The 288,358-nt window shown below is 44.3% G+C and overlaps 2 protein-coding genes and 1 long non-coding RNA gene across 7 annotated transcripts in view; 2 read left to right on the top strand and 1 right to left on the bottom strand.

The window, feature by feature from the left end:
- LOC119701306 overlaps nucleotides 1-3,001 on the top strand; it is an 8,357-nt gene extending 5,356 nt beyond the window's left edge. The window contains exon 3 of the long non-coding RNA XR_005257059.1: nucleotides 1,224-3,001. This is a non-coding gene — a long non-coding RNA (uncharacterized LOC119701306). The remainder of the gene's footprint in view (nucleotides 1-1,223) is intronic.
- Nucleotides 3,002-36,213: 33,212 nt separating this feature from the next.
- TSPAN18 (tetraspanin 18) lies at nucleotides 36,214-167,657 on the top strand. 5 transcript variants are annotated; one of them, XM_038139606.1, is made up of 10 exons: nucleotides 36,214-36,233; nucleotides 107,859-107,989; nucleotides 140,910-140,999; nucleotides 146,304-146,395; nucleotides 147,147-147,341; nucleotides 152,991-153,065; nucleotides 158,757-158,855; nucleotides 160,079-160,258; nucleotides 163,047-163,130; nucleotides 164,084-167,657. In XM_038139606.1, exons 4-10 carry the CDS (start codon nucleotides 146,333-146,335, stop codon nucleotides 164,129-164,131), a joined length of 744 nt encoding a protein of 247 aa, XP_037995534.1. In that variant the 5' UTR covers nucleotides 36,214-36,233; nucleotides 107,859-107,989; nucleotides 140,910-140,999; nucleotides 146,304-146,332; the 3' UTR covers nucleotides 164,132-167,657. The 5 variants fall into 5 exon arrangements, with proteins under 5 accessions (XP_037995534.1, XP_037995530.1, XP_037995535.1 ...); XM_038139602.1 differs by lacking the exon at nucleotides 36,214-36,233 and adding an exon at nucleotides 45,783-45,961; XM_038139603.1 differs by lacking the exon at nucleotides 36,214-36,233 and adding an exon at nucleotides 45,968-46,509.
- Nucleotides 167,653-191,539, bottom strand: TP53I11 (tumor protein p53 inducible protein 11). The gene is made up of 7 exons (XM_038139608.1): nucleotides 191,394-191,539; nucleotides 174,687-175,056; nucleotides 174,082-174,140; nucleotides 173,466-173,514; nucleotides 172,938-173,034; nucleotides 172,292-172,393; nucleotides 167,653-171,365 (listed from the first exon to the last, which is right to left on the bottom strand). Exons 2-7 carry the CDS (start codon nucleotides 174,813-174,815, stop codon nucleotides 171,232-171,234), a joined length of 570 nt encoding a protein of 189 aa, XP_037995536.1. The 5' UTR covers nucleotides 174,816-175,056; nucleotides 191,394-191,539; the 3' UTR covers nucleotides 167,653-171,231.
- Between the last annotated feature and the right edge of the window lie 96,819 nt (nucleotides 191,540-288,358).

The following is a 288,358-nucleotide window of genomic DNA, read 5'->3' on the forward strand; positions in this document are numbered from 1 at the left end:
CTCTCCTTTTAGAGGGTCACCTTAGAAGACCAAGTAAGTCAAGCAGGACCTGCTTTAGAGCAGCAGATACAGAAAGGGAAAAGCAATAGAAAAAATACTTGAATGATGATTAGGTCAACACCCTGGGCTTTTAGCTGCCATTTAAATTTAAGTATGCACTGCAATGAAGTAAATAGGCCAAATGAGTCTACAGAGTGCTTCGGTGATGTGCAGCCTGAGACTTTCATAGCAACAGGTCTTTGCAAGTGACTGTGGTCTGGCTTCCTGTGGCCAGCTACTGGGAGTGAGTAGCCTCCACACACACTCCTCTATAATGCATTGTGTGGAACAAAATACAACTGTAAACTGTAAACAATGCCTTGAGCTGGGTTGTCCAGGCAACACCAAGGGGGCTCATACCTAGTGCACTGATCTCCCTCAGCCCTCTGACTCACATAATGTCTATATTTAGTATTGACAATGTCTTTTCAGAAGATATATTATATTACAGAATCTGACAACTGCAGACTTCCAAGTCTGACCATCTTGTGAGTTAATAATGGACTTTTTTTCTCAAAGTAACAGGAAGGGAGGCATAGACAATAACTTATCTACTTAATTGAAATCTGAGGAGTTCTGGTTTTATTTCTGTCAGCACAATTCCAGGGAAGTCAATCATATGGAACCAAGTGTGCAATTTAATTCTAAAGTGTTTGTTATATTCAGGACGCCTGTGTCCACATGGGGTGGGATCCTGCAATTCAAACTGAAATATAATTTCTTTCTCAGCTGAACTTTTACTGATAAAAAAACCACATATTTTTCCAGACAACTGGTGCAAGACAGGTGAGGTAGCAATTGTGTGGGAAACAGGGGCGGGATACAAACACTCTCTCACAACCTCCTTGAGAAGTGGGAGAGAAGGAGAAAAGGCTTGTGATAAGACATGAAACTCATTTTGATTCATCTGCTATCAAAACAGTAATGTGATTCTGTTAATTTAGATAAATATCTAAGGGCCTGGTTCTACTCTGGCTTACATCAACTGTTTATTATACTAATGTGTAATATATGCACGTGGCCAATTCTGAGATAACAGCTGCAGTTTAGTGTCCATTCTGGCTGAATTATTGTTTAGAGAAACATGCTATTTTCTCAGAAATATTACTGAAAGAAAGAAATCCACAGGCCAAGAAAAATGGGATTTTTTTCTCATATGTTTCAAATGTTTCTCATATCTCCAGCTAGGCCCATGCTGACTGAATTCAAATGGACTGATGGGATCCTGACTGCTGTTCCACATATTCAAAACAAAAAGACAAATTCAGCAGTCATTTGATGGCAGGAATGAGTCCAGCTCCTTCCATACTCCCTCTGAGACGGCTGGTCCACTGTCAAGAAATGCCTGACTGGGTTAAACAATTCCCTGGCTGTGGTCAGGACAGAGATCATTGACTGAAATATAGATACCTAAACTGCTGTTTTTGCAGGGGATTATCTTGTATCAGCTGAAGCTCTTTGAATTTGTTTCTCTTGAAACTCCAATAAATTGCTCTCGATTCATTTTTCTGGCTTGCCAATGTGCCTTTGAATAACAATCCTGTCCTGTAACACTGAAATTTGGCACCATCAACAAACTCGTTGAGGTGCACTCTGTCCCAAAGTCCATTTTATTAGCACAGACAACACCTGACATCAAAAAACATTGTCCCCCATATTGATCCCTAGGGACAACCAGTCGCTAGGCTGGTTGTCCAGACATTCCTTCTGGTTTTCTCTTCATTGTCTACCTCGTCAAACAAAATGTCATCAGTTTGACTATGAGGATACCATGGAGACCATGTCAAAGATATTTCTGTACTTAAACTAAAACAATATTCACCACTGTCCTCTCATCCATAAGTAAAGCATACAATTTGCAAAAATAATCGTCCATTCATGACAAAATCCAGTCCTTGGGGAGAAGCAGGGCTGAGCATGTTCCCAGTGTTCCCTGGCTTCTGCCTTCCCTCCAGAGGTCTCCCATGTATGAGATCAGTTCCAGCACATAACTTCCAGTGCCCAAAGCAATACATGAGTTTCCCATGCAGAACTCAGCTTCCACATGCTTTCCTTCTCTTATTAGCAGAGAACATGGGAACATGTGTCCCAGACCAGTCACACAAAGGAAGTTTGCTTTTGGCCTCACTTGATAGCATTTTGTTTCTGTCAAGTCTCTGTTCATAAAGTGAAGATAATGATGTTTCAGTGAGCAAAGCATAAATGCTCTGAGTCAACCTGATAATCCCATTTTATTTTGCACACTCAGCTAGGGATGTTTCTCTCCCTCCCTCCCTTGTCTCCTAGCATCCTGCTAAGTGTCTCTCCCATTTTTCTCTAATGTACTAATCAGTGTGGTCTTTACAGAACACATTCAATTATCATTATTGCTAAGGTGTCTGGATGTGCTGCTGATGAAGTTCATGATGCTGCTATAGCAGGTTGTATCCAGGCATGCTTTACCCAAAGGTTTTTAAGTATGTAAAGCAAAGGCAAGACAGAGCAGTGAAGCAATTTGCACAATATTGTTTAAATCAGGAGCAGAACCAGGATCCACAGATTTAAAATCTGTTTGATCACCTGCTAGATCACAGTTTCTGTAAATCCATGTGATGGTTGTCCACATACCTGAGTTGCTTGTCCAGGTGACAGAATGTTTTTTATATTCCTTTAATCCTATATCCATGCCCCAAAGATATTCAGCTCTTCCCAACATCTTCCAAACATAAGGTCATATGATTCATCTCAGAAGAGCACAGAACTTGTGTAAATAAACCTTAATCCCTGTTCTTCCAGCAATTTCTAGAACCCAGGTCCTATGCATACCAAGTTTTACCTCCGAGTCCTTTTGTTTGCCTCCTCAGTCTTTTGTGCTGTGATTCAATGCCATGAATCTCCATGCTATAAATACCATATTCATCCTCTGGTCTCAGGAAAAGCTGATGCTAAAAATGTATGGAACCTCTGGTGTTTGGCAGACTAATTCCTCCCCTACCTGCAGAAGAATGACTTCTCTTATTGGTCTTGCCAGTACATTTTTCTTCCCTTCCAAAATTTAAATTACTATATTCTGCCAAAATTTCCTTCAAGGAAAATCCAAAATATTCGTGGTACAGTGTGATGAATCGCCGGAGCTTTTTGCTAAGGTGTGCCCTCTGGATATCTTTCTATAATCCCTACAAAATCATCCTGGATGTGGCGATAAATGCTGCCTGCATTCAGCCACTGAATTAGTGTCCATGGAACCCTAAGGGGAGCTGGAGTGCTGCTGCTGTGTGTTTACCCTGAGTTGTGGGTTTGGCTTCTGTAAGACCTGGAGGTGGATCCTGGCTGAAGAAAAAAAGACCCAAGAACATGTCTCTGCTGCTACCACAACCATAATGGGCAGGAAAGCAAAAGCGAGCAGGAGACCAGGCTGGCCTTGAAATGCTGAGCGGGGCTTTTGGAAAGAAAGGAGAGGATAAGGTGCTTGGACTGTTTAAACAGCTGCAATGAATCAGCAGCTCTCTTTCCCCAGTCCTCCCCTTGCTGCACAGCAGCTTCTGCTATGCCAAGGAAAACAAAGCAATCCCAAAAAGTGCAATCTACCGCAGCAGGAATCACACTGCAGGACAGAACCAGCCCTTAAACTAGAGAGTAAGAAAAGAGAAATTTTCAGATGAGGCCTAACAAGAACTGCAAAGACTTGTTGCAGGAGCAAAGGAGAGCAGGAGGAAGAATGGAGAGGAAAACACTGAAAAGGAAAGGGCCAAACTTGGCTTTGCTGTAAGCAGAGCCAGCTGGGCTAATCACAATGAGAGTTCCTTCCAGCTGTGGCAGGATGAGATGTGCTGCTGCTGCCACCTGTAACTTGTGGTTCCTGTCATAACACCACCAGCTGACAAAGCCGCTGCCAACCAACGGGGCAGCTTCTTTGTCCCAAGTCTGTACAGCTCTCTGGGAACTTAGAGCCTATGCAACCATACCCAGGCCACAGCCAGAAAGTTTGAGACCTTGTAAGAACCACATTTGTTATGGAGAGAGCTCGGGGGCTGCTGTCACACGTGGATCAAAGCAGTGTTTTGCGGACAACCCCAGATATAAGGGTCCATAGGAAATCTGCACCAGAAGCAGGTGAGTGAAAATTGCTACCACTCAACACGCAGCAGCACTCGGGTTATTGCTCCAAGGCATCCAATCCTCAGGCTGCCCCCTGCAGCCGCTGGGCTCAGCTCTTTGCCTGGCTGCCGCTGGAGCCGTTCGGCCAGTGCCCATTTAAGGATAGTTACTGCGGGGAGCGCAGTTACAGACTTTGTAATTGCTCAGCTGATGGTGTAATGTCTCTCTGAGGATTCAGCCCAGCCACGGTAATGATACAGCTGGCCTGTCTTGCCTGATGGGATCATTTCCACTTTATTATAACTGTGATTTTCAGCTCAATAATTCCAGAGTATTTTTAGACGCTTTGAGATGAAAAAAAAAATGTGCTGATTTTACAATGTTGGCTTTTTTTGTTTGTTTTTATTTTGCTTTGTGTTTTGTTTCCTCTTAACTAGTGACCAGAAGAAAAATAATTTTCCAAGAAAAGTCAGGCAGGGGTTGCTCACTTGAGCTTGCTTCCTGCTCCCTTTCCCCAAAAGAAGGGAGCTCTTAGTAAGCTGTGGAAAGAGGTCAGTGGAAGGTGTCAGTATATTTTTTGGGATGAACTGCCGGCCAAGGCATAAAATGAAGAGGATTTTCAGCCAAGAAAGTCCTTCCTTCCATTCTGTCATCTTATGGAAAAAAATCTTCCCAGAGAAGTGAGGTGAACTTCACTTGTCCATTTAAAATTAGACCATAATAATCTCTGACCAGAAAACCTGAGCAGACAACAGAGTCCTAATTATCAGCACCAGCACCCATCCTTGTCAGCCTCCAGTTGCTAGAGTCACAACAGCTGTGTTCTTCCTCCGGGCCATTTGTGTCCCATGAGCCCCCAAAAGAAAAAGTGAACTGTTTGTCCTTTGGCAGCTCCTGGCACACATCAGCACACCACAGCTCTGAATTGTTTTTCTTGCACCTGCTTGATGTGGGATAAAGCCATGCCCTGTTACATCTCGGGGAGGGGATACAACTGTGAAAGCTGCTTCTCCTTTGTTATGTATAGATCGGCGAGGGATATCCTGTCAATTGTCATTTCTGTGTACGTCTGCTTCATGTTCTGGTATTAAAGCCCAGAGCCTCAGGCATTTATTGGATTTTGTTTAAATGCTTTATTGGATTTTATGAACCTCAGATACACCAGACAGACCATAGGAGACATGTCGTGGTGATATCCACAATAACCAATTAAAATCCCAGCCATGTTTTAACTCCATTTTCAGTAAACTATGGAGACACAACCCTCTTCTCTATAGGGTGAACAGAGATCTCATTAACTACATTTAATTGAGAGTGGCAGCTAGTGGATTTTATACATTAGGGAGCACTTCTGTAGACATTGCATCTTTCAAATGCATACACTGAAAAATTATAATGAATCCCATGATCGATAAAGAATCATCTTTCTTGTTTCCAGTGTGGTTTCAGTTCCAAGGTTACTCGAATAGATGAGTTTCAGTTAATAAAATTCACATTTTCTTCACCTTACAATATTTTTTATGAACTGACTCCAATTCCTTTCTTTTGGCGTCATCTTTTATCAGCTGAGCCTTCAAAATAACTGAAAAAATTCCTCTTTCTCATCTGCTTCATTTTGAGGATTTCAAAGCTCTCAGGATGTGCAGACAAGATTCTTTTTAAGTGTCTGATATGTATGATATTGTGTCTATGTTAAAGAAAGATTAAGGGAAAGTGAGGTTAGGTGTTTCAAGGGCAGTGGTTAAGCTGTAAACTGAGCTGTGAAGCCCCAGGACTTGAGAACAGCACTAATAACAACACATCTTTTCTAGATAATTCATTAGAGATTCCAGAGAAGGTGTGTGAGCTTCTTCACATTTTTGAGTGAGAGAACACAGCCAGAATGTCACTTGAGGTCAATGATCCACCGAATGCAATGAAAAAGTCGCAGGAAGAGCAGCCATGTGGTGGGTGTGCTCATATGCAGACATATACACACACCCCATACACCTACTGACGTGCCTTCCCCTACCTTACTGTGACTCGGTCACAGTAATTCCTTGTATCACCTTCCCTTGAGAACTGTATGAGTGGGAAATGATGTAAGAAGTGTGTTAGAGGCTGTTTGAGATGGTGGCAGCCTTTCCTCGATGGACTGTGCTAACCCACTTAATTCTGCGAGAGGCAATCAGTGCTTCGGTCATTTCGTACATTGTCTTTAGAGAATCATTCATCAGTGTAGGTCAGCTTCACCCTGTGGATTATCTCTTCTTATGGATGTTAATTCCCTTTTGAGTGCGATAGCTTTGTAAAAGCAGTTACACACTTCCTTCAGGACTTTCTAAGCCCCATTTTTGGCGTATGTGCAGAGCCTTTTAAACATCTGCTTTTTGACTGAAATGCTTCGGGCTTGGTGTCTGTTTGAAGCTTAATTGTTTTGGAAAGTTTGAAGAAATTCTTTTATTCTGGTCTTTTTTGTTGTTGTTTTTGGTTTTGGGTTTTTTTAGGTCATGAGAAAATGAATGTCTGCTTGAGAGTCTAGTAATAGCAATAACAGTATTCCACTGGGGGCGTGCAGGTAGCAGATTCCCTCCAGCAGGGGAAGGATTGAAAGCAGGAGAGCCAAGTTGCCCCTTCCGCCTCTCTTCCTGGTCTTCTGTATCCTCACTGACTTCCCACCTCAGAGCAGTGACAGAAGGTGATTTTGTGCTTAGGAAAGCTGGGGCCAGAGGGGCTCCCTGGCAGGAGAGAGGTGTGAAGTAGCTGCCAGGCTCTCATGCCATCAGCTCAGTGCCTAATCGTTTGCCTAGCTTTGCCTTTCCCAGAGATCTTCCCCGTGTCCTGTGTTCCTCATGTGGTTTCCATTAAGGTCAGGGTGTGGGGGAAGGGAAGCATGTGAATTACTGCAGTATTTACTCTCACTCATCATTCCAAAGCTCGGAGTGCTCTGAGCTACAGAGGATGCTCTGGCGATGCACAGAGACAGCGTTTGGGTGTTAACTGCACCGACTGAAAGGCAGGAATCTGCCTCTTCCATCCCTGCAAAAGGCCCTGGCCATCTCCTTTTCTTACTGCAAGCTGCACAGCAATGACTTTAAGGTGCTTGAGGACTAGATCCTCCATCCACCTGAAAAGAACATGACAGTCTGAACAAATAATAAGTAAGGCTACAATTTCCAGGTGGGAGGAATCGAGACTGCCAGCAGAACTGGCATGAGCTCATCCAAAACAGCTCTCATCTCCCTGTCTCCCCTCTGTCTGTGCTCTGGGGCTGGCCTAAGGACCAAACTGTTCAGTGGATTTATTCCTGAGAGATGAATTTTCTGGTAATCATGGAATCTCTCAGAGTATCTCAGTTGTCACTCAGCCCCATCTTTTGCATAATAATAACAAGGTCTTTCAAGCCTTTACTTCATACAACACTCACTTAAAATTACTTTCAGGCAGCTCAAGTAGGTTTTCTTTCCCTTCCTTTTCCCTTTCTCCTTTCCATGGGTGAGTATTCCTTGCCTGTAATGCCAGTGGTGTGGGTCACTGGCAGAGCAAATTGACAGCCGGCTCTGTGGGCCTGCCGATGGGTCACTGCCTTTTCCTGGAGCTGCTGTAATTGCTGGAGGTGGGAGGACAGTCCTCTCTTGGGATGGGGTCTGATGATCCTCTTCTTAGATGTGGTTTCTGACTGTGTGCCTCTCCAGGTATTTTGAATACTCTTTTGCTAAGCAGAGTTCAGATTGGAAAGGGTACTGGATATAGGTCAGGGACACAGAGCAGCTTGATACTGACAGATGTTAAGAACACAAAAGCTTGAAAGGGAGATGGCTACAGCCGGGCAGATCCTGGTTGGGATTGCCTAGACAAACTCCCCATCATTCTCATGTTTAGTTTTTACTTTGATGGAAGAAAGGGCAGCATTATATGTATGAAGTCATTTTCTTTCCTTTACCTGGATAAGTTTCTTTTTTTTTTTTTTGGGGGGGGGCGGAGTATACAACAGTTTGCAGGAAAGAAAAAACTGCCCAATGTAAAGATGGCAACAAGGAGGGGAAAGTAGATAGAGTGGGAGCTATTCCCTTTGCCAGAGATACCTGAAGAAGTGGTCCAGTCTCTTTGTATGTTACAAGCCTCTGTAACACAGAGGGGTTGTTCCTGAAGAGTGAATTGCGTCTCCCTCCAGCCTTCTTGGGCAATGGTTACAATGAAGCAATTTATAAACTGGACTATCTCTGCCCAGGCCAGGAAGAGGGAACAAAAATCCAAGAGTGAAAGGCAGAAAAGTTCAATTTCTAGTATCTGTACAGACTAGAAATGAATCATGAGGCAGACACAGCTCCAGCAGTAACCTGTGTACTGACTGCTTTATATCATGAACTTCACCTTGTAGTGGCAGGAATATCCTGACATGTCCTTTGGAACAGTTATGGAAGTCTTCACACTCTAGGGCTAGAGTGGTGCAGTGTTCTTTGTACAAAGATTAACACAGAAGCTACTCACAAAAATGGCAGCAAGCCCAGAGCAAATGGTGCTCTGGGTCTGGAGTATATCTGGGACTTGGCCCATCAGTGCTTGTATCCGTGAAGTGCTTGTGTGCCAGCTGGGGTCACGAGTGGGTGCATCACTGGGACTAGGCTGTACCTGTAGGTGGCAAAGCCACCTGCAAGCTGAAATGAACTGTCAGTGTTTTCAGCCTATTCATGGTGTTGGTTTCCAACTGGACTGATTTAGTGTTCTTAACATTTTCTGCAGAACTATGATCCTCAGTGCAATAGCACCCACGTGTCCTTCTATGTTCTGTGAAAATGACTGTAGGTGTAAAAAACAATCAGCTGTAAATAACTTTAGCTGTGTAGGAATGCAGATGGGTCTCCAACGGGCAGAAAGGACAGTACAAGGTACTGGAGGGATAGAAGCCAGGATGCCTAGGTCCCAGTTTCAGATCTCATTGTGCTATTTCTCTGTTTTTTCAAATAAAGATGCCTACATGCTTCTCTAATAGTCTAAGAACATCAGTCATACAAAAAATATTGCTAAAAATACATTGTTCAGTGAAATCCTGGTTTTAGTTAACATTACAGCTCTGCAAAACAATCCAATCAAAAAAACTAATAGTCACATTGGGCTAGTGATGCCTGGCTTTCTGCAATTCTCTCAAAATTGACAAGGTTCTCTGATGTGTGATAACAGGTAAGTAGCTTTCAAAGATGTTCTCATGGTAAGAGCATTTATAACAGTGTTCTCTCCCACAGAGTCTCTGGTATCTCCTTAGTCCCAAGCTCACGCTGCAATTTTATTCAGCACAGGATAGATGCACTTGGCAGAGTTTCTCTCCTATACCCAGCCACTGATTTTCTTTTCTGAACTTCCATAAGCTGCATAGTATGGGGACAAAACCCCCTCTTCAATTTGGCTTAAACTAGCCAGCAGAATCAAAGTTTTGCTGGGATGGTAAATGGACAAAAGGATAACGGTGTTTCTTAATCCTTGTTTCCTTAGTAAACCAGGCTAAAAACAACTTTGAATGAAAAATTCCAACCAGCTCCAGTCACTACTTGGCATATCATCAAAAGCTACTCTGCTGCAGAGAAACAGGACTTCATGGCTTCATGAAGCTTTAAGAATACACTGAAGCCATTACTGTTGCATAGACTATATTGTCTCAGATTCATCTTTTTCAGGGTCATCAACAGTAGAATAAAAAGACAATACCTGATAACAGTTTTTTTTCTGGGAATATTTCTGAGTCTTTATTAATGTGCTGGGATGAAGGTGGGAAGGGATGAAGGGTGCAATTTTATGGTTTTTAATATTCCTGGATACATAGAAAGACACGTGCAATTTGTTAACAAGTCAGTAAAGGTAGACTAGAAGTTGTGACCTTTTCAGTAATGTTAGGAATGAAACCCATAACTAACCACAGCTTATGGGGAGGATGTGGTGATGGTTTGTCATGGACTGGGCCCATGCCTTTCAGTGTGAGATTCTGCAGCAACCCCAAATTCCACACAAGGCAGCAAAGCCTTGTGTGTGTCTCACACATGAGGCGTTTTCCTCTCGCATCTCCTGATGAAGATTTGCTCAGTAAAGGAGAATCTCAGGGATGAGACATTTGCTTGCAGGCCCAAGCTTTTGTAGGAAAGAGCTGCTTGCACATCATTAGTTTGCGGTGAGCTGAGTGAGCTAAGCCTCAAGGTATCCCAATCCTTGTCCAGGAACCACTTGATACAAAAATGGGATTATTTTGCTATTTACCAAAGTTTTTTGTATGTCTTCTTGCAAGTGAAGGCAGATTCAGTGCCCTTTAAGGGACAGTCTGGCACTACCCCAAGCCTAGGCACCCTGACTAAATACTGATTTGGCCAGGAGGGTCTGAGGTGGCTGTTTCAGAGAGTGTGTTGCAGGCTCTTCCCAGCACCTCTGAGCAGCACCAGACAGGCAGACTGAAGCAAACAGGGGCTCTGAAGGGGATGGAAGATTAGTGGCTTGTAGAGAATCAATTACATGCACTCAGAGTTACTGGTTGCAGGGGGTAGGCACGCTTGGAAAGATCCTACAACATATTCCTATTTAAGAAGAATAGAAAGGCTTTATACTTAGGTGATTCTGTGGCAGACCTTTGATTTCTGATGCAAACACTTCACTAGGTCTTTTGTCTGTTGTGGGTGCTGGAATTTTCAAGGATAGTGAACTTTTCAGTGAATTTAGAGATCATCATTATAACTACATACTTTGCTATAAAAATATATATATACAATGTACAAGCAGATGCAAGGCACGTTTCTCACAAGCTGACCTTCACCACCACATGCTGCATGGGATTTTGTGTGACCCTTGTCGGGTGTTGAAAGTTGAATCAACTGTTCTAGGGCACTCAGAATTTGTGAGATTATTCAGCATGTTTTAGTGGTATTTTTTTAAGCTTTTAAGTTTTTAAAGCTTTTTATAAATTGGGAAATCTATCTACATTTTTTGTTTAAGGGACTCCTACCTGCCTATTTCATCCAGGAGGACTAAGACTTCAATTATCCTGGGAGGAAATGCTAACTATTTTATTTATTCCTTTTTTGGAAGAAATGCACTCTCACTGGAATTCAGTCTATATGCAATTTCTCTGAATCACGATTTGGGAATTTTCTTGTGTGAGGTTCCTGTATTATAAGTTTGCTTCAAAAAGAAATGAGGATTAAATATAGCCAGGGAGAATTAAAGACTTTGGACAGAGTTAAATATCCTGTTTCTCTGAATTTCCAAAGCACTCCTGAAAGCATTTCAAGCCTTTCAAATGCAACTTTAATATGTCAGTCCAGGAGAAATACAATAGTTTGGTCATGAGCTGCCTTATACATGGTTCAAAGCAAAGGAAAGGTGTCTTTCTCTGTGTTTTAGAGACACTGCATATGGGCTGAAGCAGAGTCTGAATTCACCAGCCATCAGCAACTGAAGTTTTAAGCCTCTTGTTTCCAAACCTAAGATGTCATGAAAATTCAGCACACAGGGAGGTAGTGGAAGTGTGAAATAGCATTTCACCTCTGCAGCTTTGGGATTAGGCTTTGACAAGTTCATGGCAGGGGAGTTTGTTTATCTGATCCTCTCAAAGTGTCTTGCTGGTGCAGACTCCCCCACAGACTTATTCACACTGTTTTGCTAGAGTCAGTAACTTTTAGTCCACTGAGACTTTGGACTGGAACAGAAACAAAAGAGCTCAGGGCTGAATCTGAAACAAGACAAGACAGGTCTGGGGTCGCAGCAAATCCAGTCCAAGGACAGGGTCAGTCTGTGTGCACTGGCTGAGCTGAGGCACAGGGTCCTGTGGGCTCTGAACTAGAGCAGTGAAAGTTGTAAGGACCTAAGCTGAGCTGCAGAACAGAACCAATCTCTGTTTCAGCTGCACACCACACTGAAACCACCCTTTCATTCATTTGCAAGGCTGCAGGGTTTTAAATGCGAGTGCAATGTGCCCCAGCTCCTGGATAGACTTAACAGCAGACAGTGGCTCAACCTCTGCATGTGATTTATGGTATTCTGAGCCAAGAAACACAGCTGGTTTGCTGTTTGGATGTTAATTTGATGTCTTGGTCATCTGAGGGTTTCATGTGTGGTTGTCTGCAAAGCTCACAGTCTTTAAACTATGGCCACAACCTGTGCAGCCACTGCCATCTTTCCTTGGTTCAGTTCTCTGTTGCTTCCTCCAAGCCTTCCTCAGCAATCCTGTGATGGATACCACAGGCAATCTCATTGCTCTCAACCTTTTTTGCTCCATTAGAATAAATATTCCTCTAAAGGCACTTCCTTCAGAGGAGCTTTCTCTGCTGTTGCCCTCAGCGCTTGCAAAGTCTTCCCTCCTCACACAGGACTTCCTTTTCTATAATTTCCTTTATTTGGGGGAACAGCTGGACAACTCCAGCTGTTTCCCTCCATGAGCACTTTGGGAAATGAGGTGATAACCTCAGCCCTTCTTGAGCCTTGATGTTAGCTGGGGGAGGGTTGCAGGTTAAATTAAGAGTCTGCAAAATATTTGAGGTTAAGGGCAGAGAGGCTGAGAACCAGTGGAATTTTCCATCTCACCTGGGCTGTGTCCCTTTCCCCCTGTGCTGCTTGTCAAGCTTCAAGAGAGCACAGCTTGCCTACTTTTTTCCAATTATTTTAATCCTTTGGTAGTGTTAGAAAGGGAAGTTTCTAATTAAAAGGGGGCTTTGCACCTGAATTATCCTTTAAGGGCCAGCAGGACTCACTGTCAGAGGGGCAGCACATTCTGAGGGAAGGCAATACTGAGAGATGGACTTACTCAGGTGCAAGGCCTCTGGATTTCTCTCAGAGCCCCTGTACTAAGGGAAGGGTCTGCAGGGGTACTTGCTGGATAGGAAATGCAAGTTAAAAGAAGTTTCTTTCCCTGTGTACTCCAAAGTGGAAATAATGTGCATCTGATCCACACTTAAAAAAAACAAAGAACAGTCAACAGGCCATATTAGGGCATTGGCCCTTCTGCTTAGACTCTTCTTTTGTATGCTAAGAGGTAGTGATTAGCACAATTCACAGACAATCATGATGAGGGTGAGATAAGTAGTTTTGGAAGACACCTTTTATATATCTAAGATGTCACCAAAAGTAGAGGATGAAGGTGACTTATTGTGTCTTTTGTAGTTTCTGACAGCTGTCAGAAATGTATTTCATCTTCTGGAAGTGTAAGGGATAGCATCATCTGTCAGGTGATACCCTGCAGCTCTTCTATATGCAATGTCATTTCTGGAGTGGTGTGAGGTCTGGAAGGAGTCTGGTATGACCTGACCTCATACTCTGCCCCCTTTTAAGGTCATGACCACTGTGCCACTGCTCTCAGGGGGCAGATACTGTGGCAGCATTTTATGATCCTTGATGCCCTGAGCAGGAGCCACCCCATCTGTCCAGGCTGTTCTTCTTTTGGGAGGCACATGACTAGTGCTGTCAAGAATCTGCCTGGAGCAACATCAGACAAGCTGGAAGTGGCCTGCTTTCTCCATGACTAAGGGTAACTGTGAGGGGAGACTACTCTGGTTACTTACTTGTCAAAAAAAGGCTTAACAGGTGGCAGTATCCAAATGTCCTTTATGAGCACAGTGAATGACATGACAGTGGTTTTCTTGTGGCCTGTCTGTCAATGGATTGTTACTTTTAAATGGTCAGTGAAAGGTAACTGAGAAAACAAACTACCTGACTGGCACTTCCTATGTAGGGAAATTAGATAGCAGGCTGCAAATTAAAAATTCCTTTTCTTTGGCTTTCTTGATTGTTACTCAATAAAAAATAAGGGGAGAACAGGTCTGTCTGCCATGCCATCCCTCTTACTCCATTTTTTGAGAAACTGGGGTAAGTATTTGTGTTCATAAAACAGAAGAATGAGGGTTTAGGAGGGGTGCCAGCCATGATCATGTGGAACTGCAACACACTACTGCTGAATGCCCCCCACAAGAATCTGAAACTGTTTATGAGCATATGAGTTGTTAATGGCCCTATGATTAGGAGCCTGCCTTTGAGTTCAAGCACCACTTGTTTATTTGCAACTGGAAGTTCCCAAGGTGTTGGTTGCTACAGACATGAGAGAAGAAAGACACAGGTTGGTGAATCCAGCCCCACAAAAAATGGGAGCAGAGAGGGTATTACTGAATCATTGAGAAAGATCTTGCCTTAGTTGATGACTCTGCTTCATTCAGGCCAGTGTTATTATTATGTGAATGCAGTCTAGTTCATTTTTTTGCCATTAAGATAAGAATTTTTAATGAGAGTGATCAGCAGGAGGCAGGACAGCAGAGGAGATTGGAAGTTTTTATCTGTAACTTGCCATTTCAAATCCAGTTCAGCTCAGCAGTGACTGGTGGTTATTAGTGTCTTATATTTCTTGGTAAGCCCTGTGTGAAATAAATTAGCAAATCCTTCATTCAGTTGCCCCTCAGAAAAACATGATCCATAAGTGACACTAATTAGATGCCTTATGGTAGTCTTGCAGGGAGAGCAAAAACTGATAGAGACCGTGCTCTCATTTTCCCTCAAGTTATCAACACCTTCAGGCATAGGGTCCTTGCAGGTCAGGTTGGGTGTAGAATTGTGACCTGAGCAGTAGCCTGGAAGAGCTTGTCCTGATGTAGAGCTAAATGAGATATAGATTTCCCATGCTGCAGTGAGACTGGCACTGCTTGTAATACACCAAAGGTTTTGTTTGGCTAGAGAGCTGGCAAGAGGTGCAGCCACCTGCTGCTGGTGCCAGCTCTATGGGAGTCTGTGAATCCAAGAGTAAGTATGTAGATAGTGAGCATCTCTTTCTTCTCCAGGAACCCAGCTGGCTCAAAGTCTCAGCCAGACCAAAGGACCACTAAATATTTGTTCCATGGATGAGAGTTACACGATTTCCAAAGGAGATGAGGATTTCCTATCAGGGCATATAAGTGCAGACTCAGAGGCTGATAAGAATGTTGCCAGGTTCTGGTTCTTGGAGATTACTCAATGAAGCATGGGAGAGCCCTTCACCTTATAACTAAAAAGGTGGAAGTTTGGAATTAGCTACCAGCAAGTGAAGACCATCCTTTTTTTCTTACAGACACATTTCTCCTCCCACCTTAGCTTGGTGGCTTGCTTATTTCTTTAGTGCCTTTACAGTGCAACTGTAGGATCCCTTGGAAAGTGTCCCACTTACACACCTTTTCCCTGGGACATGAGTCCCTGGGGGAGGCTTCCTGTAGACTGTTTGCTTAGGCACCTGTGTGCTATAATGTATGTCTAATTGAAATTGCATTAATGGTATGATTCCATTACAGCTGAGCAAGATGCTTGCTGCAAGAACACTCCCAGTGGGCCTTGAATCAGCTGCAGTAGATAATTTATAAAGTGCTGTGGATCCGCTCAAAGCTCCAGTGTTAAGTACAGGAGACACAGGGCTATTCATTATTAACACGGCATTATGCTTTTTGCTCAGCAAAAAGTCTGGGTCTGGGTTGAGCTAGGCTTTGTCAAAGGTGAGGTTTGGGACTGTCAGTTTGACCAAGCTATTCCTCAGACACTGCCTCTAAGTCTGTGACAGCTTTTGAATTCTGAAAGGTAACACATCTCTGTTCTGCCATGGTATTCTAAGAATTTTGTAGGTGCTCTTTGGATTTTCTTGCTTCTCATTGTAATTTTTCTGAAAAGAGCCAACACCTGCTTTGAGGTTGGCCTGATGCGCAGCAGCATGTCAGGCTGCTCTGAACACAGCCTCCAGGTACTGCACACCTGAGTTTCTCTCCTCACTTCCACATTCCTGCATGTATTTCCTAGTCTGCATCCTCCAGAAGCTTTTGCTATTACAAACATAGACTACCACTGTTCTTATAGCAAGAAAAGGGTGAAGAGAGGAATGTTTGTTTTGCTAAGACAGTAGGGTAGTGAAAGGGTGTTTACCTTAGCAGTGACTATCCAGATTAAACTACGGTCCTACACTATTAAAGTGTCCAAGTGGAGGAGGGGAAAAAGGAGAAGTGAAAGGAAGAGGATGCTGTCTGCTTCTGAACCTTCAGCTTCCTGTTCCTCTCGCTGTCATTCTTTCTCCCCAGAGCCTGATGTCATCCATGCCTGGCCAACACTGCTCTCTTTGGCAGCTCCCCTCTCTGAAGCAGAGCCCCAGCTTCCCTTTGTGGGAAGTTAAAAAACACAGACACAGGCAGCACTTGCTAAAGAGTCAGAGAGTGTGAAAGGAAGAGAGATGAAAAAAAAAAGCACTAGATGCAAATTTGCCCTCACTGTGTCCTGTTCTCTCCAGAACTCTGTAAGTGTGCCCGTTCCCCTGCAGTTTCTATTATTCATTCTAGTGTCCTGTTCTTCAAGACAGCACTGGCAGGAGCTCTTCATATGGGTGTACTTTATTTAAGTGTATAAAGGTATATCAGCAACAAGAGCTGCTTCAATTTGGAAATTAAAGCAAAATTCAGTGAAAAAATGACTTTCCAAAAAAGCTTTGCATGCCTTTGTGAGGATGTTCTGGGTTATTAACCCTCTTCTCAATAGACTGTAGAAAACAGGTTTTAATCTTCTAAAGACAAGAATATTCTTTGAAAAATTCTCACCCTCTTGACCTCTTTGTAATTAGCTGTACTAGCAAGTCATTAGCAATTATTTTTACAACAAAACTTGAAGTCAGAAGTGGAGAATCAACATGACCTTCTGATTCTCCATTCATCTCTGTCCATTCCACTCCACTCTACACGTGTAGTCAGAGCTACCACCAATGTTTTTAGTAATATTTGAATTTTAACTGTGCATTTGTGAGGAGAAGAAGGGAGGTTCTTTTGGCACTGAATCTTCCAAGTCTACGCAGAGCTTTGGGTATCTTGGCAGGAAGATGTGCATTTTTAAGGGGTCACAGATTGAAGTTGTCAGCAGACAATTTGCCCTCTAAAAGAAGAAACTTAGAAAAAAAGTTTTGAGGCTTTTAAAATGACTTTTTCTTTATAAATAGAATGAAAGTATAAGCTTCAGAGCTTGAGAACTGAGATCAGACACACACCAGGAAGCATGGCCTTTTCAGTTATTTATTGAGTTGCATTTTTCATTTGTAGCGCTTGATAGTTGCTCTTTATGAACTTCTTTCTCTCCTCTTCATCTGCCCTTTACACAGCTTGAATACTTGTGGGATCAGCTGGATTAACAGCTCCAGAAACTTGTAGAGAGAAGGGAATGTGTGCATTTGATGGCTCCAGCAGCTGAGAGTCTGATGCAAACTCCACTAGAAGTCATGGAAAAGAGAAAAGAATTGAAGTAGGGGCAGAGGAACACAGTGCATACCAGGTCTATCAAGACATAAACCTGCATCTGCAGAACCCTCTCTGCTGGCCTCCTGACTCCCTCAGGAGATCACTGGGGAGCATGGCTCTATCTTATTATATTGGCTGTCTGATGTTGTCTGCTGCTTAGCTGGCCAGTTGGTTGCTTATCACTTTGGATTTTTTTAAGGTAATTGGTGGCTTTTGGCTTTCTGCTTCAGTTCTTCACATAATCTATCAACACCAGTGGACTGAGCAGTGAAAAATCTCTAAGAAAATCAATGTGGCCTTCCCTTACCACCTGCCCTTGAAAGAAGCCCAGATAGGCTGCTATGAGCACAAAAAGGTTCAGAGGCATTTTTACTCCTCCTGCTGCTGAATTGGGCTTGTTTCCTCTCTCCCATTAAGGTGTGAACCAACAGGGAAAGAAAGACAGAGGCTTGACTGTGGGTCTTCCTGCAGCTCAGGATACCACCCTGGGAAAATGTCAAACAGCAAAACTGTTTGTCTTCCATTAGATCAAAAGCTGTAACTTCCAGTGGCTCAACTTGAAAAATGCCATCCAAATGCCTTTCTTTGAGTTGTTTGTTTGTTTGTTTGTTTGTTTTGTTTATGAAGCAGACTTGTCCAAGAGGCTCAAAGTTGCCATGAGTTTCCTGTCCAGCCTGCTGCTACACAGCTGGGATCCTAGCAGTTCTGGTTGCTCTAGCTCAGTCAGTGCTCCTTGGCTTCCAGGCTCCCTGCCAGGAAAATCTTTAATATCCCAGCTGGAGCTAGGTTTGCCAGGCTTTCAGTTCTGCCCACTGATCAGGTAGACAGGAGAACCTGTGAGGAAACAGGCAGATCTCTGCCAGAAAATTCAATTAAGCAAGTACATTCCCATGAAATAGTTTGATTCTGTTAAACTGGCATTTTTCAAATGGAAAACTGTTCTATCTGAAAGCTTATGTCCAGCTTTGCTCATTAGTGCATCCATCCATGAACAAAAGGTAGGTTGTGCTGGAGACCAATAATTGAAATGCTTAAATCCCTTCCATCAAGAGCAGAACAGAGTAACACTTCAGTGTCTGGCTCCATTTTACCAGTTTAATTTTTCTGCAGATATTAAATCTTACAAGACCCCTGTTAGACAGGAATTAGTGTTCCCATTAGCAGACAGAGACAGGACTGAGATAGGGCGCAGCATAACTTGGTCTTTATAGAGAGCCAGTAGAAATTCTGCAGAAGCATCCAGTCCTGACTGAGTGTTTTTAGAAAGAGTCCCTTTCCTTTAAAGGCTCTTCAGGAAGACTTCTCAGGGCACTAAGATTTTGTTGTGGTTTTTTTGTTTTGTTTTGTTTTGGTTTGGTTTTTTGTTTTTGTTTTTTTTTTTTTGTTTTTGTTTTTTTTTGTTTTTGTTTTTTTTTGTTTTTTTTTTTTTGTTGGTTTTTGTTTTTTTTTTTTTTTACGTGGAATTCAGAAAGAGTCTTGCCTGATCCCCTTTACTCAGGACTGAAATTGTTTGTCACACACTTTCCATGTGAATCACATTTCCATCGTGACTCTCTTGTCTGATTCTCTCAGCTGCCTCTATCATTGTTTGCTGTTTTTACTCTCTCCAGTGGAACTGGATCACACACATTTTTGTGATAGGCCCAGGGCAAGAATTTGAATAGGAAACAGGAAAGATTGAGCACGTAGCTCCTGTTGACATCCCACTCAGCACTTCTATCACTGGCCGATTTAAGTGCTTCTTGCTGGTAACTACTGCTTTACACATTTCAACTTCGAGAGATTTCTTAATCCATTTCGTCCTGATTGATGGAACATTACATATGAAGTGGATGCAAGACATGGGAGGAAGGGCATATAAGAAGGGCCTCAAACTAAATTGCATGTGTGTAATGAACCTGGCTTTATTCTACTACTCAGATTTTGTGCTGCACCAGTTAACAGTGACATATTGATTCCTCACTGGTGCAGAGAACTGAGAGACTTTAGTGTTGAAAGCATCAAGACCCAGCAACGTTGAAGATATAATTTAAAAGGCTGAAAGGTAAAAGGCAAACTCTTCCCTGGGACTGCAAGCAGAGATGAAGAGTGGGACAGCTTCATGATTTAACACCTTGTGATTTTTACATCGATGCAAGCTGCTACCATTCTTACTTAGTATCATCTTACAGTCACTTTGCACCTGATGTAAATGACTTCTGACAACTGATAGTCACACCAGCCATCCGATTATGAAGTTAGTAAGAGTGTGTAGGCAAGTAACAAAAGATTGCCTTTGTTTTCTCCTGTCTGGAGGAGAGTAGAAGATGGACAGAGACACTTGATCTGCAAATAAAATCAGCCTCACTGAACATTTGCTATTGCTCCTTGAGGACAAAAATCAAAATGGGTTCTGGTGAGAATGATGATGATTATTTCTAATTAAGATTTATTGGCTAGTTACAAACACACTACTAGAAATCAAGGCATTTCGTTTGATACAATTGCAGTTTAATTTTGCCTTGCTGCATTTTAAGTGCTCTTTAAGTGGTGTCTACGTTCTGAGTAAGGTTGAATATCCTAAATAGGATGTATCAGCTCAATGCTTTTTAGCAACAAAGCAAAGTTCCTGTTTAGGGAACAGGACTCAGCAACATGTTCATAAAGCTTTATTATTCCTTCTAGAGAGAAGGGATAACCTTCCTTCCCACTTGCTGCTGTTCTTGTACCAAAAGCTGAACAGAAATGTTTTGCCACATTTTTTTTTTTTTTGCTTTTCCCTTTTCCTGCTTACCTTCTAGGGGACTTGCTTTATAAACAACAATATAATAGGGCTGTGAGGCCTTATACACACAGAGATTGGTCCCAGTGAAGACTATCTCCTCCATATGGCAGCATATGTTTCTGTGCATTTCCTGATAGAGCAGCCTTTTCCCTGTGGCATTTAAGCATGGTATAATTAGCTGTGTACAGAAGCAGAGTGTTGATAACGTTTTGCTGGAAGAGTGCCATCAGCGTGACTGTTCTCGCTAGCGGTTGCCGTCAGTAACGCTGTCTGCAGAGAACAGTCACTGCAGATCTGTGGGCTGCTCCTGCACACCCTGAGCTCTTCCATGATTTTATCATTAGTGGTGCCTAGAGAGCAGTCCTTAGAGTTTGAATGTTTAACAGGAGAGAGGTTCTGGCCTGTTTGTTTAGCTATGTATCTTCTTGATTGCAGTTTGACAGGATTAAGCCCAACTGCAGATTGGCATCACAACTGGCCTACTCCCCGTTCCAGCATACTTGCTCCCTGTTCTCTCCCAGCTTCTCTTGGCAGTACAAGAGTTGGAAAAAAAAGGAAAAGTGAAAAAAATCCAGGAATATTTCTCCTTAAAAATTTTAGTCCCTTGAAGCTCCCTGCTTTCCCTATAATCAAATTTTCCTGTCTTTTTGCCATTCCATGAAGACAGAAACCAGGGATTACAGAGGACTGTGCAATAACTATCCAGAGTGAGATATGAAAATAAGATATAAATATAAATATAAATATATATATATATATATATATGTGTGTGTGTGTGTGTGTGTGTGTGTGTGAAAATAAGCCCGTCTCAGAGAGTATCCAAAAGCAGAGATTCAAAGAAGAATGCAGAAAATGTAAGGTCACCAATCATGTCTAGGGCAGGGCAATTTCCATTTTCCTGTAAGCATATATAGGTTGGTTTATAGGATTATAACATCTTTATCCGTTTTATGCTGCTTACAATAACCTTGCATGTCCCATTATCCATGCAAGCATGCTGTTCTGAGTACTTTCAATCTGTTGACTTCTGTGATAATTGTAGAAGTCAATCCCAACAGCTAATAATATGATGGTCAAAATATTTTCTGATCATAAATGTTCTGCTTTTGGCTTCCTATTTCTCAATCTGTAAAATTTCCTTCTGTGCTTACACATTGCTCAGCTTTCAGCAAAGCTGCTGAGGCATGTCTGTAGCATCTGTGGGGAAGAGTCAGTCCTGAGTTCTGAACCCACAGGTCTCTGCAATAGAGCACTGTGATGGTTTCCCTGTTAATTCACTTACCAGTAGCCCTGAGTGCTGCGGCTGTGCTCCTCCTGAACCCAAGCTAATTCACAGCTTTGATGCCTCAGCGTGCTGTGCTCTCATTTTTTCAGCTCCAAGGACATCATGCAGGGTGCGGGCTGGGTGTCCCCATGCCCATGGGGCATTGATATCCTGCTGGTGGTCAGGACAGACAGCCAAACAGCACCAGCTCCTCCAGCTGAATGTTCTTTAGCAACAGAAGTAATGCCAGTTCTTCCATTCTGCAGACAGTAGGGCTATATTATTTCACACACAGCCACAGCGGGCACCCTGCTCAACAGACATTCTTGAGCACTATGTTGTCATCGAATAATGCAGATGGATTTTCAAAAGTAACAAAGAAGCCAGAACTTTGGACTGGGAAAGGAGTTCTCTCTATTCCCCTGCCTTCACTTGAAATATGTCAGGGCCTCCAAAAGAAAGCTAAAGACCCACACTGGTGGTTTCAACTCAGAAGGGCTTATTGAGGCTGAAGAAAGGAATATTGAGTCCTTGAGCACCATGTAAAATGTGTTTCATTATGCAAAGTGATACAGATTTTAGAACAGAGTCCTTAAATTTATTTTGCTGAGGTACTAGTGACAAAGACAACTCTTGTGGCAGCTCTTGTGTCTGTATGTGTACTGGAAAGGCTTTTTTTGTGCAATGAGTTTTCTTGTGAGTTTAAAACAACCTGTGCATCACACCAGAGCTGGAGACCCCAAATAGTCTAGATAGTGTATGGAAAGAGAGTGGCAGGGAGCATATGCTTACTTCTCTGTGTTTTATGTGATGTCTGATCCTGGGGGAAGCATTTATTTTGACACCTTGCTTGGCTTGAATTTGGAGAAGCTATCAGGTCAAATGGGTGCAGTATTTCAGTTTGTTAACATCTGAATAAATCAGCACCCAGGAAGAGCAAGTTTTATAGAATATTTTGTCTGTAGATGTAGATAAATTTGGACTGATCTTTTGTGGTTTTAAAGTATTAATTATGATTTCTTCTTTGCTGTGTGTGTAAATGTGAGTCTGACTGCCTCTGTGTTCTCTGTGGTAGGTACATTTGCTGGTGTTGTGTGTTAATCCTAGAGTTTCTGCAATTTTTTTTCACTTTATTCCCCAACCCTTTTGTAACTCTAGAAGCTGAGAAAATTAACTTTTAGAAAAAGTATGGCTGCAACCTCTATAACAACAGAACAGAAAGAATGGTTGAAAAGTATAAAATACTTCATTTTCTCAGAGGTTGTCAGTTCCTCAGAAAACCCCAAGGGTGCATAAAATTCTGCCTTTTGCTAACAAAATCACTAAAGAGATGCCTGGAATTTCTGAAGCCAGAATAAAAAAACAGTGTTTTGGGATTTCTGCTGTGACATTGGCTGGAAAGCTCAGGAAAGGCAAGGTCAAGTCCACCATGTGTCCTGTTGCTGTGAGGCAGGAATGCTGGCATTTCTGAAGCAACTGGAAAAGCAGACTGTGCCCCAGCTCCCACCCTCACTTGTTAGTCTGGGCTGCTGGTGTTGAATAGCCAGGAGTGCCCAGCCACACTTCTCTTCACTCTCCACTTCACTTCTCCAGCGCTCTCTTCCCCACACAGCCTTGCCCCAGAGTGCAGGGGCAGTTGGGTTCCATCTGAGGCACGTCCCTTGGTCACACCATGGCAGTCACAGAGGTACAAAGAGATTTCCGGCCTTTCTGACCTGCAGTCTTGACAGGAAATACAGTGGAGGGAAAGATAAAAACAGCAAGAGAGCAAGTGAGGTTTTCTCAAGCCGGGGTTTCTCTGCCTTGAATTGGTGCAGATAGAAGAATGGGAGGAAGCAGCCTTTGAGGGCTGCTGGAGAGGCAGGCTTCTATTAATAACCTTGTTTATGTGATCCCAAGGCATTGTTAGAGGAATTTCTGTAGGCTGCAAGTTTCTTCTCTTGTTGCTTAGGATTTACCCACCTCAATTTTTGACTTTACTCCAAGCAGAGAAATTTTAGAGAGCACTTCTTTGGAAGAGACTGCCTTTATCCCCCCCTTTCCCCAACAACCTTTGGCGTCCTCTAAATAGGCATGAAAATCCTCACATTGCCTCATACTTAAACCTAAAAGAGCTTCCCTTTTTAGCCACAGTCCCAGCTGAGAAGATTCCCTCCTTTCCGCTGCACAGCAGAAATGTTGGCATGTAATTGCACAAGCCTTTCCGTGCCAGCCCTTCCCTCACCTGTGCTATTTGCAAGCAGGGCTTCCTTTAAGCCCTCCCGATTTGTTCCCACCATAGCAAGAATTCAGAAAGGAATTGTGGTTGTTTGTTCCACATCCTTGTGAACTGCCATTGTTTGAAGCAGCCTTTGGACAAAGGCTTGGAGAATTAAAAAAGAACATTCTGCCAAGTAATTTTTGGCAGTGCAGTAGAGCTGGAAAGGGCTGCTTTTAGGTAGTGATACATACTGTTTAGTGGATATATTCTAAAGTAATGAGTTTGGGCCCTCTTTAGCCCTCTCAAAACAAGGCATCTGTGATAAACTACCCGGCTATCACTTTATTTCCCTTTTTCTGCTCTTTCCCCTTCTCAGAACAGTGATATATTCTGCTATTCTGTTATACTCCACTGATGATTACTCTATATGCAAAAAAAAAATACAGTGATACACCACAGGGATGTTCTAAGCAAGTAACAGGGTGTCTCCAAATCCCAGCTCCTGAGGAGTCTGTGACTACCCCTTATATCTGCTGCTATCAGAACAATCCTTTCACACCAGAGCAAGAGGGGTTTTAACCCTTCCCAGCAAGTGACTGAAGGGATGCAGAGGTGCACAGCTGTATTTGAAATGAACATTTGAATTTGGTAAGAAGTCTCTAATCTTGAAGTTGCTGCTGAAGAACTTTGAACACAGTTGAATGAGTTGGAAAAGACATTTACTTTGGTGCTGCTAGGCTGGGAGAGCTCTTCTGCAGGGCTTGGATTTATTTTTGTTTTTAATCTTCGCTTTATATTTTATTGAGATACTTTCTGTATTAAATTAAATGGGCAGCTGCATTTATTCAGACACGCAGCTTCCAGGAGAGGTCCTGCAGTCACAGGACTTTCTCTCTGCATTAAGATATCTATGTTTAAAGCTAGGCCATCTCAGCAACTTTTAGAGAAATATACTGTATAATTTAACAGAGAACAGAAATGTCACAAAACAAAGAACTATGGTATGAGAAAGGAAGGAGACAATATTAAGAAAATCCTTTAAAATAGTACATTTTCCCCAGAGTGAATTTCCCAGAGGAAAAACCCTACAGTATGCTCATAGCCCCAGCAACTATGTAAATTTGTGCCACTTTGAGATCTGCTGGCAGCAGCTTCTCTTCAGTTTTGAAAAACTCAGAGATCCAAAGGCTGACCCAGCTGTTTGAGAATGGAGGCAGGAGCATGTTTATAGGACAAACATGCTATATTAAGTGCATCTGTTGTCTGGTGACCAAGTTGTACCTGTGGTTTGGTGTAGTATAAAAGGTGAAGTCCGTGCAATGTGGACTGGAGTCAGACCTACAAAGTTAGAATCATCTGCTGCAACAATTTTTTAATTTTTTTTTTGCCATGTGTCTTCAGCAGCAGCCAATGTGAAAGATTTTCAAAGGAAGACAGACATGTCTGAGTGCTGCCCTTGACCCAGTGTAGTGAGTGGGGGGCAGATATCTCAGGAATTCCTCCATGATGACGCTTAAGATTATTTTAGAGCGCACCTGTAAAGATCTGGGATATCAGAAGTCTCATGTGTGTCCTCTCATGTGCCTCCTAGGAATCCCCCACATCCTAAAGGAATTGCCTGTCTGAAAGGTTTACAAAAGAGCCCTTCCCCTACAGCCTCTGCAGACCTCAGCCAGAGCAAGTGCTCTGCTGGGGGGTGTGCTCTGGGCCTGGGCCCGCAGGGAACCTCTAGGAAAATCCTGCCTTCCCCTGCTAGTAATGAGTAAGTGCTGGAGGCACTTTCCTGTATGTATTGATGCCATGTCCTTTGAAGCTGCAGTTCCCACAGTGTATAAAGGCTGTATCCCTCCCTTTGATGCCAAATGAAGGCTAGGGTCACTGTATTTGACCTCAGTAACTCAAGGTTTGAAATGGAACAAAAAAGAGTCAGTAACCACTCGAAGTAGCCCATGAGGTTTGATCTTGTGTAATGTAATACTCCATGACAAGAGCTCTGACTGTTGCCAGAGGAAAGAGTGTGACATACAACATGGGCAATCTCAGTTCTTCACAACAGAGAACTGGGGCAAGCATAACTAGAGAGACTCAGTGATAAACATCTCCTCTTATCGCATCTGTAAATCCCTTCAATGTGATGAAATTGCCACTACAGGTCCAGTAGCAAAGCCATCTGGCAAAATTCAAATGAGTGGGATTTTCTCCTTTGTGCAAAGAAAATGCCCGTGCACCAAACTCCACGGTGTTTCCAAACTGTTTTACATGGGAGAGGGCTGTAAAGGGCTCCTTCTCCAACTGCTGGTCTACTAACTAGCAGTGCTGACTTTCATTTCTTGAATAAATCATTCTCATCTGGGTGATGCGTGATGATGCTTCCCTGGACTGTGGCATTATGCCATCTCATTTTCCATAAGCCAGCCTGCAAACACAAAGGCTCTGGATTGCTGGCCAAGTGTTGAACAAGGAGAAAATCAGCAGTCTAATGTTGAAATTATTGATATGATTTTAAAGCAGTCTTGTAAATACAGTGGAATTAGTCCTGTCATCTCAGTCAGAGCAATCAAAAGAGTCATTAAAGTTTAATAAATTTGAGTGATTCATCTTCTGCTGTAATATTTTCAAATAATTATCCTACTTAAGGTTTAAGCTCCTTGATAGTGTAGAATCTGGGCAAATGTGAGAAGGGCTGAGAAACTCTGAATGCACTGTTACCTCCTGCTACCTACTCTCTTGTAAACTTTGTACCTTTTATTCCTATTAAAACTGTTTTGCTGTACTGAAAGTTACAAGCTTGTTCTTGGTGAACATGTTCAAGAAGCTGCAAAACCCGGATGAGTGCTTGGCCAAAATAGTCTAGGAGCTCATCTCTGACAGCCCCCCATCACACCATGCCTCCTTGTACCCTTCTGGTGGCAAACATCCAATAGCCGGGATTCCTGGGGAGGACAGCAGCCTGGTCACATGCACAGTGGTGCAAGGCACGGTGCTGCCCAGAGCCCTGCAGGTGTGGAAGCCAGCCCAGGGACACCTACAGCCTGGCAGAGGATATAGCTGCACACCTCATCTCTCTGGTGCAGCAGATGGTAACAGCCACTGTTGTGGTATGTTCAATGGTTAGATGTTTCCAGAGCCTCAGGCTGCTGCTTTGCTTGGCTGAATTCCTCTTCGGGAATGTTTGCTTCTGAAAGAGATTTATTTAGAAGGGGGAAAATATGGCACAGATAACTGTAGTCACCAGAAGAAAGGAGTTTAAAGGCAGGTCTTATTTCCATCAACAATAAAAAGACTCAGCAGGTTAGCTATTATATCTGTGTATTAAATAAAGGCATTCTCTGTGAGCAGTGTGCACACTTACTTTAGTTCAGCTGAGAGACACTCATTAAGCTGTAGCAACTAATTTACTTACAATTGTTTCTCCAAGCCCTAAATAAGAAGCTTGCAAACTGTCCTAATGCCATACCTTCCTTTCCCTGGCCTAGAAGGAAGGGCTAAGACACCAATTTATCAGAGACAGGAAAAACAGCCTTGGCTAAAACATAAACTAAAAAGTACACCTTAGATCACAACTAGGCTTTTTATCTTTTTCTCGACCCAAACAGGAATTGAGTTCATACAAAATTTTGGTCATGTGGTCAAAATGCACTTTCCAAGTTTTTCTCTCTGTGTTATACATAATCCTTGGTGATGGATCACTGGGAAATGTCCCCATATCTATATTGTTCTAATGGAGGCTTCCTCCAGAAGGAATCCCATGTGCTTTTTTTTGTGCCCAGGCTGAAATTACATTTGTTCTAAGATGGGCTTTTTAATAGTGAAAACCTTTACTGTTTACTAAGAAATGGCACCAGGCATCTTGATAAAGACCAGACAACTTATCTTGTTCCTCAGCACCCCAAAATGAGCAAGAGACAGGCATGTGCCCAGACCCTGGAGTACAAATCAGCATTGCAGTAATGACTCCAGCTACTTGGATAATGATTGTAACACACAAGGGCTAAGAAGTGACTGAAGAGCAGGTGGAGTGGCTTGTTCAGACCCCATCTCAGCCATTCTGCTGTCTGCTGTCACTGAGGCACCAGCCTGGCTGGGTATGATTAACCACTTATAGCTCTTTCTTCGCACTGATGGGAAGTGATTCAGAGCTGCATTTCTCCCCTTTGAGTGAAGTAGAGAAAGTGTGTGGAGAAAACAGGCACCACCTTTTTTTATTTCCTGACGGCTCCACAAAAACTGGACTGCCTGTAAAAAATATTCTACCAAGAATGAGGGAGGATTTGGCTTCAAATTACCATGGTAAGGTGCTTTAAATCTCTAAACTAGATGGTCAGATATATCTGTCTTAACCATGGCAGGCAGAGACTCAAATAGGAGGTGTCTTTCTTTGAGAGCTGTGCATACACTCTGCTATTCCATGATTATCTAGAATTGTATTGGACTGATAATGCAGGAAAAACACCATTCTCTTACACAGGCCATGTGCTTGACCCTTAGCTACAGAATTTTGTTTTTCACCAGGGAGATGGCATCTTTCCAGGTAGAATGGAAAATCCCTTTCCAGGGAAAACTGGTTCCTCAAATGTCAGACCTTTGTGTTAAGACAGAACTAAGACACATCCATGCAGCTCACACAGAAATTAAGCAGCCCTGAATTGCAGTTATCTAGCTTTCCAATGGTGAATTACATTGGTTTTGGAAATCACTGCTTTCAGTGAAAATGGAAGTCTGTTAAGGCAGCCTCTGGACGCATGCATTTCTGTATTCCCAGTGCCTAAATGTTTGCCATTTCCCACATGGGGATGCTGACATGGCGTTAACTTTCTGCAAACATTCCCTGAAATGGCAGTCTGGGGACATTCAGCAAAAGGCTTAGTCTGAGTTATGGAACTGAGTGTGCTGTGCTCCACTGCTTGAATCAGCAAGAGAAAGGTTTAGGTCCATTGTCCCCACACAATTACTTATTTCACTTTGTGCAACATGTGACTTGGCAACTATATGCAGAGTAAAAGCTTTCCAGAGCAGCTTTAGGGTTTTCTCTTTATTTTCAAATGTAGAAAAAAAAACCAGCAACAAGCAGCTGAGGATGGTAGTCCAAGATTAAAACTTAGCATCGTCTTCTCAGTTGTTATTCTCTAAAGGGATTTGCTGGGTAGCTTGTACTGTTGTACCTTGATTTTCTCCTAGCAGCTCCCATAGTTCTGACTTTGATGCTGTCCCAGCATATTTTGTTTTCTCTCATCAGGAGGCAGAGCATTTTGTCAAATGGAGTTTGGTTTTTTTATCTCTATTGAAGGATGGGTAGAAAATGCAGATTTGGAAGATTCAGCAGGAACAGCAGGCACCAAGCCTTTTCCTCCCTGATAAGCACCATGAAAAGGAAGTAATCTTGACCCCGTAGAAGAATGGTTGCATCATGAAAAGTGCCTGGAAATCCATGGCCAAGCAGCAGCAGCAGCAAGGTAGCATAGAAACATTCCTGCTGTTCACTCAGAACTCCTCCCCGTGTGTTCTACTGGCTTTTGCAAAAAGCAGAGACAGCTCTGTGTGATGCTTGAGAATTTACCCATACAATTCCACAAGAACAGTGACAATTGTACTCGGAATTGCAGGCCAAATATTTATATTCCAGGAATAGATGAGAAGAGAGAGTGCTTAAGCAGTGCTCCCCATCCCTGCCTCTTCCTGTATCCTTAGCTTCTATATAGTGGTGTCTGTTTATTTGACACAATCCAGAAAATGTAAACGGTTGGTTTAAAATTAGATAGAAAACCTCTAGGGGAATGATGAAATAGAAACATCATAGATGGCTGCACTTATGATGTATGTTCACTTAGTAAAAGAGGCACAAAGATGAATGCAGTGGCTTGTTTATCACTCACTAAGTGTATGTGAAAAACTTGATGAAGTGACATGAACATGATGTGCCCCTTGCCAGCAGTCTGCAGGGACTGCACCCTGCGGTGTCTCTGCCCAATAGAATGGAGGTTGGAAGCAAGGTCCAGTCCCACCCAAATGGTCGTATGATTCTATATCTTTGGGACGTTTAAGGTCCAGTCCCACCCAAATGGTCGTATGATTCTATATCTTTGGGAAATTAATTTATTGACAATTAAAATTGAAATTTTATCATTAATTTGGGTAGGGGAAAGCAAAAAAATACCAAACATTAAAACAACATCTTAATCTGCTCTTGCTCAGGCTCAGCTTCACTCTTTCAGTGAAGAAACTGAAGAAGCTGGTCCTGGGACTGAAGTGAGGTCTTGGTCATGAGGTTTTTGTGTGGGTTATTTTCTTCCTCCACTAACCACGCCAGAGGCACCCTCACTGGTTGCTAGGTGATATTTTCATTATGTAGAGTCATCATTTTGTGTGAGAAGTGGCCTGAGCAGTGAACCTTTGAGAGAAAAAGCACAGGAAGCTGTGTGCAAGAGATGATAAATCCAGGGAAGTGAAGGTGAAGTAGGGTGGAGACAAGAGGAATATGCCAGTATCATAAAGGGAATGATGACCGGCAAACTTTTCCCAAATTGCCTATTAGCAAATGTGTAGAATGAACACAGCTGTTTGGATCTACTGAAGAAGAAGACTGAAGATTTACTGACATCTGAACCTTGGATCCCTGGTGGGTACAGTTATCTTCTTACCCTTCTTCAATACCACTTCCTTTTAGACTATTTTCAATCCATCCCTCCAAACCTATCACATCCCTGTAACCACCATGATTTCCTTGTCATGCTGTATTCTTGTCACTCTTATCTCCTGGCTGGTGCTTCAGCTATAAGATAAAATCTTTGGGGTAAGAGGACATTGGTTTTATCAGTGTAATGCAGGAAGGGTGGCACAATCCACAACTTAAGACTTCCAGAGGATGCAGCACTATAAAGACGAGACTGAATCCAAACTTCCTGTCATTCTGCATACCCTTATCCACTCATTGGGATCTACCACTCTAGTCCCAAAAAACTTGTCATCTTCAGCTGAAAATTCACAAAATCCAAATGTAGTTTCTAAACTGAAAGCTCGTGGAAGAGCAGCACTAAGAAAGCAGCCTGCCAAGCTGTGACTGTGCAGATAATGAGGGAAGCGAACCTGGCCTCTTTGTAACTCCCTTATGGTCTTCTCTCCATCCAAACCCCAAAAATGTAATGGCATGTTTGTGGCAAGGAAGTAGTAAATTACTTTTTTTTTCCACCCTGGGCTACAAGCTGCAGCAATCGGACCCCTGGGAATTCAGATTTCTTCTCCAACTCAACTGGAAGGATTAATGCAGCAGACTTGAGGGGGTTCCGCTTCAAATCCCAGCTCCCTTGCCTGCCTAATTACTTCCATGTGTATTTGTGCAAGGCTGCATGTTGTCTGGGGTCTGCAGGTGGCACAGTGACCTTTGGGCTATAGGTGAGCTTTCCATACCTTGCCATATGTTTCACGAATGAGCCCAAGCAGTGAGAAAGCAATTGTAAGCATCCACGGCCAAGCAATCTCTCTCTGTACAGTGACTGATGGATTCTGTTCCTCTAGCCTCACTTCTCCTTTATGCTTTCTCCAGCTGTGAAAGAAGAAGGAATTTCTGGCCTTAGTTTATAATGTTTAATTAAAAAGAAAACTTTCATGCAAAGATAGCTTGTTTCCACAGCTTTGATGTTGGTGCCTGTGGGAAATGCATGAGTTGGAACTGCATTCTGGGAAACAAAATGCAAATGAGCAGCTTCAAGCATTCTTGCAAGTTTTTCAAATCTCAGAATCCGAAGAGCCAGATCAATATATATTTCCAGTGAATTTTGTTGCGCTGGTGCACTTGTACTACTGATAGTACTGCTTTCTTCAGCTTTCCTAAAGGCCTTTGCAGAGGTCTCCTCAGCTATATTTTAGTTTGTTCTCAGTGAGGCAGCTGCACTCCTGTGTGTGTGCTCTGTAGGGAATGTTTGTGGGGAAAAAGAAGCAGCAGTGGGTGTAATTCTGCCCATAAGTGCTCCTAGGGATTACCCTGTCCCCGGGGGAGCATCTAGCTTTGCAATAATTTCCAGTTGTTCCTTACTTATGATGGGGTTGGGTAGTGCAACAGAAATTCCTCTTTGGTTTTTGCTCTTTTTCATCTTTGGGAAGTCTGACAGAAAAGAAAGAAAAAAATATGAACATGTATTCTAGAGAATATGGAAAACCTGTCAAGGGCTTTTGGGGCAAAGGAAGTGGTTCAAAAGAATGGCTCATCTCAGAAGTTTGGAGTGCTGGCTACTGATTCCAGTGGGACAATTCACATGTGCCACACAAGGATATATATGTATGTTATGCCTTTTAGGCAGCCTGGAATAGAACACGTGATAACTTATAATTTATGTTTTTCAGCAGTTTCTTCAAATATATTCTGCTAAGACTTCTGGTCTAGCTTCACAGGATTTCTCTTTTCACAGTTTTGTTAAACTCACCTGAGGCATGTTTTATACATGAAAACAGATGTATAAAGGCTGTATAAAGGAATGTGTTCACTGCCTTTGACTCTTCCTGCAATTAATAGTGGCCCCTGGCTTGTCTCCTTCCTGCTGTAAGATTGCCTCCAAGAGGGATAAGGCTGAATGAGGAGGACTGCCCAGTAGGTCAGAGAGACTGACCTCAGTGGGCATTGCCACAGGAGGTGGCTCAAGTGTCCTGCTCTCTGAATGACCACATGGAGGAAGTCTTTTGGGATGGGCTGTGCTAAGAAAGATGGATTTTTTTTCCCTAGTATCTTTGCAGCCCCGATGGCTACCTAGTTGCGCAGCCCTGATTTGAAACTCCAATGTGTGTCACTGGTCCTACAGCCTACCTCTGGAACATGTCCTCAGTGTATGACACAAGAGCTGTCTTCAGGCAAATCACTATTCCCCCAGATCTGATGGCAGTGCTGTTTGAGCCCTCCCACACCTGCACTGGCTCTGATCCTCTTCTACCAGGCTTTCCCTGGGAATCCCCCAGGGAAGTCTGCCTGAGATGTGCTGCCTGACTTAAGCTGTTCTCCATCTGTGTCCCAAAGAAAAAGGGCATCTCTGCTGGAGACTGCTGGGTAGGGACAGCCCCCAGCTCCCCTCTGTGTCCATGTCCTGTGAGGCAGCAGGGATTGTGCCTGGTCTCTTCTGGCTAAGAGAAGGTGGGCATGGGAGATGTGTCTGAATAGGTGTTGGGGGTGCCCAGGAATTTCTGACAACCTCAACTCAGTGCTTGGCATTAGAGGAAGGTTCCCAAACAAGTCTGTGCTGTTTATGATGGCAGTAATGGGGGCAGCATCTGTGTCTGTGCCAATCTGCCAGCAAAGAAAACTCCCTTCTCCTCATCACAGCTGGGTTCTTCCTCTGGAAAAGTCAGATGGGGAATCCCACTTTGATGTGGGGTTTCTTTTTGCTAGTATGTATCCTAGGACAGATGTAGCTGACCAGTAGGCCCCAGAAATGGAAGCACTGACAACTTCCCTGGGGTATAAAGGAAAAATCTTCACATATGGAGTGGCTGAAGTGATTCAGAGCCTTCCAGTCAAGGTGCTGTGCTTTCTGCTCTGGTGATTTATATAAGTGCTTTAGGTAGTGGGGTTTATCCAGACTGCATATGACAGTACACTGCATCACCACTGTGCACGGAAAAATGGAATGAGTCAAGGTTACACAAGCTTTCTTCCTAGGATTTCAGCTGAGGCATTCTTCCCTTTTCCTTTAGGGCTCAGCAGTGGAGACGGTGAGAAAACTGGCCCCAAAAGCACTGTGGAGGCACTGTAATGGTCTGTTTGATATGGGCCCAAATCAGGGATACTCTCTGCTCTGCAGGGTGTCAGGCTCCCCACTCCCCTTGCAGACCAGATGGGATCCTGATGATGCCCTGATTGTGTTTGTGGATAGGCTGAACTGGAGGGAACAAGCACAGAGGACAGGGTCTGACTAGATTAGGGCTGTTTCAATCCATTTGTTTTCAAATGCACCATGTTTGGTTTGGGCCATGTGGGGTTTGTTTGATAAAGGAAGAACCATACTAATTGAATTCGCTGGGTCAGTGGCAGTTCACCCGAGGGGGAGGGCAAGGACTCTGCTGGAGGGATCTGCTATTAGACAGGAAACTGCACGAGCTTGGCTTTTCATCCTGGCAAAACTCATGGGTCTTATCCCCCAGTGAGCCTCATGTAACACTGGGAAGCCCAAGACCTCAGAAATTCACTGCATTATAAAGGCCTTTGCCTGATGGAGGAGGATAAAAAGAGCTCAGGTTGTGCCTCTGAACTGCTAACCCAGCTTTGGTCATGAGGAAAGGACCAAAGCCGGCTGAAGAAAGGTCCTTAGGCATTTCAGGGCCAGTCCCTTCCCCTTGCAAACCTTAACAAAATGAGTCTGGTGAGCAGCAGCAGCTCCCCTTCCAGACTCCCTTAGCACAAAGGCTCTGTATGCCTGCATTAGTTGTGAAAAGAGTGAGGAAGTGAATGGAAAAAATCAGGCAAATAGGGAAGAAGAAAATAATTTGTCTCTACCACAGACTGGAGATGGGATTACTGTGCCTAAAAGCAACAAGTGATGCAAATAATTATTTAAAAAACCCAAACAAATGAGAATAGCATCTTTCATTTATCTGCTGGAAATTGCCACAGGCTATGTTCAAAGGCAAAATCTATAGCTCTGCGTGTGCATTCTAGTGGGGAATATTCCATCTGCCCCAGTAACCTTTCTTAATAGTCCCCACTGGCTTCAGGGGAGGCTGGCAGTGTTCACTGAGCACGGCTCTTGTCTGATGTGATTGCCCTACAAATGGGAGGCGAGTGGAGAAGCAACGGGGAGTCCCTAATTACTTCCACAGAATATAAATCCATGATGGTTTTGACAGCTTCTGGAGCTGAGGGCAGTATCCCACTGCCTGGCACACCTCGTGTCAGAGAACAGCTGGCTGTAGTCCCACCTTCATCAACAGCACCATCAACACCCCAGGAGGAAAGGGCAAAGCAGGAACATGTGAACAGCATGACACTTGATGGAGAAATTGCCTATTAGCTATAGCAGTTCTGACCTTATGGATCCTGAGGCTCTGACACTGTCTGAATTGCAGTGAATAGCTCTGCCTTTCATACTTGGCCTGTGATTCGTGCTCAGTACCTAATGCTCCTGTGAAGGACATGGCTCACATGTGTTGAGAGGCTGTCTTGTTCTTGTACTATCACACTAGAACGTGAAGATTTGGTCACCCATTCGTGAGGACTCAGCCTCATTAAAGTAGTGGATAAAATTCATCTTCAAGACAAATCCTGGAAAATGGCATAAGTCTGTACTCCTTTTCCTCCTCCACAACTGCCCTTTATAGTCATCCTGCTAAAGGAAACAAGCTTTAATGAACACGCCTGATTGATGAGGAAACCCATTGTGAACAGAGAAACAACATTTCCTCCTGCCTGCTCTGGGAGCTGTTACGTCTTCCTCAGGTACACTGACATATTCCAGTGCAAATATACAGGTAGCAATAAATTGCTTTGCTGTAGTTTTATCTTGGATTCAAGTAATATTTTATCACAAAGCATTTGTGTCACCCAACGGTGTCTGCAAGGATTGTTGAGGCAAAACTGCAGTGTTATAGAATCATAGAATGGTTTGGGTTGAAAGAGACATTAAAAACCTTCTCATTCCAACCCCACTGCCATGGGCAGGGATGCCACCCACTAGACCAGGTTCCTCAAAGCCCCATCCCACCTGGTGTTGAACACTTCAATATGTGCAGCAAATGTAGCTGTATGTAACAGGCCAGTATCTATCACAGAATCATAGAATTGTTTAAGATGGAAAAGCCTTTTAAGATCATCATCTCCAAACAAGGCAGCAGCATCAGGCTGGTACCTCCTGTTTGACAGGGTACTTCAGTGCTGCTTCTAGGAGCTGTTTCCAGGTGATAGGATTAATGGTTGCTGGAATGTGAGATCAGAGTGCTACAGGAAGAGGGTCTTGCCATTGTTCTGAGAAAATTATTTTAGTGACATGAACTCTCCATATACAAACAAGAATGCTCATGTCATCCATGTATGTAACTGATTTGTTGCCTTTTTTTCCTCTAATAAGGGATTATTGCTAAATTCACTGACCAAAATTAAACTGAACTACGGAATCCATGTAGCTTCTTAAATATGTACATAAATCTCATTCAGAATCACAGAGTTTGGGCACATCTCTAATGTAGTGGAGTTGCTTTAGTCTTCACTGAAATGCAGCTTTCTTTGAGCAAATCACAGTAGACCAGCAAAGCAGTGTTAAATGACACTCTGGCAGGAAGTAAAGAGGCTAATATTTCACTGAAGGAAAATTGCAGGAAGTCAGTAGAATGTCTGTTATCTTAGCTGGAGCTGGCATTTGGCCTGGTTACTGAAGATAACACCTTTTTTTTTTTTCCTCTAAGACTTGTCACTTGCTGCTTTATGACCAAGTATCTTGATTTGCATCTCACTCAGAACACCTCCAGCTGCAGAGCATCACCGGTGCCTGGGAGTGACTCCAGGCTTCTCCATAGCAAACAGAAAGTTGAATTTGTCAGCCCCCAAGATGAGGGACTGGTGTGAGTCTGCTGTTTCCACAGGCAAGAGAAGAGTAGCAGGAAGGAGCGCAACCATAATTGTAGGCTGAGGAGGCAAGCAAAAGGAGCTGGGATTGCTACAACCACTACTGCCAGACACCTGAGAGAGATCAGGTAGGTGACTGCTGCATCTGTTCTGAATAACCCTGACTTCTGTCTGAGCAGCCACAGCCACAACCAGCCTGCCTTCACAGAGCTCCCACACAGACTAAGCAGGCACATGGTGTCCCTGAGCACATAGCTGTCCTAGGCAACTCTGTGTTTCCTTATTTCTGTGACTGGCATCACAGTCAAGTTGTGGATTCTCATCTGGCATAAAAGAAGAAAATCACATCTGACTCATAGCAGTTGTTGAGATCTGGATTTATTTTCTAAGGCCTAGTCAAGGCTAGAAGCTCCTTGATTTCCAGGATCTAATGGTACTGCTATCCCCAAAGGACAAGTGCACCATGATCAGCTGTGTGCTTCTGATAACTTTTAGCAAGAATAGTAAATAGTTAATTTTCTAAATTGTTGATTATGGAAGGAGGTGTATTTTGTGAAATGCACACTGCCTGTCATGCTGAGCACTAAGCAAATACCACTCTTGCTTCATAAATGGTTGATGGGGTTACCAGGAAAAGTTACTTGTCAAGGGACATGCATTTACTCTACAGCTTGGAAAGTAAAAAAGCTCTGTCTCCAGCTGATGTTCTTGTAAATCAATTTGTGACCAAATCCCTGCTGACTTTGACAGGCTGTGATGTGAACCTACAACTTCTATTGGTGGCTGAGGGAAGTTACTTCATTTCTACCACAAAAACTCTACTGACCTTGACAGCAACTGATCTTGGATGACTGATAACAAAGAGTTTAGAACTAGATGTTTTTCTGTTTGTGTATTTTTGTTCACGCTCCTCTTCTGAACTCTTTTCCTAGTTTCCTTGAACTTCTCTGTCTCTGTGTTGCCAAAACATCATGTGTGCATCTGGGAGGCTTTCCAGCTTTCAGTTACAGAAGTGGGTCAGTCCTCCTCCGTGCACATTTACAGTCTTTAGCAGATGCCCAGGCACTCAGCACAGCACTGGGAGAACTTAAGCAGTGCTGTCATAGCCTGTTGCTCTCAGAGGTTCACAGCATTGCCAGCCAGCATTAACTCTTACATTTGTTCTCTCTGACTGTCTGTCTATAGAAAGAGATCTTGTAATGATCGCCCAGCTAAGGATGAATTATTAATTTGAGATGCTGAAGGAGATTTGTGTCAGAGCCCAGCTTTGGATGGGTGACTTGCACAGAGCTTAAAAGCATCTCTAGCTCATCCCCCTGCCTCATTCTGCATTCTGTGCCATTTCTCTCACTGCCTCAGGGCAGAATGCTTCAGAAAGTTGGAGTGGGAATATTTTTATTCATCCTGTTACATGAAGTTAATCTCGTGTAGCAAAGCAGCTGTGTAATGTTTTGTATTAAATCTCATGTCTTCCCTTGGGTATGATTAAAATTCAGGTGAAGGGTTTCTTTAATTTTATTTTATTTCCCCCCTCCCAGGGTTCTCAAGGGGCCATTAGGCTTCATTCTTAATAGCTTGCCATCCCCTTGCCTCTGCTTGTCCTGCTGCACACACAAGTGCACTTGTCTGACTGATGAAGGGTGAAGGCCCTTTAGTGACTTGTGCACATGCTGCACATTAGTGAAGACATTTCTAGCTCAGGTGAAGGGATGGCTGCTTCCTGGCACATGGAATAAAGCTTTGGTTGGCAAATTCTTTATTTGCTTGATTATAGCCCTGAAACACAGCAAATCCCAGTTGGAAGGAGACCAGCTGCTCTACCAATACCCTGGGCTTCCCAAAACTATTGCTTCATTTCAGTGGCTGTTTCCAAGAAAGGCAGAGTTTCCATCCTCATCCTTTCTAACATGTCATTATTTTTGCTTGCAACAGAGGGATTTGCCCCCATTTGTCAGTTTAAAGAGGAAAATCTCTTCTTACTTTTTGGGACCCCCATTCCTCTACTCACTTTCTGCTTTGTGTCTTTATCTGTAGAACCAAAATGAGACTGCCTGGAAGACAACATAGGGACCTGATAGGGAGGGAGGGTTATCACGGGCATACACAGGGGAAAGTAAAGAATTACAGAGCTTCAGAGAACACAACAGGGCTGGAGTTACTGAGAAAAAATGAGCCTAGAGAAGTGGAGATGAAAGCAGGAGAGTGAGATGCACTGAAAAGGAGGAAGATAGAAATGCACAGACTGGGTTGTATACTGCACAGAAGGAGCTAACCTGAGGGCTTGCACCACTTGTTCCACTCTGCACCTCTTCTAGAGCAACTGGAATAATCTTAAAAGCAGTGCTGCAGACGTGGTTTGGGCAAACTCTTGTTTCCCTCTAAATTCCCTAGCCTTGACTCTGCTGTACAGGATTTCAGGAAAACTCAGTTAACAATTTCTTCTTGAAGCCTTTAATTTTCACAGCCATGTCTGCAATTTGGTATCACAGCCAGGAGGATCAGAAAGCATCAAAACATGGCATGAAAGGTTGCATAGAGGGCCTGGTTACAACAAGAGGGAAGTGCAGGAAGCTTTACAGCCTTTGCCAGTCTTTCCACAATTCTCAGGTTTCAGGAGCTTGGTGGATTCAACCTTTTAGTGGACTGTAAGTCTACAGCACTAGTCTTGCTGAACTTTCAAACAGAATCTGGATTCTGAGTCCTTCACTGATGGTAGCTCAGAATACCGGAATCAGGAAGATGGTTCTTTCCTCTTGCTTTGTAAGCTTTTGTGATGTATGTACAATAAGTTAAATGCAGTAGGTGGCTAAGGGCTACTTAGCTAAGAGAATGTGTCCTTGGCATTGTTTCATTGAAATCAGTCCAGTAAAACTAGGGGTGAAACGGGCTCCAACATTTAATAAATCCACAGTTTATCTCTTCCTGATAGGAAACAGCAGCTAATAACTCACAATGTTGTTTAAAACATTCGTAGCAGGAATCAGTCAGATAAGTGACTCCCATAGTTCCAACCTGTGTTCCATGGTGGTCTACAAAAGTCCACATATTAAAGCTGCAAAATAACATTATTTGTATAGCAGTTGTTCTGACTAATGAGTGCCTAGCCAATGAAAGGATTTTCATCTTCAGATAAAGAAAACTCACACTTGAAGTAACTGACAGAGGTGCAATCAAGTTTTGATCACAGGTTAGGAGCCCTAAGTTCTAATAAATCTAATCCTACTGCCCATTTGGCAAAATCACTGCATATTCCTGGCATTCATTTGCTCTCACTTGTAAAAATGGAAGGCTGATTAATTAGTGCCTAGTGAAGGGTTCACAAGGACCATTAATTTTATGACTACATTTTTAAAAATAACTAATCTTGCCCTAGTACCAAGTCAGCCTCAATCCCACTATAGAGCATTCAGGTATTCCACAGCTCCCATACCCTGCATGGCTGCTCTGTTCACTTACCAGTTCCCTTTTGTTGACAGAAGAGCAGGGCTGCCTTATGCACAAATGCACAAAAGGACTCCTGAGATTGAGGAAAAAAGAAGCAAAACTTGTGCAGTTTTGTTCCTGCCCTCACAGTGTGTATGCTTGGAAGGGGTGTGAATGACAAGTGAAAAGAGGTCTGCAGAGAAGTACTATCTTTTATTATAGAAAGTAGCATATCTGAGAAAAACAACAGAAGCTTCAGGAAACAAAAGAAAGCTGTGTAGTTTTTGTCAGCTATCCCAATGAGGTTATAGTAGCATCACCATCCAATCACTGCTTTGTGGTCTTGTCAGGATATGACATCTCCATTTGTCACTGGAGATCAGTTCAGATCTGGAAAGCTACATCCCACTTAGGGCACTGAATTTGATCGTGAAAAATTCTGGGATCATGTGTGATGTCCAGCAATCTTCAAATCATGAAAATTGACTGTCACCACTCTAAGTCATGCATTTTACAGCCCTCCTGAAATCGTTTCACTCAGCCATGAATGTTCATCCCGGTGTTTAGGCATTGGACAGTCCAATTTTCTGGATGTAATAACATTCTATTTTGTGTGATAGTGGAAAAAACATTAGGTCCTTCCATGCCCAAGGTCATTATTTCAGCAGTGTCCCAGTTAACCTGGTAGTGCCCATGTAAACTGAATTCTGCAGAATGGGGATTAGTTTTGCTGCAGAACCCCATGCTACCTCCTGCCACCTAAGGAGGGGGATGCCTGTTTTGGAGTTCTGCTGATGTGCTGTTTTATTTTTCTCCTTAACCACGTTACGTGTGCTTCAGCAGAATTTACTTGGATAGGACCTTCTCCCATATCCAAGGGGAGCTATCACCACTTTTCTGGCTAGGGATCTTTTTCTACATAAAGACATTGGAATCCTTTTCTTCAGGTGGCTCTCTGGAGGGAGTCATTTGGGGAGAAGGGAAGCAGTGAAATAGTTTGATGAATGGCATCGTCTTACATCCCCCAGGAGGATTCCATATGTTTTTAGCAGATGTTTAACATGTTATGGCAACACAACTGGCTGTGTTGAAACAAATTGCGGGGTGACCATCTAACTGTTGTCAGAAGTGAAGTTTTCAACACTTCCAGCTTCCCCCTGGCAGTCACTGCTGTTTTCTGTAGATACCTGTGAACTACATACAACATTTTTGATAGAAAAATTGTGAAGAACTTTAACTGTCCAAGAAGGTGTTATTAATTGGAACATCTCAAGGAACAATAAATAAATCCTGAAGCTATGTTTGTTAGTTTTCCTATTTTGTTTTTTTTTTTTAAAGGCGATAGGTGCTTTGTAAAATCTCATGAGACTAAAAATAGCTTCATGATTTTAGTGTCATCTGGAGTTTTAAAAATGCATTTCAGCCTCCTCCCTTTGTGTTATAAGAGAGATGCAAATGCCAAGAAGAGTCAAAACATTTGAGGATAGATATTTGTATGAGTAAGGCATTTGTCTGTGATCCAGGATCTCCTAACTCATGTCCAGGAGCTGACACAGACCTCTAGTACTTCTTCAGCATTCATTCTTCCTGCTTCAATTTCCTGTTTGTAAATGGGGATGACTGTTCCTCTGTGTTTGTCTCTCTTGTCATATTTAAACATGTAAAGAACTGCAAGGTCCCTGGTACAGTGGGGATCTCCATTTTGCTTTTTCTTTCCTAGTGAAAATTACTAAAAAGTCTGTGAGAGTTAGTTTCCATAAAGATTTCAAGGAGTACAGGAAAATCTCAGCTGCACTTTTCAGAGGAAATGTGAATGCCGAGAATTTTCTCAAAACATACTTGTTGGAAATCTTAATGTTTTGGCTTAATCTCCATTTTAGAAAACTTCTGATACAACTGATACAACCAGGAGACAGGATATTTTATGTTTGTGTTGTTCCCCCCCCCCCCGCCCCAGTAATATAGAGCTTTACCTGCTGTTAGCTGTGGAAATGGCTGTCATTTTAAATATAATAATTTTGCCTTTAAAGTATCCCTTCAATGCTACATATTAAAATTATTACAAAGAATTCTCTTAATTGAGATTTTTCTGGGCAGAGTCCAAGGGTTTGTTCAGTCATTGCTCCTACAGTTTTGGGTTTAGGCACTGCTGCCAGTTCCTTTGTGTAATCTTACAACTTCAAAGACAAGGAAAGAGGGAGATGAGCACAAAAGCTTTTAGGAAAATTATGTCTACCTATTTGAGTATCTCAGTGAGCATAAAGTGTTGTTCCTGGGTTGGATGGTCTTAAGAACAGCATGTCTCTTGCCCTGGAAGCCTGTTTCCAATCTCGTGGTCTGTGGGTCAGAAAGACATGAGGAGGTGATATATGAAATAAAGACAAAACATGATTTTTCACTTCAAAAAAACATGCATGTATGTTACTGTGTGATCAAGTGAATATGAAAACAAAGCTGGGAAAAATAAATCTGTAAATGAATATTCAAAATGCAGCTTAGTTCTTGATTTAAGAAACAAAAACAAAAACAACATGGCAAAGGGAGGGCCTGTGATTTTTTTTTTTCTCCAAAATGTTAGCTGTTGCTTGGATGAAAATGATTGGGAAATGCTGATATTGACAAAGAAACCAACTCATAAACAATTTAGATTCAGTTTTCCCAGCTGAGCCTGGGAAAGCAAAACTGGGTTGAAAAATACACTGGCAAGGTTTTAATTATGATTTTTAATAATGAAGCTTGAACAAACCTCTTGCTACCAGTACATCAACTGCCCCCTCATGCTGTTTTCCCAAGCCTGATGGAGGGGTCCTGGAAAAGCAGTCTGATGGCAGATGAGAGAACATACTGATCAGTGTAACTTCAGTCAGCACTATAAGTGCTTGACATTTTGGAAAAACGAGATCTCTTACTTTGCTGCCTTCATCTGGGAGCAGGTGATCAGATTCAGACAGTCAGTTTGTCATCCTAAGCTCTTTGTGGCTGAGACCTTGTTTGTTTTGTGCTCTCAGAAGTGCCATTCAGTTTCATGGCAGAGTTAATAACACTGTGTGATTTCTACTGAGCACAGATTGCTCCTGGAATGTGCTATGGTTATCTGGAAATAGATTGGTATTCAGGTTCCAGCATGCAGATGCCAGAGAGTTTCCTTCTGCCCATCTGTCTAGGCAATGAGCTGGGCTGTGTGACAGTCCAGCTCTAGGAATCACAGCCAAGCTGGATCAGGCTTGTATTCCTGCTTTATCTGCCCTCACAGCAAATTGAGAAAGGCATTAGTAGAAATACTGAGGGAGAATAACAGGAAAAGAATGAGAGCAGCCTGAAGGCAGAGGAAGCAGGAGGACAGCTGGGGAGGCCAGGGAAGGAAGGAACAGGGAAACTGTGAAGTTGAGAACTAAGATGTGAAGCATAGACAAGGAAACTTTCGTAAGTAATGGGTGAGTTCTGTGGAGTGAAATTTATATCAAAATTAATACAGTTAACACCTTTGAGGAACCTGCCATGATTTGTTCATGGTTTCCCAATTTTGCAGTTTCCGCTGCTGAAAACTCAAGCCTATCAGAAGTGTAACAGAGAGGCTTTTTGGATTGTGATACATATGATGCAATATTCAAGGGACAGATCCTTCAGACAGTGGGAGGGCTGCAGCTCTAGGCCCTTCTGAAATGGGAGAAAGTGGTTTTAGTGTTCTGGACTAAACCATGGAACTCTTTGCTTGTTCTGATTTCCAGTCAATAACTTATTTATCAGAAAACAAGTAAAACAGCCCTCTCACATGTTGATCTGTCATAAAATTGGCTTTATTTGAGGTTGCTGTTATGCTTTAAGTTCGCAGAGGATATACTATATTCTTTACACATAACAAAGAATGTAAACCCCAGCTTTGAATGCAAAACTCAGTTCAGTGCTGGCTGGGATTCACAAAGCAATTCCTTCATGATGGTGAAAGCACTATGAACTCGGGAAGCTAATTTTCAATAGTGGCCCCTTAAATTGCACAGTTGAGCATGTAAGAGCACTATTGTGTCTGTGCTAGCATGTGGAAGATTTGAAAGCTGGGGTCACATATAGTTGACTTTTGTTCATTTACAAAACAGTTTCATAGAATCAGGATGGAAAACAGAAAACACATACAAGTCTTTGGACACATCACCCTGCACTTTTTTTTTCCAAAATATCAGAATAATGATGTCACTGGAGAGGAAAGGGGTGGCAGTTGTTGGAAAAAATGCCAAGAGCGTCCCTGATGAGGAGAGGATCTTGTCTGTAGAATCTGGGGCTGTTTAAAACAGTGGTGTTTCCATCAGGACTAAGCCCAGTCAGTTTACTGAAAACCTTCCACATGAGGTCTGAGCATTAGGCCCTAAAACAAGGGTAAGTGTTGGGCAGCCAGACATATAGACACACTCTTTCACGGTTTGTTCACTGGTACAGCAAAATTGCTTGGCATGTGGGGTCCTGCAGCAGTCCTGGACAGTGCAGGGGTACATGTGTGAGATTGTTATGGAGGGTACAGGGGGAGGACCAATGGACCCAGTCTGGCAGGTCTGTAGAGCAAAAATGTAATCTTTGCCTGAAAGAACTATGATCTGCTGTTTAAGGGGCGTGACAAGCCAGCCTCCTGGAAAATAGCACTGTGAGTCCTTTGCAAAGGAATCAAATAAGGAACAAGGTTATTACCTCGTGTCACACTGTGTCTAATAAAGAAATGGAAATCCCCTACTCTGCCACAAAGACCAAGCAGAGCTAGGATCATGCTGTGTGACACAAATAAATGAATAGCAAAACAGAAATGGAAAAACATGGGCCCGAACATTACAAGAAAATATCAGACCCTGAAATGATTGCCTGTCTTAAGCAATAGACTATAACAAAACATACGCTTCAAATACAGTCTGGTTGTGTAATCTAGTTTTGCTATTACACAGAAATAGATTTGGGACCATAACTGTTAAATTCTATGTGTATCTCCCTATTTTTATTTCACATTAGGAAATAAAAGAAAGCCACCGCCAACAAATATCTGCACCTGGGGAGCCTTGTAACTGTTCATTACCAGATATATGGGGCATTACCAGAGATTATGCAGAGATGCTGGCACATCTATTTTTCCTTTGCGTTGCACTGTTAGACATTCCTGTTGTTTCTTGTTCTTCTACTAAGCTTTGAGGGTCCAAATCTGCATCCCCCACCCTGCAAAGCATCATGAAATAAGCAGGACTTCTTATCAGCGCCAGAACACATCTGTATATCACTCACATGTCTGGCCCTTGTAGGATTGCTCTCTCTTTTGTTATATAAGGACGTAATGTCCAATTTACTAATTCTGAGCAATTGATTGTTACTGACAGTAACAGTGTTACTTCTGCACTCTTTTTACTCTCTCAGTTTCTTTTGCTCCAACTCGATAAGGACTCTCTAAGTATTAGGAACAGTGAAGAGTAGTTTTCCTAAGGGATAATTGAAATGAACCCCCTTGTGAATTCCCTTGTCAGATGCTGTTGGACTTGAAATACAGTCACTCTATGAGCAAAAGCAGTAAAAAAGATGACCTCTTCTAGACAGTTATCTATTTCTATGGAATTTGTAGCTGTCAAATGCTATTGAATTTTTTCACAGACTCAGAAGTTATTGGTACGCACACACAGCACACACCACACAACGGCACAAGCCTTATTTCCCTAGGCTTTTACCATGTTGCAAACATGGGCTCTTCCTTTGGTTTGGTATGCATTTTGGAAAGGCTTCCCAGTCCTTCAGTGTCATCCTTTGAAGTTTCTCCGGCAGATCTTTGAAGGCATTTCAGCAGCTCTCACTGAGGTAGGTGACCTCTCTCCCACCTCCCTCGTCTTCTCCTTTTGAGTCCCAAGGATCCCCCCAGTGCATCAGAAGCCCATTGGACGTCACCGGGGTCATCCTGCAGACGAGGAGTAGGCAGCTCTCCTTCCCACCGGCGCCTGCTGCGAGCTCAGCGGGCTCAGGGCTGCTCTCGGGTGCCAGGTTAAGCTGCCCCTGCGCCGCCCTTGCTGGGCTGCAATTCCCGCCCCCCGAGCAACCGTGGCACGGTACGGGAGGGACGAGTCACCCCGGGCTGCCCTTGGCGGCTCCTGCCGAGGGCACCCGGGAAGTTTTCTGGCGAAGGAGAAGGCAGACGAGAGGCGCGGGCGGGAGCGGCGGAGCGCGGGCAGAGGCGCGCCCAGCCCGAGGGGCCGGGGGCCGGGGCCGGGACGAGCCGGGCCGGGCCGGGCGGGGGCGGAGGAGGGGGCACGGCCGGGAGGTGGAGCCGGCTGCGCTGGCGGCTCCGGCGCTCCGCGGCTGCCGGGCACGGGGCGCGCACGGCAGTGGGAGCCCAGCGCTGCCGGGAGCCGCCGCCGCTCGGTCCGGCCGGTCCGTGCCCGGGAGCCGCCGCCGCGGGAGCCGCCGCGGGAGCCGCCAGGTAACGGGCGGGGCTCCCCTCTCGCTGCCCGGCTGGGCGCGCAGCCTTCCCGCGGCCGGCGGTGCCGCTCCGGCTCGGCGCCCACCGCCCTGCCGCTGCCCCGGGACGCTCGGGGGTGCCACGGGGGGCGGCTCGCCCAGCCCTCCGCTGCGCTGTTCCCTCAGGGGAGGGGAGGATGTGCGGGAGCGCCGCGACTCCCCGGGGTGCTGGGCGTGCAAGTTTGTGGGGCTGAGAAGCCAGCCCGCCCGCCAGCACCGCCGGCACGGGAGCTGCGGGAGGGCGCCCCGGCTGCCCCAGCCAGCTGAACTCGCCACGCTGGTAACACCTCTCCGGGGTCGGGCCTCGGGAGCGTGTTCGGGAGCCTCAGAGCCTGTCCTCGGTATTTTTGTGTTCTGCTGCCTCCGCCCGACACCCCTCCCTCCGGGATCCCTCTTACCGTCAGGACGAGTGGAGGAGCCGGGGAGCCCGGAGGCTGTGCCCGGAGCGCCCTGCACTGCGTCTGTCGCGTGTTGGGGTGTGCCGCCACCCCTGAAATTCGGATGAGGAAGGTGGGACGGTTCCCCATGTTTTTTACTTCATCCCGGGCTGGGAGGAATTTTCTCTTTTACACTTTGCTGGTCTTCCATCCTGCCACCCTGGGTCAATGCCCACTCCTTAACAGAGATTTGTAGCTGCAGCAGCATGTTCGCGAGGTACCACATGGGGGTTTTGTAAGCTGAACTGGGCACTTGAGGTTTCATGGTAACTTTTGTATTTAAAGGTTATAGTGAGAGAGTAAATACCATTGTCATGTGTGTTGTACTTGGGCGGTTTTCTGTGAAGTATGTTTGATTTTTTTTTTTTAATTTAGCACTTCTCTCAGTAATTAGTAAGCTCTGCCTGATTACTGCTTGTATTTCTATAATAAGAGCAAATTTGAACACAGTTAATAGACTCTAGGCACATAATTCACTGAACAGCCAGTGGCTACCAAAGCTGGTTGGGCAGAAGTGTGCTGGAGATGGTTGTGTGCCTGACAGGATATATGCTAATTGTGACCATGGGCTCACTTGGACTTTTGCTAGTGTGTAAAAAGTTGAAGTTGTTAAAGAGTTGTCTTAATTCAATAGGATGTAGGCAAGTGTTTGATGGGTTCTACCAGTAAAATGCTTATTTTGATACTCAGTGGTTTTTGTAAGGAGCAGTAGTTGTTCCGTCACAAAAGTATAGAAACAGAGCAAGCGGTAGGGATGTCATTTGGAGAAACAGGAACATTCTTTATTTTTTTCATAATTTGAGGGGAATCTTTCAAATACGGCTGTGTAGCGTAATGTAAAGATGCACTTCTTTATCATCTGCTTTCACTGAAGTATTTTTGTAGTATGTTAAAATGGTTCGAATGTTTGACCCTCCTTGGAAGGCAGTTCATGTTTCTGTATTTGTTGTGGCCGAGGTACAGCTTTTGTTGGCGCAAGCTGAAATACCATGTGATACAGTTGCCACGAATTCAAGCGTAGCGGGGTGAGGAGAAAGGAAGAGCTTTAACTTCTCTGAGATGTTGCAGACTGCCAGCAAAATCCACACAAAATTTCCACCCTTTCTGCAGGGCAGAGCTGTGCTACAAATGGCTGGGCTGCCCGCGTTGTGTGTTTAACTCTGTGAGATGCGCAGGTGACCGCGGAGTTACTCCTCGGCAAAGAGACGGGATGGCGGGGCCGCGGTGGGAGCGCCCGGGCAGCCGCGGCTTGCGGGGCCGGGGCGGCTCCGGGGGAGGGCTCGGGTGGCTGATGCTGGCGCTTTCCACGAGAGGGCTTTCTCGCTGTGCCGTGTCAGCGCCGGCCGCCCCTCCGCTCGCTCCTCGATACGGAGGAGCAGGATGGGCTTGGGGGTGGTTCGCGCTCACAGGGTGTTTCAGATTTCCTTTGTAAATTATGGGGAAATCCCTTTATTGCCCCTGAGGTGTAAGGATAAGACATCCTGGGAAGAACACCAGTCTTCGGTTTCCAGGCTCCCTTAAAACTCAGAACGATTCCAACAAGTTAATTTCCCCACAGTGGAAACCGAGAAGAGGCTGAGTGTGTTTCTCACAAAAGAGGAGGGGGGTTAGAATGTTTGCATCCTCGACACAGATGATGGCAACGAAGTATTCTATCCTGCCGTGATCTCATTTTTGGCTGCTTTAACATGTATTATACTTCTCAGGGTGGGGCTGGGTGAAAGGGAAACGAGAATCATTGTGTGAGTGCGAAAATGCTATCTGTAAGTCCTTTGCCAAGTTGTCTGTGTGCTAGTTCAAATAATTTCACACGCACAGCAATGCAGGTCTGTTTCAAAAGGCAGAAACTGTGTCTGTAACTAGTAATAATATTGCAGTTCATAAAACATGAGAAACATCCGTCACTGTGACTTCAATTTGTTTCTCTCTCCTTGGAATAACGGAGTTGACAGCTCAGTCAGGTTTAATGTCCTGTGCTAAACCTTTGGTCGTGTGTCCCACGGCTAATTGTGACTCACAGAATCAATAAACCCAGCTCCTGCTTCTCTGCAGCGACTCAGCGGGGGAGTGGGAAGGGCTTCAAATCACAACAGCAGACAACGGGGGACAAATAAGGGTTTTTGCAAAGCTAGGCCTATCATGTGCCCTTGCCTCTTTCAGTGCAGCAGAGCTGACTGGGGTCTCACTATCAGGGCTGAGTTAGTGAGGGAGATGGTCTGCACTGCTGTAGGGACAGTATTTTCCCTCATAGCACCTTTTGTCTTGCCTTAATCTATCCCAGGTTGAATACTGTAGGCAGTTGAAGCAGAGCCATCTCATGCTTTGATGCGTGATTATTGGCTTTAGCATCTCATTATCTTGCCATCTTTTTTTTTTAAAGTTGGGTTGCTCTCTTTCCACCCCACCTCCCCAAACAAAAAGAATTAGAACAGAGGCAAAATGTGAATGAAATGACTTTGTTTTTTTGTGAATGGGTTTTCTTGCATTGACCCTGCCTTCCTTGCTGCCTTCTGTAAGATCATTTCATAATTAAAATATTATGACTGTGCTTATGGTAGCCCTTTTCTCGTGGCAAGGATCCTAATTTGACGTCAATGAAAAAAATAGTAGTTTTTGGCATAAGGGCAGATGACATTTCATCAGCTAGTGCATGCCCATTTTTTTTTTAAACCACAGTGCTAAGACCATATGGACAGATAATGAGTTTAAGTTGATAAACAGCTTACAGATTTGCCCAACTAAAGGACTTTCTTCCTAGAAAACACATTTTCCTTTAAAATAAATAATGAAGTTCCTGTGTTTTTATTTAATTATCTTGAGTCCTGTCTGTTCTCACCAGGCTGCAGGAAAACAGGCACAACTGCTCTGGGGACAGAAGCTACTGGATTTATGGGCCTGTAGGTCTTAGAGGAGAGGAAGGACTTAAAAAGAAATATTCAGATGCTACAAAATTGAGGCCTAAGGGGCCTAAGGTATCTAAAAAAAGCAGATGGTGGTCCAAGTTGTATTTAGAGAGTTTCCTGAGGTAGTGCATAGTTCTTGACATCTTGAAAATGAGTCATTGCATGAGGTGGTAGTAGGTCTGAGGTCTGTTTGGGAGTTGTAATTAAAACAGATGGATATCTATACTCCTTGCTAACCCTGTGAGGCTGCTGAAGCAGTTGTTGTCTGGGAATACTGTTCCTAGACAATCCCTGCTTTTACTTTCTCAAGAATTTTTGACTAATTTCAGTGTAATTTGTTTGTTTGTTTAGTGTAAACTGACATCAATAAAATGGGTCTATTTTTCTTGGTTTTTTATATGGGGAAAAACCCCACAAGTGGTATAGTGAGAGCTGAAAAATAACTTCTTTTGGGAAGGGGTGGTCTTTAGTTGTCACTTCAAAATACTGACTCAAAACCAAGCAGTGTATTTTCATGAGAGGGCAAAGCCTGTGTGTTTCTCCCTCAAGAGGCATAGAAATGAGCTGTCTCAGATCTGAAAGTGCTCATTCCCTTTTAAGCTGTTTCTTATGTGTTCTCTCCTTTTCTTCTTCTTTTTTTTTCCCCCCTGGAAATAATTATTAATTTTAATTGGAAGTGGCAAATGAAGGAAGAAAATAGTTGCACAGAAAAATCAGTACAGACAACTCCATTCTTTCTCATGCTTCTTATTCCTTCTAAAACTTTAATCTTTTGTGTTGTCCCTTCCCTTCACACTATCCACTTCTCAGCACTGGGAGGACGATTGGGCTTTAATTGTATTTCATTTGAGGATATATTCCAGATGGCCAGAGTTTAGCTTTCCGATGGTCACTGCTGCCTCACTGGTAACTGATGTGGCGGCGAGGTTCTATTTGGTCCTACCTTAGCTCATGACTGCACAGTTCAGCGTTCCACTTGTGTCCATTCCTTCCTCTACACCTAAATTTCTTATTTTCTTTTCACGGTTCTTTCAGTCTTGAGCTTCCAAACTGGCGAATTAGTTAACTCATCTGCTGGGAGTTTCAGGGGATTCAGGTGAATTCAGTGCCCACCAAACAGTCTGCAGGTCTCCTCCCCATCCAATCTCTTGTCTTGGAGCATTTAACAGCTGCTTTGCTGTTTATCGTTTCTGCATTAGTAAATATCTGTCATGGGCTAATGTGGTGTAAATCTCCTGAGACTGAAAGAAGTGGCTATAGGAAGGCAGTGCGTTTATCTTCTTCTGTTAACCACACCATCTGCTAAACCAGTTTGTCAGCATAATTTTATTTATTTTTGCACAGATAAAATTTAAAGAAACAAGCTATTATAAAGATGTTTTGCTCTTATAATGGGATTTGCTTCTGCACCTCTGCCACCTTCTGTTCTTTACTAATGGGCTGCCCTTCACTGGTCTTCCTCAGAGCTAGAGGCAGAGGGTCTCACCATACTGGTGAGCTGTGTATGTGCGGGGTGTTTTGGATTTGAATTGCCTCTGCAGGTGTCTTGATACAGGAAGCTCTGGGTGCCCAATCTTAGGCACCAAGTGCCTAATCTGAATGCTTCTCTTCTGGTGGACAGATATGCAGCAATATTGCATGACAATCGAGAGTAGTCATGTGGTGTCAATTTATCCCCACCAAGTTAATTTCAAAGAAAACCATAACCAGTATCTTGTCATTGTCCTGAGAGATGTTGGAAGTGGGGTTCTGACTGCATGGGTTTTTAGTAAGGATCTTTTTTCTGCACAGGAATCTTCCTGACTGTGCAGTTCTTCCAACAGGGACTCCAATAACTGATAAGTCTCTGGAGTTTTTTGTGTTTTAGGCTTTATTTATTTATTTATTGTTATTAGGATCTTCCCCTTTGCTATGTATTTACTAAATAAACCTGGTCTAAAATGTAAGTTTCCTGTTTCTTGACAAATAAATTTAAATCACTGTAGAATAGCCAGTTTTTAAACTCAAATGGAGTTCAGATTCTTTTATACCAGTCTATCACTTCAGGCAGAAAGAAAGGATGCTTTTGATGAAATAAGTAGTGCTGAAACTGAATCTCATCTGTGTGCTTGACATTACTTGCTTATTAAAATGCTGCATTATTATGTGAATTAGGGTTTAGGTCCGAGTTTGCTTAGTAGTTCAGCTTCTGATCAACCATGTTTAATTCATCTCTATTCCTGCTTTTCTTGCCCTCATTTAGTTAGTGCCTGGCTGTGTTAGAGAAGGACTTTGTTAGGACATCTATGGTGCCTAGTGTGATCTGGAGTTTGCCCTGATTACTCTTCTGGAAGCAGTATAACCAGTACCCTCCTTACTGCTGTTGCTGTGGTGTTACTGTCAGGAAATAATCCTTATAGTGGTTGTTGATTCCAGGGGAGTGGAGCTAAACCAAACTGCTAATGTGAAAAGTCATGTAGTACACCAGAGTTAATAACAGCTCTTATGTTTTCTCAGACTCCTCACTTGAGCTATAAACAGCTTTAAATACATCTTATGCCATCCCAGATGTCTGAAAAGCCCACAAGACAGGACTGGAATGGGATATGGGACCGTATGGTGACTTGTTGACTGTGGGTCAGTGGCACAGCTTGCCAGGGGCTTGCATAGGAGCTTAGAGGCCCTAACTGCAGCTTGGGTTATGTGTATTGTGCATGATTACTGTACTGACTGTTTCTGCAGCTCTGTGCTGCTCCTAAGGCTCAACACTGAAATTGTAATGCTAGCAGCTTTCTTTTCATGGCCCAATGCCCAGTTTGAAGAAGGGTGATTTTGGTCATGCTGCTAGACATACGTATTTATGGCCCTGTTTCATCTGTTGAATTTAATCTGTTGGGGTATTTTTAACATTATTATGGAAACAGTTACTATATTTACTCCTTACAGAAAGCTCAGTGTAAGACAGTCTATGAGGAGAGAGTTCTAGAGTAATGAATATTGCACTAAATTATGGTGTCTACACTTCTTCAGGAAAAATGGCCCAAATGAACTGACTGGAAATTTGCCTGTTCCTGAGACATGGACCTCACAGGGCACTGAACTGGAACACTCTATGCTGGGAAAGCAATGATAGAGTTTGTTCTTGGCACATCTCATTTTCTTTTGGAATGAAAATAAACCAGATCTTGTACAGAGGGATCTTGTGCCTGTACTGCACTGCTTTCTCAGGCCTTCTGAGAACCTGTTTCCCATGGAAGTCTTTGGGACCTGTGGGCATCTTTCAGATGAAGTCCTCAAAACCTGTATCTAGTATAAATGAGGCAATGGGACTTGAACTGAATGGAAATTCAGTGGATTTTGGAGTGGGAATCACTGTCACTGTCATTGATGTGTTTATTTCTGTAGTCATTTGAAACCGCAATGGTTTTTAATGTTAGTCTTGCTGATAAAAATTGATGGAGCTTAATGGTGATGATAATGTGGTGGGTACAACATGGACATGTATGAGAAATGATGGCAAATAAAGGATTGAATGTCTCAGAATGCCATTGAGAGGGGTGAACTTTACATATGATGTATTTTTAAACTGCTGACTGCTCTTTTTTCCTGTTAATGTCAGAGAGGATTCTCAAAGCTGCTTAGGCTGAGGTGCATATTTTGTGTTGGTTAACAAAACTTTTCCTTCTGATGGGAAATATGGCATGTAACATGAATCTTCTAGAGATACAACAAGCTATTTTTCAGAATAAGTTACAGGAAAAGCTGAGAGATAATTCTGGAAGTGCTTGAGGCACAGTGCTGGAAGCACCAAAATATCTCTTTGCTTTGGCAGCCTGAGAGTTGACAATGTAATACCTTGCTGATGTGACAAATCACTCCGGGTTCATAGGATTGAAAAAGAACTGCAAAACTGATAAGGATTTCAGCTGACAGTGATGCTTTGTTAATTAAGAACTGTTTCTCTTGCTTTAAATGTTAAGGGCATCATCAGTCAGGACCAGCATTCTGATACGATTAAGAAAGAAAAAACAAGGACACAAAACAAAAGAAAAAATCTAGTTAATCCAGCCAGTCTCTTGGAAGTCTTATTCTATCTCCTCACTGTGCTGAAGGGAGCAGAAGGTTTCAGGCTTTGCAGTTTGTGTGTTCAGATTTTGATACTGTAGTGGGGAAAGTTTGGCAGGAGAAGAGTCAGAGTTAGTTTAAAAACATTAATTTTCTTTGTTAATGCTGCTGCAGATAGTTCCAAGTTTCAGTTTATAGTGGATTTCTTACAGTATTTCTGTAATGTGATGCTCTTTGGGAAGTGCTTTGAAGCTCTGTACTAGCCTTGGGGAGCAGAGGGCTTTGGGAGGGGGGTTGGACTCTCGCTCCCAAGTGCTATCACGGATTTTACTGCTCAGAACTGAGGTGGGTGAATGCCAGCATTCCTAACATCAGCCTGCTGTAGACACTCCTTAGCTGTGGGAAAGTTGCGTTGCTTTTCTGAGCATCTGTTTCACCAGCTGTGAAAATGAAGACAGTACCCTCAGCACTGGGTATGATGAACGTTCTTGTTAGCTAATCTTGCTAAAATGCATTGGAACTGTGAGGCGTTGTGGGTTGTTGTTTGAAAGTGTGAAGGTTTAAAATGGTGTAAGCCATGAGCTTGCATCTTTAGGGAAGAGAAGTTAGGGAAGAGAAGTATCAACTGGAAGACCTTTGGCAACAGGCACAAAGGTTTTGTGGGAAAGAGGAGAAAATTGCCTGTAATGGAGGGACATGAGTGAGAATTATGCCTCATTCTAGCCCTTCACACAAAATCTAAATGGATTTATTTGGAGCTTTTAAAAGAACCTGTCCAGGGCTGGATTTTTCCCTAACACCAGTTGCACTTCCTTTTGCTGTTTTTGCAGCCCCCCTCTCCTCCACACACTTGCTTTTTATGATCAAAGTTCCATTCTTTAAAGATATGCTAATGCCTTGTAATAATGCTCAGAAGGTCCCCTATGGACAGCAGTTCTGATTAGACACTGAAGAATTCTTTAATTCTCTTCATACTTATTAATGCTAGGAACATTGTGCTGATAAAAAGTGTGGCTTTTCTTCCCATTGCTGTTACTACTTTTTCTTTGGCTCCCCTCCTCCCCAGACATGGCACTTATTCTTTAAGCTTTCACATTTTCTTGTCTTGTATAAACTTGGTTCCTTGGTTCTTGCTTTCAATTCATTCTTTTATCTTCTACAGCACTCAATGAATGCTTAAAAATAATAAATATTAATAATAGGGCCCTTTGAACCAGCAGGTTCTTTGCAGCTTAAACTCACCTTTCCCTGCTGCTTATCCCCTATTAGAAGTTGCTATAATCTGCAGATTGTAGCTGTAATAAGTTCTGAAGCAGTGGCTGGGTTTGTGACAAGCGTAGGATTATAGCTCCAGGTGGGGAAGTGGCAGCAGGAAGAGAGAACCTCAAAGGCACAAATATGTTGTTCCAGTTGAAATATTCTTAGCAATAAAGGAAGAGAAGCCAACAAAATTTAGTGTGGGAATAGAGCCATTTATCTAGGTTTCCATGGAGTGTCAGTGACCTATATAGGGTAATCCTGTACTGCACATAAAAAAATGCTGTGTTTAGAAGTAGAAAAACATTCTTTCTGGAGAACACAGTTTAAGAAGACTGCACCTTTGGAGGTTCCTTCAAGCCATTTCATTGGAAGTGTCTTAAATCAGCAAGACAAACTATGGCATTCATCTGTGGTATTACTGTGTTTGCTTTGAATTCCTTGTAGAGACAGGTTTACTGCTCCTTAGAGCTACAGAAGAAAAAGATGCTGTCTGCCCCCGTGAGTAAAACTGACCACATCATGTACAGCCCAGGCTCCAAAACTTTTGCCACACACACACACATGCACATGCTCTTTTGGATATCAGTAACATTTTTGCAGTCCCAGACTAAGGAATGAATAAAGTAAACAAGAACAGAGAGCGTGAGGTTTTCCCACCATACCTCCTTCCCTCTGTTTAACAATGCAAGCTACTGGAGTTGGAGAAAACCTTGCCTGAGATGGCAGGGCAAATTTTATGAAACTTTATTTGCTTCTTCTACACTGTGTTGCAGTGGCCCTATTCAAGGGAGACAAGCTATTCCTAAGCAGAACCTCTGTTGGGTGGGTTGCTTCCAGGCTTATGTCTTCAGCAGAAACCACACTGGTTGCTACTTGAGGCTAGGACTGGCTAGGAGTCTTCAAGGAAACAATTTGCCTGCAGAAGATGCTGATTTATTGAAACCATTTCTGCTTTGTGGGAAAGGATTGGTCTCCACTCAGTTCTCCTATATATTTCTTGCATATAGGATAGAATTTCTTAGTTAAAACAGATAGGAGCCAAGTGGTTTGGGTTTTTCACCTATGCTGTCACGAATCCAAACCAGCATCCTGAAAGCAGGTTTCCTACATGGCAGAAATACCAGTCCTAACCACAGAACTGCTGTTCTAGAGCACATCTGTTTATGTGTGTAGGATTCCAAGATGTATTTCAAATTTTTGTCCCTATGTGAAGTAAAAATAATATTTCAAGTCTCAAAAAATGGAGTTTCCTCCAAAAACTGAGTTCCTATCCAGGTATCCTTGTGTTTTCTTCAATGGTCTTACCGTCTTTCCTCACTGGTTCTGCAGGTTTGTGTCTCTCCTGGATGTGCTCTTATTGAGTGGACCAAAGAATCCCTGGAGACCCTGGCAAAGCAATGAGCTTGTCAGTGACAGGAGGGGAAAGACTGACCCTGAAGCACTGCTGGTATATTTTGTCAGGGTCAAGGCTGTACAAGGATACATAACTCCTAAACCACTGCTGCCTCTGAGGAATATGATTAGAGAATCAACTTAAGCAGCCAAGGAAAATATAGCTGAATGCTGCTGCTATTTTTGTGCCTGGGCCATTGTTGTTGGGCTGGGTAGGAAAAATAATGCTTAGGGCAAGAGAGGAGCTTCTTGGAACAGCATGAAACACTCCTGTGCTGGTCTGATTGCAGCGAGCTCAGCAAAGGAAGGCCAGCACATGGTTTCAGTAATAGGCCTCTTTCTTCCAATTTCTTCTTTCCCTGTGTTTTATAGAGAGGAGGAGAAAGTAGTCCTGTCTTGATCCTTTCTTAATTCTCCTAGGAGAGTAAGGAGAGAGCACGAAGTAAATCAAGAGGGGATCTCAGCTAAGCTGGGTGTGTGCTTAGCAAGGGTGTTTGTTCTCTGTGGTTGTGCTCTGTACTACCAAAGACCTGAATCTGGTTATTCCAGGGCAGCTCAGCTCCCTGAACCATGATGTACTGTCCTGCTTGGCTGCCAAGGGGACCTTTCAGGGAATCCCTCTGTTATAAAAGGTGGGATTGCAACTGGAATGAGGTGCACACCCCAGTTCTGATTATATGGGAATGCTACTCTGCCTTTCCTTTGTATTTTGTTCTTGCCATTTTTAGAAGAGAGGTGGGGGGGAAAGGCTGAGGGTTGAAGCTTCATCATTGCATAGAGAAAGACAAAACACTCCTCTTAAAGGCAAAAAATTCCAAGCCCTTTCTGTGTATTTGAGGTTTAAATAATGTGAGTTTCCTGTTTCAGGGAAGCCAAATTCATCCTCACATGGCCTCCACTAACCTGTTTTAAGAAGACTTGTGTTCATCTTGTGGTCGATGAGGAGTCTGAGCTTGCCCTTTTGAATTCACCCCTTCTTTTCCTCCAAGTTAAATTAGGAGGCATAAGGTGTCTTTACAGCACACAGAAGCAGCAGTGGAAGGCCTGACCTAGTGGAAATCAGAAGCAGGATTACCATACAGCTTTTTTGGATGCAGCATAGCGTTTGGATCCACAACAGCCAGCTCTGAAATCATATAATGTCAAAGCAGTCCTGGATGTGAGACTAGCCCCACTGTGTCTGTCTGCAGAGATGCAGACCCCAGATACAGAGTGTTTGAAAAAATAAATTACAACACCATAAGCCTTGCTTTTATGGCTTGGGTTTGGTTTTTTTTTTTTTCGGTAATAAATAGGCAATACTTATCTTAAAATATGACAATAATGTCTTATTTGGTTTATCTTAACAATTAACTAATAATTTATTAATATCTTAATAAGAAAATATTTCTCTTAAATTAATCACATCTAAGACCTCTAGAACTGAAATGACAACAGATTTCTAGTCTTGCTTATGGTTATAGTCATCAAAGGAACCTTTAAAGGAACCTCTAGGAGGTTGATTGCTAAGACTCCATAGATCCCCAGGAAGACAAAGGTAAGCTGCTACCTTTTTTCAGAGCCTTCAACTGTGAACCTGTTCTCTCAATGACAGCTGTAATATGAGGCCTTTTTAAGGACTGCACCTTTTGCCCTATAAAGTCATTTTGCATCTTCTAATCACAGAATGACCTGACTACTTTACATCCATTTCATATCTAAATTCTGCTCATTTTTAAGTATACCTAAATTATTGGGAAAAGCAAACTATTGATGTAAGATTTCACTCTTTTCTTCTGAATCAGGGATGGTGAATTTAAAATAAAATAGGTTAGTCTGAAAATAGTTCCAGCAAGCTTAGGTCTTAGATGTATGATTGAGCAACACTCTACATTTGTCCTGTTGAAATAAACACTAGGATAGTGTTGTAAAGGGTTTGCCATAACACAGAGCTGGGCTGCATGCTCCAGCTGTTCCCTGAGAATGGCTTGCAAAATCCTTTTTGTGGCTGGAGCTATATTCTTGTGGACTTCAATGTCACTGTGTAGGACTTGTCATTGAAAGCTGAAGTAGACCAAGAGAAGGCATGTAGTGGATCTGTTTCCCTTAACATCCTACAAGATTACATGTGTAGACTGTGCTTTAACAAGAAGCTACAATCTTCACCTGCTGTCCTTGATTCTTTATGGAGTGCAACAGTGTGGAGTAGAACCAAACACTGATTTTTTAAAATGGAATATGATTAAATGTAAGACTGCTTGAATACCTATGAAGCTACTGTCTTGTAGCTTCATAGGTAACTCTTAATAGATGAGATTTATTTCTTCCTTTCCCCTTTCTGTTCTACTATCCCTGAGCTTTATTCCTTGTGATGAATTCTGCCTAAGTAAAGCAGGGATTTGTCCAGATACACTATTGTCTAGCAAGGAGATGGTGAAACAGATGCAGTTGTTGGAACTGATGATAATTTTCTCACCCTTCCAATAACTGCAAATGTGTTTGAAAGAGGATTCGAGGTGCTGGTAGCATTTGCTGTTGTGTGTGCACCCTGAGATAGAGATCAGAGATTGGCTGCTGGATAATGAAACAGAGCACTGTGCCTGAAGGAACAGATTGGGCAGGCATCTGAACTATCTCGGACTGGCCCACCAGAATGAGTCAGTTGCTCAGAAATTTTCTGGCAGATGCAGCCTCTCTGTTTCACGTCACAGCAATTATCTACCACTTGTTTATTGAGTGTCTGTGTGGTCCACATTATCTGAACCTCTCACAGTTGCAAATGGATCGCATCTTTGTAGCACCTTTTTGAGGCACAGAATTCCCATTTTACCGATGTAAATGAAATCTAAATAACTTGCTGAGGGTATTATGGGAAACTTGTAACACACTAGAAAATAACAGAATAGCACCTATCCAAATTTTGCTCCTAGGAAAGATAGCTCAGGTTTAAAAAATGGGGAGGGAGTATTTCCTGTGTCATAAGAAGATTTTTTTCCCAGCTAGATTTATCCCTAATAAATGAGTTGCTTTGCTGTGCTCTTGGAGCCAAATGTCCCAAGTAACTTGATGATATGTTTCTAAGGCCTTTTCTTCTTTTTGCTGTGTTAATTGTGCATTTACAAAATTTGGACAGGACAACTTTTTCTATGTAAATGAAGCTCTATTTGTCAGGTGTTTGGAGTTTTTTTGCAGGGGGAGGTTGGGGGCAAGGCTTGGTTGATTGTTTTTTTCTCATAGAAAATAAAGATCTTCTGAAGTTTTCAGGAAGGAATGGAGTTAGGGGTTGGGAAATTTTTATCTCAGCCAAAATAGTCAATATTTCGTGGTGTAGGATATGCACTAGTGTGGGAGACTACAGGTGGTGGCCCTGAGATCTGAACCTTCTTTTCCTCATAGTACTGCAGTACATTCACTGCTACTCTTTCTTTCTTTGGAATGTCAACTTCTTGCCTGTTAAATTTCCTTAGAAGCGTGTAAGGTTCATAACAAGCATTTTCCTTTGAACAGACTGTTTTTTTCAGACTGTTTTCCCCCAAAAACAGTGTTTGGGAAGAGCATATTATCGGGCCTAATAGCCCTTAACAAGTTAGTGACTTCTTGAGTCTATGCTTTAGTGGTGTCTGAGGAGTGATGTGGTTCTGAGCATCTGCCTGTTTTCACTGCAACAAACCTAATCAAAGCCACAAAGTGAGATGGCCTCTTTCCCTGCCCTGAGGCAATCCCGGGTGCTTCCTTGAGAAAGCAATTTGCTTTGGAGTTATTAAAACAGCACATGCTGTAAAAAAAATAACATCCCAGGCACAGGTGGGGAGCTGCTGAGTATTAATGCCAGTTGTGCAGTTCAAAATCACAGCTTTGTTCTCGAGATTGTAATAGTGTTAAAAAATTCAGCCTTGATCTTGATGAGAGCTCAAGTCCCTGAGCTTGAGTGGAATCAGGGTCAAGGTTTTTAATTTGTTCATTCTTCAGAGATGCCGAGCGCCTTCTGTGGCAGCTGAAATTAGTGGGAGCTGTGTGTGCTCAGCATTTTGGATGGAAAACAGCATGTGCATGTGTTGTGAGCTGTGATGTACAGAAGCCAGGATCTCTAGGGGTTTGCAGTATCTAATAAGATGCCCCCTATAGTTGTTTCTTAATTAAGCCCCAGACACCTTACATGGCTTCTCTTGAACTTCAGGACTCTGCTTTTCTTGAGCATATATGAGATTTCTAGCCTGACAACTCCTTGGAGCTTTCTATTAAGGTATTAAGGGGAGGAAAACCAGTTGGTTGCCTCAAGCTGAGGAGGAAATGCTAGACTTGAAGGATTATCTCAGTGCAATGAATTTTAAAGACTTTTTGCTATACATGTGTGGAAAGCTATCAAAATGCTAATGGTTCTGCTGTCTTTTTTAACCCTTTCAATATATGGAGCTTATGGAGGGGAAGTGAGAATTATGATATTCTACTGTAAAAGGATGGTTCAGTCAGAAATTAAGTTTTAAGTAGCTTTTCACCTGTTAGACACTTCTCCCAGTGATAAGCAGGACTGCTGCACCCATCATCTGGGTAGACCAATTCTGTATGAGCAGTTGAGCCCATCTGCAGATGTGGAGTCAGCCAGGTACTCCCTGCAACCAGGAAAGGCTGAAGAGCTCACATTGGTGCCCCTCCTGCCTCCTGCCCACTTTGTGGGACATGCCCACAGTGCCAAGGACACCTCTGTTTTGGGGGAGGTCTGTCCCTGCCACAGCAACTCATCCAGTCAGGTACATTCTTGAGGGCCCTGGGGCGGGATGGATTTATCTTCTTCTTGCACAGATGGAACACGAGTGTCCTAGGGTGGCACAGGATGCTGTGTTTCACCAAGGAGTTTCTCCTGGGTGCCTTGCCTCACCATCCTAAGCCAGGGAGGACATGGGCTCCAGGTGGACACACGGGTTGGGAATGTTTTCTCCACGGCTGCTCTGAGCTGGGCAGCAAGGCTTGTCTAAGATATTGAGCAGGTGCTGTGTTTGCAGTGGCTCTGCAGTGCTGGGGCTGCTCTGCTGCTGCTGCCCTAAGTGGCTGGGCTGGTTTAGTCTGTGCAGGAACTGCTGCTCCATTTATTTAGGTTTTTGGCTGAAGTTTTTGACCTGTTAGGAATATCTCATTCAACTCTACAGAGATTCTGTTAAAGTTCTGCTTTGGAACCAGGTAAATACTTGGCTAGCCAATGATATAAATGGCTGAAAGTGTGTATTATTAGACTCATGAGACTCAGTCATTCCTTTAGCCGTCTCGGAAATATTTTAGAGCAATGGGTCTGTCTGTGCTCATCTTTTTAATCAGTACTAGCCAGGCAATTTTAGCCCTCAGGAGAGCCCAAATCACTGAGCTGTAGGGCTATCTAGGCCATTAAGCTTATGGCTTTCAGGTTCCTGTGAACCTGTAATGTTATTTATTTATTATTTTAAAGGCATATTTACTGTTAAATAAGAGCTGCCAGCTTATTTCAAATCTTCAACGCATCAGTCTTTTCCATTTTGCAGCTGAAGTGTTTTGTTGCTCCTGGGGGCAGGAGCAAGGGCAGGCAGTATGGAAAGGATTGCTGCAGGGATTTGTTTGGGCTTAGGACTAAGGAGACGCTGGATGGAGCAAGGTAAAGAGAGCGGATAGCAGTGAGACACTGTGGAATAGGCTTTTCCTTGCTCATTTGATTTGAGTTTTTTGAGGTGTTGTATAACTTGGGGCATCCTAAAGTAGATTGGATAGGACATTTGGGAATCCAGCTTTAGGTAAAGCTGTTTTAACGTGGGTTGCTCTAAATAATATGAAGATATGGCTGGTGCATAGTGCACTAAGCATCATGTTGACCATGGTTTCCTGTTTGGTTTCCAGCAAATTTATTACTTTAGTCAGTGTGTATGTGAGAAGAAATAGCTATTCAGCCCATCCCCTTGTATTTTCCCCCATCATAAAGAGTTACAATTCACTTGCCAAACTCATGTATATTAAAAGGCTGTTTTCTGTGGACTCCTTTTTCTTTAATTCTTACATTTCTCAGTGGGTGGCTTTAGAAATTGCAAACAATACTTTTTTTTTTTTGTGAGAAATGATTCCCCCTGAAATGTTTGTGATCACTGGGAAAAAAAATCTCAATTTTTTTCTAATTCTTATTTCTCACAAAAAGTGTTTTTCACTTAATCTTGAAAATTTAAGGTTGCATGAATAAACAGGTGTCTCAATGTGTCCATAGTTGGTTTGCAGATATGAATTTTAAACTGTGCAACTTCTTTGCATTTTCCATTTGGGTTTTTGTGTGTGCGAAGAGAAGGGAGCTTGAGCTGTATTCTTCCACCACAATCCCTCCTTCCATGCTACAAGATGAAGGTGTTGGCAGTGGGAAAAGTAGGATTTACAGTGCAGTGTAAGTACATGGCATGTCAATGTCACTTCTCTGATTAAGTATGCAGGTAATCTCTGCTGATTAAATGCTAAGTACAAGTGCAAAACAAAATCCTCTACTATGTCAGAAGATATGTGCCATGCAGACTCAGGCTTTTGGATGAGCCTGTGAAGCAGGTTGCTGGACTAGCCAAAGGGACAGTGGGATGCAGGCATGGTCTGTAAAGGGTATTTATTGGAAGGGAATGGGTCACCCTCTGACAGATGGCTTCTGCTTTTTTTTTTTTTCCTTTTACATGCCTGCATAGTTCTAAAACCATAATTCTCCTTTCTTTTGACTGCATGAGCAAAGAAGGAGTGTGGAAGTGCTGGTTAACAGCAACCACAGTCTTGATCTTGCAAGCTGCCATATTTCAGAAGTTGGCTGTGGATTCTCTGCATGTACTAGTCTATGTTTCTGAGGTGAGAAGAGTTGTAGGAGATGCAGCCATAACAGCAAACAGGCAAAGTTCCCTGTTTGCTCATACTGGACATATCTGTGCTCTCCTCTCAGAGAAACTGAGGTGGTTTAAAACATTGGAGTTGTTGTGCTTTGAAAGATTTCAATCTTCAGTGTAGCAATAATTATTTCCACCAAGAGTCTTTGTATTTCCAGATTCCCAAGACTGAAGATACCTTACCCCAGGACATGCAGCAGCATGATGGGTAGAACACCTTCTGGGAAAGAGAAAGTTCTCAGTTCAAATATTGGCTTGAACTTCAGGCAAAAAGTCTATACAAACCAGTCTGCAGTATTCCAGAAGCCAGGCACTCAGTCAAATTACTTGTTGGATGAGCTGTGGTTGTTGTCCATGTGTGTGGTCTTAGCCCATGGCAAATGAAAGGTAATGCAATTTAACTAAGCTCTATCACTGCTAAATTAAATTACCTCACATCATCTTCAGAGGATGAGCATGCACATGGAGAGTTACCACAGCTCAGCTGATGCTCAGCCTACTCTTACTGCAGTGTACCACAACTTTTTTGGGATCTCCACTGGAGAGTCCCAGTGGGCAAGCAACAAGTAATAGCCAGTTGCAGGGAGAAGGAATTATAGCTGTGCCTCCATTTAAAGAATGTAGTCACTAAATCTCATTACATTTTTAGTTTGGGAAGTTCAGGTGGCTAATTTTGAAGTTGATGGAAAGAGAGGTTTTCAGCAATTACTGTACTTACTAAGAAAAAAAATATTGCTATTTCCAGGAGATATTGGCTCCCTTGCCTGTAGGGAGGTCCTTTTGCTTGTAACAGGCAGCGATGCCAAATACATTTTTTTTCTCTTGGGAATGTGTTTCCTGAAAGATTCCTTTCATCTGCAATGAATTCTTGTGCTTTAAACACAGGAAATATTAATTTTTTTTTCCAAATATCTGTGAGACCTTCTTAATAAATGAATTGAAATTATCCCATTTGATAGCAGATCAAGCAGTGGTCTGTTCTCACTTTCAGTTGCTTTGTCTCTGAGATTCCTTGTCTAGGAATACCAAGAGGCACTGAATGATCTGACCTTGTCATGGATGATCCAGCAAGCTTGGCAGCCTGGAGGTGGGTCCAATTTGGCTGCCAAAATGGGATTTGAAAGGGAATTGCTGTGAAGTGATGTTAGAAAGGACATAGGAATATTTGCTTTGGCTCCTTGGCCTTTACACTAGTGTTTTGGTTTAGGGCAAATTTAGGAGGAAAGCTCCAAAAGGTTCCTGTAGAAAGCAGATTTAAGCAACCCCTCCCCCAGCTGGTTTTGGAAAAGATTTCCTTGGAGAAAAGTGGGAAAAAACTGTTTATTTAACAGGCAAAGCAAAAGCATTCAGCAGCACAAAAAAAAAAACAAACCAAAAAAGAACAATATTAAACAATAAAACTTCTTGCCAATCTGAAGAGATGACAATCTCAGAAAGTCGTTTTCGTGGGCTCTAGCTCGGCTCACCCAGTCTGTTATCAGTGCCTCCGGTGCTGGAAATGCTGTGGACCAGGCCTGGCCCAGGCCCGGCCCGGTGGGCCACAGCTGCGAGCTGCCAGTGCCCTGCTGGGTGTACAGTCCAGAGCAGGTTCAAACAGTCCCAAGAAGAAAGGAAACCACAGTCCAGGAAACTTCTCTGCCTCAGCTAGCTAAAAACTAACTAAAAGCAAAGGAGAGCTCTGTCCCGCTGTCTGTCCATGCTGCACAGTCCAGGGGCAGGATGCGGGGAGCAAGTGCAGTTTCTGATAACAAACTCCAATGCTTCTTCTTCCCCACCTTCACTCTCAGAACCAGTCTCAAAGGTGCACAACTTATACACCCCAGGACAGCTAGGAAGAGACACCTTTAGCAAAAGCCTCTGTAGCCAGTCTGTCAGCTCAGCCTCAGGAGACCAAGAATGGCAGGCGATGCCTTTGCTCTGGTGGGCCTCGCCTTGGTCTGACCTGATCCCCTGGGGCTCGTCGTGTGAGGCTGGCAAGGTGGGCCGTGCCAGCCGCAGAACCTCTAAGAGGAGAGGGGAACAAGGGCTTGCTCAGAGGAAATTCTGAGTCTCTTGTCCACAGAAACTTATCCTGGCAGTGACCATGACCATGGGGATGACAGGCAGGGCTTTCTGCAGTCCCCGTGGTTGTCATGCGATGGTTTGGTACTGGTGGGGTGATGCTGGCAGCACCACTGCACTGTGATTATGGAGTCAGGCTCACGGGTGCTTCTGTGTCCTTGTGACCTGGTTGTTCGTCCTGTTTTCTTCCAAGCCAGGACTGAAATCTCCTGTTATTGACTGATGAAAGCTTTTGTGCTGAAAATTTCCCCTTCATGCAGTCTCTCAGAAATTGTTCCAGTGTGACAAACTCTTTCTAGCTCCAGTCTCTCTTTTGCTGTGATTTTCTGTAAACCAGGGCTGGAATGTGTTTCTTAAACACACATGAAGGTTAGCATCTGTTGTTGGTGACACAGATCATTGCACATGGAAGAATGAACGCGCAAGTTCATGTACAGGCTGCTTTCACTGCACAATGAAGATGTGGTTAAATGGGAATTAGGATTAATACTGGATTTAAGATTCTTGTAGCTGGCTGGTAAAAGCCTAATCTCCTCAAAGGCTGCAGGCAGGCTGGCAGCATTCAGCTCAAGGCCAATGTTTTTTGCAAGACCTGAAAGAAATTGAATTTTGATTCTTAGAGCACTTTAATCATAGCCTTTCAAGATAGGGATGGGAAGAGCATATACTATCTCAAATGCAGCCTTTTAATTTCTTTAATGTATGACAGTCACCTAGGCTTCTAGGTCTGATGGACGTTTGACAGTAATATTTTTCATTTCCTTTTGTAAAAGCTTAGGGACTCTGATTGATTTTAGAAATGTATAAATTGCATTCTGAAAGTTGATATACCAAAGTCTCTGTATAGGCAGAGTGAGATAAATCCAAGCAGGGCAGCAAACACTTTCCAATTTAAAGTGTTAGGAGTGCTAAATGTCTTTCAGATAAGCAGGCTCAGGAGACCATAGAAGTGTGGAGCTCCTGGGTGTGATGTGGTCAGTTCAGTCCAGCCTGGTTTGTCTTTTGCTGCGGTAGAGATGACTGGTGAGAAATGTATTGCTGAGTCTGTGCAGGTCCTAAAATGAATCACTACATTTCACATTAAGGCCCATGTTGAAAAATAACATGTTTTAACATGAAGTGTTGATGCTTCTCCTGTTTATTGTGGCTGAAATTTTTCTGTGTACCTAGTCTTTTCTGAAACTTAGATATTTATTTATTTAAATAACTTGGTTTTCAGTTAAATCTTAAGGTAGACTTTATGTAGGCTTTGTCCTTCATTGTCAAACAGGACAGAGGTGTGTAAAGTTTGCCTGTATAGCTACTTCTGATTCCTTGTTTCCAGCTTTCTCTTTGATAGAAGTTTTGATTGGCTCTGTAAGTGATAGCCTGGCAAAGTGTGTCTGTTTTCCTTTGTTTTAAATCAACAGCCCCTTCTGTGAGTGGGTCCCCTTTATGGGGAATATCAAAGATCTCTTCAGTATGATCATGGATGCCACTGTCAGTCAAAGGTGCCCTGAGCCACTGGGGATGGAAGGAGCAGAGGCACATTGACTAGATTTGAGTGGAAAGCTTGAGGAATGCTGCTGATGCAATTCAGTATCCATGTTGCTAACAAGAATGATTTTTCTGCAGATGATGTAGAAACGTGGTGGTAAAGTGCCTTTAACTAGACCTGAATCCAGTCTTATCAATTTGTTTTTTCTCAAGCCTATGTATTCAAACTCCACCTAGATAGATTTCTTTGGATTGCTTCTGTTTCCTTCTGTGCTGGTCCTCCTTGCTTAGATTGCTTTTCCTCTCACTGTTGCCTTGTGTAGAACCTGTTATCAAATAATCCTATTAATCTTTTTAGTAATCACTAAAACACTTAGCATCAAGCAGGACATTTTTTCTGAGGTATGAAGTTTCCTTGCATACCTTAAGTCACCTGGCATGTGAAATTGAGAAGTGCCCTGAAGGTTGTCCTTTCCAAGGCTCAGGGCCCACATGATGACCTGATTAAAATTTGGAAGACAGGGACTTTATTTAATTTGATAATGTGTGTCCCTGCCCCCATTGTTCTTAGAGTTAAAGGGAGCATCTCAACCATTAGGCCAACGGCAATTCAGGTCTCCACTGGGGCTCTCAAGTCCCTTAAAACACAAGCTGGTTGAGGTCATGTTGTTGGGAAAATTTCTGCTCTGTTTTGTTACAGCCATAAGCCAGGAAAGTCTTTGGTCTTTCAGCTCTACTCGTTTTACTCTTCAACAGAGATTAATGGCAAGGAACGGTGGATAGAGAGGGAGCCTAGGCGAGTCTGGCATCCAGCAGCCAAGGTCAGTAGGGATGCCTGAGCTCTATCAGCACAAAAAGGTTTATTTTGGTCGGCAAAAATCATCCAGCTTTCGCTTACTGTAAGAGACCTTATCCCTCTGCAGAAGTCAAACAGCTTGGTTTAAAGCAACAATTCATGGAACTGCCTTGTGAGCATCTTAAAAGTGTTGTTTTGTTCAGTTATGGCTGATTGGAAAGTTTGGTCTGTGTTTTTTCTGGTGTGTGGTGGGAGGTGGCAAAAACTGCTTGGAACAGCAGTGTGTAATGAGACAGTGCCGTGCTGGGTGAAGCTCAGGGATTTTTAAGCCTGTAAAAATTCAGAACATGCATTAATGCTATTGCTTGTTGTTGTACCCTCTAGCAAGCAGATAGGGAGCTCTTAAACCTCTCTGAATAGAAATAAGGGTGAGGGGGAATATCTGATATTCAGCTAGTATCAGTTGTTGTATTACTTGGAGGAGAGCAAGCACAGGGATAGCATTTAAAAAAAGAAACAAACAACAACCAAACCAAACAAAAAAATCAAACCAACAGGAGCAAAGCCCTCTCGACACATGTCAGTGCATATCTACAGGTTTTCATGCTGGCTGAACTACGCAAGGGGAAAAAAAGTGCCATGCTGACCTGTAGTTGCATCCTGCCATGTAGATTAAGCACTATTTGAAGTCAAGGAATTTTTGATTGCTGTTTTGGCCAAAGCCTTGGCATTATAAAAAAAGCTATTGTGCTGGTAGAGATGAATGGGTGTGAATAAACTTGTGTCTTGTTCCTGGTACCTTAGAGGGCCCAGTGATAGATTCCGCAATGGCAATTTCTTACTATCCACCAAGGAGTCCACTCTGTGCTCAGCACTGAGACTGACAGAGGCCCGTTTCCAGCACTGAAGCTGCATCTCAAAGCTAAATCTGCTCGGAGCATTTCTCACTGGTGATGCTGTGCATTTCAAAGCATTTGCAGCCTTGCCTCTGGAAGGCCAGCCAATATCATCAGGGCTAGTGCTGTTCCACCACTTTTTCTTTCACATTCCCCAGCTGTGGCCAGGAATGTACAGCCCCTGCACCCTGCCAGCCCGGTGTTTTGTTGCAGATGAATGTGGTGGGACGATCTGTAAACATTGCTGTGTGTTCTGATGGTGAATGTTTGCGAGCTGTTTGAACAGCGTTACTCATTTATCCCCCCCAGCCCCTCCAAGATCAGCTTCTGCTTTATCACTCCCGATAAGCTGGTGTGTGATCTGAGGCAGAGCCACCAGCCAGAACCGAAGGCAGGCAGGAGTCCCGAGTGCATAGTTTGGGGGCAGCTCGGTTTCTTTCCTGATAAGCCCGTGCCTCTTGCGGCAGTACAGTGCACACTCCTTTTAAACTGTAATCATAATCCTCTTTGCAGCCGGCGCTGCTATCCCCACAGGAAGCATTAGCAATATCACAAAGTGCGGAGACTTCATTGTTTTCCCTTAATCTGCAAAGGGAACTGAGACAAGACAGAGGAAACTTTAACCTATTCCATGCCTCAGTGGCAAATAATTAGTTTCTTACTGAGTGAGAAAACGGGGGAAGCCTCTCAGTTAAGATAAAGTCAGCAAAAGGCTCGCAGGCTTATCTTGCTCTGTGGAATTCGGGAAAGGACATGTCCTTGAATTCGCCTGTCTGGCGTGCCTAGATTTTGTATTTGGGACTAATGAGTCTATTAGAGCTGCCCTAAGTGATTGCCGGGTATGACACCTCTTGCTAGGAAATGCAGTAGCCATGCTTTTGTTTAAGGACCTGAACAAAAGGCTCTGGATGCTTAATAATGTGCAAATTTGGGTGGGTGGGATATGGAGAAGGTTAATAGGGCAGGCTAACAGAGGAGGAGCTGAGTTTCAGAGAGGAGGAGAGGAACGCCGGAGACATGGCAGCAGACAGAGAGAAGCAAAACAGGAAAGGCAGCCCCTTTTTGCCATGTTAAAGTTAACTTAGTCCCCACTGAGATTTTTTGGGTAAGTGTAAGCTGTGTCTGATGAAATAATATTTTCAGCCATGGCTGCGTGAGAGGTCACAGTACAGCTCTGAGGGCAGTCGGTGTGCAAGTCTGAGTGCTGTGTAAGTGCTGTCCAGACACTGACCCATCACAAGGTGTGACTGGCTGTGAGAGTGCTTTTGTGGGTGGGAATTCACTTTGGGTCAGTGCTTTACTTTTGCAGAACTCATCTTAGCAAGATGCCTGGGATTAAATTTTTCTTGTTGTGCTTGGGTCTGAGGCTGGGCTGTGCTTTTCTTGAAAAGGAAAAGCTGAAGCAGGGGGAGTTGCCCTGGCCTGGCATGGGGGGCACAGATCGGGAATGGTGAATAGTTTGCTTGCACATGTGCTGCCTCTGTGGAAGTCCTTTAATCCAAAAGATGACAAGAGCAAAGGAACAAAAGAAAACGCTCTCAAAAATAACATGAGATAAGGATCTGGAGAATTTGCTTTTTATTTTGTTCATGAGTCCCTGGAGACTTCTTCTTTTAAGGGAAGAAATGCAGCTTTCAAGGTCTAGCTTTTTTTTTTTTTTTTTGTTAGTATGCTCCCCCAACCCCTCCCACCCCTCCCTTTTTCTTCAGACTTCAAAGGCAGTCAGCTGAGAGCTTCTTAGGAATGTTACATCTGTTCAGAGTAAACATGGATTGGTGGAAATTCTTCCCCCAAAGTGTCTGAAATTTGTAGACAAATTTTCTTGAGACTGTGGTAAACAAAACACAACATCAGTGGGGTCAGGGCTGAGTGATGCACAGTAGTGAAGGGTGGAAATCCAGCAAGTAAGAGTAGTGTTCTGCAGAGGCATTTAATTTAGACACAAGTGGGTTTGTTTTTTTTTTCTTGATGCTTTAATAGAAAACAGTTTAATGTGTGTTCCTTTTAATAAAATTGTTTCAGAAATTGAAACTGAACACATGGAATGAAATGTGAACGAATGCTTGGCCGCTCCTCCTCAAACTCCTAGCTTGTGCTAGCTGTGTACCTGCTGGCATACCTGCCTTATTTTGCTTTCAGTCTTCATCTGTGTACCAAAGAGTGAAAGCAAAATTTTACTTTTTGTGTCTAGCGCTTGATCCTTCACCAGCTGATCCAAAACCTATTGACAGTGGAGGGGCCTTAGGTCAGGGACTTGATATGACACAGAAAATGTCACTAAGCCTGGAGGATACAGCAGGTGGGCATAGGAATTGGACTTAGTTTAACACCGCTTTGCCTGTTATGGATGGGAATTTATTGCTGATTTTGATGAAAGTTGATGAGTGGCATTGCTGGGAACGTTTGGAAATCCTCTCCATACTAGGACTTAGGGATGTGATCAGGTCCCAGACAGCCTTCTGCATAACTGCCTCTTCACATCACAAAAGTGTAACTGAACTGTAAATGGTTTTCACACCAATTATTTCCCTCTTGTTTTTGAATAGAACCGGGAGGGGGGTTGTTTATCCCATTTCCCTGGTGCAGCTGAAACTCAGAGCAGCAAGCCTGTGCTGAAGCTGTTGTTTCCTCTGCATGTTTCCCATAAGGAGGCCAAGGAGTGTGAGATTTGTGATTCAGCATGTGGCTTTGTCACATGCCTACCCAGGCTGAAGATGATAGAAATCTTGGTGCTATCTCACTTCAGGTTGGGTAAGTGTATTATGTTTGTTGCTTTTGTGGGATTTTCTTTTAAATTAGGCTTCTTAAATGAAGAGCAGCAATATTTAAGCTTGTGTGTAAATAAGCAGAGAACCCTGGCTTCATCTTGTCTAATCTGTTTAACCTTCATCAACCCAAATATTTACTCTAGGCATTGAATATCCAGGCAGTGTAACTCTGATGCTAAAATTCATGCCCTGAGAATGCTGCAGATTGACTAATCCTGCAGAATTCCCCAAATCCCTGTCTGTATAAATAAACTTCCTATATGAAGGATTATAACTAAATGCCATGAATTCAGATCAGCAAAGCAGAAGTTCGGCAGTTGGCCCATTTCTTCTGCTGCTTACTTATGTATTTTTATAAGGTTATTCATCTTAGTCTAAATAGATGTGTAAAGAAAACTGCAAATACTAAAGCACGATGCTGCCATATACTGCATGAGGAAAGTTTAACCCTCTTACAAATCATCAGCAGCTTGATTTATGCAGATTGTTGAAATTGTTATTCCTTTTGGATATGGCATTTCTGGTGAATCTGTGGGGTGGTTTTTTTCTGGTGTTTTTTTTTTTTTTTTTTTTTTTTTTTGGTCTTTGACCTCTTTCTGCAATTGTGCAATGTAAAGAGTTCATTAAAGAGTACCAGCTCCGTTGCTGAGGGTGTCCCCACCCCCTCCACAGGCACATTGTCCCAGCTGCAGAGCAGAGCCTGCAGCATCTGGATTTACCAGCGTTAAAGCTGACATCTCAAGACCGGTGTGCCGTGCCCACTGCAGGCAATACTTACAAGACCCTTGTGTAAACCTGTTGGTATAGGCATGGTGCAAGCAACCTTCTGAGCAGCTAGGCTTCTGTCCTGTTACTGTATTAATTATCTGTCTTTGTGAGATTAAAGTGCAGACTTATTTGGGATCCTTATCTTGGAGAAGTTCTGTTAATATCCCATCATGTTGCCCTCTCTGTTACTGTTCATTCCTCCAGAGGTGTAAAGGCAATAAGCACTCTGGGGACAGGAGTTAATTTAGCTATTTTAAATGGAATAACTAAAAACAATGAGATCAAGTTACAGAAGTACAATCAAAACTGTTCATGGAGGACTTCACAACAGTATTGGTCATTAGGTTCATGAGAAGCTAATTTGTACTTTCTGAGAATTTTGAGAGTAGACTTGAAAAAAATTAAATAACACAAGAGTCAGCAGGATGGAATTGTTCCATATTGGCAGGGAAGGGTCCCAGCCAATTTTGCTCCGTTTTTTGCTTACAAGATTCTAACAGTTGGAAACTAGAGGGAACAAATTGCTCACCTGCTGCAATATCAGGAACATGTCTAGCCTGGAACATGTGCTGTTCATGGCCACTGGGTCCTAACAGAAAATTCTCTTTGCTGGAAAAGGACTAGTAGGGGAAGAATTTCACCTCACTTTACTTACTAACAGGCTCCATAGGGAAATTCCTTCCCTGTCTCATGCTGGGTTAGTCAGAATTTAACAGTGTATCTGGGTAAGAATCACTGCAGTTAGGCCACTAATCTCATTTCTGTCCTCAGATAAGATTGTTATCAGAGTAATTGTCTGTTTGCTCCCCCTTCTGAGTCTGATCAGAGTGGATTGTGCCAGTACCTCCTGGGGCAGAGGAACTTGGATGTTGATTGCTCTCAAAAGAAAGAGAAAATCCTCAGTGTATATTTAATGTAAACTTCAGTTTTGTTAGACATTCACAGGAAAATCGTCTGGAAATAACTTGCTCAGACGTGTCTTGGGCTTTTCACAGCAATATATTTGTTCTGGTTTAGGGTCCAAGTTTAGTCAGGCATGTGCATGTAGTGCATGATGTGGTGAGTTTTCCAATAGATAATGCTGTGCACCAGCAAAACTGGTATTTTCTCAAGCCCTGGGACGGAGCAAGTTCATGTCTGCAGAGAATGCATACTCTTAGGTGCTCCAGCTAGCAAGTAAATCTGAACAATTAGTGCTTTTCCCCTTATTTCAAAGCAAATTGCAGGAGTGGGTGGATTTTGCTGGTGGGTATGAAGGAGACTCAAAGATATTAACTTTTCATATATCCTTCAAGTTGGGACTAGAACTTGTCTCTTGGTGTGCTTACCTGAGGAAATGTGCTGTTTGGTCTTTTTGTGGGAGTGAGCAAACCACAGGTAACACAGTGAAATACAGAAATGGTGTGTGCTGCCCATGTTATAGGGTGAGAAAACTGAGACACAGATGGACCATGGGCTGCTATGGGAGTTGCCAAAGCAGAGCTGTGAAGGTAAGGTCTGTGCCAGAGCCAGCATTGCTAGTAAGTGCTCCTGATTTCTGGTCTGGTGTACAATCTCCCAGCTCCAATCACCAGCACTGCAGGGAAAACAAGACCTGGACCTACCCTTAGTGGTGTTGTTGCTGTAGAGATGATGTCTGGCTTGATCAGTCAGACCTGTATCCCTGGATGGTTTGAAGAATCTCTAGAGCTTTCGAGTGTGATACCTAAAGCAAGCTCAAAGGGTAAGGGCACGCAGCTGAAGAGAGTGCTCAGAGCTGCTGAACTTGCATGGCTTGTGTGTGAGAACCACTGAAACTGTCTGATTCAATCAGGTTTAAAGGATGTTGAATGAAGCATGTTCTTTCAGGCACAGGCAAATGTCATTTTGGGGACCTTGAATTTGGTACGGCCACAGCTGCTTCTAGCCTAATGTGTGCTTAGTGTGGACATTCTCTGAAAGTTTTATTGCATACTTTGCCGCTTCCTGCTCCATTAGACTTCAAATCACTAATTGTTGTGGTAGTTTCATGGCTACAGTGTCCCTTTCAGCAAAAACTGTAACCACTTTCCATTTGCTAGATGACTTAACTGATGTTGCATTCCTTTGTACAAAGAGAAAAACAGACTTGCAGAAAGAGATGGAAAAGTTGTTTTTACCTTTGCCTATATTGCACTGAAGAGATGCCAGAATCTTTAGAAAAGTGCTTCTGGAACTGGAAGTAATACAATGATGTCAGGACAACCAGTAAACAGAGCCTTAGATGTGTAGGATGGTGTGGCCATCCTACTGCCTCCAGAACTCGAGTTTGCATTTCCACACAAAGCTGCAATATTGACTTACTTGGACCAAGCTGTGGTGTGTTTGACTTGGCCCTGCTGAACATGCCACAGATATCAGTGTCCAGCAGTAGAGCTTGTGGTCTTGAGGGCCCCTTTGTATGGCTTGTGGCCTCATGCTAAGGAATGATTTTTTTTCCCCTTTTTCCATTACATGTGTTGCTTCTTTTTTTTTTTCTTTTTTTTTTTTTTTTTGGGGGGGGGTTGTTTTTTGTTTTGTGGTTATGTTTTGTTTTTGCACTTGAAGCATATTTTTGGCACCCCTTGGCCCTTTAATGGGCTCTCATGTTATCAGATACCACAGCTCTACATACATTAACTGTGTTTTGTTATCTGGATTTCTTTGTGAGCCGTTCATACTCCAGGATCTTGTCTCCAGCTGTTCTTTCTCTGTAATGATACTGAGGAGAGTGTTGTAATTTACTCAGCTACTTCTGCTGGCAGAGCACTCTGGAGCTGTCCCTGATTGGATGCATCTCTGCCCATGTTACAGCATTGAGGGTGAAGTTGCACATTAAGGAGCTGTTGGCTGATTTATGAAAAGCATGCTTTTGGAGGCTGGGAGCAGATTTCTCTGGAGGGGCTGGTGAGCTGTAGCCTGTAGCCCCTGCTTGCTCCCTTTCTCCAGCATTAGCCCTGTGCAGTGCCCACAGTGCAGGATATAACCCTGTGTCTGCTCCCTCCCCTCCCTCAGCTCATGGCTCCATCTGCCCTGTTTAATGCTACCCTCCCATCCAGCACCCACTGTTCTGCTTATTCAGTCCATAGTAATGATTTTTGATGCTATAACTTTAAATATCTGTCTATAGCCCCTTCATGCTGGACCTTGGACTGACCCCCCAGTTTTCAGAGTGGTGAGTCACAGTTACTCTTTAGCAGAATTACAAGGCTGGTCTTTGAATCCTTTAAGATACCTGTCCCTGTCTAATCTGGGCATCCTCTGGTAAGTGGGGTCTACCCTGAAAGTCTATGGAAGTACTTCATTAAACCAAACACTAGCAAAATAAGTGGAGCATGAGCATCAACCTATCTTAAATTACTACTATGGCTTCTGTCAGCTACCATAAAAAGCTTTTCTAGACTCTATTAACAAGTGAACACAAGAGATGTCACCAAGCTGTCAGGCCCAGACTGTCAGCCTGGTCTTGCCATGCACAGGAGTACATGATGTGACTGAGGAGTTCCTCTGTCAGAGTTGATCTGAGGACAGCTCTCTCCCTTGATGCCTCCAACTGCTATGCTGCCTTTCAGTAGCAGTTGGAGATGTTGAGATAGTTGAGAATTTACCATAAACTAGTTCTACTTAGCTGTAAAAATAGGCATGCACAGTGTGAATAGGGGTAACAAGTCTTGATAAGCAAGAGTTTTAAGAGAGAACACATAGAGAAATTTATTGCGGAGGCCAACAACAAATCCATGTGGGAAGTATAGTATGAAAGGGCAGAAAATAAAAGAATAAGAAGAAATATTTTACTTGTAACCTCTTAGATGTGTTGCAGGGAGATTTATCTCATTTTGTATGGGTCTTCATTATCTATGAAAATGATATTTATTTGGCTGGAATAATCCTCGGAGGATGTGTGCGAAATATGGACAAACTTTATATGCATACACACACCATTTCAGTTAAGATGGCTCCAGCTTGGAACTTGGTAGAAGAACTACAGCTGATTTCAGTGAGAGCTGCAGAAGGCACTAGCCTGCTTTTGAAAGAGAATTCAGAAGAAAGTATTTTGTGTAGGTGGGCACTTGAGTCCTACAGCACACTTCCATCACAGAAGTTGCCTTTTCCCCTTAAAGCATAAAGGTCAAGAGAGAGGAAATAAGTTTTAAACTAATTACAGGGAGGCATCAACAGCACATGGGAAAACACAGGGAACAGAAAACGGTTCAGGTGATCTGGGGAGTCAGGATTCCTTTGAAGTGAAGCCAAGTGTAAACTTTCTGGTTACAACGTGTCATGGTCTTTCCAGGGCAGAGTTTCTAGCCTTGCTTCCTAACAAGCACATCATGTTATGCATATTTAAGGCTGGCTTGTGCCTTTGGGTGTTTCTCAAATGACAGATGCTAAAGAACCCTCCCTTCTTCTGTTGAATACTAGAAAGGGGCCCAGTTTATCTTGTTTTTCCAGATTTATTTCTCTTCCATTGCTTGCAGCAGTTCAGGTCTTTTAGTAGTATCACACCAGTGGTGAATCACAGCACTGGCAATATTTGAGGCCCCACAGCTCACAGTTTGTTCCGAGTGAATGTCTTGTCCACTTGAGCTCTGTTCCAAGAGAATTGTGGCAGAGAAAATCTAGATGGAGCCCCGTATTCCTCCTGTATCCTGCTACAGAGATAATGATTGCTGCCATTAGAATTGGTACTGAAGTCTCCATAGGTTAAACAACATACCTGGAGGTTTCAAGTGAAGCTCTGGCTTCCCAGAGATAGGAGTGCTGGTAAAATGTGGCTGTGGGTCCCAAAAGCATCCAGCTTTGCCTTGGACACAATTTGCAGGAGAATTCTTCAGTATTAGGGAGAATACTGATGCACTGCCAGACTTCTGAATTAGAAATGCTGGACTAGAAATTCCTCAAGAACCTTTCAGTAAGGTCCCTGATTCCTCCAGTAATTTTTGTGCTCTGTTTTCAGCTCTCGCTGCCTTTGAGACTTGTACCTGAACAAAGACTTTGGTCACCCTGTTTAATAGTAAAAATTGGCAGCTCGGTTCCTGATGGCTTTTTGCTTCACGTTTGCTGCTGCTTCCCATCAGCAACAGCAGTAAAGTGCCATGGGGTGAAAATCAACACTAATTTGGGAGTTAGATTGCCTGTGTAATAAGCTTCTCTGTTATTCTTTGGCAGGAGCAACAGCTAATATAAATTTTTTACTGTCACTTCTGCATGGGCCATGTACCAGCGTCAAAGTTAATTCCTCAAAATTATGTTCCATTATAAATCTCTCTTCACAGATGAAGTGAGTGCAATTAGGCAGAGAGGTCCAGAACCATTACCAAACAAAAAAAAGCTCTGAAGGACAAAAACAGTCTCCCAGTGCATCATAAAATGATGTAACACCTTGCGAGTGACCTCCAGATAACAGAAGCTCCTTGGCCACAGTGTTCTTAGGGCTTGTTTGGCAGTGAAAATGTGTTGTGAGTTGACCAGAACTGAGTCCCACCTTTTTGTAAATACAAGGTGTAGGATCTAAGGAGGAATTTGCAGCAATTTGTGCCAGTTCTCTCTTATTTCTTTTCTTCCAATAACACACAGAATGTTTAATGTCGTTATTCCTGCCTGAGCCCTGGGAATTCAGAAAAGATCATCAAGTCCTGAGTAATAGGCTGAAAAAATCCCCAGCATATTTAATTAGAGATTATTCTTTTGATGTTTGGGTTGATCTTGAGGGGTTTTTTTTATCAGGTTACTCTTGGGTAACCCTCTGTATATAGAACAACTTCCCTGCTTTCATGAATGTCAAAGACTCTCAAGGTTTAAATGCACTTGTGTGGTTAAATCACTTTCATTTTTTAAGTTTCATGTTGGATTCTTTTTCATTAGAGAAAATGAAAATATCCCTTTACTGTAACATTCTGAATACTCTGGGCAGGGCTGTACAATGATGGACTTCTAACACTCAATTTAGAAACCCAGCTTAAAATTTTTGTCTGCTGAAAGATCCTTCTTCCTCCTTTTTATAAGGAGATGCCTTAGTTCCTGGGGGTGAGGTTTGGTTTTTTATCTTTTTTTTCCTCTCTTTTTCCTCTCTTTTTCCTCTCTTTTCCCTCCTCTAATTTTTTTTTTGTTTGGTTTTGGGGGGATTTTTGTTTGGTTGGTTTTTTGATTTTGTTTGTTTGTTTGGATTTTGTGTTATTTGTTTGCTTCTTTTTGTTTGTTTTGTTTTGTTTTCCTTCTGGAATAATCCTTAAATTAAGGTCCATTTCTATTTTTAGGGAACACACGCTCTCTTCGTTCCTGATTGGTTTTTTTTGGAGTGCTAAGCAAATGCTATCAAGTTTACATTGAGAATGGCATTGGCTATGCAGAGAAGTGAGAAGTCTGTTCCAAGGTACAGTAGGGAGAGTGCCCTATTAAAAGTCCCACACGTGTGTGGCTACATGTATTGAGTGTTATCTACCCTTTTCTAAGTGTGAAGCTTTAGAGACTTTGCACATCCACTATAAAGTCATTCAACTTAACTTTACTCAAACTTTTAAAATCAAAGATGATGGTAATATTTTGCTTTACTTTCTGTTCACTGCAAACATTCTGAAAGGTCTTACTTTGAGCAATATCTAGTATTTCAGTTTGAATTTGATAGAATTAATTTCAGAAAATCTGCAAAAATGTCTCTCTGCTTACATGGCAGTCAAACATCAGTTACAATGCCGAGACAAGGATGAGGTAGACATGAGAAGCTGCATCCAGTTTTTGTCATAAAAAGCTCAACACAATAATCTGATTTGCCAGAGAAAGCCCCTTTATTTTGTTCATATCTGCCCTGTTGAGGAAATGTGGGAAATAAATTTATAAATGAAAATGGCTTGCACATGAAGTACTTACTGTTCTGCACATCAGTCATCTGTCATCTTGTTGAATTCAAGTGTACTAAAGGTCTGCTTGGTGTGCTCTTGGCTTTTTTCTATCCTCTTCCATGGCAAGAGGATATGTGTGTCCTTCTCTTAACTTTATAACCTTCAGAGGCTCAAGTCTCCTTCAGGCTGCTGTGTTCTCTGAACTGGGCAAGCAATCATCACTGATCCTTCTTGAGAATCCAGAGGCTGCTCACTCCAAAAAAGCCTCCTTGACTCCTCTTGCTGTGTTTTGTCAAGTACCAGGGAGACCTTGCAGCATATGATTACAGCCTGCATGCGCCGTTCTTCTCCATTTTGCCTATGAGTTTTCTCAATGTTTTCTCCAAGCATGCTAAAATGTCTAAAGAAAGGGTCAAAGTTCTTTATATATTAGAGTAAAATTGGGTTGAAGTTCTTTTTCTGTTAGAGTAAAACAGGGCTGAGGTCACCACTCTGTTCTTACTGTTGTCAATTATGACTTACTGCATCTTTTGTCAGCTACATGTGAGAAAAGTGTAGGGAAACTAACTGGGGTTTTTGTAGTTGATAAAATCTCCAACTGTGGCACTGAACTGCAGAGTAAAAAGCCGACTAACAATGCACTGACGTCAGGCTGCTTTGATGTGACTGAGAGAGTTTTTGTGTGCGAAGACAAATACTGGAATAAATCACTAACTGGGTTTTAACAACTGTGGTGGTTTTGGCCTGGTTTCTGAACTTGGAGGTAGACAAAGAATTGCAACACAGCATCTCATTTTCAATCTGTTTTGACCAACCAGCAACAGGGTCCTGTATGTGCTGGGAGTCTACCAAGACACAAATCTTGACAAGGTCCAAACCAATTAATTACAGTTGATAGCTGATGCTGGAATATGGGCCACGTCAATCATAGGAATGGTTTCCTCCTGCTGCTGTACCAGAACAACTCCAGGCTGCTATTTGGGGTGGCAGAGAGAGTTCAGCTGCCTTCCACACCAGACAGCTTGAGTGGTGAATAGCTTTTGTACACAGAATCCATCGTCTCTCATGAGAGATGTGACTGTGAAGTAGCTGACTTCTGAAAACAAGCTTTCTGCAGATACTTTTTTCTACCCAATAACAAAGGTCTTGTTTGGGAATGCTTTTTGGCTGCAGTCTTTGCGACCCCCCTGGGAAATGCACTGTGCATTTGACTTGCACTCACTAAAGGAAAAAGTGAAAGTAACACAGCTGTAGTGATTTACTATGAAGTTTTGAGGCTAATTGCCTCATATGTTTAATTAATAACTGACACATTCTGTCCCTCAAAGAGCTTGGAGAACTTCCATCTGGACCCCTAGTGATTACAGCCTGGAAGCCATCCCTGTAATTAAGGAGCAGGCTATAGGAGGCCTGTTCCCATTATGGGCAATTATTGTGCTTGCTACTTTTCCTCTCCTTTCTTACAAAAGGACTGAGAAAATAGGGCTCAAAGACTAATCTGACATAAAACCCTGACTAAAGAGGTGCTTTGTGCTACCCCATGGTAGAACGATGGGTTATGTTTTGGTGCCAGCACTCTTTTTTCCACCAGGCTGTCAGGGGACAGGTTCTCCAAAGAGCAAAATGTGCCTTACACCAAACTGAAGGACATCTTGGTCAACATTAACTGCCAGTGCAAGAGGATTTTTGCAAAGAACCAGGCAACTGAGTATTTCCACTGTTACTTCTCTATCTCTCCCTCCCAACTTTAGACTTCCACTAGATTTGACAGCTGCTCATCTGCAGACTCTGGCTAGCTCAGGAGCCCTCAGAGTAGAGGATGCTGTGTCTTTAAGCCTTCCATACAGTGCTGAAATGTTATGACAGAGCATCTCACAGGGGGATGCGGTTTCCATGGCAACCCCACACTGTAAGATAAGCAAACTGGATTATTTTTTTTCCTGAGAGGTTCAAGAGCAAGGAAGGAATGAGGCGATCTGTCAGCAGGCAAGACTTGAAAAGAGGAAACCATGTTCATTAATCCTGTAGCCCTGGCTGCTTTGTGTTTTAATTAGAGAATGTTATTATGGCAGAAAGCATGGGCACCTCACTCTGTTATGGGTTTTTGAGGACTTTTTTGTTTGTTTCTCTTTTCATATCTCCAATTAAAAAAGGGGGGGGGGTGACTGGGGGGAACAAGGAAGAAAGATTTACTAAAGCATAAAATGAAGGTCTGAAATAAAGAGCCTCAGGATCCCTGTTCCAGAGCTTGTATCCCAAGCCAGATATAGGAGGTAGTGGGAATGAATCTGCTGTTCTCAAACTGAGAGTACATCTTAAATTTTTTTCTGTTTTGCTGCTGTGTTTAGTGAAAATGGAAATCCCCCATACCCTTGCATCCTGCACATGTAACCATGTGAGTGTGGGGTAAAGTAGGGGAGTTGTCTTCCAGTCTGCCCAGAGGCATTATACATCAGGGCTGTACTGCCTTCCCCTGCCTTGGTTTTGGGGTAATTGATAACTTTGGCATCACTAGTTACCCCTACATGAGAAATCCTCCACTTCCCGAATGCCGCCACTTGTGAGAATGCAGGGTGCTGTGCATGCTATGAGATGTAAGGACAAGGAGGGGCAATGCTTCAGCCCATCCCGAGAAGGCAAGCTCCCACACAAGCTGCAATGGCATCTTAGTAATCAGATAATATCTTGGTAGCAGCTAGTGCACCAGCTGGGTAGGAAACTGTGCTGGTCTTGTACATGTGCTGTGCGTAGGAGTTTATTATGGAAAATATTTTGACAACCTTTATTATTTTCAAACACTTGTATGTGTCACTAGAAAATTAGAGTTAAAGTAAATGTTAACCCAACAGCAGTCTTGTCGGCATAGTTTCTATGTCCATCCCTTGTGGCGTACTCCCTGCTCCTTTGTAGGGGATAAGAGCCCACTATAAATCTTCATGTGTAATGAAAAGAAAGTTATTCCAATCCTTTGAGTAAGCAATATACCAAGAGCATTCATTTCTACTTTCCTATTAGCAGCAGTAACCCAGTCTGGTTTTCAGGGGCTGGTGCTTACGAGGAATTCTTGTAAATGTAGTTCTCCCTACTTTCCTGTCAATGTCTTCTTCATTGTCCTTAAAGAGTTCAGCGAAACAAGGTGCAGAATCAAGAGGGCCAAAGAGCCTCAGAACTATTGTTCTGGATTTGAGTACCTCATACCCAATATAATTTTCTCCTATGGGTATGATCCATGTAGCAGGAGCAGTTGTTAGCAAAGTCTGAAGTTGTGGGTCAAGCAAATGTGATACTTTGTGTGGGAATTTAGGGCTAGGGCAGAATGATAGATCTTTGTTGAATGAGCCATCAAATGTTCTAATTGACAATAAGCAGGGTTACAGGCAGCTTTTTTGAGCTAAGCTGCCCAGAGATGACTTTTTGGTTGTACTGATAAAGAAACTGCTTTTGAAAGCTTAGGTCAGTCATATTTCACTGCCAGCCAGCATCAAGTGGACATGTGGCAGGCTGGGTTTGTGATCCTGGTGGCTGGGGCAGAGTTGGCCAGCACAGCTTTCTCTGTCCTTCACCCCTCTTCTCAGGACCTGCTGGGTCTGCCTGTGCCCTACCAGAAGAACCCCTCACACATCTGCTGCCTAATGGGGGCTTCTCAATTCACACCACTCTACGGTCTTTAAAATTTGCCTTGGCCTGAGTGTTGTTAAACCCTTGAACATTGCTTGGGTTCATTGTCCCTTGAGGCACTGCCAGATCTGAATCACTGCCAAACAAAATTTATTCCACCTGCTTCTTGGCTCTAAGCATTTAATCACCCAAGTCCAGCAGAGTTTTTTTAGAGAACAGAAATGCGGTGCTGCACTGGTTCCCAGCAGAGCTAGTGGTGTCCATGTCACCTGGTGAAATGGGGACTAGCTGCATGCCTTATTTCTGCTGGGAATATTTCTAGGACTGCCTCTCCTGGGTCTGCCCCAGCCTTTTTGGTCAAAATTAGTGCCCCTGAGTTTATGGTGGAAGGGAGCAGCTGGAGAGTATTAGGCTCTGCTCCAAGTATGATTTTGAGCAGGCCAGTGCCTCACAGCTAAAGCTAGAGGTTTTAACTGATTATTTGCTGACTCATCACTTCTCCTGGTTTCTTTCCCACACCATTTTAATGCTGCACCCCTCTTCCTGGAGATAATGCATTACTTGTGCATCTCAGTAGTTCATTCTTGGATAATTCTTCTAGCTAGTTCTGTTTCACACTCATATCTTCTCTCAGTTTTGCCCAGCACCCCAGAGGTACCCAGAAACAGGATTTTTGATGATCCAGATGTATCCCTTCCAACTCAGTATATTCTGTGATTCTATTGTAGATAGATTTCTGACTATGATTGAAATACAGTATCTTTTAAATCAACTAATGTTAGCCATCCAAGCTTTTTCTTCTTTGACCTGCTTGCCAGCCAAAATTCCTTAAACAAACTCTTCAGGAAAAATGCAGGTCCTTAAATCCTTAAGCCCTTATTTCTTACCTTCTGCTGGTGGTCCTGAATTAAGTCTGTGTACCTGCACACCCTAAGGAGCATAGTGCTGTTTTAAGGTGTATCACAGCTGACTTGGAGGAATTTTGCTTACTACTATTTGCATGCTATCTTAGCCTGGAAGTAATTTAGACTTAGAAACACAGAGTTCTGTTTCTACTAATAAAGAGCTGTCTCCAAGAGGCTTGTTAGTGGGGCTGCTGGCAGGCACTACCCTGGGTACACAGAGACCAAGCTCGTGGTTGCAGAGTGGAAGTGCAGGGATTTCTGGGCAGCCAGAGACCTCTGAGCTCTGTTCAGATGCTCTCTGTACTGTCCTCAGTTTCCCTGGCTGGTAAAAGCATTGCTAAGAGAGAATATACATAAGATATTGTAATCCTGGTGCAGTAAGGGAATGCACAATCTTGAAGCAAACTTTCCTTTCGTATATTTTGTATTTAATTTCAACACATGCCATACTGGTGCATCCTATTTACATTCAGGTCTGTTTTAGACATTCGGCAAAATTCAAGAACACTATAGCTCTGAATGCATGCAATGAAAATATTTTCATACTCCTTTCTACAAAATAATCCTTGGGTATGCAGTTTGCCAGTTTGTGGTAGCTTCAAGGCTTTTCCTAGACTATGGAAGTTTTTGAAAAAGGAAAAAATGTCTGGGAGTTGCATTTATGTTCTATGAGTCCTTATAATAAAAGAGCACTAATTTCTTTTAAACCTCTCCAAGAAATTTCCCCAAAATCTTTTTTGTCCACAAAACTTGAAGCTCATGTGAATGTATCTATGCTCTTTAACAACACACTGAAGAAATATTTTGGTGCTAGGACAAGCCAGGACCACAAATTAAATTAGGGGAAAACAACTAGGTTGACATGTTTCATGACATAAATGAAAGATGCTTTGGAAAAAACAGAGAGGCAGTATTCCTTCTGGATAAGGCCTCAGCATGAAAACATGAACAGCAAATGAGTTTATTATTGAAGACATGTACATCAAAGCCAACTTGACTGAGAAATTTTTTGGCCTAACCTACAGTTGTTGTCTTTGCTATTATTAAATGTCATGTGTTGGTGAGCAGCTAAGAAACCAGGACATTTTTCCCATGCAGAGTTTCAAAAATCTGATGTAAACGGTCTTGGTTTCAAAACCCCCTTGATCTTTGCATTAAGCCTTATGGCTTAGGTGAACCCCAGACCTCAGGCTGGCCTCTGTCTGGGGTGACTTTCACTCTTACAGGGTGATGGTGTACAGCCACAGAAAATGTGGAGGCATCAGCTGGAGGAGAAAATGACCTCAGGGTCTTTGGATTGTAGGTTAGAGAAAAAGAAAGAGAGCATTTCCCTAAGACAAATATTTTCTTTTGACTATTGCAGTTGATGGCATTTGTAGGGGGAAAAGGCTTTCTTCAGACAAAGCAGAGACCAAGCGTTTGTCTCTATTGGCCTCTTACTAACATCAGACCGTGGAAGTCTTTGAGACAAGTTTATTTTCTGCAATTAAAAATAATTAAATAAAACCAGGAATTGATCTTGATTTCCCTGCTGCTAGAGCCCATCTATGACCAGGACAGAGGTTTTAGATTTAGAAAAATTCTGAGACCTTTTTTTCTCAAACACTGTTCAAGTTGAATTTCTATGTCTTTGTGAGGTGCGGTGAGGAAGGGAGCCTGCCCAGTTTCACACACATTCATTGATTACAGCACTGTAGTGCTCAGCTCTTCCCAGATGTCTAAAATCATTGTAAGTAATTGGGTTAAAGTCAGAATTTATCATACTTAGTTAGCCCAGATCTAATCGTTCTTTCCAGAATTGTTTGCTGAATTGCTTGGCATGTCTAACCTTATCGGCCCCGTTAACTTCTTATCCCCATTTGACAAATCTAATCTGTCTTTACTTCTGCAAGGAGAGACAGGAATCATTAGAGACTTCTGTGGCTTGCTGTGCAGCCTGCCAACAGGCATCCCAGAAATGATTGGGAAGATGCTTGCAGCTGCTGGAGAAGATTTGGAAGGTTTTAAGGTTTAATGGGCATAGAAAGTAGGGTTTCTTGTCAAGATGGTTTACTCATTTACTCATTTTTATCTGTTTTAAAAACAGAAATCTGCTAAAGTTAACAAATGTCAGCAGTCAGAGATTGCTACACCGAGCCTAGGGTGAAGGGTATAGATGGTGTTTTGTGCTTTCACAACCCACGCCATTGTATCTTGCTTGAGACACTTTCCTCTAAGCTTGTAAAATCACTCTTGGCTCTAGTTATTTTCTGAGACTGTGACTGGACCACTTTACAGGAAAACACTTACAGTGTTGTGCCTGAGTTGCACACTGGGGACCTGAGATTTCCCTCCCTCACAAAGCAGAAGTGACACCACCAAAGCAAACGGAGCCACAGGGTTGTGAAACTGAAGTCAGCAAGCAGAAATCCAGTCTATAATATGTAGTGTATGCTCATTGCTGGCTCCTATTTTTGCTAGGAGAAATTTTTGTGAAAAGGAGGGCAGGGAGGAGATAGGAATATGCAACGCCAGAAAGATGTTCTTTGAGGATTTTAAGGAGTTTGCTAGCCCATGCTGAAGAGCTAATGGGAGCACAACTGGGAGAAGAAGTTGGATGTCCTCATCCCCTGTGTGTTTGTGTGCACAGTTTTACATAATTCATGTTCTGATGCATAATGCTGTCATTTGCCACCCTGGCTTCTGGTGTGCTTGGCTGAGCTCAGTGAGTTGGAGGATGCTGTTACCCTCAGATGGAAAGGAGGCTCATCTTCTGCACACGCTCGATTCAAGGCACCCGTCGAGGATAGCTGCCATGCACTGGGTGTGATGATCAGTAAGTGCTTGATTTGCTACACTGCCGGTTGGGACTCTAACTTTCTGTGTGCTTCAGCCCGCTCAGAAAGGCAAGGGCTTAATAACTGGTTCGGATTTTCCTGAGGGATGTTTGCCCGGATGCGAGCATTTCCCCCGAGATCGCTCGTTCACAATGGAGCTCTGCGTCAGCGCTGGGGCTGGAGGCCACAGGGATGGAGCCTGGCCAGCAGCGCTCGGCCCTTCCCCGCGCCGCCTCCCTGCCTCACTTGGCATCCAGAGATTCATGTGTGTCTGTTTGCTGTCCAGAGCACATGGACCCACATGTAAACCTGAAATCACAATTTGAATGTAGCCTTAAATTCAGCTCTGTCCTGGGCTGCTGACTCTGCTAATGGCTGTCCTCTCTCAGGTGGCTGTGGCTGGGCTCAGGCAGCACCCTCTGATATTTCCTCTGCAGAGATATGGGTGGGGTAGAGGGCCAGAAGTCTCTTCTTTTGCCGCCTAGAGGAGCACAGACATAAGGAATAGTGCTCAGCTATTGCCTATCTCCCCTTTGACTGCACCTGTGAAGCGTGCCAGGGCTGTGCTATGTCTCTTTTTAATTTTTAAATTGACAATTTCACACTGGTGAGATATCACATTGATGTGGCTGCCCACAGGCTCCTAAAGGGCATAGTCCCCTTCCAGAAGATGCTGATGAGGGTAACAGCCACTCTCCCCAGCCTCTCTAAAGTGCCTGGCGGCACCCATGGTGCTTGTGCTAGGAGAGCAGGCAACAAACTCAATTCAGTTCTGCCTAAACTGGCTAGGGTGAAGTGGCATAAAGCTACAGGAGGGACAGGGCAGTCTTTCAAATTCAGAGGCAACATATGGGATGAAAGAGAGAAGAGAAAGAAGGAATTGCTCATGGAGTGAACCTAGTGTCTTGTGAGAGAGTAAAAACTTCAGGCTTTCCAGTGAACTTCATCCAGACCTACGTCTCTCTCTTTTCTTTGTTCTGGGCTTTACACTATGTATTTGAACAAAGACCAAAGAGGGAGAGAAATCTCCTTGCATTGCAGGATATTTTCTTTTTAGTGACTCTGCTATCCCTTTCTGGTCTCCATGAAATAAAGTATTAGATGTTTTGCCTCAGAAACAGAGGAAATTCAATATGTGGGGTTTGCAGCCATGTTGATTCAGCATAGCTGTTAGCTACACCTGAATGACTGAATGATTCCCACAGAACAGGAAAAACTGCTGGCCAAAAGAGACTTTGTGTTCAGGGGCAACAGGAGGTTGGTTGCATTCTGACAGCACCATACTGATGGATGTTTGTAGCTGTGGTCTGGGCATCCAAAAATTATATCCATAAAGGATAGATCTGATTGTTAGCACCAAGGAAGCTATGGAGAAAATTGTATCAATGTAGTCAGCTGCTGTGGCTGCATACATGGATGGATCTCTGCTTCCTCCAGCTTCCTTAAGTGGGAATTGAGGCAGGTTTCCTTTCAGTAATGTTTAAAGCACTTCCCTCGGGGTAGATTTCCCCTTGCGTTCATTCTTGTGTGCGCATTATCACAGACTTAACATCTTGGAGAAAAAACCCAGGTCTGTTTATTCCTATCTACCCTATCAGACAAAGGCTTTAGCTCATCCTCATCTGTGGCCAAGAAGAGAGACGTTTGCTTTTGCAGCATGGCTTGGCACTGGTGTGGCCCACAAAGTGGAGCAAGTCACTGCGATTGCTGGCTGCCATGGGGACTGACCTGGCTCGTGGGTGCCAGTCAGTATGAGGTTGCAGCTCAGCACACACAGGCTTGGCACATCAAGGTGTGAAAAATGCTACTCACTTCCAAAAATTTAGAAAGGTTTGTTAAAACCTTATCGAAAAACCCAACAGAAGACTGAATAGAGAAAATATTACAGCACCGGGAGCAAAGGATCTTTCTCCCCATGTGCTCACCCACACAATGGATGTTTTGCCTTTTAACCTTTTAGTCCCTCCCAAAGTTCTGTCCGTTGACTCCTTCTCTGTCCAGTGGTGGAGTGTACTTCCTTTAATCTTGATTGGAGGCCAGATGTTGCCATAGTAGCCAGCTGACCTTCCCAAATGTCCCGAATCCAGGCTGTCCCCTGATAACACAAAGGGGGGTAAAACATAACTCTGAGTCTGTAAAACTTCTCTTAACATATATACATGATTTTGCCTTTTAATTGTGAGAGTCAGTCATCGCATTACTCATCTATCACAAAGGTCACTATCTTGGCTAAGGCAGCACAAAGTTTCTTTCCATTTACCTTATCCTGTCCCCATAAATTAAGATACATTTGCAACTAAATCTACCAAGTTTGGAGTGCCTCATGGCAGCCCTGCAGACAGTTTCCTGTCTCTGCTTTTGCAGCAATCACATTAAAACCAGCACCTCCTTACCAAGTGAGAATCAGAATGCTTCGAGCTCTGCTGGCTCCTCATAATCTGTGCTGTGTTAGCTCCAAATATTCTTTGAACACTATCTTCTTCAAAGCTGCTTTTCAGGTAGAGTGAGTTGAAAACTAGGAGAGATTACCACGGGGTGTTTTTTCCTCTCTCATCTTGAGAGGAAGTATGAATTCAAAATGTTTTGACCAGCTTTGTTTTCGTAAGAGTCCCCAAATGTAGCTGTGTTCTCTTTAGTTTTAGAAAGGTAAAAAGGATGCAGTGCTTTGACAGTTATCTATCTGCTGATTGCCACGTGTGCCAAGTGTCAGGGTGAGATTGATGGCCTTAGAAAATAAATCCACTGAGGCAGGAAGAGTACCTTCCTTTGCTTTTTTACAATGCTAAGTGTGTGCACTGTCTCTGCTGAGCCAGTGCTGAATAATAATGAGTGACTACAGTTAGTGTCTAAGCTAAGGGAAGCCAGGCCTCCAGCCAGCCTGGGGTTAGGAGCTCTGCTGATTATTCAGTTTAGTTTGAGCCAGCAATATGCATTTTGCCTAAATGCTTGAGTCTTTTCTTCCCAGTTGTTTTGAGGTCTAGGAGGATACACTCTTTTCTGTGGAATTTCTATGAAGTCAAAATATTAAAATCTAAAACCTGTAAGATTAGTGTTTTAATGCTTTGAGCATGTTTGTTTCTTTGCTTGCTTGTTTGTTTGTTTTTAATCTGAGAAGAGCTTGTGGCTAGAAAATATCAGTTAGACCTGTGATTGGAAAAGAAAGGCAATCACTAAAATAAACAAAAACCTCCTTCCAACTTGCTTTGCTTTGAAGGGGGTGGAGGATTTTGAGTCTGTTCAACATCTGAAAATGTATCTGAAAATAATTCCACCTCTCAGATCTCATTTTAGACATCCTTGAAAATGGATCTCTGGCAGTCCAGGATCTGACTGGAGCGGATGGTGGAAAAGGATCAGAGATTCTGCCTAATCCAGCTCAAAACTCCTGACAGTACCCAATAAAAATGAAACCCTGGCTGCTTTTGAAGTCTATTCCCTACTCAAAGCAAGGATTTGTCCTTGGAGGCCACTGTCAAGTAGAGAGCGGGAAGTCTGACTCCGTATCCCCGAGTGACTCTGTGTTTCATGACTACTTGAGGTTTTGTTAGTTATCAGCTCTTTATTATCAGTGTTTCATTTTGGAAACAGGACTGACTCCCTGAAATACAAGGGTCCTGTTTCCTTTGGGAAAGAGTGCTTGGTAGCTCTACATGTGGTGGCAGGTGGGTTTTGGCAGCACGTTTTCCATTCGGATGCTTATGATTTTGAGCAGATTCTTAGCTGCTATTTGTAAAATCCTCTTCTCATTAGGTTAAAGCACTTCAGAGTTTCAGGACCTGCTGCCTTCTTCTCTTATCCCTTATTTCTTTTCCTCCCCAACCACCTCCTGGTGTCTCTGCACTGTACTGAATGAGTCCTGTTGCTCTTGCCTGCACCTGGGTGTTGCACATGTTATCAGCACAAAAGCCTCTGGACAGAAGAGCCCCGAGGAGAACAAGCTGGAGCAAAGATATGGTGGGAATGTTTTGCTGGACAACCCAGCTGGGTCACTTGGCTTATCCTTGCTTGGGGAATGAGGTAGCTCCTTCTATTCCTTACCTCATTGATATCTAATTAGAATTTTTGCTGGTTTGGTTCAAAGGGGAGGCCACTGCTCTGAGGGTTTCCTGGCTTGGGCAGAACAAGCTGTGCTTGCACATCTGCTGGGTGCAGTTTCAGGATGGAGAAACAGGAGAGAAAAAACACCTACCTTTTGTTAAGAACGCAATGTAATATTTAGAGTTTCCTCTTCCATCTTGTATTGAGGATTTTATTAGCTTATAGGAGCTCCAGTTCAGAGGTTGAAGTTTGGAAATAGGGTATTATGTTCTGACAATATAATATTTTGCTCTAAAGTCAGTGTGGATAAAACACAGAACCTGGAAATAAATTTTTGAGAGCTGAATTTCCAGTGTGAAAGGAATTAGTTTTGCTTGCTTGCTAAGTGTTTCTGCTGGACTAGGAAGACAAATTAAGGTGAGAGTAGACCAGCACAGCTTCAGTGTAAGGAAATGAGAAGACCCTCTTTGATCCCAAATGCTCCATAAAGAAGCATTTGCCTGCACTGTCAAATGAGATTTGTCAAGTCCTAGGTAGAGGCCAGTGGGGCCTTCAACTGAACAAAAGGCGGAGGTTTCATACTATAAATTTGGTTTCAACGTATTCAGAGTTAATCTTCCTTTACCTACATGATATGAAGGTTATTAACCTGACTGCAAATGGACCTACTGGGGAGTTAAGTGTCACGTGGACAGGATTACTACGTTTTGAAAAGAATTTGTGCTGGTGACTGTAACATAATAAATGTAATAAGTGCCTCTTTAGATCTTCTGTAAGTGGCAAAGAATCATTGATCACCCCGTGGGATGGGGGCTGGGGAGCTTGTTTTTGATGTTTTAGTTCCAAGTCAGAAATGAGAGCTCAGAGTTGTTGATGAAAAGAGCACATAAATTTGTTATTATTATCATTATTATTATTCATTTTTCTGTCTTAAAGAGACCGAGAGGGAGTTGGTGCCAAGGGGTGAGAAATAAATCATTAGCATCTTCACATTTGCACTGCAGATTAATCTGGGGAAATGAGGCTAGTAGTTTTTAATCCTCTTGCATATTTGCCAGGTGAACTATTTAACTTGATCTCTCCTTTTGCTTTTTTTCTAACCAGAGAGTTTTCCATGTACTGATTTAAAAGGTCACAAGGTTAAGCAGAAATCAGAAGCTGATTTATTGCAGAAGTACCCTTAGCAGGCATTTTGGCCAATGCTTATTAAAATTTGTTTTAAATTATGTTATTTTTTTTCCTTCCACTGAAAGTTGTGAGTTGGGTTTTTTTTTTAATATTCCTGCTCCCTTTGCCTTGAGCTCGCTTTGCTGAATGTTCTCAGTGCAAGAATGATTTTCTGATTGTTTCCAAGTAAATATCCAGCTCGGAGGGCTGGTGGTGGCAATTCTGACATTATTTTATGCTGCCCTCAGTATTCACACTTGATTTCTCCTGCTGGTCAGTATGTGACAGGTAAATCTTGGAGTTGCTAGGAGCAGATGGCAGCCCTGAGCAGGGCTGGGCTGTGCTGTGCGAGGCAAAGGAAAGTGGTGGCTGTAGCAATACAACACAGAGTGAAAGCTCTGGCTGAGGGAGCTGTGTTAGGTATTTAGAAATACATCTTTAATGGAGACTCGAAAAAGAGATCTGACTGCCTGTGAGCACTAGAGATCCCCTAACACATGTTCCAACAGCAAGCTTCTTAGCCAGAGTATTGGAGGTAATTAGTCAGTCTGCCTGCATTCCTTCTGCAGCCTCAATTAATTATGAGGCTCTCACTAACTTCTGGATAAAACCATTCTGTAGTGGTGTTAGAGGATGTTAACCAGCTGCCACCTTCAGTTTCCATTGATGCTTTGTAAATACTCTACAAAGGACTTGAAAGCAGGGCCTCTTGCTTGTGAGTGCAAGCTCAGCTGCTGCTGATCTCTTCCTTCTTGAGCACTTGGTCTAAGAGGAGGAAGACACAATCCTACCTGTACTGGTAGCAAATACAAATGCTACAGCAAGAAAATGCTTTAGTATGCTTCAAGGGGGAAGCTGTTGCTTTTAGTGTTTCATCCTCTATTGACTGAAATATGAACACAGGCCGACAGAGACATGTAAGCAGATTCAGTGGGAAGAACTGTACTGCGACACAACTATCAGTGTCTGCTTCTTGGATAAGGTTGACAGGGAAAGTAGGTTGGATCTTTTATTAGGTCTATTGATACTATTGGGGGAGGTGATCTTTTAAACATGTAAATGTGGTTTCTCATATCTGAAATAGAAGCATCAGCCTTTGAAACTAAATAAGTACATGTTGAGAACACTTTCCCCAAGTTTAGCAGTTATGTTAATCACTTAGACCATCTGCTGGAGAAAACGTAGTTGTGAAGCCGGGATAGGTTAGTGGCACATTAATGAGAGAGGAGATAATAAAATTGTTTGTTTCTCTACGACAGAGTAAAGTTTTTGAGAATTACTTGCTTTTCCTGGTGGTGTTACAGTTCCTTTTTAGAAGTAAGAAAGATGTTTCATTCATTTTTAAAAGATAAATTTTCTGTGAGGCTCCAAAATTGTGCTGTATTGGCTTGGCGTTCTCATGACTGAAAAGTTCCTCAGTTTAGCAGGAGGATGAGGTTAGGATCTTCCTTGCTTGTAGCCCTGCCTGGGCTGGGAGATCTCCAAGGGTTCCTGGGCAAACTGTGCCCAGCCTCTGCAGCTAGAGTGTGCAAAACACCTACACTGCTATTTTATCCTGAGAGGTAGGAGGGCAAGAACTGTACAGAAAAGAGTTAGTCAGTCACCCCAAGAAGTGTGGCTGGTTCCTAATGGCCTGCTGCCTGAGCTTTTCAGCCTGACAGCATCTCTCCTCCTTAAACACATTGTGAAATGTTGAAAAATGATTTGGATGTCTTTATGACAGTGGCATTTGCTCAGGAGGAGCTGTCTGTTTGTTTAAATACAGCCCCAAAGGAGGTGCTTGTTTTCCTAGGATTTCCTCTAACTGCTGACCCAAAAAGGAGAAGAGAGTGTCCAGGGAAGGGACATCACTGAAGCCTGGCTGAGTGCTGGCAGAAGTGTGATTAATCTTGACTAGACAACTGTGCCGTTGTCTAGAGTCAAGAGCCTCTTCTGAAGTGCTGGACTGCAAACCAAACACATAGCATACTTGTGACGACTCTCCTGTCATGTTCAATCACTATGTCTCGCTCTCAAATCCAAATACATCAGTCTTGTTTAAAGGCTTTGTTATACCCCACTGATGTGCTAATGCAAGTTGTAATCTGTCCTTGTTACAACATTTACTGCCAGTAAAGCTCATGTGGACAAGCAGAGGTACAATTGCAGGGAAAAGCAGTATTTAGCAAAAAGTTACCATTTACTTAAGTTGCCCTCCTGCTTTTTGGGAGATATCAAGATACACCTGAGAGCAAGTTCTTCATCTGGGCTAGTACCTGACTTGAAGGGAGCAGTGCAAGTGTTTGAGACCACTTGTAAAATGTACAGGAAATGCAACAAGTCTCATGGCTGTTAACATTTCCCCAAATGTGTAATTCATGGCAGGCTGTGGAGATGTGTTGCGCTGCTGAGGTGTAACAAGTAGGAATCTAAACTTTTTAGGACGGGCAGGTGGTAGAACCCCAAATGAATGAAGATACATGACACAATGTAGAATCCCCAAACCCTCAAATTGCGTGGGAGGGAGGTTGCTTCCACCCTTCTGCTGCTCTGGTTTCTGTGATTTAGCAAACAGGGTTATTTAGTTGATGTGATTCATTCCTCTTGGACCATCCACTGCAGTGCTCCTAATTTCAGGTCAAGAGGAAGGAAGCAAAGGCTTCTGTGTGAAACAAAGGATGTCACGTACTGATCTCCATTGTTACAGCAGTAGAGGAACTGGTGTAATAACCAAATGAAGATCAAATGAAATTCAAAATTGATGAGAGAAACAGAATGATAAAATAATTTTAAAATGTTGCAAAATCTCTGCAGCAACGTTGGCTCCTCCCATTTTATTACTGAGGTTAAGGAAACCTAGTGTTTTTGCAAGATCTGTGGCTCCAGGAATTCTCCTTCAGAATAAGACCCTTCTAAAAATGTATTTCCTTTTTCTCCTGCACTAGATCTCATTAAGTTGAACAGGGCCAGCTTTCCTTGTATTCCATAACCTGCTGTTTACCTCGTGAACTGGGAGGTTCATGAATTTTCCATCCGGAACTGCTGCCATGAACTTGGGGGACTGAGGCTTGTTGGTGGCTGCTTGCTGCCTTTCCGTGCAGTATTGTGGTAAATTCAACAAATAATTGATTTAGCAGTGCAGGAAGGTCACCAATCTTCTTTATAGCTGTCATGTAAAGCTTGAGATCCCTGTCCTGCAGCTCTTAGCTCTTGGAAAATACCTTGCTAGGAGGGCTTGTGGGCTTTTTTTTTCTCCAACTGCACAATGGTGGCAAATCGGGTGCTTTAAATTTTTAAAGGATTAAAGCGGGCTGTACTGTGTATTGAATCGCAGGTCACTGCTCTTCTCCAAATCAAGAGAATGAAATTGTTATCTGGTATGGTCACCTGCAGGAATGAAATTGAATAATGACATGAGTACATTCAAGTACAGATTCATTGACGTCAGATTTTGCTCAAATTTGGTGAGAGCGAATCAGATTACTCAGCCATCAAGTTTCATCATCATGTCTCCATCCCACACTAATGGCCTTGGGGATCAGCAGAATTATAACTAAAGGTATAATTCTAATGCACCTGATTGGTTATAGAATATAATACAAGAAAGAAAATGCCTTTTCAACCCCTGGTATAATTACTTATGTCTTTTCATGATGAACCATAAATGCTCTTTTGATATCTACACGATAATTTGTAGAAATTTAAAAATACATTTTTATGTGAGTTCTTCTATTGACAAATTGTCTACAAATAACTTACTGACTTTTCAACTGCACAACTTATTGAAATTATTCATAGATTGCTTCTTGGTTTGCTGATTGTTTACAGGCAATTCCTTTTTAGTATTCAGTGGCTGGTATTCAAGTGTTCAGCTTCCAGCTGCACGATTCAGTTCGTATTTTGACATATAGGTCACACAATAGTATTTCTGCTCCCTGACTAAATGCGTATAATTCATAGGATCTAGCTTCTTGCACGAATATTTGCATTGAATTACAAAATTCTTATTCTGCAGCCATTCTTTAGCACTTGATTATCAGCAGAAACTGAAACAATCCTTTTTAATCTTATTTACAGAGTATTTATGGAAATGCTAATGCACAATGGACATTACCATAAATGAACAAATTTGCTGTAAAGCTTCAGCTATGCACTCAGCTGCATTTTTATTAGTTTTGCTGTCTTTGCCAGTCTTCTTGCTATGATCTCAAAATATTAAGAAATTAAATATTTATTTTTTGGCATATGTGAAATTAAGTAATTTTATCATAAACATATATTATTATTTTTAGTATACATATATATTGTTATTAGCATTTCCTGTGGAAACTGCAGATAGTGACTTCCACCCTCAGTGATGGCTGCAGAGTGCCCTGTATGTGTCCTTCCATCTGATTTTGCAAGACTTTTCCTGTTATACGTTGCTAGAACTCCACAGTCCTGTTTAAAACCACAGTACCATGGATATAAAATCAATAGACAAATAAAATCCAACACAAACTGGACAAGCCAGACCCATTAAATGAGCAATAGCCAGCTGCTCTTATGGGTCGCAATCTTTGGTTTGTGGTCCCACAGATCGCTTTTTTCCCTGCTGTTGCCAACTGCCCCTTGCTCTGTAGAGATAAAATGATTGCAAATGTGGAGACATTTCAGTCCAAGGATTGCACTGGAAAGCAGAGAGCATGTTTGAAATTCTTGTACACATTTCTAAAATAACATTGAGAAACACGCCCTTCTGCTGTTCAGAGATAAGGGAAAACTGCCCTCGAAGAACTAAGGTGTCCAAAATAAGAAATATCATTGCTGTTTCTTAGTATGGTCCGTGAACCATTTTGAAAACACTACTATTGTTTTTCTTCACATATTCAAATAACCACAGTGCAGGGCATCTGGCCTCTCCGGATTCAGTTTGCTGTGTTTTCCTACACCTCTTACTGGTCCCTGGGGGTAAGGAGGGTGTTTATTACAAATGAATGTTTAATGTCTGCCTTGGAAAGCTTCTTGTCTGGCTTGGAATTTCTGGTTACAGTGGAGAAGGGCCCTGTGGAGCATTATCTGGGCCCTGAGAGTAGTTCCTGCATCTTGTTATTGCTTTTAGTGAGGGCTTCCTTGTCTTACTGGTTGGCAGCTCATTTGGCAGAGCTGCCAAATGAGTTTCCAGTTAACTCCTGGTACAGGAGTCCACTGCAGTGAGAGCGAGCTGTGGAGACAGGACAGTCAAAGGAGAGCCCTGACTCAGCTGGCTCTGGGCTCCAGCAGGACACTGTGGCAGCTGTTCAGAGGAAACACTGAGAAAGCAAAGCCCAAAGTGATCCAAATGCTTCCTCCACCTGTCTTGCTCCTGAGGTGAGGCCCAAGAGGGAAAGAAATCTTTAGCTGTAGACACTTGTGCCGTAGCATTGCCCTGACTGCTTTTACCTGGGATGGCAGCTGGTGCCTGAACCTTAGCTTTCCTTCCCACCTGCCTTTAATTTAAGTGCAGCTGGTTTCTGCTGTAGCTAGGAGATGGAGTGTTCTGAATGCTTTAGCAGCATGTAAAAACTCTGGCAAGCTCACTCTGAGGTGTACTTAAGTGAGGGATATGCACGCTACACCTCTCGTTACTGTCTAGAGACTGACATGCTTGTGCCTTGGAGTTGTCTGGTAATTTGCCCGGATGGGCTGGAGCTGTGCAAGCTTTCAAAGGCTGTAAATCTTGATTGCACCATCCATCGGTGTGAAAGAGCAAGGTTTCACAGCCTCCCAAGGCTTTGCCTTCTCTCCCAGTTGCTGCGATCGCTTTCCACGTGCCAAAAAGCATTTCCCTGATAGAAAGCTCCTCCATGGTCCTAGCTTGAGCTCTGTGCAGACTGCTGTACCTTGCCAGCTGGTAGCTAGACATTAGAGCTGACTTAAGTAATCATCAATTATAAGCAGCAACTTTCCCCTGGTGAGTCAAAGGGAACAAAAGTTTCCCCTTGCAGGAGCGCTCTTTGGCATCTTGCAGCTAAGAGCCGCTTTCTGAGGGCCTTTAAACACCTAACTCCACCCAAAATCAAATACATCTGTCTCTCCAGAGCAGCTGTCTTAGGAGCTATGCCACAGCTCATCTGGAAGCCTTTTTGTGTGCTTGTGCGGCCCAAGAGACCAAGACAAATAATGCAGGAGAGAGTTTTTGTGCAGTTGTTTCCTTGTCATGTTTTCCTGATGGCAGTGCCTACCTTATTAGTTGGGATATTGTCTCCTCTAGATTCTTGTGGAATGCTGCAGTTAAAAGCTAAGTACTAGTAAAAGCTCTTGTTGCCAATTGTAAGACCAATAGGCTTATATTAGTTCACACTGTATTTGCCAAACTGTTTTACAAGTTGTGTTGGTCTTTTTTTTTTCCCTGTCTCTCAGTTTCACTGTTTCTAGGCTGGTGCAAAATGCTGAATTGCAGACGTGCCCTTTATTGAAATGCTGAAGAAAAATTGAAGCTGAAATTATAGAAAAACGCACAGGGGAAAGTCAGGCAAAAGATAAGGCCATGGTTATTTTCAAGACATATCTTTACAAGCAACCGTGTAATAGAAAAACAGAATTCAGAGTCTTGGTTGGAAGGAATAGCCTGGGGTCCCACTTGTCTGGGGGAAACCTGAGAGTCAGAACCCCTCTTTATTGTTCAGGCTGGTAAAAAGTTGCATTTGGCTTCTACAGACTATTACATGACCAGGCTTGGAAAGACAAGCATATCATCACTTGCAGCATTTTGGGAATACTTCTAAAATTGTGGGCTAATGAGCAAGGCAGAAGTCCTACCATTTATGTCAGTGACATCTAAAGTTTTGAGAGTGGGACAGATTCTTATGGTTTCATTTGAAACACTTCCAGAGGGCCAAGTTTTTCAGAAACAGCTAAGTATTTCTTGCCTCAGGAGGCTTGAACACCCAGACTGAGACATTTGTACTGATGCATCCCCAAACCACTGACCACTTCTAAAACTTTTTGAAGCTAGCCTCTATACATCTGTTTGGGATATGTTTATGGTCCTATTGTGGACAGAGTGTTTTGCCCTCAATTTCAATGGAATTGTAGTTTCCCTTGGCATCCTTCCTTCTCTTGTATTCAAGGCTCAGAGTTGCTCCTTCTCTAATTGCCTGAGTCCTCCAAAAGGGTATTCACTGACAATATTGTGTTTTTACAACAGAAAACATCGTCTCACATTTTAATAAGTGTATTAATAACTGGGAAAGCTAGGGAAAGATGTTTCTTTGCTGATACACTGTGACAGTGAGCCAAAGAGCTTGATTTCTGCAGCTTTCAGAGAGATGGCATCCCATTTCTCCAGTTCATGGGAGATCCTTTGGGATTCATCCGGCGTTGTTGCAGAATCTCCAGAGTATTGTGCCATATAATAACAACAGTTGTCCTTGATCTAAACTGCATGAGCAACTCCACACTTGCAACTTCCATTATGCTACACTGTTTTTGATTACTAGCTCTTTAAACAGCTGAATGAGAGGACAGAAGAGAAAAACAGTGGGATAGGTTGGGGGGAAAGCTGGTTATGAAAAACATTTGCAAATAGGGAAGATGCCCTTGTAATGAAAGCTGGTATGAGTCCTTAAAAGCACCATCACCAGCAAATATCAGCAAGAAATTAATATCTGCCTTCTCCCGAGTCAGTCCATTCTGATGTGCTGTAATTCTGCTGGATGCCATGCAACAAAAAATGGCTGTAAGGTGCTCAAACAATTGAGCCTTAGCTAAAGAAACAGTAACCTCATCCCTATGTTTCTAACATGTGCTGGAATTGCTAATTCATATACTGATAATCACGTTTCTTTGTTTGAAAAGTTTTGAAGTTTTGACCATTTTAAACACTGAATCCCAGGGGAAAAAAATCCATCAGATTTGTTCTTTCCTGAAAGATTGGTGGTCAGAAAGATTTTTGTATTTCTTTTGGGTTTTGGGGTGGTGTTTTGTGTTTTTTGGGGGGTTTTTTGTTTGTTTTGTTCTTGTTGTGGAGTTTTTTGTGAGTTTTTTTCCTTTGGTTTTTTGGGAGTTTTTTGGGGTTTTTGCAAGTTTGTGGTTGTTTGTGGGTTTTTTAAATTTTTTTTTAAATGTACAGAGAGTAGAGGGGAAAAAGAAAAACACAGCTCTTATGACAACTTTTTATTTTTGTTTTCTGGGAGAAGAATAGAATGGATGTATGTCTTTACCTGGTGTTAACTTAGAGTTCTTTATCTTGTGCAACTCTTTGTTTGGCTGATTCTGTATGTTCTTAATTCCTTGCAGTTACAGGCTTTCTGTCATTAATAGGTGTCATTCTGTTGTGCAGACAGAGCAAACCCTTCTGAGGCCTTTAAGATTTAAGTTGTTAATAGTATTTACATTTTGGCATCTGATTCTTGGTACTTGAAAATCTAGTAGCTATTTCTGTAGAGCTCAGCTTTGCCTTCTCTCAGTTTTCTGCCATGGACAGCCCTATTGTTCAAAGACAGCATGATTTCCATCCTAGCCAGTTAAACTGTGCTTCCATGTGTGGTGTGTGACTTTGCTGGCTTGCATGTTCCAAGGAAGTTTATCCACTAGTAATTTTTAAAGTTGCTCTAATTTGACTTAGGTGGTGTATTTGCACTGTACTCTTCCCTGATAGCCTTTATTCAGTACTAAAGTTCAGTAATTTGCAGAAATCAAAGCTTGATTGTGGCTTGCTTGTACCTGTGCGCAGCCAGAGCTACCTCAGACTCTGGGAAGAAGCCGTTAAGAAGAGCACAAGTTTGGACTCTGAGGTGATGCAGAAATGATGTAACATGTGGGCAAGGAGACCTGACCTGCTCAGTGGGGAATATAGAGAACAATTTGAGGGGAGAGGGTGGTTTCCTCCATGTCTTGGAAAAGGAACTTTCTTTTCTCTTTGCAGTCAGCAATTTGATTTCATGTGCTCATCACCAGTTTCATTACTTTGAAGGACCAAGCTCTTTGAACCATGAGCTAGATGTTGGGAGCATGATGAAAATGCCAAGACATGCTATAGAATGGCTTTGTTGCTGTGGTCAGGAGGATTTAGGTGGAGTAGCAGGCGCTGGAATGGAATTTTGCAAGATTTAACTCTTCATTTCGAAAGGATAATGGAACAACATTGCATGTCCTTTTCCATAACTGACTGTGGCTTTCTCTTTGGCCTTTATCACTTGATTATTGGGTTTTGTGTACTTTTTCCTCTTGAAATACTCCTGCTAAGCCCTTTAAAATTATTGTGTGTTTCAAGAAAAACAATCGGGACTTAAGAGACATTTTTTTGGGAGTGGGGGAATCTGGAGTTTGTTTAAAGAAAGGGGATCTGAAGAAGATAAAACAGAGATATCAGTTATGCAGAACTAATGACACATTCCAAAGGAGAGTTGAAGAGCTATACAACTCCATGAAGTGCTCCATTCTGTATTAGCTTTTTCACTGGGAAATCTTTTGAAGGACCAGAATCACACAGACATGTATTATACATAAAACTCTGTAATACATGAAAGTATATTTGAATCTGCATGAGGAAGCCCATGGCATTCTCATGGAGCAAGCAAACTACACTAAATTCCCTCGGCAGGAATCAAAGCCTTTCCAAACTAACCTCATTACCAGCAGATGTTTGAATTGCTATAATAGACATACACCCTTGCTGCGCATACAGTGCATGCTGCCTCGAATGTCTGGGGTTTTTTCTCCCCTTAGATGCTCCTGTAATTCTGGGAACATCCTGCCCAAAATTTTCAATGTTCCTTCTCAGGTGAATCTGAAGAAAAACCTACAAGAGATAGATGAGAGCCTTTAAAAAGTAGCAGAGAAAACTGCCAGATTGTAGAGCTAATAGAGTGACAGCTTGAGTGTGAAAACCCAAGTGCTGTGCTGCAGTATCCCAGGGATCAGCCAGCCCTTTACTCAAGGAAAGAGGAGAGAGCAGCAATACCAAACCTAAATTAACAATCCAGGCTGGCAGAAAGCATCATTTCTGAGTCAAACAAGAATAAAGAACTTGAAAAACAGTTAGATTGACTGTTGTTTATGCACTACAGATATTTCAAACTCAAGAAAAACTGAGGAAGTACTGATGCTTGTTCAAAGATTATTTAAAATTATTTGAAGTAGCTATTAATATTGCAAATGCTTCTGTTAGGCAACCTGCTTCCTTGGGGCAGGTAATTTAATCCTATTGCTCAGAAGTGCAGTTGGTTTCTTCTTCCAATAGGTTTAGGGCACAGAGGGCATTTGAATTAATGAGAGGCAGACATAGTGGGGAAATACTCCATTATCCTTAGCCTTTGGTAAGTCTGGCTAATTAGTGAAACACTTGAAAGAAATCTCTTTCATTTCCATGCAATTTCAAAATATTTTTTTCATCTGGTAGGGTTGTCATGTGTGTTTACTGTTAACACATGGGTAGTATATGAAACATTGACCTTGGAAGTACCTGCACTAGAGTGGCTCTGAGTTGCTAAGTTGAAAGCCCCATGATTAGGTATATTAAAAAACTTCACAAAACTGCACCTGCCAGCACTTGCTCATTTAAGGGGATGGGGGGGATGGGGGGGATGGGGGAGGGGGGGGGGGGGGAATTTGGCCCTCTCTGGGGCAATATTTGGATGCCAGCTGAGAATTCCTTGTGCTTATTTACATCAGAATCCCTAAATCTCCTTCCCATGAAAATGAGAAGCATCAGTAGCCTATCAGCTTTGCTTTTAAGAATGAACTTTACAAGCTGTAAAAGGAACAAATTTGAGTGAAAAACAGGAGAACAGGAAAGGAAGAAACAGTGATCTCCATACTGAAGGAATAAGCTTCAAGACTGAAGATGTTTTCTTCCCAGTTCATTCACTGGCTTCTTGCCGGATCTTTACTGCCAATGTCTCTCTGGATTTCTGCTTCCCATCTGTAATAAGGGAAATACATTTTTTTCCCTGCTTTTTATTTGTTTAGTCAGCTAGCTTTTTGGGCAGAAGGCTCTTTTATGCTGCACACAGTAAGAAGCTTGGTTCTGTGGGACCAAGGGATATCAGTTCTTGTGATATGAACAGTTACAAAGGGGCAGGAAGATGTGCAAAGACATGTTTGGGAAAGATGGCCAGTAGTTCACTTTTTTTTCCCTTTCTCTTTTGCAGGGGAGGGGAAGTTCACTTTTTTCTTTTCCCTTTCTCTTTTGGGGGAGAGGGGACAAATTCCTTCACCTTAGTTGCCAGGGAAGTTAAAGTATTTCTGAAATGTAGCTTTGAATAGCTTGCCACAGTTCAGCATGGTGCTCAGTAGGCCACATGGCTTCTTTGTGGTAGGATCCCCTACTGCAGTGGTTATCATGAATATGATTGCCATTCTTGTCATTGTTCCCAGATCAGGTAGTTTTTCCATTTCAGGGTATGGGGAAAAAATCCGTATTATTTTGTTAGCATTAAATAATAATTGTGAGTGTTAACAGTTAAGCAGCCAGCAGCATTGGTAGGGAAACTCCTGGAGGACAGCACAGTTGCTGGTCACAGCCAGCATGGCTTCATGAGAGGAAAGTGGTGCTTGTCAAACCTCATTTCCTTCTACAGTATGGTAACAACCCAGCTGATCTGGGAAAGCCAGTAGATGTAATCTTTTTGGACTTCAGCAAAGCTTTCAGTACTCTCACAGTATCCTTCTGGACAAAACATCCAGCACACAACTGGATAAACACATCATGTGATGGGTGAGCAAGTGGCTCTCACAGGCAAGGTAGAAAGACTTACAGGGAATAGTGTGACATCAGCCTGGCATTTGGTCACTGGTGGGGTTCCACAGGGCTCCATCCCTGGCTCAGTTCTCCTCAGCATCTTCATTAACAACTTGAATGCAGGACTTGAAGGAATGCAAAGTAAGTCTACTGACAACATTAAATTGGGAGGAGGCGTTGACTCCTCGGACAGAGAGGCCCTGCAAAGAGACCCAAGAGATTAGAGAGATAGGCATTCTCCAACCATATGAAGTTTAACAAGGGCAAGTGCTGGATTCTGCACCTGGGACAGTGCAACCCTGATTGTGTGTATAGATTAGGAAATGAGAGGCTGTAGAGCAGTGCCTCAGGAAAGGGACGTGGGTTGACAGAAAGTGGATTATGAATCAGCAGTGCCCTGGCAGTCAGGAGGGACAAGCGTGTCCTGGGGGAATCAGACCCAGTGACATCAGCTGGGCAAAGGAAGGGATTGTCCTGCTCTGCTCTGCACTGGGGCAGCCTCAGCTTGAGTGCTGGGAGCAAATTTGGGAGCCACAATAAAAGAAAGACATTATTAGAAAGTGTCCAAAACCGTGAGGATGGTGAAGGGTCTGGAGGGGAAGCTGTATGAGGAGCAACTGAGGTCACTCGGCCTGTTCAGCCTGGAGAAGAGACTGACGGGAAACCTCATTCCTCACAAAGGGAAGTGGAGGAGCAGGTACTGATCTTTTTTCTCTTATGGCCAGGGGCAGGGCCCGAGGACACAGCATGAAGCTGAGTCAGGGGAGGTTTAGGTTGGATATTAGGAAAGGTTTCTTCACCAGAGGGTGTTTGGGCACTGGTACAGGCTCCTCAGGGAAGTGGTCACAGCACAAACCTGACAGAGTTCGTGAAGCATTTGGACAATAATCTCAGGCACACAATTTGACTCCTGAAATGTCCTGCATGCGGCCAGGACATCTCCATGGTCCTGATGGGTCCCTGCCAACTCAGCATATTTTATGATTCTATGAATTCAACAGGGTAGAGGTGGTGGATTTGACCAGTGTCTGATCATGTAATTTGATGTGCACCCAGATGTGTCCTGGCTGTTCCCCACAGCATGTTGAAGAACTCTCACACACACTTGACATATCTAAACTCAGGTTTCAGAGGTGAGTCATGTTAACCTGAGGCATTGGATGTTGTGACCTACATTCTCCCTGTGTGTAATTTCTGTGGGAAAAATTTATTGTGTAGATAGATATGTACCTTTAATTTTCAGACATTATGACAAGACTGTTTTCAGCAGGGCAAAATGCATTTTGCCCATAGTCTGGTCTGTAACTGGAGCTGCATCTGGTGCTCCTGGGAATGCCAAATCTCACATCTGATCTGAAATGCCAATGAGCCCATATGAAGCTGTTAATGTGTGTGTGAGATTTTTTGGTCCTCATTACCAACCTGATAGAAAGATAATTCCTCAGCTGTTGTTCCAACCTGTGGGATTTTATCCACTTAATTAATTTTCTTTCTTGTTTAAAAAAATCTCTTTTTATGCAACAAGGAGCTGCACTTCACTTGCTTTTCAGAGACCCTTCTCATGTCTCTGTCAAAGGCACAGAGGCCCCAGAAATTGGAGGGTGAGCCCTAGGGGCAACATACTTGTGGAGGCTGAGCTTGGAAACGCTGCCTTGTGTGCTAAGGGCAAGCTCCTGGTGGGGAGTTAAGTCTGCACAGTGGAGGGGATATCCTGGTTCATTCCTTGCTCCCCTCTTTTGCTACCACTCAACAATAAAATGGAAGCAAGTGACACGACCAAAGGATAACAGACCATTTGCTGAATGCCTGCTGAGATTTTAAAATGCCAGCCTACACCACCCTCCCCAACCTTTCAGCATGTCAGCAAGCTGTCTATGTAAATAAATACACATATCAAACAATAAGCAGACGCCTTTTTAACATGCACTGTTTCAGGCTGAGATACTCAGTTCTGGTGCAGCTCATCTCAACATCTGTCAAGCTAATGCCAACGCCACAGCTCCCTTTCACTTGTATTTCATGCACAAAGATTTGTGTTAAGTAACGAGGAATTAGCTTGCTTTACATTTGTTTTGGTGTTATTTCTGATGCATGAAATGTTAAACAGGAATGCTTTGTGTTCCTCCTGCTGTCTGTGTCAGTGTGTAGTGCAAACTCTCGTTGCTTATGCTTGATTAAGTGGCTTTATACAACCATGTATATGGTTGTACAAGTATACAAGGAAGAAAAAAATGTCATTTGCAAAATATACCACTGCTGGGGCCCCAAAGCATTGAAACATTGAGGTGGGGAGAAAGCTGTGACCAGGGTTGGATTTAAAAGAAAACTATTTTTTAGAAACTTAAATTCCAGTAGAGTCAGTTGTGCCCCTTAAATCAAACTCAGGAGCCACAGAGTCTAAAGCCTCAAGGGTGTGGGGCTCAGTGCAGTGCTGTGGGAGCAGCACCCGTGAGCTGCCAGTCTGGGTCAGGTCATGTCTAATCCAGGGTCTTGTCTCTGGTAGCAGCCAGGGCTGATTTGAGAGAATGTGAGACAGGGGCAACAACCGGGAGAAATTCCGCATTAAGCTTTTGTTTATTTTTGTTTTCAGATTAAAAATGTATTGAGCCCAGATGATCCATAGACCACTGGGCCTACTCCTCTATTGAAAATTCACCTGCAGGCTAGAGAAGTGTTTAATGCTCTAGTGCTTCTGTCCATCTCTGTCCCTCTGTGTCAACCTTGGAGAAGAAGCCTGCTTTTTATTTCTTTAATTCACATTTCTCACATGCTATTGCTTTTGCTCTGGTGAAATACTAAGGAATCACATTTAAAAAAAACCAAAAAACAGACAGATTCTTTATGCATGCAACAAGTGTTTAAGACAGCTCTCTGTCAGACTTTTTTGGAGTCTACTGAGAGAAAGGAGAGTATTCCTGCTGCCTGAGACACTTTCAATTGGATAAACAAAGCAGAGGGGAGAGGAGAGGCATGATCCTCCACTGGAGAGGAGGATTTCTATGATCTGATATATCTTATGTTTCTTAATGTTCCTTGAATAGAGATTATTGAAATCTCTCATCTGAGCAAGCACACACAGAAGACAAAGTACATTATTAGTGACCCTAAATATATTAGAGCTCTCTGCTTCTGATCACAGTGGTGCATCAGCTGGAATAGTAATTGGGAATGAATAGGACTTCCCTACATGGACAAGACTGTTCTTCCATAATGGAAAGGGAAAATTGCTACTAAAGATGCCATTGAATCAAAATTTTGATGACTCTCAGTATGCCTGCCTGTGCCACTTTCCATGTTGTGGTTTCAGATCACTTTACAAACTTGAATAAACTTTTCCCCTCACTGTCTTCAAAGGCTGGGAATTAATATCCAATACCTTATGTCTGAGAGGACTAGGACTGTGTGCAGTAGGATATGTTTTTGTTAGGCAGCAGGCACTTTGTCCTGTGCAGTAGTGTATGGATGTGCATTCTCTGCATACAAGTACTTGCACCTCTCAAATATTTGCCCTTCCCCTTCAAAGAAACCAGGACTGGCTGGTATGTGTGTATTTGAAATGCCAGGTTGTATGGAGCAGAGAAGAGTCTTGTAAACAAACACCCATGGGAGGATGAACCACAGCTGCAAGTGCTGAAAGAGTCCACTGGAGACACAGGCGTGGAGAACATCTGCCCAAGTACCATTTGCTCTGCTCACTAGACTATGCTGCCCCTCTATTGTATGTGAGATGAATGTCCAGAGTGCAGAGCACCAATGCCCCTGTGTTCCCACTAAAGCCTCTCTCTCATCCTGGGCAAGTGTGAAATAACACCTCTGTGCTGGTGAGCAGGGAGCTGCTGACAGAGGACTGATACCCTGTGCGTGGGAGGAATTTCCTTTCATGTGGTCTGGTGTGACATTAGCACTTTCCAGCTGGCTTGTAGGTGGCTTTGTAATCCCTGGATTGACAAATGGAAGTTCAGCTCAGCATGGCTGTCATCTTCAGACAGCATGACAGAGACGGGGAGCTTGACATGTCCTGCTGTAGCCCTGTCTCAGTGAGGAGTTGCTGTGACAAGACCCTCTCTCCCAGCTTTTCATCTTGATCCCGAAGGAGATGCTAAGTGCTGTGTGATGCAGAGGGGTCAGAGATGCTACCTGCTGTTTCACATGGACCATTGGTGTTGGCGCTGAGATCTGAAGTGGCTGGGCAGGGCAGAGGATTTGGGCTTCAAAAGAAAGCAAAGCAACAAGGTAGACTAGAGAGGAGAGAATTAATATCATGAAATGGGTTTACATGGCGCCACCTTCATATCTGAACTGGAGCTGTCAGGGAGAATGAGATCCAGACTCGCTGCTCTTCTCCAGAGAGGAGCTGTTGTGGAACGATTGCTCAGTTAAAGTGACAGCCCCACCTCTGTGGTCCATGTCTGGCTGATTTCTGCAAGTAGAAAACAGATGCAATCTGGCATGATCCCTTCTCCTCTCCCACTGGCCTTTTGTGCCATTCTGCAGGCTCTGATTTACCTTCTTTTGCTTGCCTTATTGCTTTCACCCCTTGAGCATCTGTTGGTGTCTTCCTCCCACCATTACCTGCCTCTTTACTCCATCACCTTCTTTTTGATCCTCAATCATTTGTGGCTCCCTTCATTCAGAATAAGTGGTACTTTAACATCTGTCCAGTAGGTGAACAGATGTGTGCGTGTTTGTTGCCTACAAAGAGAAAGGGTGTGTGTGTGTGTTAAACACTTAACTACCCATGTTTCTTCACACACCATTCCATCCTCTGTTCTGGAACTTGCCTTTTGGGGACTTGAGCACCTCTTCCTGGGCAGGACTCTCCTCTGTTGTGCAGAGAAGCAAGAGGGGAAGATGCAGAGCAAGTGTATTACTTCCTCCTTATTCTGCTAGAAATAGTCCTGTCCTCCTATTGCCTTCCAGTCAAAACCCTTTTCTGGTCAGCCTAATGAACTGGAAAGTAAGGAAGAAGATTTTGCCTTTAGTCCTGACCTTGACAGGGTCTTCAGGGTCACTGGGAGGTGCTTCTCCTCATTTCCTTGAGGTATACAAGAAAGAGTTGGTCTTTACCGAAGCAGGAGGAGCTAAAACAAGGTGACAGTCTTCTTCTCAGGTCCAGTATGTGTCTTATGTATTTTCCTTGCTGTTTCTGACAGGTTGACCAGCCTTGATCACAGTGTTAGAGACCTGAAGCAAGGATCCTGACAGATGCAGATTCAGTACAGCCTGACTTCTTGAGGAGAACAAATATTTCCCTGAAAGTCTGTCCCCTCAAAGCAGCACACAGGTAAGGCAGATAGTGCTTCTGATGCTTAGGCTCACTTGCACTGGATTGAGCAAATTACTTTTTCCATTCATTTGGCTCAAGAAGGGCTTTGTCACCACTGCCTGCCACATCTGCAGAGATGAAACCTTACAATGTATTTACAGCATGGGGAACATTTCTCAGCAAAAATGTACTTTCAGAGGATCAAGACTGCCCATATGGTTGAGATAAATATAGGTTAAAAGCATGGGAGGAATATGCTGAAAAAAGAAAATTGTTACATATAGGGTATTAATAAAGTAATACTTAGATTTTGTGTTCTAAAATAATTTTGTATTGAAAATACCTTAATTTAAACAGAAAACTTTTTTAAAAAAAGGAATAAAGGAATGTGTGTTGTGGAGAAGGGGTTTAGTAAGAAATTAATTTAATAATGTTTTCAACTCAGAAAGATATATCAGGTCATCTGTAAGTGGAAAAAAACAAACACAAAAGCCTTGCAGTTCTAATTGCTATGACTCATGGAAACCAGATCTAGAAAAAATGAGGCCCTTTAGTCCAAACTCTTAATCCCCTACTAGTATGTAACATAGTTCCCAGCAGCGTATACCAGTCCTGATTTAAATGATGGGATTTTCCCTTGTCCCCTTGGGATACTATTGCACAGACTAATAGAATTAATCTGCTTACTTCTCTTTCAACCCCTGACCGCTGCAGATGCAATTAGTAGTAGGTGATGGGAGGATTCTGTTTCCAAGGCTGCATTATGAAGGCTTAGGGCTGTATTGTGTTAAACCAGACATCAGTTGCAAGCGTGTTTGCATGAGTGTGGCTTATCTGTCAGTACTCATTACAGCCCCATAAACGTCTCTGAACTACATTTCTCAGACTTAGGAGCTTTTCTACAATCGTAATTCAGGATCTGATAAGGTACAGACTAATGTATTTGAATGCCTGTGAGAAAGATAACATGCTTGGGAGCTAAAGTGAAATGCAAAGTCATATGCTGCCAGTGCTAGAGACTTGCAGAGGCAATTTACTTCTGTGCTTCTAGAGCATTCTCTGGTCTCTTTGGCTTTTCTCCCAGACAATTTGGTAGGATGAAGTACCTTTTTGCTGTGTGTGATGCTGCTGGAGGTACCACTGCACCTTTCCATCTGTGAATTTCAGGCTTATCTCATTCGAATGGTGTGGGCTTCTTCTAATGTTTACTGAAAGTTTCCAGTTAAATAATCAGATAAAGTCAAATAAATTTGAGCTGGAAAACCATAGTTGGTTGTATTTAGTTAATACAAAGTAGAGCATCTTTCTGTGGCATTTCACTTGGGTTTTCTTCCTCATATTTGGAAAAGTTTTATTAGGAAGAAGTTAGTTTCTAAAGCAGAGGAATGGTGCAATGCAGATGACTGGGTTACACCTGGAGAGTACAGCAACAGCTGAGCTGTACAAATTCCTTGTACAGTGGATTCATCCACTTCCAAAGTGAATTAAAAAAAAATCCTAATAGAAAAAGCAACTGCAATATAATTGCCATTGGATGTTTGAATGAGGCTTCAATGTGAAATGGAGCCTGGGGGTCCTGAAAAACTGGGCATGTGCCAGCCTTACACATGGGCTCTGTCCTCTGGCACTAAAGGAGGAGGTTACAGTCCCGTTCCTCCTCTCTCTCAATAAATCCTGGCTCTAACATGCCATAGCTTTTCTAGAGTATTTCTTCAAACAGAAAGCCTAAATATAATCTTAGCCACTTAGCCTCTAGTCCAATCTTTCATTATCAAGATAAGTTAATTAAGCTTATTAAAATCTGACTAAGTTGCCTGTGTTTGTCAGACACAAAATTCTTAAACACTGAAGATTGCAAAGCTTTGATATGCTCAACGAGTCCTGAGCTAATTTTCCCATTGTTTTTAATTACTTGAAACTCTTTTCCAGTTTGGTGCTTGGCTGCTTCATGTGGTTTCGTAATGTACTTTAAAGCATGGGGAGCTGGCGACTAAAGCTGGGGGTAATGATCCGTAGCACTCTGGATCATCTGCAGCTTATGTTCCCTGTCCCTGCTTTGCCAGTCAAGCTTTATTCCAGTGAAAGTGTCAGTAAGCCCAAGGCAGATAGGCACTGTTCCTCCTCTCCCCTTTGCTTTTTCTTTACCCTGAAAGTTTATCTTGCTGCTCGCTTTTTAAAAGCTTTGCATTAGCTGGGGGGGCGTGAAGTAAAAGGCATGCTTTAAATACAGATGCTGGTGATAGTCCTTTCAAAAGCTGCATTTCTCACGCTGGGAGCTATTGACCCCTTTCAGTGCAGTCACAAAGAAATTCAAGAGGAAATGGAGGGTGAGGGCCAGCAGGGAATACACAGACACACGTGTATATATATATATATATATATATATATATATATATATATATATATATATATATATATATATATATATAAAAATAATTCTTCCCCCCCCCCCCAAATCTTCTTCTTTTCTTCTTACTCCACCCCCTGTCCACCTCCTGCCAAGCTGGCTATTGTTTGTGCCTCCACATGGGATACCAGTGGCCATATAAGGAAAATGGCATAATGTTACATTCTTTCTAAAAATCCATTTCTTACAGTTACTTTTTCTTCCCCCCTTGCTGAAAGTTGTTCTGTTTTGATGCAAGCTCTAGGCAAAAGGAACGTGGTCGCCCATGGTACACATGGTATAGCATCTTGGGCTGTGCGAAAGACTTACTTTGTCTCTGTTAGTTCAGGTGATGAGGCAAAGCAGCAAAATGGCAAATGATGAGGTCCAGCTACTATGACAGAAGAAGATGTTGCATTTTCCTGCATCTTGAACTCAGTAATAATGAGTAATAATGATGTTTGTTTTCTCACCTTTTTTTTTCTTGCTTAAGAGGATGCTCAGGCCATGGGACAGAGGCAGAGAGCACCCTTCTGTGTCCCTTTTCATTCACAATCTCCCTTCATACTCATATATGTTTGCAGCTGAAGTGCTGAGTGAGTGGCATGCACCAGTTTGGGCCAGCAGCTTCCTCTCTTGGATGGCCAAGCCCACTGCTGGGGATGAGCACAGCCAGACTATCCCAGCAGGCAGATGGAATGCTTGAGCCAGCAGAAGCCAGGCTGTGAGCAGCAGTATTTCAGGGGCTGGAGTTTTGCAGATAGCAGGGGTCAGTCTAAACATGCACCAGCTTAGGAAAAAGACTCCTGAAGTTTGGGATTTTTTTCTAGTGCAACTGTCACTTGTTGATGAACAGAAAGTGCCTGCTTTTTTGAAAAAGTCTGAACTTCAAACACATCCACTTAGCAACTTCTACAAAGGAACAGCTGGAGCAACATGATCACAAAAAAGGCCAAAACCCCTGACTCCAGAAAGCAGAGGCAGAGCCTGGAGTGGGATAAGCATAGGTTTGGCATCTGGGAAAAAGATAACTCTCAGAGAAGAATGAGTGTGTGCTTGTGCATGTGCGCATAAGACATGGGCACTCTTTTGTATCCTCTTGCAGCCTCTTGAATTGGCATGCAGTTTTTAGTTGTGCTTTCTCTGGTTGCTATCACTTCTGGTTCCTTATGATGCTCTGCTGATTGTCCCCATAAAAATCTGTTCAACAACTGATAATGTTGCAAACTCGTTAAAAATTAAAGTAGAAAAAACCCATCTCCTTCTTAGAAAGAAGAAGCAACAAATTTTGAGGTCCATTTACCACAATTATGTCACAATACTCAATATGTGTTTTGCTGAGGTGTGATTACAGAAGTGGAAAAAGGGAAAGTACTTTCTATAAATACATTTTTGGGCAGAATATTAATAGTTCAATATTATTATGATTATTATCTGTGTGTGCAGTGACAATGTACACTTTTTTCCCTTATTAAAATGTTGAACAGTTTGACAACTTTTAAAGAAACTGCAATTTTGCAAGAATAGAGTAAGGACTTTTTAAAGGTTCAGAGTTTTTTATATAAGCCTGTAAACAGAGGCTGCATTGACCAAAAGAATCAAATATAGTACTGAGAAAGTTCTAATTATCTTTAATTTTTCTTTTGACTGTGAATTAAGTTGTTTGGAGAAGCTGTGCTAGTCTCCAAGATCTACAAAATTAGTCTCCAAGAGAATCTTCCTCTATCCTAAATTGTATTTATACTACAGATAAAACAGAGGAAGCCTTCAGGGCTTTACTTTACTCTGGGCTTGGTATAGCAGGGGAATGAGCTCACAGAGCTCTTTCTTCACGAAAGGCAATTTGGTGCCTCCTAAATGCTGTCCACTGTGGTATCAAGAGGAGCTATCACAGCGAGTGGTGTGGAACGATGCGATGCCCCATGTGCTCGGTTCTCAAATTACCAGTGAAGCGGCAAATGGCTTCTGACATGTACATGGCTGGCATGGGACATCTGAGTTAGCTCTGCACAGATAAATGGGATGCTCCTGGCCCAGCAGCCGTTGTTCCAAGCTCCCTGCAAACTCCCAGGCCACGTGTTTTGGTGGCAGCCTGCTCGCATTGTGACTGTCCCCGGAGCTGCAGTGGCTGACGTTTGCTGTGTGCGCTAACCAGGCAGAGGGGAGCGTCGAGGGTGAGTGCCAGGTCAGCCATGCATCCCGAGCACCTTCTCTGAGGAGCAGAGCTCGTGATCTCAGCTGGGACAGTGGGAGGTTTCAGCTCTTCTGCTGCACGAGGTGCTCATCAGGTTGTAAGTGGCTGCTGACAATGTGGCAAGGGTTTGCCACTTTTGTCTCTAATGGCTCTAAAGGACTCGAATGCTGATTCTGCCAGCAGTGGGTTGACCTTTTGGAAGGCATTGTCCCAGAGACTTGGAGCTAATCCTTCTGATGCTAACTGTGGTGCATGTGGGGACTGGTTTGGGCTGTGCCTGTTTCCCTATGAAGTTGGGAGCTTGTGTGACATGGAAACGACCATGATGGAGGAGGAAAAAATTGTCATTAGAAATATATCTCTAACAGCTCCTGTCGCTTACATCTAACGCTACAGAGGAATTTAAACCTTTTTTTGACTAACTCTATCATGGGTAAAGTGCTTTGTCAAGGGAAAATGAGGTTCACCCATGTGACAGGAAAGGAAAGCAGAGCTGCCTTTCATTGTTGTGCCAATCCTGGGTAGATTTGGTGTCCCTGAGAATGGCAGAGAAGGCTTTGCATTGCTTATTTTGAGACCTACAAAAGTACAGTCGCTTTTGATTTCTGCGTTTTGAAAATTATTGAGTAAAGCTAGGGACTTAGTTTAAAAGCTGCTATTCTCTCACTGTAGAGATTTCTCAGGAAACATACATAAGAGGGGTATATGTGCATGTATTTGAAGCTTTTATTCTTGGGCTTATGAGTAAGAACTGGGATCAGTGAAAGGTGATAACTACTAAAATCAGTAATAAGGACAGTATTACACTCTAAGATAGTGAAGTGGGTTTGGGGAATTTTGCATTCAATTATTAGCTCTGTGCCTAGACTGCATACTGACAGTGGGAAGTAGCTTGATTCCTCTCTGCCTTCCTTCTTCATCTATGTAAAGATGGTAGAACAGCTGATAAGATTTTTCCTGCAGGAAATGTATTTTATTTTGTGTAAAAACCAGCTTTGTGGAACTTCGCATTCCTCTTCATAGAAATCTGATGATGAAAAGGTTTTAATCCTGGAGGGTTTATCTTCATATTTTTCCCCGTTGTTCCTCAGGAATGGGAATGGGAAGAAAAACTAAAGAACTAATCGAGAAATTCCCTTTCCTCCCTTGTAAAACTGCATATCAAAAAAATTTCTATTCAGCTTACATTAAAAAGAAAATAAATTGAAAACTAGTTGATTTTTAAACTTGCAGAGCATGAAAAAAGGTTATTATTACTATCAAGCGCCCTGACCTGCTTTAAAGCTGAAGTTTCTTTCTTGCTTGCATTGATGCATCTATTTAGTCCAAAATCTTGAGAGCTCTTTTGAGAGAGGAGCCTACACATAGGTCAGCTGCTGGCCAGGCTTATGCACAGTAAAGATAATGATAATCTAATGTCTGGTTTGTCCTTTGTAAGATGACTCATGCTCCGGTTACCTTCTAATGGATGGGAGTTGCATCCTTGGCAGACATTACATTTGTTGACAGCTGTTGGCAGATAAGAAAGTAGGAGCAGCCTTGGACATGCTTGTGCTGGACATTCAGGGCTGTGCTCCTCAGAAGCAAGGGTCAGCAGAGCTGAAGTGGAGAGGACATGCAGGCATGTTGTGGCTGGATGAGATGGAGGGGGTTATAAAAGCCATGCTCCCTCTGTATTTTAGGTTCCAGCGCCCAGCACATAGAGGTCTTGAGCTGAACATGTCTGCAGCTGTTCCTGTCCCAAAAACGTGGAGTACAGCACATGTTTGAGCGGACCAACACCTCCAGCACCATGTGCAAATATAAATATATTTCAAAGAAGTATGTTTAAGCAAAAAAAAGTTCCTTTTTTAATCATCTGTGAAAGATTTGTTTTCAAATGCTGAATCACTAATGAAGTGCTAATTTTCAGATGGACTTGTAGCACTGTCTTGGCAATTTTAAGTATCTAGAAGCATTAACAGGCTTAGTCCCTCCCTGCAGCATGACAGGAGCCGGCCCCTGAGCCCAGGAGGGTAGGAGGAAGCCTTTCCTGTGAACTGGCCTTGAGTAATTGCCACCTTGAACTGTTTCTGGCACTTTTCCCTGGTGATTGTTAATGACAGGATATTAGAGTTTGTGGCTATCCAGCCCACTGTTTTCCCCATGCTCAGCAGCAGGGTTATCAGGCTTGGGCATTCTTGCTGCTGTCTGGGTAGCCCTTGCTGGTGCTAGAGGGAGAAAGATGCACACCCAGTGCAGTACAGAGGACATGTTTGGCTAGGCAGATTTTGTCACTGACTCCTCAAACTGACCTGGACCATTTATAACATTTCTGGCTGCAAAGTATATCCAAGAGTACATTCCAAGAAAGCTAAAAATAATATCCTCAACCTTAACTTATTTCTCCCACAAGGATTCAGTTAACAAGAAGGAAAGAGCTTGTTCTTTTTTCCCCCCATGCTAAAGCACTCAGCTCTCAGAATGGAGCTATAAGTTTATCACAATTATTGGCCTGTGAGTTGGATTCATGTATGGATCACGTTACTGGAAAGTGTAAGTATTTGCCAGGACTGCCTTTGCTTTTCCATTTTCCTTTCCATCTCCCAGTTCTGTATGTTATCTGGTAGCAGCACTGAAGGCCTAAGTCTCTCTGAACTGATTGGAACCAGGAGTTGGCATTCTGCTATTCTGGGTCCTTCTGCCAAAAGCTAGTGTTCAAAGTAAAGACTGTAAGTACAGACTACTCACATGAGCACAATTTATGGTTGTTTAAAATACCTGAAGATCAGTACAGCAAAGCTCTATTCTCCTGGAGACTTAGTGTGACCACATGTTGGAAAAAGTTGTGTATATTCCACAAGTCACCTCAAGAAACACAGATAAGTGGTGGTGACTTCTAAAAAGCAGTGATGAAATATTTTCTGGTTTGGTGTTTTGTTTTTTTTTTCAAGATGTAGTTGGAAAGAGCTCATTTGGAAAAGTCCAAATTAGCTAAATGTAAATCCAGATGTTTAGGACTAGGAATATAAATCCCCAGGAGTGCTCAGTAGTTCTGAATGTTAGGTGTACAAAGCTAATCCCAAAGTGCTGCCTGAGCTCCTTGGGATCCTGGTCTTTTGCTCTGTGTTTGGTTTTGTTTTTTTTTTTTGTTGATCAGTAGTAATGACAATTGATGAAAAGTCTAGTGTTCTGATGGTTCTTTTCCTGTGAACAGAAAATCAGCCAGGCATATCAAGGATGTGAATCACATCTCTGTAGCAGACAATTTTTGTGAAAGACAAAAATTGCACAAACTTTTATATCCAAGAATCTTCACAGAGACTATATATCTTCATAAAATCAAGTTAAAATTAAGTTAATAGATTCAATCAATAGTAGGGCTACATATATATATTTGTAAACATTAAAATATTTACCTCCAGATTTTTAATGCAATCTATTTTTTTGTTTAGAAATGCTGAAGCTGATTTATTAATATTGAAAAATGAAACCTATATTTTCCTATTAAAATTAGGTCCAAACATTTTATAAAAAGAGGCTTTGTGCTGTTTTGTGTGGGGTAGTTGGTGGTGGTTTTTAAGTTAGAAAATGTAAAAAAATAAAATTTCGTCTTAGATTCAACAAAACATTAGGGAATTAATGTGAAGGAATACCTCTGTAATTTTTTTGTTTTAGAAGAAATCTTTACCAGTTCAAACTGATGCAATTCTTCCCATCTGGTTTGGTCTTTTTATTCTTTTCTTTTTTGTCATCCAAACAACAGAATCTTTTGATATTATTGCTATGTTCTTTCTGGGTACACTGATGCAGAGTAATTTTCGTTTGGTTGTTTTGGTTTTTTTTTAAATATAAAATTTCTTTTTGTGCCCCATTTCTGAAAGAGTTTGGGGCTTGTCTGGCAGGAAAATGATGATTAGGGCATTAGTCTTCCTTCTGCTGATGAGTTGCTTTTGCCACTCTTAGTGGCAGGGAAACTGCCCTAGGTTTTCCTGTTCCTAAATTCTCATCCACCTCTGAATTACTGAATACTCTCAGCTGCAAGTCAAGGAATAAGGCACGAATGCTCATTGTTATCATTTAATGTTTTGTTTGCTAATTCTCTTTTATTGCGTCCCAGTGACTTGCAGCTGAGGATTAAAATAACTGCCTTCAGCAGCAGCAGTAAGCTCTGTTTGAAACCTCCAAAGGGCATTGTTTACCTTCCCTGTATCCCTTGCACTGTGCCTGCCTGGGATGGGCAGCACTCTCCTCCCCATTCCAAGTGGTTCTGTTATTGAGGAATGTTGGACAGATACCATTATACACATAGTAGAGGTGCCCCCAGATGTGGGGTTTGAGCTTGATTTAAAGGGGAGGAGGATGGAAGGGAAGGGAATGTTTGCTTTTTTTTCAGGAGAGACCCTGGAAGTAGTGCTTTGCAGAACTGTTTTAAATGCACTCCTCAGGCAGGGAGGTCTGTGGGTGCAGGCGAGCTGTTCAAATGTTTCCATGCAGTGCTCAGGGCTTCCATCCCAGGCACGTATTTCATTATTGCTTCAGGGAAAGGCATTCTGGGAGTCATCAATCAGCATCACTCTGGGCTTCTTCTCAATCAGAGCTCCTCTGATGTGTCTTTCAGTGCTGCTCATTTTGTTTTTAATTTCTGAATGAGGGATCGATTTGCACAAAACAGCACCAGGCAGAAGAGTTGGTTTTGCAGTGGGTGAAAGCATCTGGCCTATTTTCTCCAAAGCACTTAAATAGGTATTTGAACTTGTAGGTCCTGAAGAAGACAGTGGTGGCAGTGCTTTGCTGAAGTGTGCTCTGAAGATCTCAGTGGTTTCCTAACAAAAGATTAAGTTGTCCCCTTGGATCTTTGCTGTCACCTCTGATCTGGAGCACATCTTGCCTCAGAAAGGACTCCTGTGCTTCAGCTTTACCATGGTGCCATATCAAGGTCCTGCCCCTTTATTTATCCTTCTGTCCTTCCACTTACCATACCTCCAGATTCTTTGCTGCAACTCGTCTTGCTTTTGCTGAGGCAGTGTTGCAAAATAGAGATATTGGGAAGGGAATAGCTGTAAAAAAGATTTATGTGATTCAAGATAGTCTTTATGTGCATAAGAATTTGTGGGAAAAGCTTCTCTGATTTAAAAGATAGAAAGCTTTGCCCTTCCTCTGTAAGTGGGTGAACTCAGATTGAAATCCAGGACACCTACCTGGTACGCAGGTCCCACCTCACCCTTCTGACGTAAGCAAATTGCTGTAAAATTGGTGTAGCTGGCTGGGAAGCCACACCCTGTGCTGCAAAGGATGGGAATTGCATGCCCTGAGTTAATCTCCTCGAGGACATCTGTACAAAGTGCACTTAGGCCATTATTTTCTGATGTTCCATGCCATTGCTCACAAAGGAGAAAAGAAGGACTGTACTTATTTTTTCCCAAAGTTCAACTGGAGTTGAAGGGAGGTAGTTCTTTACCTCACTTAATAAGTAACTTTATCCTGTGCTGTCTCCTACAATAACAGCTGTCAGTGCTAGAAGGAAAATAAGCTATTTGCCAAGACAGTGAGGCTGTAAAAGCTGGTAAGGGAGAAGGAAAGCTATGGGCAAGGAGCTGAGATTGTAGCAGGAGTCATGAAAATTCCCAAGCTCTGAAGAGTGATCCTGATTTTATCTTTTCATACAGCTCTGGGGGTAGTGTTTGTTTAATGTTTCTAGTCACAGTGAATGAAAGTAAAAGCCCTGACTGGATAGTGTATTAGTACTGTGATGATGAGGAGGGTTAGGCTACCTGTTGTGTTTGCTGTGCAGAGTTGTGCCACAAATTATGTTTATGGCTAACAACCTCAAATGCTGACACAGCATCAGGTAAGGTAGGAAAGGGTCATTGTGACCCCTTTTTCATCCTAGACACAAGGTTTCTTTGAATTAAGCCTGGTTTGGAGCAGAGCATCTTTGTGCAGCAATTTGTCATACCTTTTTTTATTACCGTTCTTCCCTGTATATTTTGCAATTACATAATGTCCATATGGTAGGTTGAAGAATTGTTTGAAAGGCAGCTGAACACTAGAGAATCTCTCTGAGCATATTTTCAGTTCTTTGTCAAATAACTTCATCCTCTGCAGTTCATGTTTTGAATATCAGGGGCCTGTAAATTATCTGAGAATTGAAGATGCTTGGGGACCAGGTTTATCTATAACTTTCTTAGCTCATGGTGTTCTTTGGTCTGTCCTCAAATATAAAATCTCCATCGGACTGTCCCAGTCTCTGTCAACATCAGCTGAAGCTGGAAACTGAGTAGAACAGTGCATCATGAGTCAACCTGCCCAAGGCACTGTGTATGAAATCTGAATGCCGCTGGGGTCGGTGTGCATACTCCCACATATCGCTCTGGCCCAGAAGTTTATCCCTTTACTGATGAAAAACGTCTTGTTGATGAATCATCTGTTCTCAACTGATCTTTTCCTCCCACAAACCATCTCTGAAGCCTGGTAATGTGGGTGCATGTCCATTAATCATGACACTGGTAAGGTCAAAACATGGCTCCAGGAATTGAGACTGCTGCCTATAGGTGGTTAGTAAATCTGGAAAATTCCTGCAGTAGGAAGAGGTGTACCTAGGTGAGGACATACAGAGTGCTGAGAAAGAAAAGAGAAAGTCACAGTAAGTTTTATATCTTCCCAGTGAGCAGTGCTTGGAAAGCAGGCAGCCCCAGGGAGACCTTGGAACATGCTTTCATTGACAGAAAGTAGTTTGGCAGCTTGTTTTACTCTTTGTCTTTATTCTTTAAAACTGGAAAAGCTCCTTCTAGCCCGCCCTCCCTGAAGTCTGGGGAGGTACCTGTCCCAGCTTCTCCTGTAGTGCATTGCAGAGGTTTGCAGAGCCTCAGGGTTGCCTGTTGCCTGGATACAGGGCGGTCCTGCGTCTCAGCCCCCCAGCCAGCCCTGCAAAAACAGAGGTCATGGGGGGAGAGGTGGGCAAAGTAATCCCTGTGCACTTGGAAGCAGAAGCACAAAGTCCACCTGATGCAGTCCTCAGAGAGTAAGCTCAGAGCTTCCCTTTACTTTGCTACTCTTATTATTATTTATCATTATTATTGATAGGAGAAAAGTGCAACCCAGCTGCTCGGCGCAGAGATCTGAGGGCTCCCGCAGGGTGAAGCTCTTGGTGCCACTTAGCAAACCAGCCACTGTGCAGTCTCTGGCGTGTGCACTTTATTTCACATGCTTGTTCTGAGCCTCCTGCTGTTGCTCACACTACAACTGCTGACAAGTAGCCTTCCTGGCAACATGGAATCACAGCCTGTGACTTGAGACCCTGTGAGTACAATACGAAGAAGGCACTGACTGCTGAATATTTAAAAATAAATTATTTCATCATAAACATGAAAATGCTCTTTGCAGTCCATACACATCACTGCTTGGTGACAGTGACTGGCCAAGTCATGCATTATTCTTGTGTTCAGGGGGGCCTATGCTGACTGTAGGGCAAAAACCTTATCCTGTCTCCTTTGCTGAGCACATGAAAGCTTGTTGTTAGGAGGATGCCCTGTTGTATGGCACATGTGTAAATGTCTATAAACGTCACCGACTGAGAGTAGTCAAAAATCATTTTTAAGGACAGCTAGTTTAAATTTGGGCTATTTCATTTTTCAATGGGTTTTGCTGTATACATCTGTAGAATATTGTGCTATTTCAAACAGCACTTAGGAACTGTGTCAGTAGTGGTAATTAACCTTTAGACTGAGAGAGCATGAAAGATGTCAAATAATGGATCAGGGTCCTCTTGCTCAAAGTACAGTCAATTTTCATGACAGGAATACTACCTGATCTACGAATATGCATGTTCAGCTTTAATATATGAAAACAAATTAGTGTAATGAAGTGTGTGTGGCAGGGAGATGAACCCCTGAGCAAAGTCACATGAAAGATTGGCTCGTCTTCATTGCTGAAGGAGGATAGCACCAAACTTTGAAGTAATATTAGAAACAAAACTGACAGAAGTCTGAAAACCTGAAGGGTTTCAAGACAAACAGTAGAAGGTCAGGAAATGTGGAGCAGTTTTTCCTAGGTCTTTAGAAAATCTTATTTATGAAGGTATTTGCATCTCTGCAAAACGAGTGCAAATGATTGACGACCCAAGCACATTGTCCTGATGTTGCAGTCCACACTTTGTGTTTCTATTTACACATGTATGAAGGGTGTCAGAGGATGAGAGATGGGGCTCACTGAGCTTCCTTGTGAGGCATCTCAGTGAGGCAACTGTTGAAAAGCTGGGCTGAAGGTGAATGCACTTTGTCTTGGCTCTGTGGGTGTGTGTATAAATATATATATATACATACATATATATGTATGAAAATATGCACACAAAGCCACTGATTGTCAGTAAATAGCTATTCACAGAAGGCTCGTATCTATTGCAAGTAGAAATGAGAAACCCTTTTCTCTCTACTGAAGGTGAAGTTAGACATTAAATTGCTCTACTTTGGTACAGGGGTTTTGTCATATGAATTGTTTATTGCTGTCTTCCTCTTGTCTTCATAAATAAATTTCTTATGTGTTTTACCAGATTATTTACTTAGGTAAACCAAGTATATGCTAACCAGGGGTATCAATAAAATTCCATCTCCTAATCAAATTTTACTATTAATATCCCAACAACCTGTTGGATTAGGGAGTTTACACCATATAAATTTTTCTGTTTAAAATGGAAACCACACCCCTTTTTCCTCCCTGATTTCTCTTTTTACTAGTAGAGAAAATATGTGAAAGGCCTGTGTAATATCTGGAAAACTGAAATGGGAGGAGTGAATTTTCACTCTGGTTCCTGCTGAAATGGAGGGTGGAGTAACGTTTTTGGGACCATATTAGTATCAATGAACTTGAAAAAATGGTGACCAGAATGGAGATTGAAAATCTTACCTCTGTACACAGATCTGTGTGAATGACAAGGCTGGGCTGAACACCAGTTTTTTTTGAGAGCGTAAGGAATTATCACTGCTCAACTACCTCTACTGGGGAAAAAAACCCCATAGCTCACAACATGTAGGAGGACAAAAAGTCACAGAACTGCAAGAAATTCTGATTGAAAAATTGTTGGAAAGTTCTGAACCACACTTAGGCATGCCACTCCACCTCTTCTTCCAGCCAACTGATAGTAGTAACTGGAATAGAAATTAAATTGAACATGTGCAGTAATGAAACACTTGATTAAAAAAAAAAAATCAAAACCAAAACAAAACAGAAATTAAAAAACCCAAACCTGATTTCAAGTTTTGTTTTAAAGAAATGTTGGGAGGTTTTTTCCCACAGCACAGGCAGGCAGGTCCAAAATCTATAAAAACTTGTAGTCTAGTCTCAGATTTTTGTTTAGTGAATCCACAGGTACAATCTCCACTTAAGAGTTTACCACTGCATTGAGCTTTAAATCCTTTGGGCAACTAAAAATATGAAATTTTTTAAGGCAGCGCCAAAAGAAGCATAATTATTTTTCTAAGGTTAAACAATTAACCCCTCCTTCTAAATTTAGCACCATCCAAAACTGAAAACTTAAACTAATGAAAGGGAAATGGTACAGGATTAGTAAACTGCTGCCTTTCCCTCCAGCTGTGGGACATCAAAGATGTATAAACCTTCATGTTCTGTGGCTTTATTGAAAATTCTCTTGTATCCTTCTGAGTGATGTGGAAGGGATGGGATGTTACAGCTGTGTTTTGACAGAGCCTCAGTGCATTTTGCTGGTCTTTCATGACATTGCAGAAGTGTCTTTTGTCCCTTATTGATTTTTATTGTTGTTCTTTTGAGACAATTTGCCTGAAAACAAAAGGTCTTGGTTGCCTTCAGTGTGACTCATGTGGCAATGATGAGTTTGCAGCAGAGATATCATGTGCATACATTTGGAGTTGGCTTAACTGAATTAATTTTTTTTAATGAATATGACAATGTATCAACATATCAGAACCAAAGTCACCCTCAAACCACTGATTAGAGGAAAATAATTAGGATTGAATGATAAATTTAGATTCAACTGCAATTTACAGGAGTGTTTGTTTAAAGAAGAGCCAACAAAAAGAATCTTGGCTCTGAGGATCACCAGGAAAAAGCCTCTTTATATATTACAGCCATGTAGCAACCAGCTCCAGAGATGAATTGCTGGAAGTGACATGTCTGATTTATTGCCCTCTGCAGCTTTGAGAGTGTTTGCAAACTGAAGTGTTATAGTTAGGATGATTATAATTGGAGTTTATTTTATTTTAGAGAGAAGAAGAAAATAAATATATCTTTGTGGCTCCTGGATGTAGATGACTTCAGTGCTTGCTTTTGGTCCTTAAGCCAGCCTGGGCTGCAGGCTGTCACGTGCCTTTTCCCTGCAAAGGGAGCTGAGGCTGGTCAGTGGGAGGAGAGCCCCAGCACTGACCCATTGCAGTGGGACAGCAAAGGGGCTGCACAGACACGGGCTTTGCCAGAGACAGGTTGATCTGGTAGGGCAAAAAATTACACTGTTAGCCTGGTGTGAAGTGCCGAGGGGATACTTGGGCTCCATGCCCCTGGAGAAATGTACTGCTTTTTCTGGTATATCAGTAGGTCTGCAGCTGGTTTTGTTTCTGCTTCTTATAGCATGGATTTGTCAGTGCATTGGAGTTGGAAAATAACTCTCAGTATCTGGTCAGAATGGTCTGTAGAAGATGCTAAGATCTAACTAGTTAGTTCTTTTATATACTACTCACTGTATTACTGTTGTTCATCCTAAATTCCCCAAATGCTTCCTAACTTGTGCACAATGGAATTCCAAGTGGCCTTTTGAGCAAGGACAATACCAGACTCGAAAGATAAGGAACTTTATTCTGTGTAGTACATTGCAACATCTGTAAGTTAGGGTTGTGCAGAAGAGGTGTGTTGTATTTCATCTAATTTTAGCTCAATTGCCTGGCTAGTAGGTTGCTTGTGTTCCCTGGTGAGAACTAGGAAGACCAGGAATGTCAACCTGAATCTTCTGTCTCCCACATTCCTGCCCCATTGACCACACCTCTGGCTAGTTCAAACTGTCTATTTTGTTTTAATTCGAAGTTCCATCCTAGATTCACAAATATATCACTAAATCCCTGGGTTTGAGTTTTAAAACAAGTTCAAGCAGTAAATGTCTCTTCCAAACCAGGAAGAAATTCTCAGCTCAGACTTAGGCTTCATCTGGAAGACGCAACATGGTCTCGGGAAGTCCATGATATTCCATCATGCAGAATGATAGATGAAAGTGAGTTGGCATCAGAATGCAAAAAGACAAAGATTTCAAATTAGAAAATGCACTTCAGAGATTGTGTTCTCAGCTTCTGGCTGAACTGTTTTATAGAAAATATTCATTTCAAACCTCTTTGTATTGTTTCTCTTTGTGCTGAGAAAAAAGGAAGAAAAAACCAGAGAGAGCAAATTCCTTCAGACATGATTCATCTCTTTGTGCTACCTGTATTGCCAGCATGGGTTTGTGGTTTGTAGAGACCTGGATAAAATTAACTGGATATCCAACATAATCAGAGAACATTCTCACTAAGTTAAGTAATAATGAAGAGGAGATGAACTATCCTCTCACTGTTCTTGAAACCCTCCTATTTTAATATCCTTCTCATCCTGCTGGCAAGATGCTGAAGCAGCACCAGCCATCCAGTTAAAACACAGAGTAGTCAGATGTTTCAAGCAACTCAGATTTCCTCGAACACTTACTCAACATTCACTGCAACTCTTATAAAAATGTCTAGACAAGTCATTGCTCAGGATTCCAGCTCATTTTGTAGCTGCTGCTTTACAACATTCTGATTTTAAAATACAATTTTACAAGTGTTACTTTTACTGACTACATTTTCTTTTTCACTGTGCATTTCTACATGCCAAGAGTATGAGCAGGCTGGAAAAGGGACCAGTGTTGTAGCAGGTATTACAGAGCTCTGGCCATTCTTGGTTCTGCTACTGTTAAGTATATTTCCTCTGTTTGGGGTGATTGCATATCGTAATGCATATCATGAATATTCAAAATATATTGAAAACAACTCATTATTTGGGAAGAAACGTTCTGTGTTTGATCAGATTGCCTATAGCTAAACTTTGCTGGTCCTATAGCTCTGGAAAAGAATACTCTATGTTCCTTTTCTGAGAAAAGTTGTGTGGATCCAGCAAGGTACCTCTGGTAAATCAGACCCAGCCAAGAAAATGGGAAGGTTTTTACCCTACTGATACTTTCCTCTTTCACAAAGTTTCTTAGTCTGAGCATCCAGCAGTGACTTGAGTGCTTCAATGCAAGTCATGGATGAATTGTCAGCGGAGAGTGGGTGAAATCTGGAACCAGAAGAGGAGAGATGTGCTACAGGGAGTGAGTGTCACAAAAGGAGCAATGCCAGGGTGCCCAGAGTGGGACCTGTCCTGAGGATTGTGGGAGATCCTCCTCTTGTTAGAAGTGCTGAGAAAGTTGTGGCAAAGAGGGATGCATCAGAAAGGTGGCTGGCTCTGATCCCATTGCAGAGAGCCAGCATGCCTCAGATAGTGCCTTCTGTGCTTCATATCCCTTGCTTTCCTGAACAGTAACTTCCCCACACTCCCCCCACAAACCTATGAGGAAAAAATAGAGGGGAAAAATTATTTATTTAAAGTCTAGGACTTTAAATAAAAGTACTTTAAATGTAGTGAAGCAGCATTAATAAGCCTGCATGCCTAGTAGAAGAAAACCCTCCCTAAACATGATGAAAAATAAATCCCCTTGAGTCCTCAGCATCCTGCTTGAGTCACTAATTCCCCAGGGCAGAAAACAAAGCAGGCAAAAAAAGTTTGTTTTCACATAGCAAAGCCAAAACATTTCCAGTTCTGATTTAAGATGAGTCGTGGGAGCCATCTCCTCTTTAATGTAACACTGGACCAGTATAGGTGAGTTGATAAATACACAAAATTATTTATTTCATCACCCTATAGAGAGCACCTGTTCCTTTCTGTGGGACTCATGTCTGCATGTGTTTTTTTTCTGGAGCTGCCCCAAAGTGCACAGGGACAGTGACAGCCAGCACTGGGGCACAGGGAGGGTTCAGACGCCTGAGTCACATTTTCCACAAGCACAGCTTCTTGTCTGCTCCAACAGCCAGCTCCAGTGGGACATTGTCCTGGTCCTTCCTCTCTTCCTGGCTGCCTGCACAGGCTGTCCCATCACTCCTCTTCTGATGCTCTTTGCCTCTTTGAGACATCTCTGGCAGAATTCAATGTCCTAAAGTTTCTACAAATAGTATCTGCAGCTCCTGAGGGAAACAGCAGAGTACTCCCCTGGCTCCCTGAGGCTTTATAAATACATTCCCAACTAAAGACAGTTTATAAATCAGGTCTACTTCCACTCAGCCATGGAATTGCACATGTTTGATGAATATTCTTACTTATGATGGGATAGGAGAGCAGAGAGTGAGACTTTGTGCTAGCAAATGCCCCCTGGCTGGAAGCAGTCTGCTAACACTTTTTTTATGAACTACTGCTCAGGGCTTGACCCAGAAACACAATAGAAGGTGCATTATTATAGGTGTTCTGATTATGGGTGATAATTGTTCTGTTCTCATTCATAAATATAATGGTTTGTTAATAATGTCTGATTTGGGAATATAGTATAGTCTATCAACTAAAGGTGGCATAATGACATTAATAAGGGTAATTGAGGTGTTTCTAGGATCTGCTTGCTCTTTGGTTTGTTAATTAGAAATTACTTTTCTTAATATATGATAGAAATAATATTGCTTCCCTGTGAAGCCTGGGCATCTTGAAGGAGGAAGGGATGTGTCAGTCTGTGCTGTTAGTATGTTGTTGGAATATCTGTAGGGCGGTGAGCACAGGGACATGAACCAGCCTAATATGGGTCAGGTATTGTGTGTCTGTGTTTATATTTTGTATAAATAACAGCATGTGCTGTTTCTTATGGCTGCACGTGTCTCTTGTTGCGAGACTGGGTGTGTAAGGCTGTCTGGGATCCATGCAATTGATTAAAGAGCTGTTACAGGAGGAAATGGAAATGAGAGACAGACAGGCTGCTGAGCATTTAACCCTGGAGAAGAACCTTGGCATTTCATCTTCATCAACGTTTGCCTGTAACTACTATTAGCATTAATTATGGAGATACTTAGTGAACACCCTGTTAGCCCTAATTAAAGCTAATGGAAGATATGTGTGGATGTTAACAGGACAAGAGACAACCAGGCTTCCATTTCTAAGGTTAAATATTCAGTAGCTCCCTCTTAGACATAACCAACATCCTATAATCATGCAGTCAGACTCATCCAAAAGCAGAACAGTTTTTCCTGCCTTTTTTTTCTCTCTCTCTCTCCAATTATGGCCACCTTACACTATTTTTGCTTAAATTAAAGAGCAAACAACAGTGTGGCAGTGACCCCAGTTACCTTTACTAATGTAATTATGCTACCTCTCCTCTATTCATAGTGCACCTCAGAATCAGTCTTTATTAGCAAACCATTTGTTGTCCCTTGTACTATCATTTTAATGAAGGCTAGTAGAGGCACTTAAGTGGAGCTGAAAGGACTTGGCTTTGTTCTGAAAAGAGACCTTGTGACAAAGAGCTCAGGGCCTGAGTAGGTCATGCAATATCCAAGGTCTGTAAAGCTCCTATCACGGTGCTATTGTTTGAAGCTGTAAACACCTTCTCCTTGCACCCGGTATCTCTGGTATTTTGAAAACCTGTTTTGCTGAAGAATTGAGGCTGCAAAATGTAGAGGTTGTGTCATTACCCTGCTGTTGTGAATGATGGCACTTCCCTGCTGCTAATCTCTGCCCAGCAGGTCAGTGTCCTCATGGAAACTGTCTTTTCAGAACTGACTTGGAAACCTGTAACCCTCCCTGGGAGCCCTGAGCCTGCCTTGGGTGGTGTCACACTCATTAGGGTAGGGTGTGCTACTTTGCAGTCCATTTCCTTTGCCATGGACAAATGTGGTGTTCTCAGGTAGTGTACTGGAAAAAAGTGCATTTTTTTTCCAGACAATCTATTATATAGACCTGGGGTTGCCAGTGCAGTGCCACTTTGAATGCTGCATAGTTGCAATCTTATTACCAACAACCTGTAGCTCCCAGGTGCTCATTGGCTGGAGCCATCTAGGAAGAAGTTCCTATCATTAAATTGACTAAATATGCTATCAACTGATTTGGACAATAACATTAGAGCTTTGAGAAGAGAAAGGACAAGTTGTGGGGTGTCCTTGACCATCCTTCCCTGGTGTATTGCATAACACTAAAAATAAACACAAAAGTATCTACATATCTCTCTCCTTGTGAACTACAGACACTACATTTCTCAGTTAACTAGAAAAATGCCAGTGGCTGCCTTCCTGCAGGACGGTGCCCTGTAAAAGGTACATTGGATAGATGCCAGTGTAAGGCATCCTGAACATGCTCTGGAAGTTTCTTTGTTCACTCTTTACAATGTCACTTGGGTTTCAGAAGAGCTTAATGTTCTAAGGAAACATGTCACAGGTATTAATGGGTGCAGTGTGTTCTTAAGAGAAAAGTCATAAAGCAGCATTACCCCAGCTTTCCCTCTTGGTGGCTTTCTCATTTTTGATACATGAGATATATCTGAAGCAGTTCCAAGCCTAAGGATACCTGTGCTTGGCCCAGGTGCCACATTTGGCCTATTGCAGAAAGTGCTATTGTGAGTGCTGGCTGAGGATCCTACCACTCACACCTGGGGCTCATCTGGGGCTGAGATAAGGCACTTGACCTCTGGGGCTGAGTGGGAAGTTGGTTTCCACTCATATTTACCTGGAGGATGAGCTGGGGAAAGGTTGGTAGATTTTGATTTTAGCTATTTTTAGTGTATTTTCTTAATGTTTCTACCTATTTTTCTAATTGTGTAGTTATAAGAGCCTGTTTCACTTTGTGGTGGTCACAGAATCTGTTCAGCTTTGTAATTAATGCTACTTTCTTTAATATGTAAAGTAATGTGTTCACAGGTCAGAACTACGTGGACTTTTTTTAGTGACCATGTAAAGCCTAAAGTGCCTATATTTAAAACAGTGGAGTAAAAAGGCTTTGGTTAAAGGCTGATGGTATTTTTCTTCAGAGTTTGGAGTAAGCTTATTGATTTAGGAGCTCTTGTAATGGTATGAGGTGGACAGATGCTAAGAAACCTTATGCCATGTTATGCAGGGTTGCTAGTTAAACTCTTAGCTGCACAGTTAAAGTGGCAATATCCCCTACTACAATATGGCTTACTCCAGTTTTTGGGAAAGAATAATTTTTTTCTGGTGTACCTCCATTTAGATCTTTTAACAAAAAGGATAGATGCATCATCTTTAAAAAAGAGAAAAGCACACACATTGTAAAGTTTCTATTAAATTGCTCACTAAGCCTTCAGGTACAGTAGGAAAGAAACTGATGCTGTAAAGGGAACAGAGTCATGACATATCATTTTATTTCAGCTAGAAAAATGTGTCCTTGCTTGGAGCAGAAGCTGCTTCCCTGATGAGGCCGTGGTCTGCTTGTGTGGTTGGGAAAATGAAACACAGTCTGACTGGAGATATTGTCGAACCCATCGAGGTTAAGCACCTTTTGCCCCAGGCGAATTCCCTTGTTTATATGAGTCACTTCAGCTAGGCTGTAAAATGCAGGTCTCCAAGCAAAGCTGGGGTAATAACCACAGGTGGTAACTTAAAGCTGCTTTCATGAACTAAATCCTGCATTTTCAATCCTTGAAAAAATGAATGTGTAAAGTAAATTCCTCCTTATCTTGCCTATGACTCATATAAATGTATCATACTTCTTGAAGCAGATTTTTAAAGTCTCCAGCCAAAACCTTGCACATCTGTGCCTTAATTAAAATCAGTTTGTTTTGTAGGTTAATAGCTTATACCATACCCACCAGTGTGATCAATTTTTTTTTATTAAATGGCTGAATGAGGTTTGACATTGCAGGAATTTCCCATCCTAGAATGAATTTTTTAAAAACTCTCTGGACCAAATAATGGTCTAGTTGAAAGGACTAATTTTAGATTCACTGAGCCAAAAGCAAAGTTTAAGTAGTGACAAAATCATTATTCTGGGTGTTTGGTATAGATTTAGCAGTATTTCATTGATTTACAGAAGTGAATTCCCTAGGTTGGTCCTGATAGACTGTAGTTATCTGGTCACCTCTGACTATGATTTTTTTATCAGAAGGATATCCTGGCTTTTACTCCAAAATGCTAAAATGATTTGGAGTCACCTAGTAATTTGTAATCTTCCCAGGATACCAGGGAAAGCTGCAGATAAGTATTAGCTGAGACACCTGAGCACTGTGACCCTGGTATAATGGAAAGATAGCATATTATATGAGATGTCATCTTACCAAAAAAGTGAATTTTAGGAGCTGGTATTTCATACAGGATATGTAAAGTGCTTAAATGGAAGCTTACTTGGCACTCGCTTTTGTTCTCTCATTCTTATTGACTCACAGATTTATTTGGATGCTTCTGAGCAAAATCAGATTTTCTAAATGACAACTCCTATGCAAAAATCAGATGACAAACAAGATTAATATGGTATTGAGGTAAGGTCATGATATATGGCTAACAGTGTCAACACTGTGCATTGCAGAAGAGAGGGAAACTTAGGAAATAAAAGGTAAAATAGAGCCTCTCAAAATTTGAAGCAGTGGAACAGATGAGGAAGAGAAACACAGACAAGCCTCTGCTTGGAGGAGAGGAGGAGGAACAGTTTGGTCAGTCAGGGCAAGGTGAGCCCATGCTTGTTTCAGCATCTGCAAAACGTTGGGGAAAGGTTGCACATCTCTGCGTGCTCACTCTTTGGGGTTCAAGGGGCTGAAAGGGGAGAACTTGGCTCTACTGATGGGGTGTGCTGAGCTCCAATGAGTTGCAGCATTTAAACAGCAAAACTGGTGAAGGACAAACCCGAGTCAAAGCTATTCTGCAGGGTTTTCCACACTGGGCCAGCATCATCATCATCATCTGCTTTCCCCTTGCCCATAGGGAGTGTGCAGGCTCAGAAAAGGAGCTCAGCCTATTGAAATGATAGATCCCTAAGCACATCTCCTGCCTCTCATATTTCTCTGTGCATCTCTGGTACTTCATCTTCCATCTCATCAGAGTCACACTGCACTCACCTCTAGAGCACCTGGGTGCACAGCTTGAAAGGATGGAGGTTAAGTTTGGGCTCAGACCTGGAGGAGGCTGATGCAAATAAACAGAAATACTGGAAGGCCAATTTACATTAATGCATCCTGTGTTCAGATTAATGTGCTTCATCCCAAAGATATAAGAACAAACCTGTTTTTCCAAGCCATGAAAGTAGCTGATTCCTTACTGGGGGAAGTCTTACACTGCAGCTTTTCTGCTATGAGTATGAGACTATTGGAAGTGCCTGCTTCAAATTCCTGATTGACACTGTGCTGACTGGAAAAATTTAGTTCCTGATGTACTTCTGAAGGGACTACATTTTCCAAAAATGTCCCCATGCCTTATTAGCAACTGGGGCTTCCAGGATACTGGTCCTTGATGCTCTGAAGACTCTCACATCTCTGCTGGCCCCCTGGAAGAGCTGGTTCACACCGTTTTCAATGGGGAATAGCTGGGAGGGTAGTGTGTGGGCTGTCGTGCTTGACATGGAGTTTCAAAGTGCACTGAGTTGGCAGTGGCCCTGCAGATTGTAACCAGGATGCTCTTCCCCTCCAATGCACAGCCCCTGTGATCCAACCTCTCACTGTCTGGGGGCCCTGGTGGAGCTGGTTGGTGTGGGACCTCAGCTGTGTTGTGGACAGTGTCCACTTTTAAGATTACAAAGCTTGCTGTGTCTTCATCAGAAGATCATTGACTTGGGGTTCTCCCAGTGGGAAATTTCCTGGTGTGACTTGTAGAGGAAACTTAAAGGGGTTGTCTGTTTGAGGGCTGCAGGAGAGGATTTTTGGAGACATCAGCTCTAAATGTATATTTCTACAGTTTTGAGCACGTTGTTGAGAGGTACATGGAGTACAAACCATCTGACATTTTGTGGTCCATAGGAAGGACCTCACCTGGGGTTTTTGTACTTGAACAGTTAAAAAAATAGTGGCAGTCACTCAAAATACTTGTTTTAATCTAAAAATGACAATATTTTGAAGACTGTCTTCTGGGTACATTTTTTCCTGTTTTCAGTAGAGGCAGCCTGGCACTCTCATAGGATACTGAAGTAAATCTCTGAAACCCCATGGGTGACAGATAAATGTTGCTGTTAATTATACTAAATACAGGGGGTGGGGGAGGATGATGAACATCAGCTTGAAATGACTTGCTAATGTCTGTGAGTTTCTGTGAGAGATGTTAGCAGAACTGGAATATAAAAGTGGTTTGAGCACCAGACAGGAGACCACAGAAGCTGCCCAGGACACTTGCTGGGTATCCTGGAGCAAAGCCACATCATCTTTATAAAGGACACAGCTTCATAAAGGGCTTTCAGACTAATGTGGAAAGCAATCTAAGGCTTAAATGGTATTAATGTTCTGATGCAAGGTGGTTTGTGCATCAGACATGAGGAATGGCGACCACAAATCTTGTAATGAAATTTGTCATAAAATTTATTGTCAAATGTATTTTAATGGCACAACTCCACAATGTTTTCAGAAAGATTCTTCTCCCTGTTCTGACTGCAGGGATGGGAGAAGAAGCTGTTAAACGTTGTGTTTCTTGAGACAACTTTTCTTGTCCTTAATGCAGAGCAACTCTGCAGCCTGACTAGGAGATTGTCCCCAAAGGCTTGTCTCTCTGTCCTCAGGATAGCTTGAACATCCTGTTGCTTCCTTTGTTTTCTGAGCCTTAATCTAGACTGCTTTGGGTCTTTGCTCTGCAAACTTCAGTTTGGTACTTTTAAAAGATGGGGTTTTTAGCTGAAATGCAGCATTTCTTTCAAATTGCAAGCTGATCAAGAAAAGAGACACAGCAAAGTGTGGGTATAGTGAGCTTCAGTCACTGAAAACTGGTGGGATTTTGCATTCAGAATTCAGCCCAGTCCTGACTGATGTGAAAGTTAGCCTGTGGAATCCTGTTCCTCATAAGAGATCTGGTTTTGTTCTCCCTAAGAAGGTTGCCTAGACTTTCAAAATCAGAATTGCCTGTTTGGGTCAGACTATGTTTGTGCTACTTTTGTGTGGGAAGAGGAAGGTACTCACCAGTCCATCTACAAATTGTTTTTGTACTGATTTAAGGCCATGAGATCAGCTTGTGTCTTCATCATTCACTGACACATTTGTAATTGTTCCATCCCTTCTGATTTGAATTAGAAAAGGTTTCATGTCTTTAGATTCTAAGTCCTGACTTCCAGTGGATAAAATAGAGGTGAAGGCTGAGTAAAGCAAGCAGAGTATTTCCATAGTTACATTTGCTGCTTCAGTTTTGAGAGAGTCCTTAGGATGCCCTGTGAATGCATGCCAGTTTTTATGTGTATGTATGACTGATGGTGCTCCAGGTTTTGCCCCAGGCTATACCCAGGGCTCTTGCAAGCTGTGCTGGCAGTGAAGTTTCCAGTGCTGCTTTCATCTGTTATTTAGGTTACAATAGAGCTAAAAACCTACTTCACAATCAGAGACCTAATCCTTTCCCCCCCAAAGCTCACAAACCTTAAAACAAAGAGTGCCTGGGGAGACTCTCTGGCACTGTATTAAATATCCTTGACGAGAAAAGGTTTCTACAATTGTGGCCTTCCTAATAGGCACTGTGGGTAGTATCAACACAAAGATATCTGTATTACATGGTTTGACCTGCTTTAACCTCAGCCAGTCTCCTGGAGATTTAGAAAATATCTGTTCCATACAAAGGTCTTGGCTTTCAGGCAAAGTAGAAGTGGTTTGTTTAGAGTCCCAGCTTTGTGAGAGGAGATGTTATGCTTTTTGTGGGTGAAAGTCACCCCACTGAGGTTGTCTGAAAGCCTCTGGATCGATGTCATCAGCACGTAAGCTGCTGATTTTGTTTGCAAAAATAAATTACTCCCCAAGTCTCTCTACTTAAGACTTTTACATATGCACTGTGCTCAGGGAATAGGGATATTTTGAGAAAGAGGGTGTATTGTTCATAGTGTTTCCTTTAGGGGAAAAAAGGTTCAGTCTTCTAACTTTTAGTTGTTGTGGAATGCTTGATCAAATCTTAATGAAAACTAGAACCCCAATTTTGCAGGTTTTTGCATCCTTTAATTCCCCCTCCCCTGTACTCCCTTGGAGAAGTTTAAGTCTGTCAACAATATAAGTGGGATTTGGATCAACCTCTGAGCAGTTAAGTGGTAAGGAGATTTCCATAAGGTTATTTGGTTCCCCTCCCACAAGTGGAAGGATGGGGGAAGTGTTATAGGGGTGATGGAAGCGAGTTCCCCCAGACTGGCACCTCAGCAATGTAAAGCCCCTGCCTCCTCAGTTGTCCCCAAACTATGTTCCCCTTGTTGCCCAGTTTTCCTGCAGTGTGACACCTCCAAACCAGGGTGGGTGTCCAGCCATGTCTCAGGGGCTGTGTGCCCCTCACTGTGCTCGTGGCAGGGCCGTGGTGGGTGCAGCAGGACAGCTCCTTGGTGAGAGCTGCACGTGGGGCTGTCCTTGCTGCTTCAGAAACACAGGTGAGGCGCCAGTGGAGGGAGTTTCATTAGGCGCCTTTTATTTCTTAATTTCTGCAAGAGCTGAAGCCACTTGCCTAGGCTGAAGGGCTGCCAGGCTCCCTGTGTCTGATGCTGGGAGAGGTGGCTGTGTTGCTATGGCACTGGAGGTGTCTCCAAACCCCACTGCTCTGGCAGCTGAGCCGGCTCCCAGCAGCATGTCCTAATTGCGGCTGTGCAGCAACAAAACAAATATTCGGAGATTTCCATAAAGGCTGTAATCAAAGGAGCATCCCTTGCTTTTTAATATGTGCTGAATGGGTTCATTTGTAAGCTTATTACGACTTCAGAGAGAGAAGCTATTAGGATGATCATTAGCTGCCTGTGCAAACAACAAGGAAAACCATGGCATGTTCCAGAATAACCCTCTTTTAAAGGTCTGCACTTTCAAATGCATTAACAATAACCAGCCATACTGTCTTTCATGTTTACCATGCCATGAGTAAGGACAAAAGAGAAAGGAGAAGGGGACAGTGAACTGCATGCTTTGAAAATACGTTCAGATGGAGAGAAAAATGAGGTGTTAAGAGAGCAGCAAACTCACTAGCATGACATTGTGTGTATTGATGCAGTATCTGTTATCCATTGGGAAAGCAAAAGCAGCTGGGAGCCAGCCTTTGAGTCTTGGCTCATATCTCACGTGGTCCCTCCACTCCTGTCATCTATGTATGAATTGTGCTTGGGGTCTTTTGTGTGCCTGGAACTGATGGTTGCTGGAGCACTTAGATTATACGTCTTATGGAGGAAGAGAGAACATTTAGAAACACGTATGCCAAGATTATGGGATTTATTAACTCTCATTTATTTTCCTGCAGAACATCTGAAGCCCTCTTGTGGGCTGTGGCCATGGTTCACTCTCTTAATCTGAAATCAAAAATATGTGTAGTAAAAGATGTTGAGTGGTTGGGTGCTCATACCTTAATTGGGGCAGATGTGGTTTAGATCAGTCACATTTACCTTTCAAACCACATTAGCTGCAATTTTATGTGCTAGAGTAAGTTAAAGGTGCTGATTACAGTGAAACTCAGTTTAGATTTGCGCATGAAATATTTATGAGATATGTATCAGTTTGCCTATGAGCAGGGTAACTTAGACTTCGGGTCTGCCTCTCCTTCCTAGGCCATTTCTCATGTCTTTTGCTGCATTCAAGTTTTCCTGCACATATCATACCTATAGCTTGTGAAATGCATGTATTTCCTATAATATCCTCTTGTGTTTAGAATCTGTAACACTTTGGGATGCATTATTATTCTTCTTGTTAAAAACATTTAACAGATGACTAGAAGCAGATAAATAATGTCACTTCTCAGATTTCCAGAAATATTAATTTCTGGATTATTTAGTATTATAGTGATCCCTCATTTAAGATCTGCGTTTCTTACAGGCTCTTTTTCCTAATCTATGCTTTTCTAGACTGACTAAACCTGACTAAACTGACTATTTTGTTTTTATATCTGAGTAGGCTGTTACCTTGAACAGAGAATTTGCTAGTTTTCTGGTGTTTGGGGGCTTCTGTCTGGTTTTGGTTTGGGGGGGGGGTTGTTTGGGTCTTGTTGTTGCGTTTTTGGTTTTTTGGGGTTTTTTTGTACAATAGTTCATGCATTCGAAGTTCTGTGTGGGATTTCTTTTTAGAAAGGAATTAAAGTTATTACTCCCCCAATTAAATGATCCTAAATAGTGAGTTAGTTTTTTTCACACCTCTGCCTTATGAGAAAACACTGAGAATAAACACAACAAAAAGAAGTTAACCCATTGATCTGCAACTTCATTCTGCATTAAAACAGATGATACAAGCAGAGATTTCAAATTCCCTTGCCCATCACTCCTTGCCTCTACTCAGACAGTCATGGCTTCTTCTTCCTGCTAGGGACATCAACATCATCATCTTTCTGATAGGGCAAAAAAAGCCCTGTGGCTTATAGTAATCCCTTTTGGTACCATCCTTACTTTAAAATATTTTTTTCTCCTTTGCCTTGTTTCCCTGAAGCCCACAGGTATCGGGAAAATTCTTAAAATATTGAAAATCTTGGTCTGAGGAGGACAAGGTTGCCACAGCAACTGTCCAATGCTCCTGAGATTTATTCCTGCATCTCTCAAAACCATCACGAATGCCACAAACTGCTGAGGCACCTGCTGCAAACAAAGCAGGGCTATAGGAAAGGAGATCAGAAAAGAGCACCGAGGAGCTAGTTGTTGTAAAGGTGAGATGTGTCAGGCTCAGGGGAAACGTGGCAGGCATTTAGACTTTGTGGTAAATCCCCTCAGCGTCTGCAATGCCGTGCGAGCGCATGGAGTGTTCCAACAGGCGACAGTACCTGACATGACAGTGGATAATGTCACTTGGCTTGTGATGCAGCTCCATGATCCACTCAGGAGGGTGACATTTATTCCATCCGGAAGGGAAATACTTTCAGAAATTGGAGGGCAAAGTTAGCTGCCTTCCTTTGGGTTTGCTAAATAACAGCTTTCTGGGACAGAAGATGCCTGACAATGAGTCAGCCAGAAGTGATCATCTTTTTCATGGTTTTGGGACTGGTCTCAGTATGGACTAGTGAGCAGAGAGCTGTATTGGGGGTCAGGAGGTTTAGCACGTCCATTCCCCTTTTAGCCCTGGTTTTCTCATCTAATAAACAAAATTAATGTTGTTCTATTATCAGTGTATATAATCTCTGGGTCATCTGTTTAGAAAGGCAGGCAATCGGTACCATATGGTTCCATTGTTCTGCAGTTAATACAAGGGAAAATCCACCTGTGAGCTATCTGAGAGCTTTTTTTCAAAGGAACAGAACTCAAAAGAATTGCAGGCTATCAGATGTTTTGGTTCTGTATGCAGGATCTTCTTTTCTGAGACAGCTGGTTCCTGTGTGTGAGAAGCTGTACGAAAGAGCCAGATGTGACTACCTATGGAAGTTTCCTTGGGAAGGGGCCAAAGTGAGCAAGCAGTTCATGTTTTGAACGGTGCAGTGTGCACATTTGCACCAGCTGAAATGGAGTGGTCTGTGGCCTGAAGCCATGCTGGCACTTCAAACACATAATCTAGCACTTTTCAAAATGTTACAGCATTTAGAATTGGTTCTGCTCTGGGATTTCTGAATTTCCATTCTGAATGTCTGTGCACGTGTGGGAGATTTTACCTCCATATGATCTCATGTATTCCATGCACACATTGTGCAAAGTTGCAAATATAAAACAGAGGGTAAAAGTTGTATTAGTAGTTTGGTTGCAAAGCTGGTGTTATTTATTTGAAAATTTAGAGGGGTTCAGTCCAGCCCTCTTTGTCCTCCTGTGTGAGACTGATGTGCTCTTACATACACAGATTTTTGGAGGCAGAAATGTGCTCTTGTTAACAGCAATCAGGGTGAGATGAGACCCAGTTGCTCTGCTTCTGTAGGGAACTTAGGGTAGTTTTGGAGGCAGCTCCAATTCATTTAAACACTGTCACAAGCCTCATATGCTTTTAGTGTTATAAAAGCCAATCAGGTTACTGTTTGCAGGTATAAGATGCCCCTAAGGGCTTTGCTCACTCAACTGGAGTGAGAAATTAAATGCTCTGAGGCAGTGCAACAGCCTCATTCACTCCAGTGTTGCAAGGCAAGACAGTCATGGCTGGTAAACAGGTCCACATTATAGCGACATTAGCATTTTAATACAACTAAAGAGGAGGTAGATTGACTGTAATTTAGTATCCAGTTGCATGGCCTTGTTCAGGTCCCCTCATCGGTGCTCCACAGGGGCCGATTACAGTTACGCAGTGCACTTTGGGATCTAATTGGATTTACATGAAGTAATGTAGTTGTGTCATAGCAACGATTCTGTTGCACAAGTGCTATGAAATTCCAGAACAAGCAATTATTTATGTAGGAGCAATAGTTACAGGATAACACATGGGGCTGACAGCTTGTGCCAAGGTCCAGTTCTAAATCACAAAGTGTTTCACCTTTTTTCTAAAGCCACTGCAAGGGAATGAAATTATTTTGATCCAGCTTCCACAAAGATGTTTCTCCTCACCTTTCACTGTGAAAGCACTGACCTGACATAGAGATCCAGCAGGACGTGACTTCTGTCTTCAGCTTCTCCTTTGTTTGAACACATGGGCTGGCATGTGTTTAAGTGTGTGTATCTCGACCCTGCAAATGTGGTGAGTGCAGGGGACTGGCAGTAGCTAGAAGCCTTGTGACACACAACAGCTTTAAGGGGTTCATCTGGTGGCCCTTCCTGTTCTGGTCAACAGGCTGGATTTCTCACAAAGACAAGCCTTGCTTCTTCATCCTGCACACTCCATTAATTTCTTGTTTCACTTGCTGCCTGTTGTGTATTTCAACCCCTCTCTGTCCCATCCCTCTTTGCTCTGGAGCTCTAGCTGCCTTTCTTGCAGCCTGTGCCAGCAGGAGGCACATGTTTAGCTGGTTTTCGTTCATCAAAGCCAGCTCCTCGATGGGCTGCAATGTGAATGTGAAGAGAAGCCAATGCTCAGCAAGGAGAGTTGATGTGGTGGCTGTGGACAATATGCCAGCCACAGCTGGCCAGCCCAAGATTGAGGCTTAGCCTCAGCTGTCGCTCCTGCTCCCACTGTGTTTCCCCAGAGACTGTAATTAAAGGCATCAGCTTGCTGGAGTCACAATTAGGCATGGTGGGTTTGCACTTTGTGCAATTCTCCCTAATGACAAAATCGTAGCTATTAACCAAAGAGAATCTGTTTGGCAGGGACTTCCTCCCCTTTAAGGCAACAGAGTCAGGTGGAACATTGCTGCTGCTTGGCACTAAATGAAGTCTTTCATCCCTTCTGACACAGTACCTGCTGGTACCTACTGAAGCATTTAAACTCTTCTTCTCTGGGGTGCTGTAATTTCTTTAAAATATTGTGACTTATGATGGATAAAAAAATAAAACTCCTCTCCCACGCAGACCTCTGAGGGCTTGTAGGAATGTAATTATATGCACACACAATAAGAGCAGGAATCCTATCATTCTGGTTATTTTCTTAATGATAGGGTTATATAGCACAGTGTCATTGCTGCTTTAAAGTTAGAGCCATCTTCTCTTGGCAGCATTATCCCAAGAAAGTGGCATCACAGGACAGGACAACCAAAGAAATTGTCTCTCAATCACACTTGCAAAGCACAGGATGAAGTGTCCCTACACACCACAGAAATAGATACAAAGGTCACCGTGGGCACTGGCTCTGACTGCCAAACAGGGGCTCTCTGCTGAGGCACTGTCCCTTGTCCTAGATGTTCCCTCTCTTCAGACCTGCTGAACCTGCTGCAGCCGTCTCCCAGGCAGTTCCTCAGCAGCCTCTGAACTTTGACACTGGTAGAAGAGCTGTACTGATGGGGAGCAGCCCTTGTACCCAGCATTGTGAAGTAGGGCAGCTCAGCCCTTCCTCAGGTCATGCCTTCAGCACTTCCCAGCGGAGACAGGTGGATTGGCAAGAGATGTTTGTACCCTCCAGATTTCCAAGGGGAAGCCACCCCTGTTCTTCATCTAGAGATGTAGGTTTACAGTGACAGAGGAAGGACATTAAATGTGAGGGATTAATGCAAAACAAAGGGTCTATGAATATTCATTATATGTTTTATATTTTAATAGTTTCAGCCACCTTGAAACTCCTTGTTCGCTTCCTGCCAACAACAAACGATAGACTTTTACTCACAGAAGTCTTAATGGCAGGCAATTTTCAAAGGCACATTTACAAATGTTTGTGGGAAACAGATGTTAAATGCACCCACTCCCAGAAATCATGATGGAATACTGGCACTGAGAAAGCAAGGAGAGACCCAGGTGACTTATCTGGTGCCTCACAGGGAAGCAGCAGCTCCAGCAAAGCTGTGAGCGTGCCAAAACCATTTTTGAAGGATGAGTGAGTGAGTTGCAGTGCTGAGCCCTATGTGAATATTGGACTCGTATGGCATGGGGTGCTCTTTGGAGAGTGAAAGACTGCCCCTTCCCCACAGGCCCTGCAATATGGAGTTGGGGCTATGTCAGATGCGTGGAAAAAGCAATCTAGGAGCAAGTGCCCTGAGAAAGCAAGAGTCAAACCTGCGTGCCTTGCACATTATTCTGTAGTTCACCTCACCTTTGCCTAGTCAAAGGCTCTCTTGTGTGGGCAGAAATTAAAACTTACTGAGAAACCTGTGATTGTTACCTTGAAGACAGTGGCAGTCTGCACCTGAGTTCCTCTGCCTGCACCCATATATCTAATACTTTTGGCTGGCCAGGGCTGTGGCTTTGCTGTTCCTCTCTGTTGTTGCTTCCCAGGCAGTGACAGTGAGGCAGAGGAAGAGGAAATTGTTTGCTCAGCTTGGTGTGACAGCTGGCTGGAAGAACAAGGGATCGCACCCAACATTTACACTGCTGCTCCTAATGGCTGGGCTTCCCAAAGATGCATTCCATCTTCCTTCCTGCCTTTTCCATTTTCTCAGTAAATGGGCTGTAAAGTCACAGCAGATTAAAGTTTGTCTAAACCTCCTATAAAATATTGAAGGTGCAGCTGGCATTAATCTAATCCTCTTGTGGTATGAAGTGCAGGTGTAATGGGACTATACATTTATATGTGGTCTGTGGGCATTTTATACACCCCCAAAGATTGTTAAAGAGATTCTGAGGAATTGAATCCCTCACTGGGTATTAAAAGCTCTTCATTAGTGCTAATGTGCACCAAATTAAGGTAGCAATTAGACTGAGCACTTTCATCAGGATGGTGTGTTTTAATAAATTGTGTATTTAACATGATTGCATTTTATTGACTTCAGTAATTGTGTATTTTTCTCTTACAGGACAGGCTTGGATAGAAGGAGATACATGGGACACACAGACAATTAAACACTGGAAGAGACACTGTGCTTCAAGTCCCAAGATCAGTAAAGGTGAGTGCTGTTGATGGCTTGCTCTTTCTGAATGCCAGGTACTTTCTCTGCATCTCTGTTGCAGCAGCTTAAGGGTAGCTATGGCGTGCTGGAGGCAATAAGAAATACACAGCTCATCTGCCACTGTGTCACCAGTAAGGTACTGCAGAAAGTCATCCTTCCTTATGAAACTGCCCCTAATTTCTGTTGCATCCAGAGGAGCAGACTGTGAGAAAATTTGGAGAGCCTTCTGGAAGGCTCTGAGAGGATTTTCTGGAAGGCCCTTCCTGTTGGATATGTCCTCTTAGGAGATCCCACCATTTTAGTATAAAGTTGAACGCTGCTTGCAGGTAGTGAACACAGAAATTCTCTTATGGGAGGTGTACTTGGGAAGGAAGGCAAGCATGCTGAGCCAAGTCTCCATGTCTGCAAGCCAAAGGGTGGCCTGCCACATTGCTGGGGAGAGGACACCATGGAGCAATGCCAAGTGGTGGTGATCCTTTGCCACTGGTGCAGCTTAGAGCTTCAGGGATGTTTCCAGTGACACCTTATCTGGGACAGCCTCTACAAATCAATACATTTACTTGAAAGAGAATCTAGCCCATATTTTCTAATACCTTTAAAGGCTATCTGGCACTGGTTCTGGAGAACTTCAAACACATCTTCTGCTTTTACTTGGTGTATTGTGTATGGCTATGAACATAGGGGTGAGTAGGCATTGTTTCCTGCCCAAGCCACAGGCTAATGTTCTGTAGGAAGTACTGCAGAACTGGTTCAGATGTTTTAGAGGAAGCAACAGTTCAGCATCAGTTCAGTGGACAAGTTCTTCATGCATGTTGACAGCAAAGAGTTATTTATGTTGAGAGAAGATATACACAGATCATGTGACAGAAGAGCAGTGACTGAAAAAGTGATTTGCATGAGGGCAATAGAACCTGTAGACATCTCTCTCAATCTCAGTTATTCTGTGTTTTCTATCAAATATTTGAGATGGGGAGACTGAGATGAGCAATCAGTCAATCTGTCTGAATTCCTATACTGAAACACAAATTGTCTGCAGTGGCCTGTTAGAAATGGGCAAGAAAAATGGCTCACACACTTGGTTTTAGTAGAGGGTCGGAGTGACAAAATACAGAAGATGTGAGGATTGAGACTGGTGAAGATAAGGTGCTCCTGAGAGTTCTGACAGACTGGCACATCCATGAGATGATCTTGTTCCATTTGCCACCAGGTAACTCAGACAGACCTTTGGCAGCTTTTTGAAAAGTCTTTTTACCAAGGAAAGTCATCAAACACTGGAAGAGGTGTCCGGGGAGACTGGGGAGTCTCGGTCCTTGGAGATAACTAATGTGACCCTAAGCAGCATGCTCTAACTTTGAAGTTGGATCAGATTTGGAATTGGCCCAGGTTGGAAGCAGTGGGTGCTTGTACTCAGTGACATCCAGAGGTCCTGTCCAACCTAAGTTTTTCAGTGATTTCTTATTCAAAGCAAAGGCAAAGAAGCAATCTAAGTGAATCCATGGGTTTCAATCCAGTTTTAAAGGATTATGGGGGTTGAGGGAAAAATCAGTGGCAGCAAAGAGAAAAATTGGAGGCCTTTTGGAGGGGTGTGGTTGGGCAGCTGCCTTTAGAAATGTGAAGTTCAAGGCAGCTGCAAGGCATGCAAAGCAAATGACAAAAGGAAGGAAGTGGCTTGAGAACAAAAAAATGCATTGCCTTAAAAAGTAGACTTTATTCCTAACTGATTACAGCAGCTGCACTGTGTTTCCTGGCTACACTGCTGGGGACTTTTAGCCTCCCCATCTATTTCCAAGATAAAATTAATGGGGGATACAAGGGAGAGAGAAACGTAGAATAATGTGCCTAAGAAAAAGCCGAACATTTATAGCTATATTTCAGACAAAAACAAATGTATCTCATATCTCACAGGTCTGAGATGGGACAAGCCAGGGAGAGCATCTGTCAGCCTCTGTCTTCTGCAGTTCTGACTGTTCATGTTTGCTTAGCATTAAATGTCACCTGCAGAGAAGAACTTAATCTCTCACAGATCTGGGGCCTGGAGGAGGGGAGTAAAGATATTTTTAAAAGGTAGATTAGGACATAGGCATTCAGTTCTTATCACACTTGTATCAGTGAGTAGTAGGAGTAACTCAGACAATTTGCTCTTAGTGTGATGGCTTAAAACGAAAAGTAGAGTGAAAGCCCATGTCTGTGAGTCAGGACTGTCCTTTAATGTCAGTTATTTTAGCCATGAAGCCTGTCATTAGGGACTCCAGGTACCTTCAGCTAATTAGCAAACCTAATTGGACGCTTGCATTGAGTTCTTCTGCTATGGAAACTCTGATATGGTTTGTTCTTGGCTTTTACCATTCCAGAAATCATTATTGCCCCCGAGTTCCTTTTACTCATCCTGAGAGAAAGAAGTTTGGAATCTGAAAGCCCCAGTGGGTGTGGTCCTGATCTGAAGCACAGCATAATGATTAAGGTTGCACTTAGTTATTGCTTGGCTGTGAGAAGTGTAGTGCATTCAGGAATTACAAATCTGAACCCAGTACCACCACTGGGGACAATTTCTTGCTCAAGCAAAGAAGAAGGGAGCCCTTGTTTGTCAAAGCTCAGCATGCTTAGCTTTGTGTTCATGCTGCTCCCAGGTTTTTGTGACAGACTGGTTCTTCTGGACAATGAAGTTTCCAGGATCTGATTGCTCAATGGATTTAAAATCTCCCTTCCCTTCTTATGCCTGGAAAACATTTTAACATATTGAGTGGATGGGCAGGCAGGAGACATGCAAAAAATCACAGCCTGTGTTTGTCTTTGAAAATAAAAGTAGACCTGTATTGAGCTCATGTAAATCAGAGCAGTCCCAAGGGGGCTTGCTCACCTTACAGAGGAAGCAGTCCCAGACATGGAAAGGAAAATAAGGCAGGAATGTGATTTATCAAGCAGCAAGACAGTGCTAGGCTTAGGAGCTGCTGCTTCTTAGACCATAGGCATTGTTTTTCATGTGGGTGACTCTAACGGGATGTGTGAATTATGAATAGTGTCACAACAAGGCTAAACTGCTTTGTTTTGGTGTTTTTTTTTTTTTTTTTTTTTTTTTTTTTTTTTTTTTTTTTTTTTTTTTTTTTACTAAGTCTACTATAATATGGATCATACAGGTGGGTGCTTAAGGCAGCAGGACTTTGAAATTTAAGATTCTGGCTAGTTTACCAAGATTTAAACATTCTATGTTTTACCAGAGCATTAATTTTTAGTGTGGTGATGGGAACATCTAGGTGACACTAATTGTGGGACTCTTGAAATCCCAGTACCCTATTGGTTTGTCTGTGTTTTCATCTCCCTCTCTAGTGTCCAAGTCATGTGTTAGTGGAGCTGAAGACTCACCTTTCCCATGAAACTGAAGAATTCCCTGCCCAGTTCCTTAGCCTTCTGGACTTCCAGATCCATTTTCTCTGTCAGATTTGCAGACATGGCTTTAAACAATGTCAGGAAGCTGTGGGCATTTCCTGCAGGCCCACATCTGAGCTCTGTGCCCTGCCCCATCTCCTGTAGTCACCATCTTGTCCTTGAATTTCTCTGGGCAGAACAATTATGTATCAGGGGTATGAGAAAATAAGCTTTGTAAAGAAAAAACATTGCCTTCATTGTCAGATTTAGATTCAGGTTTGTGTTTCTCCAGAAGCAAGGTGGGTCTTTCCAGGATTCTTCTAGCAAAGAGAGTTCCCTGGGCAGTACCCAGCCAGCAGAGGCACACTGCTGTCCTGCCCCAGGTACAGCCAGCTGCAGAGGGAAAGCAGCCCACACAAGCTTCTGTGAAACACCATTTGTGTCTCAGCCTGTTTTTTTCACAAAGCAGGAATTGATTTGATTTTAATCAAGTGATAACAGTATACCAAACACACACTGTGTAACAAAAATCTGGCTCTTACCTCAGGCAGCCCCATGCTGGGAGCTCTGCCTGCCATGGATTTTCTCAGCTCTTTGGCTAAAGCAGAGCAGTTCCTATGGTCACAGAGGAAGCACCTCATGAGGCTCTAGAGCACTCACAGATTTTGTGGTTTAACAAAAACAATGGAGTGAAAGGCAGTTTTATTTCTGGCCTGGTGAAAATCTTGGACAATTTCAGTTTTTTCTGTTAAGTGAATTAAATGGACTTTGCTAACATAGCATATCATTAGATACACGTCTGTTAGGAAATGGCATTTGCAGTGAATAAGGGGAATAAGATGCATTAAGAAGCATGTGGGCTTTGGGAAGGCTCCTCTGGGGAGCCAAGCAAACTTGTGCCTCTGGGTTTGAAAATGTATGGCTCCATCTGTGCACAGTGCCATGACTGCATTGTTTCAGTGGAAGTTTTACTATTTCATGTATTTATTTGTCTGTCCCTCTAGGGTACTTAGTGATATACTGGCATATATGGATATATAGTCACTTTATTGCATAAACAGCAAGCAGGAACTTTCCTCCAGTGCAGCCTCACCTGGTCAGGATTTATTGCTGCTCTTCCAACAGAAGCACTGGCCAAGCAGTTTGTTGTCTAAATCAGACACTGAGTTTCAGAGCTGGTTAACATTCCTTAGCATTTTTTCCTGGCCTCAAAAGCTTTCCAACATTGATCCACGGGTTCTTCTTGCAAAGGACCTGTGCAGGGTGGGGCATAGAGCAGCAGGATCTCCCTGGCGCAGGAACATCTCGCACTGCATGGCAAGCAGACGCTGTGCCCAGGCTGAGTAACCATGTCAGGACATCCTCCTTGGGCCCGGCCATGTCCTTGCATTGCTGTCATTTCAAGCCCAAATGTCTACAAATTTCCCTGAAGCTGTTGTCCATGTTTGTGTGGTGTTCATTCTGTAGAGGGAGATTGTATGAAGATAGCTGTCCCAAATGCTCTTTGTGTGTCTTCTAACTGGGCACAGCTTGTTCTGGCTCCTGTTTCACTATGACCTTTTCTCAGTGTGAAACAGACAGGTACCTCCAGTGATTCTTAGAGTTGACAAGCTTTAAGGAGTGGGGGGAAAAAATCTTCATGTGCAGAGGGATATTTTTTCCCCAGTATCTCGCTCTGCAAGTAAAGCTAGACCTTTGGTCTCCTGCAACCTTCCCCTTCACTTCTGTGTTTGCCTTCAGACCTTAAAGAACGCAAAGGGACCAGGCAGCAATCATTATCTCTTACTAGCCTGCGCTATGTTCCCCCTTCAGGTAAGAAAAGAGCTCTTCTCTATAATGAACTCCATAGGGTCTTGGGGGAAATACAAATAGATTGGAGACAGGATTATGTCATTCCAATAAAAATGAGCCTGCTAAGAAAGTGCTGCTGTTTTGCAGGAGGAATTGGACAAAGGACCCTGAAGACCATGGAGGGAGACTGTCTGAGCTGCATGAAATACCTGATGTTTCTTTTCAATTTCTTTATATTTGTAAGTATTTGGAATTCACTTTCTCTTCTGGATCCCTGTTTCCAGCAGCCTGCTGTTGCCCAGCAGGACAGGCTATAGGGGTGGGAAAGTTGCCACAATACAGAATATCACCTCTGCTGTGCACTAGCAATCACTGAGCATTTTGCAGCATCCAAAGATGCCCAGACATTCAGCAAGGCAGCACAGTGGTCACTGTTGTCTGAGTTATTGCTGTCCTTGACAGGGGAAACCACAGGGAAAGCTGTAACTAATGATGCACATAGTTCATCCTTGAATGGCAGAAGAAATTGCTTTCTAGTCCTGGGTGCCCTGCTGAGGTTTTCACTCAGGAGCAGTAATTTCCCTACCACATGTAGAGTCATTCTTAGCTGTTCTTGTTTTTGAAAGGAAGAGTGGGAGTGCCCACCCACCCTGGCCTCTGTGGCAGGTATGGTTCACATGAGCCCCTTCACTGTCCTCTACAGATGTGGCAGCAGATCAAGACTGTCTTTCAGCAGTACGGAGGGAGTAAACAGTCGGTAGAGTGATATGTCAAAAAAGAAAGGTGCTTTTGCTGCAAATGATTCATTTATTGAGCAAGAGATACTAAGAGCAGCATGTCAGAAGCCACCTGCACAGCATGCCTTTGCAGAAACACCACTTCTCCAAATTAACTTATTTGATCAAAAGACAGCAATGAATCCAGTTTTTCTGCAGCAGTTGTTTTATGTTGACCTGTCTCCCTCTCTCTCCTGTCCCCGTGCTGTGACAGCTGGGAGGAGCATGCCTGCTGGGACTCGGAATCTGGGTCATCGTGGATCCCACAGGTTTTCGAGAGATAGTGGCTGCCAACCCCCTGCTCTTCACGGGAGCATACATCATGCTGGCCATGGGAGCCATGCTCTTCCTGCTGGGCTTCCTGGGCTGCTGTGGTGCCATCCGTGAGAACAAATGCCTCCTGCTCTTTGTAAGTGCCCTTGCAATTTCTGTTGGCCTCTTAGTACTTCCTGTAGGGGTGATTGGATAGATGACAATGGCTGGGATAAGATGACAATTCCTGGGACACAGGAAAGGGTGTCTGCTGTTGTAGTCATTATTCCTTCAGATGATAAGTAGGCTTAGGATACTTTTACACACTGCTAGTAAAACAGATAGTTTGCTTTTTCACCTATATAGATTTGTGCCCAGTCTGGGAGTGTATTTTGACCATTTTAAGCTTTCATTCTAATTAACCCCATTTGGTTGTTTGCTCTTTTTCTACATTTATAAAGTGACCAAAATGGTCCTTTCTTGGCTACTCAAAACCCACTGTTCCACTCGTAGATTCATTCCTCAGGGGTTCACAACAAAGGAGGCAACTCTGGGGCACTGGGGCCCCTGTGCAAGGGAGCCCCTCCATGCCAGCAGAAATGTCCAGCCCAGAACTCCATCATAATAGTCATTGCTGTCATTGCTGTTCTCAATAGCTGGTCACTCCCTGATACAGCCTACTCTGCTCCTAAAATGAACCAGATGTGTTACCTTTGGACAAATTTTCCCCTGAATAACAGGATTAAATTTCAGCCCATGGTGGTCATCAATTATTATGAAGAGCTAAAATATGTCACTTCTGCCCTTGCCCCCCCACTCCTCCCTCCCAAGTTCTGATACTGAAGGATTTCCAGCCATTATCTCCTACTGGAAAGCATTGTCAGTTACGTATCAGTTATGTATTGAAAGACCAAGACCATTAGTTTTCTTTTCCTTTTCTTTTTTTCCTTTTCTTTCTTTTTTTCCTTTTCTTTCTTTTTTTCCTTTTCTTTCTTTTTTTCCTTTTCTTTTTTTTTCCTTTTCTTTCTTTTTTTCCTTTTCTTTCTTTTTTTCCTTTTCTTTCTTTTTCCCTTTTCTTTTTTCCTTTTCTTCTCCTTTTCCTTTTTTTTTTTTCTTTTTTGGTGAAATGTGATCTTTTGTTTCTCCCAATGGTCTGGTGGCACTTTGAGTTTGTTGTGGGTTTTGGTTTGTTTTTTTTCTTTTTTTAAAATCTCGGTCTTACTATATTTTGTTAGAACTGTGTGTTGCACAACTGCTTCATGGTTCAAAAAAGGCCTGTCTCTAAACAGGGCAGGAAAGTCCTCTTTCTTGAATGCAAACCCATCCTTTCCTATATATGAGCATGGCTTCATTGAGATAAATTCTCTCTGGCCCTTGGCTCCCATATGCCTTGAGTTCATAGCCTGCAAATGAGAGCCCTTTTGGGGAAGCCGCTCTGGGTTTGATTTCTAGTGATTCATCTCAGAAGTAAATCAGAAAAACAAATGTATCACCTGAGAAGTCTGTGAAGATCTGCCCAGAGGAGCCTAATAAAATGGAAAGGTGAGGCCTAATGAGCCTGAAGTTACTTCAAAGCCTGTTCTTGTCAGATTAAGAAACTAAAAGTGAATTTTGATGAGAAATGTTTTTCTAAGTGAAGGGGAGAGTAATATTTTCAGTCTGCTGCACACAGACTGGTGACCTGGCTGGAAAAAGGGAGCTCTGGGCCATGTTTCTTTTCCTGATACACCATCATTTACAGGTTTGAATGTTTCTCCATGTATTTTAGTTATACTCCAGTACACTCAATTTTGTGGTTATTACTTTCCTTACTCCTAGAGATAGTTCTGAGCCCTACTGCCTTATTTATTTACCTTCATTATTATTTTATTTTGAACAAATGTGAGAAAAATATGAACTGGAAGTAATGCCCCAGCCTAGGGAAAACTCTAAAAGTAATTACTGGATAAGGAATTATTGTTCCATTTTGATCAGTCAGATCTTTGAGGGCTTTTTGTATCAACACCAACTCAGCTAAACAGCCAGCCATCTCATGTTCAGCAGTGTGAAGCACTTGGATTAGGACCTGGGAGAAGAAATATGTTTCTAACTTCTTTTTTGGGGGCACACCAGCTGATGTTAAAATCAGCTGATCTTAAAACATCTGTGAAACCCAAAGGCTGATAGGAGTAAGTTTTAGACACTGAATAGGCAAAAGATTCATGACTGTATGCCAGAGAGACTGGGAAAACTTGCAAAACAGAGAGGGTAAGTCTTTGTGGGGGGGTGGTACCTGGGGAGAAGTTGCTAGATCAAATCAAGTCCACTTACAAAGTTGTTAAAGAATTGATGAGCCAGAGAGCTGCTTGAGTGAGATTTCAGTGATGCATAATGTATGCCTGAAGCTTTTAGTCCAAATGTAAACAGAAGATAGAAGGGACAAGACAGATGCATGTTCTCTAGGTTCTGGTTTCAGTGTTTGCAAGGACTTTTATTTTTCATTAAGCTGCTTGTCTTTTGGTAAAAAATAACCCCATCACTATGGAACCCTACATATTGCATTAAGCACAAGGCTGTGAGGCGTTTCTGGATTTCCTATCACTTGAACCTGGCTCACAAAAAAAAAAAAAAAAAAAAAGAAACGAACAGTGGCCTGCAAATCAGACGTTGAATAACTTGTCCTGGAGGTCCTCTGACTGCAAAGCAACACTGTAAAAATCAGAATCCAAAGTACTATTGAATGTACAACATTGTACCAAGGGACTGAATTCAGTTTTGTTAAAAGAGCCCATGTTAGCTTCATTTGGCTTAGTTTCAAATGCAGACATCCTGTTCTGCACTCCTGTGAAATGGATGTAGTAGCCCCTTGAACTTCTCAGCATGAGAATGAAGGTCCAGGTCCTTTGAGTTAAAGATGGTTGATGCTCTTTTGGAACAGTACTTCTGAAACTGGAACATTGGATGAGTCATGAAAAATAAACACAAAGCATTATTTTGTGGAAACTTCTGATAGACCACTTCTGTGAAAACTCCTGTAACCATCACCTGGAGCTGCAGCAAGATTTTTGACCAGTATGAGAGATTCCATTTCTTAGGATGTTCACTTTGGATATGGGGAGTATCCGTGTTCAAATATCAAGAAACAAGCCTGAACTTGAATGTGAGGTTATTGTGTCCCATGCATTAACCAGCTGGCTCCTTTGTGCTCTCACATATCAATTTAATTTTTGGAAGGAAAACATGTTAAGCAGATTTTGACTCTCCTTCAAATGCAGAATGGGAGCAAATTCTGAAACACTGATGATCCAGCTTTTTCTCATCAACCCTAATGGCTGCTTGTGGGTTTTTTCCTACTGTAACTTACAAATCTGTAATGCAGAGTGCACAATATAAGTGTAAATCAGTTTGGGAATGATAATGAAGCTTATCACAGATAATCTGGGAATGACTGCTTCCACTTCTGCACAGACCTGTGCTGGAGCTTGGGTGAACATGTGCCTCCCAGTAATCAGTAAATGAAATGCAATTAGCAGGGTGATGGGATTAATCACTTGATCACCACCTTAGACCTTAGTGACTATGCTGAGATCCCTTGATGGATGATGATGTGAATTTGCAAAGCGTCGTTCATTCTCATCACTTGTTCTTTGCCCTCCTGTGGTGAAATTAAAAGAGTCTCTGAGCAGGAAAAAAAGAAGCCACACAGAAAACTCCAGCAGTAAGAATAGATTAGAGAGTTAACTAGTTCAGTAAAATCAAGCAACAGCAGGCTGTTGAAACCCAAAATCTCCACTCATCTGACTTTTTTTGTTTTGTCATTTGAGCCCAGGCTCCTTTTCTTTTTTTTCTCACTGCAGAAGCAGGAAGACAAATGTGATAGGGTGGTGCACGTGCTTTTCCAGTGGGGAAAAATCAGTTAAAGATCTGATAATTGACAACAAAACAACATTTTGCCCATTCCAAGCAGATAGTTTGGATTCTCTCTCTGTTATTGAAGTGCACAATGCACAGCCTTTCAGACAGTGTTTATAAATAATTGCTTGGGGATCACAATAGTACTTCTGGCCCTGTCTGCCTGTTTTCTGTTTCAGAAAGACCTTCTATAAACTTCTCACATACACGCGCACAAAAAAAATTCCAGACTTCTCTTGTGTTTATTTTTACTTGTTGCTTCCTCTGTCTTCATTGGCAACATGTACCAAGTTTATTACCCTCCACATGATGTGATATTACAGGGTTCTCCGTTCACTTTTGCCTTTCTCACGCAATGCCAAATTCTGAGTTAATGTTTTAACCTTTACTCAGTTCTGTAAAATAATCTCAAAGTCTGTAGGCAAATTCTTGACCTGTTTGAATTTTAGACAGGCTGATTCAAATGGTAATTTCTCTTTATGGTAATAAGAATGTAAAAAATGTCCACCTAGTTCAGACTTACGGTTACTCAAGTCCATGATTTTCTCCACAAGAATAAATGTCATTTTGGGAGAGGGTGTGAATCTAGCCACTTTCTGCTCTGTTCCTATAGCACCAACATTCATTGTTTTAAGGATGTTAAAGGGCACATCCCTATCTGTTCTTTTTACTGTTTCATAAGGACTGAAGCAGCATTAAATTAGCACAAGGCATCAGTGTCACTGAGAAGTGGTCACAAGAACAGGCAGAATCTGAAGTGGAAGCCCACAGGAGTCCCATCACTCATTCTGGGTTGGAAACACTCCCAAGTACCTGAGTGTTCTGGGTAGACAAGGTCCCAGGAACAGCAGCATGTCAGTCTCTGGGGATGAGACCTCTGAAGTGCATCTGATTTACTTCTGTGGGGTGGGGGGTGAAGGCACAGTGGATTACTCAGGCTTGGTAACCTCACTGAAACAAGGTGCCTTTGGCAAGACTGAAAACCAGACTTTAAGATTGAAGCAGCAGAAGGTTACAAAGGCAACAGGATGAAATATAGTTCCAGCTTAGATTGAACAGCCATGTGCCTCTCTGTTTTGCTTTCCTTCCCTTTTCGTAAAATTATGATGACATAAGTGTAAAGAGCTTTACTTCAACCTGGAGGCCTGTTTCCCTTTTACTATCTTTTAATGCGCAGGCTGTGCTTTCTCTCAAGTCTACAGCATGCTCTTATCTTAAGGATGTGAATATGCACACTTTGGATACAAGACAGGCATGATACTTGCATAACCAAATTAAATTATTATGGTGTGTTATCAACTTTCTGTAGAGGTCCTGTGTGGTTAGTACTTATCTCAGTGCAACCCCATTGTGTGTGGGGGATATTAACCAAGGCTAATTTTGTCCTGAAATGAAAACAGTCCATTTTAGATCATAGGTATAAATATTTGAGAGTATATTCCACTTCCTACTTCCACACAAGATAAGCTGTGATTATATCACGGTAAAATTGTGTTGTTTGTATTGCAATCAGGGGTGTGTGTGTCCATTTACATGTGATACCTATACTGGTGTCTGGACAGTTTAACCTCTGTGAGCATGTCCACAATTATATAACTTTTCCATCAACGTAGGCTTTACTGTTTTGACCTGGTGCAGGTTTATCAGGGGATGCTATGGGTTCTACAACCTTATATGCTTTTACTCATTAGAACCAGGCAAAACTGTCACAAGCTCCCATGTCCTGTGACGAGGTCAGAGAGAGAATGTGTGTGCTTCAAACGACTGTCTCATACAGTTTCTTAATTGTCAGGGGAAAAAAAAAGTTTCCTTAGTTATTTTTCCATCTCTTTGGTGATTAGCAAAACCCTGTATTCCTACTACCTATTGCAGATATTTAATGCTATGTTTATGGGTTTTATCTTCTCTCTTCCAGTTCTTCGTGTTTATTTTGTTAATCTTCCTGGCGGAGCTTTCAGCTGCAATCCTGGCTTTTATATTCAGAGAAAATGTAAGTATCTGATGGTGGGCAATCTCTGGACCCCACTGGGGTTATACACAACTGCAGCAGGGTGTTAGTGGCTGATTTGTCTGTACAGTGACTGTTTCAAATATCAGCAAACCTCATTTGTTACTACCTGTCTGCAGAACTGCCAGCATGTCAGTGAATGCTAACTAGCCTGGCTAGTGCAGGATGGGGAGTTTATGGGGACACACTTATTCCTGAAGTTTTCAAAGTCTTTTAAAGTCTTCCTGACTCTCTTTCAGCCAAATCAGCTGCACATTCCATCTGAGAGAAGTTTTATCATAAAGTCACACTGCGATTAAAAGCAACTATTTTCCTTTTTCAATATAACATGGTTTAATATTAATTGTTGAAAACTCCTGTTTTCCAGACAGAGCCAATGCTTGCTCTGCAGTGCAAAATATCTTTTATGAATCTTCTAATTATATTTATTCTTGATCTTCCATGTTCTGCTGCTTACCAGACTCCTACCAATGCTGCTTGTAAGATATCCCCCCGACCTGCCCTAAGCAAATCCCACCCCACTTATTGCCCTGCTTAGATTTGTCCTTCTCTCCAAAGCTTCATATGATGTAGCCTTTCTCTATTATTCTGCAATGAATATTGTTATATGGCCATCATCCCTGCCCTGGGCTAGTGGTAAACTTTTATTACGGTAGTAGTAACCACAGTCTCATTTCTTTCTCTAAACAGCAAAGGTCTGTGGATTTTTTTTCATGTTCACACATATGCAAAGGAGAGCCTGATTGAAGTATGTCCATCCTTCTTGGAGTGATGGCTTTGAAAAAGCATTGGCTGGTTGAGGTGGTCAATAGTGACTGTTAGTGTTTATTTTGCTTATTTTGCCTCTGTCAGTAGCAAGAGAACATACAGCACATTTGCTGTACTGAGCATGAGAGAAATGTGGCAGGAGTGAAGGGCCATGTATAATGATGATTTTCTTAAAACAGTATATACTTCTAATTTTATTCATTTTTGAAAGTTTTTGATAGAAAAGAATCAAAACTTAGGAAGCTCACAGCAAGAGAGTGTGGTATTTGTATAGCAGGATGGGCTTGGGGGGAGGTAGTGAGAAGACTTTCTTTTATTTATGAGCTGGTGGTCTTTAGTCTTCGCCTCAGATCTGAAGGCAGTGGGGAATGGGTGCCCCATTCCAGTTCAGGCTTTGAGACCATGCCCTTATGGAAACACCTATAAACATATTGCAGTAGGGGGGGGTCTGGTGGTCATTACAGGTCTGCTGTTAGGAGTTTTTAGAGAATTCCTTTGGTTCAGCGCAAGGAGCAGGCCACACATGTAGAAACTGGTCTGCAGACCCAGGTATGTGCTTTGTGACAGAGACAGAACATGGTCCTCGGGGAGCAGGGGCTGGGTGAGCAGCCGTCAGCTGATGACTCCTACCTCCTCCCTTCTCTGTGGGAAACTGGTAAAAGAAAGGCACAAGAAACTGCCCAGGATTGCTGCAAGTCCTGGGTGCAAGATGACTGCACTTCTGATTGTGCTACTTGCTTACAGCTTGCTTCTGGGCAAAACATTGGTACCTTCCACTCCCATGGGAGCCACGGGACATGTAATGTCATGTTATCCTGCAAGATAAGGTCACAGTGGTTATTCTAGACTTCTGTGGCATCTGGCAGTGTTTTGTGAGATAAGACTTGAAGGGGATCAAACTTCTATCTTTCTTGAGCTTGTCTCCTTGTTTGTAGCACCAGCTTCCCACTCTGTCAGAATGATTGACAGGAAGGGCTTAAATGAGAAGGAATGAAGAACGTCAGGTCCCAGCATAGCTGGAGATGGCTCTATGCAGAAGTAAAACTTCATCTGCAAGTTCTTGTGGTTTGTTCTCTCCTCAGGTTTCTTCGGGAAAAAATAGCCCTTGTTTTGGTGTTGCTGTATATTGTGGTGGTAGCTTGTCTGACATGGAAGCTACTTGTGGCCAATTTTGCTGTCACCTCTGAGTTAGGGTGAGCCACATGGATGTACAGAGGAGGTCTTTCATTGACCCCATGGTGGGAAGAATACTTCAGAGCAGCAATTTAAGGTCAAGATTAGATTTGCTTTTCTCTTCCTTGCAAAATAAATTACTTTCAGGGCATGTGGTGGCAAATGTACACTTAGCCAATTTAAATTTCTGCAAATTTTACCAGGCAGGATTCTGTTATGGTCACTGCGCCAGTCCTTATGGCTGTGGCCTCTCTGGGTGTGCAAAATGAGACAAAAGATACACTTTATCTGTTTGCTTTGCAGATAATGCTCAGTGCAGCTTTCTCTAGTATAGTTTTACATCCAAACCAGTTCCCAAACTGGTCAATGGGGTTAAAATATTAACAGCTAAGGAAGTGAGAGAAATCAAGAGACAAAAATAAGGGAGAAAAGAGATGTTTTCTGCTGAGATTTGACATGAGAGGAAGAGTCGGTGAAGCAGAGCAAGGTGGTGGGGTAGGTGAAGGTGGTATTCACAGAAGTGAGCTACTGTGATCTGCAAGTCCAGCTGCATTTCCAAAGAGCTCTTTAAAAGCAGTCTCTGAAGAAGAAGGCTGCTGTCAATTAGCTAGAAGATTACTAGAGTTTCTTTTCCTTAGAAAATGAGGTTTTGGGGGTGGAGAACCCTTTATCATTTAGAAGATTCCCCATAAAATAATGATTTCATGAACACTAGAGAGAGACTGTGAAAGAGCAATAGCAATTGTTCTTTATATGTCATTGAGAGGTCTGGATGGGAAAAACCCTGGAGGGATATTTGATTCTTAGTGAACTGTCTTAGCAAGCAAGAAAGCAGGATGGTATGGAACAGAAGAGTCCAGTGGCAGGCTTTGGGTGGAGTCCAGATGTTTGGATTTTTAGCTCCAGTTCTAACACTTAATAAGCAAGTCACCTTGGTTCTAGTGCCTCTATGTCCTCAGACATAAGGTAAAAAGCTAAAGAACACAAACCTTCCTCAGCTGAGCAGGCAGAGGTGTCTCAGATGGAAGGCATGGTAGGAGTGGGAAGTGCAGCACTGGTGACTGCACCTCCATGCCCTGTACTGTGGCAGACCCAGCAGAATGCTCCAGGCCGATGTACATGGACAGGAGAGTGTCCTGTTCCCCAAGCAGGCACCATGAAGGCAGCACTCAGTATCCTTGAGCACAATGCAGCATGAGGAGGCTGTGACCTTCCTGGGCAGTGCCAGCATGCCTGTGTTGTGCAGAAATGCCCTTCTTTTTCTAAACCCCTTTTATCTGGCTACACTAATCCCAGCAAAGCTATTTTTGAACCTGTGTGACAAAACAGTCTCACTTCATTCACTGCCATGTAAATGCATGCATGCATGTGCCGCATTAGAGGCGCCCCACCCAAAACACAGCTGAACAGCTCCTTATTGTTCATGGCTGTGGCTGCCACAACTGTGTTGTCAAAGCCTGAGTGAAGCTCTGGTTTTATCAGTAGGTCCTTTGCTCCCTTCCAAATGGTTCTTGCCATAAAAGTCCAATGTGCACTGATCTCATCAGGACTGGTACTTGTTTCAGCTAGAGGAGGGCCATGGGCATGGCAATAGGACTGTCTTATTTCATCCTCCTTTGTCAGCAATTTTTTTAAACAAGAATTATTTTTTTTTGGCTCCATTCTTCTGAACTTGAGATGCTCAGGATAAGCAGTTTAAGACCAACAAAATGGAATCAGTTATTTTCCTGGCAAATGTACTCTTCCAGCACTAGGCTTTGTTTTAGGCCAAGTGTTGTAAAAATCACACACAAACTCTGAACAATTTCCTCTGGGATTGCTGCTGTCAAAATAAAGGTTTCACTTTATATTTAAATTACTCTTTTGTTTTAGACCCCAACAAAGGCAGCCGGCTGGGATTATTACCAGCAGTAATATCAGTTTCAAAGTGTGTGCTTCAGGAACAGATGAGCATCAAAAATGTGCTGCTGTCTGCAGGGTTGGGTGTTGCATGGATAAAGTACACAGAGAAAGGGAAGGAAAGGAGAACACTGAGGATAGATTTCAGCATCTTCTAACCTCACCTTCCCTTGGTGCACCAAATTCCCAAAGGAAAAATGCCATGTCCTCTGGTATTTTATTGTTCAAAAGCAAAAAAAAAAAAAGAAAAAAAAAAAGAGTTAATGTCTGTCCCAAAAAAGTAATTTAGGAATTAAACGGTATAACTAATTAAAGGTAGTGAGATTGAGCTAATTGTATTTGTATGATTCAAATATTTGTGACAGAGTTTTACCCAGTAGTGATGTAGTAATTACATTTGGCCTTTGTATTTGTAAAAGAGAAGCCAATATTAGGTGGTATCCAGGGTCCTTTAAAAAGTCACTACAGTGGTTTTTTTTGTCCTTAAATTTTGTAATACAAATGAAACAAACAGTTTTGTGCTTGTGCTTTTGTGCCCACCCACAGAGCTCATACATATGTATGTGTATGTGAGATATTTCACGTTGCATATGAAGAACCTGAAACCAGCTTGTAGCAGTCTCTGTTACTGCGTCAGCAGTGCTGTATGAACAACAGGGGGGAATGAAAAGGGTATTTTTCAAGCAGCTTAATTCCTGATCCTACAAATATGCAACATCACAGCAGTGCTGTAGCCAGCCAAGTCCAGCCCCCTTCACTGTAGCTTTTGCAGTGGCAGAAGATTTTGTCTGTGTGGATCACTAATCGCAAGACATTTTGGAGAAGGGACCACACAAGTCCAGATCTATTGGGAATGTGAAAGAGGATTTTTTTGAAGTTTTTGTCCTGAAGTGACAGAAAGGCAGCAAGATTGAACTGGGATGTTCAGTTTAACATGATTATTAGGATTGTATATTCACTATTCCTCCAGAGAGTCATCCTAAGTAAATGTAATTTCAAGGTGTCTAACTTCTCGAGAAGACTCTGGAACAAATTGTTTGTGCATTTAATCTGTTTTACTGTAAATATAGACAGGGGTAAATGAAATTCCAATAATTTATATTGTTGACTTTTGGAAAAATGTTTACATTATCTAAATATAAAGAGGTTTTTTTTTTCTTCATCTATGCAGGTTAGTTTAGGTAATCAAAAGCATTGTCAAGCAAATGGCATTTTTTTCTGATTCATAAGATGACTTGACCAGTTCCTATTAATGAAATTTTTTTATTTTATAATTTCTATAAAAATTTTATGTTAAGGCTTCGTTCTGCTTTCTCACACATTGAAGTAAATTCAGAGCAGTTCCCCTAGTAGGAAGTTAACTAATTTGACTGCAAAGTGGAGGGAAAAATCAAGTTTTGCTTGCAGACCTTATGAAGCACAGCAAGTGAAAATGCAGTTTGGGTGTGGATTTGACAATCTTTGTAAAATCTGGTTTAAGCCTGTTTCAATTTATTAAATACTTTCAAATAATTTTTTCAATTTAAAAAAATAAATAAAACAACAAAACCAAAAAAACCAACATTAAAGTATAAACATTATTTTAGAAGTATAGATAGAGTTTAGTCCCTGACTTTAATGAGTGACAGTTGTATTCAACAGGTGCCCTTCACCCTCTACACAGACATGGCTCAGCCAATGGCTTTTCACATGTTTCTCCTCTGAGGTTTGCAAAAAAAAGAATAAACCCAAAAAACCAAAGAACCCCCATCAGTCACAGGAGGGAGCTTTGGGAAATATTTGGGAAAGGTGTTGGCAATAGCCTTTACATTTCTACCTGTCTGTGCATTTCAGCTGACCAGAGAGTTCTTCACCAAGGAGTTGAAGAAGCACTACCAGAGGAACAATGACACAGATGTCTTCTCTTCCACCTGGAACTCTGTTATGATCACAGTAAGTCAGACCACCCCAGTCCCATTCTGCCCATGGTCAGTGGCCACCAACTCATTCCTCAGCCCACACCCTCAGCTCTCCCAGGGTCAGCCTGCTTCAACCATCCTGTTGTGTTCAGCCTAGGGCTCATAGTTGAAGGACTTTTGGCGGGCAGTCAGTCCTGAGAGAGACAGTCCTAGAGACTTTGTTGGGGTCACCTGATTTGCCAAAGCCTGAAGCATTGGAGTACCCTCAGTTTTCAAATATTGGGCACGGAGAGGAGTGGAGGTGTCTGCAACTGGGTATCACTGCATTTGCTCCAGGCCTTTCACCTTGCGAACTGCTTCAAAATTATTCCCAGCCAACAGCAGCCAAAAGCTGGCATTAACTAGTGTTTTGTAGTTAACAGCAACTTAGGCAGGAATGTATTAGGCAGGCCTAATGATGTATTTTCACTATAGAAATATTAGCTATCAAAACTGACTTTGCTATTACACCCCTAATTGGGCAGGCTACAGGTCGACTGTCATTGGAACTGCAGTTGTTATTACCTACCACAAGGAATTCAATCTCTGTGTGTTTGTGTGTGTGTGCACATGTGTTAGTGCTCTGTACACCCCATGGTGTATCCCTTCAGGAGTGAAAAGCAGGATGTCAGCTTCTGCAGATGAAAAGTCAATTTTAATCTTAAAAGGAAAGGATGATTGCTGCCCTTCATGCTGATTCAGGACTTTAATAAAGACATTTCCTTTTGCTGACTGAAAGGAGAGGCAGTCAGAGTATGACTTGAATCCTTAAAAAGCATCTGACTGGAATCCTAAAGAGGGACCTTACCCAAATCACCTAGCAGTGCCTTTGAGGAGCAACAATCCTGGCCATTAGCTGTGGGGAGAAAGGGTGGGTGGGAGCCTGGATCGTACTGCTGGGTGATCTCAAGCAAGTCATCCTGGATATGCCCCAAAGCCCTGGGTAGTTTGCAGCAATATTCCCAGTAGCACCTTAGAATCTACAGTATGACATAGAAACATTGGGACTTCATAAAGACTTCAATGAAACAGAAGCCCCAAGGTACAAGCACAACCCACTTCTTTGGAAGCAATGGCTGTTTTGTCTCTGCTTTGACTAAAGCTTTGATCCCTGCAGGAATAGGTATTATTATATGAGAATAGGCATTATTCCCTCAAGTCTGCTTTGAGAGAATGGTGTCAATTATGTCTTCCTTTCTTCTCTGTGCCTCTCCCCAGTTTGCCTGCTGTGGAGTGAACGGACCAGAAGATTTTGAAGATATTCGTCACCTTCCATATTCATCTTTGGAAAAGGCGACACCGGAGGCTTGTTGCCAGCGAGAGCTCCAGAGCCGGGAAGGGATGTTTGTCAACAAGGAAGCTTGTCTAGAAGGCATTGAGAGGTTTCAGAACCGGCAGGTAAGGGAGGCCGAATGCTAGGAAAAGGAGCTTCACAGTGGGCAGAGAGATGGCTGCAGTGGTTCTGGGTAGCTAGTGAATCTGGCAGGTCCTGGCTGTACCTCACATCCTAATTACACTCCTGCTGACAGCTTTTGAAGTGATGGCATATGGTTGATTTTGAAAATCTCCTTTCATTGCATACACTGCTAAGTCCATGTTGTGCTGCATCATCAGAAATATGAAGATTTTCCTAAGGGATTGAGAGGTAAGGTGGAAATTTAGATCAAGTTCTGTTGTGTTTATGAAGGTTAGAACTACCTCTGAGAAGTTAATTAGCAAGCCAGCACAGGTCAGGTAGGATGGGATGGAGTTGACTCTTACTGGCTGGTTCCAATTTAGTTCACAAAGATTCCTAATCAATATATACAATCAAAATATCAAAGGTTAAACAGCTACAGAAAACTACATCTGTTTTCTAAGGAACAGAAGTATTGGAAAGCTGCACTTCTTTGCTTCTTTACTCATTACTGCAGAAAAAGGGCATTTCTTATAGCTGTCTTCCAGTACCTACAGGGAGCCTACAAGAAAGCTGGAGAGGGACTTTTTACAAGGGCATGTAATGATAGGACAAGGAGGAATTGCCTTAAACTGAAAGAGCGTAGTTTTAGTCTAGATATTACAGAGGAAATTATTGACTGTGAGGGTGGTGAGATACTGAAAAACAAGTTGTGGATACCTCATCATTAGAAATGTTCACAGCCAGGTTGGATGGGGCTTTGAGCATCCTGGTCTAGTGCCAGTGGTTTGCCTGTAGCAGAGGGGTTGGAACTAGGTGATCTTTAAGGTCCAACCCAAACCATTCTGTAGTTATAGTCTATGATTCTTTTGCCAGGCTTCTCTACTTGGCAATTTTTTGCAATACTGGACTATGGCAAGACAGTTCATCGCATTGATGCAGGGTCGAGTTTCCTTCCAATGTCACCAAGATGTGATGTTTAAGAAATTTTCCAGCAAAGTTCCTGACTGTATTCACCTCAACATTAGTAAAACCAAATGAGCTCTGACTGACCATATGTACAAGCCTCCTTCTCCCTCCAGACTAGGCAGTGGTCCTCTTTTCAGCACTTAAGAGCAGACTGAGAAAGAGAGGAAAGGATTTTGGAAGCAGCATGTGAACTGTTCTCTGACTGGCAGCTGGAAATGGTTGGCAAAGGCACTCTGGGTGAGAGATCACAGCAGACAGCACCATGCTGCTTCTGCCAGGTCTGATTGCTGGGAATAGATGGGGAGGAGAGAGATGACAGACAGCAGGGAGGGAAAGAGAAATGGATTTTGAGAAAGAGGGTTAAAGTTTTCCCTGAGTGGTAATGCTGAAGCTTACTACTTCCATTGAAAGGGAAGGCTTCCTGCAGGTCCATGTCACCAGAGTGTTGGTGGAAGAAGCTGTGTGCACAGTGAGTGTTATCAAGCACAGAGTGGCGCACTTTGTAAAACAGGAGAGACAATCCCAAGCAACTGAGAGCTGAATTGAGGCATTGCTGGAGCAAAGTCAAGCTCTTAGGCCACCATGCTGGTAGGACAGTGCTGACCACACCTGTGCTCCCTTCTGTCTGTAGCCAGCTGAGCAGAGCATGCTGAAGGATGGGTTAAGGTTGGACGTCTGGCAAGCACACAGATATTTGTTGCTGGGCTGGATGCTTTTCTTTGAAGATTGGGCTGAAACATGGCTGGAAGAGAGCTGATGCTGAGTGGTCTCATGCTGACAAGAGCATGGTTTTAACAGCTCAGTTACTGCTCCAGCAGTCTAGGTCCCCTGGGGTGGCCTCATGAGTGGATCTTCTCCATGCCCTCCATCACTCTCCACCAGTTATGCCTTACTCACAGTGAGCAGAGTTTGGCATGGACACAGGTACATAACTATTGTGCTGTCTTTGCAGTTCCAAGACTTTCATTATGGGTAGGAGGAAAAAAAAAAAAAACCAGGTGATCAAAACATCCTGGCAGTATAGATAGGATTAAAATGCATGTGTGAAGTATATTCTCAGTGGAGAGGAATCTGCTTTTCATATTGGACAAACTCCAATCTACTTTTCTCTTTATGTGTCACCTGTTTGCAGAAATTTCCTAGTCGGTTGAAATTTTAGGCTGCGAAAATTGAGGCCAGGATAAGCTGGTGATTTCCAGAAATGTCCTGAAATCTTTGCAGGAAGTTCTACCTGCTGTTAATTGTATTAGCAGCAATAAATTTAATTAAGAATGATGGTGGCTATGCTTCCTAAGTGGAATAATTGCCATAGTGCATGGCCCTGAGTTCCTAATGAAATTCTTCTTCTATAGCAAGATCAGCAGGTGTTCAGCCAGCCTCTTTGGGGGGAAACACAGAGGAAAGGTCTTGGGTTGGTGAGGAGCTGCTGGCAGTGAGAGATGAATCAAGAATTTCCTGTCTTGGCTTTAAATAAATCATCTATTTCTCTAGCCAGTCTGGGATGTCCGTCACCTGCAGCGAGTGTCCTTAGTCTTTGCCCTTTGCAGTTGGAGTTCCTCTCTGTGCCGTTCATCTCTGGCCTGTAGAACTCACAGTTCCTCATGGTCAATGAGGTGCGTGAACCACTCCCAGCACACTACAGCAACACCTTCCTCTTCCCCAGCATTGACCCGTGGACCTCTGCCTCCTGTGCAGCGGGGCTGGGTGAGGTGGTGAGAGGGAGACATGCTTGTGGTGCTTGGTCTGAGAGCACCTCGTGTCCTAGCGAGAACAACACAATCAGCTGCTCAGGTGTATCTCACCATGTTTTGTCTTTCCTAGGGCTGCTACACCGTGATCCTGAACTCCTTTGAGACGTACGTGTACCTGGCAGGAGCTCTTGCCATTGGAGTGTTGGCTATTGAGGTACTGGCTGTGGTCTGACTGGAATAAAGCAGTGTCAGTAAGGTGCCAGCAGCAAAGCAAACAGGCAGCTGCTGCCCCTCGCCAGGGAAGGGTGCTCTGGTAAAGTGCAAGCAGGCTATCAGCTTGTGGGTTTAATTAACTGGAAAGAGGCTCCTTGATCCTTTGACACAAAGGGCAGGGAAATAACCGATGCCACACGCCTGCAGTGCCACCTCGCGCTGGGCCTGCACAGAGCTTGTGCCCTGCCCCGCTGGCCACGGGGGCTTTGGAGACCCGCCGCTCTCCACGGGGCCCTGCGCAGTCACTGCTCCCACTGCCACAGTGCTCCAGCCAGCTGACTAATCTGTCACTTGCTTAATGTGTTCAAACCTTGCCTGTGCTTTAAAACCTTCTGTTTAGAGACTGCAGCTATAAGCTCTGGAGCACTTTCATTGTCCTGCATTAGTAGCCACTTCTTTGGTCATGTCTCAGGAACAGACATCCACCAGACATGGTTTTAGCCCAGAAATTATGTCTCTGTGGCACTGCAGGGAAAGGCTAGGTACTTTAAAAGCCCCCCATCTTGTGCAAAGGAGAGATGTGGGCAGAGGCGCAGCAGCCTCCCACAAAGGCAGTGCTGTGCCCATGCCAGGCAGTAGCAGCGATGGGCAGAGCAGGGACTGTGGATCCTGCGCCCCTGTGGCACCAAGGGCAGCTTGGGAATGAAGTCAGGCTGCTGCTGTAGCCACTAACAGTTTGGGGCGGAGGGAGGGAGGGCCAGAGGAAAGAGTTTTGCCACAGCCTCCCGTGGGTGATAAGGCCCACCTCTCTGCATCACTGACTGCTGGGTAGGAGGAAGCAATGGGGGTGGTCCCAGGGCCGGGGAGGGCTTTGCCGATATTCTGGAAGATGCAGCTGACATTTATGGTTCTCTGTTTTGTTTCTGCCCTCTTCTTCCTCCCGCCTCTTCCCAGCTGTTTGCCATGATCTTTGCAATGTGTCTCTTTCGAGGGATCCAGTAAGAAGTGGCCCATAAACCACCATGTTCCCCACATGCTCAGAAGAAAGAAGGAAAAGAAACAAAACCTGAAAACACCCTAAAAACTTTATTTTTTTTAACAAAGTGGGACAGGGAGAAAAAATTTAAAAAGAGGGTTGTAATATATGAATGACCAAAAGGATTGTACTTCAGGGGCTGGAACTTTGAGGTGATGTGCACTACACTGTACACCGGACCCTTGCCCAGAGCCACCCGCAGCAAGCGTGGAGCAGGAGCCCAGAGCCGCCGATTGCACCAGAGATGGATGGAGCTGGTGGGGTTGCGGGAGGAGAAGCACAGCTGCCTCTCACACCAGGCTGAATCTACCATTCACCACTTCATCGTGCTTTAGACAACAAAGGACTCAAGAACAGACATGCAGGGGCTGCATAAGGCAACAGGTTGGCCTTGACTGTCCAGGTGGGTTTGAAACAAGCAGTGGTGGCTTGTCTAAGCAGGTGTAGTCAACGTTTGCGTGATTCTGGCTTTAATTTCCAGCCACAGGATGAAAACATTCATTCTTCAGTGGAAGCTTTGCCCCTGTCATGTGAAACTTGTCAGAGATGTCAAGCACTTCAGTGAGGCTGGCTTTTCTCTGGAACTCCAAGCAGGGGCAGTGTGATTTAATTTAGCAATGGGACTCAGCTAAGGCTGGCTGAGGGTCGAGAGTTTGGTGCCTACCTTTCTGTTTTTACTAAGATGTATTGTTCACTGTTGTGAAAGAGACCAAATGGTTCCCTGCTATGTTCCCATCTCCTGGGGAAAAGAATGGCTCTGGTCAAGCATCATTGATACTGCTGCCTTCCTGAGAAGGGAGGATATACTGTTTAAATCTTATCAGCCTTTGCCTTTCCTCTGATACTTGCAAAAAAAATGGTTTATGGTGCTCTGTTAGCATAAATATTTGCAGTGGTTCCTGCATGCTTTTCTAGCCTTAAGGGGAGGTCCACACATGGTGCTGGATTGAAGAGGCTGAAATTTGTCAACCACTCCCATGCTGTTTTCCTGGACCAGTCTGGTGGAATCATTTCTGGTCAGAGAATTTCCCCTGAGATTCTCCCATGGGCTCATGATGAAAGTAATCAAGTCAGAATTGTTTTAGTTGATAGTGCTTCCTCCCTTGAGATAGTTTGGTATTTAACTAACATGTCATCTGCTCAATCATTTGGAAGTGAACCTGAGAAAGATGCCTGGGACTGGACCTTGGTCAGAGATTAAGCTGGAGCTACTGAGACCCCAGGCACGATCCAAGAACACCTTGTGTGCAGGCACACTGCTCTAGCTGCTGCTATGGTCATGGATATTGACTTGGAGAGATGACTTGTTTCTCTCATCTGGAATCATCAATCCCTGTTGCCTTAATTGTTCATCTGGTCATTTATTCCCTGATCCCAAACTCATTTTACCTGGGGAATGACAGAGGGGGCTATGGTTTCTTGTTTAGATTAGGTCTTTTTACAGATTTTATAGGCTCAGATTATGGGAGCACTTTTATATAGGCTAAAGCCAGCTCCCCTGAAAGCTGTAATCTCTGGCAAGGAAGGAGCAGAGCATTAAACTTTGTGCCCAGGTTTCGCAGCAGCAGCAGCAGCAAATTCATCCTCTGGCTGTTGCCTTAGACCCCTGGGGCTGTGTCCCTTGAGCTCTCCCAGTGGCACTGCAGAGACTACAGGCAAGGAAGGAAAACAGCAGAAAGCCTGGGCTACAATAGACAAAGATTATGGCTAAGTATCTCAGTTGGGCAATGAGGATACCAGGGAACAGGAAGGAGGCATTGGGAGCTTTCCCAAGCTTCATTTGAGAACAATTTATTCAATGGCAAGAGAGGGCTGGGCAGGTAGAGCTGCAGCCCCCCCCATGCTGCAGTCAGCATATTCCAGCAACAAAATATGTTGCCAGGGCTGCTGAGCAGCATCAGATGTTGCATTAAACCTTCTGGAAATCTGTTCAGAACTATTTCCCTCTGGACCTCCTTGTAATGAGGCATTTTAGCATTAATCTCTGGTCTGTTGTTTAATAAAGAAAAACAGTTTTGTTAGCCAAAACCCAGCAGTATTTGTACTGGACAGCAGGTGCTGCACTTAAGAAAAATCTGTTCCATCTACCAGTCTTGTAGGGAATGGGCTGAGCAGAAAGCAAGCTTATCTGTTCTCCTTCTGCCTCAGGAGCTGGTGTCAGTGACTGTTCTGGGACAGCAATTCCCAGGGAAGAAACAAAACTGTCAGCAGAGTTGGTAATTTGGCTGGAGGTGATCGAAAGCAGCAGAACTGCCTCCCCCAGTCTCTAGTTTCTTCCTTTTCCCTCAGTTTATTATGCAGTGTTCTCAGGTCAGAGCCTGGCTGGCGAAAATCCTCATTTATGCATGGTGGGTGGCTGAAGGGGAAAAAAAGCCTTAAAGCCTTTTTCTGCCACCAGTGGCATGGGGGAAAAAAGCCTGTTAGAGCTGGGGGAACCAGACCAAAGCAGCCAGAGCACAAAGTACTAAATACACATGCCTGAAGGATGATCTTGGCTGGCTTGTTTCTCTTTGGCTTTCCTAATTCTGTACTCATTGCTTTGTCTGTTTTTAGCTCTCTTACTTTTCCTCTCTCCCTAATGGTAGTCGCCTGTATCTTCAAAATGATCTCTTCTTCATCTGTTATTCTGGGCTGTGCACAGCTGTTTCTCCTCTTCTACCTTTTCTGATCCCCCACTGCTCTTTGCTGTGTGAAGACTTCAAATCCTCTCTGCAGGCTGGCTCACGTGCCACTGGGAACACAGCTCAAAAGGCCAGGCAGCAATTCCAAACAAGAATTGGAGAGCGCTGTAAAGATATGTGCAAGTCTGAGAGGATCTGCAGCAGCTGGTAACGTGCAGAAGGAATTTCTTTAGGGGAATTTAATGAACAAGCAAGCCCAGAAAGCAGACTCCCACTGTATGGCAAAGCATGTAAATTTGTTGGTTTTGTCCCTTGGTTTTGTGGCTGTCCCCTCTGTGGTACAGTAGTTTTCAGAACTGTAGGCAGGAGAAGCAATTGTTTTTTTGTATTTGTTTTTAACAGGTCTGGTGAGTATTTTGGGGCTAGGGGCTCAAGCTGAAGTCACTGCTGGCTGGAGAACTGGGCAGGCTGGAGAGCAGAAGGAGCTGCCATCTCCTTCGCTGTAGCACTGTGACCACAGCCCAAGCACCTTGGAGGGAGTAGCAGAGACCAGCCTGGGCCAGCCCCCAGCCCCTCTCAGCATCCTTGGCTCCTGGTTGCTATTTAATGCTCCAATGACTGTCACAAATGCCTGGGAAAAGGGCTGCGTGTGAAATAATGTTTGAAATCTATTTTAAAAAAATTGTAAATGTTCTTTCTATTAGATAGTGGAGCTAATTTATCCTGTATTCCCTACTGTAATGCTTTTTTATATGGAAAGGAAATTTTTTTTGGTAATATAAACCAGAACACAAGCCTGAAGCACTCTCTGCACGGTTTTTGTGTGCATTTCTTAAAAAAACCCCAAAAATAAAAGAAAGATATTGTGACAGTGAAGTGAAACAGCTTTAATTTTCACTATTTGCTTGGTGTTAAGTACAGTCACTTTCTTACCAGAGGAGAAATAAACTCAGGTACAGCAGCTAAAATGAGGTATAAATTGAAGTGTCCCATTCTCCCCTGCACCACCACCCCCCCACCCACACCCTCCCAAGTAAAAACCCTTGACCAGAAAAGAGGCCAGCTTAGGACAGACAGAGCCTCTCCTATGTCACTAGCTCCAGTTTGCCAGATATTGGTTAGATGCAAATAAGATGATGTAGGGAGTTATGTGAACGACGAGTTTTCTTCACCCTCCAAAGTGGGGGCTCTGTGAATGCAATGGTTTGAGTCCATCCCTGGCAGAGAAAGGGGGTCAGCTTTAAGTCCTGGCCTGTGCCTGCCTGGAGCACAATTCTCTGGGGAACAGACCCCCAGTCCTGCACAGCATTGTACAAATGCAGGAAGTTCACTGCAGTCTCCTGTGGGAGATGACATCAGTCCAAGGCTCTCTCACAATGTAACAGATAAGGAAGCTGAGGCCAGTGGAGATGGAGTTTTTTTGTCAGCAGATCAGTAGCTGAGCCTGGAGTGACACCTCAGGCTTTTTGATCCCAAATTATGTTCTCAACTGCCACCTGCAGCTGTGATGTCAGCACTTCCATCCTTGGGGACACAGTTCTGTACAAAGGTTTTTTCCTCCCTTTCTCCCCACCCACAACAGAGTGAAGACAATCAGGTGCAGCTGGTTTCTGGCAGTGCTGCAGCTGCTCTGCCTGGGCTCCATCCTCAAGCCATCCTGAGCAACTCCCTCCTAGGCCTCACCTGCACTCACCACCTCCAGTGGGCCTGGCAATGTTTCTCCTGCAGCGCCTTGCTGCTGAGAAGGGACATGCCAGGAACCACAGTTTAGTTGTAGAGGAGGTGTAGAGCTCTGTATTTTCTGAATAGTCCACTTATAGCAAGATGGAGCAAGAAGCATCAAAATAATCCAACTTCATGTCTCTCCTTTCAGGACTAGGTACCAAGTAGCATGAAATCTTTTAAGTGGCCACTCCCCTAGGCTTTGCTCTACATTGGAGCAGAAAAAGCCAATAACCAGCAAACCTAGAAGTGGCTAACTGTTCCAAGATTTGCAGAAGCAGCTGCTAATCAGGGGACCAGAGAAATCTAATCTTACCTTATTTAAAGCTACCCTGGAGAGCTGTAACTGCTTCCCCCACCCTCCTACCTGACCCAACCATCAAGAAGTCTTTGGAGTACTGCTCTCACACAGTGCAGTAACTCACTTCCCTCACCTATGGGATGACATTTTAAGGTACATTAATCAGACCCGAGTCATAACTAAGTTCATAGGACCTGTGGCCAACACAGATAGGAGGCAGCATGAAGATGACTCCCCACCATTTCCTTCTTCTGTAAGATTGCTTTTGTGGTAAGTTTTACTTGCCTGTCCTAGAAATATAATTTCCCACCCCCCCAAAAACCAACCATCAATCTGTGTATACATTCATGTGACACCCCAAAACACAAAGAATCAAGCTTCACGTACCTATACCCACAACTACAGCCAAAGTGCCACACTGAGGCCATTGCAGCTGCCCATGCAGGTGATGCACAGAGGGAGAGCAACAGCCACAGCCATGCTCCAGCTCCTGCACACTGCTCCACTTGGTATAATTTCTGATCCTCTCTAGCCTGCATTTGATCATTACCTCAAAGGGAAAGGTTTGCCTCTTAGACCCCAATTCTTCCATCTGAACACTCCTCTTAATTAAGTTTTAGTTGCTCAGTATCACTTTTGGAGGTGCTGAAAGCAGCTTGACAAGCATGTATTGTCGTGAGGCTCCAGAATTTAGCCCGCTGTTGGATGTTGCCTCTCCATTTGATTTACTTATTAGGCAAAAACCTAAGTTACAGTTGGGATGTTTCCTGATTTAACAATTTCCAATATTCTTATGTGACAGACATTTTGCATGGCCAGTAAGTACAATGCACACAGTGTCCCAAGCTTATGCAGCTGCTTCTAAATGCCAAAAGCACTAACACAACATACAATAACTACCCACTACCTTCTTCTAACTCTATTAAGATATTAAACAGCAATAGCTGTAGATCCCAGTCTTACCAGTGGCTTGAGGACTGTTCACACAAGCAGTCCTGTTTGTGTAGAAATCTTCCTACTGGGATTTTGGAACATCAGCTATATTCCAGGGCATGCTTTGATCCAGTCAACAGTAGTGCATGAGTAACAAGTACATATCCTGTACGCAGACCTTCTGGCTTTAGTCCCATGAAGAATAAAAAATGCTGCCTCAAGCTGTGGACAGGGATAATCCACAAGGAAAGCACTAGGAAGCAGGGCAGGCAATGTTGTTAAGCCCAGGAGATGTTGGAGAAATTGGCTAGTGAGTACTAAAGCACATTTAGTCTGTCCTTGCCATCATACGCTCCGCTCCTGCTGTTCTTCATCCCAGTTAAATATTAAATATCTTAATGCTACAAACTTTGGTCCTCTCTTCTCAAGGTCAGAAGAGATGTGATGCAGATATTAGCAGAGTTGGAACACCATCTCCCACAGCCAGAGCCTACATCTAGAGGCTGTTCACTGACCCAAGCACCTGTGCAGATGCTCTTACTGTTACAGTCCTCTGCTCAAACCAGTGCTAAGCGCAACAGCACTCCAGCTCCTGCTTAACTAAAGCATCAGATAAAGCTACTGCACACCCACCACTGCTACTACCATCAGTAAAGCTTCAACTGCAGGAAGTGTTCTGGGGTGAAGGGGACAGGACCCCAACCTAGAAACTTCAGGAAACACCCCAAACAAGGGGATGTCTTTGTGCTCAAAGCTATTTCCAATAGCTTCTTTCACTTCTCACATCTTGTAATTCAAGTTGATCCACTGTTCCCAATGCTGTCCCTGCAGAGGGAACAACGAGGGTTCTCCCTCTTCTTTTGTTGTATTGCCTCCCAAGCCTCTCACAGCATCTGGTGCAAAACTATGAACTACACAAAAATGCACCTCTGGCAGAGAGGAAAGAAGAGCTGTTTGCAAAGCACTGAACTCGATGCCATCCAGCTCCTGGCTACCTGGACAGTCAGTACTTGCTAAAAGGGGAGAGGGCTGTAAACCAGGGGAGGTGCAAGGCTTACCAAGTAGAGTAGCTGGATCCTTTGTTGGTTGTCTTACTGCCCTGTCTCCTCAGGGATTTGGTTTCAATATGCTGGCCTTATTTTGTGCTTTGTTCCAGTGGGTTCAGAGCCTGTGATCCCATCAGCCAGTTCCCCCTTGAAAACTGGCTTTTTTCCCTGAGCCTGCCAGGCCCACACACTTCCCTGAGCCTTCCTCCCCACTGTTCCTCACTTCCTGCAGAGGGGCTGGGGGGGGTCCCACCGATGTTGCTCCCCCCATTTCACCTGGCAATGCCACCAGCACTGGGTTACACACCGATTCATGCCGGTAAAGAAAGAAACTACTTTAGAACCAAAAGGGACTAACAAAAAAAAAATTAAAAATTATAATGCCAAAATTACCGACACAAACTCCCCCCTCCCACCTTTCCCATAACAAAAAAGCCCAGGAATTAGACTTTCTTGGGACGACGTCCAACTTGGTAATAATAATAAATGCTGATGAGGATGAAGAGGGCTCGGCTGACCAGGAGGAGCACAGCACCTGTGGCTATCCGGCTACTCTCAACGAGGGAAACAGTGGTAACTGGAGGAGAAGGAGAGAGACAAGGCAGAGGTTGGTGATGCAAAACCAAAAGGAGACAAATAGCACAATGCTGTTTTCTGCTGCCCTCTAACGCAGAGCTTTGGCAGGAGCTGCTGAGCCTTGCAAGCGCAGGAGCTTTCAGCACAGGCTCGTTCACATGCACAGTGAACCCATGGCAAAGGCTCTTCACTGGCTTCTTTTCGCAGCCTTGAAGCTTGCCATGGACCCCAGAGCTCTCCCTCAGAGAAACCCTGCTTTCAAGGCAGCCCCACATTCAGGCAGCCTGAAACAGTCACTCAAGCAGATGTGAGTTTCCATTATGCTCAGGTGTTAATCTCGGAGTCACATCCTCCTGAGTTTGCTTTGTGGCTTGAACACTTCAGCGCTGATAAACATTTCTCAACTTTAGGAGCATCTACAAAATATGCCCAGTCCACACACATCGCCTCTGTCGAACACCTCTCTCTTCTGGCCACCAACACATAGCTCGTACCTAAACCAGCTACACACTGAGCTACCAAGACACACATACAAGAATCCCCTTTCATTGTTAAATATAGACAAGCTCCCTAGAAACAAGCTAAATGCTATGCTCTGTTTTGGTAACACTAAACATCCCGCTTTTTAGTGTAGGTTGCTAAAATCTTTTCTTGTTAGACCCTGCATCTAGGCAGCCTGTTCCAGCAATGACCTGTGCTGGCTATGAAGCCCAGGACATTTGCAGGGAGAAAAATTAATCAAGTGTCAGAGGGTGGTGTTCAAGGAGCAGCTCAGGGCAGAGGCTATTCCACGGGGGAGAACAAAGGCAAGCAGCTGGCAGGGAAGATGCTCCACCACTGTCCTGCCCACCGTGGATCCCTGCTTCCCACCACGAACAGTCTTCGCACCCTCCTCCTCCTCGTCCCGGCCGGCCCGCGGGCACTCACCCAGGAACTGCACGGCGAAGTAGCAGGCCTCGGCCAGCAGGCTCCAGCGGATGATGGCCTTCTCGGCGGTGTACAAGGCGTTCCACATGATGAGCGCGATGCCTGCGGGGCACAGCGGGGAGCGCTGCCCGAGGGCCGGGACAGCGGCCAGGGCCGCGCTTCCCGCCCGCCCCGCGCGGTGCCGCTGCAGGACGCGGCCAGGGCCCCTTCCCTTCCCACACCGCGCTCCCAGCTCCCCGCGCCTCCCTGTCCTTCGCCCCGCTCCTCCTGGGCCCATTCCGGGCTGCCGCCGCCTTCCCATCTCCCCTGCCGCTCCCACGGAGCCCCAGCCGCGGCCATCCCCGGACCCCCCTGCAGGCTCCCTTTGCTGGGGTACATGGGGTGGGTTCCCCAGGGATTGGGAGCATGTACAGCCCTTCTTACCCTATCTGCAGCACACTTGAATCCCTGCTAGGAAAAAGCAGCAGTAGCCAAGCTTTTCAAAATACCCCCTCAGCAATTTCTTTGCTAACAGCAGATGTTCTGCTCTCCAGCTGCAGCAGGTGTCCGGCTGGGCATGGACTTTGTCCCCCGGTGCCGTTTTTGGCCACCTGTTCCCTTACTCTGTGGGGCAGCAGCATCCCCAGTACAGCGGTACGGCACTCACTGAGGAGGGCTCCTCCATAGAGCCGGATGGGAGTCTTGCTGCTCACCGATTCCTCCTCAAAGATGGCATCGAAGAGCTGGTCAGGGAAAGCGAGGGCCTGGCAGAGGCGAGAGAGAAACTCAGCAACCTGAACTGGCCACCAAACCATGTCCTCTTAGGCAGCAGCGCTCCAGCATCAGGCCCTTGTGGGATTGGAGCCACTGGCCAGGAAACTGGCAATTAAGGAGGCACAGAGATATCACCATGTCAGCCATCGGCTGCATGGCTGGTTTTTGTAACCAAGGCTGCCATTCCTTGGTTTATGGGCCCTGCTAATGAAAACAGACTCACAATGGGAACAAAGCGCCAAGGACACTGTTGGCAAAGCCCATTACTGAGACCCAGTGAGGGCAAAGGCCTCGCAGGAGAAAGTGGTAGGAGCTGCTGGAGGCAGGGGAGGAAGAGAAATGCCAGCGACTGAAGGGCCATGCTGGGGCACCCCTTTAGCAGCCAGGAGCTGTTCTTGCCAGGACCACGTCCCTCACTCACCATGACAGCGACCCCGGAAAACATGATGGCCGAAACAAGCTGCCAGACCCTGCATGAGAGGGAAGACAGGACCCAGCATGAGCTTGGAGATGACCCCATCACTCATCCTTCACAAAGTATTTCTGGCTGCCTGCTCGTTCATCAGCCTTCATCCTTCCCCCATGCACAAGCAAGACAGCCAGAAACCTCCCAAGGAAGGACTCAGCTTTCCACATCCCACTAGCTTCAGCCTCAACATGCAGACCAGCCTTGCTAGTGAGACAGAGCCAGACTCCCCCTCACCCAAGCAAAGGAGAGAAGTGACCCTGCCAAGAGGATGGTACAGGGTCCCCACAGGACACACCAGTCTGTCACACAGTAGAACAGGAGCTCCTTCAGCCCCACAAAGCCCTTGTAGTTCTCTGCACATGCAATGAGACAAGAACTTGAGGGCCTCAGGCTCATTAATGGGGGGAAGAATGCAGAGCTGGTCTGGTTCCACAGCTTGCAAGAAGCCCTAGCAGGGAGCAATGATACTGGCACAGCAGCAGAGTTGGTGTCAGAAACCAGAGCTGGCAGGGATGCTGTGGTCAAGGGGCCTCAGATGACCTAGCTCCAAGGTGATCCAGTACCTTACCTGAGTCCCAGTGGTTCCCGGACTGCAAACTTGATTTCATTTCCCAGTACTTGGCTAATCTGAAATTCAAATGAAAGGTACAAGCTAAGCAGATCCTTCCCCAGCCTTTAGGCAGTACTCAGCAGCCCAAAATCATGTATCTAATCCCATGTGGCAGTTTATCTCAGAGGGCTGGAAAGAGGAGGAGGATAAAGGATTCAGCTGAGACTCGTTGGTCTCAACAGCTGCCTTGATTTCCATGAGGAGCTGCAGCCTCTACTGCTCACTTACTGGAGTCAGCCACCTGCAGCATCCAGCTGGGGAAAGGTCAACGCTAACTCCTGTTTCCTCTTACCTATGGAAGAAGGAAACTCACTCCTCACACACATCACCTGCATGTCCCATCCTGATGGAGCAGAGGCTCCTGCAGAGCCCTTGGGGTGTATCTGTCCTGCTGTCATGTACACACTGCCCAGAACTGTTCATGTTCACGTGAACATGCTCCTGTTCACAATGCCTGGCTGTAACTACCCCAAACCACACGGATGGGCAAACCCTGGTTTGCCCAGCAGAAGGTCCCTTTTCCACCATTACTGCGCATGGGCTTCCCTCTCTGCTGGCCTCACCTTTGAGCGATGGACCTCGCCATCATCATCCTCCCCGCCGACGCCCAGGATCTTGCGTGTCTTCAGCCTGCTCACCAGGTCGGTCTGGCTGTGCTTCTTCATCAGCGGCGGGGGCTGCTTCGCCGCCATGGTGCTGGCCCTGCCCCACCGAGCCCTCAGCTGCCAGGTGGCACAAGGAGGGCGCAGGAAGTGGCTCCGCTGTCACATGAAATTTCACGATGTTTGGGAAAAATAAAACTACCACCGCCACAAGGTCTTTCTGTTAGGCTGGCAGACAGCTCCTCATTGTCGTGGGGCAGGGAGCCCTAGCAACGAGGCCGGCCCCAGTTACAGGTGGCTCATCTCAGAATGATCCTGCCGTCTCCGGGATCTGCCATGGGAGGGGAACAAAAAAACTTAGAGCAGAGTGGCTTTAGCATGGACATTTAGTTAGAAATGCTTTTGACCTACAAACCATAATCTTGTCTATCCCAGCATGAGGCAGTGCCCAATAGTACCTCTGTGCTGTTTTTCAGATTAGGGGAATTAAGTGTGTCTCAGACTAGGGGAATTAAAATCATTAAGTAATGCTTGGCCTTTTTTCTTTTGCCATGCAATACATCACATTCTTCAGCTGCCATTTCAGGTCAAACCCCAAACAAGTATCAGTGATTTATTTGTGTGTCCCCCCACTCAGATGCTGCAGTCCCCAGACTGTGCTGAGCAACCTGAGCAACAAGAAGCCAGAGGCATAATTTTCCCTGAAGACACTCACTTTGCTTTCTGGGAAACTATGGAAATTAGAAACTACAAATACTATCTGGGAAAAGTAAATACAGGCAATGAGACTTGAAAAAGATAACTTCTGCCCTGGCATGCGTATAAAGCTACAGGTATTGAGTTCTATGAAATCACTCTGTCTCATCCCACAAATATAAAACCCTTGAAACACTCAGTTCAGAAAGCCTTTTCTTCCATTTTGTCTTCCTTTTATCTTGGCTCAGCTGAACACAAACACTTTTTTCCATTTGCCACTTGAACCTTCCAGAGACCCACAGAAATTCCCCCCACACAGCTAATCCAGCCCAAGCAAGTGTAGGGCTCATGCCCCAGCTGAGTCTTCCCAGAGCTGCCCCAGGAGGAGACAATTTATGCTAATGTCTAAATATTTCACAAGTCTTTGGAGAGTAATAAAATGAGGTACAATTATTTTGGCATTGTGCATGCAAATGTTGTGCCAGTGCCTTGCAAGGGATTTCCCTCTCAAAGGAAAACCCTTCCCTGTGGTGGCTCAGCCAAGAACAGTCAGTCCTGTCTGCAAGTGCCCAACGTCACTTTTTCTTTAAGGCAAAGTTAAGAGGTCTTGCTGGGATGGTGCAAAAGGTGAACCCCATGATCAAGGGTTTAATAAGATCCTTTCAGCAGACCAGGCAAAATGCTTTTCAGTGAGCCAGTTGAGCTACCCAGTGCTTTGGAGGTACCTCTTTTGGATTGTAGCAGGGCTTGTTTGGTCGTGGGTTTTTTTGCTCTTATTCCACTGAATAACTAAGCCCAGGTTCCTGGAAAGGCAGCCCGAAGCCAGATGCAGGAGTCAGGATCTAGAAATATTTCAGAACTGGAACAGTTGAAAACAACAGCACAGGAGGAAGGTAGAGGCTGTATAGTCAGGCCTACCTTTGAGCACAAGGAAGGAAGCTCAAATGGTAGCTGACAGCAGAAAAGTTTGAAAGATTTATCATGTCTGGGGTTTGCCAACCTTAACTGTCACAATAAATTGTGTGTATTCAAATCTAGATAATCTGTACAAAAAATCCAGGCTAAAAACAGAGTGATGTGTCTAAAAGAAATGGTCAACCTCTTTAACAAGCTACAGTTTTTGCAATTTTTTCTGCTCCTGGCTGACCCAGACTCACAAGGTTGGATGCTGAGTGGTTTCCTACCAGAAGTGCTGAAACCAGAGAAGACATGTTGCTGTGGTATTTCTAGCCCAGCATTTTCTGATCAAAGCCATCCATTCCAATTGTGAAGCAACAGTCCTGTGGTGAATGCTCCTCTCTGTCACTCTGAGGCCATCCCACATCTCTAAAGTTAGGGGAAAAGTCTGGTAGATGGCTCTAAGCAGGAGCATCCTACTGGCTCTCCTCAGGGATAAGAGACCTGAGGCTCGCTGGTCTTGACAGGACTTGGGGTGCTGAGTGTGCAGGCCATGGCATCCTGGCACTTCTGGATCTTTCCTGGTTTCTTGCTAGGGAAAGCCTGATGGCCACACCTCCTGCTCTGGCCTCATGGTCAGAAATGCCAGAAGGAGGGAGGGAGGGAGGGAGGGAAGGAGGGAAGGAAAATAAAAAAAAAGAAGGAAGGAAAAAAACAAAAATGAAGGGGAAAAAAAAAAGGAAAAAACCAGAGAAAAAGGAAGAAAAAAAAGTAATAGAGAATTTCTCCTGAAAGTAAGAAGCAAAGAAAGCTGGGACTCCATGACTCACCAATGAAGACTGCACTGAATAGCTTTGTGATTACAGAGGTAGTTTAGCAACTGGCTCAAGGCCAAAAGATCAAAATTTGCCTTCATCATTTGTCTCACCAGTTGCTTTCAGGGCAGGAGTTGGTGGAAATTTATCCACATCATCATTAACACTGCTCTCCCATTAAGAGTTTCCACTAATTTGTGGTGAGCCACTGGCCAAGAGCCGGGACAACACAGGCCAGACACAAACGCCAATAAAACAATCTGGTGCATAAAGCCATGCTCCTACAGCTCAGCTAAGACACGGCCCCGCAGCCAGTCGCACATCTCATTACCCCCCTTGTCCAGAGACAGAGCCAGCCTAACGGATGCTGAATATTAATGGCTAACGAGCTAATGAATGCAATTAGCATTAATTCAGTGACATTCAGATAGAAGATGCTGAGGATTTGAAAACATTATACTTATATTAATGTATCCTGACACACTGACAATTTAGAGGATTGTTTCTATTAGCCTGTGAGTTTGCAAAGGGAAACCTCCACCTCCTCTTTCTCCTGCAATTCTCTCCTCCTTAATCCTTTCTCCAAGCATCCCAGGGACTGTGCAGATCAACCACCATAAACAGGCAATTCCTACTCCCTGCCACAGCTCTCTGTGATAGGCAGTGCCTATGAGCAGCTGAAAGAGGGTTTTTTCCTCCTAGATCCCTTTTCTTCACAGGCTCCTTTCAGTGTCAGCTCTCTTGCTCAGCTGTTCAACACACTGCTGAACAATTTTGATAGCTACTGCTTAGTGGTGCAAAGAAACCCCACTGGTGCCACTCCAACGATAGCTCAATCTCTCCCACCTCCACAGCTCTTCCCTCAATGTCTCCGCTTCCTTCCCAGCGTCTGGAGAGGCGAGCTCCGCAGCGTGGGAGAGAGGAGACTCGAGTGCACACGCCATGGCGCTGCAGCAGCCAGAGCTGCGCACCCACCGCGCAGTGCAGAGCCAGACCCTGCTCCGGCAGCGCCTGGAGCCGACTGCCTACGGCTCCCACGAGCCAGAGCCTAAGTGCCCGTGGGTGGAAGCTGCCTGCCTGGGAGGACACGGCTCCCCAGGGCCCTGGGAGCAGGGATGCTGCCTACTGCTAAGCTGGATGGCACTGTCGTCCACAGTGCAGCCTTTTACCTGACAAAGCAGTGGTACTTGAATTAAAGAGGTGGCACTACAGAACCTCTCACTCCAAGGGTTTGATGGCACTTCCAATCTGCAGGCAGAGGAAGAGAGTGTGAAACTAGAGCCAAGTTGGGACAATGAAATGTTTATATATTTAAGTTGGACACAGTTTGTTCAGCTCTATCACATTCAGGCCAGTGAGAGGATTCTTGCTCTCCTGTTCTAGATTTCCCAAGTCAGTATGTCCAAGACAACTCAACATCTTGAGCCCGCTTTGATTTGTATAAACCTAAGAATTATCCAAGAAAGTGCAGTGGATGTCTGCACTGGATGTGGATGTCAAGCCTAACAGGGCACTTGCCATGCCTAAGCATCTTCTACAGGGCACAGGTTGAGAACCAATACTAAGTATGAAGCCGAGGCAGTGTCCCTTTCCAACACTAGAGTTCTCTGGGAGCAATCTGGCAGAGCCCAGGGGAGTTCTCCAGCACTGCAGCAGCACAAGGAAGTGTACATATGAGAGGGGCATCCACCATGGCATCTGTACTGTACCTGGCCCTCATAGATGGGCTGATGCCCACAGTATTTCTCTTGCAAGGGCCCAGCAGCTGTAATGGATTTGTCCAGCCCTTCTGATGTTCCTCCAGGCTGTGTTAGTTCTGTCTCTTTGCTGCTGAGGACAGTCCTGGGTCCACGGCAGCTGCTCTGGACCCCGCACCTCATCAGCCACAGAGCTGTTGAGAAAGCCTGGGCTCAAACACATGTGCACAGTAAAGAGGAGAGGGAGTGGAAACACAGGTGAATTAAGGACAGGACCCACGGACCCACCAAGTACCTTGGTCCTTGCAAACATTATACTGTTGCCTAATCCCATGGGACCCAAGACTCCTTTTTTCCCACCACACATGAAGGTTCAGTCTGCTCACTTTTATATGCTTAAAATGTGTTCATAAACAACCTCAGGCATTTCAGGAATCTGAAATCCTGAGGCATGAGGTAAATTCCCTGTGTCTAACCCAAAAACACACCTGAGAGTCACAAAACAACTTTGTGCATCCTTTCAAAATGGCCTAGCAAGAGTTTCCCCTGGAAGGCCATGGTGCAGCAGACCCTGAGCCAGAACTCCCCATGTCCCATGTAACAACCAAAATATAGCTATTTTTATCCTGTATTTCTGCAACTGCACATCCCAAACCCACAGTGACCAAACCAGCTCCCTGCCTAGATTTCTATCAAGCGTGGAAATTTAGACTGTTAGAACCTCTCTACCACCAGCCAGCTGGGAATTAAACTTGATCAAGCCAAAAATAACCTGATGCTCAGGCAGTAAAAACAATTAGCACTCAGCCACCACAGCAGCAGAAAGCGGCGGCTGCTCCCGCTCTGTCTGGCACAGTCTGTACCCCTAAGCAACAGGGAGACTTCAGATTTCTCACCTGTAACAAGCCAGGTGCACAGGACCCTGTTCCCACATAAACACCAGCCCTTTCAGCACAGAAGGCTCTTTGCAATACCAGCAGGAAGCATGTCTTGACAGAGGCTCATCCCCAGCCCTGCCACAGCCCGCCACAGCTCCTTAAACAACTCTAAAAGGCACAGGGAGCTGCTTCCTTAAGCAATTCTAAAAGGCACAGGGAGACTGTGTCATCCCTAGGGAATACCTACAAACCTAAGCAGTAGATTCCCTGCCCCTAAATGATGAAAATACAAAGTAAGAACCTTTGGTCAAAGGACATATTCACTGGTGCCTCCAAATCATCTGCAATGCATCAAGAGCCTCAGGCACATCTAAAGCTCACCCTTCAGGCTGAGCACATCTCATGGCCAGACACCATTGGATGGGCTCACCAAAGCTATTTGTGAGAGGTGCAGAGCTGCCCGTGACCACGAAGCCTCCACACACAAGGCAGTGGCACCCAGTGCTTACAGCAGCTCTGGCAAGTTCAAACGTAATGGATATGGCCAGCATCACCCCTCACAGGGGACAATGAGTCCTCTGCAGCCTGCGGGGAGGAAAGTGTTCTTACTCAGTCACCACTTTGTGCAAAAAAGGACATCCAAAGTCTGCTCAGCCTTTTCCATGCATCTTCTCCTCTGTCTGCTTCAGGGTTGCTTTAGCCCAAGCAGCCTCAGCCCTTGCACCCTCCTCCACACTGTTCCTCTGCAGCCCCTGGGTGCAGCAGCTCCTGCCCTCAAGCTCCCCGTGGCTGTACAAACATCCTGCCCCAAGAAGAACCACTACTGGCTATATCCCACAGCATCTGGGAGGTACAGCCCATCTCCGGAATTTTCTTGCCCGTAGGTTTCAAATTTCCTTTTGCAGAGACCACAGGAAAGTTTCTGTCTGTGTCGCAGGATGTGTTATACAGCAATCAAAACCTGCAAAGTGCTCAGTTCCCCCAGAACATGATAAAAAAGCTCTGTTGCTCTACTAATTTCTCAGATGGGAGCTATAATTAAACACAGCAACCTCACTCCTGCCAGCCTCCCAACCACCACCTGCAGCACCTCCCTGACCCCTCCACGCAAGCCTGGGCAGCAACTCAGGGGAGAAATGCTTGTTTGCCTCTCGCAGCAGCTGGCAGGGCAGCCTGTGACATGCTGCATGTCACAGGGTGCCATCTCCCCACGGGTGCCCAGCTGGACACCAGGCTCCACCGTGGCCCCTCTGTATGGGCTCAGGGGGCTGCTGCCACAGGGGATAAACAGACTTCACCCTTCAGCTATCACACATGTGTGCTCACACCCCACGTGCAAGCCTGGCCACGCCACCCTGCCTTCTCAAGCAGCCCAGCCCTGGCTGTTGAGGTGTGTTTTGGCTGCCAATACAAAGGATGCAAGGTACAAGCACAACAATGTAGAACAGCTGCTTCAGCAGCTCTCATCTGTGTTACTTACATAAAAGTCCACCCCCTGCATCATCCTCCTCTCTGCCACCGAGGCTCTCAGCCCAGCTAGCCACAGCAATCCATCACCTCAAAGCTGCCCCTGCTCTCCCCAAAGGCTCTGGCTGCCACCTCCCCACCCAGCCCCTTGCTGTCTCAACAGATGGCTACAACCAAGGAGTTAAGTTTCCCAGGAAGCTGCAAGGATGAAGAAAGAGAGACAGGGAAGTAGGACGTATTAGGATCCGGTACTGTTTTTCTTTAAAGGCATTAAAAGAGGAGAATTCCCCTTTGATTCCCAGCTGCCTTAGACAGGTGTTTGTGAGAGACAGCCCCAGAAGCTTAAGAGGCCATCTGTCCTGCTGACGATTTCTACAGGGAAACAGAAGAAGGAAAAATAAAACCCATATGCACACACACAGAAACACACGCATAAAAAACCAACCCACCCAAGTAAATCAACCCTTGCTACTGAAAAAGAGCAGCTTAAAAAGCTAGGAAAGCCCTTCAACCAAACCAAAAATCAGTTTTACAGAAACTATGATGCAACTGCATTTCATCTCCTCTGCCTCGCACCTGAGGCTTAACAGAGGCTCAAAGGAACTCTATGGAAAGATCCTGGGAGGAGCAGGGAGGAGTCCATACACAGGGTGCTCATCCACAACACTGCTGGACACTGAAGCTTCACAGTAACATGGGGCTTCTTGGCACCTCTTTTCCTGAAAACCTCAAACCTCCCCAGATTTTCTTTCTACTGTGCCCCCAAGCACCTGAGAGGAGACATTCATAAATGCTCTGGGAAGCCAATGCTCTTTATTCTCAACAATTCCCTGCACCTCTGTCCTTTTCCAGAACACAAAAGAAAATTGTTAAGAAACTCCAAATTGGGACATTAAGTTCCCTGAGCCACATACGGGCACAACATCCATCTGTATACTGTCACTGAAATAGTGATTTTAAAGCCATTTTCGATGGATTCTCTCCCCAAAGACAATAATCTTCATCTCCAGCAACAATAGTTCTCTATCTGCAGTCCTGGAACTTACTCAGCACAATGCAACCACTGTGATTTATACACTCTCAACATGTCTACAACCATGAAATGGAAGATGAAATGAGTCGGTTACACTCCAGAACTGCAAAAGCAAATTTCCAACCAGTTTCATGGACCAATTTGCCACCCCAGCCTGAGAACAACTCCTGCAGGACACCCCAGCAGCATCAGATTATTTTATTCCATTTGTGTAGAAAACAAAGAGTTTCTCATCTCCATAGTCTGTCATGATATGACCAGATGTGCAGTCTAGGCAAACACAATAGGGAGGAAAAAGGGCAGACGAATAAATTTGCATTAATCAGGAAGACTGCCTTTTGATCTGGCCAGGATACTTCCTGAGTCCCAGGCACATAGGCACTCATAGGACTCACACCTCTCACTGTACAAGCAATAAAGTTTCCTTCCATGACACAGAAGTTCTGTAGATCAGGCCTGATATGAAATGGCCCAAGCAGCTATCAGTCAACAGCTGAGTTGTTAACAACCCTGTTCTAGAGCATTTCCCATATAAATGGTTACATCCGCATCCTGGATAAAATAATAAAAGGCTATTATTTACATAAATGTGTTTAATTTATAAACAATATGTTATATATTAATAAAGCAAATATAAATGTACGCAACACATACATACATATCAATATATGTATTTGTACACGAACATATGTACATAAATATATATTATATATATGTATACACACACACAAATAAGAGACATGGGTTGATTTGTGTGGACTTACTTTGGGTCCCACTGCACCATCTCTTGACTGGTTAGTAAAGAGAATTTGGACTACCAGACCAACCATGTATGTTGGCATTCACCTATATTTTGGTCTCAAGGGTGAGAGCAGCAGCTTGTCCCAGACTCCTTCCTGGGAGATGTCATTTAGAGTCTCAACTCCTGCTTCTAGGTCAACCATTTACTGCCCTAAAGACTGATGTACCTGTAGCCTCTCAGCCCTGGACTACCACCTACACCCCCACTTGGACCCATCACTGCAGTTTGGGAACACCTTCTCACATGTCCCCTAAATAATTTGCTAACATTTCCTGTTCATTCCCACACAATTACAACTCTGGGTTTATCGCTCCCTCATGGCTCCGTAGACATTAAATAAGCCCAGACATGCAGACAGGCTCAGGGAGTTGCTTAGCAAAAAGATGCTGGAGAAGGCCTCCCAACAAAACACATACTTCAACTACTTGATAGCCTATCCCAACTTGACAAAAATCTCCTTCTGACACCTTAGCAGTTTCTATAGCAACAGGTTACTGCTAAAAATGTCAGATGCAAAATTCCCCATGTTGGGCAAACAGGAGCTAGAAGGACAGATTTAGAAGAGGAAAACTTCTAAATAGCTGCTGCCAGAGCTACCACAAGCTCTGCTAATTCACAAGTTGGTGGTGAAACAACCTGAAAGAAACTTCTAGCAACCCACTAGAGAGGGAACACATGGTGCACAGGGACATGTCTGTGGAGCACTGTTCCACAGCATCCCTCAGAATGAGGAGGAGCTACAGGTATCCCCCAGTCCTGCAATGAGGCACTTGAAAGTGAAAACAGCTGTTTTTAGGAACAGAACTACAGCACAGCGTGCAGAGTAGGAAGCCTGAAAGTCAAACTATGAGATTATAGGTTTGGCAGTACTGCTGCTCCTTCCATAAAATCAAGACTGGGTCATTAAAACTCTGAGAGCTTACTTTTCCCAGATGCCTATGAAAAGTAAATCTACCACAGATCATGCAGCTCATGTGCAGCAGGTGAGACATCTTATAAACAACAGCCCAGCCACTGTACCCCCCCAGTGCCAGGTCGTGCACCTCAGCCTGCTCTGTGGACTCCTGTGCAGCACTTGGTTCATTACACACAACATGTCAGAGGCAGAAATGTCCTTCCTGGCCTGACTAACAACCAGCTTAGCATGAAATCAATTTTTTCTTTCTGTGTTCATTCACTGCTGGTGGGAGAAAGCACTGTGGAAAGCTTGGGGTGAACCTCACATGGATACTGCCTTGGCACACACCAGAAACTCTCCGAAGATTCTCGTGGTCACATTAAACCCAAATGCAGAAAATCAAAGCAGCCACAGCTCAGCAGAGAGCTGCACAGGGGAGGAAGGCAGAAGGAAGCCCACCACACTAACAACAAGTGACTTTATTTGCCAGTGTGGTTCTCAAGACAGAGGCTTGAAGAACCCACAGGCTTTCCCCACGAACACAGGACCCACCCCTCTGGAATTCACCCACCCGATTTTGCTTTTATGTGCTGCTGAGTCAGGGGAAAACTGCATGCAGCCATGTATGTGAATGTGCACGTGTTTGTTTATGCATGAGCTGTCAAGCCCGCAATTATGCACAGATCAACAAGGCTCTTTGAATTCCCCGACTTTGAAGTGCGTGACATTTAATCTGAGCCTTCCTTTTGGATTTCATATCGTGCATTATCAACAATGGCTATTCAGCACACAAGTACCCTTTAGAAAGCTTTCATCAGAAAAAGGAACTCATATAAAGGAGATTGAAAGTGACAATGTCTCTGATGCATAACAGGTTCTCCAGCTTCCACAAGAGACAAGTGTATGTGTACTCTGAAGAGCACACATAGAGTCAATCTGCCCCCAGCCCAGAGTAAAAGCACTTCATGGGAGGAGAGAATGAAGTTTGGAAGCATCAACTATACCCTGAATCTGTATATGTCCTCACCTCCCTCTTTTAGGCTACCTCGGAAATAGGCAGGGTGAGCCAACCCCCAGAGGTGTCCATTCTAGGACAAGATGCATCATCCCCTGCAAAGGTTCAGCTTTTTCCATATACCACAGGATGAGCCTGGATAATGAGCAAGACTAGGCTTTTGATTGCTTTTATATGGATGGACAAGATCAAGATCCTTGCAGAGAACTTTTCATTACCTGATCCTAGGCAAACCCTGCATGACTTTTGCCCATCTTACAGCATGGAGCCACACTTTGGGATTATGAAAAAACTGGACAACAATATGCAAGGAAAGAGTATGGAGATGCTATGTCCTGTAGTCACAGCCACAAAGGACCCATATCAGCCTAAGGAACTAAAGCAAGATTTCTCTTTTCATAGCAGAGAGAAGGCAAAGGAGTGGACACCAGTATGCGGCATGAACAGCCCGGGTGACACGGGATATCTTGAGAACTGAGAGGTCCTGCAGGAGCTCTCTCTCCGTCTTGCCTGGCACATGCAAGAGAAGTCTTAGGAAAAAAATGTTAAAGGTAGTACTGACTAGTTCTTCTCCCTACTTTTGTTTGATTCCTCTTCCCAGGGACAAGAAGGCAACAGAGACATTCAGGCAGCCAAATGATAGCAGCATCAGTGCTGACAAATCAAGGTCTCAAGTAACCATGGAAAACACAGCATTGCCAGATGTCCCATCTCTGCTATCAAAGGTTGTTTAAGAACCTTCCCTTCTTTTTCAGTTTTAAGTCTCTGACACTTGGGTACAACAAGTTCCAGTAATATCAGGATCATCCATCAGGACTCTGTGTGTGTATACACACACGGTGCTTTGCTACTGTGCTTGTATATATATACATCTCTCTACAAACATACAGCACAGCCTCCTGCTTAGAAGAGCTCATGACATAGAAGTGTCAGGTTTTAGTCAACACCTTCCCTTGTAATGTCATTTCCATGCAGCCAGGGCTCTGGGGGCTTCAGGTTGGCCTCTTCTCCCTCATGTCCTTTGACTAAGGACAGGCACTTGGTTTGCATGGTGGTGTGATGCAGGGAATAAACTGGCTGGAGGGGATAAGCTCAACTGCTTTATTATTCCTCCATCCATCAACCCTCAATGCATCCTTCTTCTCCAGAGATTTAAACAGTGGACATTGGCACAGTTCATGGAAGGGACTGGAAGAATTCCTGATGGGTTTTTGCCAGCAGACAAGGCAAGAACACCCCAAGAAGAAAACAGGCAGAGCAGTAGGGCAGGAGAGTGGAAGGATGTACCATAGGTGCCTGCTGCTCAGAAGCACACCAGATCTCTTGTTAGCACTTAGAGAGACTCCACCAGCAATGCTGATATTAAAGTCAGCTAAATTTTACTCTCTCTTTACCATGAAAACAACATGGGAAAACACAGACAGATGGTCTAAATTCTTTGGTCCTGTTCAGTGCAAACTTTGACTCCTGGTAGATTTCTGCTTTCTGTGGAGTAATGTTTGGATGCTCTTTATTGGTATTGAGCAGCTTCTACAGAAACTTTTCTTCCTAGGCCACAAAGAAAATGTTGGGGAAAAACCAATACCACCCAGCTCCCCTGGATTCAGGGCTTGTGGTTTTTGAATTTCTCTCTTCCCTCTATAAGGAGGCAGCTCATGTTTTTACCTACTTGGAATACACCAAACATCTACCATGAATGGCATGCCAGGCAGCTAAAATTAAATGTCCAACAGAAAGACTAAGAGGGACTTAAAACCACGGGCCTTTAAGATATCTTGTTTCTTCAGAAAATAGCCTGCTTCCTGGAGTTCTGGCTAAGACTAGCAATACAGCCCTCCATTTCCACAACACAGTCCTTCCTGAGGACTCCATAAAACATGGCAGAGTGTCAGCACCCAGGCTGTGCTCCAGCATTGCCCACACATCTCCCACAGCTTTGCAGCTACACAGTATTGGGCACTAGTGAGGCTGCTGCCTGGCTGGGCGCATGCCATTCACAGCAAGGCAAGGCCAGACAGCCGACAGCCAGGAAGGCTGAACTAAAGGCACCTTCTTGGCTGTCAGGAAGGATTGGAAGCACAGCTGTCCTTGGGAAACTGCCTGCTCTTTGTCACATCTATCTCCATCTACAGCAGCCCTAGCTGGAAGCCCAGAAAGGAACTGCAGCACCCAACAAGGAGTGGGATTATTTTAAGGCACAGCAGTGGAATTCCTGGAACAACATCTGTTGGCTGAAAGAGCTTCTTAAGTGTTTAAATGACCACAAACATCTGACACCAGAGGTTTGTGTTTCACTCATAAGGTGGCACCACTACAAAAAGTGCTTCTGCTGCCATCATGGGTTACTGAATGAACAGGTACTCAGACAAAAACACCGTCTGAGTCACCCATGGAGTTTCCTGAAGACTTGTGGGTTTTCTCTGCACGTCTCTTTTTCGGCTGCTGACACAGACTCAAACTGTTTACTTTCTCAACCCAGGCAGGATACAGCTAAAAATAAGAGGGTTGCAAGCCTTCGTGTGCTGCTCTGCCTGCACCTGCCCCTCTGGGCCATGCAGTCAAAGTGCTGCTGCCTAATTTTAGTACCAAAAGGAGGGATTCCTCTCCGGTTTGCAGCAGCAGGCAGCTGCAAAGGGGACTGCACACTAATCTCCCTCTAAAATACAGAACCCCTTCAAACAAATAATGAGGTGGCCAGTGTTATCTGACACTCTCCCTGTGCGCATCTCCTGCTACACCAACTTATCCTATAATACCACTCCTCAGGAGACCGGACTACCGAACTGCGGATTTATTCCTAACTGCTTTTCTCCCCACGCTCCCCTTGGTGCCTTTGACTTAAATTATGTTAATCCAAATCCCTAACAAAAACATCTAGGAAACTCTGCATCAATGGAGCCAGCTACCAGTCCCTATGCTTAGGTTCAGAAAGTGAGCACACGGTTCCTGACCACCAACATCAGCAGAAGCTGCTCAGCCTTCAGCACTGGACCCAACTACAATGTTTTGACAATTTCCCTGTTTTGGTGATGGATCTCTCCTCCCTAAAATGACAGCAGCAGTCAGTATAAATCTGGAGCAGAGCTTTCTTACAGACACTGGTCCTTGATTTTGCCCTGTAAGATGAGCTGGGTAAGGGTCCAACCAAAGTTTGGTATAAATGAGTCAGGTACGGCCGAGGCAAGGGCTTCCCCATCAAAACCAATGCACAAATATGCCCAGTAAGTTCTTACTTTGCATACAGAGGGATAGAAAGACATTTACAGATTTAGGTAATTGGAGCATATACCCACTGCTCAGAATGAGGATGAGAGACTCATCCACATTGTGAAAGCCAGAAGGAAAGTTTTCTACTGGGGTTTCACCAAAGCCCTTGGAGGCAGAGCTGTGGGGCCAGCACTGTGTGGTGGGCCTTCCAGTAAAACCCTGTGCCTATCCAAGCCTCTTCTTCTCCATCTGTCATCCGGGGTCAGCCACACTAACCAGCACCACAGATGCACACTGAAACACACGGAGATGCACTACGCCTTGCAGATGACACAGCTTCACAAACAGAAGAAGACCACGAAGGCCAGAGAGTCATTTATCATCTGTAAACTATGAAGAATATCTTTGGTTATAGCTGGATTTCTTTTTTAAACATCCTTTAGCATCTTGAACAAGAACTTTTTGAACATGGGGTGAACTCATGCTAGTCTGTGATCTGCAGGACACCACCAAACCCATATTTTCCAAGGGAAGGCAGAAAGCAATGTGAACAGGGAACACCTGGTCACCTCTTAAGTGTTATTTTTCCTGCTCTGGAAAAAATCCAGATGTATTTTGTGGCCAGCATTGAGTCTTTTCCTCCCAAGACTTATTTTCACATTCCTACATCAAAAATACAAAACCCAGAAGATCTACATTCTATAAATAATATCCCAATAGCGCCAAGGTCACCAAGCCGTTCCCTCTGGCACCAGGCCAGAAGTCAAACATAAACAATCTCAACATCTTTCTGGTTCACGTGCGCTTTCATCCTGTGCCAAGGGAAAGCTTGTAGCCAAAGGCGTAGCACTAGGAAGACAGACACCCCCACCTCATGCACAGCTCCACCCAGGTCAACATGCAGTCTCCTGGGCAGCCCGATGGGAAGGCAGCCAATCCTGCCTGCGTCAGAGGGATATACTCTTTGTGTTCTAATGGCATTTAGCAGTTTTCACTAGAAATTTGGGGGCTTACTGGGTAAGGACCAAGCACACACATCGCACAGAACATTTCATGATCCAAACAGCTCAAAGTGATATTTGTAACCAGCCTGTGGTACCATCCCTCCCAGCCCCTACTATTCAACACGCTGACCTTCAGAGAGCTGCCGGACAAGTGAACACCAGCTGCAGATGTACTCCTGGCATTTTGCACGCTTCAGCACTCAATGCTAAATGAGAACAATAGGAAAACATTTCCCTTTGGATCACACCCCAGCTTCCAAGCAGCTCCAAATGGACTGAAAACCTCAGGGGAGGGCACGTCTGTGGTTTGTTCTTCAGGAGATCAATGGCCATCCCAATCCTCACCTTGCTGTGCATCTCTGGAGATGCTCTTGTGTTCATATCTGAACAATAAAACTTCTACAAAACTACTACAATAAAAACTACAGGCCCACAAGCAGAAAGGACCAACTTCTCTGGAGACTGTAGAGCAGAACTCACCTTCTCAGCCTCCTGGATGGGACAACCACCTACCCAGGGAAGATCTCCCTTCACCTTGCTCCGCTCTGCAGTTGAAGAACAAGAACACACACATACTAAAGCAACCAAGTCCCCCCCTTTTCTCAGCTGCCATCAGTATCCAGCCCCTCACTGCTGAGGGCACCAGGACACCACAGGTTCATGGTGTCCCTCACACTCTGCTGTGCACTCATCAGGTGCATATTTATGCAAACTAGCTGAGAGAAGGCTAGGGCTAGTTGAGGTGCTTTCATGCTGAGTCTTAAGACCTTGTTTATTTTGGGGTTTCGCCAAAACCTTTCTTAGGAGACTTCCTCCCTGGGCAGACAACCCTGCTTGAACTGTAACTAGTATTTATTTGTTTAAAAATCACTTTCCTCATCCACAGGCCCTGAATGCCATTATTCAGCAGACTGCTCTACTGCAGGCAGAGTTACTGAACAAGTTATTTATGCCAAGTCCAGAATAGCCAGTGCTCTTGCATACTCTGTAGTTTCTCATGGCTCAGCCGTGCTAGCGGTACCCTAATGTCAACACGCATTTGGTTGCTGCTGGCATTTGTAACTCCCAGCCTTTGCAGACCGAGGAGATTTAACGGTACCCATCTAATTATTAGCAGCCCTGATTCTCAGGCAGATGCCAGAGGGTCAGGTTCCTTGCTCAGGCAAGAAAAAGGCTCACTGAACTCCAACTCCAAGCAGCGCTGAGGCAGGGCAAGGAGCAGGTGCTGAATAAGGCGCTGCTTCTTGCTCAGCCTGGTTTACTCAGCGGAAGCTGAACTCAACAGAGAAGCCTAATAGCTGCTGCTCTAGACAAAGCAGCGCACCTGCCCAGATGGGACAGCCAGATCCTGTAAGAGGCATAGCAGACCGCTCAGCACACAGGAACGTGCAAGCTCTGGCGGGAATGCAGAGCCCGCCGAGAGCTGGCTTTCCTCACCTTCCCCTCTGTGATGGCCGGGGGTCTGTCCCGGCTCCCTCCCGCATCGCGGCTCCCGCCCCCTGCCCCTCTCCCTCCATCCCCCCCAAGCACCTCGCCGTCCACCAGGGCCAAGCCCTCCTTGCGGCCAGGGCTCCCCAGCACACCCACGGGATTGCATCCCACCGGGAGCACAGCTGCGCTAGCTTTTCTCATCCTAACCCGACGCAACGCTCAGCCACCGAGGCTGACCCCCTAGCCCGTGCAGTGGCCAGGACTCAGCGTCCCCTTTCAGGCACCTGAAGGGGGTGGTCCCTTGATGGTGATTTGGGGACCGTGGTCCTCCTGTGACGCTGCCCGAGAAGGTGGAAAAGAACGGAGCACTTCCAGGAAAGAAGTGACATCGGACCCCTGCCTTTGAGTCGAGTAACATCCAGGAGAAAGCCCTCGCCACAAAGCCAGGGGACCGCCTGCGCATCACCTCGCAAGGCGGCACGGCTGCTGTCCCTCCAACGCTCGGAGCAACCTGCCACCCTCCCACCAGGATACAACGCTCCACCACCTCCTCCTCCACCCATCCTACCCGGACCGGGCACGGTCCCGTCGCAGCCATGCGCAGCCAGCACAAGAGCTGAGCCCTCTCCTTAAGCCCTTGTCGTCCGTCCGTCGGTCCATCCATCCCTCCCCCGTCCGCGCTGACTGCGAGGGGACAGCGGGGGCCGGCTGCCAGCCCCGGGCTCCCGCGGGGCGCACGGCCGCGGCGGCGCCCGCGCTCCCGTTCCCCGGGACCCCGAGGGGCGGCGGGGAAAGTCGGCGGCGCGGGGGGACGCGCGCAGCACTCACCGCCCTAGCGCACGTCCCGGCGGCGGGGGACGCTCCCGAGGGCTCGGCTCGGCTGCCCCATGTGCAGAGCGGTCCGGGGGCGGCCGCGGCGCCGCGCAGCCCGCAGGCGGCCAGACTGAGCCCGGCCCCCGCGCGGCGCCGCCTTTACCGCGCCCGCCCGCCCCGCCCGCGCCGGCCCACGGCGGGCGGGACCCGCCACCGCCACCGCCACCGCCCGACGGGGGGCCCCGCCGCCCGGCCCGGCCCGGCCCCGCGCAGGAGTGCTGAGTTACCTGCGAGCTGCGCCGGGGTCCCGTGTGGCTTCTGTGCAGGTTACGCGTGGGCCACCTGTGACCGCATCCTGACGCGTGGGAACAAAGAGCGGCGTCCCGGGGCCGGGTTCCTGCGAGGGAAGGAGGGGCGGGGGCATCCATGGAAATAATCCCGTGGGAGAAACAAAAGGCTCCTGTCCCGCCCGGCTGGTCGGGGAGCTGCAGGAGGGGGTCCCATCCCTTCGTGTCCGACGGGTTAGAGCTACCGAGGGTCGGCAGCGAGACTGTCCCGGTCCCTCTCTGCAGTACAAATGGGGCCTCGATCGTGCTGGTCACGGCCGCGTGGTTTCGAGGACTGCTTTAATTCCCTGAGAAAGGCAAAAGGGAACAAAGGTGGGCGCAGGGGAAGACGCACAGTTTTTCCAGGTGGAATGGAACAGGGGAAGAGCCTGGCTGCCCAGAGAGCTGCAGGGCCAGCTCCCACAGCCAGCCTGGCCAGAGCCTGCCCTGCAGCGAGGCTCACATCACCGGGTCCCTCTGGGAGGATGCTCGGAGACCAAGTCGGGCGTGCCGGCATTCTAATGTTGCGGTTGTCTCAGTGCAGATAAGATTGTAACGAGGGGGAATGGTGAAGGGCATCATCAGGGGCTATTCGACACAGGGGGTTGGCAAAGGAGCTGGCGGCAGCTCTGTCCCTATCCTGATGCAACCCCTTTTTCCAAGGGAGGTTTCTGGTGTGTTCATTTGACCCAACTCGTTTCATGGGTCCAGTTTGAAGGTACAGAGGAGGACGATGCCTGTGTAAGGGAAAGGGAGAGGGAGGTACAGAGAGTGGGATTGCACGGGAACCTTTGAACTCACTTTAACCCCATGGATAAAGCCTAATGGAGAACCACATCCTCAAGCATACAATGTGATGAGGTCATCGCAAACACAAGGGCATCCTTTGAGAAACCGAAGGCTCATCCACTGGGAACTGGGCTGAAATGTACCATTTCACAGAGGCCAAGAAATGAATCTTTGGGAAACAGAACATTGCTTCAGAGGGAATATCTGACATTTCAGTAGCTGGTTTTGCTGCATAACAGGGGAGAAAATGCTGATTTTTTTTTGATTTTTTTTTTTTTTTTTTTTTTTTTTAATCCAAGCGCTAAAACAACTTCAATCCTTCCTTGGAGCTAGTCAAACATTTTACTGTGATAAAGTTCAAAATTTTCAGTGTGATTGTGCCAGAACATGTACAAGAGATGAAATATTATACATACTCCATCTGGGCTTTGTGGCATTGAAATATGATAATGAAATACAAAAGCACACAGAGCAAAATGGGAAGGCACAGCCGAAACAATTACATTTTACATTATTGAGATGAAATAACTATGATATTGTCAAACAAGGAAAGTCAAAATATGTCATGCTGGCTTTTTTTAAAGAGAAAATTGAATTCAAAGAGATCTCTCAAAATTGTTTCAAAGAAGTAATGAGCGGTTTTCCGAGGATAGCTCAGGCTGCTGCATCAGGGTGAGAGTTTCAGAAGTAGTAAACATTTATTTTCAATGTTCATCATTCAAACAATTGTGTCATCTGATGTCACAAGGAACTATGGGGTTATTTCTGGCACGTATAAATGTGCTTTTGAAAATATTACCCTCCACCAAGATTTGAATTCATAAACAAGAGCCAGAGGCCTTCTGCAGCAACTGCATTGTTTGAGACTGCCTAGATCACCCACCCACCCACCTTTTATTAATTCAGAAGCCTGGTCAAGCCTTTGTCCTCCCTGCTGGGTGTTTCAATGGCAAGACAACTGCCACAGGATGTGCTTTCAGCTCTGCCCCTCTCCCCTCTCTCTTTGATGCTGTTTCGTCAGAGCAGATCATCACAGCATTAGCACTGGTCTGTGTGACCACATTTGATAAGTAACCTCAGACTTTCAGGCACATTTTTTTCCTGGCTTCCCCAGCAACAGGCAGATGGATGGGTGCAGGCAGATCTCTCCTGACTCCTTGCAGGCAGGTGTGGGGTGCAGCACAGCTCACAGGGGGGTCAGCAGCTCTCTGCAGCAGGAGGCACTTATGAGAAGATGTACAAAAGGCAGCAGCTGGTCTGCGGGAGCTTTCACCTGCACCACGCTGCTGTATTACACAGGCCCAGACAGGCTTTGGTTTCCTTCCCCACAGCTTCAGCAAGTGCGCAATCAAACCCTGGCTTAAGCGTCTCTAGCAGGCACCAATGGCCTGGGGCTGACATTGATGTGCAGCGCTGTTCCCCAGGACCAAGGAAATCAAGTGGCTCAGAGTCACCACCTCTCTGTGCCCCAGGAGCTTCGGCTGAGGCACTTAATCAGGCCGGAGAGAAGGAAGGATGGAAAACCAACTCCAAGCTGGACCTGGGGGATAAAGCATTGCAAAGCAGAGTGGAGAGGGGAGCAGGGAGGGGGCTGCACCTGCTCCTGGATCCCACACATTCCAGCCAGAGCCTGGTGTTTGAATGAAAGGGAAAAAAAGTAAAGGAAAAATTTGTGAACCATCATTAAGGAACGTCCTGTGCTTGATAAGAATCCGTGGACAGAGACAGTGACTCACAGAAAGTGGGACACAGAGAGATGGGGGCTCAGAGGCCCCAGGCAGCAGTGGGGAAGGGAGAGGTTGGTTGAGTCCCTCCCAAGCAGTGCTCATGAATATCTGATGCTGGAGGAGCATCTGTAAAGGAGAAGGGTCTAGCAGCCTCCCCCGCTGCGGGGGAGAAAGCCTTTTGTGCAGATCAAAGGCACGGCAGAGCCCTGTTTTTCGTAGTCCTGGGCTGGAGAAACACCAGCCTGCTTTCTGCATCTCCAAATAGGACAGTTTGTTAAACGCGATGCCTCTGAAATGTGCTAAGGCAGCTACATCAGTAGGATTTGTTATATGCAGTGCTGAACACATTAAAATACATTCTGAGAGGCTGCAAGGCAGGCTAGAGCACAGAGTCGGTTCTGTTAGACTGTGTGTGGAGCAAGCCACTGCAATGCTGACGGGGAGGATTTGGTTTTTCCTCAGGCAATGCTGAGTCTTCATTTTTCTCCCAGGTCAGCTGGAACCTTGGAGAGGGCAAATAAAGCCGGTGGGTGGCACTGCCCCCTGCTCTTCCCTGGGGGTCTGGCCCCTTCTGTCATCTTCTCTGGGAGAGCCAAGTCTGGGAATACCCGTGAGGAGTATGAGTGGGTGTGTCTTGTTGGTGAAGCAATGCGTGGAGAAGCAAGAGAGGGAGAGCAGGCTGCTGTGCGGGGCCAGAGCTGGCAGTGGGGTGTGCTGCCTCCTCAGGTACCCCCTCCTGGGCCCCAGCAAGTGAAGGTGGTCCCTGTCCAAGGGGCTGGAGGCTGGAGCCATCTTCAAGCAAGCCCCCTACTTACACAGCACCTGATGGGTGCAGACCTACTTTACTTAGTTCTGTTGCAAGGTGTTGGGTGGAAAGGACTTGGAGAGGACAGCGGGTGCCTCTGAGCCCAGGGAAAGGAGGCAGCAGGCTGGCATATAGCAACTTTGAAACAGCCAAAAATAATCAATACCCTGTAGATGTCTCTGTTTTTTAATGGCACCTCTCACAGCTCTGGCCACCTGTCCCTTGGTGTTCACCAGGTATGACACCAGCTCTGCAGGTCCTGAAAGATGGCATGTCCCATTTGGGCTAGGATCACTTCTCATGAGAGAACTAATCCTGCCCCTGGGGCTGGGCTGGGGCATGAAGATGATGACTGGACACTTTGTTTACCAGGAGCAAGACACAAGCTGCTTTCAGAGCAAGGCAGCCTTTTTGTGTTGGAGGGGTAGCACAGAGGTCTGGTGCAGGGTCTGTGTCCCCAGGCTGCTCTTTTGAGGTGCTGCATAGTCAGATGGACTATGGACGTTTTTTTTCAAGGAAAAAAAAGCTGTTGTGAAAATTGTGTTTTCTGGTCTGTGAAAAGTGGCAAAGCCTAGAAAGAGAAAAGAGTAGGTTCTATATTGGGACAAACTTTTTGGTCTTCTTTCAAGTAAATCTCAAAAACTTGTTTCTGGTCAAGGCATTTTGATTTAGGGCCTGCAAATGGTAGCATTTGAATCTCTGTCTTTTAAATAATTTTGTGTATACACAATTAAGCAGAAAAATTATCATTGGAATACAAACTTTAAGAACAATATCTGGAAACTTTCTGTGAAGCAGAATAAGACATACTCAATGTCTTTGATGAAATAGCATTTTTAGGAGGAAAAAAACCCCACCAAAACCCCACAACAAACTAAACCACAAAAATTAAAGTGAAAAAGCTACTCCTAGAGTGTCTTCTGAAGGAGGCAGAGGGAGTCTTGTGTGTACCCAGTGTCACTGAAAGGGACTCCAGCTCTTGCACAAGACTCCTGCAAGAAGCTTTGCTATCTCAGCAGGTCAGGCACAGACTCCATCCCCTGTAAAAGAAGGTCACATTGGAGCGGAGCAAGATTTTTTTCCCCCTTTTTTCATGCTCCTCAGTGGCCTCCCACATCCCTTTGGCTTGCCACCCTTATTTTTCAGAATTCTAAAATTTTTTTTGCTGTTACCCTACAGCTGCTTTTACCCCCAGCTGCTCACCTCAGCAGCTGGGCTCCTCTGAGCATCCGTGAGAATCCTCTTTTCAGTCCTTTTGTTCTGCATCTCGTTGTCCCTACAGTATGTTGAGGTAGTTGCTGACTTCAATTTTCACCCTTTGGGTTGTCATTTTCTCACACTTGAAAATACTTCCTACAGTTTCCTTTGAAAGATGCTACAGAAAATGTGCTGAGTGATAAACTTATAAGCTATAAGATCAGGGAGGATGGTTAGACTATGTAGTTCAAGCTCTTCTACCCATCACAGCTTCTTGAGTTTCACAGCCATAACATACTTTGCAGAAGAGCAGTCAGGACTAGCTTTTACCCTAAAGCTGCTTTGCAGTAGTTACCTCCCTGAACACTGGAGGACTAGAGTCCACACACTGTTTCATCCTGTGTCACAACCCACTCAACCCACCCTTGCTTTCCCCCACACAGCCTTCCAGAAGGCATGTGGCTGGCAGGGGCAAAAGCCATCCTGTTGTACACATCCTCCAGGCAGCATCGTGAAACCAAGAGCAAGTCTAGAGGGTGGGCACAAAAACCTGGTACGACAGGCAACTGAGTGCCTTTCCCCTTCCAGAAACAGGCTGTGTGTTTGACCAGCCTTGTGGGAAAAACATACCTAATTTTGTATTGGGGTTTGCTTGGCATCCATCTCTAGTGACCAGAGGTTTCTGTACTCTGTACTGATGGCTTCAAGGACATGAAACACCTGGAAGCAAAGGGTGACATGCTCTCCTCAGCAGTGCTGGGTTTGTGGTGGTGATGCCAATATGTGCAGCAGTTGTGTTGGCCAATATACAATTTGGAGCTATTGCACCTCAAAGTTTCTCTTCGCCATGTGTTTTCTCCCTCGTGGACTTTTTTTTTTCTTCCTTAACCCCAGGAGTAGCAGCTTTATGATTTCTGTATCTAAAGGTCTTACACTGAGCTTTCACAGGGATCTGCTTTGGAAGCATGCATGTTTTACATCTTCTATTAATAGATGAGACACTACAGGGTCATCACCTGGATTAACATTCTGCATTTGTCTCAAGCCTCCCACCCTGGGTAATTTACCTCCTGAACCCTCCCTGGTGCTCAACAGATGCAAAGCAGCCTGATTTGCTGCAAGAAAAATGAACATGTGTGGATATGAGAGAAGTGTGAACCTTGAATGGAGAGAGTTGGTTTTTGAGAGTTGACTGTTGAAGTGTGGCAATGCTGAGAGTCAGCAGATATCATCCCAGCCGGCTTTGTTGCCTGCTGGCAATCCCAGGTGCTGTGCCAGTGATAGCAGTGCAGTGATTATACCTGGGATTAGATTTCCACATGACTGCCACTTGTAAATGGTCCATGATTGTACCTTGTGCTGTGGTTCTTGTGATAGTGAGCAGTGCAGACAGGTGGGCAGTGGGCTGTGCTGTGGGGGCTGCAGCTCCTGCCCCTCCATGTCCCTCATGGCCAGAGCCCTGCAGCCACCGCTGGCTCCTCACCCACCGCTGGAAGCTGCAATGCCTTTATCGGGGCTGTGGCTGCTGCGAGGCAGGAAAAGGCATCTGCCATCCTCTCTCCCTGGCAGGGAATGGCAGCAGGGACAGGTGTGACCTGCACTCAGAGGGGCCACTGCAGCCCCTCTGACATCTTTGGCACCTGCTGTGCATTTCCTTGGGGAAAGCAGAGCTGAGAGAGAGCTGCCCACAGGAAAAGAGCTGCCTGTGCTTTGTTTCCAGGTACAGGCAAAGGTGAGGCAGATGACACAGGCAAACTGCCTGTCCTCTGATAGCTGAGAGGAGCCTGTCTTACACCCTAATGAGTGGGTCTGCTGGCCAAAAACAGGAGGGATGGAGCAGTGGGATATGGGAAGAGCGCTGTGGAGACCAGTGTTGAAAAAGTGTCAGAACTAATGCGGCAAAGTGGGATTTCCCCTAAACCTGGTCACCGCACTGGGGTCTGGTAATGATCTTGCCCCCATCTGGAGGGCTGTGAATGTTGCTGAGGGGCTGCAACAATAGCAGCTATAGAATGAACATGAAGAAGCAAAAACAGAGCTCTCTCCCAGCCCTGTCCTCTTTGATTTGAGCTGGAAAATTAGTGACTAAGCCTTGTTTGGAGCCCTTTCTTCCAGGGTCAGCTGTGCTGTCAGTCACAGCCATTGCATTCTCTCACTGCAGAGTGGCCGTGCTGCCATGCCAATGAAACCAGGGGGAAGGAGCTTCTCTCCCTGCCTGGACACCCCCAGCCATCTCCCGGCCATTTGCTGCTGAGGGTTTCTAGCAGGGAGGGAAAGCTCAGGTGCCAGTTCAGTGGTGGTGTTTTCAAACCGCAGAGGTAGGGAGGGAGGGCTGCCTGCAGTCATGAGCCCAAGCTGCACCCCAGGCCAGCCCCAGTGCTCCCCACACCAGTGCCCTGCACACCCAGCAGCCTATGCTCCTCTTCCTGCATACTCCCAGTCCCTTTTTCACATTAAAGTAAGCTGATTTAGATAATGATTACAAAATCCTGTGAGAAGGATGGGTAGGTAATCAACATCAGATGTTGGGGCAGGCACTGCAGCAGTTTTCCACCGACAAGTATGAGGCTGCATGAGCTTTTCCCTTCTGAATTCTTGCTTCTGGTTGTTTGCTGCTTTTCTTTTTTTCTTTTCTCACCTTGTGGACTGATATTTCCTTGTCTTAATCTCTGACAAAATGTGAGATGCTTCTCCTTTGTGTTAATTGATTTCCACTGCCAAAGTTCCAGGTCAGAAGGGTGGGAGAAACAAAGAAGATGCCTTCGCCCTTCTGAAAAGGACATTACCTGTCACTTTTCACAAAGCAGTGAAGCAAGGTGCTGCTGAGGCCTGGTATGTATGCGTAGTGCAGATGGAATGTGTGTTCCCCACTTCCCAACAACAGTTAAGCAGCAATTTACTTTTTAAGATGCAAGGTAAAGACTTCAGAGCTTGTTGGTACAAGGCTGAGAAATAAAGATTGCAAGAAGACTGAACCAAGTGCCACTGCCAAGCAGAGGCATCTCAAGAAGATGTTTCTCATTTTCCAGGGGTACTTTTCCAAAAACACAGGACACCATCCCACCAACCAGCCCTCCAACAAGTGACCCCATTACAGCTTCCCTGTAATTCTGCACAGCACCTTTCTGGAACAGCTCCCAGATCTACTAGTTTTCATCTTTTTGCCAAAGAGTAAATGTATCCCCAGGATCCAGACCAAGTGCATGCCTCATCTTTGAATCCCAGGGTGCTGGTGACTGAGTAGGGGGCTCTGTGCCTCCCACTGGGGTTTACAAGGATGGAGGGAAAACCCATGTGCTCGAACTACAGCTCACCAGTCGGAGAAGCTGTGATGCCCAGGGTGTCCTCCCAAGGAGGGAGGAGGCAAAGCCCCTTGGCAGAGCCTCACAACAGGATTTCCCCCTGCGACCTTAAATGACTGCTTGCAGTGTTTGTAGTGCTGCCCGCTGTTCCCTGCACGCACGGCGAGGGCTTTGTAATTAATTTATACGAGATGCACAGCCAACCGTACTTGCACAGCGTACTACAGATTAAATTCAACATCAAAGAGCAGCTGTGAATGTTTCTTGGCATATATAGGCCACCTAGTTTAACATTTCAGCTGTTTCTGTAGTTAACTACTTCAGCCCCTGGATAAAGCCAGGCAGCTGCCAACAGCTGGAAGGCTCCAGCAGAATGGGCAGAGCATCCACCAGAGACCTCTTTGCCTATGTGGCACTATCAGAGCCACAGCCATGCAGGACAACACCCTGCATGGCCACAAAGGTGAATATTCAAAGCAGGACCCTCACTGGAGCTGGGGCCGGTGGTTTGCTGCAGGTGTGGCTTCCCTGGTCAACAGCTGTGCCCTTCTCAGAGGCACTCATGTCACTGGTTGTGATCTCAGCCACAGCACTGCTGCTGCCCAGCAAGCTCCTGCACTCTGCTGAGTTTTTGGTTGGTCACATACAGAATACCATTGCTGTGTGCCTCTAGTTGCTCCCAGCCTGGATACCAGTGCAGCCAAAGTAGGGTTTGCAGACCCTCACCCAGAGCATGCCCACCTCATGTCCTCATTTTGAAAGCTCAAATTCAGGGCTTCCTGCTGGTGACACTAAAGTTTCAGTGGGGTCACCTTCCAGGGCGGTCACTATTCCACCACTGCCATTGCAGCAACACCTCAGAGGAGCAATCTCTGCCAGAGGTGGATGCCCTCTCCTCAGCCACCACTGCTGGTGTGCACCTCCCTGGCCTGTAGCCATTTGCTCTGGGCTATGTAGCTCCTCTCTCCCAGGTTCTCACTGACACCAAGCTCTCTCACTCCCAGAAGAAACCAGAACGTGTTCATATACCAGTGCCAGATTTCCTCCTGATGCTAGTGGTTTATTTGACAAAAGCATAGAAAAAATTCATAAACAGTGAACTAAAGCCCAGGCTTTTTCAGTAACTTCAGTGTGGGAAAGGGAGCACCTTTGCTTGTTGGAAGCCAAGATTTACATTAAAAAGTAAATTACTCTTCAGTGTCCCTTGCTCTCTGCAGTGCACTGGAGCACCTCCCTGCAAGCAAAATGATTCTTGTCAGGGGTAGGCTGCAACAGGCTGTTCTGCACCTGACTGTAGTATCAGCAGGAAAGATTCTTTTAGGGAAAACACAACGAGTTCCTAGGAAATAGCCTGTCCCTGCATCCTGCCATACCCTACTGAGTCAATGTGAGCCGTGCAGTGAGGAGCCACAGGCACCCACAGAATGCTGCCCACCAGGAGTCTGATGAAGGAGGAGCCAAAAGAAGGGAAAAGCACATCATAAGAAAAGTAAGAGTTAGTGGCAGCTGCTCAGGGTCAGCAGGATCCAGGGTCGGTCTTGCCCAGCACCACCCTGAGAGTCTGCTGTGTGTGGGGAACGTGATGGGGACACAGCACGATGGCATTCAGCCAGTCCCGTGTGAAGAAGAGCTGTGACCTTCTGCCCACAGCCAGGTGTCAGGATTTGCAGGGTCCCACGCCCCTGCTTTGCATCAGGCTGAGGTCAGGCAGTGCTGGCTGAGGCTTGCCAGCTCCCTCTTTCCCTGCTGACTGGGAAAGTTCAACACTACGGCAGAGAACGCTGTAGCTTTGCACATGGTGGTCACCAAAATGAGGGTGAGTAAGGAGTATGACCTCAGTCAGGGTAAACAAGGGAAAGCTTAAAAGAGACCAAACATTTATGTAGATTTGCCCTGGTGACAGAACAGGGACAAAATTAGATTCCTCAACCCTTGGTTGATGGGGTTGGCATTGGATGAGAGGCAGGAAGTGTGGATCTTCACACCAAAGGGACAAAGAACTTAGTTCTTCTTCAGTCACTTCTTCCTCTTTCACTGGTAGCCTGGAGGGCCACTTGGGCTTTTTTTGTCACCAGGATGCTGGCCTGCCCTCTGCCCTGGCCATGGGGCATCCTGCCTGATGGACACTGATGTGTGTAGCTGAGAGCACTGGGTAGCTCATGGTGGGTCCCCAAGGACACCTTTCCCTCGGGGAGCAGGGCCTTGGTGACCATCTAGCGGGATGGGAATGTTCCACTGCCTGCTAGTTATATAAGTATAATGCTTGGCATCTTTGCATGTATGCTTTTAATGCCATGAGTGTCTTTGCCAACTCCCACATTTTCCAGTGTGCTGAGTTCTGTTCTCAGTATATTTTGCCAATTTACTAAACATGTTTTCAGTCCCATTAGGGTAAATAGAAAGCTTCCTGCATCTGGCCTCTTCATGTCTCTGGGCGCTCTGACAGCTCCCCTCATGCCAAAAGTGAGGCCAGTTCCCAATGCAGCTGTTCCTGGAGCCTGTTCTCCTCTCAGGGAGCAAGGATAAATAGCAGCATTTCATAGAAGCATGGCTGAAGGGAAATGCACCCCTTAAAAGTAGGATTCAAAGTGATGGATAGGTTTGGGGAGAAGAAACTTCAAAGGAAGGAACAAGAATTAATCCAGATTCTGTATCTGTGACACAGACTTTGTCCCATCCCTGCTTGTCCCTGCGTCAGGGATGTGCAGACACCTCTGAAGCAGCAGGTGTTAACAGTAAGTGAAACTGTCCATCACAGCTCTGGACCAAAACTACAGTTTCCCTCTGTGCCAGGAGCCTGTCCCAAGCCTATGAACCACTTTCAAGCTAACAGGGGACACAGTAAGATGCTGTCTCTAGAGAGTGCTTCTGCCTGAGAGGTTTTAACCTGAAGTGATATAGGAAGTAAACAAGCAGCACAAGTCACCTTGCTTTCTAATAATCAAAATTAAGCTTTAAATGCAAATCAATCGTAACAACAATAGGCAGGCTTGGAATAAGGCTTAGATGTGGCCATGTTTCCATCACCCTCTTCCTGAAATTTCTATCCATAGCCAGAAAGGGTCAGTTTTATCAGGAAGTACTTCACCACAAGAGGCCAAGTCTCTGACGATGTCTGTTGCTCAGGATGAGGTCCAGCTCTCACTTCTAGCCTTGCCCTAAGGCAGACTTAGCCTGAATTTTAAGCATCATATTTTTATTCCCCACACAAAGAGCCAGAGAAGTTAAATCCTGTATGAGCTGGCAGCAGGCCCACAGCAAACAGCTTTTCTTTTCAGTGCTGGGTCAGCCCCTAGGCCAGGCAGAGCTTGGACATAGTCATGGGGTGGCCAGATCTGCAGGGGTCCAGGCAGGGCAAGGCCCCAGCTTCACACACTGTTCCAGTGTATCCTTGTCATCAGAGGTGCCTCAGACTCTTCTCCAATATTTACCTTGAGAATGAGATGCAAACTGGCCTCAGCCCACACTTCCTAATGAAATTACAATGATATTTTTCCAAAGAAATGTAAAATATCGTTTCCCTGGGAGCTGGGAGATGAGTAAGGCCAGGTAGCCAAGGAGACAAATGGCATGAAATTAAAAAATAAAAAAAAAACCCAACACTATCAGACAGGTGAGTGCCTACTTTATAGAAAATACTGGGAGCTACTTTGAGTGCAGTTAACAGTTTGAAGCTTTACCTTTGTGGGAAGGACGTATGGGGAAAAATATGTTCATCATTTCAATTCAACTTTGCTTATTGCAAATGTGAATTCCAGCTTGTGTTTGGGCATGGATCTACCAAGGCTGTGCACTTCCAAAGAACATTTTAAGTAAGTAGAAGCCAATGAATGCTTAGTAGATTTTCTAGGGTCACATCTGACAAATCTCACTCCTTTTATTAAAAAATGTCTTTCTGGGGAAATAAAAAAGTCCACAATATTCACACTCTATTCCTGAAGCCCAAAGTTATTTGCTCTGGTAACTTCTGCACAGACTAGTGGAAGCACATTAGCTTGGCGTTGAGGAACTGAAACCCCATGCAAGGTTCCCCCATATCTTTTTAACCCTTGTACTGTCTAAGGTAATTTTCTGAGAGCTTTTTACCTACTTTGTGCATTCATGCAGAGCTCTTTTTGATTCTACAAATCATTTCCTCGGTGTGCTTTATTACAGCGAAGCAGCCTTGCACTTCCTTATTCAGCAGAAACAGCTCTTGCAAACAGCCCAAACACCTTCACTTGGCAAAACTCCACATCTGCGTAGCTCTCACTTATCAACAGAGATTTCCTTTGCCCTTTTTGGGTAGCAGCATGTCAGCAGACATCCAGCCAGGTCTGCACTGTGACAACAGCAGCTCTGCCATGAGCGGTGCCCAGGGCTGTGGGCACATGCCCTCTTCCAGCTTTACTGACGCTGTGTGCTCTGACCCACAGCCTCCATGGCTGGCTGCAGAGATGAACAGCCTTTCTCTTCCCCTCAGAAAGGCTGTTGCAGGGTATGCAGGACAGTAAGGCAGACTTCACAAAAGTATCCACAGCAAAAGCCCCTGTCTGGAGATGTCAGCCTAAGACACCCCCAGATCTAAACAGGACAGGCTTTGGGATAATTGTACCAACTCTTCATCCACTTGAGCCAGCAGAGTTTTGGAGACAGGAGCCCAGCAACATCACTAACATTGAGGCTGCTGTTCAGGGCAACTCCTGAGAGACATTCCTGCTCTCACTGAAGGATGATTTAAGAAGGAGTGTACAAGTGCATACAGAGGGCACAGAAGGACATGTGGCCCTCCCAAAGCTCTACATTCAATTTTGGAGTTTTGTTTTCCCCTTGTCTTTTAGTGGGTTTTAACAATACCTGTATGCATGCTTTTAGGTGGACTTGTACCCGTCAAATGACCCCTCTGGTTACAAAAAGATCTTTGCTTAATTGGCCAAAAAGCCTTTAGGCTCTCAAGAGAGCCTTTGTCTGTGTTTTAACAAACAACAGTCACCATGGCATTTTAAGCTATCTAAGGAAATGTGTATCTTAAGGTAAAAAAAATGAGTGTTTGAACTGGCTTTGTGAGCATTTGTGAGCATTTGCTAAGTCTCACATTCTTCTGCACAATGTGCCCAGCATAAACGGTGGGCTCCTGTTCTGCAGACGTGAGCTCATTAGGGCTGATCTAAGCCTCCCGGTGCAAGTGACTGCCAGGTTCCCCAGGGGGACAGCCAGGAGAGTGACAATGAATTAGCTAAAGCCTACCTACTTTAAACCTGTGAAAGGAGTCTGGGAGGGGTTTAATGAGATCTTAGTTCACACGTGTTGTTTTTCTGAGGTGTTGTTTTTGGTGGTGTGGTATCCCACAGACCCCCCCCACTGCTGCCACCCTGCAGAACAGGCTGTAGGGCTGTCCCTGAGGACAAACCACCAAAAAGAGACTTTAGCTCAAACTAACCTGAGGATAAAGTGCCATTGTATAGACTGGATGGCTCCAGCATCCCAGGAGCTGGGCTCATCTTGGAGCCAAACCAAGGAAGGAGGTGGCTAGAGCACATCTCCGGAGCTAGAGCAGAAAGGAGGGACATGGCAGAGGAGCAAGGAGGGACTTTCTTCTCGGGGTGGGGAACAGCTGGATTTTCTCTGCTGCACCTGAAACTGTCTCCTGGAGAAACTAGGGCTTGTGACAAAACCCAGGGGGTGTAGCTGGGTTTGGGTATGCTCCAGGGTGTTTGCTTTGGGGGAAAAGAAGACTGTTTTTTTCTAGGAAACAGAGAGTGGGAGACAGGAAAAACGATATAAAACAGCTTGAATTCCAATGGGTCCTTGACTTTTGGAAATAGCGTAGGTTACATCAGGTTTTTTCACATAAGACCAGAGAGAAAACCAATTTCATTCCACTTGTAGTGAGGCATAAGATTATATGGGACTAAGTATGTGTGTGGGCAGTTTATTAGCAAATGGAACTGAGCAGAGAAGGTAAACAAACAAGCCTGTTTTAGGGAGACTTTGTCATTATAACACCGGTCACAGGCTCCCCAGGGAAAGCAGACAAGCCTCTAATTGGACTTATGCTGCAATCAGCAGCTGGCGAAGATCCCTGCTCAAGTGTAGGAGAATTGTGAAATCTGGCTAGCTTGAAAAACGTGCCGTTTTGCCTAGTGATGCCAACATCTACATGGTTTGCAAGTATTTGTTGAGAACTGGTTACCTTGTGGCCAGTGGGACTGCTGCCACAGCCAGGTGGGTCATTGGGTACAGAGGGTTTAGAGAACTGAACTGGGCAGAATCCTACCCCCATAAAGTTAAAAAAATGACAGCTTAGTTTCCAGGCAGTTCAGTTGCTGGCAAGAGTGTGCAAAGGAAACACTTATTTCTGCAGGGCAGGTGCTTCAGCCACTTGAGCTACACTGTCACACGAGTGACTCCATCCCAGGGGCTGCACCCCCATGTGGAAGTGAGAAGGATGGAGGAAGGCAGCCTTAATTTTACAAAGTTTAGGCTGCCGGGGAGGTTTACTTTTGGGATATTTTTTTGTTTGTTTTCATGCATTTAGCCATTGGTTGAAGTGCTCTGACTGGGAGAATGACTTCCCAGACATTTCCTTCTCCACTCCTCTGCAGACCAGCCCTGTGGTGACGGGGACACCCGTGTGGCCCATGAGCCACTTCTGAGCATCAATGCCTCGCTCCAGCAAAGTAGACTCACTTTCTTTGTCTTAAAATGTGTATTCATACATCCCAATATGATTTTGATTTTTTCCACCAAAATGTAACGGTGGTCAAAATTCTGTATGTGACTCTTTTTGAGCCCTTTTCCTCCAGCAGACCCCCTACCCATCCCACCATCTCCATCTTACATTTAGTAATCTCATTATTCCTTCCTAAGGATACTACTTTGTACTTGTCTTTATTAAAGTGTCTCCTGTTATTTTCAGACTATTTCTTAAACTTATCAAGAGCACTTTGAATTCTAATCTTATCAAATGTGCCTGCAGTCCCTCCCAGATTAATGCCACCTGCAAATTTAATAAGCTTGTTCTCATTCCATCATCTGAGCCATTAATGAAAACATTGAATAACATCTGCTACAGGAATGATCACTGCAAAATCTCAGCTGATGAATCATTCCAACTTGACAATTAAATGTGAGCAGTTTTAAGCTACCCTTATACTCAGTCTATAGAAACTGCCTTTGGGCCATGCTACCCTAAATTGTTTATGAGTGTGTCATATAAGTCCAATGTCGTAAACCTTACTGAAGACACATGACATTGACTGCTTGCTCCTGCCTCATCCACAAACCCTATTAACCTGTCAGGAAAGAAATTGGATTGTGTTGATGCAACCTATTCTTGACATATTCCTATTAACTTAAAAGTTTCTCAGCCTTATTATCTAGGTGCTTCAAAAAAAATTCTTCAATTATTTGTTTTAGGATTTTTTCCAGAAATAGTTCAGCTCATGGCTTTATAATTTTCTGACTTTAGTCACTCCCTCCCTTTATTCAAACGAAACTCTTCTTCTCTGCCTGGGAGCAGGATTTGCAAAAGCTCTCCACGGTGGCCATTATCTTCAGAGAGCAGCCTTAGGTCAATGTTTGCTTTGGGCTTTTGAAAAATCTCTTCTCCATCTGCACAAAAGACTATGAAAACCAGGGGAGATGTTGTTCCTGCACTGCCTTTCTTTAATGCTACTGATTTTTGGGATCCAGGAGGACTTTACCCCTTGCCTCTGAGCACCAGGTAAAGCCTATTGCTCTAGCAGGAATAGAGATGCTCTGCTGCAAGGGCAGCAAGCCCACTCATTCACCCACCGCTGTGTTCGGAATGTGAGAGCACGCCGGCAGGCTCGCCAGCTGCGCTCAGGTTCCGCAGAAGCCCATTAAGCTGATTTTAGAATTACTTTCTTATCATCTGGCTTCTTCTAAAGAGAACTCCGACGCTGAGAATTAGTAATTGGTGATGCCATTTGCATCTTTCAGGAGGACAATGAGAGAAGAATTAACAGCACAGCGCTACTGCCAGCCATTATGATGGTAATTTTTCAAATAAAGGGTCAGAGGGCTTCAGGCAGCGATGAAAGGAGCTCTCTCTGTTCTCTCCCGATCTCCCACTCCCCTGTACTGCAGAGTACAAGTCGGTGCTGGGGAACACTGGGAAGAAGCAGCAGGCAGAGGTGCACAGTGGAGAGGTGAGCCTGCTATGTGCATGTGTCCGTCCAAACCCTTTCATGACAGACGGACGTTGAGGAAAAGCAGTTTGCGTGAGGAGCTTCGGTCGGCGCAGCCAGTGCCGTATGCGAACGATTGTCCGGACGGCCGGCTGAAAGGAAAGCGTTATCCGGCAGCGCTGCGCGGGCACAGCCGCTGAGCAGCTCTGGGGATACGCTCTGAAAAGCCCCTGGCATATGGGGCGGCCAGCCTCTCCCTTTAACCCCTCCCCAGCCCGACAGACTGGGACATGAAAGGGACTCGCTGAATTGCCGGAGCAGGCGGTGACTGCGGGCAGCTGTGGGAAGGGATAATCAATCCCTCAGGACACTTTGCTCCTTGCTGCTGGTGACACTTCAGGTGGTATGGGGGGATGAAGGAGCACCTCACTGCCGAGCATTCCTGCTGCTGTGCCCACAGGCATGGGCTTTTCTCGCCCTCTTCTCCGGGCACGCTTCTTTGGCTCGGCATAAAGTATTTTCAAGTGGATAACAGAGGGCATTATAATGCCTGAAACTGCTTTGTAATAGAGTTCTACCCCCTTCTCCAAACTCCTGGGGGCAGCAAGGAGAGCAGCAGGCATGGGATTGTAGTGAATGGTGGGCATGTCTTTGCCATAGCAGAGCTTGATACCCACTCTCCACCGGGTAGAAAGGGTGTGTCTCCCTCAACCTGGTATAGGTGAAACTGGTCATTTGGGAGGGCTGAACACAGAACGAGAAAGGGCTGTGCAGACAGTGCAGTGGGAAAGGAAGACTGAGTTTGGAGAGGCAGGATGGGTTCAGGGGAAGGTCTGACAAGGTACAAAGCTAGGGTGTCCATACAGAGCTGAGAAGCAGCGGCTAGAGGAGAAATCCACTGAGAAGTGGGCAACAGAGATCAGCAGGTTGTGGGGAGGGAGGAAAGATGGGGGACAAACATTGTGTTGTTTGGAATTAAGCCTTTGGAATACCTTTGTGTTATCCCATCTAGCTTCCAGTGATGCCCATGAAAGTCTTACCCTGTGGCATTGCAGCCCCATCAGTGTCTGCTGGAGGGGGTCACCTTCTAACATCGCTTGCAATTACTGCTGCTGAAAAATAGATTTTCTGCACTCAACTAAAGGCTTATTAAGTTGATATGAATCCGATCCAATAAATTATTCCAAATTAAGTTGGGCAATAGCCACTGAATGAAAAGTCCAGTTAATGAGGGAGCATTGTATCCAGAGGGTGAGGGGTGGGTGGAGGAGGGGGCTGTACCATGCACAACGGTCTCTCAGTGTCGTATTCTGCACAGAGGGGATTTTTATTTATTTGTCTCTTTTTCATTCTGGGATGACACAAAGGAGGAGAAAATAACTCCTTTTCTACTCCAAACTGGAAATCAATGTTGCAGCTGTGCAAGCAGCACCCACCCTGATTTGCCTGAGAGAAAAGCCCCAGTTAAATGAGGGGAGGCTCCCAGCAGCCAACAAATTATATTTCAGGGGAAGAAAGATTCAAGCCTCTCTTGTCTGATGCGGGTTCCTTTATTGAGCAGCATTAACCCTTCTGTCTGCTGCTTTGTTGGTTGGCTTGGAGACATGCCCAGGCAGGCTCCCTGTGTGAGCCTATAGTGACCCCACCCCCAGGAGAGCTTCCCCTCATGGGCTGGAGGGTCACCCATAACCTCTGAATAACCCCAGCATCTGCCACTCTGCCTCATTAGGGTCTCAGAGTTAACACTGTACGGCCAGCTCACAGCTCACGTGTGCCCTGCACTGGTAATTAGCTTTCCAAGGGGAGGACTGGGACCAGCTGAGAGGGAAAGAAGATTCATTACTAGCAGTGGGGAGGGAAGGGCTTTCTTTCCATTGCTAACCACGCTGGCTTCCCATAGGATCTGCCTTTAAAATCTTCTTTTTGATATTCTTTTTCTAAGCAGAAAGCTGAACGATTGAGATAATTTGTCTCCTGACGCTTTCAGCTCCGCCTTTGCCGTACAATGGGGTATGAGACGCTTAAGGATTTTTTTGGATGAATCAGTAGACCCTGGTATTTCTGCAGGGGAAAGTGTAAGCAAGGTGAATGTTTCTGACAGGTAGATAGCAGCTCCAAGCTGGGGATACAGAGAGATGTGAGCCCCTGGGCTAGACAACCTCCCACATCTCAGAAAAAAAACTCCAAGAAATGGACAAGGAAAAAAGAAAAAGAGTTAAAAAGTGAACTAAAAATAGAAACAACAGAAGTGCTTACAAATGAAAATAAGTGAGGATATTCTGCGGTTTAAAAAAATGAATGAGGGTATTTAGAAGTAAAGCGCAGAGAGGCATCCATTATGGAAATAAACAAAATGAGTCAGGGTTAAAAATAGGTAAATACTGAGAGCAAGCAATGTTTAACATTTACTGACTGCAAGAGCAGGAAGGAATTCAGACCCAAGCAGCAATAAAGTAAGAGCATTTCAGGCAGAGCAATCTCCCGCCACCCCCCGCCTCCCAACTAAGCAGCTTTAGCTGCAGAATGAGACAATCAATGACTTGAAAACATGCAAGAAAGAGGAAATGAAAGCGGCCAAACGAGATGAAGGATCAAACGCATTTGGACTTGAACTTAAATGTTACTTGAATTAATAAGATACATCCAACTCCTATGTCAGACCCTAACACTTTTGTTCTCCATTTTATTCTCCTTGGAGAGTAGTTACACAAATCAGTGTAAGGGTAATGGATTACAAGTCCAAAGGAGGCATCCGCAGTCCTCCAGTGGCTGAGATGCTGTGCTGCTCCCTCCTTCCCCCCAGCCTGCCTCTAAGCTGGTCATGTCCCAAGAGGTTCTCCTGGACTCTGAGTTGTTCAGAGCTCTTCCTATTTGTCTGTGCAGTCTCCAAGCTGCAAGTGGAATGGCAAATCATAAGAATTACAGAAACAAGCAAACTTGTCCTCTTGGATTGGGGAATGCAATTACATAGCTGCATAAAATGAGGAGGATTAATGCTCATATTTGAAACAGGGAAAACCACAATAACAGGACTGAATTCAAGAAAATTGCTCTGATTTTTGATTTAGGAAAGGAAGAATAGCATTTTTCATCTGCCACTCACTTCAGGGATCCTGAGTCTTCTGTTCTGTACTGTCTGTTGAGGGATTAAAAAGCCTTTCCATGATATTGAAGACTATTTTCCTTCTTTAAACAGAATTGAAAAAGAAATAAAATCCAAGTGCACCTTTTCTTACAAGAATGGAGTGGGGCACGTTGAGATAGTCTCTGCTATGATTTATATTCACCAGTCATGTCTGAGGGGGTGTATGAATAATACTTGCCTTGAAAAGGTTGTGGCACATCCACCTCTCTTGTTATTATTGATCCCAAGGGCAGAAGGGTTTTGTTATTTGTTTCTTTAGTATCATAATCTCTGGCTCAAGGATTGGCTTCAGGCAGAGACCGTGCAAGGCAAGGTTGTGATCCCTGAAGGAGGGACCTCTATGATCACCCCAGGCCACTCATCCAGCTGGGTCCAGAAGAAACCTCTCAGTGCATCACAAGCCTCAAAACACCCTGTGACGGATTAGGACCTTCATTGCACAGGACCTACTTCCTTGTGTGTGACAGACAGCTTATTTTATCGGTAGGAAGCACATAAAGAACCTCAAAAGAGGAGCCCCATTATAACACACCAGAGGAGATTGCTTGCTCCTTCTGATTACCACCAGTTTAAGCACTTAGTGAAACAGTGAATCAAACAAAAAATTAATGTCTATCTGTGGCCTAATCCTTCTAAGGACATGGAAGCAAAGGATCTGATGAAAATCAGAGTTTGTTCCTGGCTGTCATGGTTACAGATACAACGGTCCAGCAAGGACTGGGGAAACTCAGCTGCACAAGCTCCTTAACAAGCCCATGGTGTGCAGCACCTTGCAGCAATTGCCCACCATGCTGCCAGATAGGGTCCATGCCCCCAAAATAACACTAGAATCACAGGCAGGTGCATGAGTGTTCTAGAAACACCAAAAGAAGTATATCTAAAGCATCAATACCTCTTGTTCCTCTCCATCCAACCCTTTATACCGATGCTTTCCCCACAAAACTAGAGTGGCAGGAAAAGCGGTGTTCAGGCAAGGCTCCTCTTAATTTCCCTCCAACCTGCACTGAAGGACACATTTTTGTTTAAAGAGGTCCAGATTATTCTGACCATGACAGCTGGTCTTGCAGCAGCACAGCATATGCTCCATATCATGAGAATCATCATAGAGGGGCACAGTAGTTCTCCAGCACAAGAAGATGGGATTGATTATCTGCCAGGAATATTATGTGAGTTTTCTTAAAGTGACAGAAGAATCCCCATTTTCAATTCACTTAGTCACAGGCCTCTGAATATTTTCCCCTGAGTCCAGGCCATGGTGCCAGGCCAGGTGACTGTCATTGCTGTGTCCACCAAGGTGATTACTGAGTAACGCCCTGAGCTGCCTGGTCTTGCTCATGGTAATAAGCTCCCCGTGGCACAGAACACCTTGATAGGTACAGCCCCTCAAGGCCAATGAGTGCTTCCAAGCTATCTGTTAAAAGGCTTAAAATCCTGCAAATCTGATGGCATGGCTCCCCTCCCAATAAATGTTTGATGGCACGATGTCATTATTCTCATTGCCTGTCATCTCACTGCTCTTTTTTAACCCTAAGGGAATTTGCACAACACAGTGGCCATGGTCCTAATCCTGTGTTTGTAACATCCCAGCTGGAAGCCATAGGGATGGCAGTTTTGTCATAAGACAGAGAAGTGCAATACTGAGGTGGAGAGAAAGTGAAAGAGGAGCTGAATGCTCTAGAAGCGTGGGTCCAGTTGTTTTGAGATCCCTGCTGCCTTGCGAAAGAGCAGCACATTGTGAGCTGTACTGGGGTGATGTGTTTTCCACAAATTTCTGTACTGCTCTGACTTATGCTTTTGGGGTCATCCAGAAACCCTGCTAGAGACAACAAAACAGAAGGCCCATAGAAAAATAAAAGGTTAGGCAAGACTGTGTGACCCCATTAAGATGTTTTTTTCCCTTCTTTCTGGGCTCTGGATCATCCTAACTCCACTTTAACGCAGTGTGAGAAAGCAGCTTGTTCCCAGGCCTTTGGAGAATATGGGCTTGGAAAGAAAACCAAGTGTAAGTAAGGGTATCTTTGCACAGGCTGGTTAGGATTCAAAAGCTGATGTCAATGTTTGTCTTGAATTTGGCTGCATTTCCCAGACTGCTGGTGAGTAGTCCGGCATCGTCTCTGCCTTGGCAGAGTGTTTAGAGGGAAGGATGATCTGGCTTTGTTTCCACAGAGATATGACCCAGGCCACCTGGCTCAGGCATTCTGAGGCTCTTTTGCACCCTGTACTAAACATGCAGAGACTGTCACAGGCCAAGAAAATGGCTCCACCATCTAGCCCTAGCACTGCTGCTGCAATCCCTGCAGGGTGTTCACTCCTGGGGATGCAGCCCCTCTGGATCTGAGGAGAAGGAACATCAGGATCCTTCTCATGGCTGCTTCCACTCTGTTAACCAGGCAGTGCCAGTCTGAAACCAGTGATTCTGTCAGGGAAATAAATAGAGAGAGTGTGGTAAATAGAGAGAATATTCAAATACTTGAATAAGGCAGAGGATACAGACCTAGTAGATTTTTGGTTTCAGTATCACCTTAGCCAAAAATTTGCCATGCAACACATTGTCAATTGCGTAATTAGTAGGCAGGAGGTTCTATCAGGAGATATTTACTATTTCCCATCTTGACAAAAAGCCCTCACCAGAACCATGCCCTCAGCTGATCATTGCTTCCTGTGCTGGCAATTTGCTGCCCTCACAGTATGTCATCATTCCAGGGCCAAGAAAGGGGTATTTTGCCCATCTTCCCTCCCAAGCTGAGGGATGCCCTTTGCAGCCAGCTTGTGCTTGATTGCCTGAGTCAGTTTGATAGTTCATCTTCCATCCTTGTCATAGAATCTTGTTGTTGCTATGCTTCTTATATTTGTGTTTGTTTTCCTGGAGCCACTGCTTTCATTGCCAGTTTCTGTTGGCTACACAAATCTGCTCTGTTGGCTGCCAGATCCCATTTTGGTCCCCACACAAATGCTAAGGAAGAATCTGTGCAGCTGCTGTCCCTTTGGACTCACCTGCCACCCCCTGGAGCCACAGCCACACCTGGCAATGGGTGCAGCCAGCCAGCCTCTGCCCAGGCATGGCACCCACACAGTGGGAAACCCCACTCCCAGTGTCTTCATCCATCAACACCTGCATGGGAGCTTAAAACAACCAGCCATAGTCAGAGCCAGAGATAAAGATGATTCAGCCTTTTGCAGACATCTGAAGTGTGAAATTGGGATGATCTTTTCCCATATGTGAAGCAATGAGCAAGAGCATTTGTGGAGGGAGAGGTAGTACCTGTCACGAGCATCACTCCTACAGATGGGAGAAAACAGCAATCTTTTGCAGGGAGTCTTTAAATTTGAACTCAGATCTAAAAGGCATGTTCATGAGTATCTATTTCTATTATTAACAGAGATGTCAGGGGATGACAGTTAATTTCGATGGTCGGGCTTTTTTCAGGGATGAAGGTGCAGACTGAAAAATTATTATAACCTGTCCTTTCTGTCATCATCAATGTGCCAAACCACAGTATGTCTGCATAGCTCCACATAAACACTGCTGAGTCAAACCAGAGATCATATTTGGTCTCTAACAAGTCTGTCTCATTTTCTAATTTTGTGACATAAGCCGGAATGATGCATAAGTGGGAAGCAAATATGATGAGTATATAAACAAAATAGGGAATATGAGTCAGTTCCAGCATTCAAGTCACCGTAAACAAGCCACTTGCTCTCAGGACTGTGACTTAGGGTTGGGCGAGCTTTGGTGGGCCCTGTACTGGGGATATGGCTGGTAGAGAAGAACATCTGGGAACCTGCATGTTGGTCCAAAGAGCAGTGGGCTCAGGCTAAGGTGACATTTGAAGGCTCTTTGCCCTGCAGCCGTTTGTGCCTACCGTATGGAAAGAAGGACAAGAAATACGCCTTTTCAAAGTCTACCACTGGCTTTTTTTTTTTTTCTCCTCCCACAAAATACTCATTGTGGAACATGTAGTCATGAGCCTCACTAATTGGCTTCGTCTCGAGGATAAAGATTTCCTTTCTGGAACCAGTCAGCAAATATACTCCTGGATTTACTTCTCTAATTTGGAAAAATGACCTTTCCCTTTTCTCAAATTTTTGAGGATGGAAGTTTTCCTACCTAGTCTTGAGGTTTAGCATCTTTCAAATGCTCTTTCTTCTAAAATGTTATAGGACATTTTAATTAAGAGGAGATAATAATCCAGTAAGAACTAAAGCCGGATCCCACTCTCATCTTCAGACCAGCTAATGACTAGCCACCCCCTTTTGTTCATGCCTGCAGGAAGGAAGCCCCAGTGTCTGGAAACTGGCAGACCAGAGGCCCTGAGTTCACAGCAGTGAGAGTATCCTCGGCAAATTAATCTCATTTTCTTGACTTCCTACTGAAAATTGCAACTAAAATTTTTAAATATTGTTGCTACTTGACTGGTTCTTCTCCCTGACACCTCATTGTCATTTTCTTCTTGTGGCCTTCTTTGGTTATGTTTTGGGGTCTTTTTCAGGGAAAAATTCTCTCTTGGCAGTTGTTACTATTGCAAGAACTCCTCAATAACAATTTTTTCTCTAGAGAACTGATCAGGGCAGGTTAATTTGTGTTATTTGTGTAGGCCTGCATATAAAATGCTTGTCATGCCTTTGCCCTTTTGAATGATTACAGCTAGAGGTGCACAGATTATTCTTTAACAAAAAGACACAAATTCAATTTGATTAGATAAAGGTGATTCCAGGCATTTTCTCATTCAGACACTGGTGACAGTCCTCTAATTTGTTCAAGAAATGGGATAATTTTCTATTAATTTGCTGGTTCTTAATTATATAAAGCCTAAATCTGCTATCAGATATAAACCACAAAGCTGAGTGGGTCAGAAGTGTAAATCTGATTGTGCAGGGAAACAGCATATTTAATGGCTTGCAGACAAGTAACTAGCATGTCCAAATCCCAGTGTGGCTATCAAACATGAACCCTTTAATACAGGAACATTTTGTCCTCTCCCTGCCTTGAGGAACGTAAAGAGGCATTTGTATGAGTCTTCATCCCATCCCAAAGCCAAGGGCTGCCCTCCGGTTTTCCTGGGTTCAGGACAGCAAATTTCATTCAGTGCCAGGAGCAGAGAAAGCAAAGCTGAATATTATCTATCATTTCATCGCCTCTATGCTTTGTGGCCTCAATGTCAGAAAGCCCATTTAAAGAAGCACATGGGGATCTCTTGCCCATCACTGCCACCCTTGAGACATTGTAGAGCTTTATTGCAGAGGAGTCTAAGCAGACATTGAGCCTATCAGCTGCTTCCCCTTGGCTCAGTATACAATTCGTTCATACTGTTCTTTTATTAGTTTGTGGCTGATCCTATCTCTCCACTGAACAGTGCTTCTTTGGTATAAAATTGCTGTCAGCACTGACAGTTAGAATTACCATCCTCCCTTATTTTAGTTATTTGTATTACTCCACAATTTATTCACCTGTCATGGTTTCCTGATAGTGTATTCATTTCTGGTTTTTTTGTAAGTCTGCCTGTCTTCAGTTCTTTCCCACAATCATCACAACTTATCTTAAGCCAGACTTGAAATCTGTGATGGAACTTGAAATACTTAATTGAAGTCACTTTAATTGTGTTGGTCTGATTCCAAAGGAAAAGAATTAGAAATAAAAAACCCCACACCAAACCCCAAAGCTCACACAATTCCTCTAGTAGTTAAAATTTGAAAGCTAAGCAATCAGAATAACTAACACGGATGTGTCTGACAAAAGTCAGCTTGACTCTGTCTGGTGTTGCCCTATAATGCAAAGGGTTAAAAATACACATTCTTGAGTCCAGTGCAAGGAGTTCTAGGCAGAGACACTGGCCAGTCCTCTCTCTACTCCATAGAGCCCATGCTGTTGCGTTACACAGGGATATGGAGACTAGCAGAGCTATCCAAGGATGAGGGTGAAGAGCAGGGTGAGGGTCTTGCAGACCAGGGTGTTCCATGATCCTGCTCTTCCATTTCTCTCTCTTTGCAAAACTGTGTGAAAAATTAGTTTAAAAGTGCTAAGAGAGGCAAAGAGAGAATTACCGAGGCAGCAAGGAATTAAGAGAAACATGAGGAGAAGAAAAAGCTAGACATGCACAACCTGAACTGTGCACTGTAGAATGACTGCTCAGGGTGAGGAGAGAGACTTGATGGGAGAGATGGGAGCGTATAAACACTTCACAACAGTGGCAGTGAAGGACAGAATTAGTCACACCTGTAGAAGACAGTAAAACAAAATTAAAGAACTGATGCTGAAGAGATTGATTTTGCATGTCTCCGCTGCCGGACTCCTCAGAAGCAGGACAGCAGGACAGCAGGACAGCAGGACACGTCTCACTAGCCTATACAGTGTGAAGTGCAAAGAGCCATCATAGCCCTGAGAAGCTCCTGGCAGCTCTCCTTGTTGGCAGTGCCTTTGGCTCAATTACTGTCTGGGAGCCATTGGAGGCACAGGGACAATCACACAATAATTGCATTCTGAGTCGCAAGGAAAGCTGCTTTCCTCTCAATAAACCTGTGTGCAGCTGAGTGTAAACAAAGATAAAAGAGATTATCTGCCTCCAGTTTAGGGAATACAGAGTAAATGGGCTCCTTGTATCTACTCAACAGGTCAGTTTATCCATGTTTCATTTACTACTACACCCTTTAAAACAGAGTAGTGGGGCTCCCTGGGACATGCCCTGGCACTCTGCCCAGAGAAGACCAGTCCGTCCATCATTTATCTGCAACACCACATGGGGATTCTGCCTTGGCCTGACTTGGTGCATCAGCCTCAAACAAATCCAGCTGTATCCCAAGTAATTATTGTCTTTCCCTTTGTCGAATAAATCTGCTCCAAGATCCATGCTGCAAGTAAACTCCAAGCCACAAAGATTGTATCAGCACCATCATCTGCACCAGAGAGCAGCCTTATTTGTAAATCAGCTTGACGATTCTGTTAAACCCTTGCTTGCAGTCAGAGATATTTCCCAGGAAATCGTGGGAGCATCGGTAACTGACCATTGTCTGTACCTGCTAACCTGCTGAGATGGCCCCTTGGTGTGGGTGGAGCTTGGGTGCAATAAAAGCAGAGCACAGAGTAGCAGCTGACACCTGCCACGGGGAACAGAGGGAAGGCGAGGGGTGAAGCCTTCTGAGCCACACTCCCTGCTCCACTGGAGAGCTCCCAGCTGAGCTGTGGAATAAGGGGATACCTGTAAGTCACAGCATGGCTGAAACCACCCTGTGCCAGCCCAAAACAATGATAAAGTGCTTCAATAATCTCTCAGAATCTTCTGCGAATAAGGAAGTGTCAATACATGACACAAGCCACTCTCAATCCCCCCCGGCATGGTTTTATTAGCATTTATTTCATACATAGAAAAATGCAATTCAATTCATCAGAGAAAAAAGGATGATGTTGATGGGATGTATTTATGATTGGAATTAGTCAGATAGTTACTTGTAGGCAACAAATGTTTTAGTGTTTACACATAAATATTAGAGCTTTGGGTTTGATTTTGTTTTGAGGGAATAAAAAAGTCACCCTTTTTTTCCACTCTGGTGCGATCTCCACCAGGAGTGCTGCATCCAGCTCTAGGGTCCTCAGTACAGGAGCAACTTGGACCTGTTGGATTGAATCCAGAGGAGGGCTGTGAAGATGATCAGAGGGATGGAGCAACTTTGCTGTGAGGACTCATTGAGAGAGCTGGGATTGTTCAGCCTGGAGAGGAGAGGGCTCCAGACCTTATCCAAGCTTTCCAGTACCTGATAAGGACTACAAGAAAGAAGAGGACTAACATTATTTGCAGGGCCTGTTGTGGTAGGACAAGAGCCGATGGTTTTAAATTGAAAGAGAATCAATTTAGATTAGATATTAGGATGAACTTTTTTACAAATAGGGTCATGAAGCACTAGAACAAGTTGGTCATAGATGTGGTGAGTGACCTCTCCCTGGAAACATTCAAGGTTGGATGGGGCTCTGAGCCACCTGATTTTAGTTGATGTCCCTGCTCATTGCTCAGAAGTTGGACTAGATAATCTTTAAAGGTCCCTACCAACCCAAATCACTCCCATGATTCTTTGATTCTCATGAACACCAAAATCACTCGTTTCCTCTGAAAGCAGATCCTCTCTCTCTACACCTTTGACATTTAAAAAGTGTATACCAAATTCTGCATGTCAAACATCTTCATCCATTGAATGGGGAATTTTTTCCCTGGAAAACGCAGAAGTGTTTCCATTCAGCTGGCAGGGGAGCAGCTCAGCCCCATAGCTGCTCACAGGAGAGCAAAGACAGGTCTGCAAGCAAGACTGTGGCCCCTCCTTTTTCAGCATATCTATTAATGGCAGTGCAGAGCTGCTCTTCATAGTAACAAAAATTTCTGAAACTTCAGAGCGGGGTTTATCTCGTATAAAAAATCCCAAGTGATCTTTCGTGGCAGTTTTGATACATTGCTGCATCAGATACATCCTATTACCCGACAAGCATGCAGGTAGGAAAAAGACATTTTTTGTGCCTTTCCTTGCTTTGTCTTCATCTAAGTGGTCAGAGGCAGAGGTGTGCTCAAGCTGTATTTAATGAGACTGATCTTTGACTCATCTTGCTTCCCTGGAAAGTTCCTTCCCCGTCCCCAAAGCTCTAGGGGCGAGAGGTAACAAACCGTAGCCAGTCTGCTACTAAACGGCGGGCTGATTTCCACCAGACAGTCCTATTCATACCCCTGATTGTATGGGGATTTTTATCCTTTGAATTAGAGTCTGCTCTGAATAAGCAATGGAAAATGCTCCAAGAATAGATCATTTACTGTTTCCCCTTTGTCAAAAACTGCCACATGGGGGACAGAGAAGTTAAAAGTAGCAGCAAATTACTCAAAATGTTTGAACAAGAATTACAAGATGTGCCCAGATAATGATATATTTTTTTGGTTTGCGGTCTTATTCATCTCTAGAGCATTAAAATGAGCCTTCTGTGGTGCTTTCCATTTTGGGATGGGCCTCTGTCGGCATGCTGATGAGCCCAAGCCTGCTGTGCTCCACCACAGAGGCCATGATCATCCTCGCCCTGATCCAACCATCTCAGCTCTGGCTGGGGCCACAGGGCATAGAGAAAGAGCCTGGGGATTGTTTTGGTTGGACCAAAGATGATGTGGAGTGTGTTCTCTCATGATTATTATTATTCTCAGTCATGTGTTAGAGATCTGACAGCCAGATCTGATGTTATCTAGTCTGAGCCACTTGCACAAAGAACAGATATCTTTCCTATTTGATACAAATGAATTTTAACCCCTGGGGGATTTGGAATTGGCTCAGAAAAAAAAAAAAAAAAAAGGAGTGACATCAGGACAGGTGCCATTACAATTAAGATGGATCTCCAGAGGGATAGAGGAAGATCATACACTCCTACAGATATGTAATGGGACAAGGACTTTTATATAAATTTAAGGCAGATAAGAAAAATGAGCTACAGTCCCATGTTGTTACTTTAAACAGAGATTCAGCCTGATCCTTCTCCACAGAGGTTTGGTATAAAATTAAATCTGTGTGAAAATAAACTTGCATGCCTGTGTGCACATTCATGTGTGTCCACACCTGTGTGTACACTTCTGTGTGTACACAGACTTTCAGCTCTGTTCACCTCCAGATCAGCCCCTTCATGCCTAAACCACATCCTCTCCCTGTGCTTCCAGAGCCTTGAAAGGCCTGTGATAAATGATGAAAGTCATACAAGGGCTCTAACACTGAAGTATTTACCTTCCAATGAACCATCTGGCAATTACTGTTGCCTTGCTGCTCTCCAAAGTTCCAGGTGTGAACACATCAGAGGCAAGTGTACCAATGTGCAAAAAGAGACCCTTTCTCACCAGCTTTCATGACTGCTTGTTCCAGGAAGGCAGCAAGCTTGCAGGGCTTCCCAGAACAAAAAAGGTTTGGGGCTGCCCCTCATGGAGCTGTTTCAGCCTAAGGGAGTGGCTGTACCCCTTTCCCATCTTGTGCAGCACTTTTTGATGGCTATTCTGAGCAGAAACCATACCCCTGATCCAAAGACACAGAGTGCTGGTCCTGTTTAGTAATAGCAACTTCATTGGTTTGTTTTGCTTTCCCTAATGGACTCATGAGGCTGCTAGCCCTTCCCTCACTGTACTTGGCATCTGACAAGACCAGGCCCTGAACTAAGAGCTCTCTCCAGCTGAGGCTTTCTGCTTGCCCTGAATCGTGCTTGTCCTTGAGCTGATGTTGGTTTCTGTTCTCAACAGAGGAGTTGTCTCCTGTGCAGGAGGTCCTAGTGGCAGCCCTGTAGTTCCGTGTATCTCCCTTTTTTATTATCTCTGAATTTCTGATCTGTATGTTCCAATCCTGCAACTTCAATGCAAATATGGCTGAAATAATCTGCTGTCAGGGTAAGCTGTACCAGATGTGTTAGATGGACTGTACCAGTGCATCTAATACAGTTCTTGCCTTGTTCTACTGATGACCCCCTTTTTGTGGGTGATAGGGGAAAAGGACTGTACAAATGGTACCAGCACAGAGCACCCATTTTGCATTTCACATGTATCACACAGCTTTATTTTGCTTTCACTTTTCAGCTGTTATCACAGCATTTATGGAGGAAAGGAAATGTGTGGATGATTTGTGGAGGAACAAAATGTGCCTTGTATAGTTATGTGGGTTTCCAATGACTGGGGAGCAGTCAAGAAGTCTATTACGTGCTGCATGTGAAGTTCTGTAGGGCAGTCAGGTGTGAGTATTGCCACTGAGGTATGGCTCGGAGGGCTTGGTACACTGCCAAGGTGAGCAGGGTTTGTGTGGCAAGTTTTGGGCAGTGGCAGGCCTTCATGCTGCTTCTGCTGTCAGAAACTTCCCTTATGTCCAAAAGATACAACACCAGCTGGCCAAGGCTGAAACTATCAGCAATTGTGGTAGTGCCTCTGGATAGCAGAGTTAAGAAGGGAACAAAAAAACCTGCACAATTGGAACTGCAGCAGGGGAGAAGAGTGAGACTATGTGTGAGGAACAGCCCTGCAAACACCAAGGTCAGTGCAGAAAGAGGGGCAGGAGGTGCTCCAGGCACTGGGGCAGAGATTACCCTGCAGCCCATGGTGCAGCCCATGGTGGGACAGCTGTGTCCCTGCAGCCCATGGAGGTCCATGGTGGAGGAGAGATCCCCCTGCAGCCCATGGAGGAGCCCCACACCAGAGCAGTGGATGTGACCAACGTAGGCTGGGAAGCCTGTGATGGAGCAACACTGGCGGGACCTGTGAGTCCATGAAGAGAGGAGTCCATGCTGAAGCAGATTTGTCGACAGAACTGTTCCTGAAGGATTGCACCCCATGGAAAGAGACCCAAGGTGGAGCAGTTAGAACTGTACTGTCTCCCATAGGAGAGACCTCATGGGAGAAGAGTGTGAGGGAGAAGGGAGAAGAGTGTGAGGAGTCCTCTCCCTGAGGAGGAAGGAGCTGCAGAGAAAATGTGTGATGAACTGACCACAGCCCCCATTCCCTGTCTCCCTGTGCTGCTGGTGGGGGGTGCAGGAAAGGAGGGGGTTGTGGGGAAGGAAGAAAGAATCTGTGATAAAGTTAATCTCAGGAAGAAGGGAGGGGCGGGTGCGAAGTGTTTTAAGATTTATTTTTAATGTCTGATTACCCCATTCTAATTTAATTGGTAATAAATTAAATTAATTTCCACAAGTTGAGTCACTTTTGCCAGTGACAGTAACTGGTGAGTGATCTCTCCCTGTCCTTATCTTGGCTCACAAGCCTTTTGTTGTATTTTCTTTTCCCTGTGCAGGTGAGGAGGGGAATGATAGAGCAGTTGTGGTGAGAACCTGGCATCCAGCTGGGGTAAACCACCACAAAAGGCTCTTTGAGCTTTGTCTTTTAAGAAAACATATATGGGACCTTATGATTCTGATTTATTTGTAACAAAGCAGCCTGACACCAGAATGTGTAAGGAAGCAAAAATGTCAAGGCTGCATTTAAAACACAGCGTTTCCAATGCTATTCCAGTTACTTTGCATGTCCCAGTTCTGGGGACACATCTCTCCATGTAAGTCAGCACTTCTGACCCATGGGCCAACTCATGAACTTTCTGCAGGGATGTTCAAGAAGACCAGGAAGAAGTGAATGTATAAATAGGAAAGTGTGAGACTGCAGGTTTCCGTCACTACACAACCTCTTGCTTTCTAAAATGTGTAATGGATTATGAGAAAGGTACATTTCAATCTAGTGGGGAAAATATGTGCAAATGATTTGTAATGACTAAGACTTACTTGGGTTGTTTAGTTTTCTCTCCCTTGACTGTGTAGTATCATGTATTTTTAAATTTTGTTTGGTTTTGTACCCAAACAGTATTCTAAGCTTTCTCTTTTAAAATTGCCTTGGGCCAATAAGAACTCCCTGGAAATTAAGTTGTTTTACTGAGGCTGCTCCAAAAAGCCCACACTGCTCCAGTGTGTCGCTTCTGATATCACATTTTGTGACTAAATGGAAAGCTTCTCATTCACAAACAACTGGGCACACAGCTCTGACAGTCCCGTTCACAGCCCTCCATGCCAGAGCAACCATCCTGTGTGAGTGCTCAGAGAAAGCAAATCCCATCAGGACAAAACCAGGCCAAGGGAAGTTAATTTAAATGAATATTCAAGAGGCATTTTTTGGCAGTAACAGTCTGTCTCAATTCAAAGGTGAAAGGCTAATTGAAGACGATTAGCTTCAAAAAGCCTTGCCTTACACTGGCATTGCTGCTGCCTTTTTAACCACCCCTGCACCACCTCGTGCACCATTCACTTTCATCACTTTTGGACATAAAAGCAGCTACACGAGTCAGGATAAAAGCCCACTTAATGCTGCCACCCTTCCAGCAACTTTAGCAGGAATTCAGAGGAAGTGTGTGCAGGAGAAGCCCAAGCTCACAAGACTGAGCTGTCGGAGGTAACAGCTTTTAGCTTTGTGTAATTTAAACTGCAGGGACTTCCAGTGCTAGAGGCTGAACACAAATTATTACATTTAATTGCCATTGGTATTTAATTGCTATTGGTATTCCCAAAATGGAAATGGCTTTTATCTTTTAAATAATTTCTGCTTTTGATCAGAATGATGTCCAGTGGCAATGAATTTTGAAGTTTAGTTATTATATGGCATTCATGCATTTTTCTCATCATTGAGAGAATATAGAATCAGAGAATTATTTAGGTCAGAAGGAATGTGTGTAGATTGTCTATCCAATTGCCCACTGGAAGCAAAGCCAGCTTGGACCAGGGTACTTGGACTGCCTGGGTCCAGATGAGCTTTGAACAGCTCCAGGGGTGAGGATGGATTTTAGCAGTTCCCAAGGCAAGTCTTTGCTCTCCAAAAACCATGGTTCTTCCTCCTTTTTCTACCATTTATATCTAACAGGATGAACAACAGAAATGCTGGTTTGTGGTTCTCAGATCAGCCTTCAGTTCTGGTTTTGGAAATGGTGCCCTGGCTCCCACACTCTGTTCTTTTATCATCAAAGCAATAATTCTTCAGTAATACAGCCGGAAAATAAACAGCCTTTTTCACATAGTGGCAAGAAAGTAAATAGATAATTTATGAAATAAAGTGTTTTGAAAAGCAGATCTAGACCTCTGTCACACCATAACCAAGGTGTTTATCACAGTATTAAAGCATACCTGTGTGGCAAACTCATTATCATTAGGTTACACTGAGCAGTGCAATGTGTACATCCATAGCATAACGAATTAACAGAGGCACTGCCAGGTTTCTGAGCAGTGAATTCCATGTGATTGCACCCAAAGACCTCCATCAACATCAGATGTGTTATAGGAATGCACATGAGCACCAGAGAACTGAATCAAAAAGAATCAAAAAATGGGGATAATTGCTGCCTTTTTTGTGAGGCAGATTGCATTTCAGAAAGAGTACAGAGAAAAAAGAAGAGCTCTATTTAGATAAGGCTAATAATACTCTTCCTAGATTTTGGGCAGGAATGCAAGCATGCACCCTGTTCCATAGATCATAAGCGTTTTTGTTATTAATAATGCATTCCAAATTTTTTTGAAAGGACTTCACTGAGCTTGTGTGTACATAAAAGACTCTCTGGATACAGGGAATGTATTAGCCTAGGGATGGCATGTCCAACTGTGCAAAAATAATTAGTGTAGGGCATGAAACCTGGTTTCTGTCATCTTGATGGATGCTACATGACCAAGGTGTTGGATCTGCTCCATGCTATTCACCGGTGCTGGGCGACATAGCAGGTTTTTATGTTTCAGAGTTTGGATTATTTCCTCATGAGCAGCGACATTGTAGGGGTACAGAAATACCCGTTTGGGTTGTCCTGTAACTGATCTGAACACCAGAAGAAATTAAATGTACTGTACTGGAATGGCATCACCAATGTGCTTCTGCTAACTGGATGCAGTACCTTCAAAAGATAGTCAACCCTGAATGGCTTTGTTTATTATAAGGACTCTCTGGGGACGTGTCTTGGACAATAGTCCACAAGTGCTGGACAGAAACCTATCTCACATTTTCATGCATGAAAGGAAACTTTGGTAGGGCAGAAAAAAACCAGCAGAAATATCAATTTCCCTGCCTCCAAAGGTGGAGTGGCTGAGCTAGATGGAAAGGTGAGATCATTGCTCTGGGTAAGATCAGGCAAGGCAACCTGTCACAGCTGATGGCCATCTCCAGCTCGCTCCCTCCAACTCATGCAATGCCTGCTGTTCCTTCTCCCACTTCCACATCACCAGCACTTGGGAGTGCAGTCCAGAAGTGACAAGCTGGTAATACAGAGGCAGGTGTGGATGCTCTGAAAGCTGTAGCTGCAAAACTGTGCCAGTATGGCTCAGGGCCCAGAGCTGTTTTCTCCTGAGCTGAAGTGCAGAGAAATCTGACAGCCCTCCCAGTGACTGAGAATTTCAGTATGAGAAAGGACATGGAAACTCTCCCATAAAAGAGTGTTTCATCTTTCCCAGAGGTTACATGAACCTCACATAAATGGGAAGAATCAAACTTTGCAGCAAGGTACAGCATAAACACTCCTGTGGACAGTGGCTCATTCAGGAGGTACCTGATGAGTCCCCCCTTGATGAGGAGTCAAGCTCAGTGCATCCCTGTGCTGCTGCTCTCACTGAGCCTGTGGTGCACTCACAGCTGGCAGAGTGCACAGGGGGCTCTACAACGCCATCAATGGTCCCTAAAAGCTTGGGTCTGGGGGCGAAAAGAGGTGCTGAACTTGCAGTGAAAAGCAGAGTAACTCAGAGGGTCACAGCTGTACCTGCTCCACCATATGCTTGTGATTGCAGCCAGGGAATACCTGTGTTGGAAAGAACCTCTACACCCAAGGGATTCAGTGGGACATCTCCCTGCTCTTGGTGCCGTTAACTCCGATGACCACAGCTGCATGGCTAAGTATAAAATCAGGGGGTGTCCCAGTGTGGTATAAAGTTGACAAGACTAAAGATGAGGTAGTTGACATCAGTTTTTATGGGGTGGGTGACCAAACCCTGTGCAGACAAGTATGCTGCAAGGTAGAGCAGTGGTTGAGGAGAGTAGAGCCATCTGACCCATGAAAGTCTGATGTTAGATTATCAGTATTAAGTATGACAGCTCTTGTAGAGGGAGAGGACTGTCTGAGAAAGTTCAGCCCCCAAAATGCCAAGTTTCCCCTGTCTCACTGGGACATGTTGCACAACTGATAAAAGACAAAAAAATGATGATCAGATTGCATTACAGAATACTCCTTGCTAGCCCCTAAGAGACAAAGAAAAAAGCCCACAAGGCCATCCTGGTTCCCCTGGTTCTGTGCAAGTGAGAACTTTCATCACTATGTCTGGTCTTCATATTAGAAGTCATCATTACAATTAATGTGGAGAAGGAATTGCTGGTTGTCATCACTGACAAAGACAGACAACCTCTAAAGCTATTATTTGTATCAAATACCATCAGTGGTTAATAATGTAGTTTTTTTCTGTCTGAGACACTGAGTAGCAGACTGCAATATTTAATGAGATACAGCTAATTGAGCAGCGTTGCCTGTATGCTTAAATGCTTTCAGAAACTAAAATGAAATTATATTGGCATCTAAATTTGGCTTAATTGCCTTATCATTAGCTAATATTAGCCACAGTGCTTCTAATATATAAAATCCTATATTAGTGCCAAGAAATAACATCATCTTATGACTGAATCTGTGTTGCAGTGTGTGTTTTCACTGAGGTGCAAGATATGTTGCTGCCCCCAAGATAAAATAATGAGAGTTTTGTTCACTCACAGCAAAGAGTATTCTGGCTCACAGAAATATATATAGATGAAACAGAAACAACATGGAAAATTAACAATGAACAGACAGGAGAAAAGGGGTTTTAATTCAATTATTCGGAAGAAGTCCAGCTGCTTTTCTAAAACTTATCTTTTACTTAAGCAGGAGAGTTATTACCCTCACTACAGTCATAAATGAGTAAAAGTCTGTGACCTTCTTATGGAGGTCAAACTGGGCAATGGCATAAATTTAGAGATTCTAAAACATGCTTCATTTTAATATTGCTGGATCACAGGTCATGCCTGTGTTATTCAAGTCTCTTTTGTTTTTGCACGTTCCACTCATCCCTTACATGCCTTATGGGATGGGTTTATGTTGGGAACTGATGAAATCCATGTTGTATGTGTGGGATGATGCTCCACAGCTGTGCTACCATTGCCAGAAATGAATGTGTGGAGTCCACAGGGGACTATGGCCCTGAGAGGACTCAGCTCCTGGTGACACAGCTCTGGCTGCCCCTGGCTCTCAGCAAAGCTTCAGGGGTCAGCACATACAACCTGCAGCAAGCTATTGTAAAATAAATGGCCCAGGTGAATCTTCTGCCTTCACTCTCTATTAGTGATCATCTGATGTCCTGGTACAAAACAGTTTATGTCTCTCCCAGATTCTTGTAGTTTTCCAGCTGCAAATTCAACCTTTGCCATAGTACTTGAGAGTATCCTCTTCTGTACAACACACATTCCCTCCTTAGGTTCTGCTGAGCTCCTGGATTAAATCCTGAGTCTCACAAGCTGACTGTGTACTGTGTGAAAATTACATTTTTTTTCCTGGGTTTTGCATTTACTGCATTTATCAGCTTTACTGAATATCTTACTTTTCTTCTAGAAGAAAGCATTAAGGATTTACTGTTTCTAGCCAGTTCGTATTTTATGTAGCATGTCTTTACTTGTTTGGTCTGCAAACTAGACAGGTTCTCTCTTTTCAATCTGTCTTCCTATGAAAGTTTCCCTATGTCTCTAACCACTTTTCATCCTGCTCTTCTATTACTCTACATCACAACAGAAAACAGCCTTATCCTAATTAAGGCTGAAAGTGCTCTTCTGATTTATAGCTGAATTTTTCAAAGGCTCAGAAATACATGCTTATGAATTCAGCCCCACAGATTTGTCATGAATTATAGAAACACAGGACAATGCCAGAAGTCCAAGTATACAGTCCTTAGAAACAGGGGTCATGAGATCTAGCTTCTGTCTGAAAAAAAAGGTTCTGATTAAAAAAAAAAAAAAAAAAAAAAAAGAGATAAGACCTTTATCTCTTTTCCTCCAAAAAGATCAGGAATGGTAGGTCATCTTCCCCTGGAGGCGTTCCTGGAAGGATGCATCCAATGCTTCCAAGGCTGACAAAGACCTGGTTGCTGCTGCATGGAAGGCAAAGAGCACCACTGGGATGCAGGATCATGTGCAGGAAGAAGAGCAGTGTTTTCCTGGTGCTGACTCCTCTACTCTCTATTGCTTCAGAGAAGACCAAGGTTTGAGGTGGCACAGGCAGGTTCCTGCTGGGGGAGAGCAGAGAGCAGCAGACACCAGGAAAGTGTCTCAGTGCCCACCAGGGCTCAGTGTCGAACTCGGCACCCACAAGCAGCCTGCAGAACTGCCCACAGCAGCCCTCCCTCTTCTCCTCTGGGTGTGTTGGGACGTGGTCTGGAGTGGGATGAGACGTGCTCGCACCCTCAGCCTTGCTAGCAGGAAGGGTTTGGGACAGGGCTGTGCTGAGCAGCCATGTAACACAGTGAAGCAAGGCTGGAGGAGCTTGATTTTAAAAACTGCACCGATCAGCCCTGCCTTGGCAGGGGGTCTGCATGCCAGTGCTCACCTCAGCATGGCACAGGACTGCAGTGTGATGTTCACTTGTGCCATGAAGTGGTCCACACCAGCACAGAGCTGACATCAGGTGTTAGGAAAGCCAGAGGCAGCAGGCTGCTTTGGGAGCTGCATCCATCTCCCAGTGCCGTCACAGTGAGCGGGAGGTGGTGTGCTGGCACAGCCATCAAAGTGCCAGTCTGTTGTTGAAGACTTCAGGAGGCTTTTTAACTTTCTGCTACTCAAACCATTACAGAAAAACATTTTTTGTTTGCTTTGTTGGAAGTGCAGAACTGGAAATAAAACGTGCCTTCGGCAGATGCTGGTGTGAAAATGCAGAATGTATGAGATGTCAAAGCAGGAGTGAGGAGATGCTGGTGGTATCTGTGGTTTATACTAATCTCCATAAAAATGAAGTCGGTCTCATAAGTCAGAAAAGAACATGAAGTCCTTGCCTCTTTTTTCCTTTGCTCAAATAGAAAATTTCTCCTCACTCCTTTATGAAATGGCTTAAGTATTTTCTGTGATGTGACATTTCTACTCAAGTTGTAACAAAGGACATTCTTTAATAGCCAGTCTTTGTTGCTTTTGATACATACCGCTTGCAGGGGAACTATTCATTGATTTATTTAGGTTTTTTTCTCTGAAGAACAGGAGGAAGAATGGCAAATTCTCCCTTTCTCTCCCTCTGTTTTCAGCCACAATAATGACAAACCCTGAGGTACAAGGAAATTCATCAAGACCAACTCAGCTAATATTTGTGTTTATTCTTTGACTCATAGTGAAAGGCTTTCATTTAGAAATCATTTCATATAATGGTACTGAATAAAGAGAACTCCTCACATCTGCCCTTTGCCGGAATGGTTTCTTTGTGCTGGGATGCTATGGTTTGTAATTTCTTGGAGAAGCTGGGGTGTATTTCCTCTCAGAGCAAAAGATTATAACATTTATTGTGGTGAGAAACTGTCTGGGGGACCATCACAGGCAGTAGCAGCAGTTTGTAGCTGTTGGGGCCCTTAGCAGAAGAAGCGGTCGAAGCTGTGCATGTGTGTGTACATGTTACACAGTGGAGATCTAAAAAAATAGCAGTGCACAAAGCAGGGCCATGTTGGGTCACTCATTAACAAGGCAATACTAAGAACATGAGGATATTTCTTCTACGTGGCCCTTGTCACACTGAACCAGGTTGCCACATGCTTGTCTCTGCAATCTTGGAGGCTGCCAGCCCCACTGAGACCTACTGGGTAGGGGAACAAGGGATAACAACTCAGAAATAGGAGCTTGCTGCCTGTTACTGCAAATTAGAAGGATTTTCACAGTTACCTTAGTTGCATAAGACAAGTAGACCTACACTGAGTTTGCCACTTCTATGGCTGTTAAGAAAGAACAACAAATTTTTAGCAACATTTATAAATTTCTGCTGGGTTTCTCCCACCACCCCGGGGCAGATGCTTTCTGATCAAAGGGGCTTTTTCCAATGAAGTGGGGAGCTTTGCTGAGGTTTGTTGTGGCTGGTGTGGGAATTTTTAACAACCTTGTGTAAACTGGTGTGTTTCTGGGCACAAGAGTATATTCTCTGTCACAGGAGCTGTACTTCAGGAAGCCTTAACAAGGGTCACCTATTTCAGGGCATGTAGATTTCTGCCATCACTCCATATACCTGACTTCCATGCCTAGATGCAGTATTGCCTAGCTACATCGTGTCCACCAAATAATTTGATCTCCCTTCTACCTTCTGCAGTTAGACAGGAAGTTATTTAGCTCAAGACCTCCTGTTTCCTCTATGCTTGCATAGAGTATCTTGAATACCTGCAGAGAAAATTACAATCAAGTATATATACTGAATTAGAGATAAAATGCCTCCCCTGTCACACAGAAGTTGGATGCTATAGTTGTAAAACAAGATCCTGGAAACAGTTCATTCTGTTATAGGGAATAACTGCCTTCACTTTAGTCTTGATCTCTTTCATCCCTGGGGCTTAGGAATTATTTTTCCCTTCTTGGAAGCATTATTGTAACCTGTCCTCTTCCACATGAAAAGGTGAAGTGGCTCTAGCCTTGGACAGAAAGGCTGTGGAGCCATGGCCCTTTCCAGCTGTACCCATGCACAACGGGCTGTTCTGTCCTCTTTGCTCCAGTTGACAACCTTTCCCATTCTTCTTCTCCAGCATCTGCTGTCTATTTTGATCAAACCAAGCCTGCCTCTTCCTTTTCCTTTGATTGTGCTGAAAAAAATGAAAAGCATTTGGCTGGGAAATGTTTCTTCAGAAAGTCAAAAATATGTTTCATAAGCAATACCAAGCTTTTGGCTTCCTGCAAAAAGATCCTGGACAAGGTCCTTTTCTCCTGTCTGTCCTCTTAGAGATGACCTGAGGGTAAGGTGCTGCCCATGATTTATCCCAAAGGGAGCCACTTCACTTTTCTCTCACCTAGTGACTGATTCACAACAAGAAATTGAGAAAGGATCATTTTACACAGCACATGTCTAGCACCATAGGTCAGCAACACATTTGCCAAATTCTCGTCTCCTCCTCTCCTCTTCAAATAAATTTAATTTTAAGATTTTCTACAAACAACACATTGCTGCCTAGTGAAGGGAGGTAATTTGAGTTGTCTGTTTAGGACATTTTCATGTTTCTTCTTTGTCACTGGAACTGTATCCATGTGAAGATCAAGAAAGGGTGTCTTAATGTCCAGTGTTAGTATGTCCCAAGGGTTATTTTTAAAACTTGTTTGCTTTTGAGTTTTTTTTGCTGGGGAACTGAGACCATAATGTATTTGATAATGTATTGCTGAATGAGTAGTTAGAATAGAATTAGGAGATTAAGTTCTTGCCATCATAGTCACTCACTTCAGTCCAAGCTCTCCATTGTCTTTCTTTGCCCTAGTGGATATCACAGAATGCTTTTTCTTGGTGGGCACTTAGAAAGGTCATCTGAGCTGACTTCCCCCCTGCAGGCAAGCTGTCTTCACAGTTAGATCAGGCCACTAGGGCTGTGTCAAGCTCAGCTGTGACTCTCTCCGAGGGTGGAAATACTGCAGGCTCCTGGAGCACCCTTTCCAGTGCGTGAGCACTTTTACAGAGCAGTCAAAAGACACTTTGGGATGGTCGGCAAAAGAATCTGGAGCACAGGTTATTTTTTCCTCTTTCCTTCCAGTTGTGGGCAGTGACGTTGGAAAAAGCAGATGGACCCAGTCTATTAATACATGCCAAAGACCTTGTGAAACCTCATGGGACCCCGCCTGAAGTGCTGCAGCCAGACACAGGAAAGACGTAGGATGGTTGGAGGGTGGACAGAGTAGGGTCATATTGGTGATTCAAGGACTGGAGCACCTCTCCTGTAAAGACAGGCTGAGACAGCTGGGGTTGTTCCTCATGGAGAAGAGAAAGCTCCAGGGAGACTTTATTGGAGCCTTTCAGTGCCTAAAGGGGACTCTTAAGATGGGGACAGACTTTTTGCAGGGTGTGTACTGGTAGGACAAGAGGTAATGGTTTTAAATTAAAAGAGACTAAGTTTAGGTCAGATATACGGAAAACTTTTTTTAACAATGAAGGTGGTGAAACATTGTCGCAGGTTGCCCAGAGAGGGGCCACATCCTTGGGAACATTCAAGGCCAGGTTGGATGGGGCTCTGAGCAACCTGACCTAGTTGAAAATGTCCCTGGTCATGGCAGGGCAGTTGGACTAGATGACCTTTAATGGTCCCTACCTATCCAAATTATTCTAGGATATTATGATACAGGGAGGGATATTTTTCCTTATATGCAACCAAAATTTCCCGTTTTGCAATTTGTCTTCCTTGTTTCTTATGTTCCTACCCGGAGAGGAGGCTGGCTCTGTCTCACTGCATGAGTTAGCTACAGTCAGCAGTGAGAAACATCCTGAGGCTACAGCAGGCCAACTTCTTCACTATTTTCTTGCATGTCATGCATGGCAGCCTGCCAGTGTCCCCTCAGATGGATCTGCTTTAGCTCAAACACATAGTGTTTGATTTCAGTGTTCCCTGATTTGGGAATAGCTGTTCACACATCATCTGATCTGGAAGCTCAGCTGGAGAAGGATGCAAATCTGTCCCTCTGGGTCTGTTTTCCTAATATGCAATTGGAAGAGAGTACCTGTGACCCTTGAATATCTGTGCCAGTATTTGAGAATTGTTGCCTGGAGCACCTGAGACTTGTTCAAGGACCTGTGTTTATCCTCAGTAATTTATAGGAAAATCAGATATTGCCTTTCCCTGGAAGTGTGGTGTCAGAACAATAACAGGTTAACCACGTTTCAGGGATGACACTGGGCTACGTTATTTTTGACAGTGCTAGAAGGTGCACAACAGCTGGACATGAGTAAAATCTGCAGAGAAAAAGTGTGAGAATAAATTTGCAATACTTTTCTCTGATCTTTGTGCTCCTGGACATTTTTGCCTGAAGAACTATTCTTCAGTGCTTGGATTACTGTCCAGAAAATGCTTCCATCATGTGCTGTCAGTGCAGCCATCCAGGCAATGGCAGCAATACCTGACAGATGGTGAGATCCACTGAAAAAAATGGTTTTCCACATGCAAAAAGGAATAAACAGAAGAGTGTGACACTCACTGAAATGGAAACCAGCTGGAGAAGACAAACCAGGAGGAAAGGCTCACCTGCCAATGAACCAAGAGCTAAAGGAGAAGCACCAGAGGAGGATGGCTTAGAGAGAAACAGGCACCTGCACAGCCAGATGAAACAAAGGGCCTCTGTCTTCCCTGTCATAATCAAGTGGTTTGAGAAAGTCCAGACTGTGCACTGGGGCTTCAGCCACCCTCCCCAGCCAGTGCAATGGTAATTGCCCTGGGCACTAGGGGCAGGAGCGAGGCAAGTGGAGGCAGAGGGAAGGAGGGCTCTGCCTGCCCCGGGTAACAGCAATGCTCCCAGAGGGCAGGCAGAGTCCCTGCTGCCAAAAACAAGTCAAAGGAGGAGAAGGAAATTCCCCAAGGGCTTTTCCAATCCACTGGTGACCCACTGCCCTTGATAGCTATGCTAGCTAAGGTGTACCCTGCCCAAAACTGTAATAGGGAAAAGAATCATGGAATCATAAAATGGTTTGGGTGAGGAGGGGACCTTGAAGATCACCTAGCTCCAAGCCCCCTGCCATGGGCTGGGAGACCTTCAACAGACTGGGTTGCTCAGAGCCCCATGCAGCCTGGCCTGAGCCCCATCCATTCTGGCCGTCAAAAGGAGAAATGAATGAAAGTTTCTCTACAGTTTATGAAACAGTCAAAATGAAAACCAAGCACATATTTTTTGTGCCACCCTGTGTCTCTTTGCCCTCACCAGCAGTGCTTATCAAAAGAAGGTTACTTGCCTTTCCCTGTAAAATAACCTTGGGGTTATATTTTGCCTTGAATTAGGTGACATAATGAAGGAATCATCTCACTAGCACAGCCTATTTCCCTTCATGCATCTGAGGATTTCCTGCTGGCTGGGTTTGCATTTCCCTGTTTTGTTTGTTCTGTATAAATGTGCAGTTTTATTATGGCATAGGGTTATTTCAGGCAGAAGAAGACATCTCTTCTGAAGGACAGCATTTGTAGCTGTCATTTGGGAGAACCTTTGTGAGCCTTCATTAGGGCTCATAAAGTACTGTAAATCTACATGGCACTAAACAGACATTATCAGTTATACTGCTTCTGGATCTTCTCCTCCCTTCCCCAGATTGTTCCCTACCTTCTGCACACAGGTTTTATATAAACTGCATTTCCATCTGCTTGGCTTTGTGGACATGTGTGAGATTCTCTTTCCCATGCTGACTTACAGTAGCTCTCCACTATGTCTCCATAGACACATCCTGCCTCTTTGTTCTCCATAAGTAAACAAAAAAAAAAAAAAAAAAAAAAAAAAGAAGCCTCTGCTCCATTGACACACCCTCAAATATTTTACAATTTTTCATTGAAACAAACCCCTGCAATTTCCAAACATTTTCTGCAAATCCAAAAATGCCACCACAAATATTGCTTCACCTACATAGAAATGTTGTGACATCAAATAATAATAGATTTGATCTTTCCCAGACCAGGAAACTGAGTGATGGCCCATTTGGCTTCTCTCTTTCCTCTACAATTTGTAGGCAAAGGAGACAGAGGGCCTGGAGATGCTGTTTGCTCACTGTGAGATGTTTATTCACTGTTAGTTGATAGATAATTAAGTTAGCTCTGTTTCTCTGCTTCTTCCCTGGGAACTGCCCAGGGAGATGCTGAGAAACCTCATATGTTTCAGAAATACAGACAGCCCTGCTAGCAAGAAATTTATCTCCCAGCAAGACTGTTCAAGTCAAACAAAAATTACCATGCAGACTGTACAAACTCCCCTGACTGATGTACCAACAAACCATCAAAACCAGAGCACTGTGCTGTGGGAGAGCAGCACCAAACCCTGGTGCCACAGAGGAGAAAGAAGCAGAGCTCTATCCATGCTGTCAGTCAGTTCTGGTGGCACAAGATGCACTTGGTTGTCTCCCTGTGAGGTAGGAGGTGGCCTGATGCCACCAAAATGCCCTCCAGTACATCCCAGTGTCATCCAAACAGGCACAGGGCACACTGATGGGTACAATGTCAGTGGAGACTATCACAACATCCATGTGCTTTTCTGAGAGTCACCTTCCCCTACTGCTGTGCTGGGAGGCCTGTGAGGATGACACAGCTGTCTACCCCCTTCCTTCTCTCCCACAAATATTCTTTATTTAAAACATCTCCCACATATACGTTTATTTTAACAATTCTTGTATTAGCAATCACGTGTTTACACTGCACTCCAGTTTTACTGGAACTTGAAGAAATGTTAACCATTGCTTCTACCACCCTTGTGGAGGGGTGAGTTCTAAACCAGGCTTTTTTACCATTTTTCTCCCTTGAGGAGCACTGCACAGCTCTCCTCACCTGCCCCGTGCTCTCACACAGAAACCAGGTGTTGGCCAGCTGACAGTGAGTGGGAGAAATCTCAGCACACAGAGATGCTGAGCACAAACCCCAGACAAACAGGAACCCAGTGCTGAGCATAACCACTGTGACACCAGAGGAGGAGAGTGGCAGATAAACTGTTGTGTGTCTCCCTCCAACAATTCATCCAGGATTATATCACCTTCCAAATCTGATCCAAAGAAAGCACATTGCTGATGGCAGGATATTAGTTCTGTGGATATGCACATTATGAGTTGGCCATATGTGGTGTGAAACCACCTGCCATTTCTTGCTCTGGGAATGAGATCATTAAAAAAGGGGTGGAGGGAGAGGAAAAGTGTATTTCCTGCAAACACAGCATTGCCTTTCTAAGCATACCAGATGTGTATATCCTGCAAAGAGTCTACAACAGACACCTAACTAAGCCTCCTAACATGGGGTTAAAGAGCACAAAGCCCAGCTTTCCCCATTTTTGGGATCAAAGAGGCAGGGAGGGTTTCTCCCTGCTCACTCCCTTCCAATTAGCTTCACGGTCATGTCACTGGGAGAGCCATAGCCATGAGAATGAAGAAGCATGCTGAGGAAAAATGAGGGACATGGTGATCACTGAGATGATCAGATAACAAGGCTACTGAAGCCTTTTCCATGTCCCCTGTCTTCATCCCCCTATCTCATCCCTTCTCTCAGTGCTCCAGTTTGTGTTGACAGTGAGCAGGTGTTTTAGATATTAAACCCAGTAGATTTTTCTGTATTATTTGGCATTAAAGAGTGGGCAGCAGCAGCAGCCTGCCTGGGAAGAGCTGCTCCATACTCTGCTCCTATGGCAGCCCCCAAGCTAGTGGGCAGAACACCCCTGAGCACAAGGACCACCTCCCTTGTCCCCAACAGAGCCTTTATTAGCTCCCCACTGCCATTCCTGCTCCAGTCTTGCCTCCTGTTGCTGTGGGTGCTCTGAACAAACCTGGGCACTTGCTCCAGTCACCAGGACTGCCTGCGTCTCTTCCAGCTGGTTTATTTTTTCTTTCTTTATCCCTGCCAAGAGGAGGGACCCTGTGGTGCTTTTGAGCTGTGCTCCAAGAAGCTGCTAAACACCAGGAATCTGGTCACTTGGGGCTGCCTTGGGAAGGCATTTCTCGGGGTACAGGCAGCATGATTCAGGCAGGCACCTCCAACAACTTCACCCTGCTCTGGGGCATGGAGCCACTTGTGGCCAAGGAATCACTGCCCAGCAGCTCCTGCAGGGAAGCAGCCCAGCCTTGGCTGCCCTTGCCATCACTGCCAGTACTCCAATGTACTTTTTCCCTCATTGAAGGGCTAAAGGATGGTGTTTAGCTACTTCCTTCCTTGTTCACAAACATGTGTCCTCTGGGGGCTGGCATCTAGCTGTGCCTTGCTGATCCCAAAGAAGCAAGATGCTGGCCTCTGCTCAGCTTCCAAAGCATCCCACAAGGGATAAGTCTGCTCTGTCCTGTTAATTAATTCATGGCAGTGAGAGCTTCTGCACTGCCATTCTCCTAAGTTTGCAGTGTGGGCCCCTTTGAGGCAGCTACAGACAGCCTCCAGGTCTTCATCACCCACACACATCTGTCTCACCAGCCTGCTTTGCAATGGACAAACTAAGGACAGAGTGGAAGCCACCACCACAATGTTCTGTCTGACTGAGAGCAGTTTACTTGTCACTACAGAGCAAGAGCTGAGCTTTTCCAGCCTGAGTCAAGTGCCAACCACTTCATGCATGTCATCAAAGGCACTACTGGAGATCTGCAAACCTGCACCTGCATGACATGGTCTGCACCTGCATGACATGGTCTGCACCTCTGAGGATGCTGGTCTTGCATCCAAAGGCCTCCTGCTTCCTTTGCTGGCAGTCACTGCAGCAAAACCAGCCTGGTGCGAGCTGGGAGAGCTGGGGGCTGTGCTGGCTTGTGCAGGAGCTGGCTGGTGAGAAAGGGGGTGAGCAAAGTGGGTTTTTCCACTGCCAACCTACATGGAAAATATTTAAAACAGAGAAAGAAAACCCCAAACCACAAACCAGACTGAAAGGAAACAACATGCCCAACAGGGTGGGCTGTTTTGTTTCTTTTTTTTAAGAAACTGAAACTGCACAAATTTAAGAAGGTTGTGCTTTTCACATTTTTTCAATGTAAACTGGCTACATCAGCTAACAGTTCCTTCTCTGTGACTTGTCACATTTTCCTGCCTTTTCCTTTTTGCTGAACAATGCCACTTCCAATTGCTGATACCACATCTCAGCCATGTGAAGAAAAATGACATATTTTATTTTTCAGTATTGTGTACTTGGTAGATCCCAGTTTCTTTCCTGTTCTAGGGGAAAATACTTTGTTTAAACTTCAGCATTATGAAATAATCCATTATGTGGTGGAGGAGATTGCCTCCCAGCTGCATTTAGAAACAGAAAGTGGTTCTATAATGTGTAAGCAAAAGCCTCATCCTGTTGCAATCTGCTTTACCAGTCAAGTGCCCATAGGTTGCAGAAATGAGGAAATGTAAATATTTGAAGAAGAATGTGGATGCAGAATCTTGGGCTAGAGGTGCAGCTCTCCCACGGGATTTCCTGCTGTATCTTCCCTCTCTGGGACCAGAAAGCATTCTGTCTCTGGCCACAATCACACCCCTCTGGTCCACCCAGATCCACTCACCTTCCCTGGGAAGGGCAGCTCACAGGGCTCCTCCTGGAAGTGGCAGCAGACCCCAAGGTTGCTGGACAGCTGTGTCCTTACCCCTTCTGTATTTGTCCATGATTGATTTGGGGTGAGCTCGGCTGCTGCCCGCGGCCGCACAAGGCCCAGGCCGCCCTGAGCCGCGCCCCACTCTGCAGCTGGGCCTGGCCCAGAGCCCGGCCCTAGCACTGCCTGCCACCCCCTCCAAAACTCAGGCTCCATTCACCCCCTGCTCCTGTGCCGTGCCTGCAAGCGGCAAAAGCCTGTGAGATGGGGTTCTCCCCAAATACTAAATACTGAGCTTGCATGGCTGCGTTTTCTGTTGCTGGCCCTTGGAGAGGCCACCCCAGAGCATCTTCTCCAGAGAGCACATTTCAGTCCATCAGAGTGAACGGGGTCACCAGGGAATCACTGGGGCTGGTTTGAAAGGAAAGCAAGAAGGGAGCATTCCCCCTGCAGGCTGGGCTGGACACCTTCCCTCTTTTCCAAATGCACCAGTCTTTCCATGCCCAGGAGGCCCTGCCTGGGGCCCAGGTGCCACTTTGCAGGGTTGGCCATCACCTCTTCAAAGAGTAGAGCCCTCCTCCAGGATGCTGTGGATGGCTATACTGCTCCAGTGGTGCCTGACAGCCTTACCAAGGAGTCAGCAGTGCTGGGAGTTCTGAGGGAAGCTGATTATGCTCTCATTTATTTAGATAAATGTTAAGTAGGCTTGCAGCTGGGGAGAAATGGATGCTGCCTACTGCACAGGCAGTGTCTCTTGCCTCTGATTTAAGCAAAGCCCTGGAGGACTGAAGGGATAAATATATTTCTTTGACCCAACTCTTCCTCCAAGAACAGTGTGACAAGTGGGTGGTAATTTGGCCATGACTTATCATGGGACATTTGTGCACAGCACTTGGATACGTCTACCAATAAACGCAGCTGGCTCGTCATCATTTTGACCTTAAGGCTTTCCTAACCAGTTCCCTCATTAATAGACCCTGTTACTGCTAGAAAACCCTGTGCAGGTAGGCAGCAGTGTTTTAAAAAAATTCCTCATCTAATGAGACCCAAATGATGTCATGGCAAAAGCAGCAGCAATCCTGGACATGGATCCAGACCTGAAATATTAAATCCCTTTGATGCTCACGGTTCAGCAGTCAGCTGAATAAATGTTTGTGCCCAGAGCAATGGAAAGGGATGGGGCTGTGATTCATCATGGCAGCACAGAAGTCTCTGGGAAGCTCTATTTGGCCTCCTCATCCCCCCCACCTGAATCTTTCTGGTCTAAGCACTGATGCTGTCAACTCAGTTTAAATTTAAAATACTTCTGTGCTTCTTTTCAGTAAGGGGCCACATGTGCTACGGGCTGGCAGGCAGCACAGAAAAGGCAGCCTGGGAAGGAAAGGGTGGAGGAGAGGAAGTGTGGCAGGCTCTGTCGATGTTACAGACACTTCCTGGGCAGCTCTGTCTCCTGGCAATGTCTTGCAGCAGGTGAGAGTCCAAAAGAAGCTGAAGGAAGAAAATAAGCAGGTGAGTCAGTAGGTACATGGACACAAAGATAGTACAAGCACAGTGCACTTAGTGATGTCTCTCTCCTGCTCTCTCAGCCTGTGACTCTGACACATCAGCACAACATTACTGGAGGATATTTTTCTCCTGTTCTGTTAAGAACCTGCTGTGGATTGTTTGATCCACATTTTCTATGGGTTACTGGAAGAGGCCTGATAATCACAGGAGCAAATAGGCAACTATTCGCAGTAGGACACTCAAAAGCAAGTTGTAGTGTTGACATGCTGCTCACCAAGGAATTGCTGAGGAGACGTGGGGGAGGAATCAAAACCAGATAAGATTTACCATGAAAATTCAAGGGCCTTGTACGCATTTTGGGCATGGTGAGGTCATGTGCAGTGACTACACCATGACATAATGTGTCTTCACCAGCCTGGTTACTAGTTTAGTTTCAAGATGTCACCTGTTACTAAAACAGGGGGTTCCCCTACATTATGGCTTGATGTCATGTTGATAATTGGGAACCAGAGGTACTCTGTGACTCTCAATGACAGTCTGAATGAGACAGCTTGATCTATCCTTCTCCTCCTTACCTCTTTTGCTTCTGGATCCTCAGATTTCACCTGGACAAGTGACAAGCCTTTTCTGTGGACATAGGGTGTCAGGCAAGTAAATTATCAGTTTGCTCATCTTTCACCCCAGACTGACAGCACTGCCTGGGCATGAAGTCATGAACAAAAATGTGAGGGTTTTTTCAAAGTAAAAAGTTCCCCCAGAAAGAGAAATATTGACAAATGCATTTGTTTCTAGCATGGCAAGTTGGACATGTCCAAACTCTGATCTTGGGGTGTGACCTGGGAGTGAATGAATATATGTCAGAGCAGGATGTGTGGTGCGCCAGGTTTACAGGCCATGAATTGTGGCTGCAGGGTTCCTGTGGGCTAAATTTCCCAGGTGAGACTATGAATATGAATGACTCAGTGACTGAAGCCCTGGAAAAAGCTGAAGGTGACCTTGCAGGCACACAATGGACAAAGTGTACTGACTGCCATTCTGGAGTCTGCTGTTTTGGTACTCCCAGCTTAGTTTGAAGCACAGACTGACAGAAAGCTGGCAAGAACTTCTCACATAGCACTTCCCAGAGTCAGTTTTAGACTCAGAAAAAGTGAAATAAAGATGATAAGATCTGCTGTCTGCCCTGTTGAGGATCAAAGTCCAACCATGTTCCAACAAGCTTTTCTAATTTTCACAGCTCTGCAGTATCAGAGATTTTTTTCTAAAGCAAACTATTGAACTGTGCCCAGTGCAACCCACTGCCTGATGTGCAAAGTGGATGAAGTAAATGCATATTACATTTCATTCTTTTTGTAATTAACATGACATTTTATGGTGAGTGAAACTAATTGTCTCCAAAGATATTAGATATGGGAAACATAGTTGACAATTTAATGTGGTAGGACATAAAATTGGTGCATTAGAGCAGGCTAGAGAGGTTTTGATGAACTGATGTCCTTATCCAGTCTGGCAGTAGCTGGGACATGTAAGCATATAAACAAATAGCTTGCTCTTGTGGGCAGATGCTCCCTCCTGAGATGGTTTAGAGACACAATTTCCCACTGACAATATCATCCAACTAGGCAGAGATGCTACATGCCAGGGATTTACAGCTAAGTTGTGCTACCTAGAGCTAGCTGCACGTACTTTTGCCCTTTCTCACCAGTTTCACAAACAGGTTGTCAATACAGTCATTCATCACCTGAGTTACTTCCCCTCTACACCAGTGCAGCCTGCTCCTGCTCATATATTCAGTGCTGAATGCACTGAAATGGTGAATCCGAGTGTCCCACTTATGACTTCTTCCACTACAGCAAGCAGCACTGAAAAGTTGAGATCCACCAGCCACTTTATATTTAGCTTTTTTTTTATTATTAAGATCTGTGACAGAAGAACAAATTGCATTGTTCACATGAATAATCTCTCCCATAAGGAAGCTCTTTGAACAATGGAGATACAATGAGCACTGTAATTATATAAACTGCAACAATCCAATCATGTCATATCATTAAATGAAACAATTGTGGCTAAATGATAAAGAGTTTTGTACAGGTGCCTATACCTCAGCTACTCCTGCTCATCTACTGAACATGTCTTTTCCAGAGCTGTTTGAGGTGTTGGATTCCAGCTTCTCACAGCTTGCACCAAATACCATGTTACATCAACCTCAGATCCCATAAATTGACATTTACGGGTCTGTCCAGCATGAAGATCATCACAAGATAACCTTGCAGAGATTTATCCACCTTCTTAGTTGGATTTTACTGGCTGATAGGAACTTAGAGTAAGCACAGCACTGCTGTTATTTGGGCCTAATTATATAATTTCAAACTGGAGTACGTGTATCAATGTGCAGCATCTCCACACCTTGACTATATATTTTAGAGTTATGCCAGATAACTCTGGCAAGTTCTTTTTAGGAACTTTCTGTACCTAACAGCCCCAAACCCATGTCACCTTGTCTCTATCAGGCATTGGGATATCCATTGTCTCCTCATATGTATTTGTTTCCAGAATAAACTGATAAATTATAAGAAGTAGGGAACAGAAGCTCCCATCCATTTAGAGATACTAAATTTGATGCTACCCATCTGTTTGCTCAGAAGAAGCAGGTTTCATGGGTTATTTGCAGCCCATGAGGAGATAGGATTTGCTGAGACCTGGGACAGGCATTATATTTACCTGAAAATTGCAGAACTGTGACAGGCAGAGCACCATGAGCAGAGGATTAAGCAGTTCATTTGTCAGGAACTTGAGCAAGCTTGGCACAGGAATAGGACTCAGCTTTGGGAAGCTACTGGAATAAAATGTTTTACTCGGAAGCTTTTTGAGTTGGAGTAACCAGCTACCAAACTGAGGAGCAGAAGTGCCTTGCAGTGAGAGCACAGTCTAGAGCAGACAGATAGACACAGACAGACCAGAGCCTATCTCTAAACAGAGTAACCGTTTCATCAGGCCTTGCATTGCAGTAAGGGAAATGTAATTTTATTTTTTTTTTTTAGTTTAATGCTTGCCTATTGCTAAGGGTGACTCAGGGGACTGGCAAGCTATCATCTTTCCTTTCTGCTGGGAGCAATAGGCTGAAAGGGGGCTAATGCTCCTCTCCCACTGCTCAGTGCTCTGATGCAAGACCAGAGATCCCCAGGGGCCTGCAGGCTGCTCTCCCACTAATCAGTGAGCCCATTTTCTGAGGCATAAATCCCACTGCAAGGTCATCATAAAGCATCTCCAGATTGTAAAGTAGCCAGTTTCCAGTACTGAGGATGATCAATTTTGCATTCATGGTCGGCCTCATAGGACCTCAGGGTACTCTCTGGGCTGGCTGCTCCTGTAGAAAATCTCTGGGGTTTGAATGCATGCTTCATACATATGTACAAAGATAACAGCTGCTTTTCCCAGGCTTTCTTCCTCTCTTTTGTCTATGTAAAATTATCTATCTTTATGAAGAACTGCAACAAGGAAGAAAATGGCAAATTTAAGTTTCCTTCATATTTTTTAACTTCAGCATAATATAACTTCCACCAGTGCCTGCTGTGCAGTTGTGAATCTCCTTAAAGTGTGTCCTCTGAGTCATGTTAGTTCTTTTGGGATGAATAGAGGAGAATACGGAATTTATACTAATGTGGCCAGGAAATGGGAAAATAATCAATTTCATTTCTAGTTCTCAGATTTTTCCCTGCTCCCTACACAACCAGGAAGGGCTGTCCTTTAGACCACACTTTGAAGTTCATGGAGTGTGGATGCTGTTCAGATCCAGGCAACAGGGACAGGCAGAGATAAGGGCAGTGAGAGAAAAGACAGCCCAGTAATGGCCTTCAGAAAGAGTAGATTTATTTGCAGCGTTAGTGTAACACCAGCGGGGAAAATAACTTTTTCTGCAGTTCTTAAATCTACTCACCTCCTGCCTTGAAAGAAACATCTCAGAGCAGAGGATATGTCCTGCCTTCTCTCACAAACACAGATGGAAATGCCTGTTCTGGTTTGACAAGGCAGGATGTGCCCCTGCTTTGCAAGCAGGGCCATTAAGAGTTGGATTGCTGGCCACCAAACTCTCTCTTCCTGGGTTAACAGATGGGGCTCTGAGACAATCATTTATTGCTCTTGTTTATTCTGAGCTAAAATTGAATGAGCCATCTTTACATAAAAACAAAACTTTGTACTTTGTCCTCTCAACTGCTGCTCTTTAGCATAAAGCCAGGCAATAACACTGCTCAGTCACGCTTTAACTTTGCATAAATCAACAAATCTACAAGGACCAAGGCTGGCAGCAGACCCAAGGTTTCTCAATATGTGGCTCTACTTTGCCATTTCCTGCCATTTGGAAAACCTTTTAGCTTTTCCCCTGGTTACAGATATCTCACAGATTTGGGCTCCAGCTCCAGCAAATTGTTCCCTTCTCCCAGCTGCAGTAGTAAGTGAAGGTTTCCTCAGCAGCAGCCAGTACAAGAGCTTGTTTTATAATCCAGCATTAGCTCCAGCAGTCACAGTGGTGTGCAAGAAGACATCCAGCCTGGAGCAGCTCATGTCTCTTAAATTAACTTGCCTCCTGGCTCTCCTCCTTTCTTGCCTGGTCTCTGTGCTTTGCTTTCTGTGTTTTTGTATTCCTGTCCCCGGCCCAAGATACTCTTTCTTGTCAATCTGTATGTTTTAGTTTCGATTCAGCATTAGGCACGCTCTGTTTGTTACTGGGGAAGCCTTTGCAGGACGGGTTGATTCATTTAGAGGAGTCTCCTGGGAGGCAGAGATGAGATTTTTTTTTTTTTTTTTTTTTTGCTTTCAACATCAAAACTACCACCACTTGTGCTTTAATTACATGAAAACAAGATGGTGAAGAATTTGATACTGACAGATCACAGTTGAAGGCTGCCAGCTTGGTGCAGGCTCCCATTCCAGGCAGAGAAAGCAGTTACTTCCTCAGGTATCTACCTTTTCTCACCTTTCTCAGTGAGCTCAGAATGCATTTGTGAGCTGAATATATTAAGTACATGTATATCACAGAGTCAAACACACACACACACACACACACACATATATATATATTTGACAGTGTATCAACATGAGCATCATCAACCAAAAGAACATGAATATCTAGAGACAGGTGGTTCTCAGCATGTTAAAATTCTGATTTGTGGAAGACAGGTTTGGGGCACTGGGTTGTCTAAATATGAAACCTATTTAAAGTTTTTTGAAACTTTTGAATTCATCTCCTTGATAGTGGACGGAAAGCTGCAAACAGCTTCATGAAGAGCACCTTTCTTTACTTCTCTCTCCACAAAATCTTCAGCAGACCACCAGGACATCCCCAGCCAGAACATGGGCTTTGGCCCACAGGCTGCTCTCAGCTAGAGGCTTCTGAAGACCAGCAACATTCCTACCTACATTTCTTTTTTTCTCCTTTTCTGCTTCACAGTGACACAAGGAAGAGGGTGATGATATAAGCAATGAATGAGAAAAAATAGATCTTCCCAAAACATCCCAAATAATTCTTCAAGAACACCCCAGATAGGGATGGGGACAACAATTAATGAAGGATATAGTTTTCCTCTGGGAAGGCCCAGCCTAGACAAGGGTGGCATGCAGAATGTCTGCAGAGAGTTCTGTGCTAGCTCTGTGCTAAGCCAATGGCAGCTGGCACCCATCAGCCTGACCCACATTAGCCTTTCTCTGATACATATCAGGGGCTGTTTTCAGTTCCCCAAACACCTGGGTTATATTTACGCAGCTGCATTTTGCCTCCTGAATGAGCTTGTTTGGAGAAAATCTTGTTTTCTAAATGCCCCATAGATTGCAAATGCCTGCAGAGAGCAGCTTGCCCAGTACCCTGGCAGCTTTGGCTGTACCTGCAGCAGAGCCCAAAGCTCCTGGAAATGCTTCCTGCAGTGTAGAGGCAGATGAGAGCAGTGGGTGCTGGAACTACCACACTGCCTGATGACGCTGTGCAGTGCCACCACAGCAGGAAATTATAGACCCTGCCACTTATTCAGAATTTTTAAAAGGATTAAATTTTTGCATGGATAGGATTTGCATATGAAATGATACTCACTAGGAAATAATTATGAGATAAGGCTATCATTGTGCTTCAAGGCGAGGCTGATTTCCATCTGCATCAGAAATCACTGCCTTCTCACTCTTGGAGACACACTCTGATGGGTAAGGTGATGCTTTTGTCCCTGGTTGTTGAGACAGAGATGAATGTCCTGATCCAGTAAGACCTTTGGCCTGTCTTTAAATAGAAGATATATCATGTGAGGCTCCAGTGCTTTCCTCTAGTTTGGAGGCGAGTACAGCATTAGGTAGTTTTACGTGGTCTCCGGGCTCTCATGTGTGGCAGGACATCTACCCCCTCTACCACAGACAGTTGGTGCATAAAGAGATAACCCGGGCTGAAAGGCCCAGCAAGGGGGCATCCTGGTGCCAAAAGGGCTCAGGCCTCAGCTGAGAACCAGCATCTTAGTCTGGAGAGCTGAGTGGGAAGAGATAAAAGAAATATTCTTGACTGAAAGACACTTTCACAAACTATAAAAGACACACGAGTTATCACAGAGGCAGAAGCCTTCTACACACACACCCTGGAAGTGTGGGAGACTTCTGCCCAGAGTTTGGACACAAACCCATGGTTACTTCCCTGGGGATTGAGGGAAAGGATCTCCGCGTGTGCCCCACTGACATTTGGATGATAAGATACATTGAATCCTAAGTTATTTTACTTCTTCTCTAACTGTAACATTAATAGATACCTTTAACCCAGTATGTACCTACTAGTAGTCTCTTTTTGTCCTTACTCCTGTGTAGTATCAGTTTGTTTGAAATCTTATGTCTGTTAGTTTTATGTCTATTAAATAAATAATTCAGTCCATAATAGACAGAATCGGCCATTATTAAAGAACTCGTGAACAAGAGTGTTTTTTGGGGTGCTGGCTGCCTCAATAAAGCTCCTCCCAGTAACACAGAAAGCTCTTCTGGAAACAGGAATGAGCCATAGATTTCTTGTCTGTGCCAGTGAAGACTAGCCTGCTGGAACCTGGCTTTTTCCCTATCACATCATGAAAAACTTTCAGGAGGGGTTGGACAACATAAAATTTCTTCTATTACAGAACACCCAAGTTTCCTCATTTTTTCCGGCAAGCAGAACAAAAAAGACAGGGTAAGAAGAACATAACCCTGGCTGTGAGTATATTTGGAGGTGGCAAAGAGTTTCTCTGCGGGAAGTGGACATGGAAACATTACTCAACCTGCTGGGAAGAGCATTTCAGCATTGTTACCTTGTTTGCACACTGAGCTCCTGGCAGGGCTTTTAGGCCAGGGCTCTAAAGAAAGCAAGCAAACCTCATAGTGTCTCAGCTGAAGTGTAACAAAAGCTTTAATAGACCAGAGGAAATTGTTTTCATCTAGCTGATTTCCTGTAAACCCAGAAGATTTGGAGATTTTTTTCTGAAAACAATTGCTTGGAAGCAAAGGAGTATTCATAGATGTATATTTATGTACCTATCTAGGGGAGATTGGAGATTGGAGAACTGGTGTGCATGCACCACCCTCCACAGTGGCACTTGTACTGGGGCATGAGAAGCCCCAGGTGACTGGCAGCCACCTTGGCTGGCTCTGCATCCCAGTCCTGCACCTCACAATCTGGTTTCACCAGGGAGAGGGCTCAGTCACAGCTCACCCTGGCTATTCAAAGAGCTCAGAATGGTTTTTATAAGCTGGCCTTGGTTGCAGGACACAGAAACACTCTGCAGAAACAGTATTAGCTAGCAAGTTAGAAAGGAGAAATATTTACAACCTCCTGCAGGTGAAATGGCAGGAAATGTAAAAATACATGTCAAGGCAATGCTGCCATAGTTCATAACCAACACAGTGAGATATTGATACCTGAACCGTCACAGCGCTGTGATTAAGAATCACTTTGTCTCCTAAAGCCAACAAAAATGTATTAGCAAAGGAAACACACAGGTAATGTCGTTATACAGCAAAGTAATTAAATAATGCCCTTCAAAAGCAGAGCAGTCTCAGTGCCTCCTGGCATGCAGACTCCTGCTCCCAGCCACCCTTTCCCCCAGAGCAGCTGGTACCTGCAGGCTCCGCTTTCCCTTGGGAAACACCAGGCACTTGGGAGCTTTTGTGTTCCCTCCAGAGGGCAAAGAGGAGAGGCAAGGCCCCCTCTCCCAAGCCTGACTCCCCTGTTTCAGAGGGCAGAGACATTGGAATGCAGCAAGCCAGGCCCCCTGGATCCACTTTGGCAAATGCATTCACACTTCTGGCACTGCGGTGCCAGCAGGGACTGACTTTGCAATGCCCACCCGGGGCAGAGCCAGCCACTGAGAATGACTGATCTCTTGCCTGTCCTTGCTAATGATGGAAATGATAGCCAGCTCGATGACTGCATTAATTAGCATTCCCACTTTGATCCCCTTTAGGATCAGAGCCCTGGCTGTCTTGGGCAGGCATGGCTTTTAGCTGCACCTCTTGGTGATATGCCTTTCCCTTCAGGCTCCAGCATCGTGCAGGAAGAACAAAAAAAACTCAAGTTTCTCCCTGGCAGAGGGCTATTGCCTGCCTCTCTCTTGATTCCCAAGATAGCAGCTACCAATGGCTCCCTGGAACAAAGATCTTCACATGTGCCTGCAACGAGCTCTCAAAACAGCACAGATGATGGGGACGTGGGACCAAAGAAACAAAACCTTTTTAGTTCCCCTTGTGTGTTTGCAAATGATTGAAAAAACAGACTCAAAAGAATGCCCAATTCAGCAAAACTTTGAATGGCATGGAATGAGCAATTCCTGGCACAGGCTGTGAATTCCAGGTCTGATTCATGCAAACTTGGAAAAGCACTGTGCAATGAGAGCTAGGGAAGGCAAGAGAGCGTCACACTGGGCAGTGAGCTGAACAGCAGGGCTGGTTCTTTCGGATGTTTCACCTCTGATCTACAGAAACATCAGCTCAGCAATGCTGCCTAAATGTGTGTGGTGGCTGGCTTGCCTTTCTATTGCAGATCTGATCTGTGCCTTTTCCACAAAGTGCACTTTAGGTAGAAAATGTTTCCACTTTTTGTGCTAGTGGCAAAATGAGAAACAAAGCCATATGGAATTTGGTCCAAATAATTAATTTAGCAATCAAAAAGAAAAAAAAAAAAGAAAAAGAGTATCACTTCTCGTTTGCAGCAGAGCCATTACCATGACAATGCAGTGAGAGAGGCAGAGGGGTAGAACAGCCCTACAAGGCAAAAAGGATCTCTCTCCCTGAGGAGCTTCCCAGCCAGTGAGGGAGCATGCAGATGTGCAGAGAACATGAGACCTGGCTCCCAGCAGGGTGGCTTGGACCATGGTGTTAGCAGCCCTGCTCCTCTCTCTGCCTCCACTTTTTGGTGATCCTAAGCTGCCAGGATTGGATCCCTGGTCTGCCAAGGGGTGAGTGTCAGGGGATGTGTGGTCAATCTCGTGGCCATCGGGATGGGAATATTTTTCTCCTAGCGTATGCTTCTTGCTCAGAGACAATCAGAACAAGGCCAGGCAAAATTTATATTCCTTTTAACAAGAAGAAAAGACTTTGGGGAGAGGGGGCTCAGGACCTCATGCCACAGAGGGAATTACCTTGTAGCACTGGGAGTGAAGTGCTACGTGTGACTTCTTCACATAGTTAAGATTTTGCTGTCAATAGGGATCTGCCAATAAGCAGTCTGAAAAGAAGTAAAATGGTTAGGATGTCTTTAAAAGAGGAGCAGATAGCTTGGCACAAAGCTACTTTTGTTGGCAGTGCATAATTGATGTGAAATAAATTACAAGCCAAAACCCAGAGAAACCAGCCTGTTCTTTAGGGCACTGCCTCTAATGGAGGTTGAACACTTTCTATTTCTGGCTGAATTATTCTGATGTGTGAAGCATGACAGATTGAATTGCTGCCCAGCATCTTATTAGGTTTATTTACTAAAAGGCAAAAAGCATGGGAAGACAAGATAATCATACCCAAAGTCTGCCTACCCCTCCCCACTGTCTCCCTCACCTGACAGTGCAGAGGAAAGAATAATTTTATTACAGATCCACGAGAGAGGTGTGAGAGGCCCTTGGCAGATGGGCTGTCACGCTGTGCCACTGTGGCATTGCCAGCAGATTCCCTGTGGCTGTCCCAGAGGCTGGTGGCCCTTGCACGGGGTGGGGACAGGAAAAGCCCCATACCCTGTGGTGTGATCCAGGAGGCACAGCCAGGACACCGATGCTCTGCCCTGCTCAGCGACTGGGCCTTGCACACTCTTGGGTAGAACTTGCTGTGCAGTCATCTTTGGGGGAGGCAGACAACATGGAGGGGGCTGGGAGAACACCAGCTTTTCTGGTTTTTTCTCATCTTTGAGAGACAATTCAGATTAAATCCCTTCTAACAGAGACTGCTCCTCTACCCACATCTCCCCATCTGGAGAGTCTCCAGGCATTTCAGATGCATCCTCACAGCCACACTCTGCGTATGAAATTACATCTGTATGCAAACCCAGAGATGCCAAAATGGGGTAAAATGCTTATTAAAAACATATTTATTACTTTAAAGGAGTCCTCAAGCAGCAATGTTATTAGGCTGTGATATTACTGTTTGCTCCCTCTTGCATGTAATGCTCTTTCAGAAGCTTAAAAAGACCATTTCTTTCCCTGCTAGTTTTCTCCTTTGGTTTCACTAAACATTTAATGGTTAGTATGTTTCTATTCATGACTGCACTATTTTTGAGGAATCCAGCAGTTTGACAGGGAAGGTACTTGTGCAAACTCTCAAGTGATGCTCTCACAGAGTTTTGTTCCAGGCTGTACTGAAATGAGTTCCTTAAGCAGAAAAGAAGGGATGGTGTTTTTTCTGTTCCATTTACAACATCTCTAACAGCTTGCCAAGAGACACTTTTGGTAAGGCAGGTCACCCAATCTATGCTTTAATCCACAGATGGGTTGCAACAGGACCTGCTGTGTGTGTGTGTCACCTGTCACAAGAGCGGCAGCCTCAGTCTCGGCTGCAGCTCCCCAGCAGAGATGGAGGCAGCAAACAGGACTGTGCATCTGTGCAACCTGCAGCAGAGCAGAAAAAGAGCAGGCAAAAATCCGACCCACAGGAAAATGCTGGATGGTTTTTGAAACTATTGAAAAATGCTTTAAAATAGTTCATCTCTGCTGAAGGCTTGCACTTTTGTGTTGTTTTGACTCCGCCTCTCACACAGTTAATGGAATTCTGTTGGTCAGCCTGTGTTCCTGTCTCAGGGAGACGAATGAATTAGTAGCGTAACTGAGTTTTCTTCAGTTCTGGGGTTTATGGGCTAAGATCTGTCATTTCATTCCAGTACAGAATTCAAGCCAGCATGATTTTGGAAGAAAGCTAGAGAACAAAGCTGCTTTTTCCTCTAGCTGTCCTTCAGACCCTGATCCCCTAGCAGATCTCAGGTTGCACTCACTCTATCCTAAGCCAAAACAAATATAATTAAAAACATTGACCACATAATGAACCAGAAAGAGTAAAGATCTTAACTCTGGCTTGCCCATGCCCAAGATAAGTGCTTTAAGAACTGGCCTGTCTGGATGCTTCTGTAGAATTTTTTTTTTTGTTTGTCTGGTTGGTTTTGGGTTTTTTTTTTTTGTTTTTTTTGTTTTTTTGTTTTTTTTTTGTTTTCATTTTTGTTTTAATCTTTAAACAGCTCTGCATTTGATCCTTAGAAAAATCCTTTCTTTCTGGTCAGCTCTAGTGAATAAATTGGATTTCCTCACTATTAAGTTGCAAGAAAAACACAAAAGAACAAAAAAGGGAAAGGTTAAGGTGAGCTGTGAAAAGCAGCAATGTTTTTTGTTTAAAGAGCCCACCTACATCAGTGGATTTGGCACTTCTGGTGACTTTGACCAACTGAAAGTTTAGAAATGTAAATTTAGAAGCCTATGTTCTAACATTTTGCCCAGCCTGTGTTGGGAACATTCACATTTGTTTCAAAAGCTGTGTCACCCTGACATGACATCAGAATGCCAGAAAATAATTTGGGAGGAAATGTACTTCTGAGGATCATCTCATCCAAAGCAGGGCAAACTCATGTGGGGTTACTTGCCCTTTGTTCTGCCAAGTTGTGAATATTTCCAGGGATGGAGATTTCACAACTATTTCAACAAGCCAACCTGTTCCAGTGCTGGACTACTTACCCTTCTCCTGAAATGACCACAACAAAAGCCGTGCATTCCTCTCCAAACCTCAGCTGCTGCGCTCTATATGGAAGCTCTGTGTTGAGGATCCAACCGACTGCTCCCTCCTGTAGGACTCAGGAGGATCAAATTCCAGGAGACTGACATTTACACACCACCACCAAGCAGGTATCTCAGGTGGGGACAGAAGAGGATGTCCCAGTCCACTGGGGACCTCTCAAGGCATATATGGGGTGGATCTGCTGTGTGTGGTTTCCTCCTTCCCTGCCCAGCCCCGGAGCTGGTGGAGCTGACTCAGAAGCAGGGGCTGTGTGTGTCCCACTGCCAGAGGGGCTCTGTGTTTGGCAGCCATTGAGAGACCTCTGCCTACAGCCAGTTCCACCAGCAGATTTCTGGTTGTTTAGAATTTCCTGTGACCCTTCCTGCATTCAGATCAGCTTCTTCTCTCAGCAGAGAGTGGAAAGCAGCTAATGAACACTAGTACAAATTAAGCAAAAGAAAAGTGGGGTGCTGCCAAGGGCTCAGGGCAAACCTGCCTCGATTACACCCATAGCCAGCCCAGCCCATCTCCCAAGAATTTATGGAGAAATTTAGCTGCAGGATACTGTCAGTGCCCACCACTTCAGTATGTCTAGAACAATTCAGGTCTCCAGCACAATGAAGAAGTAAACAAAAGTTGCTTAAAATACTGTGCTCTGGGTGGTCTTCTTCTGTTCAGACAGAAGACATCCAGCTAAGCAACCAAGAAAATGCCCTGCAAATTGCCTTTTGCATTGTTCTCTATTTATAGCTAAATATAAGGTCTGAGGGAGGAAATTCCCGAGAGATCAGCACTCGCTGCAATGGGTTTAGCAGTGGCAGCCCTCGTGCCTCATTTTAGTGCTGTCACAGGCAAAGGCAGCTGACGAACAAGCCAGGATCTCAGGATCGTGAGGGTTCTTGAACTGTGTCTACAAGCATTTGGGCAGAACAAGAGGAGAAGATGATGCTTTGTGCCTCTAGCACAGGACAACGTCTTCCTCACGAACTGAAACTTCAAAATCTGAAGTTGGGCAAAAAACATCAATGTATTCATGTTGCATCCCATAGCTTATCTCAGCATTTGAGCCGAGAAATTGATTTGGGAACAGAAAGGGACCCCTGAGGGTCATTTTCCCAGCTCTGAGTTTCCACAGAATTCTAAATTCAGGCATACTGCCTGCAGAGCATCCAATGAATTCTGTTTCTGAAAGGAGAAAATAAACTGCTCTCTGTAGTTGTTGTCGTACAGTTTTGTCTGTAAAGCTAGAGAGGCAAATCTTGAATCCTTTGAACAGATTTTTTGACTTAAACTTCCATTTCTATTACATGTTATTTTACCCAGATGGTGGATGACAAGGGAGTGTTGATAATGCAATTTAGACCTGCCATCTATCTCATCATTAATGTCTCCTAGTCTTTCTGATATATTTTAAGAGTAAAAGAGATCAAATAAATGCATATAAGCATGAAGCTAAAAGCACACAGAAGAAAAAAGTTCCACAAAATTATTCTACAACATTTCTGCAGAATCTGAATTAGTTCTGAGTGGAACTGCCATATTTGCAAGCAGTTTCATTCACTAGATTTATTGGTTACATGTGCAAAACAGTGGGGCAGCAAGAGGAAGAAGAGGGACATGCTATCTAGTTTGAGTCTGTGAAAGGCAAAATAGATGTGGTTATTTGTCTAGATGTCTTTAATTTGGACAAAACAAAATCAGACACAAACCTGACTCCTTTTGTATTGATGTGCCATCATGTGGGCAGCCAGCACTTGGGAAACTGCTGTGCCACCACTTCCCAAAGCTCAGGGTTCAAGCCCTGAATTCAAGTTTTGAGGCTTCCCCCCCCCACCCCCCACCACAATTCTGGCACATGTAGGTTTAAGATTATATTTCAAGCTTGAGAGCTATCTAAGAGGCTGAGTAGAGATAGCCAAAGATATTTCTCCAATGAAGACCTATGCTGCATTTTCATATGCTTTTTCTGAGCCTGGAGGACTGCCCTTGTCCCAGAACAGCTGCCACTTCATACACCAGGAGATATTTCTTAATAATTTAACTCAGTTAATGTAGCTCTTGTAATAATTGAATGGTATAGCATAGGTATCCACCTGAAAATTATATCCACCATGGGTCCACCATTGTACAGTCTAACTGCTCATTAAAGGAAAGAACTGAAGAAAAACAAGTGCCAGTGATCGGTGATTGTGAGCAGTCAGTGCACAGAGTAAAAAAAGATTGCTGTCACTGCAGATTAACAGCATTACTAATATCTTACACACAACATGTGGTGAAGTCTGCTAGCAAATACAATTAAAGCCCACTCTCACCCTCTCCTTTACAATTTACCAGCAGCACATAATTCTGGTCCTCAATACCTGCACTGGTTATATGGATTGTCCCATCAGTCCTGGCGGGAGAGGCAGAGTTACCACTGACTGAAATGAAGGGTTGTGCATCTCGCAAGTGCCACTGAAAGCAGGGAGCAGCCTTGCCTCCCTTCTCAGAGGGGAACAAGATTTCACCTTGTCTCTCTAAATTCCTGGTGGATGGATGGATGGATGGATGGATGGATGGATGGATGGATGGATGGATGGATGGATGGATGGATGGATGGGCTTATCCCCACCATGGATCAGCCTTTCAGAAAGTTCAGTGATATAGTTCTTACAGGCCTCCTGCAAAACCAAAATGCCTCATCCTCTTTGGACATGGAGGTGGGAACAGGTGGTCTGCAGAAAGCTTCTGAGCAGAAAGTGGAAGGCACCTGTTCCATTACCAGCATGGCATCCAGCCTCCTCCAAAAATCATGCCTGACCAAGATCACAAGGATGGCATCATTAACAATGTGTTGAAGCAATCTTAGCAGAAAAACACCTTGCAATGACAATATTGTTTGCTGAGCACTTTGTTACTGCAATCCTGAGCATATTTAGAAAAAGTTTCCCATCACCTGACAGCTGAGCAGGCTCTAATCTGCACCTGAATGTTGGAACAGTTCTTGCAACAGACTGAGGACTGGGAAAAAGAAAGCAGTCAGAGGTGGTGGATTTTAAACAGATGTTACCCACCTGAAACTGAAATTGCTGGTCTGGCCAGCTTGCTAAGATAGGTGGTCAGGCTGAATTGCCCAGTGCCTTCTGGGTTTAAAATCTCAGACTCTATAATTATAGAGCAGAAAACAGTGTCTATTTCAAAATCAACAACAGACTTTTTCAAAATCATGTGATTAAATTAGTTATTCTTTTTCATATCTTTTCTGCCACAGTCTAATAAGATCACTTGCCTCAGAAACTGCACAGGCACAGGCATGCAGAATCCCACATTTTATGGCACAATATACACTCCAGTGGACATTAGGGCTAGAGCCAAGCACTGTGATTGTTAATGCTGCCTTTACTTTTGCTGGACCTAAGAACTGCTCCAGCTCCAAGAAAACCAGACACGTCAGGGTTCATTTGAACCCAGGTAAGAGACTGCTTTGACCTCCACTGGTCTATTTTCTGAAGCAAGTGACGGCAGATTCCAAAGGGATTTTCTTTGGCTGGTCTTGGTTCAGTCCTGTTCAGTCATCTCTCTGCCTTGAGAAACCTCTCCCTGTGAAGCACTTCTTGCTTTATCACTTCAGTCTGTTTCTGTTGCTATGGCTCTCCCAAGGCCCATTGTGCTACTTCACTCAGCACACTCCGTCTCCTCCTTCCTTATGCACTGTAACTTGCCATGGTGTTAATGTTATCTTGTGTTAATTTCTTTCATCTTTCTTTCAGCTTACCTGGCTCACTGATCTTTGCCAATGCTCCTCTCCAAGGAACATGAGGATTAATGTGTTTGCTGATGGTGCTATTATGAGCTGCTGTGAAATTTATTATCTTTTTTTAAATCAAGAAATAATTTTAACTATCAATTTTTTTTTTTATTAAAGCACCTTCCAAAATTAATGGTTGCAATCCCCTTGTCCATGCTTGGAGCAACCCAGACAGGGAGGAATTGCCCAGGCTGAGCAAGCAGCAAGCTGACATATGGTACCAATTTTTGAAGTTGCCTCCTTGCAACTCCACCCCAGCTCGCCGATTTGTGTCACTTCCCACGCCTTGGCAGAATGTTCAGCACAGCCAAGCTGAGGCCTCATTAATCACCTGCTCAGCTGTTGCATCTCCCTGGATGTAAGGAGCTGCTTCAGCACATCTAATCTGCCTGGATTTAAAAATTATGTAGATGATCTCCTCATGCCCCTCCTTTACTCCCACATACACTTATTCCATGCTCTATTGTATCATCCTTCCTGATGGATGTTGTTAGGACTTACAGGGTAGCCTTGTTCTTAATACACTGGAAGAGTTGCGCAGCTCTGGAAAGAACAAGAAAAAATGCTTATTATGGGTACTGTTTCGCAAAAGCCCCTGAAATTGTTGCTCCTTCTGTGCATGCAGCCAAGATCCTAAGGTCTCCTGAAGTTCAGCAAAACACTTGCCCCATCTGCAGCCCACAGATATGTCCAGATGACCCATCCTCTGTGTTCACAGGCCAAAAACTGTTCATCATGAGGCAGTTCAGTATCTACTGGCAATTTAAAGAAGAGTTTTGCTTACTGCAACTGCTGTCTTTGACAGGGGACTGAAAAATGTCATCTTAGGTCTCTCTTGCTGTGACTCTAATGTAGGACCCTTGCATTGCATAAAAATGAGCTGTTTCTCTTCCTCATGCTGCCGAAAAGATCTTGCCCTTTAGGCAGCCATGCAATAAATCCCTTCTACATGTTCCCTCTAGGTCCAAGCAGAAGTTTGGCTGCTGATGGGGTGAGGAGAAGGATCTGGCCCCAGAGTGCTCCTGGAGCCCAGCACAGAATTTGTTTCAAGTTCTTCCCCTCGTCTCTCCTCCCATTGCAAGTTCTCAAAAGCTCCCAAATGCTCCAGGACAGGAAGCAGAATTTAAGGAAAATTTTAATTAAGAAACTAAAGAAAACAGGGCTCCTTAGTAGTAACACACACTGAAGGTGCAGATGGTCTTTTTTTCTAACTACAGTGAGTGCCTTTCCTGTAATTATTTTATTCACATTTAATACAGCATTTGCTGAGCCTGGAGGCTGTGCCTAGGTTGCTGTGATTATCCAGAGCCAGGCCCTGCTGAGCTCTCCAGCTGAAGCAGGGCCAGCATTGCATTGCTCCAGGTCGACAGGCTTGTGCCTGGCTAATGCCTCCCTGAGCAGGCTCCTGGCACAGTGAGGGCTGGCAGCAGGCTGCTGGGCTGCCAGGACTGCACCAGGGAGCCTGTCCTGCTGTGATGCTGCGCTCCCTGGGGCTGGGCAGCCTGCTGGGGTGAGCCAGGGCTGCAGCAGAGGCCGAGGGGCACTCCTTGGTTTAGGAGAGAAAACGCAAAGAAGAGCAGTGTGATGAGAGGGTGAGGCTGACATCTGAATGAAACCTTCTCTGCGCAGCACTGAAAAATGCAGGCAATCTCATGGGAATAGGGGTCCAAAAAGACAAGTACATGCCAGAAAGTAGATTAACCAGAAGCAGCTCTATTAAAGTTTCCTCAAAGGAAGTGGGAGGATGGGTCCCCCAGGGCAGTTCAGAGTTGCCTTTCACCGGGGAGGTGCATTACTGCCTTCCAAAGCACCAAAGCCAAGGCTGCTGCCCACCCACCCATGGCTCACACTCTGCTCTGCATGGGTGGAAAAATTCCTCTGCTTTCTCTTAAATTTCCTGGGGCCTAGTAAGTTCCTATGTCAGGGAACTTTGCCATTGGACAGGAGATTTCATTAAACAAGTTCTCTCAGATCAGGGCACCCACTGGGAAGAGCACAAAGCTACTGAGTACAAAAGAGGAGAAGCCTCAGCTGCCAGAGGCTGGATGTGGGAAAGGAGGCCAGCCCCACCGAGATGGTAATTTCTAACCTTAATCAAACAAGAGAGAACAGAATTCATGCTTAATTCTTAGATATTTAATTCCTCAAAAGTAATGGTGCATATGAGGTTTGTCTGCCTCCTGCACAAGGCACCCTCTTGGTGCAGGAGTACCAAGGCTGAGTGCTTGGAAGCAGCAGCACAGCCACCCTGGCCAGCCCTGCTGCACCAGCCCTGCCCCTGATGGCATGGGCAGTCCAGAGGGGCACATGGTCCTCTGGGAGGGAAAGAGATCAAACCCCTCGAGGATCAGCCTAGGGATCAGCCTAGGGAGGCCAAAGTAAATGACCTGCGTTCCTTGGAATGCAAGCAAAAAAGGAGGGCAGCAAAAGAGCAATTCCAAGCTAAGCTGCTGAGTCACTCCTGGAAGGATACACCTCCACAGGAGAGCTGGGCCAGAAAAAATGTTTTGCTTTTTTTCTCTTCCAGCAGGTACTGGCTAACATTTGCCAGCGAGAAGGCATCCCCCCAGATAATGCCACAGCCTGAATTCACACAGAGAGTGGAAGCCCAGCTGGGTGGTTTCCCTTTGCAGTAGATTTTTTTAGAACATGGATATTTTTTCACCATTATCATCACTGTTTAGCAAATGACAGATCTGCTGGAAAGCCTCACAGACAGTTTTGATTCACTCAGGGCCCAGCTCTGTTTCCCATAACTGTAGCTTCTAGGGACAGAAAATTCCATTTTCTCCATCTGTCAGGCCCAGAAGGGCTTTCTTTGCTACAAAGAATATCATTTCCCAACATTAAATTGCTTTGTTTCACAAGCCTGAGGTGATGAGGATGTCCCTGTTTCCCTATGGTCTGCTGCCAACACCTCAGACACAGCTGGTTTTGTCTGATCCTAAAGCTTCTGATTTTGGGGATGTTCCTGAGCCCCTTCAACCAGTGCCTCTCTCATCAGGTGCTAACACCTTCAAATCATCTATCTCTAATGTTTTTTGCATCCACTAAGATTTCAAAGCATTTTCTGGACTCTAATATATGAGGATATATATCATATGAGGAGCATAAAAATTTTCTTCTGTCTCCCACCTCAATTTCAAAGAAATAAGGAGGCCAGCCCTGTCTGGTAGGTGCTGAAATTGATGCATAAAGACACCCAATTATTTTCCTGAGACCACACTTCCAGGTCAAAAGTGGAGTCTGAGTCCTATGAATCCTTTGGTCGTGCACTCTTTCTCTGACCCCTATCTCCCCAATGGGGGGAATCTTCTCATTGCTCATGCTAGACATTGATACTCTTCCATTTTCTCACTCTGTGACAAATGGTGCTGATCTCTGGCACTTCCCTTGTCCATGTCACACTTAAATTTGTCCCAGTACCAAGCCTGCTGTTTGCACAGGCCATTCATTAGGGATAAATAGAGCAGGGAGCAATGAATGTTGCTAACTGCTAATTACAGATCCAAATGATCTTATGCTGCGTGTGTGTGTCTGTTTATAGGGCAATTAAACTGTAAATAGGATGCAATTAGAGTGATCTGTGCTGGAGGGCTGCACTTGTCTCTGGGTGCTGAACTGAATGGACTCCAAATGGGGATGCCATTTCCTTTTACTGGAGTTGTCCCCCAAATCGAGATATTGTCATGTTCTTCAGCTTCAAGCCTGACCATTGAAGGCAATTTTCACAAGTTTGTCTTGTTCTGCTGCCCCTGTGGCAAACAGATGTCTCAGTAATGCACTGTTTCTACTAACGATCCCCTTGTCTTAGTTTTCCTTCTGCTGTTCCTCTTCTTGTGGCTAAAGCATATGTACTACTCAGAAACATATCACACTTTTAGGTCAGGGTCCTCCTAAACCAGGATTCTGATGGCAGCCAAAGCAGATGGTGAGTGATTAGGTGATGCCAGGTGTTCACACTGTTCCCTGCATAAAATGAGTTTGCAGGTCTTGGTCGGGACAGTGAAAATCCACAGAATGTAGCTGCCTTTTCATTGGAAATCTCATGGGAGTGAAAAGTGCTTTACTATCCTGGTCCTGCTTGCTGGAATGGAAGAGGTTGTCTATTTCTACAGTGCTCAGCAGCAGGAGCTGCTGGTTGAAGCTCTGAAAATCTGCTTCGGTACAAAAGTTAGGTAATAAGAATAAAGTTGGCAGGGAGTGCTGAGAAGGAAGCATTCCCTGCTGCTGTTTTCTTTTCTCTTGGTTCAGTGAGTAAACAAACCTCAAGTCCCCACAGTTGTCACTCCAGTACTTTTTACCAGAACTAGCATCTTAAGCAATACAGATGATGTTGGGTCAATAAAATCTCTGCTAAGAATAGCTGTGCAAAGAGGGCTTTGGGCTTTCTGTAACATTTACCTGTGAGCCTCTCGCATCCTGTCTACAGAGGGTACTCAAACAGGCACATTGTTGAACACAACACTCTTTTGGAAAGCAAAACTCAAATTCAAGTTGGACTTTGGATGCATCAAAAAAATGTGTCAGATGAACTCTGACTGTGAAAACTTCCTGGCTGTTCCCAAGGTTGGATAAAATCATGATGCAGTTTGAAGGATTTTTGTTTTCCACCCTGAGCTTTTGCTGTATAAATCAGTATCCCAGCCTAGTTTCTAGCACAGTGGTGCAACTGCTGGCAAACTGAGTGGCACTGACATTTGGAAAGCTAACTATGACAAAAAATAAAAAGTCAAGCATCAATAGTTTTCACCCACAGGTTTCTGGTTTCCCAGAGAAGTCTCTGGGTTGTTCAGTGCAGTCACTTTGGTGTTGCTTGGCACAAACTCTTCTTTCATTACCTCCATTAGGAGGAGGACTTCCCAGTTTACAACACCCCTTGAGTCAAAACTAGCCTAGAAGGTAATTAAAATCAAAGATCAGAGATTAAAAGGCCTTTAGGCAGGTCTATCCCTCACCTCTTTTTCCAGAAATGTGGAAATCACACCAACATGGGCAAAAGTGTGGTGGACATGCAGGTATTGCTACTTCTTGGTACATTCATGCTCACCAGGCAAAACAAGTTTGGAGTTTTTGGCTTTTCAACTTTATACCTTAAAATGTTGAACAAATAAATCCATTTCTCCCTTGATCTTCTCACCATGCATTAAAAAACCTCTGCTCAAGCAACCTGAATGTCCATTCCCGTCAGTGGAAACAGGAGCGGGACAATGCTGTGCTCATTTCCTTGTGGTGATCTTGTGGAGGCTTCCACCTCTCCATCTCCTGCACAGGAAAGCATATGGGAAGGTGAGAGGTCCCAGCATTGTTAGCCCTGGTAATGGCTGTCAGACTGACCTGCATTTGGTCTGCTGAGGAAACAAAATGAAAATGCTTGGCAGGGCACACACAGTCACAGAAAAATACAAGACTGAAGCAAAACAGCTCTTCTGTGAGATGTGTGAATGGTGTCCACCTCGTTTTTCATTGAAAAAAGTACCTGAATTCTGGGGACTTGTCCAAAACCATTTAAAACCCAGGGATGAGCTGCAAAGCTAAGAGGGGCAGGTTGGAGCAGAAAGAGCTTTAGTATGTCTGTGACACTCTTCCTCTAAAAAGAGTTCATTCCCTACCATACATTCCTGATGCATTTATCTATTTCCCACAAATATTTGACGAAAACACATAAAGTAAATCTGGTCTAGATAAAAATGTCATGCAGCTATTTGTGCAGGGCACATTCTCACAGCTCTTCCAAAAATCTTGGAAGGGGGTGTTGAGTGATGTGGACATCATGCTTGCCTGGGAAGAAAAACAATAGCACTCCTACATTCCCACAGTGCAAATATTTGAGAGTCATTAATTGCACAGTTAGAGACTGTCCGTGTTGAGAGTGCCCATGTCAATATGTTTGCAGGACCATTTGGCAAGCATTTAAAAACAAGGGGGGGAAAACCTTTAAAATTAAATCCTGCCAGTAAATGGATCTTGTAAATAGCTTAGGCTGCTCTAAGTCCGTTCAGCTTTCTGAGTTTATGACGCCAGGGGGTTAGGAAATGCCTAAGAATTTCTCCATTTTGGAGATAACTTAAAGGACATGGATTTGACAGGAAAGGGCTGAACACAGCCATCCTGAAAGTGAAGTCCTGCACAATGAACAAGGGCAGCAGCACTTGCACTGCAGAGCCAGCCTCAGAGCCAGCTCTCTGGAGAGTGAGAAAGGAAGACCTGTGGCACCAAGGAACAGCTGTGCCAGGGGTTCACATCTGGATAGCAAAACCCCTGCTTAGAAATGGCTGGTGGGAAACTCCCTCCATCCAATATCACCTCTTCAAACTATCTTCTCACAGATTTTTCTTTGCCCTGGCACTGGTGCTGGCAATTGATCATGTCCTGTCTCTCAAGTGTTGGCCCTTTGATAATTTTAACTCTTTTAGTAGGTCTATAAATAGTCAAGCAGCCCTGTATTATAGAGGAAGTTGTTTATAATTGCTAGAAATAGAATGTGATATGAATATGAGTAGTGGTTTACCAGAAATGAGTAACTGTAACAGGCATTTTATGTCATCCTTGCTTTAGTTAAGCTAAGTGGAATGTAGGTAATGGACAAATATTGGAGGTGAGAGAAAGAGATGAGTCAAGATTTTCCGTGAGAAAAATGTCAAAAGATCCAGCTTGCTGGCAAGTACCAACAGACATATTCTTCACATTACTTAGACTAAGGTAAGATGACAGGAGCATACTTAATTAGATTATCTGGAGTTCAAACTTTAGTGTTACTACTTAAGAACATAAAAAATGGTCTCACATTAAGGCTGAGTTCCTCTGACTGATGTCCCTGCAGAGTTTCTCATCTGCAGTGTCTGACCCCTTTTGAAAACCTGCTTTCTGAGTTTAACCAAGACTTTCTTCCTTTGCAAGTATTAACTTTCATGTCTTTACTTGTGATTATTTTCACCTTTCTTATTTTCACTGCTGAGCCACACAGCCTCCATCTGCACTGGTTCCCAGCAGCCCAGCCCATGAACTTGCTGTGTCACATGTGCCCTGCGTGGCCCCTGCTCCTCAGAGTGCTGTGCTGTTGGACCATTAGCTGATCTTCTACTCACCCGTGTCCATCAAAGCCAGCTCTGTCGGAGGGGGCCCAGTGAACTTCCATGGCTTTTCAGCTAATGTCTGGGAGTTAACACATCTCTGCTCTTGAATGCCAACTTCCTTGAGACAGGAGACAGTCTTTAAACACCGAGTCTGAGATGAGCACGCAGCTGCATGTCTCTATTCATACAGACATGCCTGTCTGTCAGATATGGATAATTGGATATTTATCCATATATTTGCATGAGAAAACAGAGGAACTGTCTACAGAGGCAGAGCCCTTGCTTTTCAGGGGCTAGCTCAGATCCCTTCTGCCTTTAAAATGTCTGCCTCTGGTAGCTTCCCAGACAGTGACTGTACGTGGAGCAGTTATGGCTGCAGGTTTGTGCAAAAAGTTAATTATAAATAATAAAGAGAATAGAGGAAAGAACCCTGTGCTTTATCTTTTTGACATTAGGCAATTACTGCTCAGCTAATTTCAGAGATCTAGGCTTTTTCTTTTCATTTAGCAGTGTCTGACTGATTTCTCCTTGTGGAACCAGAGAGCATTATATACCACCTGTATTTACCTTTTATCTCAGGAGTCCTCTCTTAAACCTAGTGCTTTGTGGCTGCCTCTGGTACATATGTTTAATAAATATTTAAATTCTGTATAAACTTAATACTCTCTGCACTTAATCTTTTAAAATCATGCTGCTGTCTGAATGCCCCTCCCATGAAGTGCTGGTGGCAAAGTGCCTTATCTCCTCTGAAAGCTTTTTTGACTCCCAGCTGTACTCTCTCTTGTTCTTTAGCCAGGCTTTCAAAGTGACATACACAAATAACCAGCTGCTTGATATTTATGTGGAACATTAGCCCTGCAATTAAAGGAAAAGAAAAAGAAGCTCTGCTTTGGGGTCCTTCAGAGTTTCATTACTGCCTGTTCTACTCCATTACTGCATCTCTTTGAAAAGTGAACAGCATTAAGGGGCCCAGCTGCAAGCAGGTCTCATTGATCACCAGACGCCTAAGGAATTATCCATGTTAAATCAAACAAGTTAAGTCATACTGGAGGTTATAGGTGACTCCCCAGTCCTATCCATAGCTTCTTCCTTCTGGTCAAATGAGCATGCTCAAAAGAGAAAGGTCCCAGGCTGCAGGAGCAGCCCATCTGCAGATACAGTGGCTGCATTGTCCTCATCATCCTGCTAGCAGGTTTCTTGGTTTCGTGGCTGCAATGGGGGTGCCTTCTGGATAAAACTGATCCATACACAGAGCCTGTATCTGTCCTGAACAGGATTTAGCCTGCCAAATTTCAGTCCACACTGCTTGAAGCACTTTTTAAGCATTTATCACTAGATCCTAAGCAAGTTCTTGTGAGCTCAGCAAACAGAGGTGGAAGGAATGAACTTTGAGGAGCAATTACTAGCAACAAAGTGCAGAGCACAGAAAAACATATATTCTGAACCCTATGTCAACTAACTAGGTAAGACTGTTTTAAACAAAAATAATGTAATAATTAGGAGAGTTTTCAAGAATCTAGTGGTAACCATATTTGCTGTGAGGCTGTAGCTGAGGGCTCAGGAGTGAACATGTGTCCAAATAATGATGTATGTTCTGATTTCATAGAAAGCTGTTGTGACAGAGAGATGCCACTGCTTGGCTCAATACACTGTCCCCAGCTGGTGAGCAACCAGATCTTCCCTCTCCCACCCAAAGGATGCTTGGATGGCTCAATGAGGGTGGCCTTGTAGCTGTGAGGAGTTCATGGAACCCAGACAGTGTCAGAAATGCAAATGACACATTTCCTTAGGACACAAGACTTGAGGGTCTGCTACTGCTCGCTGTGGTCGGCAGAGAAGGGAAGCCAGCACAGAGCTACATGTGGGGAAGGAAGTGTTTTCCTTCCAACCTTCCAAATACTCACAGCACTCCCATGATAATTTCATTGTTTCCCTTTCCCATAGGAGGAGAAGGGATGATACTGTTGTGCACAGTGTGAAAAATAAGTTTCCTGGTTTCTATTTCTAGCTCTGCATCTAGCTATCTGTCTGATCTCCAAACCAGATACTTATGCTGATCCACAGCACCTCATTTTATCTCTCTGTAAAACAGGAGTGAAAAAGAGCTGCTCTGCAGGGGGACTGGGAGTATTCCTTTTACTGCTTTTAGAGCAAATTTTTATATAACTTAAAAACAATTTTTATATATGCATATGTATATGTATACGTACATGAAAATAATTTCATTATCATCAATTTATAATTGTAAAAAGAGAGCTCATGTGGCAAGCCAATGCACTCAGCAATCCCCACACCTGCACTTGAGATCTCACATGCTTTGATGGAATGCTGTCTGCCTAGATGGAGAACTAGTTGGTGTTTGGACTCCAACAGTTTTGCCGTATGACAAGATTTAATTAAAATCTGCTTCTACACATCAGGGTGGCTGTCCCCACCCTGCCAGCATCAGGCCAGGCCACAGTGCTGGTGGGAGAGCTCTCTGACCAGGTCCTTGGCTTCTCTTCCTCCCTTGGTCCAGGGCCAAGACATCTCCCAAAATGCCAGACAGCTGCTGAGGAGGTTCTTCCCTTGCAGCAAGGCTGGCAGCTAGCTGGGCTTGCTGCTGAGCTGCGGATGGACAAGCAGTGCTGACAGCACTGCTGACATCAGAAGGTGCTGCCTCATGCAAGCTGAGATGTCTTGTGGGAATACTTTGTATCTCTTTTAAGAATAACACAGATCGAGAAGGGTTTCTTGAGCAACTTTCAGATTTCACTATGTTTTGATTTTTGTGAACTATCCTGCTGTCTTTTCAAAAGGTTTCAGCTAGTAATTCACTTTAATTGTGTGCACTTATAGAAAACCTCTGAGAGTTTGTTAAGAATGAATGTCATGTTTTTAATCCATACTATGATATGTGCTAACATTATGGAGACACAGTATTTTTAAATTTTAAAATGTAATTATCAATTAAAGCAATTTCGGTGTTAAAGTCAGAAAATTGAACAGCTGGGCTTTGCCTTTTAACAATAAATGTTGAAAATACATTTTGCTCCAACTTGGAAGTCCAGATCTCCAGCCATAGCGGCTTCTTGTGTTTCAGTCAGCTCTGTCATCAACTGGTGGGGCTTTCAAAAGTGATTTTTGAGTATGAGGGTGTAACAAACCCACAGGTTTTACTTCTACCTGCCTGAGCTACCTTCCTGGCTGGAAAACATTCTGTGGTGCTTCCACATCTCCAGACCACTAGTCATTTAGCAGGGACATGGAGAGATGAGATATCCAGACAAGAGTGTGGGGAAAAGCTGAAGGAGTTTTTAACAAGTGAGTATCAGGACAGAAATTGTTCTCTTTGGATTTCCTTCACTTTCTTTCAGAGCTGTTATCTCAAATTTGTGTGTGGAAGGCAAAGCTTCTAATTATACACTGCAAAGAGTGCATTTTTTATAAATAGCACCAATTGTTCTGCTGGGACATTCTCATCTGAATCAGCTCCTCTACAGCTTCGCAGCCTGTCTTCCATGTACAAGGAGAATATTTTTACTAATGAAACCCAAGTGTATCATATATGACACAAAGGCTGAAGCAATACAATAGGATTTGGGATTTTGCAGCCAGCCAACAGCTGTGCCACCCTGAATTCACTTCAGTTCCCTGTAATTCTGCCCCTTTGTCACTCCTGAGTCCCTGGTACAAAGGCCTCTGGAATAAGGTTGTTACTGCCATGAGCAGTCTCACTGCACACGAGAGCATTGCTGCTCTCTGCAAGGCCTCAGTGAGTAAAATTGCTTTGTTTCTTTCTCTGAAGATTGTGCATAGGGCTCAGAAAGCAGGCAGAAACCCTGGCTGCACTGCAGTCAGTGTGAGTTACCCTCTCCCCATGGTCACCAGAGCATCGCATCAGCCACGGGGCCCAAACCCTCCTGCCAGGGTGGGAGCCCCTCTGCAGACCCTGAGCCACACTCCCTCCCCTGAGACACCATGCCAGCCTCCTGGTCAGCCACATCCAAGGGGGCACTTGGCAGTGCCCATCCCAGCAGCGGGGCTTGCGTGCAGACAGCCATGGCAAGAGACTGTGTGTGCAGGAGAGGGGACACCTGGCCAGAGGCCACCCAGGACACGTGGCCACCCGTGTCCCTGCAGCTGCTGCACCGCCAGACACTGGCTGTGCCTCTGCAGCTGAGGGCAGAGGGGGATGGCCCAGCCTGGAGCCAAGCCCATCCCAAAGCAGCAGGTCCCAGAGCTGCCCTGGAGAGCTCTGACTCGGCTGGAAAGCCGAATTACCCACTGATGCAGGCCAGTGTCGGAGGCTGTGTTTATGTGGCAGTGAATCTGTCACGGAGATGACATCTCCAGCGTGCTCGGGGCGAGCCATTCCCAGGCTGCTCAGTTTGTGAGTGCAGCTGAGCCAGGAGCGTGTGTTTAATTGCTCAATGTACTGTAACACCCGCCGCTCCCTGCATTATCCACTTGCCCCAGCACTAGAGCTGCCACCTTCTCAAAACAGTAATTTCATGAAGTGAATTGCCTTTCCGTAATTATCTTTTTATGCAATTAATATTTCCTCGGCAAATCACAGACCGCTCTGCCTCCTTGATAGGTAAAGCAACTAATGAGCCCCAGTCGCCAGCAGTGGCTGAATGAGTCACTCTGCTGGAGAAAAAGATATTGCCAGTGCATATTGTCCCCTTGTGCTGTCATTTGCCACTTGCTGTCTTGGTCTGAGGGACCTTGTCTGTCACTCCCACGATGGAGCTGCACCAGCCCTCCAAACCTGCCAAGTCTACATGTTCAGAGGACTCAGTCCCATCTCCCTGCTCATCCGGACCATCACCTCTGCGCAGCCATGACTGGGGAGAAAACACCGATGAAGCTCATTCCTTGCCAAGAAATAGATGGAAAAGCTGCCTTCTCTAAAATGTTAGCCCATTTGACTTCTCTAATGGAGGTTATAAAGTTCAGAGAGCTACTTCATGCCCCATACATTATTAAATGAAAGCAGCTTTACAGCCTTCTTCAAAGAAAACAAACTGAGACATCCCTGGGGCAATTTCTGGGCCATTTTTAAACATATATGTCAATTTTTCAGTATGAATGTCCAAGAAATATTTCAGAATATGCTTTCTTTCCATTCTTTTCACAGTCTACAAGAGTTAGCTTTGCTGACCAAGATCAAAAAGGCCTTTCTGAACTCTCTCTGCTATGATATGTTATCTGTCCTATCTGACAGAGCTAATGTGGAAACCTTTACAGTGTACAAATACTTGAAGTGCCTTCCTGCAATGACTTTTATAAAGAAAATAATAGCACTGAATTTCTTTTGTTGCCATTTACCTGTCTGATTCTACAAGAAGTTGCTTTGAGTCTCCTTTCATCTCTACTGACTGAAGTGAAAGCTTTGTCATCAGTGTGTTGTTTGGTCTTTTCGTTCAGTTGCTGTTCCTCCAAACAGAAAGAAATGTGGTTTGTTGGGGAGGCTCCTGGCTTAGCTCAGGAAAGCAGTTGTGTACATATCTCAGGAGATCTGGAAACCTGCAAGAAGCAGACAAGCACAGTGTTTGGGCAGAAAAAGGACCGACAGCCCAAGCGGGATAAACACAAGCATCAGAAATCCTGGGGAAACAAAACAGGGAGCAGACAGCAGAGCAGGACAGGATGGAGACTAAGTGTGGATGGAGAATTTGGGTAGAAGCATCACACAGACATTAGCAAAGCCCAAGAATGAAACACAGCTAGGAGAGGTTGCTTGGATGGCAATTTAGCTGACAAGCAGAGGAAAATCCAGAACTAGGATAAATTAACAACAGGGGAAGAAAAAATCCCAAAACTCAAAAAAACCAGTAAAAATCCAAGTACTGATGATTCAAACTCCTTTACTGACTCAGTTTTGCATATTTTTTCTCCTAAGACTGTAGTGTTCCCTCTCCAGAGTAAAAATTGAAGAAAAACACAGAAGAAGGAGGTAGCAATGAGCAAGGGGCCCTCAAAATCTACTGAATCATGACATTCATGTGTTGTGGCTTTGATTTCTCACAAGAATGCTCCAGGTTAGTCTGAAGCTGTTAGCCATCATTTTAGGCAGTGAGCACAGAAATATCTGTGGATAATTTGTAGATTGTGCTTGTGCATGGGATTAGTGCTGAGTCCAGCTATATTGTGGTTTCCTCATTCAGGAAGCTCTCCTACAGATTGTCTCCCTGCCCTATAAAAATTAGGGCTCAGGAGGCCTTGTGATGCCCTCCCCTGGATGCCTTTATTGCTGCCTATTGAACCAAAGACATGTGGAAGAAAGACACAGACCATGCTCCAGCGTCCTCCTTTCCCCAGCATTCGACAATACAGACTTCTTCTTTCCACATGGCTCTTTCAGTTAATGTTTCTTTTGGGAGGAGAGAAAATCAACCCACAATTATTATTTTTTAAAATCTTCCTCACGTGAGATCACGGATTTCTGACCTATATTGTGCTTGAGCAAAGAGCTCATTGAAGGGGAATTTTGCCTAGAGTAAGGAGTTCCAGTTTAAGTCTATTAATTATTAATTTCTCTATTTATTTATTCAAAAGCCTCGGTGAAATGGGAATATCAGCTATTTTACTTCCTCATGAATGAATTCTTTTGCCTGGGCTCATCTGGCTTTGTATATGTTCTTTCCCAAATAGACATGTCAAAAACTGTGTGTTTGTGGAGGAAGAGTGTCTGACTTTTTGTGAGGCAGGTCAGGGTCCAGTCATATTTACTCTTCTCACACACTGCTTTGTAGAACAAGCTGACAGATAAAATGAAATATTAGTTTCATTTCCTGCAGATCCATTGTTTTTTAAAAGCTAAGAATGGAAGAGACTGAATTTAGAACAACAAACACCAAAGCTACAGAGATTCTGCCAGTCAAAGAAAATCTTTCACTGCAGTGATTTAGTAATTTGGAAGATGCTGTAGAAGATCCTCTTCCATCATGACTGTTCACCTAGAAGCCTGTTCGGTTGCCAAGGTTTGGAGGATGCATCTGGGCCAGTCATGACAGCCTTGTGTCTTCCCAGCATATTCTGGCTCCCCTGTGCTTCCAGTTACTCAATAACCCAAACCAGCAGCAGCCCATAACCTTCCCTTTTGTGCTGTCCCTCACATCATCTGCAGCAGGCTGCTGTGTGTCCTACAGCCAAGGCAGGGGGGCAGGAGTGGGGCTGGGAAAAGAGCCCTGCTCTGTGCTGCAGAGAACAGCCACAGAGAGAGAGCTCAGGTGGGATTGGGAACATGCCCTGTGTGGACACCTCTGTGGGCTCAGTGCTCCTGCAGAAAGAGCCTCTGCTGTGCCACTTGCGCACTGAACACAAGAAATGGCTGCTTCTGAGACAGGGCTTCAGGGACTGTTCCAAGCACACAGCACAAAATAAAATAAAATGAGACCTGCCAAGCACTCAGATGGGATGTTCAGATGGAACATATTAATGCTTGATAATTTAAACCCTTGAGATCCACACACATTTCCTGGGATATGAGAAATAAAGTTGTATTCTTGTACTGCTTAGTGTTACCCACAAATGCAGGAAGAGTAAGGAAACCTTGTATATCTGCCTGAGTGTAACTTAGTTTATTTTTGAGGCAGACAACCCAGCTGCAGGCTGCTGGCCTTCTGGGAATTGTGAGGTAGCAGACATCAATGTAAATAACCCTCATCTCTCTCTCCTCCAAATCATTTCTGAAACATCATCTGGCATTTCAGCTCAGCATCACACATACTCTTTTTTTTTTTTTTTTTTTTTTTTTTTTTTTTTTTTTTTTTTGGTTCAGGAGGGAACAATTTAGAGCATAGACTTTTATTTGAGTGCACTATATTTCCCTTCCTGTGAAGGTCTAGATATTGCTGTTGCATAAATACTGCCTCAAGGGCTCTTCCTAGCAGCTCCCGGGATGAAGTTATTTTCTTCCTCATGAGGGTTCCCATACTGAGGAAATAAATATGAGGTTTCTATCCAGAATCCTTTGCTTATGCATGTGGGTGTTCTTGCAGCTCAGAAGAGAGAAGACAAGAAAGTGTCCCTCTCTTTCACTGTGCTGCTGACAGAGCCAGCTCCTCTCTCTCCTCTCCCTGCAGTGTCCTGCCATGTTCATTGACCCCAAGCCCCACCAACTACTCCATCAATAAGCTCAATGTGTCTCCATGTTAGAAGGGCCAGGAAGTCACACATTCCTACAGCAGGGGACAGTGGAGGGAGCAGCTGCCAGCCAGCCAGCAACCCCGCAGCTCGGGCACCTCTGATGAGTCTTCTCAGAAAGGACTCAAAGTGTCCCACAAACCTTCTCCCACTGCATTGATCCAAACGCTGCAGGGCTGGAGGTACAAGTAAGCAATGCTGACAGGAACTGGAAAGAGAAATGCAAAACAGGCTTTGTAAAAATTAAAGTAGCATCAAGTAGCAGCGAATTCCACATCATCTCCCTATAGTTTTCAAGAAAAGCAGACTTCCTCCAGACCTGAGTGCTGCACCTTCTCCCTGCTCATCTCAGCAGACTCCCCATATCTGCCTCTGTAGCAAAATCTCTGCCTCTCTGATGAAGCTCCTTCCCCTCCCATCCACTTCCTCCTCACCCCTCTATGTCCATGCCTTCTTTCACATCTGCAAACTCAGTTTCTCTCTTGGTCAGTGTGATATCTCCCTCTGCCCAGAAATTCCTATTGAACCTAAAATGCAGCAACCAATGTGAGGGAGCCAGCTCCTACCCAGTCACAGAGCACACGGCCTGTAATAAACTGCAAACAGATAAGCACGAGGGTGTCATCCATCTGAGCAGACAAGCCCCCTAATGTCTGATGCAGCTCTGTGCTTCTGTGCTTTAACCCAAAGGCAGATGGCTAGAACATGTGAATGCTGGAATGGAGTCCAGTTCAGACCTATTCTCCTTTCTGAGACTAACAGCACTATATGTAAGTGTTTGGCTGAATAATTTTCAGCCCATCGCTTCTTTTCATATTGTTTTTCTTCCACACACTGCTGTTTGTGACTGCAGATATGTAACTGGTCAATAGGCATTTTTTTCCCTCTCACTAATTGTGTGCTTGAAATGTTTAAACTAAATAATAATAACAAACAGAAGATGAATATTGAATCTCATGCTTCTGGTATCATCTTCCAGGCAAGATGTAAATCCTGCTAGATATATTCCCAGAGTTTCTGAACATTTTCACCACATTATGCTCAAAGATAGAATTGCTTGGGCTTTGGGGTTTTGGTGCAGTGTTTTAGTTGTTGGTTTGTTGGGTTTTATTCTGAAGGGTCTATGTTTCACTCAATAGGGTTTGATGCAGAAAACAGGTTTGGAATTTTCCTCATCACATCAAATGCACAAGGTTGGATGCACCTTCCACAAACTAAATCTAGAAAGTTTCTGGATGAAAATAAGTTTCTTTCATGGCACTGGAAAAAAACACATTTAAGAGCTGTTCTCCGTGTGTATGCATGCTTGTGTGCAGAGAGGCAGAGGCCAGTGGGCAGAGGAGCTGTGGCCCATGTCTGCGTGCTGTGGTCCTTGTGCTGTGTAACCATGCAGGAAAGCAGACATGGGAGGGCAAGGGAGATCAGTTTGCTGCACATCAAAGGTCACTCCTGGTAGACAGGGCTTTTCAGGATTCAGTATCAGCTACAGGGAGGGGGGAGCCAAGAAAAGGCGTGGTCTGCCTCTGGGGAACATCAGCAGCCCATGGGAAACTGGGCCCTGCCAGGGCAGGGGGAGGTCCACCCTGGAGCAGAATGGGGTTTCCTCCCTCACAGCACTGGCTCCCAGCTTTGCTTCTACTGCTTTGCCTTTAAGGAGAAGCTACAGGATTTCCATGAGCAATCTTTTTTTAATAACAAGCAAAAAGAGCATCAGCTGCCCCCAAAGACACCAAAAGTAGGTCAAATTGCAGGAAGAGTCTTCACATTTCACTGACCTTTCCTGTAACTCACTTGTGTTCTCATAACAGTCATGGCCCAGTTTTGTCTCTTGTCCCAGCTCCCATTGCATCCCCTTACACACACTCTGTCAGTGCTGCTGTGGGGGGAGTGAGGAGAGGCTCTCACAGTGACCTTCTGCAGCCCCAGCAGTGAGGAGAGCCTCTCACAGGGACCTTCTGCAGCCCCAGCAGTGAGGGGAGCCTCTCACAGTGACCTTCTGCAGCCCCAGCAGTGAGGGGAGCCTCTCACAGTGACCTTCTGCAGCCCCAGCAGTGAGGGGAGCCTCTCACAGTGACCTTCTGCAGCTCCAGCAGTGAGGGGAGCCTCTCACAGTGACCTTCTGCAGCCCCAGCAGTGAGGGGAGCCTCTCACAGTGACCTTCTGCAGCCCCAGCAGTGAGGGGAGCCTCTCACAGTGACCTGCAGCAGTGAAGAGGAGCAGCCCCACAGCACCATCATTGCCACACAACATTTACGAAGGCAAGTTTCATTGTCTCTGCCCAGAGGTGCTGGCACTTGCCAAGGGAGGACAAATGGCAACCTGTAAGAAGGACACTTGCCCCAACCACCATCTGCCACCCCCTCATATGTCCACTTCCTTTTCCCCAGGGAAACCTTGTACAGACACTGAAAATGCTGGAGTGGATGCAAGACCATACAAACAAGAGGGAGCCTCGTGCAGGGAGGTGTTAGACACAAAGAAGCTTCTTGTGGTGGCTTTAAGAGCTCTTAGATGAATATATAATCACAAGGCTGTCAGGGCTTGATTTATTTTGGTTATCTGCCTGATGCTAAAAACATGTACATCTGTGCCTGACATCACCACATGGTAAGATGTGATTGCCTTCCCCTGTGACCTTCTGAGAAAACTGATTGACTTGAAAAAAGAAACTCAAGGCAGAGCAGAGACCGTGTCTCACAAACTCCCTCCCTCTAAACTGCAGTGGGAAGCAAGGGACAAAAGGGCATTGGAGAGCACTCCCCTCCGTGTACCCAGGGCCAATGGGATTGTGAGTGTGGGTTGGAGGACATGTTTTTTTCTCAAAGTCCTTGCCTGTGTGGGGTCCTCTTCTGCATTCAGCTCCTGATGGTGGGGCAGGGTAGGACTCCTGAGGTTTAGAGTCCATTATATATATTATATTTAGATCCATTATATTTTATGTGTTGACTGGGAATGGGAAAACCTCCATATATGTGCCCCAGAGGAAACCTATTGCTTTGGCATAACCCCCTTTTGCCAGGGAATGAAAATGAAACAGCCCTAGGAGGCTCCTTCTGGGTCATTTCCCTCAGAAAAGATAGGGAGATTCTTTCTTCCAGCTCATTTTTTCTGACACTGTTTCAGTTATACTTGAAGTCTGGCTTCCCACTTTATCCCTGTGATACCGTCTCACAACCACACATCCAGCACCCATATGTTTCTCCCTAAATCTTCCCTGTATTCCCCTGCTTTAATGCTGTCATTCCCAGATGGAGGTTCCCATTCCATTCAGCTGGATTCAGTTCTCCCTCCTCCCCTACTGTCCCATAAGCTGATGGATGCTATACTGCTGCTCAGACATAGCTTACACAAGCATTTTGACTTGGCTTCTCTTCACCTCACCTCGTATGTCTGTAAGAGGGATAGTTGGGAAAGAAATGCTTTGTGGACCAAAGGCTTCTCTCTCAGCCTGTGTGATCTGCTCAGTACCTTGGGATCCTGCAGACACACCACTCCTTTCTCACCACCTAATGCTCACAGCACACACAGGCAGATGCTGCTTTGGGCAGGAGCCCGGAGCCTCCCTGCACTTTGAGGAAGGTGTGTGCTTCTCCTCATGGGGCACTGCCTCTTAATTACCTCAGTAAAAATGACTGAAATGAACACTGCAGCTTGTAGAGTCACGAAGCTCCTAAGGATGCAGCGATGCAGATGTGGTCAGAGAAATATTAAGACAGCAGCAAGAAGAGATGGCACATTCCTGCCTGGAAGGCAGAGAAGAAAACAAGGAGACAGAGCCCCCAGAGGCAGCTGAGATGCAGAGAGGGCACCGGCTGTGGGCACACAGCCACCACTGCAGGCTGGATCTGGCGGATCTGTGGATCCGGCTGGATCTGTGCTGAGAGCACAGCATCTTCCCTCCTGTCAGCCCTGCAGGACCAGGCAGGGTGCACCGACAGCCGGGCTGTCACCTGTCACACCACTCCACCGCTGGCCTCGCTGTCAGATGCTGCTGGGCACAGAGCTGGATGTGACTCACTGGCACAGGGAGAGAGGTGGAAATGGATCTTTGATGAGCTGGCCCCAAGCACAGCAAGGGGGATGGGGCAAGTACCACTGCTGGCAGGGCTCCTCCCACAGCACCTACTCACTGCGGGCTGCCCAACAGGGGTTTTTTAGTTTTTGGATGAAACAAGGCCTGAAAATTTCAAAGCAGCTTGGGAATTGCCATTGTGTTTCATGCAGCAGGTTTAATGGTATCTGTGTGGATAAATCCCTTGGACCACTTCAAATATCACCAAAAAGATCTGGAATGATGAGTCATCAAAGGGCTTATTACATTTCCCACAAGAACTGATTGTCTGATGAGAATTCCAGATCAAGAAACCACATTTTAATTTCACTTCTTATATCAGCCACAGGCGAGATCTAACTCCTGCTCTGCTCTGAACCTCTGTCGAGTATTGTTAGCCAGCCTCTGTGATGTGCTCCAGCTACAGAGGATGAAACAATGCCGGTGCATCTCCTGCTTTCCCTGCAGGACAGCAAGGCTTTGCTCTGCCATGCTTTCCCTGCTGCTGAGCAGACCACTGAAGTCACTCCCAGCGCCTGACTGTGGCAGGGATGCCCGTGCGGCTCAGCCCAGCTCAGCAAACGACTCTGATCCTCTTCAGGCCGAAAACTGCTCAGGAGAGGGTAAAGTGTATTGCTGCAGGAATTTTTACCAGTTGCTTCCTGCTAGAGCCCCATCCCCCACTATTAATCTCCAGACCAATGTCAGCAATAGATGTCTTCCCTTTCTTTTACCTTCTGTAAGAATTTCACTCGGTATGAGCTGGGTGAAAGTGCTTCTAAATCGCTTTAGTGATCATGAAAGTGGATCAGATCAAAGATAACTTTCCCCTCCGTTCCTGAGAAGGAAATGGTATCACTTTGCAGACTGGCTCCTCCTTACAGTTCTTTAAATCCTCAAAGAATGGGCCATTTTGCAAAGTTTTCCACACTGTGTTTTGCACTTTTCCACCAGTCCTGATCTGTGGCCACTAAATATCTTCAGTTGCTAGGGTGGAGAGTTACACAGAGAATTTAGGCACTTCCTTGGCAGAGTTTACCTTTGCTTTCTTCCAAGAGTCCTACTGGAGCAGACTATGGTCTTCCATATGCCTGCAGAGAGAAGCCATTCCAGGGCATAAAAAATGCTCTTTTGTGTCATGTATTAGCAAGCTCCTTCTCACAATGTGTCCAAGCTTCCCTTTACAGGGGACTGTAAAGACAAAAATTTGTGTCCATTTTAATCCCAGGATATTTCCAGTGGAAGACTGTGAAGCCGAACAGAATGATTCACTTTACATTAGAGAAAGCTGAATTATTCAGACACCTTCTTTAGGCCTCCTCATCTCTTCCCAAGGTAATAATCATCCCACATTTTTGCCTTACAATAAAACCAGCCACCCAGGACTTTATTGTATTCTCTAGGCTTGGTACTGACAGGAAGAAAAAGCACAGATCCTCTCGCCATTGGAGTGAAAAATGTTATGTAATTGCCAGGACCTGAAGCTTGTGATGCAGTTGTGCGTTTCTGGCTGCCTTGGAGGATGGGCAGTGGAAGGTGCCCACATGTGCGGATATCTGCTCAGACATTAGGGAGGATGTTTGTGCAGCCCCAAGGCTGGGGACTCAGTCTAATGGGAAAAAAACTTGCTTCACATTTCCTCTGTGGTTTTGGCCACATCACTTTGTCTGTGTGTGACTCACTCCTCCACCTGCAAAGAGAGCAGTAAAAGCAGTGCCTGCCTGCTGCTGATGGCCACAAGGAGCAGCATATGCAGTGGGCGTCACAGGCTCAATGACCACGGTGACCGGGAGTGTTGAAGTTATTCCTCACCCTGCACAACTTGTCCCCAGCCCTCCAGGAAGCACTGCTGCTCTCCTATGGGATGCACCAGCAGCTTGTTCTAAGAACAAAAGAAATCCTAAAATTGTTATAGATACTTTATTAGATGAAGATAATTATATATCTGATACTACTGTGCAAAACCCCCTAGCTATATCCAGTATATATTTATCTTCTGTATCCTGAAAATAAAAAGAGGTGCCATATTAGTATCCCATGAGATTAATGCATTATTCTACTCTGTTCTACATTAACAACAAAAATTATTGAATATAATTTACTAGAGATAAATATTTTTAAATCAGGACACCTAAATAGTATTCAAAAGGGTTTTTTTAAACTCTCTGAAGACCTCTCTAGACAGTTAATGTCAATTTTTAATAAAATTTGGGAGAACTGGGATTTGTCGACAAACTGTAAGGGAGGCATCATTCCATTAGCAGTTTTAAATTATAAATGGGACACAAAGAAGAGAGGGAGATGGAAGAGGAGAGAGAGAGGCAGAAGAAAGCTGTCTCCAGCTCAGCCCCATGGCCCCTAGCCCACTGCTGGGGAGAGGGGTACAAGGCAGAGGTAGAGGCAAGTGAAGCTGGGTTGTTCTTGCACAGAGCAGGGTACTTTGTGTCTGGAGACATTTGGAGGAGGGAGAATCACAAGTGTGCTTTTGTCCTGGGACAGAGCCTGTCACTAAACTGGCTAAATTATACCCCATCATTTCTTGCATTGCAACCCAACTAACTGATAGACCTCAGCCTTTTCACCAACCAGGAATAGCCATTATGATGCCCACTTTCTCAAGATGTTTCAAGGGAGGTGCGTCCCTGACCTGCTGCTCTCCCATACCCCAGCAGCAATCCAGAAAGGAACTTAGTGTCTGCAAAATACTCAGCTCTCACTGCCTGAAAGGTTGGTAAATAACGATTTACAATCATAAATTCTGGTTATATTGGCAGGGAAAAGACTGTACTCTGGAAAACAGTATTTGTGAACATCATGGTGAGAGCATGAACAGACACAGTGATGGGCTGCCAGAGCACTGCTATGACCAGTGGAAAGGCACAGGCTTTGATATACAGGAATGATCCTGCCAAGAAGGTGCCCTTGCTGGGTCATCCTGCATGTGTTTGTGCAAGATAATGGCCAGACCTGCAATTACTGGAAAATGTGGGCCACTGAAAAGATGGAACTTTTTTGTGCCTGAGCCGCTCTTCAAAAGGCTCTCACTGTTTCAAGATGTTGCTGAAGTGAATTTGAAGAAGGCAGATTTTTAAAAGCATTGTATGACACGAACCAGCAGAAGAAGCAGTCTGTGTCCTTGGAAGGAGATGGGCATGGTGGCAGCTTGGGATTTTGGGTTTCTATTACCCAGCAAAGCCTAAGTGGCCCGAGTCAATGTGTACAGTCTCTGCTGGGAGAGCAGCACAAGCACCTCTGGAATCTGCCAGAAATTTGGCATCTCATCTTCCTTCAGTATTAAGACTTCTTCTGGTTATTGAGACTGGCAGTCTCTCAAGCCACTCAGGGGTCCTTATACTTCCCTATGATCCTTTTCTTCTTCCAGTTACCTTTATCACAGGTATCTGACTTTGCAGATTCCCTCATAAAGTGGAATGTCTGGACCTGGGTCAAGTGATTAAACCAAAGATAAATACAGCTAAACCCATCACCTTCAGTTTCACTGCCTAGCCTGCAGGTCCAGACAGGTGAGATTAACCCCTGCCTACCTCTACTTCACTGCTTGAGTTGAATCTGTACTGACCTACCTCCTCTTCTTGCTCAAAGTTTCTGAGGTAGCATATGCCACAGAAAAAGCAGAGTTGTGGACTCAGACATGAAAAAGAAGATAGTCCTCTCCTCATTTTTCCATGATAACAGGAATGGCTAATGGAATGGCTGCATAAAGAGCCAACCAAAGAGGTACGCTAATACACTTGCACAGAAAAGAGAAAACCTTAAATCTCCTAAGCATTGGGAATGGTGCAAGCAAATCGTGTGTGTGTGTGTGTGTGTGTGTGTGTGTGTGTGTGTGTATGTGACTGCAAAAACAAGATGCATTGCTCTCTTTCATGCATGTGTACACTTACTGTTTCTTTTGATACTTGCTCTTATCAAGCTCCAAATATAGTTTTTTCCCTTTGAATGCAGTTTCCCTGCTCCGTCCTAAGAGAAATGACTTATCTACCTGTTACATCAGCTTCTCCAGGTGGAGAGATAAACATGGGCCTAGGGAAAAAGCTTTGTCAGCTTTTGACAGAAAGATTAAAAGCAAGTTGTTGCTGAACCTAAGGCAGTGCCAGTGCCCAACACATGAATCTCAGTAAACAACACAAATGCCTCCATTTCAGAGGCACCAGTAGTGTGAGAAATGTGTCCCACTTAGCTGTGACAATCGGTCTGATCCCAAAGGGGAGCAAAGCTCAGTCAGTCCCAGCACTTCTTATTGTTGTCAGCAGTATTGTTTGCACAATCCCTCTTCTCTCAGCAGTTGAACAGCAACTCCCCCTTTTTGGGGCTACAGAAAAGCAGACAGTTGGTCCAAGCTATCTCACCATGTGGGGAAGAGCAGTATGAATCCAGAGAGGATTTACATCTTGCAAAGGGCAGGTTCAGCTTCTCCATCCAAGTTTGAATAGTATTGATGAAAAAGCATCATAACAGAAAATTTCTCCCCATACTGGAAAAGGGCTGGTGAGATTTACTCTGGTAACTGTGAAGTGATAACACAGTCACAACCACAGACGTGTCAGCTCTGCCATTGGCTCAGTTCTGCTTTCCACAGCACAGACCTACAGGGTAGCATCAGTCAGAATTTGTTTACATGCTTACACACATGTTTTGGATACCACAGCTGGGAGTAGAAATGCAGAAGTTTAAAGCCTGGCTCTGCCTACTCATCAGGTTCTGGGTCAGCCCTCACTCAGCACCACCACACCAGAAACTCACTACGTGGGTTGAGGCTGTACCTTCCCTGCCACACATCCTGGTGCTTCTAACTGCTCAGCAGAGACATGCTTCACCCTCTCACAGTCCCCTTGTCACCCATCACCACTGCACCAGCATCCAGGTTTGAACTATTCACCATAAAATCTGTTGTTGATGGTTCCTCCAGCAAGCAGGTAATACAAGCATGCCTGCATCCTTGGATTTGGTAATGATTTTTTCCAGCACACGTGTGTCACTGGAGCACTGAAAAGACACAAGGAAAGGAAAAACTGAAACAAACCTCCCATAACATGTTGATCAGAGCAGGAACATTCAGGGCTTTTGCTTTATTCACTGACATCACCCTGAGAAAGACTGAGGCTGCTTTGAGGCTACAAGGGACAGTTTGCTGCTCAGAACATGAGAGGAAAGATGCCATCTTTCAGTTCCACTGTTTGTGAAATTGTGCTTTCAGATACACACACACAAAATGGAATGTGTTGTCTCCCCACAAGTACTGAGGAAGCCTGTAAAGGCATCAACAGACATGAAAGAGGAATACTTTATTTTCACACCTCCTCCAAATCTGATGTACTTTGACCCAAACTGGTGTAAACTATTGCATGGGGATAGCATCAGAGAGCAGCCTGCCAGCAGACCTTGAGCATTCATTTCGTTCAGTCTTTCCAGGTGGCTCAGGGATGCAGAGAAACGTGCCATCTCTGGACTTGAAGAATAGTTTTGCCGAGAACCTAGCAAGCCCCAGTGAAGTAGCTTCAGGCTTCAGCTAAAGATCTTCCACGCCCCTTGCTGGAGAAAGAGTGCCATAACAGAGCTCTGGACAACAAAGAGTGAAACCGATAAAGTGGAGAAGTAAAGCCAAGTACATCCTGAATCTGTATGCCCATGGATAAAGAGGTTTGCTAAAACTCATTCCCAGTAGTAAAAAGTTAACAAATAAACCATGCAACTCAAACTGCAAAATCGCACAGGCCCGGCATATACTGGCACCGTTTGTCTGATGCAGTACAGTGCATATTCTCTTGTTTTTAAAGCCAGAATGACCACTTCAGAGGCTGTGGTATGTGAGAAATCATAACAGATTTTCATATGGCATAGAGGAAGATGGCATAGAAGTGACCATGTTGTCATACAAAGGTACTGGAAAGAACTAAAATAATTAGCTAGTGTTTGTCCTGATAGTGGTGGACTACCATGTAGTGGTCCACTCTGGGATCAGCATTGCCATGGGCTGTTTGCATTGCTCAAGTCAGCCAGCTTCAGAACAGCTCAGGAGCCTCCACTTGGCACCCTCTGTAGTCCTGTGACTGCATTGTGGAGAAACCCAAACCTGGGCAGCTCTTGCATGCAGCCAATTAAAAGCAGACAAAGAGTAGAGAACAAATCAAATGGAACAAAGACAAGTGTGAGGTCTTGCACCTGGGAATAGATAATCCTGAAGGGCAGCACAGGCTGAAGTCTATCCGGGGTCTGTGGGAAGGGACCTGGGTCCTGGTGGACAAGCTCAGCATGGGTGAACAGTGTGATGATGTAACACAGGATCCAATGGGATGCTGTGCTGCATCAACACGGGCATCACAAGCAGAGATAAAGAAATCATCCCACTCTACTCAGTGCTTGCCAGGCCATACCTGGAAAACTGGGCTCAGTTTTGGTCCCCACTATGTAAAAAAGATGTGGAGAGGCTGGAGAGAGTCCAGAGAAGGGCCATGGGGATGATCAAAGGACTGGGAAGCCTGCCATGTGAAGAAAGGCTGAGATAATTTGGTTTGTTCAGCCTTGAGAATATAAGGCTTAAGGGAGAGTTTATCACCACATTCCAATATTTAAAGGGTGGGAACAAAAAGGAGGGAGACTGCCTTTTTATGAGGAGTCACATAGTAAAGATGAGGGGTAATAGGCACGGGTAACTCCTGAGGAAGTTCTGACTGGACACAAGAGGACAAATTTTTAACAATGGAAACAATCAGCCACTGGAATAATCTCCCCAGGGAAGTGTTGGATTTCCCAGTATTGAACAACTTAAAATTTTAGGAGGACAGGATGCTGGGCTGACTTGTCATGGTCCTGCTTTAGCCAGATGATCTTTGTATGATTCTATGATCCTCTGAACTTAAAAAGAGAAGTGATTTTGGATTGCTTCAGTTATGTAGAAAAGGTTAATGCTGTATTAACAAAGCTGTATGCCCATGTAGGCAGTTAGAGCTCTGAGACTGCCACACAGAGGACTCTGATGTTGTTTGAGAGATTGGCAGTGCTGGGTGGACAGGGGTTTCACAGCATTCAGCATTAATGTGAGATGTGGTATTGGTATTTGCACACCCCACAGCATCCTGTCAGGGCTTTGCTTTCCCCAGTTCTTCACTCCACATTGTTCTCTCTCCGATACAGGCTGTTCCAGTCCCAAAATACCTTCCCAACAATTCCATGTTGCCCTGGCTTGGTTTTGATCTTCAGGGAGCTATCTTCCTTAAAAATGAGCTTCAGGATGGAAAATATGGAAAATTCCACATTTAGAGGCACAGCTTTATTCAGAAACCAATTTGCACTTACTGATTCATCAAAGGTAAAAGAAACAATGCTGTCCTTTTTGAAGGGAATACTACAATTTACTTGCTTTACTTACAGGTGAAGAAGAAGCTTCATGGAAAGACTTGTAAGATTCACTCTCTTTAGCTTCTGTTCTGCCTGCATAGTCTCCATGAAAGCTGAAGAAAGATCAGTTTCAGGAAACCTGAAGAAAATTGTTTTTTTAAAAAAAATATTGAGCATTTTTAATTATTTGGCAAACATTTAATGTGTTCCTAATGGAGCATAAAGTGAGTGGACTCATCTTCTAACACTTCATTACCTCCTTTATGCTTTGTTTATTGGTAGTGATGGCAACTGAGTGGCCTAGAGGGAATTTTCATGTAAATTTCTGTAGCAGCCCAAAACAAAATTGGTTTTAATCTAGGTCGTGTATAAATGAATTGCTGATTTTCATAGAAACACGGAATCATAGAATGGCTTGTGTTGGAAGAGACCTCAAAGATCATCTGGTTTCAATCCCATGGCCAGGCGTGGGACACTTTCCCCTGGACCAGGTTGCTTAGAGTTACAGCTAACCTGCCCTGATCCTTCCAGGGATGGGGGGCATCCACAGCTTGTCTGAGCAACCTGTTCCTGAAATTCTTCATTACCTCACAATGAAGAATTTCTTCCTAAGAGCTTATCTAAAGCGACTCTATTTTCTGTAGTTTAAAGTCATCCCCGCTTCCTCTGTCACCGCGGGCCCTTCTGAGCAGTCCGTGTCCTCGCCCGCAGGCATGCGGAGGTGGCGATGGGGCGGGGAGCGTCCCTGCCAGCCGCGGTTCGTTCCGCAGGCCGAGGGCGGCCGGGCCGCGGCGTGACCGCCCAGCGCGGGGCCGCCCGGCAGAGGGCGGGGAGCGGCAGAGGGCGGCAGAACATCATCCCGCCCGGGAAAAGCAGGGCGGGCTGGGGAACAGGCACCGCCGTCCCACGGGCAGGGACCCGGAGAGCCGGGGCGGGCTGCGGCGGAGCCGGAGCTGGAGCCGGAGCTGGAGCCGGAGCTGGAGCCGGAGCTGGAGCCGGAGCCCGCTCCGGGGCTGCCCTGCCGGGAGAGCGGCCCGGGCGGAGCCAGCCCAAAGCGGCTCCTCCACCGCCGCACGGCGCCGAGAGGCTGCTCCAATTCCTTCCCACCGGGCAGCGGGAAAACCTCATCTGATGCCAACAGAGACTTCAAACCTGCTGGGTTTGCGGGGCGGCTTGGGCATTCTCTCAGCTCGCCTTTCAAGCCCCGCAGCAACAGGCGGAGGTGCGCATGAAAGCCACCCAAGCGAAGGGAATACACACAATACACTAACTCATTCACAAAGGAAATCGAGGGAGAAAAACATCCTCCAACTTACCTGTTCCTCCTACTGGAAGAGACAATGACACAAATGATATTCCGACAAGTCTGAAGGAAACTTATTAGTGAAAGTTTAAAATAACATTCTTAGCAGGAAAATCCGTGGAATCTATCCCATGTTTTAGGGCATTCCTTTGCCCCAAATGTTCTTACAACTGATTAAGATAGGAAAATCCATTCTGATATTTTTTTTTAAGTGTTGGATCTGTTTTATTCTTCAGACATAGGAAAGAAAAATCCAGAGCTTTTACTGTTTTCCTTTTCAGTTTGTATGTATTTTAATTGAAATTCTTCTCTGAAAGAGAAGACACTTTCGACACTTTGTATTAACCAAATGACCTTTTCTTCAATAAGGTTAAGTCATTAACAATGTTGCTAAAGGAAAACAGCATACAACCTTTGGGGGAAACTAAAGCTTCCCTGGCCAAACACTTGATATTTTACATCCTCCTAAAAGATGAAGCTTTCATCATAAAAAGGAAAAGGCAAAGAAAATGAGAAAATATTCTTTTCTCATTAACAAACAAACAAAAAAGTTGTTTCAAAATCTCTTACCAATGCAAGTTGTACCCATGAAAACATTGTTTTCAGTACAGTGGGGCTTTTTTGATGTTTTTCCTTGCCTTGAACACTTTTGGTGTTCATGCTCTTCATAAAGTAATTTGTCTGCTTTGAAATTACCCTGTATCATAGTCATTGTTGTCACTTGTATTAGTCCTTTGTATTAATGGAAGATGTAGAGACTGTAAGATTACCCAAGTGCTAATCAAATGCAGAACACACACACACACACACAAAAGTGGTTCTTGACTTAAACACACTGTGATTAGGCAGGAGACCTGGCAGACTGCAGAGTTCAGGAACAACAACAAAACAAAAAGGGTAGCCACTAAACAGCCAGAATTAGCTTTACAATCATGACATTCAAAGCAATAATAAAAAGGTGGCTGCCTTTTATTTTCTTCTGTCTTAGGTATCTTCAAATATTTTGTCCAGAAGCCCAGGCTTTCTGCAGCCACTTAGCCAGAGGACAAGAAAGCACTATTTTTAAAATGAAAGCTGAGAAACCCATGTAATCAGAAGCTTTAAAGAAAATACCAAATGTCATGAGAGTAGGCAACACTGTAGTTCCCTACCACAGTTTTTTCTTCAGATTCTGTTTTTGATGCAAAATTTAAGGCTCTTTCCCCTTTACATTCTTCAATGCTATGGTGAAGTGCAGTATGTTGCCCTTTAGGTGAATGGTTGTTTTTCAAAGCAATTTGATTATCTTCAATTATGCTCTTATCAACAGCTGAGATTAAGAAAAAAATATTATACAATTATATCCAGTTTTCTTCTTCTAACAGACCAGAAAGTCTGGATAGTCATTTTAGTTTTTGTTTATTATTAGCTCCCAGTCATAATAATTTTTAGACTCTGATGCATTAGAATGACATGAAATGGTTTGGACTGCAACAGAACAAGCAACAATTTACTTGGTATAAAAATCTTTTTTTTTGCCCTCCAAGACTCCAAAACCACATGGAAGTATTTATTTGATGTAGATTAATTCAGTTACTTTAATTAAAATTTTGATTCAGAGTTAATTTTGATTTACATGTCTCTAATTTGGAAGAGAGAATCCTGAGATTTATGAATCATGTTTTCATGATGTAGAACCTGTAACATAATATGCCAGTGCAGCAGTGAATGGTGGAGGCTCCACCTGCGAAAATCTGCTGGAACTATGTGCTTTGGAGCTCTCTGCTCTGGCTGAGCTTTTGTGTTGATTTATTTTACAAAATAGCCTGCTAAGGATAATATAGCTAGTGGGGAACTGTTGCACAGATTGTCTGTAGCATACCATGTTAGTGTTTCTGGAAAAGCAGCACTCCTGCCCTTCCAATAAAATGAAATAGTAATAAATGATGTGTGCGGGAGGCATTCCATATGATTGTCCTAAAGTTGAACTGGAAGAGCTGCCTGACAAAGACCAAAGACCATCCTCTCGTAATGCAGTGAGCACCATGAGAGCCTACCCTGGCCCTCCCAAGAGCAGCAGGGAGTAGCTCCCTGGTAAGAAGAGTGGGAAGGGAGTCAATGTAGAGTCGGAGTCAATGTGGAGTCAGAGTCAACTGCAAGACTTGGACTGAAGTGACAACTACCGCTCTCAAGTAATGTCCCCTGCTCAGGAACTCTGCCTCCAGGTACTGCAATAGATAAACAACTACTAATGAATAGGTAATAAAACAACTGGTAATACTTTCTAAGAAGTATTTACATCTCACCTACGCAGTACTACACCAGAAAGTTAAATATAAAACTACTGATGATAAAATTCACAGGTGACACCAAGACTGGCAAATGAAGGAAGAGAAGGTGTTATGCTATCTGATCTGAGAGTGCTTGATGTCAGAAACATGGGCCCATTCCCAGAAAGGGATTTTGCAGGCAGTGCCATGCATGGCACTGCGAGCACAGGCCATTCCCAAGGAGTGATGGAACACCCTCTGGGTAACAGCAGCTCTGGAAAGGGTAAAAGGACAGTTTCATGGGGAACTTGCTGTGTCCTGACACAATGACATACTGTGGTGATCCTGAAAACGTAGCTGTAAAGATATTTATGTATAAATATGTGTATAAATATGTATGTGTATTTTTGGTTAAGAGAATCCTATGTTGTCAGGGGCAGTTCAGACAACTGTGTTTTAAAATGGATGTTGAAAAGATGAGTGGAGTTCACAGGAAAAGCAGAAAAATAATAGAAAGACTGAAAAAAATATATCTTTTATTGAGAGAAAAGAGAAAATTTCATTAACTAACTCAGAAAGAAATATTTTGAATTGACTAGATAACAGCATAGATAATATCTTCCCAGGAAGAAAATATCAAGAATGTATCTAAGCATAAAAGAAAGCATAAAAAGAACCAGTGGCTAGAAGGTGGATGCTACAGAGAATCCAAGCCCATGCTTATAATGGGGAGAGGACAAAGGGAAAGATAAATTCTTAATCTCTTGATTTCTGAAGATCAGAATTCAGTGTTTTTCTTAAAGACAACTTTAGAGTTAAGCAAAAGTTATTTGGCTCAAGCCAGGGAAGCTGCTTGTGATATATAGAAGTGCACATTCCTATGGACTGCCAAAACATGTGACGGGTGCCTAGAAACAAACCACCAAGTTTTGAAGTGCTTGTGAGCAGAGACATTCCTTGCTTTCCAGACTTTGGGCCAACTACAGAGAGACCATTTCATATGGAAAAGCAGTTCTGGTTATTCATTAAAAACATACCAGTGCAAATTCTCAGACCCCAGTGTTTGAAAAAGGCTTTGTATGTGCTTCCTCTAGCCCAAAAGATTTCAGGATTGATCTTGGGCAAGTGATTTAACTTCTGTGTTTCTGGCTACAGTTTGACTGCTCATTCCTGCTGCCATCCCTGCAGCCCAAGGCACAGGCACCAATCTGGGTAAAAGGCTATCCACATGCATTGACTAATACTACAATAACTAAACATCTTCTTTTTTTTGGTGGATTATTTTTAAACCAGTTCAGCTTTCCTCTTCAGCTCATGGCCTATGAACAGCCTTGTCAGCACAGCTAGGACTGGGTGGCCATGGCAGCACCCACACACCACAGAACAGGAAATCCTAAAGACACCTCTGCCTTGGAGGTGCAGATGCCAAGGCTGATTCCCTGGCTCATTGCTGCCAAGGGAAAGGCCTGTCTTTCCTCCTCTCCCCTGACAGCATGGTCCCACCACCATGGGATGGTTATAATGATGTTGATAATTGCTGGGTTAGGTCTGCAGCTCAGAGGGGGCAGCTCGAGGGACTGTGACTGCTGGAGTGGCTCTAGCTACCTCCAGCATCATGGCATCCACACCATTACACCATACCCTCAATTGCCTGTACAGCTCCATAGCATTCCCGGGAAGGGCTCCATACACTATTCTAAACTCCAGACAGGATCATCCCTCCCTCCCTCCCTCCCCACTGTCCCTAACAGTGCCTTTGCCTGCTCTTTTCTTAGCACCAGAGCTGCTGTGACCACAGGATGGGCAGGCTCAGCCCTCCAGGCAGTGGCACGACTGCCAAGCCTGGAGAAGAGAGGTGGCACCCAGAAGTTTCTTGCTTACCAGTTAAACTGAACACTATTCATCAGCCTCCTTGGAGAATTGTTCATTAGGCTTAATCCAGTGAAACCCATAACTTCAAGTAGAGCACTGCATTGCTAAAGGATTCCTATTTTTCTACCAATAACAGTGGAAGACCCGTATAGCATGATGAGGAAAAACACCCAGCACTACTGGGTGAAGGTCATCACTGCTTCTATTGTACAGCAGAAATAAAAACACAAGCTGCAGCTCTGCACAGTTATATGCTCTTCAAAGAGCTCTTCCCCCAGCACCTCATTCAGAGCCTGT

Source organism: Motacilla alba, chromosome 5, assembly GCF_015832195.1.
Source record: "Motacilla alba alba isolate MOTALB_02 chromosome 5, Motacilla_alba_V1.0_pri, whole genome shotgun sequence".
NCBI classification, from domain to species: domain Eukaryota; kingdom Metazoa; phylum Chordata; class Aves; order Passeriformes; family Motacillidae; genus Motacilla; species Motacilla alba.

What these genes read in the sequence shown, in the direction of transcription:
- TSPAN18 (XM_038139606.1), top strand. Translation starts at nt 146,333, where the DNA reads ATGGAGGGAGACTGTCTGAGCTGCATGAAATACCTGATGTTTCTTTTC. An exon ending in CTTTTATATTCAGAGAAAAT is followed by an intron (nt 153,066 to 158,756) that starts GTAAGTATCTGA and finishes TGTGCATTTCAG; the next exon opens with CTGACCAGAGAGTTCTTCAC. An exon ending in TTGGAGTGTTGGCTATTGAG is followed by an intron (nt 163,131 to 164,083) that starts GTACTGGCTGTG and finishes GCCTCTTCCCAG; the next exon opens with CTGTTTGCCATGATCTTTGC.
- TP53I11 (XM_038139608.1), bottom strand. Translation starts at nt 174,815, where the DNA reads ATGGCGGCGAAGCAGCCCCCGCCGCTGATGAAGAAGCACAGCCAGACC. An exon ending in GCGAGGTCCATCGCTCAAAG is followed by an intron (nt 174,141 to 174,686) that starts GTGAGGCCAGCA and finishes TTTGAATTTCAG; the next exon opens with ATTAGCCAAGTACTGGGAAA. An exon ending in TTTCCGGGGTCGCTGTCATG is followed by an intron (nt 173,035 to 173,465) that starts GTGAGTGAGGGA and finishes CGCCTCTGCCAG; the next exon opens with GCCCTCGCTTTCCCTGACCA.